Genomic DNA, 220254 nt, shown 5'->3' on the forward strand with positions numbered 1-220254 from the left:
TGTTGATGCTCTGCTGTCACACCTCTGGCTGCCGAACACTGGCTTGCAATGTAAAAAACACACACTGGCACAGCTTCGTACAGGCTTTATTTGGTTCAGTGTGAGTCACTAAAGCTGGAATATTGAGGTGCCTTCTTTACGCCAATATTACAGAATATCTGTGTAAAAACGGGCTATAGAAAGGATGCCAGATTTGAACATCTCGTTGAAGCAAGTTTTCTAAAATAGGGAGCCCAAAAGAAACTGACTGGGTGTCTTATTTCAGAGTTTGTGGGGTTGGGAGGCTCCAGAACCCCAAATTTATGTGCCTAAGCAAGCCTTTAAAAGTCAGGCCATGCCAGGAAACATGTAAATTCAATTTAGCTACTAATTATGCTGAGAAGAGTCGTCGAATATCCAACCAGAATTCTGCCAGAAGCTTGTTGATGGCTACAAAAAGTGTCTGGTCAAGGTGAAACTTGCTCAGATTTCGACCCTATATGTATAATTTTGAAAACCCAAAATAAACAAAATGAACTGTGAGCTACTGCTTGCTTACGTATCCCCCCCCCCCCTCCCGCCCGCTCTCGGTTATATCAGAATGCAAGCGATCGAAGGAATAGGACACTTATTATGAATGTTGACTTCAACAAATAATGAACCCTGAAACAAGTAAGTAAAGAGCAGGATTTCAAACAGCATCCTGCTAAACTGGCATTCTGAAATAGCGTCAAAATCCACCCTGTATATCTCGCAAATACATTCAATCAGTAAACAGGAAGTAGATGTGCGACAGACCTGAAAACGGTATACACGGTATAGAACCCCAAGCTGAAGCTCGGTACCAAACATCAAGCAGCTGTGATTTGTAGTTGCTGAGAAAAGTGTTATGAAAGTTTTGTAAATCCACACTATGTTTCATAAATACATTCAGTCAGTAAACAGGAAGTTGATGTGCGACAGACCTGAAAACGGTATACATGGTATAGAACCCCAAGCTGAAGTTTGGTCCCAAGTGGCTATGATTTGTGGTTGCTGAGCAAAAGGGAGTTTCGGACAGACGGAAATACGGACAGATGTAAATCAGTATACCCCCCCCCTTCTTTGGAGCGGGGGTATAAATAATAAAAATAATAATTAACCTCCTAGGGCTTAGCGGTCACATGCGTGGACAGCACTTTATGGAAATTCGGAACAAGAATCCACATATGTGGACATTTTCTCTAAAAGTACATCTTATCAAAAGATGATGCTTAGTTTTTATTCTAATCAGGTTCTAATAAGCCCAAATAGCAAAGAGAAATAAAAAATGCATGTAAAAAAACAGCTTGGACCTTAGGAGGTTAAAACTTGTGCACCACATTCTTGTATTTTGAACAATTGTTCTGCAACAGAAAAAGAACAGTTCAAAGAAATTGCTGAAAGCCCAATATTGCCATAACATTCATGTCCGCGTATGTAAACTTCTGCCGGGGGGCGTCGTGGCTTGGGTGGATGGGGCGCCGTGCCGTAGATCCGGGGACTCGGGTTCGGTTCCGACCCGGGGTCATTTCCCGGTCCCTCCCTGTCTCTCTCTCTCGCTCGTTTCCTGTCTCTACGCTGTCCTATCCAATACAGGTGAAAAAGGCCCCCCCCCAAAAAAAAAAACCTTCTGCCCACAACAGCATGACTCTGGAATCGAAGTCTGTCTCTTGATATACAAGTAATTTGTATGCGTACTGCAGTTTTAATAATAATTAAAAGGAAAGCGATCTATTTTCAGAGCACCTCCTGTTTTTCAAACTTCACTCTTGGATCTAAAAATACAGCAAGATTCTGGAAGCTGGTCAGGAGTCAGGATGTGTGAAGGTTTGACAGAACCAGAAAAGCAAAGGTGAAATTCAGGAAATGACCAAAATGCAGTCCCAAAAAAATTATTTTCATGTATCACATTACAACCCACGTTATTCTATCTACAGTCACTGGATATGAGCAATTGCACGCTCTGATTGGCTACTGTACCCCCCCCATCCCCTGTTCCACACTCCAGCCCAGTCGGGGGCGGTAATGCACCTTTAAAGTGGATATCACGGGTAAATTCAGGAGCGAGATCAATATAATTCTCCTATTTTATATTAAACTTTGGTCAAATATCTGTCACATTTTGCATTTTGTGCAGTTTTTTTTTACCTTGGCAATACCAGAAAAATTCAGTTGAAATCAAGCCATTTGAGGCGAATTGGTCCGCCTCTGAAAAAACTTGGCATTTGGATTTCCCGGCAAACATTGATTTTCGTAACGTCGCGTGCGGGACGCCTCCCTCTGAATCCTACGTCAGCGCTGGTTTGTTTATGAGAAAACGACCTGGTGGTTTTCTGCAAGTTTCTTCAACATTATCACGTAATTATTAAAATGGTTAACAGATGTATCGTAGGAGGGTGTAGCAACACCAATCTTGATGGGATTAGTACTCATCATTTCCCAAAAGACCGGACAATGAGAGAGAAATGGGAGCGCTTCGTGCGAGGCACCCGGAAGCCGAGGACCAAAGCAGAGCCGAGAAAAAAACCAAGAAAATCGGCGATTCACAAGTTGACTGTTGCCAGGGTAAGAAATAAGAGAGACTATACTCTAAATTAGGTGTTCCTGTGTTTGTGTGGTACATGGATAATGTTATTTATTGACACACACAAAAGTAAACAACACGAAAGCGCTGGGCGATAATACACTTACTTCACATGTATCAAGGGATATGCGTGTCAGGGCTTGAGATCTTGGGACCTGTCAAACACATTAAATGTATTTGGGTCCGTCTCAGAAACTCGTCTCATTTGGGACATTATGGTCAAAAAATAAATTTTCTAATTTTACTTTTTTTTTTTTGCATTTACGTAACACTCAATGTTTCTTTTGTCATGTTTAATAAGAATAAAGATAGTATCTTGCTTTATCTGGCCTCCACTGTGGAACACTTTTGATTACAATTCAAATGCTTTTGTAAAATTGATTTCCATATAAAATAACCCCATCATGAAGAATTAAAGCCCCTCCTTCACAGAGGAGTGAAAATATTGAATAAATTTCCTCTTTTTGATTGCTTGGGTTAAAAATGCCAAGTTATGATGACTGAATTGATTATTCACTTAAATATGAATAATATGATACATTTTGGGTGTTTGATACGGCGAAATAGGACACAATGGAAAAATCAAGAACACACCGGAAAGATGAGAATAACGGCGCTGGTAAAAGAACAGCGACTGTACCGGCTGAAGGTCGCGCGGGTCTCTGCTGCGGCGCGCGAGCAACGGGACATCACTACCGCACCGGACGGAGCGCGAGGCGGGGGCGGGGCAAAATGACTGGCCGTAGATTCTATCAAAAGTTCCATCTAAATTGACCATGGTTGCAAAATATTGGCCAAAAATACGCAAACACGACGAAATATGAAAGTAAGATGAAAAAGAAACATTCTATTGCCTTATACTGCAAGACTAAAACAAAATTAAAGCCGCAAGCGGCCTCGACGGGCCCTCGCGCCAGCGGCCAAGGGGGGCGGGGGCATGCGTCCCCGCGAAATACCTTCCACAGCTTCTTCGGCAAGAGACATTACTCCCGCAGTGGCGACAAAGAGCAGAATTGGACACATGGCAACGATAGGGTCTCGCACTGTACGGTGCTCGGGCCCTAATAATAATAGCGCCCTAATAAGGGTCTTGTAAAGAGTTTGCTTGCCAAGTTTGACAAATCAGAAGCTGCAATATCATTTCTGCCATAACCAGCACCCCCAGGGGCGAAAGTGCACAAAATTAGGCGTACATGTCAGGTGAGCTATGAAGAGTTTGCGTATGAAGTTTGATGACAATTGAGTAAATAGAAGATGAGATATAGATTTTTGAAGAATAAAATTTTTGGTTTTTCCCATGTCAGTAGGTGGCGCTATGCTGTACATGACCGATTATGAGTTGGAAAAATAAGTGTCTACAACAGCAACGCACTAGCACAAGGTAGTGGTGTGAAGGAAAAGCATTATGGAATTATGTACCAAAAACCCGTTTTGGAGCAATTGCGTCAGCCAAAAACAGCGCCCCCCATGGACGAAAATTCCCAAAATGTGGTATACATGACATGGGAGGTAGGAAGAGGGTGGCCGTGAAGTTTGACCAAATTTGAGGAAAGACTGGAATTTTTGCCCAAAAATAGCGCCCCCAGTGGCGAAATATCACAGAAAGTGAGTAACATGTCAGAAGCCCAATGAGTGATCTGCGTGTGAAGTATGAGCAGTTTAGAGCAAGTAGAAGATTTGTTATGAATTTTTAAGCATGTAAAATGTTGCATTGAAAATTGATTGACGTATAACTTCTGAACGGTTTATCCTACGTGAAACCCATTTAGTAACTTTTGTCAGCCATGTCTGTAGATGATGTGTATCAATTTTGGTGACATTCCTATGAACGGTCTAGGAGGAGTTGCGCCGTCTTCGTGGCCATGCATTTCGCACAAAAGTGAAATTACCTCACTTCCTGTTGGGCATGGCTAATGCATTGGCATTACATTTTTGTCCAGCTTAGTGAGATACAAATGCGTACCAAATGGCATGCCACTACTACAAACTACATGGCAACCAGGCACCTTAATGCGGGAGGCCAAAATCACAACGAGTTAGGGGGCGCTATAGAGGCCCTGAGGCCCGCCTGGATCTGGGCTTCTGGTTCTCAGTAGCGGTGGCAGTCTAAGAAAAAGGAGCCAAATTTCGTGCGTTGTCGACCATGGCAAGCGCCCCAATAAGGGTCTTGTAAAGAGTTTGCTTGGCAAGTTTGACAAATCAGAAGCTGCAATATCATTTTTGCCATAACCAGCACCCCCAGGGGTGAAAGTGCACAAAATTTGGCGTAGACGTCAGGTGAGCTATGAAGAGTTTGCGTATGAAGTTTGATGACAATTGAGTAAATAGAAGATGAGATATAGATTTTTGAAGAATAAATTTTTTGGTTTTTCCCATGTCAGTAGGTGGCGCTATGCTGTACATGAGCGATTAAGAGTTGGAAAAATAAGTGTCTACAACAGCAACGTACTATCACAAGGTAGTGGTGTGAAGGAAAAGCATTATGGAATTATTTACCAAAAACCCGTTTTGGAGCAATTGCGTCGGCCAAAAACAGCGCCCCCCATGGACGAAAATTTCCAAAACGTGGTATACATGACATGGGAGGTAGTAAGAGGGTGGCCGTGAAGTTTGACCAAATTTGAGGAAAGATTGGAATTTTTGCCCAAAAATAGCGCCCCCAGTGGCGAAATATCACAGAAATTGGGTAACATGTCAGAAGCCCAATGAGTGATTTGCGTGTGAAGTATGAGCAGTTTTGAGCAATCAGAAGATTTGTTATGAATTTTTAAGCATGTAAAATTTTGCATCGAAAATTGATTGACGTATAACTTCGGAACGGTTTATCCTACGTGAAACGTATTTAGTAACTTTTGTCAGCCATGTCTGTAGATGATGTGTATCAATTTTGGTGACATTCCTACGAACGGTCTAGGAGGAGTAGCGCCGTCTTCGTGGCCATGCATTTCGCACAAAAGTGAAAGTACCTCACTTCCTGTTGGGCGTGGCTAATGCATTGGCATTACATTTTTGTCCGGCTTAGTGAGATACATACGCGTACCAAATGGCATGCCACTACTACAAACTACATGGCACCCAGGCACCTTAATGCGGGAGGCCAAAATCACAACGACTTAGGGGGCGCTATAGAGGCCCTGAGCCCCGGCCAAGTTTGGGCTTCTGGTTCTGAGTAGCGGTGGCAATTCTCGGAACTGGTGCCAAATTTCGTGCGTTTTCGCCCATGGCAAGCGCCCCGAAAATGGCCCAACAGCGGAGAAAAATAAAGAAGAAGAAGAAGACGGAAGAAGAAGAAGAAGAAGAAGACGGAAGAATAATAATAGTGAACTCTTACAAGAACAATAGGGCCTTCGCCCATAGGGCTCGGGCCCTAATAAAACTGTCGAAACTCACCTTTTCAGTGATAACGTCCGAACAGATCACCCGCGTAACAGAAAGACTGCAAATGGAAGCGCGATCAACTTCTAACTGTTGGAGTGGAAAATTCCATTCTACACATGCAAATTGTTAATGTGTGTCCTTCCCCGCACACAAATAACACGCTACGGTAAAAAATAGACCACAACTCATTTTATAGCTCAGAAATTCATACAAGACCAGCTACCATCGTAACATATTCTGTAAGAAACATATTCTATACCTAACTTTCAGCTTTCGTTTTAAAAAACAAAATCGCAGATTTATAACTAAATTTTTATATGGCGTAGTGATTTTAAGTTCCTACTTTTGGTGACGTAGTGACCTTGACCCTAAGGCTTTCCGTTTAGATCAAAACACACGATCGTATTGGTTTTGGGTCTGCGGAAAACGGAGTTACGACGGTGATCAAATATTTTGCATGATGTTTTATTACGGTTATGATTATTCTGTGAGCGCACCAATCCTTAGGTGTATAAAGTTACAACTTAAAATACAATCAGTGATAACTGTAGACTTTTCAGTGGACTACAACCTTTTTAAGGGAATGCGATGTAGTCGACCATTTATCATGTCCCAGATCAAGCCGCCATTTTTCCACAAATTTGCAGAATTTGCCAAATTCTGAATAGAGTATTCACATCAAAGATTTAGTTTTATCTGTATTATTTCTTTCATCATTTTATTTCAAATTAAAACCAACATCACCATTCAAGACCGTATAGTTTATTGACTGTGTGTATATTTAGTGGGGGACCCCCACAGTACCCAGTTTCTGAGACAGACCCATATACAACCCTGCTTAGCTGATTCCATGTGTGTAGCTTATGAAATCTTTCTCCTACAGTAGCCGGTACTCTTCTAAATGAAGAAATATATAAATACATAATAGTAATTAGAAAAAATATGATTTATGTAACAATAGATAGATGAGCATTGATACATGAATCCATGGGTTTAGAAGCTCAGGTGACAATTCCATATTTCAATGCAAAATCGCTCAATGCTAAACTTGGTCTACACAGGCTGTGCACTGAAACCGTGCAAAGCTCGCGCAGCCTGCTGGCGCTTCCGCACGTGACGTCACGAATCTGGATCCAGACTCGCTTGGGATTTTTCCAGACGTGTTTTGTTGTTTTATTTTTTTCTGCTGTAGACAGACGGCCTTGTGCAAAATTATCCTTCTGGAGGAGTGTGTAAAAGGACATTCTTTCATTTAAAAAAAAAATCACTAAATTGGTCCAGGATGTGGACTTTAAGTTGGTTTGCCAATTGCCAAAAAAAAAAAAAACCCTAAAGAAGAAGAAGAAAATGGTGGAGCGTGCTACAGAACCAACCGAAGACGAAATAAAAACTCGACTCGAAAACAAAACACACACACACACACACAAAAAAGCAACAAAATATGGAATGAAAGTATTTGATGGTAAGAACGTATCTTTTTTGGTTTCAAGAATTATTATTATTATTATTATTATTATTATTATTATAGCATTTTTCACAAATTGCTCTGGTCATTTCGCCAGTTTGTTTACATTCTAAGTGGAAATGATTTTGTCAGACGTTTTGTATAAGGTTTTTATTTATCAAATTTGCAAAAAATAAAAATAAAAATGCTGTGTTTCTCAAAATCCAGTGAATGTGGATAAAATAAAACGGTTATTCCACTCAATCTCATCGTACATGGCTTATAGCTGACTCTGTGCTACGCGCCTCGTCGACTATCAGCTCATGTACGACTCGATTTCGGGGAATAACTGTCAAATATAGTTACTGAAGAATGACTAAAGCACTGGAAAGAATTATAAATTAGTGTAGGAAAGTGTTTTGGTGTTATTAAATAATTGTTACCACTATTGTAACTGGGCGGCACGGTGGTGTAGTGGTTAGCGCTGTCGCCTCACAGCAAGAAGGTCCTGGGTTCGAGCCCCGTGACCGGCGAGGGTCTTTCTGTGTGGAGTTTGCATGTTCTCCCCGTGTCCGTGTGGGTTTCCTCCGGGTGCTCCGGTTTCCCCCACAGTCCAAAGACATGCAGGTTAGGTTAACTGGTGACTCTAAATTGACCGTAGGTGTGAATGTGAGTGTGAATGGTTGTCTGTGTCTATGTGTCAGCCCTGCGATGACCTGGCGACTTGTCCAGGGTGTACCCCGCCTTTCGCCCGTAGTCAGCTGGGATAGGCTCCAGCTTGCCTGCGACCCTGTAGGACAGGATATAGCGGCTAGAGATAATGAGATGAGATGAGACTATTGTAACTGAAAGCTGTGCCCATCTGAAAGCTATTCTACTTCATCTTTTCCATTATGATATAACTCAGATATCAGAGCTACAGTATGAATATCATCGATACCTCGTACCGACCTGATCCTGACATCCTCACAGAGGCTTCTGCTGCCAAACTGTGCAAAATGTCACAGGCTTTATGGAGACATGAATTTAGATCATTTGTGACCAGGGTTCATGAACAACACGTGTCTGTCAGTCAACATTACTCTCAGACCATAAAACTGGAAACCGGAAAATATGTTCCAATACTGATTTCAGGCCACTAATGCATCCGTGCACGCGTCATCGTTTTCTTTTCAGATTATGTATTTTTAAAAAGTACTTTAAACAAATACAGCAGCTACAATTATCGACAGTCCATAATTATCGACACCTTTTCCGATTTACCAATAAAAAACTATTTTACAAAAGGTGACTTTCAGTTCCAACAGTTATTATTGGTTAATTAATCAACTGGAAGACCCCGCCCCGTCACCCTTTGATCTTGTCGTCTGATGACGCAGCTCGTTACCTGAGACGGAATTTTTTTTTAGCACGATCAGCAATTTGAGGAAAATCTGAACGTTATCATCGCAGGTAAGCGTGGTGGAAAGATCATGGGCGTGTTTTTACTAATCAAATTCACCGATATTTCATGATCTCTTCGTCGAAGCCTACTTTGTTTCTTACTCTTTCATTCGACAGTCGCCATTTTGTATCTAAACGCGCGTTTGAGAATCACGTGAGGTGTCGATAATAGTGATCACTTTCACCGGTGTCCACCATTATCGACACCCTGTGGAATTAAGTGACGTTTACAACTGTTATGGATCGATCTTTGTGTAACATTGTTGAAGTAGATGAAGAACTTTTAAAAAAAAATTTTTTTTAAAGTGTTGTGATTTATAATAATTTTTTTTCTGGTCCATAACAGAATGGAATGTTTATAGTGTTTGGAATCCGATTGCAATAAATAGAATTAGAGCAGAATTAAATTCCTAACATATAAAAAATTACATGCTTGAAATATTCAGATTTTTTTATTCCATTTAGAATTTTTTTTGTGCAGGTTGTTGTAAATATCTACCGCATATTACAATATCAGTAGACATTTTATATTTGGGTTCGAGGAATGAGATGTGACCTTTGACCTGGATTTTCATGCGGTTACAATGTCAATTGCCTGTTGACGTTTATTGGTAAACAACGAAACTAGAAATGAATACAAACAACAACGAATGATTAACAAAATGAGATCGACGAAAATACTTAAAGTGGAACAAAAAGATTTTCTGATGCAGGTTAAACATCATCAGTTCATTTGTTTACAAACATTAAATTACTTCCTCGTTTATGTAAACACCGACATCCATATCTTCTTCTTCTGGCTGCTCCCGATTAGGCGTCGCCACGGCAGATCTTTCGTCTCCGTTGCTCCCTGTCTTCCGCATCCTTCTCTACCACTTTCATGTCCTCTCTCACCACATCCATGGATCTCCTCTTTGGCCTTTCTTGTTTTTGTGTGCCTGGCAGCTCCGTCCTCAACATTCTCCTTCCCACATGCTCTGCATCTCTTCTCAGGATGTGCCCGTACCATCTCAGTCTCATCTCTCTTAGCTTCATTCCCAAGCTCTCCACATGTGCTGTCCCTCTGATGTGCTCGTTCCTTATCTTGTCCAACCTTAACATCCTCAACTCCGCCACCTCCGACTTTGCCTCCTGTCTCTTCGTTAAGGGTACGGTCTCCAATCCGTACATCACAGCTGGCCTCACTACTCTCTTATACATCTTACCTTTCACTTTTGCTGGGACTTTCCGATCACAAATGACTCCCGAAATCCTTCTCCAACTGCTCCACCCTGCCTGCACTCTCTTTCTCACCTCACTATCGCAGCCCCCATTTTCCTGCACAGCTGACCCCGGGTACTTGAATTCACCAACTTTCTTTACGTCTCCTCCTTGCATCTTCACTACACTCTCATCCCCATTCTCATTGATGCACATGTATTCTGTTTGGCTCCTGCTCATCTTCATTCCTCTTCGTTCCAATGCATCCCTCCATCTCTCCAAACCCAGCTCAACCTCCTTTCTACTTTCACCACATATCACAATATCATCCGCAAACATCATGTTCTATGGTGACTCTTGCCTCACTTCGTCCGTCAAGCTATCCATCACTACGGCAAACAAGAAAGGACTCAAAGCAGATCCTTGATGGAGTCCCACCAACATCGATATATTTATATAAAAGATATTTTGTACTAAATATGTAAAATAAAACAAAATTTAAATGAAAACTAAATGTTTTGTTAACTTAATACCACATACTGATTTTTTTCTTATTTTTATAAATAATCATCTGGATGTCGATAATTCTGGAATGGTGTCGATAACTGGACAAAGGTGTCGATAATTATGGAACGATGTCACGTGATCTAATATGTTAAGTAATCAGGAATCAACTCTTTTTTTTTTTTTCCAGTGGAAGTTTGAGTAATTATTCATGCACAATTTACATATTGAAAGTCTTTTCTATTTTTGCAACGGCCAAAAGATCGTTCAGGTGTCGATAATTGTAGCCGCCGCTCTATTTTCTTCATTATTATTTGTTCATTTAAGGATGCTTGTTTTTACTCAACAGCAGCACTCAAATGTCTAAGAATATTATACAGTGGATATAAAAAGTCTACACACCCCGTTAAAATGATCGGTTTTTCTGATGTAAGAAAATGAGACCACGATAAATAATTTGAAAACTTTTCCCACCTTTAATGTGACCTATAACCTGTACAATTCAATTGAAAAACAAACAAATCTGTTAGGGGCGAAAAACATAAAAAATAAAAAACGTACAATAAGCTGGTTGCATAAGTGTACGCACCCTTAAACTAATACTTTGCTGAAGCACCTTTTGATTTAATTACAGCATTCAGTCTTTTTGGGTCGGAGTCTATCAGCCTGCCGCATCTAGACTTGGCAATATTTGCCGACTCTTCCTCGCAAAAGCGCTCCAAATCTGTCAGATTGCGAGGGCGTCTCTTGTGCACAGCCCTCTTCAGGTCACCCCACAGATTTCCAACTGGATTTAGGTCTGGGCTCTGGCTGGGCCGTTCCAAAACCTTTTTTGGGGTTGTTGTCGTGCTGAAAGATGAAATTCATCTCCAGCTTTCTAGCAGACACCTGAAGGTTTTGGGCCAGAATTGACTGGTATTTAGAACTGTTCATAATTCCCTCCACCTTGACTAAAGCCCCTGTTCCAGCTGAAGAAAAACAACCCCAAAACATGATGCTGCCACCACCGTGCTTCACCGTGGGTATGGGGTTCTTTTGGTGATGCGCAGTGGTGTTTTTGCACCAAACATACCTTTTGGAGTCATGGCCAAAAAGTTCAACCTTGGTTTCATCAGACCATAACACATTTTCCCACATGCTTTTGGGAGAGTTGATGTATTTTTTTTTTTGCAAAATTTATCCGGGCCTGGATGATGTTCTTTGACCCTACCTCATAGCCCAGACATATGGAGAATACGGGAGATTGTGGTCACGTGTAGTACACAACCAGTACTTGCCAGAAATCCCTGCAGCTCCTTCAGTGTTGCTGTCGGCCTCTCGGCAGCCTCCCTGACCAGTTTTCATCTTGTTTTTTAATTGATTTTGGAGGGACATCCAGTTCTGGGTAACGTCACTGTTGTCCCATATTTTCTCCACTTCTTGATGACGGGCTTCACTGTGCTCCATGGTATATCTAATGCTGTGGAAATGTTTTTGCACCCTTCTCCTGACTGATACCTTTCAACAATAAGATCCCTTTGACGCTTTGTAAGCTCTCTGTGAACGCTGGCTTTTGCTGGAGGACGCAACTGAGTAAACGTCTGAACTTTATTTGGCGTTAATCAGAGTCATTTTACTTGATGGCAGGTGTGAACCCAAAAAGACTGAATGCTGTAATTAAATCAAAAGGTGCTTCAACAAAATATTAGCTTAAGGGTGTGCACACTTACGCAACCAGCTTATTGCACGTTTTTTTTAAATGTTTTTCGCCCCAAAACAGATTTGTTTGTTTTTCAATTGAATTGTACAGGTTATAGGTCACATTAAAGGTGGGAAAAGTTTTGAAATTATTTATCATGGTCTCATTTTTTTACATTAAAAAAACATCATTTTAATGGAGTGTGTAGACTTTTTATATCCACTATATCCTTATTTAACCTTGATATTATTGCATAATCATTCTAATAGCATTATAATAAAGAATTAGAAAGGATAAAGCTCAAGCTAGAAAGGGTAACGTTCAAAACCAGCAGGTCGTTTAAATCTCGGCAGAAACAAATCCAGTTATGGATCTTATCATTAAATATATCATTGTAAGGAAATATGAAAAGCAGATTAATTGTCGTTATCTTCATACTTTTTCATGGTATAATCGTTGAATGATATGAAATAATTAATCACGCACACCGTTACTCAGTCTGAAATACAGATCGATTCACAGCTGATACCAAACCCACAGAGAAATCTTTCCTTTCCTGAAACATCAGCACCATTTTTGTATTTGAATCTCTAGCTACACAGCATTTGTATTTATTTTACCTCGAGTCCTTAACAGCGACGACTCTTCGTGAAAATCCACTACATTATAATTTGATAAAATATCATTATCAAATGCCAGAAGTGTAAATGTAATTTCCAAAATGGTGTAACATTGTGGAAAAGTCTAAGGCACATGCAAAGAAGTACTGCGGAGCAAAAATACTTTCAAAGATAATGAAATTAAAAGTTTCTGCATTTAATAAAACACTTTAAAGAGCAGTAAACAGTAATAAATGAAACAGTCGATATTTGTGTTTGGATGTGACGGCCCTTTGCTTTAAAAATAAATCGTAGTCTCAGGTACAGTGAGTGCAGTTTTATGTGGAAACGAGCTGGAGGTTTTACTGAGCGTCTTCCAGAACCAGCCACAGTTCTTCTGGACACTTTGACGGTCACACTCGCTTCTTCATTTTTGCACCAAAACCCAGCAGCCTTCATTATGTTTTCTTTCTGAAATGTGTCTCTTATGTACAGTAATATTACTGACATACAACCTCGTTTCCAGAAAAGGTGGGATATTTTCCAAAATGCAATAAAAGCAAAAATCTGTGACTTGTTCATTCCCGTGAACCTTTATTTAACTGAGAAAAAGTACAAAGAAAATATTTTCAATAGTTTTACTGACCAACTTAATTGTATTTTGTAAATACCGTATAAACAAAGTGAGAATTTCATGCCTGCAACACACTCAAAAAAGTTGGGACAGAGGCATTATTACTGCTGTGGTACATCACCGTTCCTTTAATGACACTTTTTAATCGTATGGGATCTGAGGATACTAACTATTGCAGTTTTGCAATCTGACTTTTTGTCCATCGTTGCTTGATACAAGACTTCAGCTGTTGTTGGTTGTCTGGATCTCCTCTTCCTGATGCGCCATACATTCTCAATAGGAGACAACTGGACTGTCAGCAGGCCAGTCAAGCACACGCACTCTCTGTCTACGAAGCAACGCTGTTGTAGCCCGTGCAGAATGAGGCCTGGCGTTGTCCTGCTCAAATCAGGACGGACTTCCCAGGAAGAGACGTTGCCTTGATGAACATGTCTCTCTAAAATCCCAATATATCAAAGGTACCTTCACACACACACACACACACACACGTAACTCACCCATGCTGTGGGCACTGATGCACCACATTCTCAATAGGAGACAGATCTGGACTGTCAGCAGGCCAGTCAAGCACATGCACTCTCTGTCTACGAAGCAACGCTATTGTAGCCCATGCAGTATGAGGCCTGGCATCATCCTGCTCAAAGAAGCACGGACTTCCCAGGAAGAGACGTTGCCTTGATGAATATCTCATCTCATCTCAGGGTTTCCCATACCTAGACCATTGTGTGGCGCAGCGCCACACAATGGATTCCTATCGCCACACAATCAGACTTGCGATTTTGAAAAAAAAATTCCGTTGCATATCGTTCCATTCATTCATAGTGCTCTTTCTTCTCGTTCACGCGCGCGCACACCCACACACACAGAGAGAGAGAGAGAGAGAGAGAGAGAGAGAGAGAGGCGGAGAGGCGTGTACACAGGCCTGCCGGTGCGCATACTGTATACCCGGACTGCAAGTAGGCCTGTTAGGCTAATTAAAAATAACGCAGCCTTCCCGATTCGCCTTCCGACCCCTTATTTTAAAAGGTAGCCTACGTCGTGCTCGCGATGAGCTTTATCATAGCCTTCTTGGCTTACAGGAAACGGACATCCCCGAGTCAGGCTATAAACCAATTTTGATGCAGACAGTAGCAGCTTGACGCGAGGAACCGGCCTTATTGCATTATCCCGTTTATCCCGCTTCAGCAATGACTTCCCTTACGATAGGGCACTGGAGTTTTTTTTCAGGAAGCCACGCAGAATTAAATGTTCTGATAGGGCATGCAGGCTTTGCACCAATCAGGGTAATGCTTTTTCATTACTGTTAGTTGCCTTGGTGTTACCTTAAATGGTTTCTTACATCTAATTATGATATTTTATTTTATTATTATTTTGTTACATTATACTGTTTATTTCATTTTAGTATTGGTTGAGGTAAGTGTTGAGTTCAATATTTAAAATAAAAACCTCCAGCTTGTTTTTTGCAATTTATTCCTTGAATGTCAACTAAAGAATAATTGAAAGATTGCCACCAAAAAGGCAAAAAACTAAGGTCAGAGATGCACCGATTGACCGGCTGCCGATCGGAATCGGCCGATTTTCACGTGATCGGCCATGACCGGTGACCGGCCGGTCAAAATTAAAATATGCCGATTTTCTGCCGATCAAAACTTGTGTATCACATAGAGATGAAAGTGGAAATACTCGTAATTCGCAACTAAAAAGACTGCAGCTACACTGGCAGCTTGAACATGCTTTCTAGTGCGATTGTGTTGCGCTTGCGCAGAACAGTGTCAGTCCTGCGTGCCTAACGAGCTCCAGCGCATGCGCCGTTAACAAAAAAAAAAAATTCATTATATTTGGATATCCAAATATAGTGAATTTTTTTTGTGCCAGATATTGGATGTGAAAAGAAGACAATGTTTGTGGTTGTGTGAATTTCCCATTACAGGAATTAATACGTTAGCCTATTACCAAACATCTAGTTAGATTTGTACAAAGAGAGAAAAAAAATGTCTTTTTGTTTGTTTTACAACCTTGGTTGCACTTGATTCCATTGGAAATTACTCTACAAACACACATTTGACAAAGATGATAGAATGGCTATGATATAAGTATGACTGGAAATTATTTTTGTATTTTGATACTGAATGAAGAAATGGGTTGTTCTATAAGGCATAAGTTTTCAGATCTAAATAGGCTTATGAAAGTGTGTTCCATAGCAGTAGGCAAATAATATACAGTATGAGGGGGAAGTTGTTTTTGTGCCAGATATTGGATGGGAAAAGAAAAAAATGTTTGTGTGAATTTCCTATTTCAGGAATTAATATGTTAATACCAAACATGAAGAAAGATTTTACAAAGAACAATGTCTTTTTGTTTGTTTTCAACCTCTGAGGTGTTGAAAATTTATTACTGAAAATCTGGCAGAATGTGCTATTAAAGAAAAGATAAAAAGAAAATAGTCTTTGTGTGTGCTGTGAAGTGGTTTGAAAAAATGAAATCGGAATGGGCCAAAATCGGTATCGGCAGGTCACACTCCATGGAAAATTGGAAATCGGAATCGGCCCAAAAAATTGCAATCGGTGTATCTCTAGTAAAAACTAAACTTTAACTTCAATTTTGGTGAGTAATTTTCATAAATTTAAAAGACAGGTTTTCCACCAACATCAAGCCCAGCAAACTAATGGCCTGCCCTGTAATGTAAAGTTGGGTCGAGGAATGAAACCAGGCAGGGTTCTGGGAAAAATTGTTTTAGCTGTCTTCTCTTAAAGAACTTAAAAGAATTTAGATTGAACTGAATAATCTCAAATGCTTCTTGTAGCTTTAAAATAGTCCCAGCAGGTGACTCTGAAGAAAAATACTGTGTGTTTGAACACCGCCCGCTGTAAACACTTTGCATACACCCCAATGACCGACTCTACCGACCGCCATGACACCACCGTGCACGATTCCATCATCGGCACAGTGGAGCACCACAAATTGCTACCTGGTCTGTGGGAAACACTGCATCTCATTATCTCTAGCCGCTTTATCCTGTTCTACAGGGTCGTAGGCAAGCTGGAGCCTATCCCAGCTGACTACGGGCGAAAGGCGGGGTACACCCTGGACAAGTCGCCAGGTCATCACAGGGCCGACACATAGACACAGACAACCATTCACACTCACATTCACACCTACGGTCAATTTAGAGTCACCAGTTAACCTAACCTGCATGTCTTTGGACTGTGGGGGAAACCGGAGCACCCGGAGGAAACCCACACGGACACGGGGAGAACATGCAAACTCCACACAGAAAGGCCCTCGTCAGCCATGGGGCTCGAACCCAGACCTTCTTGCTGTGAAGCGACAGCGCTAACCACTACACCACCGTGCCGCCCCGCCTTGATGAATATCTCATCTCATCTCATCTCATTATCTCTAGCCGCTTTATCCTTCTACAGGGTCGCAGGCAAGCTGGAGCCTATCCCAGCTGACTACGGGCGAAAGGCGGGGTACACCCTGGACAAGTCGCCAGGTCATCACAGGGCTGACACATAGACACAGACAACCATTCACACTCACATTCACACCTACGGTCAATTTAGAGTCACCAGTTAACCTAACCTGCATGTCTTTGGACTGTGGGGGAAACCGGAGCACCCGGAGGAAACCCACGCGGACACGGGGAGAACATGCAAACTCCACACAGAAAGGCCCTCGTCAGCCATGGGGCTCGAACCCAGACCTTCTTGCTGTGAAGCGACAGCGCTAACCACTACACCACCGTGCCGCCCCGCCTTGATGAATATGTCTCTCTAAAATCCCAATATATCAAAGGTACCTTCACACATGTAACTCACCCATGCTGTGGGTACTGATGCACCACATTCTCAATAGGAGACAGATCTGGACTGTCAGCAGGTCAGTCAAGCACACACACTCTGTACCTACGAAGCAACGCTGTTGGAGCCCATGCAGAATAAGGCCTGGCGTTGTCCTGCTCAAATAAGCACAGACTTCCCAGGAAGAGATGTTGCCTTGATGAATATGTCTCTCAAAAATCCCAATATATCAAAAGGTACCTTCACACACATGTAACTCACCCATTCCGTGGGCACTGATGCATCCCATACTATCACAGATTCTGGCTTTTGCACCTTTCTCTGATAACAAACTGGATGGTCATGTTCACTGAGAACTCAACGTCTGGGTTTCCCGAAAACAAGCTGAAATGTGGATTCGTCTGACCACAGCACAGGTTTCCACTGTCTTTCGGTCCATCTGAAAGAAGTTCAGGCCCAGAGAAATCAGCAGCATTTCTGAATAGAATTGATGAATGGCTTCCTCCTTGCGTAATACAGTTTTAGGTAATGCAGCAGCAGACTGTGTTAAATGGCAATGTTTTTCTCAGTACTTCTCAGCCCATGTGGCTATATTTATCACATTAGCATGACGGTTTCTCAGGCAGTGCCGTCTCAAGGCTCAAAGGTCACGCACATTCAACGGTGGTTTCTGACCTTGCTCTTTACGCACTGAGATGTCTCTGAATTTCCTGAATCTTTTCATAATATGATGTACTGTAGATTTCGAAAGACCGAAAATCTTGCATTGAGAAATATTCTTGTTGAATTGACTCTCAATTCTTGCATGAATTTTAGCACAAAGGGCTGAGTCACGACCCATCCTTGTTTGCAAAGACTGAGCCTTTGCTGCTGCTCCTTTTTTTCCCCAATCATGACTTCTAACTTAGTTTATATTTACAAAATACAATTAAGTTGGTCAGTAACACTATTGAAAATCTTTTCTTTGCACTTTTGCCAGTTAAATAAAGGTTCATGCGAATTAACAAATCACAGATTTTTGTTTTTATCGCATTTTGGAAAATATCCCACCTTTTCTGGAAACGGGGTTGTACAAACATTTTTATGTAACATTTAATTTTGTGCTGGAAAACGAATCTAAAATGTTTTTGTACTGACTCGATAATAAAAATCTATAACAAAGTTTGTACCGTTTTTTTTTTTTGCACAGTACTGTATATTCTGTTGCACAACAATAGGTGCAAATCCTATTTGTTTTCTCTATTAAATGACTTGCACTTGCTCCACATGTTTGAAAAAATATAACATTTGCTTTTAAATTCATTACGTCTAAGACAGGATGTACGCTGTAGCTATTCTGAATTTGAACTCTGAAATCTCTCGGCATCGAAAAAGATGTGGATGTCTTGTGTGTTTGAGCACTGAGTGCTGACTCTGTGTGTGTGTCATACATGTCAACCTATACGGAATGTCCGTATTTTATACGGATTTGATTCAATAAACGTAGTATACGGGCGTATAAATAAAGTTATACGGGTTCTTTAAAAAAACTTCAATATTTATTTAGAGCTATAATCAATTCCCACGATGATAAAAGAGCGCATAACATTTACAAACGTACTGTACACCACAGCCAGCCAGTAAAGAGTCTTATGAAATCGCGTGTTATCTTGTGGTAGCGAGACTTCGTTCCACTTTTGATCATGCGCACACCGCATTGCGAGAATCCCGCCAACCGTGAAGTCATAGACATATAAACATAGACGCCGCCTTCTGCGTAGAATCATACGTCATCCTCGCCGCCATATTGGATGTGGCAAAGTGGAGATTCTTCAGCCGTCTCTGGTATAGCGTCTAGACAGTAGCCGAGAATAAAGATGCCTCATTCATGTGCTGCGTTTAACTGTACCAACAGGTTTACCGTCCAAACGAGATCACATGGGATTACCTTTCACAGGTGAGACTGGAAAAATACTTTTCATTGTATTTGGTCATTATAACGTAATTTTACGAGCAGATTTTCCTGACTTTGTGGCTAATATGAAGTCTCGCGCATAATAGCCGCCCGGTGAAACCTGTCTCCAAACAACGAAGTATTTCCTTCGTAACTACGCTGATAACACTTTGTGTTTTTGTCAAACATTGGAGCTTTGTATTTAGGTTTGTTTGAAACCTAAACCTTTGTATGAAGGTTTATTGTTATTAATATTGAATAAAAAGTAACTGGGATATATCATTGTTAAGAATCATTCAAATTTTAGGTAAATTATTTTTAATTTGCATCTTATACGGATTTTATAAGGGAAATACGGATTTTGGAGGTTGGTTATACAGGTTTGATTGACCAAAGGTTGACATGTATGGTGTGTGTGTGTGTCGTGTGTGTACGCTATGGACATGAAAACACTGTGTTTTCCCTATAATTTTAATTCTTTTGTAGATTAAGCCATACAGTATATCGACACATGCTATATATTAGGTCATATACAAGATATCACTCGAGGTGTTACATGTTTAAAAAAATAATAAATAAATAAATTTATTTATTTAAAAAAAAAAAGAGAGAGGCCTGTGTTGAGTTGAGGCAAGCTGAGGTTATGATTACGGTAAGAGAACTCACGACTTACTCACAGCAACAGTTTGACTAGCGTCTCAGCACAGAGTGTGTCTGATTCGTACATCCTATATTAAAGGCACAAGAATCCCTGACCTTGGCTGTACGAGCATATGACGCACAATTCGGTAGTTTATCAGCACACACACTCTCTCTCTCTCTCTCTCACACACACATACACACTCTCACACGTGCTCTCTCACACACACACTCTTTCACACAGCAGTAATCAGTGGACAGATAAATAATCTTTAAGTGAATTAATCAGCCCTTGTTGTGGTCAGCATTAAAATTTTACAAAAATGTTCAACAATTACAGAACCCTGTGTCCAAATGAATTTTTAATATATATATATATATATATATATATATATATATATATATATATATATATATATATATATATATATATACGAGTGATTCCACGCTTATGGGTACTGAAATGGGGACATGAACTTATTTTTAAAAATTCACCTAAAACCATTTCTTTTTTTTACCATCAGGTCACAAAACATGTAATCTTTAATGAATGATATGTTAAAAGATAACTTTAATTTTCTGAGATGTAATAAAAACATATTTATATGCCAAAGTCAGAACGTAACAGAAGTGTTGTGGACATATAGATTCTCAATTTTAACAATGTAGAATTACTTTTTGAAACATAGGAAGGTGATGTTTTAGCAAATATAATTAATAAACATGTGTAGTAGAATAAACATACACATTCTTTCAATAAGATGAACATGGTATAGAGCTAGATTGTAATTAATTTGTAACAGACGCGAGATGGACAATCGTAACAGAAGTAATGTAACAGACATCATTTTGGAACTCATAGGCTTGACTTTGGCATATAAATATGTTTTTATTACATCTCAGAAAATTAAAGTTATCTTTTAACATATCATTCATTAAAGATTACATGTTTTGTGACCTGACGGTAAAAAAAGAAATGGTTTTAGGTGAATATCAGTACCCATAAGCGTGGAATCACTCATATATATATATAAATAAATCCCAAGGTCTGACCTGAAGGATTAATCGAAGCTCCAGTCGCACTTACTCTTTTGCACTCAAGACGTTTCTGCAGTTCATGTTGGACACCAAAAAATAAAGAAAGAAAAGTGAATCTAATAACAAAGTAACCCGATATGGGCTGTCCACGATGTCTATAATCTACTGTTATCATTTGAGGTAGTATTTTAACAAAACTGTCCCCTGGTTACTTATTTGCAGTGCGTATGTGTGCGCGTCACTGCAGCACACACGCTGTGCTTTAAAAATCACGATAGCCGGAATATACAGGCCAGACTTCACACTTGTGTTTCGAGAGAGATTAAAAATATGTGAAAAGTGGACAGAGTTTGGATTCTTTTCTGCCAGGCTACTACGGAGCGAGCATATTGAACACGAGAAGGAGTGTTGATAGTGCGCTTCTTGACTGCTCCTTCCGAACACGAACATATATATATACACACACAAAACAAGGCACCTTCACTGTAATCACAACAACATCGAAAGTAAGTCTAAAATTAAATACCAACTAGGTGTGTGTTTGTGTTTTTGCACGTGTGTGTGTGTGTGTGTGTGTACTGCAGATCAGCACGTACGCCAAAAATGCATTTTGGGCCATGGAGCAGGGCTCAGGGCTGCAGTAATGCAGGGTTTTTGTTTTTTTTTCCTGAACTGGAGCATGCACGTGTGCTCCATAGTACCTTTCCTCCGAAATCTCTTTATTTATTATTAATTCACTCATTTCAACATCTAGACTAGTCTCCTACAACAACATGGTCTGGGTCAATTTCTAAACTACTACTACACTCATTCCTTGCATGCACATCCATTACCCCATAATTATGGACTAAAGATTCATCGGGTGTCTGACGTTCAGGATTTGGAAATCAACTTTTCTGATATTTCCTCACCCTCCAGACCACCTCTCTGACATCCAGAGTCACCTCCTGGACTTTTCTCAGCCTTCGATGTCTCACTAAGTGTAAGCCACGGACAAGGGCAGACAACGGATCACTATGGAGAGAGAGAGTGTGTGTGTGTGTGTGTGTGTGTGTGTGTGTGTGTGTGTGTGTGTGTGAGTGAGAGCGAGAGAGCCATAGCTAAAACACGAGCTGCACGTTCCCTAACATCTCCAAGCACCGTGACTCAACAGCCACCATCAACTACAGACACGTGTCACTTATTCATCTGACACCGCCAATAACCAATAATACAAAGCAAAGAGGAAGAAAAAAAAAAAACCACAAAGAGATCCTAAAAAGGCATGCAAAGTGAAAACCGGGTCAAAAACAAACTGCCTTTTTATTTACATTCTTTTTAAATGAAGGCAGAGCAAAGCGATCATTATGGAGACACTGCTCACATCATCACTGCGGAATGCATATTGCTTTCACACGGCATGTTTACATGCTTACGTCTTAAGGGACAGAAACGAAAGCAGGGAAATGGTAAAAGAAAAAAAAAAAGCATCCTGACAGTCATAGCAGAAAGCCTTGAAATAACGGAGTGATTTTATTTTATTTTTTATTCTAAAATCACATGCGGTCAGGATTAAAAGTATTTCAAGGTATTATATATAAATAAATAATATGAAAGGAAACTCTTTGAGGACATTTGTTCGAGATAGGACTAAAAATATAAAGTAAAGCAGCCTAATATTGGTATTGTGTCAATGCAATTGTTTTCTGTTTGTTTGCTTTCTTATATAAATGTTTTAATTGAAACAGAAAAAAGCAAGCACTACTATAACGTGTCAGACTGCGCAGCAGCAGCAGCAGCAGCACACCGTTATAGTACTACAGCTCCTTCTCCCAATGTCACAGGGAAAGCCAAGTGTCGTTTTCCAATCGAAAGACCTTGTAAAATAAGGACTGGACGGGGTCTGTGGTGTGGCGATCCTGCTGGGTTTGTCAGTGGTCAGTGCACAGCTCCTCAGTGCAGGTAGTAAAGTTGCAAACGATGTTTAAGCAATGCATTGCGAAGGCACCAGTATAGAGGTGTTTCGAGAGGTGTATCGAGAGTATAGAGAGATGTGTGTAGAGGTGTATAGAGAAGTATAGAGGTGTACAGAGAGGTATAGACGTGTATCCAGAGGTGTATAGAGGAATACAGAGGTGTATCGAGAAGTAAACAGAGGTGTATAGAGAGGTATAGAGGTGTATATAGAGGTGTGTAGAGAAGTATACAGAGGTATATAGAGAGGTATAGATAGTGGTCTACTGAGAAGTATATAGAGGTGTATGGAGAGATATAGAGAGGTGTATAGAGAACTATACAGAGAGGAATAGAGGTGTATGGGTATATAGAGAGAGGTATATAGAGGTGTATAGAGTAGTATAGAGAGGTATATAGAGGTGTATAGAGTAGTATAGAGAGTAGTACACAGTAGTATAGAGAGGTGCATAGAGTAGTATAGAGAGGTATATAGAGGTGCATAGAATAGTAATAGAGTAGTATAGAGTAGTATAGAGAGGTGTATCAAGTAGTATACAGAGGTATAGAGAAGTGTATACAGTAGTATATAGAGGTGTATAGTGATGTATAGAGTAGTATAGAGAGATGTATAGAGTGGTATAGAGAGGTGTATAGAGTAGTGTAGAGAGGTGTATAGAGGTGTATACAGAAGTGTAGAAAGGTATATAGAGTAGTATATAGAGGTGTATAGTGATGTATAGAGTAGTATAGAGAGATGTATAGAGTAGTGTAGAGAGGTGTACAGAGGTGTATACAGAGGTATAGAGAGGTGTATACAGTAGTATATAGAGGTGTATAGTGATGTATAGAGTAGTATAGAGAGATGTATAGAGTGGTATAGAGAGGTGTATAGAGGTGTATACAGAAGTGTAGAGAGGTGTATAGAGTAGTATATAGAGGTGTATAGTGATGTATAGAGTAGTATAGAGAGATGTATAGAGTAGTGTAGAGAGGTGTATACAGAAGTGTAGAGAGGTGTATAGAGTAGTATAGAGAGGTGTAAAGAGTTGTATAGAGATATATAGAGGTGTATAGTGGTGTAGAAAGTAGTAATAGAGAGGTATATAGAGGTGTACAGAGTAGTAATAGAGTAGTAATAGAGTAGTATAGAGAGGTATATAGAGGTGTATAGAGTAGTATAGAGAATAGTACACAGTAGTATAGAGAGGTGCATAGAATAGTAATAGAGTAGTATACAGAGGTATAGAGGTGTATACAGTAGTATATAGAGGTGTATAGTGGTGTATAGAGTAGTATAGAGAGATGTATAGAGTGGTATAGAGAGGTGTATAGAGTAGTGTAGAGAGGTGTATAGAGTAGTATAGAGAGATATATAGAGTGGTAAAGAGAGGTGTATAGAGTAGTATAGAGAGATATATAGAGTGGTAAAGAGAGGTGTATAGAGTAGTATAGAGAGGTGTAAAGAGTTGTATAGAGATATATAGAGAGGTGTATAGTGGTGTAGAAAGTAGTAATAGAGAGGTATATAGAGGTGTACAGAGTAGTAATAGAGTAGTATAGAGAGGTATAGAGATATATAGAGGTGTATAGAGTAGTATAGAGAGGTATATAGAGGTGTATAGAGATATACATAGAGGTGTATAGAGTAGTATATAGATATATATAGAGGTGTATAGAGTAGTATATAGTGTATAGCGTAGTATATAGATATATATAGAGATGTATAGAGTAGTATATAGTGTACAGAGTAGTATATAGATATATATAGAGGTGTATAGAGTAGTATATAGAGGTGTATAGAGTAGTATATAGATATATATATAGAGATGTATAGAGTAGTATATAGTGTATAGAGTAGTGTATAGAGTAGTATATAGATATATATAGAGGTGTATAGAGTAGTATATAGAGGTGTATAGAGTAGTATATAGATATATATAGAGGTGTATAGAGTAGTATATAGAGGTGTATAGAGTAGTATATAGATATATATAGTGGTGTATAGAGTAGTATATAGAGGTGTATAGAGAGGTGTATAGAGTAGTATATAGAGGTGTATAGAGTAGTATAAAGATATATATAGAGGTGTATAGAGTAGTATACCTTCAGCACCTTCCAGCTGAACACACGGCTCTAACTAAGCTTTCGAGTCAATGTGTGACTTTAACTACAGTATTATTCAGTGAAGTGATTTGCAGTCAGTCCCCTTTTGGTAAACAGGTTCTGAGCTCCAGCACTGAGTGCGTTAAGGCTGAGCCTGGGGGAGAGCCGGTCATCCTCCTAAAGTAGAAGGAGACGGACTCATCTCATCTCACTCATCTCATCTCACCTCACTCATCTCACCTCATCTCATCTCATCTCACCTCACCTCATCTCACCTCACCTCATCTCATCTCCCTCATCTCACCTCATCTCACTTCATCTCATCTCACTTCACCTCACCTCACCTCAGTTCATCTCACCTCATCTCACTTCACCTCACTTCATCTCATCTCACTCACTTCACCTCACTCATCCTCACCTCACTTCATCTCACCTCATCTCACTTCACCTCACCTCATCTCACTTCACCTCACTTCATCTCATCTCACTCACCTCACTTCATCTCACCTCATCTCACTTCATCTCACCTCACCACAACACAACACAACACAACACAACACAACACAACACACAAACATAGGAACTAACAACGGACTGAACGGGTCTCTTGTTTGCTCCTAAAGCTGGCTTTGAACAATTTGACAAAGTTTAAACTGCATCCCCCTCCCCTCCCCTCCCCTCCCCTCCCCTCCTCTCTTCTTTTCTCTGAACGCTTTCTCCGTTTTCCCCTCACAAAAAACAAACCACATCGATTATAAACCGCGGTTTCACATTCATCACAACTCACCCGAAGACAAAAATCCGCCAGAAACTCTCGCGATACAAACTGCAGCTGAAAGGTCAATTACAAACCAAGTCGCGTCCAACGGTCGTCCTGTTCTGTAACCGACAGTGAACTTTATGGGCGACTTAATCCGTTAAAAACAGCTCTCTTCCTCCTCACAGGAACTCCGAGGCGCTGGGCACTGAGGGGAAAAAAACTCTACGCGTCCCTTTTCCACTACAGTCACAAAATGGTGAATGAACCACTAACAGCTGGACCGCTTGACCAATCAGAGCGCGCCGACGAATACAGTAACCTATAGGCACGCGAGGAAAAACTACGGGGCGGTCCGAGTTGTCAAAGTAGCCGTGACTGACGTAGAGTGAGAGCCAATAGAAAACGATGCCGGCGGCTCGTCCAGAAGTGTACAGTAGCCAGTAAGAGTGCAGGGAACCATAGGAACAGAAAGTAGGCGGGCACAAGGGAGGTGCTGAAGACGCGTTTAGCCAATGACACGCCGAGTGAGATTCCTGTCGCTTGTCCCTCATAGCGGGGTAATGTTTACAGCGCAGTGCGTGTGTGTGATTTCTCTTTGGATTCCCTGCACTCTAATGTGCACCTCTTTAAAGTAACACCCGAGTGTATCGTGTAAACTTACCTGATGTGATCTATATCATTTTAACAGTAATGAGGTAAACAGTTAAATAGTCTGAGTATGAATTTTTAAAATAAAAACACCTCAGTATCCGAAACTCTTCAGGAAGACACGTTATTTTAAAAAATAACTCTGTTTATAAGCGCTAAAACCATCCAGATCACTTTGACTTTCTCCTCCTTTGCTCTCTTTTTCTCTCAGCAACAGACCCTCGCCTTCGTCTCACCGCCAGCCAATCACAGCGCCTGCTTCCATTGGCGCTGACGTCGGGGACGCTTTGCCCCGCCCCTTCTATACAATCTCAGCTGGAGTTTTTGTTGACGTCACCTTGCCGAGCAACGATTGGCGAGAAGGCCGAGTGCTCCAGCCAATCAGCGAACAGAGTGGTGAAGTCATCACGCATGTTGCCACCAGCTGGCCGGTGTGGGCGTGGTCTGGCGTACTCGCTTAACCCCACTGCTGGACTAATAGTAGAACAGCTCAGAGTGAGGAAGCCTGGTCGGTTAAAACCCAAGTTCACAAACTTTATGCACTTTATGAAAAAAGTGCTGTATTTCAGTTGACCTGTTGGAAATTGACTGATACACGTGTGTGTGTGTGTGTGATCTTTTTATATATTTGCTACACATGAGTAGATCAGAAAATGCACACTGTTTCATGTCAGGTATGAGATATAATACCTGTACATATGCACAAACCCTATAAAAGATAAGACATGAAACGCTTACAAGTGATATATAGTTCCAGTTACATAATCTCTTTTTGTACACAAGCTTGGCCTGAGGCGCCACCTGCTGTTTGCTAATCACTCAGCACCCATCTCATCATCTCATCTCATTATCTCTAGCCGCTTTATCCTTCTACAGGGTCGCAGGCAAGCTGGAGCCTATCCCAGCTGACTACGGGCGAAAGGCGGGGTACACCCTGGACAAGTCGACAGGTCATCACAGGGCTGACACATAGACACAGACAACCATTCACACTCACATTCACACCTACGCTCAATTTAGAGTCACCAGTTAACCTAACCTGCATGTCTTTGGACTGTGGGGGAAACCGGAGCACCCGGAGGAAACCCACGCGGACACGGGGAGAACATGCAAACTCCGCACAGAAAGGCCCTCGCCGGCCACGGGGCTCGAACCCAGACCTTCTCGCTGTAAGGCAACAGCACTAACCACTATACCACCGTGCCGCCCTCTTGGGTTTCTTAGTTTGGTTAAACCTAATACAGGAAAAGGAGGTCAAAACACACACACACAGTCTTACTGTCCTTGTGAGGACCTTCCATTGACATAATGGCAGCACGGTGGTGTAGTGGTTAGCGCTGTTGCCTCACAGCAAGAAGGTCCGGGTTCGAGCCCAGCTGCCAGCGAGGGCCTTTCTGTGTGGAGTTTGCATGTTCTCCCCGTGTCCGCGTGGGTTTCCTCCGGGTGCTCCGGTTTCCCCCACAGTCCAAAGACATGCAGTTAGGTTGACGTGGGGCAGCCTTGGGCTGAGGTGCCCTTGAGCTGACCCCTGACTGCTCCCTGGGCGCTGTAGTATGGCTGCCCACTGCTCTGGGTGCGTGTGTGTTCGCTGCTTCAGATGGGTTAAATGCAGTGGATGAATCTCACTGTGCTTGCAGTGTGCATGTTACAAATAAAGGTTTCTTCTTCCTCTTCTTCTTAGATTAGATTAGATAAAACTTTATTGATCCCTTTGGGAGGGTTCCGTCAGGGAAATTAAGATTCCAGCAGCATCATTACAGATAAAAAGAAAAAAAAGAAATAGAGAAAAACTTCTAGATAAATTAAAATAAATTAAGTATTTACATATACAAATATAAAAGAGTAAGATATGGGGAAGAGAGGACGGGGGAAGGAGGGGGAAAGGGGGGAGAAGTGGGGTTAGGATAAGTGTGTGTATGGGGGGGGAAGCAGGAAAGATATTGCACTTTATATCGCACATTATACTGCACATTGTCCGGTATTGCTTATTGTTAGGCTAGGCTACTGCTCCTTCCCGTCCTCTGTCCTCCTGTTCCCCCTCCTCCCCCCCAGAGAGGAGTTGTACAGTCTGATGGCATGAGGGACAAAGGAGTTTTTGAGTCTTGAGTTCTTCTAATTAGTAATGCAGTTAATTAATGCTGTGCCTGCATCTAAATCCAAACCCAACCTTTACCTCAGTAATGAAAAGGAAACTTTTTGGCTCATTCATTCAGTCATTCATTTTTAAACAACAACAACAACAACAACTCCCTTATGGGGACGAGCCAGACGTCCCCACAAGGTCAAAATGGTAAGATTTTATCATTGTGGGGACATTTGGTTCTCAGTAGTATATAAACACACACACACTTGTGCTTTTATCTTTATGGGGACAGCTCATCTCATCTCATTATCTCTAGCCGCTTTATCCTGTTCTACAGGGTCGCAGGCAAGCTGGAGCCCATCCCAGCTTAGTCTGGTTAACACCAGACCATATCACAATGATTGTGCAAAGCAGCATGGGATTTCCCAGGCTAATCCCAGCTGACTACGGGCGAAAGGCGGGGTACACCCTGGACAAGTCGCCAGGTCATCACAGGGATGACACATAGAGACAAACAACTATTCACACTCACATTCACACCTACGGTCAATTTAGAGTCACCAGTTAACCTAACCTGCATGTCTTTGGACTGTGGGGGAAACCGGAGCACCCGGAGGAAACCCACGCGGACACGGGGAGAACATGCAAACTCCACACAGTTAAGGCCCTCGCCGGCCACGGGGCTCGAACCCAGGACCTTCTTGCTGTGAGGCGACAGTGCTAACCACTACACCACTGTGCCGCCCCCAAACCTTAACCATTACAACTAAATGCCTAAGTCTTACCCTAACCCTAATTCTAACCTGAACCCTAAAACTAAGTCTTAACCCTCATACAGCCCTGTGAAGAAGTGAGAGCCAGTCAAAATGTTCTCACTTCCCAAAAATGTCCTAACTCTGTTGGTAAAAAATGTGTTCAGGTCCTCAATATGTAGCAAATAGAACCACACACACACACACACACACACACACACACACACACACACACACAGTCCACGTTGTCTCACTATCCTTGTGAGGAATTTCCATTGACATAATTAGTAATGCAGTTAATTAAATGTTGTGCCTGCATCTAAACCTGAACCCAACCTTTACCTCAGTAATGAAAAGGAAACTTTTTAGTTCATTCACTCATTCATTCATGAATTTTTAAACAACTACTTCCTTGTGGGGACCATCCAGATGTCCACACAAGGTCAAATACATCGAAATACACTGACTGCTAGAAACTCACCCAGAGGAATTCCAGGCCTTATATGGTTAAGGTTAAACACATTACAGAAATGGGAAGTGTAATTTGAGCCAAATGTGGCCCAACTGTTTGCAACTACACTATACGGCCAGAAGTTTGTGGACACTTGACCATTACACCCATATTTGTGCCTCTTTGAACATGTCATTCCAGATTGTCTCCACTTTGCTGTTATAATAACCTCCAGTCCTCTGGGAAGGCTTTCCACTTGATTATGGAACATGGCTGTGGGGATTTATGCTCATTCAGCCATAAGAGCATTAGTGAAATTGGCCACTCGTGTCAAGCAAGGAGGCCTGTGGTGCAGTCAGCGTTCCAGTTAATCCTAAAGTTAAGTTTAGCAGGGTTGAGGTCAAGGCTCTGTGCAGGCCACTTGGGTTCTTCCACTCCAGCCTTGGCAAACTATGTCTTCCTGGACCTTGCTGTGTGCAGAGGGGCATTGTTATGCTGGAACATGTTTGGGCCCCTGAGTTCCAGTGAAGGAAAATTGTAATTCTGCAGCACACAAAGATATTTTAGAAAATTGTGTACTTGCAACTTTGTGGCAAGAGCTTGGGCAAGGCCCACATATGGGTGTGATGTTCAGGTGTCCTAAAATGTTTGGTCAAATGGTGTACATTAGCGGTTTTTTAATGTTTTTTTTTTTGAATCTGGGTCAAAAAAGGCTCAACACACAACTAATGTTCGTAAACTGTGCCTAATCCATTGTTGGGGCAGCACAATGGTGTAGTGGTTAGCACTGTCGCCTCACAGCAAGAAGGTTCTGGGTTTGAGCTCAGTAGCCAACAGGGGCCTTTCTGTGTAGAGCTTGCCTGTTCTCCCTGTGTCTGTGTGGGTTTCCTCCAGGTGCTCCGGTTTCCCCCACAGTCCAAAGACATGCAGTTAGGTTAACTGGGTACTCTAATAATGGCCCTTTTCCACTACCCTTTTTCAGCTCACTTCAGCTCACTTCAGCCCGACACGGCTCGCGTTTCGACTACCAAAGAACAGCACGACTCGGCTCGCTTCAGCCCTGCTTAGCCCCTAAAACTCGCACGGTTTTGGAGTAGGGCTGAAGCGAGCCAAAGCGAGCCGAGTGGGGCTAGGGGCGTGAGCAGATACTCCCCTGTGCACTGATTGGTGAGGAGGAGTGTCCTCACATGCCCACACACGCCCCGCGAGCACGCTGGGATCTGTAAACACCGTAAACCCGGAAGAAGAAGAATTACGAATTACGAGAATTTCTGAAGCCTTATGCGCCTCACCTCAGTATCTGTTGGCGTTGTCGGTGACAACAAGCCACAGCACCAAGACCAGCAACACTAACGACTCCATGTCCTCCATGTTTATTGTTTACTATCCGGGTCGTGAGACTACCGCTTAAAAGATCACTGATGTCACTGTTTGCGCTGCTTAACGACATCACGTGACGTCCACCCACTTTCGCTAACTCCACCCAATGTGTCCACCCACTTCCAGCCAGCACGGTTCAGCGCGGTTGTAGTCGAAATGCAACTCCAACAGCCCCACTCAGCTCGACTCAGCCCAACTCAGCACGGCACGGCTCAGCCCGACTCAGCCGCGTTTGTAGTGGAAAAGTGGCATAAATTGCCCATACGTGTGCGTGAGTGTGCAGAAAGGAACTGGCCACCCTACTGCTGCAATTCTGGCCAAGTCAACCAAGCATGGTTCGCCTCAAGTCTGGATCGGGTTCAGCAGTGATGACAATGACGAATCCATCGTTTCCTAAATGGGATGTTCTTGTGCACTTAAGCATCACTTAAGTCTCATCTCATCTCATTATCTCTAGCCGCTTTATCCTTCTACAGGGCAAGCTGGAGCCTATCCCAGCTGACTACAGGCAAAAGGTGGGGTACACCCTGGACAAGTCGCCAGGTCATCACAGGGCTGACACATACAACCCCGATTCCAAAAAAGTTGGGACAAAGTACAAATTGTAAATAAAAACGGAATGCAATGATGAGGAAGTTTCAAAATTCCATATTTTATTCAGAATAGAACATAGATGACATATCAAATGTTTAAACTGAGAAAATGTATCATTTAAAGAGAAAAATTAGGTGATTTTAAATTTCATGACAACACCACATCTCAAAAAAGTTGGGACAAGGCCATGTTTACCACTGTGAGACATCCCCTTTTCTCTTTACAACAGTCTGTAAACGTCTGGGGACTGAGGAGACAAGTTGCTCAAGTTTAGGGATAGGAATGTTAACCCATTCTTGTCTAATGTAGGATTCTAGTTGCTCAACTGTCTTAGGTCTTTTTTGTCGTATCTTCCGTTTTATGATGCGCCAAATGTTTTCTATGGGTGAAAGATCTGGACTGCAGGCTGGCCAGTTCAGTACCCGGACCCTTCTTCTACGCAGCCATGATGCTGTAATTGATGCAGTATGTGGTTTGGCATTGTCATGTTGGAAAATGCAAGGTCTTCCCTGAAAGAGACGTCGTCTGGATGGGAGCATATGTTGCTCTAGAACCTGGATATACCTTTCAGCATTGATGGTGTCTTTCCAGATGTGTAAGCTGCCCATGCCACACACACTAATGCAACCCCATACCATCAGAGATGCAGGCTTCTGAACTGAGCGCTGATAACAACTTGGGTCGTCCTTCTCCTCTTTAGTCCAAATGACACGGCGTCCCTGATTTCCATAAAGAACTTCAAATTTTGATTCGTCTGACCACAGAACAGTTTTCCACTTTGCCACAGTCCATTTTAAATGAGCCTTGACCCAGAGAAGACGTCTGCGCTTCTGGATCATGTTTAGATACGGCTTCTTCTTTGAACTATCGAGTTTTAGCTGGCAACGGCGGATGGCACGGTGAATTGTGTTCACAGATAATGTTCTCTGGAAATATTCCTGAGCCCATTTTGTGATTTCCAATACAGAAGCATGCCTGTATGTGATGCAGTGCCATCTAAGGGCCTGAAGATCACGGGCACCCAGTATGGTTTTCCGGCCTTGACCCTTACGCACATAGATTCTTCCAGATTCTCTGAATCTTTTGATGATATTATGCACTGTAGATGATGATATGTTCAAACTCTTTGCAATTTTACACTGTCGAACTCCTTTCTGATATTGCTCCACTATTTGTCGGCGCAGAATTAGGGGGATTGGTGATCCTCTTCCCATCTTTACTTCTGAGAGCCACTCCAAGATGCTCTTTTTATACCCACTCATGTTAATGACCTATTGCCAATTGACCTAATGAGTTGCAGTTTGGTCCTCCAGCTGTTCCTTTTTTGTACCTTTAACTTTTCCAGCCTCTTATTGCCCCTGTCCCAACTTTTCTGAGATGTGTTGCTGTCATGAAATTTCAAATGAGCCAATATTTGGCATGAAATTTCAAAATGTCTCACTTTCGACATTTGATGTGTTGTCTATGTTCTATTGTGAATACAATATCAGTTTTTGAGATTTGTAAATTCTTGCATTCCATTTTTATTTACAATTTGTACTTTGTCCCAACTTTTTTGGAATCGGGGTTGTAGACACAAACAACCATTCACACCTACGGTCAATTTAGAGTCACCGGTTAACCTAACCTGCATGTCTTTGGACTGTGGGGGAAACCGGAGCACCCGGAGGAAACCCACGCGGACATGGGGAGAACATGCAAACTCCGCACAGAAAGGCCCTTGCCGGCCACGGGGCTCGAACCCGGACCTTCTTGCTGTGAGGCGACAGCGCTAACCACTACACCACCGTGCCGCCCCGCATCACTTAAGTAAATTCACATATTTATGACTTGTTGGCCAGCTATATCAAATGTGTAACTTCAAACATATAGCACATACACAAATGTGATTACACACTGAATTAATCATAACCAAAGCATTATGGAATGTACAGCCTACATTACATGCTTAAATGTTGATGTTTTAGCTTAGATTTGGCTTCTCATATAGCTGTTTTTCAAGCAAGGCATATTTTATTTGACTTTCATGCAAGCGGTTTAGTAACTTAATTTTCTATTCATGATCCTTATATTGTACTTTTTTTTAGAGTTTGTTTTTTATACCGTATGCTTATCCATCCATCTATCCATCCATTATCTGTAGCTGCTTATCCTGTACAGGGTCACAGGCAAGCTGGAGCCTATCCCAGCTGACTATGGGTGAGAGGCGGGGTACACCCTGGACAAGTCGCCAGGTCATCGCAGGGCTGACACATAGACACAGACAACCATTCACAAACACATCTATGGTAAATTTAGAGCTACCAATTAGCCTAACCTAATTGAATTACATGTCAATCCTGAGCTCGAGGTGCTGACCTCTTCTGTTCCTCAAACCTGCCTGATCCATCCTGGTGCCCTATGTCTGGCTAGACTCTCATCACATCGCTCCTGTGGAGGACGGCCCCATATGGACAGTTGAAAGTCACACCTGGAAGACGCTCTGTACACTTACAGTAATGCTTTTATGGCTGAGGACTACAGTTGACTTGCTAACTTTAGGGCTGCAGTTGTCATGAACAGTTTTGCACTCAAGTTTCCATCAATGAAGAGTTTATAACATCAACAAAACTGACTTCATGTTAAAACTGTTAAAAATATTATAAATCACATTGTCTGTTGTCATCCAAATGAGGATGGGTTCCCTTTTGATGGGTTCCACTCGAGGTTTCTTCCTTGTGTCGTCTGAGGGAGTTTTTCCTTGCCATCGTCGCCACAGGCTTGCTCATTGGGGATAGATTAGGGATAAAATTAGCTCATGTTTAAAGTCATTAAAATTCTGTAAAGCTGCTTTGTGACAATGTCTATTGTTAAAAGCGTTATACAAATAAACTTGACTAACCTGCGTGTATCATCAGGTTAGGTTAACTGGTGACTCTAAATTGAGCGTAGGTGTGAATGTGAGTGTGAATGGTTGTCTGTGTCTATGTGTCAGCCCTGTGATGACCTGGCGACTTGTCCAGGGTGTACCCCGCCTTTCGCCCGTAGTCAGCTGGGATAGGCTCCAGCTTGCCTGCGACCCTGCACAGGATAAGCGGCTATGGATAACGGATGGATGGATGGATGGATATTGACGCAGCAAAATGGACACCATGATAATCTTGTGTCCAACGTTAGCTCACTAACCTGAGAATGCCACTCCATGACATTGTAAAGCTGTTGTTCATGTGCTGAAAAGCAGCACACTATAGGCTTTCATCTCCAGGCAGAAATCAGAAGTAACAAAGTAAAAATACTTCGTTACTGTACTTAAGTCTTTTTTTTTAATCTGCAATTTCATTGAACTTTTTCCCCCTTCACCAAATACTTTGACTTTTTCTTTCTACTCACTACAATTTCATCACCATTTCTCAATAATCATACTCTATACTTGTAGTCACGAGCTGATCTTTTAGCTTCAAGGAGTTGATCTAAGTTTCTAACTAATAATAAACAGGGCTGCCAACTTTTCGAAATTCCTTGGAGTGAGTTTTTTTTTTTTTTTGGGGGGGGGGGGGGGGGGGGGGGGGTCAACAGCAAAATTTTTCCGTACACCATGCAGTAAGTGGGAATTTTGTATTCAGTTTGATATTCACTTGTCCCCCTGCATTCTGGTGTTTTGTTTGTGGGTCATCCAGCTGGAGATGGACAATGGGGGGTGGTTGTTGAGATTTTGGATTTAGTAGATGTTCCTGCATTCTGGTGGATTTTTGGAGTGGCCTGCTGTGCCATACCTACATTCTTACACACCCTGACTTGCCAGGCCTTCAGCTTGTGGCCAACAAAAGCAAGTTTTGGCTTAAAAGCCCCCACACTAGAAAACTACAGATGACTGCCAATGTTCCTGTAGCCCTATAGACCTGTGTTTCAGATTTAAAGGCAAGTTCATGTTTGAAAATATTTCATCAGCTAAGCCTAAACACCTTCTGAATTGAAACTAAATGTTAAGTTTTTTAATAACTGTTGCAAAAATAAGATTGTCCCTCACTGACTATTCATTATGCATTTAAGGGCTTTCCCCACCACTGGGTTCAGCAGAAGATTGGCATGGGGGAAAATATCAACAGCAAAAGAACAAATAAAATGCTTAAACAGTAAGCAAAATGTGCATGTGCTACAAGAAACATTAAAATGATTACATTTGAACAGTATTGAAACACAAAAAGCTGAACCTTGGCCATAGGTGGGACTGTGCACACAAAGTTGGGCTTAAAAATTTTGGTCATACTTAAATAAGCTATATTAATATATTTCTTATTAATTTATTTCTTATTAGTAATAGAGCATTCATCAGGGCCTGTTATCTGACAAATATTCTCTACCTGTCTTGCCCTCTTTGAAACCCTGTCTCCTCAGTATATTGTTCTCTGTCTTTTTTTTTAAATTATTCACAAGTTCAAGTTCTTTGATATTACAGGTGACCATGCTTTATTTACTTTAACTGAGCAATTACATACATCATAAATAATTAAAAATAAATACCCTGTAAATAAACAATAGGTATGGTGGCTAATGGCTCTTCTTGCATTTGTAATATTATCTCTTACTTGCTTTATTTTACATTTCCAGTATGGCTTCAAATAAAGTCATAAAGTATGATAACATACAGTAAACAAACTAAAAATGTGCCTTAATAAACGTGTGCTAAGGAGTGCTCTCCCATGCTGCTTGTTGGGGAAGATAGAGGCTGTGGCACGGCAGTAGGCCTATAATGATTTAGCATGCCTAGTACACAGCTCTCGATATGGCATTAAATATTCTCACAACACTTATAGGCTAAAACAATTAAGAAACTTTATATGTTCATAATTACGCCAGTAACACCACACATTGGCGTGTATATGTACAAACCTGTCTGAGACACCCGTCTCCAACTCGGATACCTTCTTCTCCCTCCTCTTCCTCTAAATTGATGGTAGGCAAAGGCAATTATCCAACTTCCAGCGAGTGCAGCATCATTAGATGCGCCACCTACCATAGGGGAGTGTGTACAGAAGGGAACACCTCTCTGCCTGTTTAGCCGTGCGTAAGGCATAATTGATCGATCGCAAGTGGTTGGTGCGATGCAATGGGTAGCCGAGATCAGATAGATAAACTAGATTTTTTTTCTAGCATGAGAAATCGGAGGTATGGTGTGTGAGCGTGTGAAGACAATCAAATGCGTGTGTCTCACGCTCATTGCGTGAGAGTTGGCAGCCCAGTAAAAGGTTTAGAGATACGTGTGACAGTAAGAATGAGACCCAACACCAATCACTGTAATCCAGCTCGGGTTACATACTCTGTTTTTATTCGGCAGTTTGCAATACAGGCGGCACGGTGGTGTAGTGGTTAGCGCTGTTGCCTTACAGCGAGAAGGTCCGGGTTCAAGCCCCGTGGCCGGCAAGGGCCTTTCTGTGTGGAGTTTGCATGTTGTCCGCGTGGGTTTCCTCTGGGTGCTCCGGTTTCCCCCACAGTCCAAAGACATGCAGGTTAGGTTAACTGGTGACTCTAAATTGACTGTAGATGTGAATGGTTGTCTGTGTCTACACTACTGTTCAAAAGTTTGGGGTCACCCAGACAATTTTGTGTTTTCCATGAAAAGTCACACTTTTATTTCCCACCATAAGTTGTAAAATGAATAGAAAATATAGTCGAGACATTTTTCTGGCCATTTTGAGCATTTAATCGACCCCACAAATGTGATGCTCCAGAAACTCAATCTGCTCAAAGGAAGGTCAGTTTTATAGCTTCTCTAAAGAGCTCAACTGTTTTCAGCTGTGCTAACATGATTGTACAAGGGTTTTCTAATCCTCCATTAGCCTTCTGAGGCAATGAGCAAACACATTGTACCATTAGAACACTGGAGTGAGAGTTGCTGGAAATGGGCCTCTATACACCTATGGAGATATTGCACCAAAAACCACACATTTGCAGCTAGAATAGTCATTTACCACATTAGCAATGTATAGAGTGGATTTCTGATTAGTTTAAAGTGATCTTCATTGAAAAGAACAGTGCTTTTCTTTCAAAAATAAGGACATTTCAAAGTGACTCCAAACCTTTGAACGGTAGTGTATGTGTCAGCCCTGTGATGACCTGGCGACTTGTCCAGGGTGTACCCCGCCTTTCACCCGTAGTCAGCTGGGATAGGCTCCAGCTTGCCTGCGACCCTGTAGAACAGGATAAAGTGGGTAGAGATAATGAGATGAGTTTGCAATGCGACAGCTAGCTACAGTACTAATATCCAAAAAAATAACTTGTTACCATTAGCTAAAGTTTTCCTGCTTTCCTTAGTGAAAGTGGCACTAATTTACCATCATCTCATCTCATCTCATTATCTCTAGCCGCTTTATCCTGTTCTACAGGGTCGCAGGCAAGCTGGAGCCTATCCCAGCTGACTACGGGCGAAAGGCGGGGTACACCCTGGACAAGTCGCCAGGTCATCACAGGGCTGACACATAGACACAGACAACCATTCACACTCACATTCACACCTACGGTCAATTTAGAGTCACCAGTTAACCTAACCTGCATGTCTTTGGACTGTGGGGGAAACCGGAGCACCCAGAGGAAACCCACGCGGACACGGGGAGAACATGCAAACTCCACACAGAAAGGCCCTCGCTGGCCACGGGGCTCAAACCCAGGACCTTCTTGCTGTGAGGCGACAGCGCTAACCACTACACCACCGTGCAGCCCGTGAATTTTTCTAAGTACTTTTATTGTCATATATTAAGTACTTTTCTACTTTTACTCGAGGAACACTGTCTGCTCTAGATTAGGGCCCCTAGTGAGAAGCTTTAAATGATGATTAAATGGTGACATCATTTGGTCTTTGGCCATCGCTTACTTTTTTTTTTAGACTTTTATACGTTCCTATTAAAACATCAAATTGTGATAAGTGACAAACAAACAAACAGCCCAGCCGCTTCCGTTTTAGAATGAATATAGTCAAGAGGATGCTCTTTTAGGCCGTGAGAATAAACAGTCGACTGTGATGCAGACCACGCACAGGGGACGACACCATTCTGAAATGTCTCGTTAGTACCGCCCCCAGCTAGGGGCTTGACCTTTGATCTGACCCTCCCCATGATGACAGCCCTTCTCTTTGAGCATAGTGATGTCATGTCAGTGAACTGTCACAGATCCAAACCCCCCTCCACGCCATTGGCTTTATTGGCAGACGAGGACTGAACTGAAGAAAGTGGTTAAAGAATAGACAGATGACAGCCAGCCAGACAGTGAGGCGATGATGAGACAATGGAAAGAAGAGGCATTGTTTTGCACAAGACACCACACTCAGGAGTACTGTATGATCACCAGAATACTTAATGAAGTCAGGTGTGGGTTCAGTGTGAACAGTGCGCTGATATGGTTCAGAAATGATCCGTTGCTGTCTCAGAGCTACTTCATGTTCTCCCTCAGTCTAACGCTACCTGATTGAATTCATCACCGCATGAGCGAGCTGGATAATTAGAGCAGGCAGACGCAGGCTGAAAGCGTGGCAGTTTGTTTACTGGCTTAACATCTTACGAAAACAACCCATAATCAACGGTATGCAAATGTTTTTACGAGTACATTAAATGTTCTTGATATTGAGAACGTGCATCTTCAGTAACCGTTTTATTCCGGTCAGCGTATTAGCGAGAAACTGGTACATCCCTGTCTCCTCACCTGGTACTGAAATTGCATAAGGAGAGCGACGTGTAAGCATTCGAGAGTTATAATCATAGCAGTGGGCGACGCGGTGGTGGGACAGTGGTTAGCACTACTGTCGCCTCACAGCAAGCAGGTTATGGGTTTGAACTTTGTGGTCGACTGCGTCCTTTCTGCATGGAGCTTGCATGTTCTCCCTGTGCCTGCGAGGGTTTCCTCTGGGTTCTCCGGTTTCCTCCCACAGTCCAAGGATTAGGTCGACTGGCTACTCTAAATTAGCCATAGGTGTGAACGCGAGTATGAATGGCTGTCTGTTTCTCTGTGTTAGCTAGCGCTGTAGACATGACCGAGACCCAGACAAGACCAAGTCTTTGAGGGGTTGAGATCAAGTCAGGACCAAGACCAAAGCAGGGCGAGACAGTGTCAAAACCAGGACCAGGGTGTGAAGAGAGGGTTTGGAAGGGGGGGACAGACGTTGGCAGTAACAAAAATTTAAAATTAGCAATGAGTCACATTATTGGTTGCATTTGAGGCAGGAAATTTTACATCTAATCAAAGTAAATCAGACAGACAACGCACAGGCAATTTAATGAAATCCCACGTCTTCTATGTCTGAGACCGAGACAAGACAGAGTAAAAAAGGAGTCGATTCCGAGATGAAACTAAGACCAATCTCAAGTCCTACAACACTAGTGTTAGCCCTGCAATAGACTGAGGACTTGTCCATGGTGAACCCCACCACTCACCCAGTGTATAAAAAGAGAAAACCTAGGCCTGACGTCATGAACATATTTTAATAAATATGATCCAAGTTGATGTGGCACGGTGGTGTAGTGGTTAGCGCTGTCACCTCACAGCAAGAAGGTCCGGGTTCGAGCCCCGTGGCCGGCGAGGGCCTTTCTGTGTGGAGTTTGCATGTTCTCCCCATGTCCACGTGGGTTTCCTCCGGGTGCTCCGGTTTCCCCCACAGTCCAAAGACATGCAGGTTAGGTTAACTGGTGACTCTAAATTGGCCGTAGGTGTGAATGTGAGTGTGAATGGTTGTCTGTGTCTATGTGTCAGCCCTGTGATGACCTGGCGACTTGTCCAGGGTGTACCCCGCCTTTCGCCCGTAGTCAGCTGGGATAGGCTCCAGCTTGCCTGCGACCCTGTAGAACAGGATAAAGCGGCTACAGATAATGAGATGAGATGATCCAAGTTGATGCGGCACGGTGGTGTAGTGGTTAGCGCTGTCACCTCACAGCAAGAAGGTCCGGGTTCGAGCCCCGTGGCCGGTGAGGGCCTTTCTGTGCGGAGTTTGCATGTTCTCCCCGTGTCCACGTGGGTTTCCTCCGGGTGCTCCGGTTTCCCCCACAGTCCAAAGACATGCAGGTTAGGTTAACTGGTGACTCTAAATTGGCCGTAGGTGTGAATGTGAGTGTGAATGGTTGTCTGTGTCTATGTGTCAGCCCTGTGATGACCTGGCGACTTGTCCAGGGTGTACCCCGCCTTTCGCCCGTAGTCAGCTGGGATAGGCTCCAGCTTGCCTGCGACCCTGTAGAACAGGATAAAGCGGCTACAGATAATGAGATGATCCAAGTTTCCCCGGTTTCCTACACAGTCCAAAGACATGCGGTTAGGTTAACATGGGGCGGCCTTGGGCTGAAGTGCTCTTGAGCATGGCACCCAACCCCCAACTGCTTCCTGGGTGCTGTAGCATGGCTGCCCACTGCTCTCGCTATGTGTGTGTGTTCACTGCTTCAGATGGGTTAAATGCAGAGCGGAAATTCACTGTGCGTAAGTGTACATGTGATAAAGTTGTTGTCCTTAGATGATGATGTTCAGTCACAGTATGGAGATGGTTGAGCCCTAGTGAGCAAACATTTTGCAGCCAGGGATTCAAAGATTACAGATTTTATTTCACAAAAAACATAAATCTAGTACTAGGCACATTACTTACAGAGGTGGACAGTAATTAAGTACATTTACTTGAGTATCTGTACTTAAGTTTTTTTTTTTTAAACTTAATGACTTTAACGTCACTACATTTGAAAGACAAATATCGTACTTTTCACTGCACTACATTTCTATCAAGGGCCTCATTCCTCTGAAGCAGCTTTGAAAGCGGATGTTTTTTCTTTCCTTTACTAAATTGTGATTGTTTTATCGCAGGTGACTACTGATATTCTGTCTCAGTATCACTAGGGTCACGTCACGTCCATAGACTGATAAAATCAAGTTCAGTGATTTCTCAGCAGCGTTATTTCAACATGATCAGTTGATGGCAGAATGGAAGGAGGCGGTTCTTCTGGAGAATGCACGCACCCGGGGCCATACCTAGAACCCATGGTTCAGTTTTCTGAAAGGATTTGATTCATTTTGTTTTAAATATTTGCTTTGTTTGCCTAAAACGAACCACATCACGGCCTACAAAAACTCACCGTCCAACCTGCGAAAACATATTGAGTCATATAAACGTTTTATTCCAAGAGAAAGCTTGTAATGAAGTTGTCTGTGCTTTTAGAGCTAGCGGTAACGTTGCAATAGCGATGCAGTCTGGTTAGTCAAATGACTTTCTATGGATTTGCCCGCCAAGTTGCCGTCGCCTTGTCCACGTGGAGACGGTTAGTTAGCATGTAAAAACGAAGTTACGCTAACATCTCATTATCTGTAGCCGCTTTATCCTGTTCTACAGGGTCGCAGGCAAGCTGGAGCCTATCCCAGCTGACTACGGGCGAAAGGCGGGGTACACCCTGGACAAGTCGCCAGGTCATCACAGGGCTGACACATAGACACAGACAACCATTCACACTCACATTCACACCTACGCTCAATTTAGAGTCACCAGTTAACCTAACCTGCATGTCTTTGGACTGTGGGGGAAACCGGAGCACCCGGAGGAAACCCACGCAGACACGGGGAGAACATGCAAACTCCACACAGAAAGGCCCTCGCCGGCCACGGGGCTCGAACCCGGACCTTCTTGCTGTGAGGCGACGGCGCTAACCACTACACCACCGTGCCGCTCATGTTTTAGCGTAATCTTGCCAAATAAACAAACAATGTAGAAATCTTTCTTTTCTAGTAACGTTAGCTACTCAATATGATTTGGAGTTTGAAAAGAGTTTGCTAACATGTCAGGTGGAGTTTCACTGACTAGCTAGCTTAACGTTAAACCACCATGATGGCACAGCATGCGTTCATTTTGTGAATTCACAAAATAATCCAGTCGGTTGCTTCAGAGGCATGAGGTTTTATAAGCGTTGTGTCAATAATACAATAATGCGTGGACAGAAAATTTATTTTTAAAAGCAAGTACTTCAGTACTTTAAGTAAAAATTTGACTGGATAACTTTCACTTGTATCGGAGTAACATTTGAGTAGTGGGATCTGTACTTTGACTTAAGTAATGAAGCTGGGTACTTTGTCCACCTCTGATTACATTAATGGTGTAAAGTAATATTTCAGCTTTTTACTGAATCCATTAAGTTGTTTTATATACTGCTACAAAACACTTTTTTTAATTGAAATAGACTAGCTATCAATTCCAGTTGACATTATTCATAGGGGGCGGCACGGTGGTGTAGTGGTTAGTGCTGTCGCCTCACAGCAAGAAGGTCCTGGGTTCGAGCCCCGGGGCCGGCGAGGGCCTTTCTGTGCGGAGTTTGCATGTTCTCCCCGTGGGTTTCCTCCGGGTGCTCCGGTTTCCCCCACAGTCCAAAGACATGCAGGTTAGGTTAACTGGTGACTCTAAATTGACCGTAGGTGTGAATGAGAGTGTGAATGGTTGTCTGTGTCTATGTGTCAGCCCTGTGATGACCTGGCGACTTGTCCAGGGTGTACCCCGCCTTTCACCCGTAGTCAGCTGGGATAGGCTCCAGCTCGCCTGCGACCCTGTAGAACAGGATAAAGCGGCTAGAGATCATGAGATGAGATGAGAACAAACAAACCCACAGACCCATGGGCCTAGCGTGAAGCTGAATACATACATGCAATTCCTCTATACGGACAGCAGGGGGCGACGTGAGCTCATAAGCTCAATAATGATCAGACTGGAATTGTTTTATTTATTTTGTGTGTGTGAGAGACCATTTCCTTTTTCTAAACTATTGTTTGATGCATTCTGTTGTGTCTCAACCATTATATTGCCTTTTATGTACATTGTCAAGGGTGAATGTGGTTTGCACCTGACAGCTGTGTGCGCACGGATGTGGCAACTGTGAAAAGGATCTGTAAGCATCAGAGTAAAGAAAGATGGCACAGTTCCAAGAAAACCTTGTGACGAACATGAGAAACAGGGGAAGTGGTGATTAAGTCGGTTATCTCCACAAGTTAACTCATGAAACTCTCACAGCTCGTCGGCGTCGTGCCAGACTGACAAAAATACTTCCTTCCCTCACATCTTTCCGATCAGTTTCACTTGAAAGCAAAACTTCACCCTGACACACATTAAATACCCTTATATTGAAATATTTGCGTTGCGTTTAGGGCGCCTGCTGCTAATTCGTTGGTTAATGGTGTACTTCGTTACTCCTGAGAGAACTTAATGGCTGTGGGCCATGCTGTCGTTACTGGGTGACATTGATAGAACAGTTACACTACCATTCAGAAGTTTGGGGTCACTTTGAAATGTCCTTATTTTTGAAAGAAAAGCACTGTTCTTTTCAATGAAGATCACTTTAAACTAATCAGAAATCCACTCTATACATTGCTAATGTGCTAAATGACTATTCTAGCTGCAAATGTCTGGTTTTTGGTGCAATATCTCCATAGGTGTATAGAGGCCCATTTCCAGCAACTCTCACTCCAGTGGGGCGGCACGGTGGTGTAGTGGTTAGCGCTGTCGCCTCACAGCAAGAAGGTCCTGGGTTCGAGCCCCGGGGCCGGCGAGGGCCTTTCTGTGTGGAGTTTGCATGTTCTCCCCGTGTCCGCGTGGGTTTCCTCCGGGTGCTCCGGTTTCCCCCACAGTCCAAAGACATGCAGGTTAGGTTAACTGGTGACTCTAAATTGACCGTAGGTGTGAATGTGAATGGTTGTCTGTGCCCTGTGATGACCTGGCGACTTGTCCAGGGTGTACCCCGCTTTTCGCCTGTAGTCAGCTGGGATAGGCTCCAGCTTGCCTGCGACCCTGTAGAACAGGATACAGCGGCTACAGATAATGAGATGAGATCACTCCAGTGTTCTAATGGTACAATGTGTTTGCTCATTGCCTCAGAAGGCTAATGGATGATTAGAAAACCCTTGTACAATCATGTTAGCACAGCTGAAAACAGTTGAGCTCTTTAGAGAAGCTATAAAACTGACCTTCCTTTGAGCAGATTGAGTTTCTGGAGCATCACATTTGTGGGGTCGATTAAATGCTCAAAATGGCCAGAAAAATGTCTCGACTATATTTTCTATTCATTTTACAACTTATGGTGGTCAATAAAAGTGTGACTTTTCATGGAAAACACTAAATTGTCTGGGTGACCCCAAACTTTTGAACGGTAGTGTATAATCTCAATATTAAAGGGGTGTACACACAGCAAGTGACTAGCAGCATCCAGATACCATGGAATGTCAGTGAAATTGGGTGACTTGTAGTGATGATGGGTGAAATAAGCATTGGTGAAGCAAAGTTACGAGTTAAACCCGTCTCAGTTTGGAGGTGATGCGATTGAGATGACTACCAACCGGAGCAAAGGATACTGCTGACTGACAGATGATGGATACAAGAAGGACATCTAGGCAACTCTCATCTGGAATAGTGATGGATGGACGAGTGAATCGCTTTATAGTATGTGAAAGTCTTAAGCACATGAAAAGAATGCTGTTGACCAAAAATGGCTTGAAAATAATAAAATGAAAAATGTTTCAACATCAAAAAAAAAAAAAAAAAAACTAAGCAGTAATAAATGAAACAGTCAATATTTGGTGTGAGACGACCCTTTGGTTTAAAAAAAAAAAAAAGTCTCAGGTCCAATGAGTGCAGTTTTATGTGGAAATGAGCTGTAGGTTTTACTGAGTGTCTTCCAGAACCAGCCACAGTTCTTCTGGACACTTTGACTGTCACACTCGCGTCTTCATTTTGCACCAAAACCCAGCAGCCTTCATTATGTTTTCTTTTTTAATCTGAAAAGTGCTCTCTTATGGAACATCCTGCTCAGATACAACCTTTTTTTCCCCCCCTGTAATATTTAATTTTGTGTTGGAAAAATTAACATTTGGACTCTAAAATGTTTTGGTACCAATTCGATAACCTGTATAATTCAATTGAAAAACAAATCTGTTTGGGGGGGGGAAATAAAAAAAAAAAAACGTACAGTAAGCTGGTTGCATAAGTATGCACACCCTTAAACTAATACTTTGTTGAAGCACCTTTTGATTTAATTACAGCATTCAGTCTTTTTGGGTCGGAGTCCATCAGCCTGCCGCATCTAGACTTGGTAATATTTGCCGACTCTTCCTCGCAAAAGCGCTCCAAATCTGTCAGATTGCGAGGGCAGCTCTTGTGCACAGCCCTCTTCAGGTCACCCCACAGATTTTCAACTGGATTTAGGTCTGGGCTCTGGCTGGGCCGTTCCAAACCTTTTTTGGGGTTGTTGTCGTGCTGAAAGATGAAATTCATCTCCAGCTTTCTAGCAGACACCTGAAGGTTTTGGGCCAGAATTGACTGGTATTTAGAACTGTTCATAATTCCCTCCACCTTGACTAAAGCCCCTGTTCCAGCTGAAGAAAAACAACCCCAAAACATGATGCTGCCACCACCGTGCTTCACCGTGGGTATGGGGTTCTTTTGGTGATGCGCAGTGGTGTTTTTGCACCAAACATACCTTTTGGAATTGTGGCCAAAAAGTTCAACCTTGGGTTCATCAGACCATAACACATTTTCCCACATGCTTTTGAGAGAGTTGATGTTTTTTTTTTTTCAAAATTTATCCGGGTCTGGATGTTTTTCTTTGACCCTACCTCATAGTCCAGACATATGGAGAATACGGGAGATTGTGGTCACGTGTAGTACACAACCAGTACTTGCCAGAAATCCCTGCAGCTCCTTCAGTGTTGCTGTCGGCCTCTTGGCAGCCTCCCTGACCAGTTTTCATCTAGTCTTTTCATCAATTTTGGAGGGACGTCCAGTTCTCGGTAACGTCACTGTTGTCCCATATTTTCTCCACTTCTTGATGACGGTCTTCACTGTACTCCATGGTATATCTAATGCTGTGGAAATGTTTTTGCACCCTTCTCCTGACTGATACCTTTCAACAATGAGACCCCTTTGACGCTTTGTAAGCTCTCTGTGAACGCTGGCTTTTGCTGGAGGATGCAACTGAGTAAATGTCTGAACTTTATTTGGGGTTAATCAGAGTCATTTTACTTGATGGCAGGTGTGAACCCAAAAAGACTGAATGCTGTAATTAAATCAGAAGGTGCTTCAACAAAGTATTAGTTTAAGGGTGTGCACACTTACGCAACCAGCTTATTGTACTTTTTTTTTGTTTTGTTATGTTTTTCCCCTGAACAGATTTGTTTTTCAATTGAATTGTACAGGTTATAGGCCACATTAAAGGTGGGAAAAGTTTTGAAATTATTTATTGTGGTCTCATTTTTTTTACATCAGAAAAACTGATCATTTTAACAGGGTGTGTAGACTTTTTATATCCACTGTACATCTATGCTATAAGGGCATAACTCTGGTAAAATGCGACTGAACTGAACGAAATTACAATATGCGTATTACCGACATATAACAAAGAATCCTGTCAAGTTTTGTGAAATTCCTCTAAAAATTGTAAGAGGAGTTGATTTCAGAAGGTGAGCACCCTTCCCGGGACGAACTTTGCCACAACATAATCCCCCTTCGGGCCTTTCAGCCAGCGGGGGATAAAAACTAAGAAAACATCCCTCAACTCAAGGAATTCAACAGGGATTCCTGTCACTAGTAGGGAGTTCAGCAAGCGACACCGAATCAACATGGCTGCTCGCAGCATCAGCAGTAAACAAAGCAACACTTCTTATCTTTAAATGAGTTAATTCTGTCTATATAAAAGTTGGCTTTAAATAAGAAAATACCCAAGAGGATTCGACTGGATAGTTACTGCAGCAATTATTTTTCAGCTGGCAGCGATTCTTTTAACCCTAACTGATGCAGTGAGTAGCTTCTCATTTCTTAAACAAACAAGTCCGAAGACAGCGTATCCCGCGTTCATGGAAAAGATGTTACCATGTTTCAGAAGGTCAAAATTATTGGCCTGCATGAAGCAAAGAAATCGACTCAGGAGATTACTGAAATGACTCGAATCGGGTTAAGAACAGTCCAACACAATATTATAACCTGGAAGGATAGTGGTGAAGCATTAACTTCCTGGAAGAAATGTGGTTGGAAAAAGATCCTGACTGACCATGATCAGAGATCACCGAAACTTGGTGAAGTCGAATCACAATAAATCGACAGTAGAACTCATGGCTATGGTTAATAGTGAAATTAAGAGCATTTCCACACTCAATGTGATGAGAACTCAAAGTATTGGGAGAGCAATTCCAGCGTTATGGACATGACACTTGAACTCAAAACGGCAACAAATGACCCAGTGCTTGTTTTATTGTCTCCCAGTATTTAAACAGGTGTTGCATATTTTAAGGCTGTACCATACTGGAGAAGTGATAGAACAAGAACAATTCCCATAGTACATCTAGGGCATGCCAGAAAATGCCAATAAAAGATGCGTTATGGATGTGACAGAAAAAGTATCACTTTTCTTGGGTGACTGTACATTTTTATCAAACTCTGTGAAATTGTAAACCTAATGTCGAAATGGAGATATCCATTTGATAGAGGGGTCCAAGGTGAATATTAAAAAATCTTTGTTTAAAATATTTTGTATTTCATGCAGAGTTTCGGAAGGAAAAGTCAGCGTTATGGATGTGACGAAATTCCGTTATGGATGTGACGCGTCTGAAATAGACATGGCATATGTTTAGAAAATCAGCAATTTAACCACCATAACCCTTTGAAAAACTCTCTAAATATCAGCTAAAACTATCAAAGTTCTTAAATAATATTTAGGATGGCTATTGTTTTGCTGTTTTGTGGATTTTAGCATACATTTCTGTGGCTTGTGGCAATAATATAGAATTGTACATGATCAAAGTTGATTTTAGCTTGGGTTTTACATTATAAGAAAGAAAGACTGACATATTAAGGTGAAGGGAACAATTCTTGTGACAAATTGGTTCAACTTATTCACATCTGTAAAATACAGGCCTAGGCGATATCTCCCGGAGTGGTTTTGATGTATTACATGTTGCTTTATTTTTGCATGGAATTGCCCGGGACTAAACAGTTGTGTCTCCATAAGAAATCCACTTGTTAGTGAGAATAATCAGGAGAAAAGGCTTCAATTTGCTAGGAAGCATAAAAATTGGACTCTAGAACAATGGAAGAGGGTCATGTGGTTTGATACGTCCAGATTGACCCTATTCCTGAGTGATGGGTGTGTCAGGGTAAGAAGGGAAACACATGAAGTGATGCATCCATCATCCATAGTGGCCGCTGTACAAGCCTCTAGAGGCAGCGTTATGATCTGGGGTTGCTTCAGTTGGTCAGGTCGAGGCTCAGCAATGGATTTTTTTCTTCCCTGATGGCACGGGCATAACATTAGGCCTCAGATTGTAAGACTGGTTCAGTAAGAATGAGGAATCATTTTCACATATGAATTGGCCACCACAGAGTCAAGTTTATTTGTATAGCGCTTTTAACAATAGACATTGTCGCAAAGCAGCTTTACAGAATTTGAACGACTTAAAACATGAGCGAATTTTCTGCCTAATCTATCCCCAATGAGCACGCCTGCGGTGACTGTGGCAAGGAAAAACTCCCTCAGACGACATGACGAAGAAACCTCGAGAGGAACCAGACTCTAAAGGGAACCCATCCTCAAGATGAGTCCCGACCTTAACTCCATTGAAAATCTTTACGATGTGCTGAAGATGACGTCACAGAGTGGTTTGACTCTAACCACAGTCAAGACAAGATCTCGGCACCAAAAAAAAAAAAAAAAAATTAATAATAATAATGCAACTCTGGATGGAAATGAGTGTTGGGACATTGCGTAAGGCTATCGAAACAATGCCACAGCAAATACACGCCAGAATCAAAGCGTGTAAAGGTGGTCCAAAGAAATGGACTTTTTTTGACCAGGCAGTGTATTTAAGATTAATCAGCATACAGACGTTCACTTTTTAATCCATCATATTGATTATAGAGTTTGTTGTTTTGAGGAGGAAAATATACATCACTCATCACACTTCGCTGGCTAGCTTGATGCTAACTGAAGAGATTGTTCCCCCACTTCCACCCATCCATTATCTATAGCTGCTTATCATGTTCAGGGTCGCAGGCAAGCTGGAGCCTAATCCAGCTGACTATGGGCGAGAGGCGGGGTACACACCTACGGTCAATTTAGAGTCGCCAGTTAACCTAACCTGCATGTCTTTGGACTGTGGGGGAAACCGGAGCACCCGGAGGAAACCCACGGGGAGAACATGCAAACTCCGCACAGAAAAGCCCTCGTCATCAGCCACTGGGCTCGAACCCAGGACCTTCTTGCTGTGAGGCGACAGCGCTAAACACACCACCACTTGTTCCCTCACTTTGTAGCTCAAAAAAGTACCGAGGTTGAAAATGACACAACTCTGAGGAAAATCCCAGCGACGCCACTATTATCAGCCAGTCAAACCGCATTGTGGCTAATGTAGGAAACCATAACATATCAGAGAACGGCATTTAATCTAAAAACCTCAACTCAGTATTTCATCTCAAAATGACGTACAACACGCAAGCTGTTCAGGGTGGATTTTTCCTTTAATTACTGCAAATGTATAGTTTTTAACAGAGTTGAAGGCCTCAAATCACTAACAATCACCATTTGAGATTATTATACATACTGGACACTTTTTCCATGGAATAAAAACCATTCCCTTCGTTTGGTTTGATAGCATGCAATATTGTTAGCATATCGCTTATTCTGCGTGTATTACATCACTCTAACCAATGTAGAACAAGCGTTGAATACGGTTTATGATATTGCATGGTCGTCAAGACAACATGACGCCACATGTCGGAGACGTAAAACTTCCGCGCTGGCGAGCGACTGGGACAATCTGTAAACAAACATGTCCGCCAGGTTTGCTTTGTTAAATACGGAAGATTTTGAGAGAATTTTGAAAAGAGAAAAACGTGTTGAACACCTAAAAGGAATGCGCATGTAGAACAATAATAATATTGCCTTCGACTCGTTCAATATCATGCTAGCTGAATGGAATATATCCGATACACCATGAAAAAAAGCCAGCCAATATTATTTAGAGATGAAAGTGGAGCAAAGAAAAAAAAAATCCAGAACTTTTGAAAGTCAAACTAAGATTTGGGGGGGGGGGGGGGGGGGGCGGCGCAACGTCCCCTGAAAAATTTTAATAACACAACATGCAAACCCCTGCATTCTAGTGCATTTTAGCACTTATTTTCACTAAAACAAGTTACAACTTTTTCTTTCATGTACATTAATGATTAACACGTCAAAAATATCTAATTTAATTCCCCTAGTTAATGAGTAATTTTCAGGAGTGCGTTTAGAAAACGCGGTGATTTTCCTGCTACACAGTTCATTACTTTGAAAAAAATCAGACAGTTGAAGGGAAACTCAGCAAAACAGTGCTGTTAAAAAGTAAAGGTCTGTTAGAGTTTCTAAAGCTTTCAGGTTTCAATGTTGGGGACGTTGAGCCTCGTTTATCAATCTTTTAGTCGAGTTGTGCGTTTGCAGAAGCGAAAGTGAACTAAACATTTCCAATTCAGATTTATGCGAGTTGAAGCCAACTGTTTACATTAGTTCGTATTGTCTGTAAATTTAAACACACCAATGAATACCACATTTCTCATATAAATCAGGGGCGGAGCTAGGAGTTTTCAGGGGTGTGTGTGTGTGTGTCACACACTGCCTGGCAGCCTGAGTGCATTATGTAACAAAAAATAGTTACCATTGCTAGTTTTAGGCAGCTTAGAAACCGGCTCTTCCATTATCGCTGTTTCTTCCACGTTTTCTTGATGTTGTGTTCTAGAAACGGCACTAAAACTTCGCTTCGGGGGCGTCGTGGCTCAGGTGGATAAGGCGCCATACCATAAATCCAGGGACCCGGGTTCGATTCCGACCCGAGGTCATTTCTCGATCCCTCCCCGTCTCTCTCTCCCGCTCATTTCCTGTCCTGTCTCTACACTGTCCTATCCAATAAAGGTGAAAAAAGCCCCCCCCAAAAAAAACCTTAGCTTTGAAACCACAAACTGCAACTTTGATGGAAAAAATATATAATAAATTGCTTACCTCTCTTCACGTCGAAAGAAGGAGGAAAGTTTCGCTTGTTTTGACATGGCGAATTATTAACACAAGAGGAAATACTTGTAATTCGCAACTAAAAAGACTGCAGCTACACTGGCAGCTTGAACACGCTTTCTAGTGCGATTGCGTTGCGCAGAACGGTGCCAGTCCTGCGCGCCTTAGCTCGTGCACCTGAAGGCGCGCTTTGGGCGCACGCGCCTAGCGAGCTCCAGTACGCGCACCGTTAACAAAGAACACCTGTCTTTAATCAATGAACTATGTTTGGGCTATTTAAGGAGTGCGCCCATGCAAGGACGATGCGAAGTATTACGCCGCATCTAGGAACGCGAAAAACACAAAAAATACATTTCTCCATTCGGAAAACCGGAGATTTTCAAGCGTTTTGTCAAATATCCGGATTTCCGGGTAAATCCGGAAGACTTTCATCTATAATTATTTAAATATTTGGGGAGAAGAACTCTGAAAGAACCAAATCACAACACTGATCCCTCAGGTGGTATTAACCAGTTTAATTAACCCTGATTACATTTAAAAACATCAGAAATCAACAAACGTAAGGAGAATTAAAATGTTACAATTTGTTATTAAAACTCAACCTGTCATTAAAAGCTGTGATACCACAGAAATAAAGAGAGAAGGAAGATAAAGAGCGAGAGAGCGCGAGAGAGAAAGACCAATACGCAATAAAGCAATAGTTTCTTTTCAAATGATGTAATCCCACAAATGAAAAAGAAACACGCAAGATCAACAGAAGAGTAACATTACAAAATAACGAATTACATAACATGACCGGAGTTAAAAATCATACGTCTCCCCTCTACCTCCATACGCTATCAGCCTGAAATATAATTACAGCTTTTAGTTATTTTACAACTTTAAAAAGGTTCAACTGTTACATGTATAACACATGGTTGGGTTACCGGCAAGAGATTCCTCTCCAATAGATCATGTCTTTGACTAACCCAAACTACATGAGGAGAAATAACAAATAAACAAACAAGAAAAAATGTCAATAATGATAATTATATCACAAACAGCAAATCTGACATCGTATGGAAGGAAAAAAGGAAAAAAACAAAAAAAGTCGAAAGAGAAATTAACCTGCTTAAAACATGTAGTCCTGCGCCGTGTCCCTCGCACAAAGTAATGTCTTCCTCAGCGCAGCCGGTCCAGAGAGACCTAACAAATCATTCAATGGGTCAGGAAAAAGAAGGCGGGGCTCCTGGGCAGGACAAAAAAGGTCAAGGGGCAGTTTTACTGGTGCAATAAAAGAGTAAGGCATCAGTCAGTCAGTCACATAAACAGGACGGGGGACAGAGGACGTCAGAAGTGTAGCCGTCAAGCTTGCCGGTTCTGTCGAAAGTTAAATACTGTACAGTGTGAACGACATGCCCAAAGGATCTGTGTCTCTTCCTGATGGCAGGATGCAGACTCCGCCCTCCCTCACCGCATTCTGATTGGCCATCTCACGCGGTCTCTTGTCCAACGCCGCGTGCAAGTGTCCTCGCAGCTCGGCTAAAGTTCACAGACCTTCAGGAGGTCCACTGTGCTGAAATCTAGACTGCTGGTTACCCAGGAGATGGACAGACGAGGCACACACACACTCATTCACTCAAACACACACTCACTCTCAGATTTAGAACAGAATGGCGGCACTTGCATCAGTTAAGGTTCAGAGCTATGCTTCGATAGAATGCTTGGTGTGATTTTGTCTTTCGCTAGTCATGTTTCATTTTAAAAATTCATACACAAGTATCAAAATTAACCAAAAATAAAAATTAACCCCAACCCAAAAACGCCTACGTATGAAGTCCAGGCCTTTTAAAACAAAACCTCTTTCAAAACCCTGGATAAAAATCACATATTGTTAATGCTATGGTTCCACAACTGCAGCTTACAATAGTCATACAATATACATAACAGGTTGAGAGAGAGAGAGAGAGAGAGAGAGAGAGAGAGAGAGAGAGAGAGAAACAAAATAGTCTGAGTTTTCATGGTTTTGTCTCGACATGCTAGAAGGCAGTGTAAAATTCTGGCCTGTTATGCTATCGGTTAGTGTGCAGGGGAAGGATGAATCAGAATCAGGTGCCTCATACGCCACAAAGACGGCTTAAAAAAAAAAACTACACTTCCCACAATTCCCCAGGAGGTTCTGTAGGATTACATGAGAGGAACTCCAATTCCCACACAGGTGTATTTAAAAAAAAAAAAAAAAACCCAACACTGCCTACACTTACACAACCCAAAGCGTAGCCCTCCGGCCCCTCTCTTGCACCGAATGACACACTGATCACTCACACAGTGAGCGCTGAGAACCAAGAACGAGTGATTATGTTGGACAACAATGCGTTTAAAATAAAAAAAATAAAAAATAAAGAGCAAAACAAAATCTCCACCTTCGCTCCAGTCAGCAGTGATCCCGAAGCTGCATTTAGCCAAAACAGATCTGTGATCGTCAGAGCTCTAAAACACAAATCCTTTCATCCAGACAGGAAAAAAAGAAGAAGAATGGAATACAACAGTATTTTCTGGTCCCAGAATGAGCCAAAAAAAAAAAGAGAGAGAGAGAGAGAGAGAGAGAGAGAGAGAGAGAGAGAGAGAGAGAGAGAGAGCACTGAGGTGAGCTGGTTTACACAGAGAGAAGAGAGATCCTGAGAGCGCTCAAACATTAGAACACACGCACACACACACTCCCAACCACCCGAGCTTGCTTTCCAAAAACTGTCACACGTTAGAGGAGTTACACGAGGTGCCGTGAACACTCCTAGCTTGAACATATATTGATTTTCATGAGGCAGAGGAGTTTAAGAGAAACGCAGCCCAGCGCAGGTTTCACACAAGCAACAGGTGGATTTATCAGTAATGTGTGTGTGAGTGTGTGTGAGACAGAGAGGTGTCTGCATGTATGTATGTGTGCGCACGTGCACGCCACAGAGTCCCTGAGCAACTTGGCCAGGCTGGTTAGAGCTCGGTGAGCATTCGCAACAGTGCCTCTCCGAGGACGGGCAGACAAAAACTCCGCCCACAGCTAATGATCGCTGATCTGCCCGTTCGTCGTGTGATCGCTCGAGTCCGAGACTTGTTCTGCACTTTCTCTCTGCTGTCTGTGGGGGTCTGAGGGATTCGTTTGCAGGCACTTCACTGAATAAAAAGAAAAAAAAAAAAGATTAAAAAATATATCCTCCAGTGCCAATTGTCAAAGTCTCCTGAGGGTCAGTGGTGCGCGCGGGTTACTTTTTCCTTATTACAGTCACCTTCGGACAAAGTTTACACTGGTGAGCTCTGAAACGAAAACGCTTGTTTGTGAAGAGAAGGGTGTCGGTATTGTTTGCGGGCTGCCGTCGTGAGTGCTGGTGCGCGTGTGTGTATTCGTCCGTCAGTATCAAAGATCTCGAAAAAGAGCCATGTCGGTCTGCGAGCGTGTGAACGTCAGCGGTCGTTGTTTCGAGCACTGTAGGCGTCGGTGTTTGTTCTGGACGCGCGCGTCTGGACCTTATCACGTCCCTTGTATCAGCAGTCCTTGTTTTCCAGAGACAGCTGGGCAGCTGCGCGGTGCAGTTCGGCGCTCAGTTTGTGAGGGGTGGAGTTCTCGCTGTCCTCCCTCTCGACTCCGCTGCTCTCGCCGTTCTTTTTGTCCCCCTTGACCTTTTTATCCTCGGCCTCCTCGGTGTGCTGCTCCTGGTCCCAGCGCCGCTTGAAGCGCAGTTTTAGTGGGATGCACTGAGAGGGAGAGGGCAAAGGGGCCTGTCCGTGCCCGCTGGGGGCCGGGGGCATGTCCGGCTCGCTCTTTATCACGGGCAAGCCGCCACGGGACGACGATGAGGAAGGTGGACCAAAGAATGGTGGAGGAGCCGGGGCTTTGAACACATCTTCCTCCGAGTCGTCATACTGATGAGGAGCAGAAGTGCCGTTGGACTGGCGCCCGAAAATGTGCTCGTGGTGGTCGTGATTGTCGCGGCGGTGGGCAGAGAAGAACTCGTCGTCTCGCTCGTCTCCTTCCTCGTCGCTAATGTCAGTAACTTCGACCTCCTCCTCAGATTCGATGTCAGAGATGGGCTCGACCTGCACGACCACCGCCACAACGATGGACAGACAGAGAACGGAGGAGTTAATATAAGCAAGTGAGTAAGGTCGAAAGAGTATAGTAAACAAAATCTAAAAACATCCACTTGGTAAATCTGAGAAGTATGCACCACGATATTATCGAAAAGCCGATGAATAATTAAATATTCAGCATCTACAGCAAGTTACAGAAACACCTGGATTAGATAAACTATTCCTGGAGTCATCAAATTATAAAACCCCTAGTGTGCCGATACAAACACAGTCAACAGCCGTCCTCTCCTGAAGAGCTCATCATGGTATTTAAAGCCTAGGTCACAACTGGACGTGCGATTTTTGGCGTTTCCCAAATCGCTGCGTTTTTTTTTTGTTCGTGGAGAAAGACGCACGTTGGCCGCAAGTTCGTCTTGCAACCTGAAAAAAACGTAAGCGCCCGTAGAGTTTGTTTGACATAAAGAACCTCTGCGGCCGGTCTACGGCTCGAAAATCAGCACGTCACACGTGCGCCCTCCGTGCGTTTCTTGCGTTTTTTTGCACGTAGACCGGCCGTAGGAGCACGTTGTGACCTAGGCTTAAGGAACATTATATGATATATAGAGGATATTACACGAGTGAGCAAAGTGAACGAGTGATGCATTTTTCAACACAAGAAGATAAACTACATATCTATCTTCGCACCACCATGTAATGTTCTTTATATTATATGGACACATCCACAAAAACAAAACAAGTTAATATCGTTGAACCAGCTCACCATTTGGACAACGCGCGTCTAGTCAGCAGGAAAACACCTGGAGTGGAATATCGGGAACTATTATACATACTTTTTCCATAGAATAAAACCGTGTGGGGGGCGTCGTGGCTCAGGTGGTTAAGGCGCCGTGCCATGAATGCGGGCGACCCGGGTTCGGTTCCGGCCCGGGGTCGTTTCCCGATCCCTTCCCGTCTCTCTCTCTCTCCTGCTCGTTTCCTGTCTCTGCACTGTCCTATCCAGTGAAGGTGCAAAAAGCCCCAAAAAATATCTTTAAAAAAAAAAAAAACAAAAAAAAACCGTGTGTTCTAGTCCCTTCTAGCAGGTTTCGTTCATTTGGTTTGATAGGATTTTATCCTACGTGTATTACATCACTCTACCCAATGGAGAATGAGCGTTGAATATGGTTTACGACATCGCATGGATGTCAAGACAACCTGATGCCACACGGCGGAGACGGAAAGCTTGAGTGCTAGCGAGTGACTGTGACGATTTGTAAACAAACATGGCCGCCATGTTTGCTTCATTAAATAAGATTTTGGAAGGATTTTGAAAGAGAAAGACACGTCGAACACCTCAAAGGAATGTGTATGGATAATAATAACAATAACAATACCACTGACTGGCTTTTTTCGTGGTATATCAGGTATTCCATTCCACTCATCTTCAATTCATTCAGTATCAGGCTAGCTGAATGGAATATCTCTGATATACCACTCAACGCCAACCAATATTATTTAAACATGTCACTCAGATCCGTGATGCATTTCATATGAGAAAGGAGTTTTTCAACACGAGAAGGTAAATTTCATATCTTCAAGCCAATGAGGAATGTAGACCAAAGAGTGGTGGAGGAGCCAGGGCTTTCAATACATCTTCCTCCTTCTTTTTATTATATAGACGCATTCACAAACAAAAAGTCCCCAAATTTATCAAAACGATTCATCAAGTTCCTCACGAGTGACAGAGATTTTGTTCTCTATGTCCTGGATGTGCCGCATATGGAGGGGGGGGGGCCCCCCACACCCACTCATATCCATATATATATATATATATATATTAGTGCTGTCAAAAATGTCGCGGGGCGGCACGGTGGTGTAGTGGTTAGCGCTGTCGCCTCACAGCAAGAAGGTCCTGGGTTTGAACCCCGGGTCCGGCGAGGGCCTTTCTGTGCGGAGTTTGCATGTTCTCCCCGTGTCCGCGTGGGTTTCCTCCGGGTGCTCCGGTTTCCCCCACAGTCCAAAGACATGCAGGTTAGGCTAACTGGTGACTCTAAATTGAGCGTAGGTGTGAATGTGAGTGTGAATGGTTGTCTGTGTCTATGTGTCAGCCCTGTGATGACCTGGCGACTTGTCCAGGGTGTACCCCGCCTTTCGCCTGTAGTCAGCTGGGATAGGCTCCAGCTTGCCTGCGACCCTGTAGAAGGATAAAGCGGCTACAGATAATGAGATGAGATGAGACATTGGTACAACCAGTGTTCGAACTCTGCCAATATTTTCGGGGGGGGGGGGTCCCTTTTTTTTCCCTTGGGGAGGTGCTTGCGCTTGTTTCAGAGCGCGGCTCTCCATTGCGCGCTCACTTCGGATATGCAAATGCTTCCTGTTACACATGATTGCTATGTCAATAAACAGCATTTTGCCAATATTTTAGAGACCCCCCAACATTTCCCAAATCATGTTTTCAAGGGATCTCATGTCTGTTTCAGGGGATCTCGGATCCCCCGAGTACCCCCGTAGTTCGAACGGTGAGCAAGCACCGGTGAGCAAGCCCATTCACTTTTTTATGCTGATAAGAGAATTTACAATGGTTTATGTGACAAAAATGTGCGATTAAATTGCGATTAATCGCGAGTTAACTATGACAGTCGCGACATTAATCGCGATTAAATATTTTAATCGCTTGACAGCACTTATATATATATATATATATATATATATATATATATATATATATATATATATATATGGGTCTGTCTCAGAAACTGGTCTCTCATTTGGGACATTATGGTCAAAAAATTTTTTTTCTAATTTTACTTCCCCCCCCCCAATCTCATTATCTCTAGCCGCTTTATCCTGTTCTACAGGATACACATGCAAATTGTTAATGTGTGTCCTTCCCCGCACACAAATAACACACTACGGTAAAAAATACACCACAACTCATTTTATAGCTCAGAAATTCATACAAGACCAGCTACCATCGTAACATATTCTGTAAGAAACATATTCTATACCGAACTTTCAGCTTTCGTTTTAAAAAACAAACTTGCAGATTTATAACTAAATGTTTATATGGCGTAGTGATTTTAAGTTACTACTTTTGGTGAGGTCGTGACCTTGACCCTGAGGCTTTCCGTTTAGATCAAAACACACGATCGTATTGGTTTTGCGGAAAACGGAGTTACAACGGCGATTAAATATTTTGCATGATGTTTTATTACGGTTATGATTATCCTGTGAGCGCACCAATCCTTAGGTGTATAAAGTTATATAAGAATAAAGTTCTATTTCTTTGACATATCTGACAGACATAACTCCCATTTTAAAAATCCCTTTCATTATCCCTGTTGCTATCGTCAGTGAATTTCTGTCAGATGACCTGACGATAGACTCGGCCATTATGGATCTTTGGTAGTTATCGTGTGGAAGCAGGCTTTAGCATTTTTGGGTGTCAACAAATAGAGTTGAAATAGATCAACAGCGAATAAACCATTTCGTTCACGAGAGAAGCCCACAGTTATTTTTAAAAAATGCTATCGTCAGTCTGTCAGTCAAATGCACCTGACGATAGCAAAACTCAAGCCCTCGCCACGCACATGTTGACTGACGCAGAGAGGAAATTCTACTGCGCATGATTTTTGTGACGGCAGACATTTACTTCCGGGCAAGACTTGGAGTTCTGACAGCTAGATTTCATCAAATAAATCAAGGTAAGATTTTCAGTCAGCTATCCTGACGAGAGAAATTTTTGACGATAGAAACATTGAGAATATATTTGTGCATTCATATTTAAAGTTTTCCTCCAGAAAACAATCGTAAGTTGAGATAAATCAGAGCCACTTGCGACCCTTTCAGCCGACGGGCCATTTCAGTGTGTTATTTCCCCGCGAAAGTGACACAGTTGTGTCTATCGTCACTGTTCTGACAATTATTGTTGATATTTCAATTTTGAAAATAAATTTTATCTTCTTTATTTCAATATTTTATTTTATTATTTGGTTCTAGTGATGAGGTATTTAATATTATTACTAAATTTGTCAGATTAATAATGTAACAAACAGTTTTGTTTTACGCGCGTATAGTTTAACCGTATAGTTTATTGACTGTGTGTATATTTAGTGGGGTACCCCCACAGTACCCAGTTTCTGAGACAGACCCATGCATATATATATATATATATATATATATATATATATATATATACACACACACACACACACACACACACACACACACACACACACTAGTGCATCTCAAAAAATTAGAATACCATGAAAAAGTTCCTTTTTTTCATATGTAAAGTGAAATATTTAAAGCCTTTTTTTGTTTTAATTTCGATGATTATGGCTTATAGCTCATGAAAATCAGAAATCCAGTATCTCAAATTATTAGAATATTCCCTAAGATCAATCAAAAAAAGGATTTACAATACGGAAATGTCCAACTTCTGAAAAGTGTATTCATTTATACACTCAATACTTGGTTGGGGCTCCTTCACCATGAATTACTGTATCAATGCGGTGTGGCATGGAGGTGATCAGTCTGTGGCACTGCTGTGGTGTTATTGAAGCCCAGGTTGCTTTGATAGTGGCCTTCAGCGTATCTGTATTTTTGGGTCGGGTGTTTCTCATCTTCCTCTTGACAATACCCCATAGAGAATCTATGGGGTTCAGGTCAGGCAAGTTGGCTGGCCAATCAAACACAGTAATATCATGGTCAGCAAACCATTTGGTAGTAGTTTTGGCACTGTGGGTAGGTGCTAAGTCCTGCTGGAAAAGGAAATCAGCATCTCCAAAAAGCTCGTCAGCAGATGGAAGCATGAAGTGCTCTAAAATCTCCTGGTAGATGGCTGTGTTGACTTTGGACTTGATAAAATACAGTGGACCAACACCAGCAGATGACATGGCACCCCAAATCATCACAGACTGTGGAAACTTCACACTGGGCTTCAAACACTTTGGATTCTGTGCCTCTCCACTCTTCCTCCAGACTCTAGAACCGTGATTTCCAAATTAAATGCAAAATGTACTTTCATCTGAAAAGAGGACTTTGGACCACTGAGCAACAGTCCATTTCTTTCTCTCCTTAGCCCAGATAAGACGCTTCTGACATTGTCTCTGGCTCAGGAGTAGCTTGATATTAGGAATGCGAAAGTTGTATCCCCTTTCTTGAAGATGTCTGTTCGTGATGGGTCTTGATACACTGACACCAGCCTCAGTCCACTCCTTGTGAAGCTCTCCCAAGTTCTTGAACCAACTTTTCTTGACAATCCTCTCAAGACTGCGGCCATCCCCGTTGCTTGTGCACCTTTTCCAGCCACCCTTTTCAGCAATGACCTTTTGTGGCTTACCCTCCTTGTGGAGGGCATCAGTGATCATCTTCTGGACAACAGTCAAGTCAGCAGTCTTCCCCATGATTGTGGTTGTGTCTACTGAACTAGACCGAGAGATACACTGTGTTCATACTGTTTTACTCAAACTCGAAATGAAATATTCTAATATTTTGAGATGTTTTTTTTTTTTTAATGTTTTTGTACTGTATGCCATACTGACTAAAATTAAAATAGAAAAATGCTTGAAACATTTTAGTTTATGTGTAATGAGTCTATAATATATAACATTTTCACTTTCTTAAATAACTGATGGAAAATATTGAACTTTTTCACAATATTCTAATTTTTTGAGATGCACTAGTATATTTTATATATGAGAATAATAGAGCATGTATTGGTTTATCTAAAAACCACAAAGAAGGTGCGTCACCTTTATCTTGGGTAGGCCTGTGCTGTTGAGCGAGCCGCTTGATGAAGAGTTGGAGACGATGCCCGAGCTCAGATCACTGCCGAAAGAGAGTGAAGAGCCGAGGGAGCCCTGGTGTCCCTGTGCCTCACGCTGCTGCTTCCTGCCTGGTGGTGGGGGCTGCAGCTTGAACTTAAAGGGGGCGTGATGGACGTCGTCAGCTGGAGCCAGCGGGTATGAGTGAGTGAGGACGGACGGACGCTCGGTGGTACTCGGCAGAGGCTTCTCGGGTCGCTGTGGGTGAGGCACGACCACGTTGGGGTAGTGGAAGAGGGCACGCGGGCTCAGGTGGTAATTGTAGACGCTCTGCGTATGCGCCTGCAGGTAGCGCTGCATGTCCTCAGCGCTGAAGGAGAATATGGAGCCTGGCATGGGGGACAGCGTGGGCGACGGTGTGTAGGGCAGATGTGTGCCAGCCGTCACCGGCAGGGCAGGCGAGAGCGGTGGTGGAGCCAACAGGCCCGAGCCTGCAGGGGCGAAGGGCGAGAGCGGCTCTGGGTGAGCGCGATGACCCCTGTGACCGCCGTGATTTCTGTACATCTGGTACAGAGCGTCGTGGGTCAGGCGAGGCGGCATGGCGCTCCTGAAGCCTCTTTCAGGCACCCGCTCTTCAGCTGCGCCGACGCCGAGGCCGCCCTCGTCGATCTCAGAGTTGGCAGAGGTGCCATCGCTGCAGTCAGACACGGAGCCGCGAGCCAGGCGCCGTGCCACGCTGCTGAAAGAGCCCGGGCTTCTCAGCTCCTCACTGCTGGGGGACAGAACCTCAGATGGGGTGGAGGGGGGGAAACGGAAATGAGACACTGCCCCTGTGGGCACGGGAGGAGCGCTCTGAGGAACACCTACACCTACACACAGCGAGACAGAGTGGGAATAAACAAACAGAGCGAGTTAAAAAAAAAAATGGACAAAAGATGGCATGAGATGGAAAAACATTCAGTTCTGTGCGAGTTATGTAGGGAGAGTACAGTGAGTGGGCAGTTTGTCTGCATGCGTGTTTGCACGTGTGTGTCATTTTGTTTGTGTAGGAGTTTAAAAGACAGCATGTAGGCAGTGTGCGAGTGTGTGGTGTGCGTGCGTGCGTGCGTGTACCTGCAGACCCCATGTCTATGAAGGGGTAGTTGACGAGGACCAACTTGTTGAAGTTGAACTTGTAGGTAAAGCGCTTGCCTTTAGTTTTGTGCAAGATCCGTTTGTTGTAGTAATACCTGCAGGACAACACAAACACACGCCTCTACGGTCAGTCAGGTCACACAAAACACACGCCCCTTTTGACCGTTTAAGGACAGCTGTGATCATTCCAGTACGAGTTTATATAAACCTACTGTTAACGTTCTCCTTTCTTAACCCCTTTTATACAATTCCATTCTCTCTCCAGCTGCCTATATATGAACTTTTTTCCCCTCCTCCAGCTCTTTACATAACCTCTAGCATTCCTTGTTGCTCAATCTATTTATATATGAGCCTAAATGTATCCCAAATGTGATCACCCTCTCCTCGCAGTGGGCGAGCGTGCAGAACACATCTTTTGATCTTGGGCTTTACAACCTGTAAACCACTCATTTGTGTGAATGGCAGGTTTAAGGGAAGATGCTGACACAGGCCGTTTTCAAAATGTTTACAGGATGCCGCTGAGCCGTGTGTTCAGCTGTGTGTGTGTGTGTGTGTGTGTGTCCATACAATTACAGGAATACGTGAGAATTTTTAACACTGCTGGCCAAAATAGCTGGTATTTAAGGAAAGCAAAAGATCTGGCCGACTAAGGTGAGCGTTATGTACAGTGCTGTGTGAAAGTCTTGGGTACATTCGAAGAAATGCTGTCGAGCAAAGATAACAAAATTAAAAGATTTCTACATTTAAAAAACAAAAACCCCTCTAAAAAAGCATTAAACAGTAATAAATGAAACAAAGTCAATATTTGGTGTGTGACTGCCCTTTGCTTTTTTTTTTTTTAATAAAGTCTCAGGTACAGTGAGTGCAGTTTTATGCGGAAATGAGCTGTAGGTTTCACTGAACATCTTACAGAACCAGCCACAGTTCTTCTGGACACTGTCACACTCGCGTCTTCATTTTGCACCAAAACCCAGCAGCCTTCATTATGTCTGAAAATGGGTCTCTTTCTATAACATTTAATATTATGCTGGAAAACTACTACTTCTTTCGGCTGCTCCCGATTAGGCGTCGCCACAGCGGATCTTTCGTCTCCGTTGCTCCCTGTCTTCCGCATCCTTCTCTACCACTTTCATGTCCTCTCTCACCACATCCATGGATCTCCTCTTTGGCCTTCCTCGTTTTCGTGTGCCTGGCAGCTCCGTCCTCAACATTCTCCTTCCAACATGCTCTGCATCTCTTCTCAGGATGTGCCCGTACCATCTCAGTCTCATCTCTCTTAGCTTCAGTCCCAAGCTCTCCACATGTGCTGTCCCTCTGATGCGCTCGTTCCTTATCCTGTCCAACCTTAACATCCTCAACTCCGACTTTGCCTCCTGTTTCTTCGTTAAGGGTACGGTCTCCAATCCGTACATCACAGCTGGTCTCACTACTGTCCAGCCACTGTGGGTGCACAAGCGTACTCTTGGTGCCGGTCCCAAGCCCGGATAAATTGGAGAGGGTTGCGTCAGGAAGGGCATTCGGCGTAAAACTGTGCCAAATCTAACATGCGGAATTATGCTGGAAAACTAATCTTTGGAAATCCAAAATCATTTGTACTGACTCGATAATTTATAAGTTATAGAGTAAAAAAAAAAAGTTTGCACTAAAAGTAAATAGGGGGTCCAAGACTTTTGCACAGTACTGTACATGGATAGAATTATGTCCAACTAATACAGGAATCAATAGAAGAGTGAGTGAGTGAGTGAGTGAGTGAGGAGGATAGACACCAGTGTGTGGCAGATTATGGCGAGACGGATTCAAACTTGTGGTTTGCGTGCGTGCTGAGAGAGAGAGAGAGAGAGAGAGAGAGAGAGAGAGAGAGAGAGAGAGAGAGAGAGAATATTATGGTTATTAAGAGGAATCGTGAATGTTCAGACAGGCTCTTTCGAGGTTCAGACAAAAACAGATCGGTAGGCCAGAAGATGGAGGGAGAGTGTGAGAGCGAGTGTTAGACCCACACAGAGTGGGTGTTAACACATGTCCATATGTACCTGTTTTTCTTACAAACACAATTTTAATGAGACTGTTTTAAGAAAGAATGGCAATAAAAATAGGAAAAATCTGTGTAAACAAAGGAAACAATGATTTAACAATAATAATAATAATAATAATAATAATCCCCCTCCTGTGTGGTGTGTTCTGTAGGCTGCCCCTTCCCTCATCTCTACGCCTTAACTACAGACAAGTCGGATTAAAGGCAGAGAATTTTCCAGCCAACAAAATGATGTCACTAAAACATATGCAAAACGCGTACGGATCATATACTCTACTTCTACTCTGCCCGACTCGTACATTCTTCCACACAAGGGAGCAGAACGCACATGAAGATGCAGGAGAAGTAGTAGAAGAACAGGACAGATGGCCAAAGCGACTGGGTGTGATATCCCTGTTAAAGGATCACTGCAGTTGGACCGCTAGAGATTCGAACTGATCCAGTCGACTGTCACAGCCCTAATAAACAAGCAAGAAAAATCAATAAAGCAACAATCCTGGGGTTTATAAAGGTAGCTGCATATTAGAACATGCCTGGGACACATCGTACACACACACGACCGGAATTCAAAAGGGAAGGAGTCTCTGTGTGGCTACCTTTGGGCACAAGTACCTACATACAGCACTCAGCATCTCCCTTTTACATGACATGAAGGCTGGACTGAGCTCTGACAGTTTCTACAATCAGATCTGAGTGGCTGTGTTTAAACTACACACGCAATATATTACTCAAAATACATATACACTCGTTAGGAAATAATTGTATGACTGTTCGTTGTATTATATTTCACCACGTCACCGCTGAATTCTCAAACCCGAAGGTGTGCTTTAATACAGGGGCAATAATCTACTGTAAAGTGTATTAATGAAATGCAACATCACTCCCTGTTACAGATGGGAGTCCAGGAATTAAATCAACGCAATAAAAACAAACCGTTTTTAATTGGAGGTGTTGTATTTAAAACTGTATGGATGTGCCAGAAGTCAACATAAAACCATGCATGCAGGGCATTCTCGGTCAAAAGGGATTAAATGATCCAAAAGTGGAGTCTGGTCCATTAAAGGAGAACTGAAGGCAAATTTTTTTTATCATCAAAATTCTATTTCTCATTTTATTAAATATCGGAACACATTTTTGAGAGCTATTTTGTCGCCGCTATAGCAAGTTATGAGTGTTTGAAATATGCTCTGTAATACATCAGTCCGTATATCAAAGCAACGGCCGTAAACCAGATTTGCTGAGACCTGTGCGAGACATCGTAGGATGGAAGTAAAACGTACAGCGGAAATCATACCTTATGTCTGAAATCACTCACTCGTTCACTACTCCCTATATAGGGAATTACTATATAGAGGACTACATAGTGAGCTCATTGGTAAAATTAAAAAAAAAAAAAAAAACCGCTTTCAGACACTACTCTGTCGCGCTGGTACTTACGTCATTACTGTTGCACAATTAAAACGTGCCAGATCAGTCAGCTGGTGGGTTTTCAAAAATAAAAATACAAAGCTATTGTGCAATTGACTATACAAATAGGTTTAACAAGAAATTGGAGCTCTTCACAAATTGCCAAAAGCTAAAGAAAAGAGAAGCAAATGGAGGTAGGGAGAACTGAAGGCTATTATTTATTTTTTTTTAAATCAAAATTCTATTTCTCATTTTATTAAATATCGGAACACATTTTTTAGAGCTATTTTGTCGCCGCTATAGCAAGTTATGAGTGTTTGAAATATGCTCTGTAATACATCAGTCCGTATATCAAAGCAACGGCCGTAAACCAGATTTGCTGAGACCTGTGCGAGACATCGTAGGATGGAAGTAAAACGTACAGCGGAAATCATACCTTATGTCTGAAATCACTCACTCGTTCACTACTCCCTATATAGGGAATTACTATATAGAGGACTACATAGTGAGCTCATTGGTAAAATTAAAAAAAAAAAAAAAAACCGCTTTCAGACACTACTCTGTCGCGCTGGTACTTACGTCATTACTGTTGCACAATTAAAACGTGCCAGATCAGTCAGCTGGTGGGTTTTCAAAAATAAAAATACAAAGCTATTGTGCAATTGACTATACAAATAGGTTTAACAAGAAATTGGAGCTCTTCACAAATTGCCAAAAGCTAAAGAAAAGAGAAGCAAATGGAGGTAGGGAGAACTGAAGGCTATTATTTATTTTTTTTAAATCAAAATTCTATTTCTCATTTTATGAAATATCGGAATGCATTTTTGAGAGCTATTTTGTCACTGCTATAGCAAGTTATGAGTGTTTGAAATATGCTCTGTAATATATATCACTCCGTATGTCAAAGCAACAGCCGTAAACGAGATTCGCTGAGACCTGTGCGAGACATCGTAGGACGGAAGTAAAACGTACAGCGGAAATCAAAGTCACCAACATCTGCCAACGTTGTCAAAAAATGCGTGCACCCTCTTTCAAATGCTGACGTAATCAATCCGGAAGTTTTGTTTGTTTTGTTAGCAATCAGGAAAGTTTGAAAAAAGTAGGCAGTAATCGTCATTTAAACTCGTTGTTGTGCAATACTTCGTTTGGAAAACAGTTTTCAAAATGGCGGCACTGACACCTGGCTGACACTTCATGTTTCGAAGTCTCGTGAAGATTGCGCGGATAAGCGACGCCTGCCGTGGACCATCTCATCTCATCTCTAGCCGCTTTATCCTGTTCTACAGGGTCGCAGGCAAGCTGGAGCCTATCCCAGCTGACTATGGGCGAAAGGCGGGGTACACCCTGGACAAGTCGCCAGGTCATCACAGGGCCTACACCACCGTGCTGCCCTGCCGTGGACCAAACGAACTAAATTCAACATGGCTAAAAACCAAATAGGCCTATAAGTATAATATTTAATTGCGATTAGTTGCCAATACGAGTCACGATATAAGGTTACTAAAACCGAAAACATAACTGAATAACACAAGAAATAAAGCAAGTTTAAAAATGACTTCAAGTTCCTACTTATTCAGGTGACATTGGGCATACCTAACCACCTGTGTTTTCTTTTCCTCTCCCCCCCCCCCAAATCTGTCCCTCTGAGTTACATGAAGTCAACAGGAAATCTTTTGGTGGAGAGGGTGGAGACCTCGACTGGCTATCGTAGCCTGCAGGGAATCGGCCGTCAGACATTCTGTCGCATGTCCCAGACCCGGTGAAATGTAACTGAATTGTCTTGGCCAGTCGTAAGGGTCCCATCTGCATCCCATCATTGCTGAGGAGTGTGCTCCCATCACCCAATCAAGCATCCAGCCAGAGCAGGTCATGATATATTTTAACCATATTAACATGCCATTGTTGTGTATTGCGCCTGATGTCAAGACTCTAGTCTCTGCGAGCCTACCACACAGATTTAATACTGGTGTCATTTTTAGGGCATACCTAACAACCTGTGTTTTCTCTCTCTCCCAACCCCCCCAAATTTGTCCCTCTGAGTTACATGTTGGTCCTGGGATCGAGATGCTGGCCTCTTCTGCTCCTTGGACCTGCTTGATCCATCCTGGTGCCCTGTGTCTGGTCGGAGTTTTATCGCATCGCTCCTGTGGAGGACGGCCCCATGAGGACAGTTGAAAGTCACACCTGGAGGACGCTCTGGACTCTTACAGTAATGCTTTTATGGCTGAGGACTACAGTTGACCTGCTAACTTTAGGACTGCAGTTGTCATGAACAGTTTTGCACTCAAGTTTCCATCAATGAAGAGTTTATAACATCAACGAAACTGTCTTCATGTTAAAACTGTTAATATTATAGTCATGCTGTCTGTTGTTGCCCAAATGAGGATGAGTTCCCTTTTGAGTCTGGTTCCTCTCGAGGTTTCTTCCTCATGTCGTCTGAAGGAGTTTTTCCTTGCCACCGTCGCCACAGGCTTCTCATTGGGGATAGATTAGGGACAAAATTGGCTCATGTTTTAAGTCATTACAATTCTGTAAAGCTGCTTTGCGACAGTGTTTATTGTTAAAAGCGCTATACAAATAAACTTGACTTGACTTGAAGTTCCCCTTTAACACAAGAACTTCTTGCCATGTTTGTGTTCAGCAAACAAGCAAGTTATTAAAACCGCAAAAGAAGAAGTGGATATAGAAACCACTGAATGGGATTAGATCCTTACACGCTAAAAAGAAGGATTTTTTCCTACAAGTTAGAAAATTATCCATCCGTTGAGTTCCCCGACATCTCAAACTCCCTGGTGCTGCAGACATCGTTCTACACGGACACACAGATGAAAACCTGTAAGGGTATGGAAGCGTACAACTTTTTTTTTTTTTTATGTGGCTGGGTTAAAGATACAAGATAGACGGCGGTAGACGGATCAAAGTGCAGGAAGTGTGTTTATGATATGAGCAGGCGTGAGATTTATAAAAACAAAAGCAAAATATTTTAAACAGTGGTTATAAACATGGCTGGAAACAAAGGTCAGTGATAATAATAATACTTCGCAAAGCCTCTGTGAAAACAGTGTCCATATCTGTGCGTGCTGAACGTGCTCAAATCATTATCATCATCAGGTGTTTCCCATAATGACTAGGTCCCGAGAGCGATCACGGCCCCTCGAGCTGCGCCAGACTCAAGCACGCAAAGGTGTGACTGTCAAGTGTTCGCCTGCTGTGTGACCACAACTTTTAGCTCACATGTACATCGCCACCAAAATGCCTCATTTTCATCGATAACCCATCGCAAAGCATCACGAGCTGTAGCGTGACCATAGCTTAATGAGGCGGATGTGTGTGCGGGGGAGGGGTATTGCAGCCCACTAGATGGCGCTTCGCGGCCCAATAGTTGAGAAACACTGCTTTAACAGATACCGTAATGTAAACAATAACTTGCTTCTTTGATGCTACGTAACAATGTCGCTACAAACAATTAAGAAGTTTAACATTTCGCTCACTGACTTATTAAATACTGCAATCGCTGACGACGCCATGCCGGGAACCAAGGGGGCAAAACTGGCTGTTCTTTCTGAATGGGAGGAATGGCATACTCTCGCTGCCCTGAGCGACATTAGCCGATCACAGGCACCTGTGAGCTCATGGATGTGGAAGAGGGCGGATAGCGCTTTCCTTAGTGTGTTGTGGTGGCCTGTGACACAGCATGAGCAGCGGTCTGAAAAGAAAGCATGAATTAGGGGTCACCCTCCCTGCATGGGAGCGGTTTATAATAGGAGAGCGCTGACTGGTGGATGGGAACTGGCAGGCAACGAAGTTGGGTAAAAAAATGGACGGGGGAAAAAGCATGGATGCAAACGGTGCGCCTTTTGGAGGATGCTGCCTTTTTCACGGCTGTCTGGGGGACTTGCGTGAATCGTGCAGATCCGATGAGGTTTTTTTTTGTCTGTCTGGCGTTGGAGTGTCTGATTATAGTTTCATCAAAGTAAATTCTGTATTAAAATTACTAAATAAGCAAATGCCGTTACAGTCCATGAAACATAGGAAGTATAAGTATGAGAAGAAAACAGTAAATCAGAAAGCTGTGCACATAAAGCCAATTACGTAACTTACGCTGGACTGATGGAAATCCTTGCGCGTGCAGTGAAGTGCAGCCAGCAGCAGATAATGGCGCGCAGACAATTGGCTTTACGTGCGCAGCTTTCTGATTTACTGTTTTCTTCTCATACTTATACTTCCTATGTTTCATGGACTGTAACGGCATTTGCTTATTTAGTAATTTTAATACAGAATTTACTTTGATGAAATTATAATCAGGCGGCACGGTGGTGTTGTGGTCAGCACTGTCGCCTCACAGCAAGAAGGTCCTGGGTTCGAGCCCCGTGGCCGGCGAGGGCCTTTCTGTGCGGAGTTTGCATGTTCTCCCCGTGTGCGGGCGCTCCGGTTTCCCCCACAGTCCAAAGACATGCAGGTTAGGTTAACTGGTGACTCTAAATTGACCGTAGGTGTGAATGTGAGTGTGAATGGTTGTCTGTGTCTATGTGTCAGCCCTGTGATGACCTGGCGACTTGTCCAGGGTGTACCCCGCTTTTCGCCCGTAGTCAGCTGGGATAGGCTCCAGCTCGCCTGCGACCCTGTAGAAGGATAAAGCAGCTACAGATAATGAGATGAGAAATTATAATCAGACACTCCAACGCCCCCCCCCCCCCAAAAAAAAAACCTCATCGGATCTGCACGATTCACACAAGTCCCCCAGACAGCCGTGAAAAAGGCGCCATCCACCAAAAGGCGCACCGTTTGCATCCATGAAAAAAAAACAAAACATGCAATCGCAGACAAACTGCTGTGTTCTAAGGAGGAAAGAAAAAAAAAGGGGGGGGGGGAAAGGAATAAAACTTCAAGCCATGCTTTTCGAGAAAAATATTTGGGATGGTAAATGTGTCTTATTCCTGATTTGAATTTACTGCATATTCTTCAGAAGCAGCCCTGTGATGACCTGGCGACTTGTCCAGGGTGTACCCCGCTTTTCGCCCGTAGTCAGCTGGGATAGGCTCCAGCTTGCCTGCGACCCTGTAGAAGGATAAAGCGGCTAGAGATAATGAGATGAGATGAGATTCTTCAGAAGCGATTTTTTCAGTACACTTCATGGATATTTTATAGTGAGTTAGCAATTAAAAAAAAAAAAAAAAAAAATCATGACCTTCAAAATACTTTTCACTCAGATCTAGTACTTTTTTGCTTCTTTTATACCATTATATTAATTTACATGAAAGATGCATGCATGCGCGCGCACACACACTACAAGATTAAAGGCCTAAGAATTACAATCCAAGAAAAGAACTTCAGTGAAACAGTAATACTAATGCAGTTTGTTTACTAAGCACCATCACACTCGCACACTTGAGTCTCGATGCATCCACTAGCTCTATTGTGAACGCGCAGATAAACATCATGCTGTGTGCGCGTGTAAGAGTGTTTCCGCGTGTCAGAGTGTGCCATGTGTGTACTGTGCGTGTCTCTTCACCCACTTGCCTAAGAAAGGACCCATTCTGTCTTTGACAATAAGATGTATACAAGTCTGCCCCCAAGCTCACTCCCCTCTCCTCTTCACCACACACACGAACAGTCGTCACCGTCCTATCCGTTTGACAAAAGGATCTGTTGTAGTCCAAATCCTCTGACTCACTCTCTCCACACCCCCCCAATCAATATCAATCAAATGAAGTAGGTCACTTCAGCTCTTACACCTGTAGGACAGGATGCACTCTAAGATGCCTGCGCTGACGGTAATCATCTACAGCCGCCATGGAATCACACGCATGTGCAAAACGATCGCCGAGTCTGTAAAGGCCGACTGCTCGAGCAATGGACACGGTCCCCATTGTGTCCTGGTGGTGGGAGGATGCAGGGACGGGAGCAGGGAGGAGGTTCCTCCACCCTGCTGTAGAGGCGAGGGGAAGCTGCGTGTGTCCTGACCTGCTGTGGAACAACAACACTGGGACAATGCCGTTGTACGGAGTGGGAATTTCCACACGCGCACGACAGGAAAGAGACGGGCGCCGGTCCGGAGAACATGCTGGATAGTGCCATAATGACACAATCACACCACATCCCAACAGGCAAACACAGTGATGAACTGAAAATACATAAATACATCAGTGGTGGGCGGTGCGCAAAAAAAAAAGTGCCTGTTGATTCCAAAAAACTCCACAAATATTGCCAAGGCTGTTATGCAAACTTGCTGAACTGTACAAAGTGTTCGTGTTCTCACACTCAATACCTGTGGCATTAATCGGCATACCTTTCATTCACACTCTCGGCCTTTAAACAGTAATTTACAGCCATACATAGTACGTTTACGTTTGCTGTGACACAGGGTGTGGTGATCAACAATGCCGTCGCTGATTAATCAGCAGCTTTGGTGACATTTATGATTCAAACAATTGGTTCTGTTCACATTAGGCGCTTTCAGACCAAACAAGGGAAGCCATGGCCTAATGGTTCGAGAAGCAGCTTTGGGACCAGCAGGAGTGACTGAAGTGCCCTTAAACAAAGCACCTAACCCCTAACTGCTCCCCAGGCTGCTCTGGGTATGTTGTATGTCGCTCTGGATAACAGAGCGTCTCCTAAACGACTGTAACGCAACAGTTGTAGGGACTTCTTGAGAGGACCTCCGCCGAGAACTAGACACCTTCAAGGACTTTTTTTCCCCTTTTTGTTTTCACACCGCCAGTAGGAACGCTACGGAAGCCAAGAGAGGCCCTTCATATAATCCTTTTTTTTTAAATTCACCTTGTTATCCGGAGATAACGACATAATTAATTCAGGATCTCGAGAAAACAACACAACTAATTCGAGATCTCGAGAAAACAAAACCGTTATTCCGAGATAACGACATAATTCAGGATCTCGAGAAAACAAAACCGTTATTCCGAGATAACGACATAATTAATTCAGGATCTAGAGAAAACAAAACCGTTATTTCGAGATCTCGAGAAAACAAAACCGTTATTCCGAGATAACGACAATTAATTCAGGATCTCGAGAAAACAAAACCGTTATTTCGAGATCTCGAGAAAACAAAACCATTATTCCGAGATAACGACATAATTAATTCAGGATCTCGAGAAAACAAAACCGTTATCTCGAGATCTCGAGAAAACAAAACCGTTATTCCGAGATAACGACATAATTCAGGATCTCGAGAAAACAAAACCGTTATTTCGAGATCTCGAGAAAACAAAACCGTTATTCCGAGATAACGACATAATTCAGGATCTCGAGAAAACAAAACCGTTATTCCGAGATAAGGACATAATTCAGGATCTCGAGAAAACAAAACCGTTATTCCGAGATAACGACATAATTAATTCAGGATCTCGAGAAAACAAAACCGTTATTCCGAGATAACGACATAATTAATTCAGGATCTCGAGAAAACAAAACCGTTATTTCGAGATCTCGAGAAAACAAAACCGTTATTCCGAGATAACGACAAAATTAATTCAGGATCTCGAGAAAACAAAACCGTTATTTCGAGATAACGACATAATTAATTCAGGATCTCGAGAAAACAAAACCGTTATTCCGAGATAACGACATAATTAATTCAGGATCTCGAGAAAACAAAACCGTTATTCCGAGATAACGACATAATTAATTCAGGATCTCGAGAAAACAAAACCGTTATTCCGAGATAACGACAATTAATTCAGGATCTCGAGAAAACAAAACCGTTATTTCGAGATCTCGAGAAAACAAAACCGTTATTCCGAGATAACGACATAATTAATTCAGGATCTCGAGAAAACAAAACCGTTATTTCGAGATCTCGAGAAAACAAAACCGTTATTCCGAGATAACGACATAATTCAGGATCTCGAGAAAACAAAACCGTTATTCCGAGATAACGACAATTAATTCAGGATCTCGAGAAAATAAAACCGTTATTTCGAGATCTCTAGAAAACAAAACCGTTATTCCGAGATAACAACATAATTAATTCAGGATCTCGAGAAAACAAAACCGTTATTTCGAGATCTCGAGAAAACAAAACCGTTATTCCGAGATAACGACATAATTAATTCAGGATCTCGAGAAAACAACACAACTAATTCGAGATCTCGAGAAAACAAAACTGTTATTTCGAGATCTCGAGAAAACAAAATTATTTCATGATCTCGAGTAAACAGCTGAGAAATGGTTCATTCAGGTGCGCCAAGAGACTTGTGATATGCTGACGTTGGGGCTGTTTCTCATTCTGTATAGACGCAACTTTGGTCATTAGAATGTCTGGAATAATCGATCACCTAATAAGGCAATATTTTGATCAGGGGTTGACACAGGGAGAGATTGCATCAAGTCTTTTAATAAGGGATAATTTCAAAATTAGTCCGCGGCACCTCCGCAGAAGACTGGCCCCCCTCTCTCTCAAGGCATCGTAAAAAGCCATTTCTGCTCTGTTACATGTCCGCCAATTTCTAAGTCTTCGTTGTCTGACCCACAGGGGGTGCAACTCTGCTAGAAATCTCAGCTGTTTTCTCGAGATCATGAAATAATTGTTTTTTCTTCTCGAGATCTCGAATTAGTTGTGTTGTTTTCTCGAGATCCTGAATTAATTATGTCGTTATCTCGGGATAACAAGGTGAATAAAAAAAGGATTATATGAAGGGCCTCTCTCGGCTTCTGTAGAACGCTGAAGTGACAAGCCGACTTACTAAGGAGATGTTAGACGGGAATGCTAGTGAAGATTTTTAGATTTTGCTTCGACTTGTGACATCGCACTATTTACTTTGTCGCATATAAGAACAATAAAGCCTGGATTTCTCTGTCAATCCATTTATCCATGCCCCCCGTTTTTAATACTAACGTTAAAGGGCATATCCTGGACCAATTTAGTGGTGTGGTTTTTTTTTTATATGAAATTATGTCCCTTTACACACTCATCCAGAAGGGTAATTTTGCGCAAGGCCGTCTGTCTACAGCAGAAAAAAATAAAATAAAACGCGCCTGGAAAAATCCCAAGGGAGTCTGGAGCCAGATTCGTGACGTCACCTGCGGAAGCGCAAGCAGGCTGCACGAGCTTTGCACGGTTTCAGTGCACAGCCTGTGTAGACCAAGCGCTCTCTCATCATTTCTCTCTCATTGTCTGGTCTTTTGGGAAATGATGAGGACTAATCCCATCAAGATTGGTGTTGCTACACCCTCCTACGATACATCTGTTAACCATTTTAATAAATACGTGATAACGTTGAAGAAATTTGCAGAAAACCACCAGGTCGTTTTCTCACAAACAAACCAGCGCTGACGTAGGATTCAGAGGGAGGCGTCCCGCACGCGATGTCACGAAAATCAGTGTTTGCCGGGAAATCCAAATGCCAAGTTTTTTCAGAGGCGGACCGATCCGCCTCAAATGGCTTGATTTCAACTGAATTTTTCTGGTATTGCACAAGGTAAAAAAAATTGCACAAAATGCAAAATGTGACAGATATTTGACCAAAGTTGAATATAAAATAGGAGAATTACATTGATCTCACTCCTGAATTTACCCATGATATGCACTTTAAGAGCCAACATGGTTCTACACAGATTTTTGAAATGGTGGTTGCTGGTACTGCATTAGCTTGTGTTCGACCAATTACGTCACTCATGGGTCGTTTTGTGTTGGGAGAGAACCTACCCTGAAGCAGGAGCTTTTTAAAAAAAAAAAAAAAAAGTCCCACAAAACAGCAGTCCAAGAACTATAATCCTCCACAGTTCCTGCAGTGTAGACGCACAAGAAAAAGGGGAAACTTCCACCAGTCCGAAAGCGTCTAGCCGAAATGTCATCTATTTATACTGCATTCCTGGAGTCTGCCAATTATTCACCAACAGCTCCTTTATTTCTGAACTGCACAAATTTCGCCTGCTATTTTTGGTGGACTCGGCTCACAAGTTAACTGCTTCCAGTTAATTTCTTGGAATTATACGAGATCTTGCCTTGAAAACGTCTTGAAAGGGGTTTCTGTTGACATTGGCTTCAGAACAGCTGAATAAAACAAACAGAGATAAAATAATTATTGACTTGCCTGGACAAATTCCACTTCCTGCAAATGAAGCTAGTTTCACATGCTCCCTTTATACAGCTAAAGAGAATGGAGGAATGAATATATACACCTCCGCTCTGTCTGTGTGTGTGTGGGACATATACAGCTCTGGAAAAAATTAAGAGACCACTTCGATTTTTTCTTAAATCAGCGTCTTGATGTACGGCAGCCATTTCATTTCAGTGTCTGTGCTGGAGTTCCAACGCACACTCGCCTCATTTTGCTTCATGAGTTACTGATGAGGAGATCACCAAATCTTATTTAATGAGGGGGGGAGGGAAAAAAAAAGTATAAAAAACCACTGCTGTGGTCGTCACAATCTTCTTGCAATAGGACCAGTCTGGATTAGGGATGTTAACCGATGACCGTTTGACTGATGGTTGACCGAATCAACGTCAACCGGTTAATTTTTTTGGTTGTCGGTTTAAAAAAAATAAATAAATAAATAAAATTTTATTAAAAAAAAAAAATCAATCGTTTTGAAGCTGCCGATTTTGGAGCGGAGAACCTGGAATTCTGTGTTGTAAACGCTTGGGGCATGCCATGCGGTGTAAGGACGACAGCTGACAAATCACAAACACCCATTCAGTCATGTCCCGCCCTCCCGCCCCAGTTGATGCAAAAGTGCACAGCTTTCTGATTTACTGTTTTCTTCTCATACTTTTACTTCCTATGTTTCATGGACTGGAACGGCATTTGCTCATTTAGTAATTTTAACACAGAATTTACTTTGATGAAATTATAAATCAGACACTCCAACGCCCCCCCCTTAAAAAAAAAAAATCGGATCTGCACGATTAAGCCGTGAAAAAGGCGGCATCCGCCAAAAGGCGCGCCGTTTGCATCCCTGATAGATTCTAATAATTCCAAATCTAGAATTTTAAACTCATAGGTTAACCGACTTTAACCGGCTAATGAGGCTCGGTGGTCGGGTCAAGATTTTTTTTTAGTTTTTGCCATCCCTAGTCTGGATGGCAAAAACAGTGCTAGTAGTAGCTTAAATTTAATTGGAATACAAAAATATCTATTCATCACGCCAAAAGAGTTAAATCGAGAAAGTTTTGAGTGAGAAAAAGAAGGGTTCAGTTCGGCTCTGAGGAACATATTTAAATAATACTGGCTGGCTTTGAGTGGTATATCAGATATGTTCCATGCTAGCATAATACTGAATGAGTTGAAGACGAGTTCAATATCATGCTAGCTGAATGGAAGATCGACCATGAAAAAAAGCCAGCCAATATTATTATTATATGACATACACTCTTCATATCAGCATTCTCGAAGGCCAACACTAGCTTACCCACGACTTAGTGCTGTTAGCATGGCAGTCCAGTTAGCTTCCAGCCGGTATAGCATTCAGCAGTAGCATTAGCGAAGGCCAACGCTAGCTTACCCGCAACTCAGTGCAGTTAGTGCGGCAGTCCAGTTACCTTCTAGCTAGTGTATTGTTAGCGCAGGTCAATGCTGGCACAGTCAAGCCAAATATTATTATCATCATCATCCTCCCCCCTGTGTAATTGACTTAAGTTACTTTTAAAATCAATATCAACAGCTACACACAATGGAGCAACCTGGCAGCTAAAATTCTCTCAAAATCTTCCATTTTTAATGAAGCAAACCTCACGGCCATGTTTGCTTACAAATTGTCAGTCACTCGCTACTGTGGAAGTTTTACATCTCCGACGCGTCTCTTTTCCAGTTTTTTTATGTCTGTTGGTATGTTTTTCTCGTGAATATGCATGAAGAATATATAATGAAGTTTTGGTAGCCTTTCAGCTGTTCAGCGCATCTTTAGTTTCAGTTTATTTATTTAGTGCTTAAACCTAGCACTGGATCAGCCTCGTCTTCTCTCTTTCCCGGTGGAAAAAGAAATGACTGTATGCATACGTAAAAGAAAAGTTTCGTCATTGGATCTTCGCATGAGCTCCGATGTGAGACGTCGTGTTGTCTCGACAATGTGCAATATTGTAACAATATTGCATGCTCATTCTCCATTGGCGAGAGTGGCGTAATACATGTAGGATAAGTGATATGATAATATTGCATGCCATCAATAAACCCACTAGAAGGGAATAAAATACATAGGGTTTTTTCCATGGAAGAAGTGGCCTGTATGTATAATAATTCCTGATATTTCACTCTGATGATGTCACTCCCAGTGTTTCCTGCTGACTAGACACATGTTGTCAAAATGGCAAACCGGTTCAAAACTAAAATTCCTTTGACTAACTTGCGTGCTTTTTTTTTGGACAGTCCATATAATAAAGAACGTTACCTGGTGGCATGAAAATATGAAGTTTATCTTCTTGTGTTAAAAATATACCACTCATTCGTGAATATGTTTTACAAACATGTTTATATACCTGCATGGATGTGTAAAAAAAAAAAACCCACACATACAGAAGTGGACACAGTACCCGACTTCATTACTTAAGGCAGATTCTACCGTAACTGGATCCATTAACCACTTGCCCACAAAATAAGAAATTTTTCTTGTCTTTTTTTCAGTGAGGTAATATTTTCAAGATTGAAAATATGGTATTTGGTCTTCTAAAACAGCACGTCATTTAAAAATACACCGAGTATATCAATAAAAGATTTTTAAAGAATAAAGTTCTATTTCTTTGACATATCTGACAGACATAACTCCCATTTTAAAAATCCCTTTCATTATCCCTGTTGCTATCGTCAGTGAATTTCTGTCAGATGACCTGACGATAGACTCGGCCATTATGGATCTTTGGTAGTTATCGTGTGGAAGCAGGCTTTAGCATTTTTGGGTGTCAACAGATAAACAGCGAATAAACCATTTCGTTCACGAGAGAAGCCCACAGTTATTTTTAAAAAATGCTATCGTCAGTCTGTCAGTCAAATGCACCTGACGATAGCAAAACTCAAGCCCTCGCCACGCACATGTTGACTGACGCAAAGAGGAAATTCTACTGCGCATGATTTTTGTGACGGCAGACATTTACTTCCGGGCAAGACTTGGAGTTCTGACAGCTAGATTTCATCAAATAAATCAAGGTAAGATTTTCAGTCAGCTATCCTGACGATAGAAATTTTTGACGATAGAAACATTGAGAATATATTTGTGCATTCATATTTAAATTTTTCTGGAGGAAAACTATCGTAAGTTGAGATAAATCAGAGCCGCTTGCGACCCTTTCAGCCGACAGGCCATTTCAATGTGTTATTTCCCCGCGAAAGTGACAAAATCGTGTCTGTCGTCACTGTTCTGACAATTATTGTTGATATTTCAATTTTGAAAATAAATTTTATCTTTTTTATTTCAATATTTCATTTTATTTGGTTCTAGTGATGAGGTATTTAATATTATTACTAAATTTGTCAGATTAATAATGTAAGAAACAGTTTTGTTGCTATTGTCATCTAGAGCGTCTGTCAGAATATGATGGTAGACGTTAGTTTGTCTGTCAGATTTTGATGATAGAAACCGATGTGTTTCTATTGTCATTTAGCATGTCTGTCATGTCAGGCTTTTATTAATTAGTTACCAGGACCTAAAATTTACTGTGAATGTCCAAGACCCCAAATGCTACTAGAAAAACTTAATAGAATGATCAAAATAATCAATTCAGCAATTTAAGGAGATGGGACTTAACTGGCCTCTGTTATGGCAGAATCTGCCTTAAGTCAAAGTACAGATCCCGCTGGTCAAATGTTACTCCGATACAAGTGAAAGATGTAGAGTCAAATTTTTACTGAAATACTCGCTTTTAAAAATACTTAAGTATTAAAAGTACGTTTTCTCTCAACACATCGTTGTATCATTGCCACAATGCTTACAAAACCTAACGCTGTTACCAAAGACAGAAATGTGAATTCACAAAATGAACGCATGCTGTGCCATCATGGTGGTTTAACGTTAAGCGAGCTAGTCAGTGAAACTCCACCTGACATGCTAGCAAACACTTTTCAAACTCGAAATCATATTGGGTCACTAACGTTACTAGAAAAGAAAGATTTCTACATTCTGTTTATTTGGTAAGATTATGCAGAAACACATTTCTGAAAGGACTTCAGATAAGTTAGCATTATTCATGTTAGCGTAACTCTGTTTTTACATGCTAACTAACAGTGTCCAAGTTAACTAGCTATGTGTTAACGTTAGCCGTGGACAAGGCTACGGCAACTTGGCGGGCAAATCCATAGAAAGTTATTTGACTAACCAGACTGCATAGCTATTGCAACGTTACTGCTAGCTCTAAAAGCACAGACAACTTCATTACAAGCTTTCTCTTGGAATAAAACCTTTATATGACTCAATATGCTTCTGCAGGTTGGACGGCGAGTTTTTGTAGGCCGTGATGTGGTTCGTTTTCGGCAAACAAAACAAACAATTAAAATGAAACGTGTCTTTAATCCTCTCAGAAAACTGAAACATGGGTTCTAGGTATGGCCCCGGGTGCGTGCATTCTCCAGAAGAACTGCCTCCTTCCATTCTGCCGTCAACTGATCGAGTTCAAATAACGCTGCTGAGAAATCACTGAACTTGATTTTATACAGTCTATGGACGTGACGTGACCCTAGTGATTACTGACAGCCTGTCTCAAGGTCACCTGCGAAAAACCATCACGTTTCAGAAAAGAAAAGGGAAAAAAAAATCATCTGCTTTCAAAGCTGCTTCATGGTAAGGCCACCCATTTTTTACCTTTAGGTTCACGGATTTTTTCGACATATTTTTGATGTTGGTCAAAATAAAAAAGTGTCCTTGGACAATTTTTTTTTGCATGGCAAAATTTCAATATCAGATTAAGATGATAAAATAATTTAAATTCAAGAGACACAATTTACTTACACACACATACATACATACACACACACACACACATATATATATATATATATATATATATATATATATATACACACACACACACACACACACACACACACACACACTAGGGGTGGGCAAAAATATCGATACGGTGATATATCGCGATACTTTGTCTTCCGATTCAATATCGATACTCAAAATTTGAATATCGATATTTTTTCAAATAATAAATCATGTTTCAGACGGGTTGTAAATCCAATACGACTTCCGCACCTCCGCTCCACAAGGTGTCGCTGTGCCGCTACCTCACTGCAAGGCACTCTTTGTCTTCTCTTTTTTTTCCCGGTGGTTACAGTGAGGAAAAAAAACAAGCAAGCATGGCTGTTAACGTAAACCTAGAGACGCCGCCGAACTTTAAGGCAGATGTTTGGAGGCACTTTGGATTCCAAAGGAAAGGAGAAACAAAACAAACAAAAAAAAAAACAGTGAGCTGGACAAAGAGTACGCACTTTACAAAACCTGTTTCGCTCCAGTTAGATATTCAGGTAACACAACAAACTTGCGAACTTACTTAGCACGACACCGCCCCGACATATTAGCTCAGCCGGAGCCACCGAAACCCGACCCAAAGCAAACTACACTGGACAGCGCCAAAGTCCTCCCGTCTACTTCAGTGATGTGTGACTTACTGTAACTGTGAACTTAATTTTGTCATTTAAGGCCAAAGGCAAGAAGCTGCACTTTATCTTGCATTTTCAATTTTAGTGTGTGTGAGACACTGCATTTTATTTTGAGTATTTACTCAAAGTTCAGAAGAAACATGATTCACTGAGGTTTCAGTTCAGTTTCAGTGTGTGGACACTGACCCACACTGCACTTTGTTTCATAATTGTGCTCAGGGAGACTAAGATGCCCACTGCACTTTTCACTGTGTTCCAGACGGTGTGTTGTTCCTGCAAATATGTTGTAACTTGCGCTTGTATAGTTACAATAAAATGGCATGGATAATTTGAATTACGATGTTTTGACTCAGTTTGTCCCATGAATTATCACGATTATCTGATGTACATACAACTCGGATTTTAAGATGCATAATGCAGTTTACATTTTTCAGTAAACTATGTAGAATATCGCAATATATCGCAAAATTTTGATATCACAATATCATATCGTGACTCAAGTATCGTGATGCGTATCGTATCGTGAGGTCCTTGGCAATACCCACCCCTAATATACATGTGTGTGTGAGTGTGTGTTCTTGTGTACAAGTTTATAACACGGACTAGCATTCCAGTACTTACTTCTCTGAAGGTATGTGGTCATATGACCGTTGAGCTCTCATGAGCACATCGAAGGCTGATCCGTTCGTGCTACTTGATTCGATAGGACTCTCTGCGCCGCCATCCTCTTCTAATTCCACAGTCAGATACTTGCAGCCAAAATCGCGAACTAACGTTATGGCAGGCGTATTCGGCATCGCGCTCGTTACATCACCACCTTCTTTCTGAGAACCAAAGATCGTTTTGATCTTTTCATGGTTTACTTTCAACGCTTGAGAGACGAAATCGCCCACGTTTTGGTTAGTGAGACAGTGAAAAGACCTTTCTTTACCACACTTTATGCTTACGTACAGTTGAGGCGATAGCTCGGAATCCATGCTGTCAGCATCAGCCATGGTCAGCACGAGGTTGACGCTGTCGTAAAGCGGTCGTAAAGACCATAAAAACGTTCAAGTGAATACTCAGTCGTAAATAGTTTCGTTTTCGGACTCGGCTGAAGTGGATATATACAACACACGTTGTCGTTTGTATCTGCGATTCTAATACTTTTTACTTAAAGAAATATGACCGAGTACCAGTGCTGTTACAAGAAAAATGTGACTTTTTTTTTTTTTTTTTTAACATTTCTTTTTGTACATTTCGGCAGTTAAAATAAAAATACGCACAGACTTTATTTTTCTAGCGGTAGTATTTAACTGCCGTTGGCGGATCCGTGATCCGAAAAATCTAAAATGAGTCGCCTAACGAGGACCTTGACAGAAACGTAGTGGAGTGAAAAGTACGATGTTTGTCTTTCAAATGTAATGAAGTTAAAGTCATAACTTTCCAAAAAAAATAATACTCGAATAAAGTCCAGATACTCAAAAAGTGTACTTAAGTACAGTACTCAAGTAAATGTACTTTGTTACTGTCCACCTCTGCACACGCATATATAAACATGTATGTAAAAGTAGTGAAAAGTTTGAAGTTGTACACAACATGTCCGAAGCGATAGGACATTTCCGATCATAAGGATTACAGTAAGTGAAACCAGCTGATATTCGAAATGCCTGGTGAGATAATAGCTGTTGCCAAAACATGACCTTTATTCCACTGGCCTCCTGAGTTAAAAGGCTGTTGTTCCTGAAGCTTCCTCACATCACTGCTCATAATTATTGAAACAAACAGAAAGCACATTGTTCTGTCCGTTATTGTTAAACTGGGAAGAGGAAATCCTTCATTCTGATTTGGGGGGGGGACCCACGAGGTGTCCTCTTGGTCTCTCTGATCTTGCAGGAAACTCAGTAAACACCACCTGTGGCAATGACGGATACAAACCGAACCCTTAAGGCCTCTGCATGCTCTTGAGACAAGGCTTTCGCAGACAGCTTTTCGCAGACAGTTGTAGTTTATCGTTGAGCGGGGAGTAATAGGCGTGTGCGATGTTATTCACCGCCACAACGCAAGGGGGCGCGAAGTCGCTAGGAGTAGTTGGTGGGTGTGGTTGGTGGGGTGTTTATCCTCCGGTTACTTATAATGACTAGAACTTTTTTTTTTTATAATGACTAGAATTGGAGTCGTATAGATGTACGTACTTCCTCGATCAACCGCTCTTCGTGCTGCTCCATCTTCGCTCGTGTTTTTAAAAATGCCGGTTGTGAAAACAAACCAAACCGGGAAAGTAGGGAAGCGGAAGTGCGTGTGCAGCGGATGTAGAGTGGACCAATCGGAGCCCTCTTGTCTGCGACGCTGTCTGCGAGGCTTCTGCGGTGGTCACAATTTTTGGGAGGTGCGCGCAGAGCGTCTGCGAAGGTGGGGGGGCTACGCAGACACTGTCTGCGACGCTATCTGCGAGGACTGGGTTGTCAGCATAAATTGGCCTTTAGGACATGTTCATAAAGGCGAAATGCATGTTACAGGCTTTCAGTCCACTAAAGGAAAGTCACCTGTAAATCAACCCAATGCTCACCTTTATCCTGATGGGAGTGGTCTCTTCAAAGACAACTCCGCCCCATCCACACGGCATGACGGATTAGTGAATGGTTTAATGAAAATTTGGGGGGGGGGGGGGGGTCAAAAACAAACATGCTATGGCCTTTGCAGTAATCCCGTAGAGATTTCTGAAGCATCAGGAAAACAAAAATAACAACCATCCAAATTGTGACACCTCACCGAATCCAGGGACGCATGTCGGCCGAAACGAATCCGAGATAATCGCAAAAGGAGCATTTTTTTTTTCGAAATTTGTGATTTTCGTTTTTTTCCATCATGTGCAAGTTGAGATCTTGAAGAATGCAATCAGTATTTCAGATAATAGATTGTTTTGTTGGAAAAGCATACATTTTTTGTTGCAAATTGTCTCGTTTTTGTCAGGACTGTAGCCTGCTGGGGGGTGTGGGTAAATTACCATATGGGCCATTCACATGATGATTTAAGTCTTTTGTTGTTTTTTTTTCCGCGAATCAGCTGTATGATACAAGCTGAGCTCGTGGCTACTTAAGCTGCATACAGGCATGTAATTTCACTATGGAATGAGCGAGCTAAACAGAGCGCAGAGGAGCTGAAACACCGCGAAGCAAACAGACGCACGGTATTTTACATCGGAGATAACCATTTCTAGCAAAAAAAAACGCAACCAAAAGGAAGTGTTCTTGGACTACATATTCCATCGGAGGCATTGATGTGTGCAAGGCGATGTTTCCCTTTCTGATGGGGTGAGTTTATTAACCTAAGGTTGTGTGGTTATTTTTGCATGTAACGGAGAGTGTTGTGGTTTGGTTACATGAAACTAGCGTTGTGTTAGTTGTGTCATCATCGTGCTATCTTTCTTTTTAACGGTGTGAGTAATTTTTCAACCACAAAACGTTAAAGTATACTTTAGGACTTATTTTTGTACTTCATAATTGTTTTGGGCATACTTTGCATGGAAGGAAAATTGACATGGTGATCTTTGTTTACATGAAAGTAGCATCGTGCTAGCTAGTAGGGGGTAGGGCTTTCATTAATGTCATGCAAATGAGCACCGTTATGTGCCCGCCCTGCACCCAGAGTAACTGAGAAGGAAAACTTTGAGGGCGATTTTCTCCCTTTCCTGTTTTAAGAGGTATACACTTTCAAAAGGCCACACATTCTTCAAATATTGTCAGATCTCCACATGGAAGGCATCATTGGAAAGCTTAGAAACTGTACTTTCTGAATCTGCCAATAACTCAAAATGCCCCGGGCCGACATGTGTCCCTGGATTCCGTTATGTGACACATATTTGTAGAAGAAGAGAGAGAGTTCATCGTGTCAGTACATCCACCCAGTACAGCAGTGGCTCGTAGTGGCTCAACACCTTATAAAAAGACACTCGGTTTTCATCATCACTTGTCTGCATTTAATCACACACCCGTTCACATCAGCACTTTTTTTTTTTTATTTAATGTGGGCAGTGTGTTCATCCGTCCCTTTATCAATAGGGGTGTTCACACGGCAACTTTTACTCCGGTGTAGCACCGGGGCTGCCCCAGTAGAGCGTTCACACGGTACAAAGTTATACCGGTGTAGCCCCTGACAGCTGCTTAAACCGGTGCAAATCTAACCCTGCTCGGGAGGTGGTTTCAGAAATTTACTCCGGAGTAAATGCTAGTTTGCGGGGCAGCACCGATATAAAATGGGCCGTCTGAACGCTACAGGGGTAGACTCGCTACGCGTGAGGAGAGTTGATTACATACGGGCATTGCATAATTTGCATCCTGGTATTTTGCGCTTCCAAAATGGCGAATAACAACAACAACAGAACTGCGTGTCTTCCAGTGTTGCCAGATTGGGCGGTTTTAAGTGCATTTTGGCGGATTTGAGCATATTTTGGGCTGGAAAACGTCAGCAGTATCTGGCAACACTGGTGTCTTCATCCACGTTGTTTTCCTGGCGCTTGGTGACACCATGACAACCGGGAAAAGGAAGTACATTTTCACGCATGCGCACATTTCCGCATTATTACTATCGTATAGCACGGTCGCAAAAACTGCCGTGTGAACGCAAGTGGGGCTGCACCGGTGCTAACACGCTTCTCTCTAGTAAGCAGGTTTGTGACGTGTGAATGCTCTACAAAATTTACACCGGTGTAAGATATATCGCAACAAAATACATCGGCGCAGCATCGATGCAAATATGTGCCGTGTGAACACCCCTAAAGCCCGATACTTGAACCGGTGCATCACCTCTTCATACATCAGGGTGACTGTTGTATATCTGGTCTATGGAGATCCTTAGAGCAACCTCCTTCCTTGGGCAGTAAATTAACTGCATGGTTACAAAGAGCACATTTATGAGAGAGTTTTTCCCGATATAAACCTAAAAACACACGGTCTGAGCTTCGTCTCAGGAACATACGACACACACTTATCCCTAATGGCTGAAATCATTTCAGGGTTTGTCCATTAAAGAAGAACTGAAGGCAAATTTATCATCATCAAAATTCTAGTTCGCTCATTTTATTAAATATCAGAATGCATTTTTGATCGCTATTTTGTCGCTGCTATAGCAAGTTATGAGTGTATGAAATATGCTCTGTAATATATCAGTCCGTATGTTAAAGCAACGGCTGTAAACGAGATTCGTTGAGACCTGTGCGAGACATCGTAGGATGGAAGTAAAACGTACAGCGGAAATCATACCTTGTGTCCGAAATCGCTCACTTGTTCACTATTCCCTATATAGGGAATTACTATATAGAGGACTATAGATACCCCTTTTCCACCAAATCAGTTCCAGGGCTGGTTCGGGGCTGGTGCTGGTGCACAACTCGTTCAACTTGCGAGTCAGCTGAGAACCAGTTTGCTTTTCCATAGCTCGCGGTGCTAAGGGAAGCCACGTCATTACGTCGCTGTATACGTCAGTTACATCGCTGCGTTTGCATAAACCTTGGTGCGAACATCGAAGCAACAACACCACTGAGAAGAAGCAGCAGCAACAACAACAACAACAATAATGGATGACTTCGCGTTTGTACAGCTGCTGCTTCTCATCGCTTAAAAATGGCGATCTTTCGCAGTCTTGCGATTGTTGTTGGTCTTAACAGCTCCGCCCCCCCGCTGACGTAAGCGGTTCTTTCCTCTGGCCCAGCAGAGAGTTGGTGCTAGCCTGGAACTGGTTTTTCTGGCCCCAGAGCCAGTTCTTTGTCAGTGGAAACAGAAAACCCGGTTCCAAACTAAGCACTGGCCCCGAACCAGCCCTGGAACTGCTTTGGTGGAAAAGGGGCAATAGTCAGCTCATTGGTAAAATGGAAAAAAAAAAAAAAAACGCTTTCGGACACTACTCCGTCGCGCTGGTATTTGCGTCATTACTGTCGCACAATTAAAACGTGCCAGATCAGTCGGCTGGTGGGTTTTCAAAATAATAAATACACGCGTGCGTTTATTGTGATAAATCCATATTATACTGAACGTATAATTTCCCACATTAATCAACACAAAGTCCTGCAGCTTTCAGTTTTTTTTTTAAATAAAGACTTCATACTTTCTTCTTTGCTGCTGCCTTTTATTAAATCAAATTTGAGACTTGATTTGATTTCCTTCAGCGCGACTGCAATGCATGATGGGATACATTGCTTTGCTTAGTGACTGTCGTTGTACGCTACTTTTTGTGATGCGCTGTGGGACACTGAGTGGAAATAATCCTCACTACGGTTTCGGACAGCACTGCAAATGGTGCCCTCGCTATATAGTGAGTAAGGAGCGATTTCGGACACAGGGAAAGTCACCAACATCTGTCGAAAGATGCGCACGCCCTCTTTCGAATGCTGATGTAATCAAGCCGGAAGTTGTGTTCGTTTTGATAGCAATCAGGAAAGTTTGAAAAAAGTAGGCAGGAATCGTTATTTAAACTCGTTTTTGCGCAATACTTCGTTTGGAAAACAGTTTTCAAAATGGCGGCACTGACGCGTCACGTTTCGAAGTCTCGCACAGGTCTCGTGAAGATCGTGCGGATAAGCGACGCCTGCCGTAGACCAAACGAACTAAATTCAACATTAGGGGTCGACCGATAATTGGCCTGGCCGATATATCGGGCCGATATTCTGCATTTTTAAGGTTATCGGTATCGGCCATAATTTCCACCGATATGCCGATAACATGCCTTTTTGCAGCCATTTCGTTCCTAACGCGACTGTCACTGCACGTCCTTTCCTGCACTCGCCTCTCTGAGTTCAAGAACACGGTCCCGCCCACCACAACATCTGATTTGTTTGGCACAAGGGATACAGCCAATCAACACGCATAGCTAACCACTGTGAACTGTTTCAAGGCGGCCGTACGGGCACTCGGGCAGAAGCAGATCCCACTTCAAGGTAAGGACACGCTGCTTTTGCCGCAATAAGTTACAAACACACAAGTTGCAAAAGCACAACATCATTATATGTTTACATTCTTCATCTACTACTCGTTAAAATTGTCCATTTGCATCTGTGTAGCCAGGCAAACTTAGCTTACGGAAGGAAGCACTTGAATTAGCCTACAACCAACTAGTCTCGCTGAAACTACATGTAATGTTGTCCATAAGCATAACGTAGGCTGCAGTCATTTTTAAATCCCCGTCTGGAAACGTTGTGAATGTGTCAGTAGTTCTACTCGAACAGTAGAATGACCGCCATACAGAGAGGTGGTCAAGGGAAGACGAAATAAAATGTAGTGTTTGTGTTCTGTAGGCTAGCGCGAGCCTACTGGCTATTTGTTATGGTGATGAGTAAACTTCATGACGTGACTCGTGCTCAAAAAGCGCATTGCACTTGTATATGTTAGGCAACTTTATAAAGCGCTATTTGAACATTTAAACAAGCCAGGTGTGATATGGTGCTAGTAGGCATGTAATACTGTAGGGAGTTTGTCAGGACGCTTGTTGTGGGCTCAGTAATTGTGTCGTGGATGCACACTTGCTTGGATAAACGGTAATGAACGAAATACATCAATTAGACTCTTGACTTAAATGTTCTTATGCTACTTCACATTGCGCTGTAATGTACTCCACTAGTATTTATAATTCTTGCACAAGTGATTCTCCTCGCTAGCGCTTCTGATTCAGAAAGCGATATACTCTTAAAGGAGCAGAGCCATAGATGGTTACTTGTTAATACATAATAGGGAGTGATAGCCTACTTTATGTTTGATTTTACTTTTTTAAAAAATGCTGCAGGCAGCTCCCTACACTTGATTTGTTCTTTAAAAACTACTTGAAGTTGGTAAGTCTTACTTAGTTCTTAGTGTAAAAGAATCCAGAGTGTATTTTCATTTATTTTCCACTGAAAATGGTGAGCTGTAATATAGTAGGGAGTGATTTATTTTTTATTGGTGAATATTTATTTTATTTCTCATTTTATTCTAACTAATGTTTGACTTTATTGTACAAATGCTGCTGGCATCTCCCTGCCCAAAATTTCATGTTCATTTACAATTAAACATACATTTCATGGATATGAAGGTCTGTGTCAGTGTGTGCTATGTTTAATTTCATGTGAATTATAATGTTTACATTTATCGGTTGCACATATCGGTTATCGGCATCCCAATTCCATAATAATCGGTATCGGTATCGGCCCTGAAAAAAAACATATCGGTCGATCCCTATTCAACGTGGCTAGAAACCGAATAGGCCGATAAGTATAATATTTAATTGCAATTAGTTGCCAATACGAGTCACGATATAAGGTTACTAAAACCGAAAACGTCATTGAATAACACGGTAATTAAGAAATAAAGCAAGTTTAGAAATGACTTCAGTTCTCCTTTAAATTGCTCGTTTCCGAGCCTCAACGCTTCCTGATGGACAATGTGCAGACTCGATCCTGCCACCCTGCAACAGCGTTCCTCTCCTGCTGGTGTCTGCAGTCTCACCTAGACGAAGGTGTGGACAGTGACTGACAGGTGCGGCGTCCACCTACACGCAAACGCTGTGGCCAATGTTTACGTTTCACATTACATTTATTCATCTAGCAAACACTTTTATCTAGCGTGCTGACAGTGTTATGCTGTCGATGATGTTTACGGCAAACAGTGATGGGTCGACTGGTACAAAACGTCCTGGTGCCATGACGACAGTAGTCTTTTGCTGCATGGATCGTTTTACAATGCGAGACTTAAACCTATGCTCACTCCATATACATTCCATGATGTGATGTGATAAAGACAGGAGTGCTGTTAGGGTAGAACGTCCTTACATAAAGGCTAATTATGTCAGGGTTGCGGGAAAAGGACGAGAGCTCGCGTAGAAGCATCCTGTATCACCTCCCTGTCTGTCTGTCTGTTAATAAACCTCCCAGCTGCCCTGAGAGTGGAGAGAACGCAGCACACAGGCTGATCAGACCCAGGATAATGTGCTTCAAATGATCACGAAGCATCAGAAGCACATGCTTTGCTTATTTTGGAATAAAAGTGTACCAGTGTCGCCGTCGAGTCACTAAAGCCTCGGTCACAACCGGCCGTACGTGCTCCTACGGCCGGTCTACGTGCAAAAAACGCAAGAAACGCACGGAGGGCGCGCGTGTGACGTGCTGATTTTCGAGCCGTAGACCGGCCGCAGAGGTTCTTTGTCATGTCAAGCAAACTCCACGGGCGCTTACGTTTTTTTCAGGTTGCAAGACAAACTTACGGCCAACGTGTGTCTTTCTCCACAAACAAAAAAAACTGCAGCGATTTGGGAAACGCCAAAAATCGCACGTCCGGTTGTGACCTAGGCTTAAACCTCAAGTCTGAGTCCAGTGTTCAAGTCAGAGTCATTTAAAAAAAAAATTTCCGAGTTGAGTCCAAGAACAAGACTCCACCCGCAATGTTTGACGGTGGTTGTTTTAGCGCCATTAACATGAGTTTGTTTCTGAACATGACGTATGAACAGGTGAATGTGCTTCTCTTTGTCAGGAAGTGCGAAGTATTCCGTCAGAGATGGTTGGGAGACGGATGTAAGTGCAGAAGGTGTGTTTATTAATACGAGTGAAGAGAGTAAACAATCCAGAACGGCAGGCAAAATCGTAAAGCAGGCAACAGATCCCGCGAGGCACAAACAGGCTATCGTAGACTCGGCAGAATCAAAAGACGAGAAACAGGAAATCAGAGATCAGGAACCCAAACAAGGAAATAAGGCTTGGTAATGTGTCAGCAACGCAACTCAATACTTTGCAAAGCAAGTGTGTTTTCACAGTTTTTATATAGGCGCGCTGATTGCAACTTAAGGCCATTATTAAAAAATGTTCTGTTTCCGGTCCACCGGCCGGGTGAGTGCCGTTTGTGCGGGTGAAATTTTTTTTTTTAAACGCCGGTTTTTCGGGTTCGTAAATCTAAAATCGAACTTGACATTTGCGCATTCCCAGGGCTTTCCACTAAGGCTCATACTAGCCAGCCATGACAAATAAGTAGCCAGCCGGGGGGGGGGGGTAAACACAAAATAAACTCCTGTGCACGCAGTTCCCAGGATTAAATGTATTTTCCACAGACCATTTATTTATTGACTTTACTCAAATACAAAGTAAAATGGCAGTAAATCTTCTTTCTTTTCTTGCGTATTGCATCATGAGGCGTTCCTGGCTTGTAAATCTCTTATTTTCGGTGCATGACACATTCACGCAACTGAGCATGCGTCGAGTGCGCGCGCACACCGCACGTCGGGGCGCGGATGAGTTACTCTCCCTTGATCAACGGTTCAGTTTGACATTATTGTCAGTCCGTTAGATAAACATTTAATTTTATTAAAATCGAAAATTAATATTTAGAGCCTGTGGGCTACAAAAATAGTCATTAAAGTAGCCGGCTGGACTTAATTGTGTGGCTGGCGCTTGTGGAAAGCCCTGTCGAATCAGCTCTGCGCATGCGCTGTGCGGCACAAAAAAACGGCAGCCACCATGAAGGAAGCAGATCCGGAGTTTTCAAACATTTGCTTAAGTGTGAAATCGCAAAATGGTATTCTGGCGAACAACTAAATAGTAAAGATTCAGAAAAACAAATCATTCAGTGATCATTTTAATAGTGTAATTTCATCCGAACTAGGCCTAACGCTCGATTTAGAACTACAAAAAGTCCGTGTGTCGGACATTTTAAGTACCTTTGTAAAAGTTTTGCAAATGTTGCAGTCAGCATTTAAAATGCTAACAAAGTTTTTGTACAAGTTTCAGTTGATTAAACGGTCATATTTTATTAAATGTGTCTGCTTTTGTAATAAAAAAAAGTACTGAAAGAAAAAGCAAACACAGCATTGCGACTTCTTATCCATCCATATATAATTAAAAAAAAAAAATCCCTCCCTCCCGACTGAAATTTTTTTTGCCCACACGGTGGACAGGAAACGGATTTTTTTTTAAGGATGGCCTAATCCTGTGCAGGTGCGAGTCGTTTCCGGATCATGCCCGAGAGTCTTGCTGCGTTCATGTGCTATGGGAAGATGATATTTTCCAGTTGGGAAGTGGTATTTACCAGTGTGTTGTGTTCACATGCTTTGTTGTTGTTGACAAATTAAAGATGGTGGACCAGATTCAGAATCAGGCCTGTTATTTGGCTAAAACAATTATAGATTGCCTTGTTCATCAGCTGCAGCAGGAATATGAGTTATCAAAAGGTAAATAATGCTGAATATTTCCTGATCATGACAAGTAGAGATTTTCTTAACACATTGAATGCCACGCAGTTTTTGGAAATTTGGTTGTAGCCACAATGAGAGCAGCCAGTATCTTAGATCATTGTTGGCGTTCTTTGGACAGCCACAGAATATTTTGTGTCAGGCTATAATATACATATTATAATAATATAATATACATAACATGACTCGTTTAAAAGGTGAGAGTCAGCTTTCCGTAGGTGAAAACCACTTCTTTCTTGGTTCATAAGCTAGTCTTGTACCGCTCGCCGCCATGTTGAAAAGGTTAAAGTTCATCTCATCTCGGCAACTCGTGTATCAAAATTTTCTACGAGTTGCCCAGTGGAAAATACCACAAGTGGGGGCGTTCATGTGTGCTTTCCATGTCGGCGTTTGGTATTTACCATAATTCCCATAGCACATGAACGCACCATCTATCTGATGCATGCGCACGAAATTAGTACAAAAATTAATGTAGCTATAAATATCTTATGCCAAATTATGGCGGCACGTTACACAAAAACGGTCCTCGTCTCCGATTTACAAGTCCGAATGCGGTTAATGCACGAGTCGGACACGAGTACTACAAGCCTGAAGTGTACACAAAACAAGGAAGTGATGCTTCAAATTAGCATAAGCAACACTTTCTAGTAGATCATTTCCTCGGGTTAATGCTTTACGAAGCCTGCCTCCTCATCCAGGTCGCACTTCAGGAGGTTAAGTGCTGATTTAACGTCAAAAACAGTCAAGCTGGAAGGGGCCAGCATTCTCAACCATTCACAAAATAGCAGATCGAGACCAGTATGTTAAACAGGAGTGAATGTTCTACAGCTCCACCGGTTTTGTCTGTTGCACCGGCTCATGTAAATGGACAGAACCTCGGGCACGTCAAGCTCATAATCTGCCCTGCGTAATCGTTTTAAACCGGGGTACTTAGTTTTAAAAGCGCAGAATAAGAACAGAGCTCGGCTTATAACTCTCAATCTCAACCCACAGCGCTCAGCTGGACAGGTTCCATAAGGTTAAATCTTGTTGTGCAAGTCAGACCTAGTTTGTTTTAAGGAGCAGAACGTGGACAGAGGATGCTTTCTGTAATAAGTTTACCTGAGAGCGCGACTGAGTTTGTCGTAGTTCATCTGAGGCTTGCACTTGCGCGCCCCCCACAGTCTGGCCACCTCGTCAGGGTCTTTGATGACGAACTCGCCGTAGTCCCCCTGCCAGGCGATGACATCGTGGTACTCCTCCTTTCTGAGCAGCTCTAGGATAAAGTGCCACAGCTGGATCTGTCTGGAGCCTGGACTGGACTCGGGCTTGTACGCCCATTCTGGAAAGGCGAACCCTAAAAAGCACGGAGAAGACAGACAAATCAGGACATATAATAAACGAAAATTGCCTTTCAACCTTCAACATCAGTCAGATTCTCCATCGACGTGACTCGAGGTCATGGTCAGGTGAGGTGAGGTTTGTCAAAGGGAAGTTTAGTTTCATCAGTCTGAGGTCACATAAGGTTGAGCACAAGCCTCACTTCTATGATCTCACTCTCAGTATAATGTGTCGATTTGGCTGGGGCTGCAACTAACGATTTATTTTTTACTGTTTCAATGATGACAAATATTAAAATATGGACTGTAGGCTAGTTGGATGTAGAGAACAGACATACAAATGACTCACCCAATTCACAATACTGGGTTCGCAATTCAATTTTCCAACAAAATAAATAAATAGGACAATAATTTAAAAAAAAGGCCACTTCTTAAAGGAGAACTGAAGTCATTTTTAAACTTACTTTATTTCTTAATTACCGTGTTATTCAATGACGTTTTCGGTTTTAGTAACCTTATATCATGACTCGTATTGGCAACTAATTGCAATTAAATATTATACTTATCAGCCTGTTCGGTTTTTAGCCGTGTTGAATTTAGTTCGTTTGGTCCACGGCAGGCGTCGCTTATCCGCGTGATCTTCACGAGACTTGTGCGAGACTTCGAAACGTCAAGTGTCAGCACTGCCATTTTGAAAACCTGTTTTCCAAACGAAGTATTGCACAAAAACGAGTTTAAATGACGATTACTGCCTACTTTTTTCAAACTTTCCTGATTGCTATCAAAACAAACAAAACTTCCAGCTTGATTACATCAGCATTCGAAAGAGGGCGCGCGCGTATTTTGACAACGTTGGCAGATGTCAGTGACTTTGATTTCCGCTGTACGTTTTACTTCCGTCCTACGATGTCTTGCACAGGTCTCAACGAATCTCGTTTACGGCCGTTGCTTTGACATATGGACTGATATATTACAGAGCATATTTCAAACACTCAGAACTTGCTATAGCAGTGACAAAATAGCTCTCAAAAATGCATTCCGATATTTAATAAAATGATAAATAGAATTTTGATTTTAAAAAATTAATAATAATAATATCCCAGCTGACTACGGGCGAAAGGCGGGGTACACCCTGGACAAGTCGCCAGGTCATCACAGGGCTGACACATAGACACAGACAACCATTCACACCTACGGTCAATTTAGAGTCACCAGTTAACCTAACCTGCATGTCTTTGGACTGTGGGGGAAACCGGAGCACCCGGAGGAAACCCACGCGGACACGGGGAAAACATGCAAACTCCACACAGAAAGGCCCTCGCCGGCCACGGGGCTCGAACCCGGACCTTCTTGCTGTGAGGCGACAGCGCTAACCACTACACCACCGTGCTGCCCCATAATAATAATAGCAGCAGCAGCCTTCAGTTCTCCCTACCTCCATTTGCTTCTCTTTTCTTTAGCTTTTGGCAATTTGTAAAGAGCTCCAATTTCTTGTTAAACCTATTTGTATAGTCAATTGCACAATAGCCCTTTCCCATTTTACATCCTTTATTACCGTTTTCACAACATTAGAGCTGGGTTACTTCCGCCTACGGTGATTTCTTGTGCATTCCTGCCATTTTATGGTATTGTGCCCTCTGCTATCTAATTAAGCAATTACAGCTAAAAAAAAACTAAGATTACGCAGCCTGATAGTTCCTTTTTTTTATTTCACTGATTTGAATAGTCATACATTTGTATTGAGATTTATTGTCCCATCATTACATGCCAACAGAAAATGGAGAAAAAAATTTCTCTCTAAATAATAAACACTGAAATGTAGCATAAACAAGCACAGATGGAGTTCAATATTTAAAATCAGGGAAATGAATCTTTCCCGAATCAGGTGGTGTTTTAATTTTCTAACAGCTGCATTGACAATAACTCTGGCTGTAATTCATATAATAGGTTTATATTAAAAAAAGGTGCTCATTCTAATACATTGTTTCTATAGTAACAGCTCATTCGCAGGGATTTATATAGTGGATGCTCCACGGCATACAAGACGAATAATAAACCAAATTTAAACCCAAAAAAACCCAAAACAAACAAACAAACAAACAAACAAACAAACAACAATACACTAAGGCTTTTGGTAAGGTTATGTTTATTTAACATTTATAGAAGGAGTCTCAGGTGTCAGTGCTTTGTAACACTTTGTAACAGTACATTTTCCACCACAGAAGAGTTTGGGCTTTCTGGTTTAATGGTAACATGACAACCTGGAGATTATTATTTTTTTTTTTTAAACTGAGAGAGAGAGAGAGAGAGAGAGAGAGAGAGAGAAAAAAACAGAGGCTGATGAGGCAATGACTGTTTATAGCGATTCTAAGATACATGACAACAGAAACCAACTCATCTTGGAGACGTTCTGTAGAGGCCAATTTATGCTGACAACCCAGTCCTCGCAGATAGCGTCGCAGACAGTGTCTGCGTAGCCCCCCCACCTTCGCAGACGCTCTGCGCGCACCTCCCAAAAATTGTGACCACCGCAGAAGCCTCGCAGACAGCGTCGCAGACAAGAGGGCTCTGATTGGTCCACTCTACATCCGCTGTACACGCACTTCCGCTTCCCTACTTTCCCGGTTTGGTTTGTTTTCACGACCGCCATTTTTCAAAACACGAGCGAAGATGGAGCAGCACGAAGAGCGGTTGATCGAGGAAGTGAGGAAGTACGTACATCTATACGACTCCAGTTCTAGTCATTATAAGTAACCGGAGGATAAACACTCCACTAACCACACCCACCAACTACTCCTAGCGATTTCGCGACTTCGCGCCCCCTTGCGTTGTGCCGGTGAATAACATCGCGCACGCCTATTACTCCCCGCTCAACGATAAATTACAACTGTCTGCGAAAAGCTATCTGCGAAAGCCTTGTCGCAAGAGCATGCAGAGGCCTTAACATCGAACATATCTATAAATGGTTAATGAACACAACGTAAATGAAAACTTGTAACCGTTGGCATATCACTGCTATATTAGAGGAATCGAGTGCTTCAGCATGGTCTGCCGTCTTTTCTTCTTTACACGAAACATCTTGAAAAGAAGTCATTTGATTACAATTAAATAAACTATTTGCCATTTAATAACCTCCAGATACAAGGGAAAGATGAACCCAGTGAATTAAAGAGCAGCTGTGATGAAGTGCTAGCTGAAAACTAAACAGATCCTCGGCACCCAAGGTATTTATTCCAGGCCGCGCACACACACACACGCGCACACACCTGCATGCACGCACAGACAAAAAACACAGATGCACGAACCCACCGGAGATCCTCCTTGCTTTATTCTCTTTATGAAGTGATGCTCCAGCAGATCCAGAGTACGCATTTCGCAATCCAGCAGTGAGATTTTTTTTCCATGAGGACTTTGAATAGACTTAAATGAGGAACTAGACGAATGTCAGTAAGAATTTTCAGCTTGACTGATGTAGAAAAGCTGATGAGAGTTGACTTGAAAAAAAAAGCGCTCAGGTTTCAGTCTGCACGGTGACCTGATGCGCCATCTTCAGAAAGTTTGCATAACAGTTATTGCACACAGACGATAATTTGCATACTGGCGACAACCTTTCAAAAAAAAAATTAATTTGCTTAAAAGTTTGAGAAACACTAAGTGCTGGCACAGCAATCCGCTCTCTTTAAATAACTTCTCACAAACTGAGACGATACAAAACCTCCCTATTAGGGCTGCGTACCGGTACTGTACCGTGAAAATCGATTCGGTACAGGTCCAAAATACCGGATCATGAAGTACCGGTATAAATTTACACCAAGTATCTGCTTATTTTGTGACTGAAGATGCGTAAATCCTACCACAGATGAAAATTTAGCACTGGAAAAGACGTAAAATGCCGCGCTGAAACTTGAAATCAGAGCCATCTTTGATTTGAGATCCTCTCGCCACAGTCTCACGAGACATTGCAAGAGCCTGGCTGATCCAGCGTTCTGATTGGTCAAAAAGACTCAAAAGCAGGTCAGCCATTTTTCCTTTGCTGGCATTGGCGGTCTTTGTTGCTTTGTGTAATTTTGCCGCGCAAGTTAAAGGCCGCGGACTGCGCGGAGTCTATAGGACTCTAGTGTAGTCACTTCTCGCTGTGAGACAACTTATGACATTTTGTCCCAAGTTAACCAAGTGTGAGACTGAGAAGTGAGGTAGGAAACCTAGTTATGTTCGGTTTTCTTTGAATAAAGATACTGACAAGGTGTCAACAGTTTATTAATGTTTCTGTCATTAGTGAAGAAGTTCAGAAGAACATGTTAATTTGTCAAATTGTTCAGGTACAGGTAGAGGTCCGGACCTGTACCTAAACCTCTGTACCGGTACCTGTAGTTACGTTTAGGTACGCAGCCCTACTCCCTATGCTTCTATCTTCCATAATAGTAAGGTACAAAACACTTCAGGACGTGCCGTTACAGGAAAAAAAAAAAATCAACGACTGGGGGTTGTAGCGAGTCATTACCGCAATACTGAAATCAGTACTTTCTATTACAGCAGAACACCACAAAGTATTTCATTCCTTTCACACCAAAGCAATTTATTCATTAAAAATGGGGCGGCACGGTGGTGTAGTGGTTAGCACGGTCGCTTCACAGCAAGGTGGTTCCGGGTTCGAACCCAGCGGCCGGCGAGGGCCTTTCTGTGTGGAGTTTGCATGTTCTCCCCGTGTCTGCGTGGGTTTCCTCTGGGTGCTCCGGTTTCCCCCACAGTCCAAAGACCTGCAGTTAGGTTGACGTGGGGCGGCCTTGGGCTGAGGTGCCCTTGAGCAAGGTACCGAACCCCTGACTGCTCCCCGGGCGCTGTAGTGTGGCTGCCCACTGCTCTGGGTGTGTGTGTGTGTGCACTACTTCAGATGGGTTAAATGCAGAGGATGAATTTCACTGTGCACAGGTTTTATCGTCTGCAGTTGTTTGTTACGGAACGTTGGCAGAAACAAGTTCATTCCTGTTATTGTTGCAAACAATCCGCAGCATCTCTTTTATTCTCTTAAAGACCCAAAAAAAAAAAAGCAGCTCGTCAAGTTACCAGGTCTTTTGTCCTGAAGACTCCTTCCAAAAAACACTAAAATGTCTGGCATGTCGTTACTATGGAAACAATAACATTAGACTGAGTGCGTTAATATAAAGCTGGAACTACTGTCAGAGCTGCTGTTATAGAAAATTAATCAGCACCTCCTGACCAATCAATCAATCAGATGGAAGAAATCATGTGGCACACGTCACATCAGGGCATATATGGGGCATTAACAGATCCATTAAAGGAGAACTGAAGGCAATTTTTTTAATCATCAGAATTCTATTTCTCATTTTATTAAATATCAGAACGCATTTTTGAGAGCTATTTTGTCGCTGCTATAGCAAGTTATGAGTGTATGAAATATGCTCTGTAATATATCAGTCCATATGTAAATGCAACAGCCGTAAACGAGATTCGTTGAGACCTGTGCGAGACATCGTAAAACGTACAGCGGAAATCATACCTCGTGTCCGAAATCGCTCACTCGTTCACTACTCCCTATATAGGGAATTACTATATAGAGGACTACATAGTGAGTTCATTGGTAAAATGAAAAAAAAAAACGCTTTCGGACACTACTCCGTCGCGCTGGTATTTACGTCATTACTGTCGCACAATTAAAACGTGCCAGATCAGTCGGCTGGTGGGTTTTCAAAGTGATAAATCCATATTATACGGAGCGTATAATTTCCCACATTAATCAATACAAAGTACCTGCATCTTTCAGTTTTTTTTTAAAAATCAAGGCTGAGTACTTTCTTCTTTGCTGCTGCCATTTATTAAAGAAAATTTGAGACTTTTAATTTGATTTCTTTCAATGCGACCACAATGCATGATGGGATATATTGCTTTGGTTAGTGACCGTCGTTGTATACTACTTTTCGTGATGCATTGTGGGATACTTTGAGTGCACTATATAGGGTGGAAATAATCCTCACTAAGGTTTCGGACAGCACTACAAAACGGTGCCCTCACTATATAATGCCCTATATAGTGAGTAGGGAGCGATTTCAGACACGGGGGTAGTCAAAATACGCGCGCGCCCTCTTTCGAATGCTGATGTAATCAAGCCGGAAGTTTTGTTTGTTTTGATAGCGATCAGGAAAGTTTGAAAAAAGTAGGCAGTAATCGTCATTTAAACTTGTTTTTGTGCAATACTTCGTTTGGAAAACAGTTTTCAAAATGGCGGCGCTGACACTTGACGTTTCGAAGTCTCACACAAGTCTCGTGAAGATCGTGCGGATAAGCGACGCCTGCCGTGGACCAAACGAACTAAATTTAACACGGCTAGAAACCGAACAGGCTGATAAGTATAATATTTAATTGCAATTAGCTGCCAATACGAGTCACGATATAAGGTTACTGAAACCGAAAACTTCATTGAATAACACGTTAATTAAGAAATAAAGCAAGTTTAAAAATGACTTCAGTTCTCCTTTAACCCTGTACTAGACAGTAGAGCACTTGAAAAAGCCCTGTGATTGCCCCTTTAAGAGGTCAAATGTGCCATGCTCCAAAGATTGACAGACAGAGATCTGGTTTCATGTCTCTCTCTCACTCATATACACACACACACACATGAAAACGATCTCCACTAAGAAGTCTGAGCCAAAGTCAAGGTCTGTCAAACTCCCCGATGAACAATGAACAGACTCCTAAGTCACACACCCTTCTGGCAATGATGGATACACTTACAAATGTGCAATTCTCACACACACACACACACACACTTTGTTGAACTAATAGTGCTAAAAAACCTTGTGGAGGCGTGATGTCTGATCCCGTGCTTCTCTATGAATACACTTGTATTTGTGCTACAGCATCCGAGACAGAGCTCAGCCTCAAGGACAAAACCTCCCCAAGCTAGGTGTGCGCGCGCATATTATTGATCATATTACTAGTTACACACAGCAAGCCCTGCAGCGTCGGTGTGTCGATACGGGAACACGCACACGGAGTTTCACGAACACATGGCATCACCATGAAACAAAACACTCCAGCCTTCGCATGCATGAACTTGTTTCTCTAACTTCTGTTAAATGTTTGCTCTAAATAAACACACAAAGCCGAGCTGTGCCTTTGCTGCCGATGCCAAACACAAACCCATTGTGTTCCCAAAGCTTTCTTCCCTTCCCTACCTGTTGTACGTTAAACACATCTGCAAAGCGGTTGTTAATATCAGCTGAAACTAAATCCTAGCAAGGCTGCACTGCTGTAGATCCCTGGAGATGAGATCCCACGTCAATATCTTCTGATTGAATCACGCTGTCTGACAACACACCCAACCTCGGCGTAGGTCTGAACAACCAACTCTCGCTCCCTCTTCGTAAAGTTAACCTGGATCGGTCTTTTACAAAAAAAGGGGCAGCCATGGCTTGGAGGTTAGAGAAGCAGCCTGGGGACCAAAGGGCCGCCAGTTTGATTCCCAGGGAAAGTGATGTTTGAGTGAATGAACAGCACTTTCCCCTCCCCTCTGCATCATGGCTGAAGTACCCTTGAGCAAGGCACCTTAACCCCCAACAGCTCCCTGGGCGCTGTAGCATAGCTGCCCACTGCTCTGGGTGTGTGCATGCGCTCGCTGCTTCAGATGGGTTAAATGCAGAGGAAGAATTTCACTATGCTTGAATGCACATGCAACAAAAAGGACTGCTGTTCTTCTAAAAAGGAGCCGGCCTTGGCTCTCCACAGAACCCTCGTTTGTTCAGTCTCTTGTCATCTTAGGATTGGGCTACTGTGTACCACCCAACCCTGAAAGTGATCCAAGACTTCAAGTTCTCAAACATCACCCTATTGCTATGTTCCCTCCACTACCTTCATGCAGCTGCCTGCATTGGACTTAAAACCTGCCGGAAAAACAACTACACATGGCCAAAGATTTGACCATCACACCCATATGTGGTTCTTCCCCAAAGGTGTTGCCACAAAAGTGAAAACACAATTGCCTAGAATTGTATGCTGTGATGTAGTGGTTAGCGCTGTCGCCTCACAGCAAGAAGGTTCTGGGTTTGAGCCCAGCAGCCGACGGGGGCCTTTCTGTGTGGAGTTTGCATGTTCTCCACGTGTCTGCGTGGGTTTCCTCCGGGTGCTCCGGTTTCCCCCACAGTCCAAAGACATGCAGGTTAGGTTAAACGGTGGCTCTAAATTAACCGTAGGTGTGAATGGTTGTCCGTCTCGATGGGTTAGCCCTGTGATGACCCGGTGACTTGTCCAGGGTGTACCCCGCCTCTTGCCCACAGTCAGCTGGGATAGGCTCCAGCTTGCCTGAGACCCTGTACAGGATAAGCGGCTACGGATAACAGATGGATGGATGCTGTATAAAATTTTCCTTCACTGAAACTAAGAGGCCTAAACCTGTTCCAACATCATGATGCCCCTGTGAGACATGGTTTGCCAAATTTGGAGTGGAAGAACCCAAGTGACCTCAACCCCAGTGAACACCTTTGGGATTAGCTGGAACGCTGACTGGACACCAGGCCTCCTTGTGGCTGAATGAGCAACTTCCTACAGCCACGCTGAAAATCCAGCGAAAGGCCTTCCGTCCCAGAAGAGAGTGGAGCTGCAGAAGGGGAACCAACTCTGGGACGCCATGTTCAACAAGCAAATATTAAATGTGATGGCCAGGTGTCCACATGGTACCCGAAGTTATTCCCTTCCACAGCTCAACTGGACAGACTATGTCTCAAGGTACGATAAAGACGACCATCAAGACTCTGCTCGCTCTTCCTTCATAGGTCTACTACATTGTTGGAGCAATTGCTCTTCTCTAAGGCTACATCCACATTAACACATTTTAGCCTTAAAATGCATCACTTTTGCGTCCACACTACTCCAGAGCTTTCGAACTCCTAAAACTGAGACTTCTGGAAGTGATGCTGGTTTGAAAACTCAGGGTTTACATTTTAGTTTAAACGGCCAGAAAACAGACATAAGAAGAAGCAGCTAAGCCAAGAAGCCTTTATTTGTCACAAGTCCACTTAACCTCTGCATTTAACCCATTTTAAGCAGTGAAAACACACACATACCCAGAGCAGTGGGCCACTAAGCTACAGCACCCAGGGAGCAGTTGGGGGATAGGTACCTCGCTCAAGGGCACTTCAGCCTAACCTCAGGCTAACCTTAGGCCACAGTTGCCCCGTGTTAACCTAAAAGCATGTCTCTGTACTATGGGGGAAACCCACGCAGACACGGGGAGAGCATACAAACTCCAGGCTTTCGTCTAAACCGGGGAACAGGGGCGCTGCGCCCTCTTACTCTCGGCGTGCGCCCTCTTACCGAAATGCCGATTGAACCCCAAGTCACACTTAGGCCATGCACTTAAGCTACTGCACAACATGCAATCTTTCTCAAAACGATCTTTTCTCCGTGAAAACATCCCAGCAACACCACGTGACAATGTGTCTGATCATCAAATACGTTATAATTACTCCAAAAATATTCCAATCATAGTAGATACACCGCCAGACGGTGCAAAAACAATTCGAATTGATGTTTTCCAGACTGAGGTGCCATGTTGTTTAGTTGTTTACTTGTCGCGGCTGCTCTCACGAGATTTGACATGGGTTACATACAAGGTCAGCTGACTTGTAGAGCGAGATTTCTCGAGACTGAATGACCTTTCACCCACCGGCGCGGGAGCTTTTGACAGAAGTAGTTCGCGAGTTGTTTTTGTTGACACTTGGGCATTTAAAGATGTCATCCCGCGGCATGAAATGGAAGAAAGCCAAAGACTGTCCGGGGCAGAAGAAGATTACTTCTTTCTTTTTCAATGTTGACAAACAATTTGTTACAATTTCCCTCTCAGATAGCCTCAGAATGTCCCATTGTAGCCTCAATTTTTCAAAGGCTTCGCACGGTGGGTGGGGGGACGGACGGACGGACAACCCGCTTTGCTCCCTTGCCATGGTGAGCTTCCTCATACTAAATTTTTCTAGAAAAAACCCTGAACTCCACACAGAAAGGCCCCCCGTCAGCCGCTGGGCTTGAACCCAGAACCTTCTTGCTGTCAGGTGATCGGTAGCTGCCGTGCTAACCACTACACCACTGTGCCGCTTTGGAAACAATGGCGCAAACACACACATTCACTTTCTGATTGGGTCTTAGTCACAGTCCTATCATGTGACACTAACAGAAGAAAACAAACGAAACAGCATCATCCTTGACGACCAGTAGGGAATAGAACATGGAGAACAATTAAGTGTTGCTGACCTTGTTGTCTTTAACCGTTGAACAGCTGCTAGTAAATTCGGCATTTTATAATACTAAAACTGCCTACATGTGCAGGAGCGATCCGTGACAATTCCCGTGTCCAGCAGCGGCAGCGTCATCATCCCTACATGGAGGGCCGGTTTTGGTGAGGCCAGGAAGAACCTCATCTCATCATCTCTAGCCGCTTTATCCTGTTCTACAGGGTCGCAGGCAAGCTGGAGCCTATCCCAGCTGACTACGGGCGAAAGGCGGGGTACACCCTGGACAAGTCGCCAGGTCATCACAGGGCTGACACATAGACACAGACAACCATTCACACTCACATTCACACCTACGGTCAATTTAGAGTCACCAGTTAACCTAACCTGCATGTCTTTGGACTGTGGGGGAAACCGGAGCACCCGGAGGAAACCCACGCGGACACGGGGAGAACATGCAAACTCCGCACAGAAAGGCCCTCGCCGGCCGCTGGCCTCGAACCTGGACCTTCTTGCTGTGAGGCGACAGCACTAACCACTACACCACCGTGCCGCCCCGCTAGGAAGAACCAGCTCAGAGTATTTTCTGCACCAAAGCAAACAACTGCAGACAAGCTGTTTCCTGTTTATACCAACACACCCATTTGTACGCAAATGGTCAGATGTCAAGTCTTTTCAGGAGGAGATTGTTTTAGTTTTAAAACAAAAATGATGTGGATGTAGCCCAACATTTTTTTTAACGAGCATATTAAGTCACTCTGGATAATGGCATCTGCTAAATGCTGTAAGTGTAATAACAGTTTTCCATCGTTCCAAGTGTATTTATTTTAAAGCTAGACGGCCATTCAATTTCATAAAATAAATAAATAAATAAAATCGGGGAAATTTAGTTCCCTCTGCAATGTGGTCATTGTGATGTATGTTTATTTGTGTAATATTTCTAAAATATCAGGCCATTCTGTGGCTGGGAAGTTATTTCATTTGAGGGGATCCCTGAGCAAATAAATGCGTATGAAATCGCTCGCTTCGCACAGTTGCGCAGTCCGTGTGCGTATGCTCACCTTGGACCGTGCACTGACCGGTCCATCATTCTGTCGCTAAACGAACAGCTGATCACACCGAGGTGCTCGCCGACCGCCGATATTTATTAGTTTGGTCCTGCGTTTCCTTTCCTTCGTATAAAACATAACATCTTTTCTTCTCGCTTTCCGTTACTGTAGTTGGTCTTTCACGGTTCATTCGCACACTCACGTCCTCCATTTTTCTCTCCTGGTTCAAATTTGTATCCCACAATGCCTTGCGTGAACAGGGAAAGCCCACCATGTGATGCATGATGACGTAATATCTTGAATTGCATCAGGGTGAAGCAGGAAAAAAAAAAAAAAAAAGTATTTAGGGCCACGTGGCCCTAAAGTCATTAAGTGTTCTATTTTAAAAAACCCTAATAAAACTGGACGTCCGATTTGAATTCAGTAGCTTTCGGTCCACTGAACAAAAATAATTAGATGTCAGGGAAAATTCTTTTATGGCCTACACTTGAAAAATCTGAAAGGCAGTACCGCTTTAATTACCATCATTTTTTATGGCTTCCTTAATTGAATAAGCATAAGGCACTATGATACCGGTCAACTTAAAGTTAGCTAACAGACAAACATTGAAGTGTTTACTAAATCGTAAGCCTCTAGTCAGGATTTAACTGGAACCATAAGTGACATAAAACCTTAAAAGACCGTGTGTGTGTGGGGGCGGTATTGTCCCACTGGGGGAAAGGAAGTGTCCCCCAATATAACGGTAGGGGAAACACTGAAATTCTACAGTGACTGGTTGAACACAAACCAATGCAGCACCCACCGGCATCTGCCATTATTTAAAATTTGTGTAAAATGTTAGCCGTATAAAACAGCTCATGTTAATGTAAACAAGAGTGCTCCGAGAGCACAATATCCACCACTGGCAACTCTGCCATAACTTTGGCAAAATGTGACTGAATTGAATAAAATTGCAATACGCATATTACTGACATATAACAAAGAAGCCTGTTACCGTAAGTTTCATGAAATTCCTCTAAACACTGTGAGAGGAGTTGATTTCAGAAGGCGAGTACCCTTCCTGGGACGGATATCACCGTAACATATGGCCCTTTTCCACTACCCTTTTTCAGCTCACTTCAGCCCGACACGGCTCGCGTTTCGATTACCTCAGAGCAGCACGACTCAGCTCGCTTCAGCCCTGCTCAGCACCCAAAACTCGCACGGTTTTGGAGTAGGGCTGAAGCGAGCCAAACCGAGCCAAGTGGGGCTAGGGGCGTGAGCAGACACTTCCCTGTGCACTGATTGGTGAGGATGAATGTCTTCACATGCCCAGACACGCCCCGCGAGCACGCTGGGATCTGTAAACACCGTAAACCCGGAAGAAGAAGAATTACGAGAATTTCTGAAGCCTTATGCGCCTCGCCTCATCTATACGCTCTTGCCAGTATCTGTTGGCGTTGTCGGTGACAACAAGCCACAGCACCAAGACCAGCAACACTAACGACTCCATGTCCTCCATGTTTATTGTTTACTATCCGGGTCGTGAGACTACCGCTTAAAAGGTCACTGATGTCACCGTTTGCGCCGCCTAACGACATCACGTGACGTCCACCCACTTTCGCTAACTCCACCCAATGTGTCCACCCACTTCCAGCCAGCACGGTTCAGCGCGGCTGTAGTTGAAATGCAACTCCAACAGCCCCACTCAGCACGGCACGGCTCAGCCCAACTCAGCCGCGTTGGTAGTGGAAAAGCGGCATTAGAGTCCATTTCTATACCCCATGGTACAATCCACACCAACATACCTCCTCGGGTTCATTATCGGACTTCCAAGTAACCGTGTGTACCTCTATAGGGTTGAAAAGCTACAAATAATGTTCCCAATCAGTATATACGGGTACAAATAAGTACCTCAGACAGTACTGCCCCAGTGACTAGCTGTTGTACCCCTAAAGGTACAATGATGTACTTCGTTTTCTGAAAGTGTAGAACTGTTTGGTCTGAAGGCACCTACAGTACAGTCACAGCAAATCCAGGGTCATTCCTGTTAAAACAGGATGCCAGACCAATGCTGGACATCATGCACTTGCAAATTCAGACCAACGGGCAGTTTAGCCAAATCTGCCTAATCGTATGTTGTTGGACTGTAGAAGCAAACCTATGCAGACGGGTAAAGAACATACAAAACACTGCACAGACCGTTCCCCAAGCTCAGGAACAAACTGGGGACTGTGGAGGCATCAAACGCCTGCTACCTCCTGCTGCAGTACCGCACTTCATTTTCAGCCAAATTTGCTTCCTATCTGAAATTTAAAGCAACCACTCAGTTACCATGATGACAGAAAAGTCTTCTTTTGATTGAGAGATTTATTCAGTATTGGCTCAAAGACGGTGAATGAAAAGCCTGTTTTATGTGAAAGTGCTTGAAACTATTTGGCCCCCATTTTGACTCGCGTACTGTGCCTTGCAAAAAAGCATTCGTCCCCTTTGTTGTTGGTCCTGTTTTGTTGCATTACAAGCTGGAATTAAAATGGATTTTTGGAAGGTTAGCACCATTTGATTTACACAACATGCCTACCACTTTGAAAGGTGCACTTTTATTTTTATTGTGATAAACAATACGATGGAAAAAAACAGAAGTCTGGAGTGCGCACAAGTATTCATTCACTCACACGCGCGCGCGCACACACACTCAACCCTTTGTAGAGCCACCTTTTGCTGTAATTACAGCTGCAAGTCTCTTGGGGTATGTCTCTATTAGCTTAGCACATCTAGCCACTAGGATTTTTGCCCATTCCTCAAGGCAAAACTGCTCCAACTCCTTCAAGTTAGATGGGTTGTGTTGGTGTACAGCAATCTTCAAATTGGACTGAGGTCTGGGCTTTGACTAGGCCATTCCAAGACATTTAAATGTTTCCCTTTAAACCATTCCAGTGTAGCTTTAGCAGTATGTTTAGGGTCATTGTCCTGCTGGAACGTGAACTGTTTGGCTGACTCAAACAGGTTTTCCTCCAGAATTGCCCTGTATTTAGTGCCATCCATCTTTCCTTCAGTCCTGACCAGCTTTCCTGTCCCTGCAGATGAAAAATATCCCCACAGCATGATGCTGCCACCACCATGCTTCACTGTAGGAACGGTGTTCCCAGGGTGATGGGTTTGCACCACACATGGCATTTCCCATGATGGCCAAAAAGATCAATTTGTGTCTCATTTGACCAGAGAATCTTCTTCCATGTGTTTGGGGAGTCGCCACATGCTGTTGGGCAAACTCCAAACGTCATTTTGTTTTTTTCTGGCCACTTTTCCATAAAGCCCCGCTCTGTGGAGTATGGACCCTTTTCACGTGACGTCACGACAAACGCGGCCGCCATTTTGGACATGTACTACCAGTAGTTTACCACAGCCAACATCGAGGAACGGCAGCAAAGAAAGTGATTTTCAGCAAGACTTCCATCATGCCACTATATTGTTGTGCACCTGGATGTAGTAACCATCAACAAACAAGGCAAGGGTTATCATTTTATCGGATCCCGGTAGATGCTGACCGACGGAGAAGATGGATAGCGGCATACCAACGCTTGTGTAGTGACCACTTTGTTGGAGGTAAGACGAATAAAATTAGCCAGAAAAGGCATTACATTGCTGTTAACATTCCATTCTAGTTTACTGTAATTATGATCTGGCAGCTATTTACACCGGATCCGGTGTAAATAGCTGCCGGAGCCAACGTCCGAGGTTCCGGAGCGCGCTAGCTCGCGGCCGGCCGGAGCGCGCTCCGGCAAGCTCGGACGTTGGCTCCGGCAGCTATTTACACTGGATCTGGTGTAAATAGCTGCCAGATCATAATTACAGTAAACTAGTAAATACAGTTTTCTGCCTCTCGCTCCTTTTTCTTTTATGCTTGTCGCCTTCCTCGCATTCAAACCGATTCGAGCCAAAGTCCACTACATGTCCAAAATGGCGGTCGCGTTTATGAAGGTCACGTGACTGAAAAGGGTCTATACGGCTTAAAGTGGTCCTATGGACAGATACTCCCATCTCCGCTGTGGATCTTTTCAGCTCCCTCAGTTTTATCTTTGGTGTCTTTGTTGCATCTCTGATTAATGCCCTCCTTGCCCGGTCTGTAAGTTTTGGTGGGCGGGGCCTTCTTGTGTCAGGTTTGTAGTGGTGCCACATTCTTTCCATTTTGCTATAATGGATTTAATGGTGCTCCCTGGGATATTTTTTTATAACCCAACCCTGATCTATACTTCTCCACAACTTTGTCTCGGACCTGTTTAGAGTGCTCCTTGGTTTTCATGTTTCTTGCTTAGTCAAGGTCCTTCCAGAACAGGCTGATTGATACAGACATCAAGTGACACTTTGATTGCTCACAGCTGGATCTTAGACCCCGTCCACACGTAGCCGGGTATCTGCTAAATCGAAGATATTTTTCTACGTTTTGGCCTGTCATCCACATGAAAACACATCAAAAACGAATATTTAAAAAAACTCCGGGCAAAGTGAAGATTTTTGAAAACTCCGTGTATGCCTTTTCGTGTAGACAGAGATAACCGGAGTTTTGCGTTTTAGAACGTCACAGTCTGCGCCAAAAAAAATGACAACAAATCTGCCCTGACGTCAAACGTGCGACCTTTGTTTACTGCAGAAGCCAGATTAAGCATGGACTTAAGCTAGCCGCACACCACGGCGATCCACGTGGTACCGAACCGACCCATTTCAGAGCCGACTCCCGACAGGGCACGCACATATCCCCCGACTGTTGACGAGTGCAGTTGCGATTGAAGCGACACGTGACAGCTTAATAGCTTTGTGAATGGCTATTGGATATAGTTACTGTTAAATCCAACACTTGAAGATGCTACAGGCTGAATTACAAATGACACAACATGGAATATGTAGCGCACTATCTAGGCTGCATGAGCTATTATTCCCAACCTTAAATAGTGCACTTATATAGGGGAGTTAAAGCGATTTGGAATTCAGCCACACAACTTGAGCAGAGTGGCTTTCCAGCCCACTGTGTCTATGGATAAAGCTTCAGTCTATGGAATTACAGTATATACCTGCATTAGGTGCTACCAACACGTATTTCTCGTGCTAGAAATTGTGTTTAATGATGTCACGTGTTATATGCGAAAGATAGGATTGGCTATTGCTAGCGACTCTCGCCGATCAGTCTGGCTCCCGATTAGTTTTTCGAATCGGCTGTGAGATGAGTCGGTACCATCGAAAACTAGTCTTTACGCCTGACTCTCGACTTCAGTTGGCTCGGTACGCTGAAAATCGGCGTAGTGTGCGGCTAGCTAAAGAGTAATGGATCGGAGTAGTGCCTTGAAAGCGTTAATTATTGTGCAGGTGCTATTTACATGTTTAATTTTAGAAGCCCAACTACTGCTCCAAGAGCACAGGCGATGTGATTAGGGGGTAGGATTTGGGGAAATAACCATCTACAGGTTTGGAATGCTTATGAATATGATTGAAAACGCAGATGTTCGGTTATGTGTGGAAGGGATTTTTTTCAAAGACGAGGTGGTGTGGATAAAACATTTTTATAAACGGAGGGGGGGGAAATGTTCGGTTTTAAAAATACCCGGCTACGTGTGTACATGGCATAAATCAACTATGTGACTTATGAAGTGAATTGGTTGGACCAGCTCTTATTTAGGGGTTTCATACGAAAAGGGGTGAATACTTATGCACACTCCAGATTTCTGGTTCCCCCCCACACCATCTTATCGTTTGTCACAATAAAACACCAATTTTCACCTTTAAACTGGTAGGCATGTTGTGTAAATCAAATGGTGCTACCCCCCCTCAAAAAAAAATCCATTTTAATTCCAGCTTGTAATGCGACAAAACAGGACAAACACAAAGGGGGATGAATATTTTTGCAAGACACTGTAGCCCTAGATGGTAAGAAATATATTTGCCAGCTGTTCATGTTGTTTGCATTATGCTGAAATGACCAAATCCATTGGTTCGTATTCAGTAACTGCTCAGTCATGCTCAGAAACAGTGTGTAGGCAGCTCATGACAACAATCACGACGACGGTAGAGCGGTTATAAAAAGAAGCAGAGCTTATCAGGGTGTTTAACACTGCTGTGCATGTAAACGCTAAACATTTTACAGCTTGACTTGGAAACCTGACGAACAGGGACGGTTTGGCTCTGATGTGCCATCTAGTGGACGCTGCTTTAATCCCCCAAATATGCCTGAGACACACTGCATTTGCACGTCTGCGCAAAGTTACGCATTAAACATAAACCAGGCTTTCGTTCTTATCAGATACTTTAAAGAGATGATCAGAATGAAATAGACTCGCTAAAGACAGAAGAACAAAAGTTGGTTTTGAGTGGCCAGAGATCGCACAATGAGCTGGAGCATATTATGTGTGAAAGAATATGCAGCGGTGTGTATTGTGCCATGTGTGGGAAACAGTGTGTGTGTGTAAAAAAAAAAAAAGGGTGTTTTAATGCTCTACCAGAGAGTTGAGTTGTGAGTGCAAGAGCGTATGACCTCATCCCCCCTCCCTACTTAACCTCTATGACCTCCAGCCCTTCTCTGTGTCTCCCCCAAGGGGGAGACACTGGATCCTTACCACAGAGGAGAAGAGGACAGATCCGTGCACACACACGCACACTTCATCAATAATTCAGGGAGCCGCCTTCACTCGGGAGCATCTGAGGGAAGGGGGGTAATCTCTGCCCTGGGACATTAGCGGGTGTGTTTGTGTTTGACGAGGGGAAAGAGGAAAAAAAAAAAAGCTCGTAGTAGTTGTCTAATAATTTTTAAAAAAAGATTAAAAGAAAAAAGTGAACACGTAGTGAGTGATGGACCGAGATGATTTAGAAGAGGAAAAGAGAAGCAGCCAAGAGGGGCCTGAAGAGGAGGAATATTTTGTGTGTGTGTGTGTGTGTGTGTGGGGGGGGGGGGGGGGGGGGGGGGGGGGGGGGGAGACAATGGAGGAGGGGTGAAAGAGGAATGAGATCATAGCTCGTCTCCTAGTCTGTTGTCATCCAGGTCAAATTGCTCCTCTCTCACTCTTCTCTGATGCCGTGTCCAAGTATGTAAATCCAAGAACCCTGGCTGTCCAAGGCACAACTTTTTTTAATAAATACAGAGAACATTTGAAGAATCTCAAGCACTCGCGTATACGGCAGCATTGTTATGAGGAAGCATATTCATGCAGTGTGCGCGCGCGTGCGTGCGTGCGTGCGTGCGTGCGTGCGCGTGGATTAGCAAAAATCAAACTGATGACATGAAAGAGTTTCTGTGAGGCAACACAGAGCAGCGATTCATCTGGGAGGAGAAACTGAAGAGGACAGCTTTATTCGCTTCTTCGTCATTAATGCTGATAGCAATTTTGTGTAGCTCTTAAATTCCAGAGGTGCACACGTGTGTGTGTGTGTGGGGGGGGGGGGGTTCCAGTAGCCAGCCTCTCCACAGCTCTGTGTGAAGATCAACGTTATCGCAGTGTGAACTCCGGACGATGAGAATGACAGAAAGTGAAAGTGTGTTCTAGTTGTGGCGACGCTTTTTTTTTTCTCACCAATTTAAACTTTCATATACAGCAATTTAAAAAGTTTCAATTCCGAGTTCTATTTTTATTCATCTAATGCACAACTTAAAAAAAAAAAAAAAAAAACACACACACACACAAACACACAGCCTCGTGTTGTTTGATGTAGGAAAGAGAGTCGGGATAAATAAACGGCATTTTATTTAAGGCCATTTATTTTCACGCATTTTAAAAACATGCATCAATTTTCTAAAAGTGAAAAGTTACTCATGCATGCAAGGAGTGACGAACACGCCTACACGAGCCAGGATTTTTCAGTGGCTGGATCTCAAATGTGGTTCTATAGTGACAAAGTCTACAACTACACGTTACACACACACCCCATATACAGCAAACGGGAAGTTACTTGGGTTTGGCCAATTGCGCGTTTGAGCTGAAGGTCAACCTTTACGTAGGTTAAATATAATCGAATAGAACCTAGCTACGTTTCCATGATGATACAATTCAAGAAAAACCAATCCAGAGCACTAAAGCTGGTGATAAAACTATAACCTCATCATCTTTTCTGCAATACGAACTCATAATTAAATAATGTTGGCTGGCGTTGAGTGGGAGATCAGATATATTCCACTCGTCTTCGACTCATTCAATGTCATGCTAGCTGAACGGAATCTCTCTCATATACCATGAACAGGGCTTTCCACAAGCGCCGGCTGCCAGCTGTACAGCCGACTACACAATAATGTCAAACTGAACCGCACTCATTTAAGTTGTGATTCGCGCTGTTTGTACCGATAATAACCACAAATTCCCCGCCGACTTCGTTGATCAAGGGAGAGTAACTCATCCGCGGCCCCAACATGCGGTGTGTGCGCGCGCACTCGGCGGAGGCAGTAGTGTGTCGGAGGGGACAGAAGCAGAGATGACGCTTATTTTGTCTCCGGTAAACCAGTCTTCTTTTGTTCAATTACGTGCTGGCGTCAAAAGACACTGTTGGTTGTAAATGAAGCCAAACTGAGTGGTTGGAGTGTATTTTCATACACAAATGGAGAAATGTTGGCTGAGTGTGTAATTGTGTAGCCCCACTGCAGACCGTTGTCGTTGTTAATTCATAGCATGCTCAGCTGCGTGAATGTGTCATGCACCGAAAATAAGAGATTTACAAGCCAGGAACGCCTCATGATGCAATACGCAAGAAAAGAAAGAAGATTTACTGCCATTTTACTTTGTATTTGAGTAAAGTGATGTAATAAATAAATGGTCTGTGGAAAATACATTTAATCCTGGGAACTGCGTGCACAGGAGTTTATTTTGTGTTTACCCCCCCCCCCGGCTGGCTACTTATTTGTCATGGCTGGCTAGTATGAGCCTTAGTGGAAAGCCCTGGGAATGCGCAAATGTCAAGTTCGATTTTAGATTTACGAACCCGAAAAAAATGTCGAAAAACCGGTGTTAAAAAAAATTTTCAACCGCACAAATGGCACTCACCCGGCCGGTGGACCGGAAACAGAACATTTTTTAATAATGGCCTCATGCTAGCTGAATGGAATCTCTCTCATATACCATGAAACAAGAGTGCTCAGAGAGCACAATATCCCCAACTAGCAGCTCTGCCATAACTCTGGTAAAAACGCAACGGAACTGAATGAAATTGCAATACGCATATTACTGACATAACAAAGAATCCTGTAGAGTTTGGTGAAATTCCTCCAAAAATTGTGAGAAGAGTTGATTTCAGAAGGCGAGTACCCTTCTTGGGACGGACGGACGGACATTGCCAAGACATAATCCCCCTTCAGGCCTTTCGGTCAGCGGGGGATAAAAAGCAGCCAATTATTATTAGCATCATCATCATCATCATCATCATATCCGGCTGACCGATGATGAGCTTATGCCATTATGTGCTGTCTGTCGTCCACATTTCACGAAAATCGCTTCTTCTCTCTGAATTCCTCACTGATTTTTATTCTTTTTGGCAGGAACGTAGGGGTACCTAGGGTGCATATAACTTCTACCCAGATTTGCTTAATTACAATTATTAATCAAGTTATGGACTAATTAAGCCTTAAATGAGCAGTTCAAACAAAATCGCTTCTTCTCGGTCACTTCCTCACTGTTTTGGATTCTTTCTAGTAAATGTTTAAGCTGGACTGATTGAGAGTAGAACTGCGCAAGGTTGCCCACTTTAGATCGTTCCTTCTGGACTAGACGGGGCCGGAGTGAGCCACGCCATCGTTGACGGCCTCATAATACACACGCGTTCCTTGCGGGTGTTCGATGCGTCCTTCTCTTTCAACATTCTCTCGAAACCTTCCGTATTTAACCTCCTAAGGCCCAAGCTGTTTTTTTACATGCATTTTTTATTTCTCTTTGCTATTTGGGCTTATTAGAACCTGATTAGAATAAAAACTAAGCATCATCTTTTGATAAGATGTACTTTTAGAGAAAAAGTATGTCCACATATGTGGATTCTTGTTCCGAATTTCTAAAAAGTGCTGTCCACGCATGTGACCGCTAAGCCCTAGGAGGTTAATGAAGCAAACCTGGCGACCATGTTCGTTTACAAACGGTCACAGTCGCTTGCTAGCGTGGAAGTTTTACGTCTCCGACGTGCGACGTCATGCTGTCTTAACAGCCATGCGATATCGTAAACCATATTCAGCGCTCGTTCTCCATCGGGCAGACTGACGTAATACACGTAGGATAAGCGATATGCGAACAATATTGCATGCTATCAAACCAAATGAATGAAACTCGCTAGAAGGGAATAGAACACGTTCTTTTATTCCATGGAAAAAAAGTGTCCCGCATGTACGAGTATAATAACTTCCATTATAGGATAATTAACAAATCAAACTTTCATAAAAGCGAGGTTCGAGTGCTACTTCTAACAGAACAACCCTCGTGTGTCGTGTCCTGATTCTCCATTTACATTTATTCAAACGCTCAACAGTTTTATCCAAAACAACTTGTGTGAATGCTTGTAAACAAAACGCAGCTGAATAGATGTTAAAACCCACTTGTATCACTTATTTACTTCCTTTCCCTGCTTTTTTTCCTTTTTTTAAATAGTGCTGCGTTCAAAGCAAATTGAAAAGGCTACACACACACACTATACTCCATACCGTGAAAAAAAAAAAAAAAACAACATCACGTATGGTGATGCGTCGTACCTGCCGTACGGCTCGGCCTTCCACAGCACATTGACGGGGAGGGTCACGTGATGACGGCGAGAGGAAAGAAAAGGTAGGAGGGGGATGTGAGGAAGGGAAAAATCAGAACCTCTCACTGACCACAGTCAAACCGCAAGCACATTAAAGATTCATCGGGGAGAGACAGAGAGTAAAAAGAGTAAACCGAGTAGAGGGGTTGAGAAGAGCAAAGAACAAAAAAAAAAAGGAGGGATGAAGAGATTCAGTGCATGGGGATGTTCTCTCTTTCTTCTGTAGTTTAAAGGGGAACAGAGGGCAATATATAGAGTAAATATAACAATAAAACACACATTAATGAACCTTATTCAAGACTTACAAAAGTTTTTTGTTCTAAGGTTGGAAAGTTATAGTGTTTTGAAAGTAGCTCGCGCAAACTATTTCCGCAGTTTGAACAGCCCGCCATGATATTAATTTTATCCAATCAGAATGCACGTTCATTTTCTCTGCGTAACACTCATGACGTATGTATGTGCCCAGTTGTGTTGGCTCATTGAGGTTGGGAATAGCACGTGTGAAATACTTGTTTCTGCCTCTTGCGACGATTTCGCAAGTCCACGGGTGGCGCCTATCTCATTGCAGCAAATAAATTCTGCTGGACTCGTGAGCAACTCCACGTTACATTTTCCACACGAGCGCCACGCCGTGTCACCTGCACGCAGACGCTCTGCCCCACGCTCGCCATGCCCATGGTCAGCATCAGTCTCATCCTCGCCGTCATCCGAGCTTTCTTCTCTTATTTCATCATCGGAGTCGAGAGTACCTCTCCTAGGTTCAAACTGGTACCCTTCTAAGCAGGGCTTTGAACTGGTTCAAGGAACGAAAACCGGGAACTTTTTCTATTTCACATGGAACAGAAACGAAACCAGAAACTTTATTATTTTTTATGCTCCGGAACAGAAACGCTTATTAAAAATAATGGTAACCGGTTAATACCGGTTTTTATTTCGTTCCTCAAAGTTTCCGTAGCCTACAAATAAAAAAAGTCATTCTTCTCCTGCGCAAGTTTCTATGACCCGCTGGGGTTCACTTCCTGTGTGACGTTCGCTGACTGAATGGAGAGAGCGGGAAGGTGGACTACTATCACTTCTCCATGTGATAATAAGTGAGTAAGTGCATTACTGAGTGTCTGAGCAAAGGAGAGCCTGAACGTTGCAACCTCCCTATTGGCTGTTTGTAAAAATGTATCAGTTGTTGCCCCTCCCACGGGAATCATCGCGGGCTCGAGAGACGAGACCTGACGAGTTAGTTCGTTGGTAGCAGAACAAAATGTCTGGACACAAATCGGGTTTTCAGAAAAGGAAAGAAAATAAACAGAGGGTCGAAAATACAAAAAAGGAGGCAGAAAATGCAAAACGAGTTTTAAGGTAGGACAAATGGTTACTTTTCTGAGGCAGCCCGCCGTGGCTGCAGGCTTTCAGTTGTGTCATTGAATGGTTAGTTTTCTGAGGCAGCCTGCCGTGGCTGCCTGCAGGCTTATTTATTATAGCCCATTTAGTTAAAATAGTTGATATAAAATGTTTATAGTTATAGTTATGTGATGGTTGTCCTGATTTAGACTGGTGTTTTTTTTGGGGGGGGGGGGGGGGGGGGGGGGGGATTGCGCGATGTTGCACCCGGGTCCAGATTAGGGCAGAACCGGCCCTGGCTACATTTCAGCTGTAGTTTGTTTTATGAATGTATGTACTTGCATAGATGTGTACTTGGTCTTCCAATATGGCGCCTAACAAAATCTCGCGGCGCTGGTGACGTCATGCGGTAGCCCTCTATAGGGCCTGACTAGCCTTTGGTAACACACTAAACGAATTTGTGTAGATGGGAAGACATACTGAGAATCCAAATCGCCAACATTTGAAATAATAATTGTTTTGAATTATTTCTTGTCTTATTTAATGAAGGTTGTAATAGAATTAGCCTACATTTGGCTTAAGCCGGATGAGACAGAGACATCATTTTATAGCCATTTGTTAAACAGCTGACAGGGAACTTAATTAACCGTTCCGGGAACGAAATTTTTTTGTTCTAACCGGTTCGGGAACGTCTATTTAATGGTGGAACCCAAAACCGGAAACGTTAAAATTCCGTTTCTGTTCGGAACGAACCAATAGGAAAAAAATTCTAGTTCAAAGCCCTGCTTCTAAGCCATAGCCTGCTTGCAGTGTGTCTTGCGGGATCTCTTCGTATGATTCGACAGAGCTGTCGCTTTCACTCGATGCACCCGACGCCATGATTACACGCTTATCTCCTCTATTTCGGAGAGTTCCGCTAGTGCAGTGGGTAGCGCTGACGTCACGGTCTTTTAAAAATGGCGACTCTTGTGCGGTTTAGCGTATAAAGTATTATATTTACAATTACCAAGATATTTCATTGTTTTCTAGTATATAAATTTGATAGAATACTTAAGAATACGTTACTTTGTCACATCAGCAACTGTATATATTATATTTGGTACCCCTTTAAAAAAAATTAAAAAAAAAAAATGGACCCTTAACCTCAGAGAATACATGAGAGCAGAAAGAAAGAACAAGAAAGAAAGAAAGAAAGAAAGAAAGAAAGAAAGAAAGAAAGAAAGAAAGAAAGAAAGAAAGAAAGAAAGAAAGAAAGAAAGAAAGAAAGAAAGAAAGAAAGAAAGAAAGAAAGAAAGAAAGAAAGAAAGAAAGAAAGAAAGAAAGAAAGAAAGAAAGAAAGAAAGAAAGAAAGAAAGAAAGAAAGAAAGAAAGAAAGAAAGAAAGAAAGAAAGAAAGAAAGAAAGAAAGAAAGAAAGAAAGAAAGAAAGAAAGAAAGAAAGAAAGAAAGAAAGAAAGAAAGAAAGAAAGAAAGAAAGAAAGAAAGAAAGAAAGAAAGAAAGAAAGAAAGAAAGAAAGAAAGAAAGAAAGAAAGAAAGAAAGAAAGAAAGAAAGAAAGAAAAGAGCGCGCCAGAGGGAGAGATGGCCTTGGAGATCCAAAAATAAACTCGCACACAGGGGTTATTGTTTGACAGCACACACACACAGAGAGAGAGAGAGAGAGAGAGAGAGAGAGAGAGAGAGAGAGACGTGGAGGTGGACAGGTGGAGGTGGACGACCGAGGTAAAGGACTTACTTTCACACCTCCATAACTTTATCGCCCTCATGCACTCCTCCAATAATTCTGTTTCTTTCACACTGCACAAACTCTTCAGGGCAAGGACAAGCAGCTAGAAATACATTTCTGGATGTACTGACAGAGTGTACAGCCATGCTCCACACACACACACACACACACACACACACACACACACACACGCGCGCTTCTCTTGAGTGTTGCACGTCGTGGATGTGAAAAATATTATTCCACGGAGTAGAGGCAATCCCAGGGCTCGAGGTGTATTTACCTTCAGCTCTTACGCTCCTCCTTTATCCTCATTAGCCTGCCATACATCCATCTATCCACATCTTCAACACTCTCTCCCTCAAGACACCATCCTCCGTCTATAGCAGAAGCATCTTTCACACTCATTTGCTCTCACTTCGTCTCTCTCTCTCAGTCTCTGGATACAGGTAATAAACTGGCAGTCAGGTGAGAAGTTTAAGAAGTGCTCATCTCTCTCTCACACTCTCTCCCCCCATCAAAAAGTCTTTGGTGGCACGGCACGCGTCATCAGACAGCACGTGTGATTGGACACTTATAAAAACCTGAACAGAGAGGAACGTTCCATGTGTCTGAAATCGCTCACTTGTTCACTACTCCCTATATAGAGGGCTATATAGTGAGCTCATTGATTAAAAAAAAAAAAAAAAAAAACGCTTTCGGACGCTACTCCGTCGCGCTGGTATTTACGTCATTACTGTCGCACAATTAAAACGTGCCAGATCAGTCGGCTGGTGGGTTTTCAAATTAATAAATGCATGCGTGCGTTTATTGTGATAAATCCATATTATAGCTACTGAGCGCATAATTTCCCACATTAATCAATACAAAGTCCTGCATCTTTGTTTTTTTTTAAATCCGAGGCTGAATTCTTTCTTCTTTGCCGCTGCCTTTTATTAAATCAAATTCGAGACTTAATTCGATTTCTTTCAACGCGACCGCAATGCATGATGGGATACATTGCTTTGGTTAGTGACCATCGTTATACACTACATTTCATGATGCATTGTGGGATACTTTGAGTGCACTTACTATATAGAGGTTTTTCACCTGACGTCACAGGGTCACGTGACGCCCCGGTGTCCGCCATTTTGAAGGTCAAGCTAGCTAATGTCAACAACATAGTAGCTAGTATGTTACTGTAGCAATGTTTACGTTCAGTCATTTGGATGACTGTTGAAACCTTTCAGTCTCAAGTTTTTCCTTTACTGGATTTACTAGTTTACTGAGCTAGCGCGCTCAGGCAGGCTGGGAGCTAGCGCGCTCGGGCAGGCCGGGGAACTAGCGCTCGGGCAGGCCGGGAACTAGTGTGCTCAGGCAGGCCGGGAACTAGCGCACGCTGGAGCGTGCTAACTCAGTAAACTAGTAAATCCAGTCAAGGAAAAACTTGAGACTGAAAGGTTTTAACAGTCATCCAAATGACTGAACGTAAACATTGCTACAGTAACATACTAGCTATGTTGTTGACATTAGCTAGTGCTAACAGCTAGCTGCTAGTGCACTGCTACAACACAGACGCCGACCCTAATAATACAGTTCTTGGTCATTGCCTGGTAACAGCAAATTTATAACGGGCCATGTCTCAACAGACTAAGAAGTTATTTCAATGACATTTAATAACATTTTGTTTATCCTGAGGACCGAAAGTAAACGAAAATGTGAACAAACCTTAGCTGTAATAAGATGGCGACCACTGGCTCCAGGGACGACCCGCTGATGTAGGCATGTTACCCAGCCTGACAAAATATTTCTAGGCATCCAAACTCATACGCTTTCAGATCAATACCTGTGTATGGCGATGGGGTTTTTAACGACATAGGTATACAGATCATGTGGGATACAGGTCAAAATGGCGCCATCTACTTGTCGACATGGCAACGGTCACGTGGGTCGAAAACCTCTATAGGGTGGAAATAATCCTTACTACAAAATGGCGTCCCCACTATATAGCGAGTAGGGAGCGATTTCGGACACAGGGGCATTCTGGTGTGAACCGGATTAATTCTGCAACGACTGAATTGTTATCTGACGACCTCATCATCATGCAGGTGATTCATCTCGAGTACATAATCCCATCAGCCAGGTCTCTCCACCCAGCCTGCCTTCCACTGTCTGACTGCAGGACTTGCTGTAAAGTGTGTGTATGCATGCATGTGTGTGTGTGGCTTGAGGTGTTTCCTGGAATGTGTCACACCGTAGTGGTGCAGGAAGTCAGCAAGCCTCTTGCACCGCCACCTCGACTCTGCTTCCTGTGCATGTGTGTGAGAGACAGAGACAGAGAGAGAGAGATGGTCTAAGGGAGTGCATGTGACTCGCAGCATCTGCACCGAAATGTTTGTCGTGTTTCCGTTGGTTCCCAACTCTCAGAGCTCGCTCAAACTTTACGCAGCACGAACACGGAACACACAAGGTGCACTCGGCAACGTTACAAAAGACAATCCAGAAAAACAACTAACAGACCATGAGTGTGCGCGCGTGTGTGTGTACATGTGCCAGCGCTGACTCAGTGCGTGAGCGTGTTTGTAATTCAGCCTTCACAACGCAAACATTTCTCTCTCTCTCTCTCTCTCTCTCTCTATTCCCTCGCTTTCTCTCTTCTCTCCCTCCCTCTTGGACACCGTCTCATAGCAACCAGACACTTCAGGCCTAAAAATAAACTCCAAGAAATGAACAGAACAAAAAAATAAAACATAAACGACAATTAATCCTTTCAGCCAGAGAGTCAGGCCTCAAATAGAGCAGGTAAAAGCGAGAGAGAGAGCGAGAGAGATGAAGAAACTGCCAGCAACAGGTATGTGCTCACTGCTATACTGATGTTTGAAAAACTATAGATTTCTCTACACACACACACTTAGCGTGATTAATCATGATTTCTTTTTCTGACAGGGTGTGATCAGTAGTCAGCACCTCTATGACCTCATCAAATATCACGCAACGGATGCTAAAATGATGCATAGCTACATTTTCGAGTGACAAACCACTGCACATTAGAGCTGCTCATATTTCCAGACTGCCATTTAATCTCAGTCGAATTCTAGACGACATATTATTTGTGGCACGTTGCCCACCTAAAAAACGCACGTGTGTGTGTGTGTGTGTGTGTGTGGCAGGTAAGCCAGCCTGCCCCACCGTACTCCCCTGCTCCAAAATCCCCATGACATCACCCCGAGTGACTAAGAGCCTCTGTTCCCCACAGCAGGTACACCCGACCCCCTACACACACACCCTGTCGCAAACACACACACACACACACACACCTTAGACAGCAAGAGGTGCTACGCTCCTGATGGGACTACCTGGGATAAGCGTACACTTTAACCTGTACGCTTGCTCAGCCGTGCAAACATCCAAACAGGCCAATCACGTGGTAGCAGCGGAACGCATAACGCAATGATGCAGTGCTTCAGCTCACACCAAACTGAGAGAGAGAGAGAGAGAGAGAGAGAGAGGAGAAAAGAAAGGAACCCCCCCAACACCTTTCCCAATCTCAGTAACTTTAACTGTCTTCTTTGAGGATTTCAGAAACTGTCGATCTCCTGAGATTTTTTTTTTTTTTTCACCTCCTCATACAAGTTCTACAGGAACTTAAAACAGTAACTCATACAACCACTCTTGCCCCTTTTCCACCAAAGCAGTTCCAGGGCTAGCTCGGGGCCAGTGCTTAGTTTGGAACCGGGTTTTCTGTTTCCACTGACAAAGAACTGGCTCTGGGGCCAGAAAAACCGGTTCCAGGCTAGCACCAACTCTCTGCTGGGCCAGAGGAAAGAACCGCTTACGTCAGCAGGGGGGCGGAGTTGTTAAGACCAACAACAATAACAAGACCGCGAAAGATCGCCATTTTTAAGCGACGAGAAGCAGCAGCTGTACAAACGCGAAGTCATCCATTATTATCATTATTGTTGTTGTTGCCGCTTCTTCCGTGTTGTTTTTGCTTCGATATTCGCACCAAGGTTTATGCAAACGTAGCGACGTAACTGATGTATACAGCGACATAACTGACGTGGCTTGCCTTAGCACCGTGAGCTATGGAAAAGCAAACTGGTTCTCAGCTGGCTCGCAAGTTGAACGAGTTGTGAACCAGCACCAGCCCCGAACCAGCCCTGGAACTGATTTGGTGGAAAAGGGGTATCTGTGGATCTGCGGTAAGCAGAAAAGCATCCGAGTGGAATCTCTTCGGGTGACGAGAGTCAACAAATGCACGAGACATGAACGGGCTACGATGGTAAGTCACGTTAGGTTCCACTGCTGCAGCAGGTACATCGAGAGCTACAAGCTCGCCAAAACCAGATTTACTTATTTATTAATTTTTTAAAAAACAAATCTTCACACGACAGGATCAAGTTTTATTTATTTAACCAGGAAACGTCCCATCGAGTTACAATAACTCTTCTCCCAGGGAATCCTGGCCAAGACTGGCGGCAAAAAGTTTCAAAATACATCAAAAACAAGACAAAGTGACGTACTACACCACAAACCCCATACTATACATACTAAAACACAATCAAGACATTACACTTAATATGACAAATAACAAGCTAATACAGACACACAACTTAAAAACAATTACACTGTTCAGTCAGAGTTGACATTAAAAGGTTTTTAAAAGTACTGAAAGATAGAAGTGATTCTAGATTTTAAAAAGGGTTTGCGTTCATTCCAGACATTTGGTGCATATGATGAGAAAGCGGTTTTACCAAGTTCTGTTCTTGCTGATGGAATAATAAGTAGTATTTTTTCTGATGACCTTGTCCTATAAACACTATTATGGTAAGTAAGCAAGTTTATAATATATAAGCGTGTTATTTACCAGCTGGGAGGTCCGTATCATGAAATACCGTGATGGAGGTCTTGAAAGTATTCCGTATTCAAGGCCGAGGTGACGGTATTTCACCATACGGACCGACCTTAAGCTGGTAAATAATATATATATTTTTTTTTTCTTTACCAGATTCTAACAGAAAACGAGAGCGCCCGAAAAGGAAAACCGAGCCGAGCCGCCATTTTGAATCCTCATTCACGGCTGTAATGCAAATGGCTTCCTCCTCGGTATACAAGTGCACTTCCATGGCAGGAAAAAAACCTACATTTTGCCACCTATGTAGTCCCCTATTTATACAAATAGGAGTCATTCAGGATTCAGCCATGTTTTTGCTCGGCGTTAGCAAGTTACAGGTTTTTAGCTTTCTCCTGAAATGTTTTCTTTTATTTCTTCTTCCTCAGGGTAGTAAAACTCACTTTCACTGTGAACACTGTCGTTATCGCTATCCATGCTGTAAAATTAATGCTATTCTCCTGAGAAATGCTGGCAAAAATTTATAAGATTTTTGATAAAAATCTTATTAAAAAAAAAAAAAAAGATACATCTTGACAAAAATTGCTACTATGTTTTCTGTTGTTGTGAACGAGCGAGTCGCCAGAGGTCCGTACCGTCGGATACAGACCCGCTCGCCAGCCAATCAGAGCGCAGGATTTGATGGAAACCAGACCGCGAAAAAAAAAAAAAAGGGTAATTTACCCATTAATGCTTCAACAATGAAAATCAATAAACGGAATTTCCTTCTGAGAGAGCGGGAGGACCATTGTACAGTTTCATACAGAATGCAGTGGTGAGCCCTAGCTACTGCACCTGTAATGAAACGCAAGGCTGAATGGTATAGTACATCTAGTTTTTTTTAATAAAGATGAAGTAGAGTGCATATAAATTAGGTCACCGTAATCTAACACTGATAAGAATGTGCTCTACACCAGCCTTTTCCTTGCGGAAAAAGGAAAGCACTTCTTTAATCTAAAGAAAAAACCTAACTTGGGTCCGAGTTTTTTTTTTTTTTAAAAGACTCTTAATATGGGCTGCACATTGGTGTAGTGGTTAGCGCTGTCGCCTCACAGCAAGAAGGTCTGGGTTCGAGCCCCGTGGCCGGCGAGGGCCTTTCTGTGCGGAGTTTGCATGTTCTCCCTGTTAAGGTATTAGGCAGAGACCCGTCCACCCGTAAATTTGACGGGCAATTGCCGATTTCAACGGGCAAGTATACACACAGACGGATACTGAAACGGACGATAATGCCGAAAATTTTCGCACATGAATACTCCCACATGTCATCCGATAAATCCAGTTATGTTCCGCCCACACACGGACTGGCCATCGGGAGTAGCGGGAGTTTTCCCGGTGGGCCGGTGGTTCAGCGTGGGCCGGCGGAGAAAAAAAAAAAAAAAAAAAAACAGTTGCGCGCTGGCCTTTAATATGATAAGCAATGTTAACAGTTTCTTTAACAAACTGTTAACATTGCTTATTACAGTTGCGCGCTGGCCTTTAATATGATAAGCAATGTTAACAGTTTGTTAAAGAAACTGTTAACATTGCTTATCATATTAAAGGCCAGCGCGCAACTGTTTTTTTTTTTTTTTTTTTTTCTCCGCTGGCCCACACTGAACCACCGGCCCACTGGGAAAACTCCCGCTACTCCCGATGGCCAGTCCGTGTGTGGTTCCGCCATCATTTACAAATCGTAAGAGAAACAGTTTAATACGAAAAATACTGAAAACTTGAAATGAAAAATCAGAATATTTCATCGTTTCCGCCATTTTGGCCCGCACTGAATCTTGTAACATGCGGACTGAATAAATCGCGAATTCTGATTGGTCGAAAATTGCCAAACACCCTGCGTTGTAGTTTCCTCTTTCTTGGCGGGAGAACCGCATTTTTTTTTTGCTGACTCACTCTTCTGGATCAAGATGAATCCCAACAAACGCCCCAAATTGAATGTGACAAAAACTGATTCGTTTTTCCACAAAAAGACAGAAAAGGTATGTGTGATACATTGATTAACAAGGGGGTTTCATTGGGGTATGGTAAAATAGAATACTGTTGGGTTTTTTTTTTATTAAATACTGTAACTAGATCAAAAGATTATATACAATTCATTGTTGTTTATTTTCTTTTCACTTTTGTTACCAAATCAAACACCATACATACATCTGATACATTCAGGAGTGAAACTGAAAAAAATACAAAGTAAAAATATGCAATATTTCTGATCAAAAATTACACGCCATTTCACCCTGAAAATGTCCTAGAATGCAGGAAATGAAGTCTAAATTTCAAAAATTTTCTGGGGGGGCATGCCCCCAGACCCCCCTAGAGGGACTTCGCGCCTGCGGCGCTCGTCTTCGCACCTGCGGCGCTTATCAGGATTATATAAAATATTATTTTTGACTGGTAAATTTCTTTTTCTGCCTAATACCCTACTCCCCGTGTCTGCGTGGGTTTCCTCCGGGTGCTCCGGTTTCCCTCACAGTCCAAACACATGCAGGTTAGGTTAACTGGTGACTCTAAATTGACCGTAGGTGTGAATGTGAGTGGGAATGGTTGTTTGTGTCTATGTGTCAGCCCTGTGATGACCTGGCGACTTGTCCAGGGTGTACCCCGCCTTTCGCCTGTAGTCAGCTGGGATAGGCTCCAGCTTGCTTGCAACCCTGTAGAAGGATAAAGCGGCTAGAGATAATGAGATGAGATGAGAAAATAAAATAGGACCCAAAACTGATCCTTGGGGGACACCCATTTTTACTTCTAGCAAGGATGAGGTACAGTTATCTAATACCACAGGCTGAGTTCTACCACTCACGTAATTAGAAAACCAATTTAACGCAGTGCTACTAAAACCTATGCTTTGCAATCTTTGCAGAAGATGATGATGGTCAACGGTGTCGAATGCTTTAGATAAGTCAATGAACAGAGCAAAACAAGACTTGCTATCCAAAGCATTAACAATATAATTTATAGCAGGAGGTTACAACCGTAATTGTACTGTGTCCTTGTCGGAAACCAGACCGAATGGGACTTAAAATACAATTATCAGCTAAAAAATGTTTCAGTTGCTCATTTATAAAGAGACTCAAACAGTTTAGCCAAGACAGATAGTCTGGAGATTGGCCGGTAATTATCTAAGACCGACGGGTCTCCACTTTTTAATAGTGGGAGGACAAATGCAGATTTCCACGACCTGGGGATAGAACCACTGTATTGAGGTATTTCACCCACGTGACCAAGTCATGTGATGCTGCCATTTTGGACGGTACGGCTCGAATCAGTTTGAATGCGAGGAAGGCGACAAACGAAAAACATAAAAGAAAAAGGAGCGAGATGCAGAAAACACCTTCACTATCCAGCGACGTAGGGCATTTACAGGGCGAGCAGAGGGAGAGGTATTTGCAAAAATTGAGGTTAGCAGGCTTAGAGAACGACGTTTACTTGCTTCCACCAGGATTGTTCACTGACGTACGGAAGTACACGAAGTCCTCGTCTTTACCTGACTTCGGCCCACATGATCTGTATACCTGTGTTGTTAAAAACCCATCGCCATACACAGGTATTGATCTGAAAGCGTATAAGAGTTTGGATGCCTACAAATATTTTGTGTCAGGCTGGGTAACATGCCTACATCAGCGGGTCGCCCCTGGAGCCGGTGGTCACCATCTTATTACAGCTAAGGTTTGTTCACATTTTCATTTACTTTCGGTCCTCAGGATAAACAAAATGTTATTAAATGTCATTGAAATAACTTCTTAGTCTGTTGAGACATGGCCCGTTATAAATTTGCTGTTACCAGGCAATGACCAAGAACTGTATTATTAGGGTCAGTGTAGTTGTAACAGTGTACCAGTAGCTAGCTGTTAGCACTAGCTAATGTCAACAACAGTAGCTGGTATGTTACTGTAGCAATGTTTACGTTCAGTCATTTGGATGACTGTTAAAACCTTTCAGTCTCAAGTTTTTCCTTTACTAGTTTACTGAGCTAGCGCGCTCGGGCAAGCTGGGAGCTAGCGCGCGCCAGCTCCCCGGCGGCCGGCGCGCGCTAGCTCCCCGGCGGCCGGCGCGCGCTAGCTCAGTAAACTAGTAAATCCAGTAAAGTAAAAACTTGAGACTGAAAGGTTTTAACAGTCATCCAAATGACTGAACGTAAACATTGCTACAGTAACATACCAGCTACTGTTGTTGACATTAGCTAGCTTGACGTTCAAAATGGCGGACACCGGGGCGTCACGTGACCCTATGACGTCAGGTGAAATACCTCAATAGACTAAGATTGAAAATGGAAGAGATAGGACCAGCAATCAAGTTTGCAGCAATTTTAAGAAAATATGGCTCAATCTGGTCTGGGCCAGCAGACTTTTTACAATCCAGGCCTAACAGTGCCTTTCATTCTTCAGAGGCAGATATAGAAGTAAAATTATTCAAACTTACATCAAGTCAAGTTTATTTGTATAGCGCTTTTAACAATAAACGTTGTTGCAAAGCAGCTTTACAGAATTTGAACGACTTAAAACATGAGCTAATTTTATCCCTAATCTATCCCCAATGAGCACGCCTGTGGCGACGGTGGCAAGGAAAAACTCCCTCAGACGACATGAGGAAGAAACCTCGAGAGGAACCAGACTCAAAAGGGAACCCATCCTCATTTGGGCAACAACAGACAGCATGACTATAACATTAACAGTCCTGACAAAGCCAGCTTCGTTGATGCTATAAAACCCCCCACCGACGGAAACCCGAGCGCAAAACCGTTCACGACAACCGCAGTCCCAAAGTCAGCTGCAGTCCCCAGCCACAAAAGCACCACTGCAAGAGTCCAGAGCGTCCTCCAGGCGCGGCCCCCAACTGTCCACATGGGGCCGTCCTCTACAGGAGTGATGCGATGAGACTCCAACAAGACACAGGGCACCACCAGGATGGATCAGGCAGGTCCGAGGAGTCTGTGATGGAGGTTGCACTTTCCATGGGGTTGGCTGGGAATATTGACTGAGGAGCTATTCCTGCATTAACAAAAGTGCTTATTGAAAATAGCTACTATATTTTGTTTACCCCTTACTTCACCTTGGCTTGTTATTATAACTTCAGGGATAGTGGTGGATGGCACGTCACCTGAAGATCTAATTGCTTTCCAAAACTGTTTGGGGTCATTAAGGTTTTCATTTATTAAATTCAGATAATGCTCACTTTTTGTGCTTTTTATTAGTCTTGTGCATTTGTTTCTTAATACCCTATAATTTAACCAACATTTATCATTATTTATTTTTTGCTTTAGTCCATGCTTCATTCCGTTCTCTAATAGCAGTTGCAATAGAGTCATTAAAGCAAGGATTATCTCTGCCCCTCACTCTATATCTTCTAACAAGGGCATGTTCGTCAACTATGGCTAAAAAGGTCTTTTTAAAATAATTCCAAGCCAGCTCATCATCATCCATCAGGGCTCTACATTAACTTTTGAAACCACTTGTCCTGTCGGGCAAGTTGAAAGGAAATTTATGGCCCTTTTCCACGACCCTTTTTCAGCTCACTTCAGCCCGACACGGCTCGCGTTTCGACTACCTCAGAGCAGCACGACTCAGCTCGCTTCAGCCCTACTCAGCACCCGAAACTCGCACGGTTTTGGAGTGGGGCTGAAGCGAGCCAAACCGAGCCGAGTGAGGCTGGGGGCGTGAGCAGACACTCCCCTGTGCACTGATTGGTGAGGAGGAGTGCCCTCACATGCCCACACACGCCCCGCGAGCACGCTGGGATCTGTAAACACCGTAAACCCGGAAGAAGAATTACAAATTACGAGAATTTCTGAAGCCTTATGTGCCTCGCTTCATCTATACGCTCTTGCCAGTATCTGTTGGTGTTATCGGTGACAACAAGCCACAGCACCAAGACCAGCAACACTAACGACTCCATGTCCTCCATGTTTATTGTTTACTATCCGGGTCATGAGACTACCGCTTAAAAGCTCACTGATGTCACTGTTTGCGCCGCCTAACGACATCACATGATGTCCACCCACTTTCGCTAACTCCACCCAATGTGTCCACCCACTTCCAGCCAGCACGGTTCAGCGCGGTTGTAGTCAAAATGCAACTCCAACAGCCCCACTCAGCTCGACTCAGCCCAACTCAGCACGGCACGGCTCAGCCCGACTCAGCCGCGTTGGTAGTGGAAAAGCGGCATTACTTGTCCGAATGTAAAGTTGACTTGTCCGAAGAAATATTTGAGAAAAAAAACCCCACAAACTATTTGTAACCCGACAATCTTTATTGAATTTGTTTCTGAATTCACAACATATGCATAATATCTATGAATCAAAAGTAATCAATACTTGATATACTGAGGCAAAAGTTCAAAAATATAGTAAAACAGACTGATTGATACCATAATTCACCAATTATTCTGCTGAAGTTCAGAAGCAATATATTCCAATAGAGTAGAAATTATGAACATAAAATTTTAAGAACAAAATAACTAACTATGAGATCCAGAAACACTAACCATTATATATACACACACACAGATCTTCTCTGCAAATGAAGTAGGGCCATCCTACATCGGGTGAGCAAAAAAATTCAGTCGGGAGGGAGGGATTTAAAAAAAAAAAAAAATATATATATATATATATATATATATATATATATATATATAGATGGATAAGAAATCGCAATGCTGTGTTTGCTTTTTCTTTCAGTACTTTTTTATAACAAAAGCAGACACATTTAATAAAATGACAGTTTAATCAACTGAAACTTGTACAAAAACTAAGTTAGCATTTTAAATGCTGACTGCAACATTTGCAAAACTTTTACAAAGGTACTTAAAATGTCCGACACACGGACTTTTTGTAGTTCTAAATCGAGCGTTAGGCCGAGTTCGGATGAAATTACACTATTAAAATGATCACTGAATGATTTGTTTTTCTGAATCTTTACTATTTAGTTGTTCGCTAGAATACCATTTTGCGATTTCACACTTAAGCAAATGTTTGAAAACTCCGGATCTGCTTCCTTCATGGTGGCTGCCGTTTTTTTGTGCCGCACGGCGCATGCGCAGAGCTGATTCAGTTCAGAGTGCGCGCGCACTCGGCGGAGGCAGTAGTGTGTCGGAGGGGACAGAAGCAGAGATGACGCTTATTTTGTCTCCGGTAAACCAGTCTTCTCTCGTTCAATTACGTGCTGGCGTCAAAAGACACCGTTGGTTGTAAATGAAGCCAAACTGAGTGGTTGGAGTGTATTTTCATACACAAATGGAGAAATGTTGGCTGAGTGTGTAATTGTGTCGCCCCACTGCAGACCGTTGTCGTTGTTAATTCATAGCATGCTCAGCTGCGTGAATGTGTCATGCACCGAAAATAAGAGATTTACAAGCCAGGAACGCCTCATGAGGCAATACGCAAGAAAAGGAAGAAGATTTACTGCCATTTTACTTTGTATTTGAGTAAAGTGAATAAATAAATGGTCTGTGGAAAATACATTTAATCCTGGGAACTGCGTGCACAGGAGTTTATTTTGTGTTTACTCCCCCCGGCTGGCTACTTATTTGTCATGGCTGGCTAGTACGAGCCTTAAGGCCAATTTATGCTGACAACGCAGTCCTCGCAGATGGCGTCTGCGTAGCCCCCCCACCTTCACAGACGCTCTGCGCGCACCTCCCAAAAATTGTGACCACCGCAGAAGCCTCGCAGACAGCGTCGCAGACAAGAGGGCTCTGATTGGTCCACTCTACATCCGCTGTACACGCACTTCCGCTTCCCTACTTTCCCGGTTTGGTTTGTTTTCACGACCGCCATTTTTAAAAACACGAGCGAAGATGGAGCAGCACGAACAGCGGTTGATCGAGGAAGTGAGGAAGTACGTACATCTATACGACTCCAGTTCTAGTCATTATAAGTAACCGGAGGATAAACACTCCACCAACCACACCCACCAACTACTCCTAGCGATTTCGCGACTTCGCACCCCCTTGCGTTGTGGCGGTGCATAACATCGCGCACGCCTATTACTCCCCGCTCAACGATAAATTACAACTGTCTGCGAAAAGCTATCTGCGAAAGCCTTGTCGCAAGAGCATGCAGAGGCCCTTAGTGGAAAGCCCTGGGAATGCGGAAATGTCAAGTTCGATTTTAGATTTACGAACCCGAAAAAAATGTCGAAAAACCGGCGTTAAAAAAAAAATAAAATTTCAACCGCACAAACGGCACTCACCCAGCCGGTGAACCGGAAACAGAACATTTTTTAATAATGGCCTAGGCTGTATTAAACAACCTGACCATAGTTTCTGTCTCCTTCTCGTTTAACTGTTGGAGTTGAATATCCACGGGCCCGGCTGCTTGAGCTTCTGGATGATGCCTCTGGTTTACAGCGTCACACCGCTTGTGGCTTACTCTTGCCACGAGACACTAGAATGTCTCGCCTATATGAAGCGGTACCTTTAAACATGCTGCTCAAATACACGAAGCGGTATTGGCCGGTTTCGCAAGTGGAATATTGTGCGTGCGCACATCGCTCTTTCCGAATTCAAACATCCGGCGATTCATCAAAACATGTCGAGTGAGATGCTTCGGAAATCATGTGAATAAACTGATAAATTTGATATGTAACCCGAATATCGGCGCATTTTGGCACTTGTCTGATCGGACAAGTAACTGAGACGATGAACTTGTCCGACAAAGTATCACTTGTCCCGGACAAGCGTTAATGTCGAGCCCTGTCCATGTCACAAACTAAGTTTAAATCACTCGGATAGATTTCATGAAGGAAAGCTTGTTCACTAAACCGTGGCTTGGTTTTACTCAATTTACAATTTCTAACACAGGCAAATCATACAGTGATCACTGACATCATTACAAAAAACTCCAGCAGCCGAGTACTTACGTGGCGCATTAGTCAGAATGACGGCAATTAATGTAGACTTGTCCATTCGTTTTGGACGGAGGCGTGCAAGTTGAACCCGGTAAGGACTTGTCCTTTTGTAGCCCACTGACTTTGAATTTCAAGGAGCTCCGAGATGCTTTTCAGCTCACCGCAGCTGCACAGGGCGCTTATTCGAGTCACCTTTCGGCTCAAACCGGTCTGCTCTTTCGTCGGTGAGGCGTTTCTGCACACCTGAAATCGGTAGGATTTTATGCGGCGCGCCGAGGCCACGGGATCGGACAACTGTTGGAGTCCGAGGGCGCAGGTGTTCCTAATAAAGTGGCCAGCGCGTCTGCATGTGCGTATACCTTTCCAGAATAGGATTTTGCCACAGAGGAACGACAGACCTTCGTCTGTGCTCTGAGCAAACGTTTTATTGACCGTTGGCAAAATATCACAGGAACTTCACCAAATATTATACAAAGAGGAAAAAAAAAATCACTGGCAGGAAAAAAACAAAAATTTTTTTTAAAATATCACTTTTGTACAGTTAACCACAGAAAAAATAAAATCTTGTTTCCTTCCTATTTTTATGACCTCCCATTTGCTTACTAGGTCCTCGCACATTTTGCTGCACACACACACACACACACACACACACGTAAAGCATGCTTTTGTCACCTCGGTCTCTGTTTGTGTACAGTGGCCCGACTTGCGTCTGTGTGACGTGTGACTGTCCAAAAATACCCGCTCCTCCGTTATCTCCATCTCCCCATTCTTCACCACTCCTTCCTTCACCTCCATCAATTCCCCTCTCACTCGCTCTCCTCTTCCTGCCATTATTTTACCACCCTAATTTTAGAGAAGGGGAAAAACGCTGCTTGCATCTGGTAACCACGCCAATGAGTACATGGGAGACAGGGGAGTGGGGGGAGGAAGAAAGAAAGGAGAAAAAAAAAAAGAGAGAGAGAGAGAGAGAGAGAGAGAGAGAGAGAGAGGGGAAAGTCAAGAGTGAGAAAGTCACTGTGGTCAGCGTCGCCCAGGGCAGGACATTACCCTCTGTGTGTGTGTACACTGATAAACGTGAGCTGATCTGTGTGAACCCATGCAGTGGCGCAGCCTGTCACCTCTCCCTCCCTCGTTCTTTCTCGCCCTCATTTACACACATCTGGCTACCATATTCACCAGGCTCTGTCCTACTGGACTGTTCACTCGACTGAGGGATTTCAGGGCGAGCGAGCGAATTAGTGAGCTGGTAAAACGCGCCTGTTAAAGCTGCTTAGGTCCTGCTGATCTTTCTTACATAACCCTCACCTCACTCACACCATGAGGGGGGAGGGATTACAACAGTGACATCAGTGGTGTGTGCGCGCGCGCGCGCACGCACACGAGAGAGCATCAGCTCAGCGGAACTCCAGACCGTCCTGATAATCTCCCTGTATCAGTGAGGCTTGTGTGATGTAGCTGTTTACCACAACGTGTACTCTGACACTATATTACCAGAACCATCAACACACACTTTGTATATAGAAGCTCTGGAATTTAGTCAGTCAGTCAGTAATCACTCAAAAATACACAAACAGCGTGTGCTCATGATTTGTGCGTGGGTTTTGAACTCTCCAGTAGAAACAGAAAGCGCCTGGAAACCCCACCACTCTTACATGACTGCTTTTACTTTCTGTCGAGTGAAATGGAGAACATTTGGAGTTTCTCTGATACAAAATAAAATCTATCGACTTGGGTTCAACGTCGTCACTACTGCTGGGTTTCAGTCACGTGACTTTTCATAGCTGGGGGTCTAAAGTAGAGGTCTGCGCGGGTCGGATTTTTCAGTCCCGCTCCCGCCCGCATTGTGCAGTCCCGCTCCCGCCCACAAAGAATTATGATTTTCAGTCCCGCTCCCGCCTGCCATATTTTGTCCCGCTCCTGCCCGCAAATCCCACATGATGCAGACGTTCGCGTTATTTCTCAGGAAAGTTCTTGTCTTGACACAGCATGATGGTGCCCCGCCCCCTACTTTGAGTGAATTTGAGCATAAATATTTACAGCTCACGTTCGTTATTATTTACCTTGTTTCTGAATTCAGCATGTAGTGTCTCTAATAATAATAATAATAATAATAATTAGTGCTGTCAAGCGATTAAAATATTTAATCGCGAATCACACATTTTTATCACATGAGAAACCATTGTAATTCTCTGATCAGCATAAAAAAGTGAATGGGCTTGCTTTGTACCAATGGTGTTTTGTTTGTTTGTTTTTTTAAATTGCAAAGCAGAGCTAGTAAGAGAAGTGAAGTGATTTACTGCTTGCGTTAGTCTACAACTCTAATCAGAGAGACAGGTTACACAGTGCCGGTAGGCTTGACTCAATGCTATCCCAGAAATCCTTACTGTAAGATGCAAATTTGGCCGCCTCTGATTGGACAGCCAAATTTGCATATTACAGGAAGGATTTCTGGGATAGCATTGAGTCAAGCGTACCGTCACTGTGTAACCTGTCTCTCTGATTAGAGTTGTAGACTAACGCAAGCAGTAAATCACTTCACTCATGATTCTCTTGCTAGCTGGGTGTGAACTGCGAGTCATTAGAGTGATCAAAGGATTTCCCATTAGGGTGATCAGTGGCAAATTTAAGATGCCATTCCTCACTCAATCTGGCAGTCTGACTCTCTCTGCAAATTTAGGCATCTTAAAATGTTTATTAATGCCAAATAAAATATCCAGCACAAATTATATATGATAGACATAAATTAATAATTTATAAATTTTATTTCAAACACGTTTTTAGTTAGCGGGACTGCAGCTTATTACCGCTCCCGCGCGCGCGCGCATATGTGCACTTCCGGTCCCGCCCGCAATGAGCTTTCAAAATTTGTCCTGCGCCGCACTGCTTTGCGGTGGGTCCTGCGGGAGTGCAGGGCTCTAGTCTAAAGACTGCCGTAGTGCAAACGACTAGTGATAACGTATCAGAGTACGCTTGTAATCTAGAAGCCGCTGCTCGCTTTAGATCTGTTCAGAAGATTGCCATGTGCAATGGAATCGACCCCTACAGTCTGGGAAAGAAGGATTGTCTCATACGATCTCGAAAACTACCCTTCAGTCGAGTTCCCAGACATCTCGAACTATCTGGTGTTGCAGATGTCCTTCTACACCGCAAAACAGATGAAAGCGTGGAAGAGTATGGAGGCTTACAACTTTTTTTCTAAGTGGCTGGGTAAAGGACCTCGCCATCAAGTCGCTGCTGAATGAATCCTGTATTGTTTTTGCCTATGTATGTTTGTTTTTAAGCTTTTCGTTCGCGTCTTTACAACGAAGCGCTGCGAGTTGAAGTGTAAGCAAACAGTTTGCTTGATTCTCACTTGTGTTGGCTCTGATCTCTCAGGTAAATCATTCACAAAGATCATCAGAAACCCCTTTAAAGACCTGGATCTTAGCTAAACAAGACGGAGAAGAAGTGATCACGGCGCATTGTAACTGTACGGCTGGGGAAGAATTTTGTCGCGACCTTCATGCATATGGACTTTGTGAGGAGCAAACAAAGAAACCGCTGGGGACTTTAACGCTTCGTGACTTTAAAAAAAAAAAACCCGTTAAATAACGACACACAGCAAGAAAAGTACTTGGGAAACACTAAAGACGCAGCTGAGAGGGAGATACAAACCTTTCACCAAGTGATCACTGCAAACTCGAGCACGCTTTGACTCGGCTCGCTTCGATTTCAGTAAGAGGTTCAAAAGCCACCTTTCTCAACGTCTTTGTGAAATCCTGTGTTCGCTCACCCTTTTTTATTAGCTCACGGCGAACCCCGAAGAAACTGATCAGTTTCATGGTTTGATCGATTCGAACAACCTAAAACGACGCAAGCGTAAGGCATTTTTCATGCGAGCAATGCGCCTTCTCCGTACAAACGCTTTGTCACCTGAGCTTTGGTAGAGTAGACCACCAGCTAAAGTTCCGAATAACTAACGAGGCGTCACGTGAAACCCAGCAACAGTTATTAGGAACGGCACAAAAAGTATTTTTTTTAAAAATGCCTTATTTGGGTTTTGAGAACAAGAAACTTAAAAGATGAAATATGTCGACAACAAAGTCTTACATTTAAGACAGGGAACGTGCGGACCAGTGGTGACACCGGCAGAAATGGCAGATTTTCCATTGTTGGTTGACACCGCTAGCGTTACGCTAGTGACGCAGGAGCAGAGCGCTGGTTCAAGCTGAATCAGAGTCAACTTTGAGCGCAACACAATGCTCGTCAATGTCAGTTTAGTACATGTGAGAAACATTTCAGGCATTTTGACCAATCAAAGCAATAAGATTCTTACAGGGAGTTGGACTTTTCTTTCTGTCTTGAGTTACATGTTGATCCTGAGACACCAGTAAGATCCTGACCTCTTCTGCTCTTCAGACCTGCCTGATCCATCCTTGCCCCTTTTCCACCAAAGCAGTTCCAGGGCTGGTTCGGGGCCAGTGCTTAGTTTGGAACCGGGTTTTCTGTTTCCACTGACAAAGAACTGGCTCTGGGGCCAGAAAAACCGGTTCCAGGCTAGCACCAACTCTCTGCTGGGCCAGAGGAAAGAACCGCTTACGTCAGCGGGGGGGGCGGAGTAGTTAAGACCAACAACAATAACAAGACCGCGAAAGATCGCCATTTTTAAGCAACGAGAAGCAGCAGCTGTACAAACGCGAAGTAATTTATTATTGTTGTTGTTGCTGCTGCTGCTTCTTCCGCGTTGTTTTTGCTTCGATATTCGCGCCAAGGTTTATGCAAACATAGCGACGTAACTGACGTATACAGCGACGTAACTGACGTGGCTTCCCTTAGCACCGCGAGCTATGGAAAAGCAAACTGGTTCTCAGCTGGCTCGCAAGTTGAACGAGTTGTGAACCAGCACCAACACCGGCCCCGAACCAGCCCTGGAACTGATTTGGTGGAAAAGGGGTACCTGATGCCCTACTTCTGGCTGGAGTCTCATCACGTCGCTCCTGTAGAGGACGGCCCCATGTGGACAGTCCAAAGTCGTGCTTGGAAGAAGCTCTGGACTCTTACAGTTTTGCTATGACGGCTAAGGATGACAATTGACTTGCTAACTTTAGGACTGCAGTCATCATGAACAGTTTTGCACAAGTTTCCATCAATGAACAGTTTATAACGTCAAAAAAAAAAAAAACAGACTGTGCTAAAACTAGAATGAGTTTCCTGGTTACACAGTTGTACTTTGTGACTACTGTATATGGACCCTTTTCAGTCACGTGACCTTCGTAAACGCAACCGCCATTTTGGACATGTAGTGGACTTCGGCTCAAATCGGTTTGAATGCGAGGAAGGCGACAAACAAAAGAAAAAGGAGCGAGATGCAGAAAACTGTATTTACTAGTTTACTGTAATTATGATCTGGCAGCTATTTACACTGGATCTAGTGTAAATAGCTGCCGGAGCCAACGTCCGGCCGGGCCGCGAGCGGGCGCGCGCCGGCTCCGCGGCCGCCGGCCGGGCCGCGAGCGGGCGCGCGCCGGCTCCGCGGCCGCCGGCCGGGCCGCGAGCGAGCGCGCTCCGGAACCTCGGACGTTGGCTCCGGCGGCTATTTACACTGGATCCGGTGTAAATAGCTGCCAGATCATAATTACAGTAAACTAGAATGGAATGTTAACAGCAATGTAATGCCTTTTCTGGCTAATTTTATTCGTCTTACCTCCAACAAAGTGGTCACTACACTACACTACAAGTGGTTGGTATGCCGCTATCCATCTTCTCCGTCGGTCAGCATCTACCGGGATCCGATAAAATGATAACCCTTGCCTTGTTTGTTGATGGTTACTACATCCAGGTGCACAACAACATAGTGGCATGATGGAAGGCTTGCTGAAAATAAACACTTTCTTTGCTGCCATTCCTCAATGCTGGCTGTGGTAAACTACTGGTAGTACATGTCCAAAATGGCGGCCGCGTTTGTCGTGACGTCACGTGAAAAGGGTCCATAGGACACTGTTATAGAAGCGAGTTATTTATAAAATCACACTATCTATCTGTTTTCACCCAGATGAGGATGGGTTCCCTTTTGAGTCTGGTTCCTCCCTTGTGTCGTCTGAGGGTTTTTTTCCTTGCCATCGCCAGCACAGGCTTCCTCACTGGGGATAAATTAGGGATAAAATTAGCTCATGTTTAAAAAAAAAAATCTAATTCTCTGTAAAGCCGCTTTGCGACAATGTCTATTGTTAAAACGCGCTCCACAAAAACTTGACTTCTGAAATGACCAAAGTTTTCCACGTCAACAGCGTCTTGAGAACCCAAACTGAAAGAGCTTCTCCCCCCACCCAACCTTTCCTCACCCTCCAGTCACAAAGCTACAAAGAGCAAAAAACGAATACCGATATGTATTCTGGTCTGGGGGTTATGTTATGCTCTGCTGTTTCGTTTTTTATTTTTGTCCCCCCACCTACCTAACAGTTTACAAATAAGGTTAATGGTGATAAAGTGATTAAACACGCTGGTCAGTCTTGTGGTGGTCAGCACTCGGACATGTTCAGCAGAACAACAGAGTAAACATCAGCCATGTGGACATTAAATAACTGATTTGTAAAAAGGTTATAAACAGCAATTTAAAAAAAAAAAGAAAAACCCCACCCCCACATTCAGTGTGCATTAGAGCAAAATTACAAGCTTCCAAAAACTGCCACTGCCAGGAAGCACTTCCTGACCGTCCCGGCTTAGATTAAGGCCAGTAATTTTCACCATCTTTCACACCTTGCTATATTTGGCGAAGAAAAAACACAAATTCTGTTCCAAATCTGGCAACCGCAACAGAAACACTGTGTCACAGAAACACTAGGACTGTTTTAACACTTTTTTTTTTTTTTTTAAAACAAGTATTGACCAACAGGACAAAAACACAAACACTTAAGGGGAACTGAAGTCATTTCTAAACTTGCTTTATTTCTTAATTAACGTGTTATTCAATGCCGTTTTCGGTTTCAGTAACCTTATATCGTGACTCGTATTGGCAACTAACTGCAATTAAATATTATACTTATCGGCCTATTCGGTGTTTATCCATGTTGAATTTAGTTCGTTTGGTCCACGGCAGGCGTCGCTTATCCACGCGATCTTCACCAGACTTGTGTGAGACTTCGAAACATCAAGTGTCAGCGCCGCCATTTTGAAAACTGTTTTCCAAACGAAGTATTGCACGAAAACGAGTTTAAATGACGATTCCTGCCGACTTTTTTCAAACTTTCCCGATTGCTATCAAAACAAACAAAACTTCCGGCTTGACTACATCAGCATTCGAAAGAGGGCGCGCGCGTCTTTTGACAACGTTAGCAGACGTTGGTCACTTGGATTTCCGCTGTACGTTTTACTGCCATCCTACGATGTCTCGCACAGGTCTCAGCGAATCTCGTTTACGGCCGTTGCTTTGACATATGGACTGATATATTACAGAGCATATTCAAACACTCAGAACTTGCTATAGCGGCGACAAAACAGCTCTCAAAAATGCGTTCCGATATTTAATAAAATGAGAAATAGAATTTTGTTTTTAAAAAAATAAATAAAATTTGCCTTCAGTTCTCCTTAAAAGCTTCAATAAGATCAACACGGTGACAGTTTTCACTCACTGACCAAACAGCAGTCAAATCAGGACCCAATAAACCTGAATGAAAAGCCAGTTTATAAAAAAAAAAAAAAACCAGAACACTGAAGACTAAAGTTGATTTTGATGAGTGGAGACTCTGATCATGTTTAGCTCTCACGCATTAATTCATGACAGCAAGTCAGTCACCTTCACATCTCTCTCTCTCTCTCTCTCTCTCTCTGAGGGAGAGCTCATCCTCCACAACTGGCGCAAATAAATTCTGCTGCATTACGCAAGACGCTGATGATGTAACTACGCTCACAAACTCGCCACATACACACAAACACACACAGAGCACAGCAGCCACACCATAGCAACCAGCATGCCGGCTACAAAATCAAAACAGACTTTAAAACCAGTGCAGTTACCATCCAAATCTCTCTCTCTCACACACACACACACGTTTCTGCTCCTGACGTGTATCTAAACCCAATGGGAGCCCACTAGGATTGAAAAAAATCTATGCCTGCACATTAGGAACACATTAACAGCCCAAAGAAATCCAGAGTTTTCTGGGCCTTCCGCCCCTTTTTAAAGTTTTGAGAGAGCATGCGCTCATTTAAGCACTTTTCTTTTTCATTACGGCATTCAGATACCTAGATTCTCCTTCAAAGCAGAGCAATCTGATAACCTATTAACTGGAAAACCAATAACCTATGGTATGAACACACACACACACATGGCAAGATTGATCTGAGTGAACTTTCAACACTTGTATGCTGCTGGTGAACATAATTACGTAACAGGGTAAAGAGGGAACAGCTCTTAACACACACACACACACACACACACACACACACACACACACAGTAGAGAGCAGAGATAATAAAAGCTAAACCACCAACATGCAAGCACATGTCATGCATTCAAAAACACAGACACCGAGAGCCGAGACAGTACGGTATAGAATTGCAAAATAGGCCGGGGATTCCTCACCACGAGCGACCTTTACACCGTGACCACAGGAGCTACTCGCGTCTGTTTCGCTAGAATGTGTGTACTCAATTCGAACAGAAAATACACCTGTAGGTTTATAAATAAATAAATTCTCATCTCATTATCTCTAGCCGCTTTATCCTGTTCTACAGGGTCGCAGGCAAGCTGGAGCCTATCCCAGCTGACTACGGGCGAAAGGTGGGGTACACCCTGGACAAGTCGCCAGGTCATCACAGGGCTGACACATATGGCCCTTTTCCACTACCCTTTTTCAGCTCACTTCAGCTCGCTTCAGCCCGACACGGCTCGCGTTTCGACTACCTTAGAGCAGCACGACTCAGCTCGCTTCAGCCCTGCTCAGCACCCGAAACTCGCACGGTTTTGGAGTGGGGCTGAAGCGAGCCAAACCGAGCCGAGTGGGGCTAAGGGCATGAGCAGACACTCCCCTGTGCACTGATTGGTGAGGAGGAGTGTCCTCACATGCCCACACACGCCCCGCGAGCACGCTGGGATCTGTAAACACCGTAAACCCGGACGAAGAAGAATTACGAATTAAAGCCGCAAGCGGCCTCGACGGGCCCTCGCGCCAGCGGCCAAGGGGGGCGGGGGCATGCGTCCCCGCGAAATACCTTCCACAGCTTCTTTGGCAAGAGACATTACTCCCACAATGGTGACAAAGCACAGAATTGGACACAGAGTACACGGTGCGCTGAGATGTTGTCATGGACAGAACATTTTATGCCATGGCTTCCCAACCAAATTAATGTATTTACCTCATCAGTCACCAAGCTATAGCTACATAGGATTGTCTTCTGTTAGACATCTATTAGTCTGTATGTAACGCTACAACACTTGCTCCCGACTGCCTACCCATTCCCCACAAGTCATGTGTGTTTAAGGCAACCAAAACAACATACTCCTGGTGCCTCATGATTGTAAACACCTCTCCTGCAACTGCTGCAGTGCAATGAGCGCCCCCAGTGGTCCACAAGTCATGTGTGTTTAAGGCAACCAAAACAACATACCCCTGGTGCCTCATGATTGTAAACACCTCTCCTGCAACTGCTACAGCGCAATGAGCGCCCCCAGTGGTGAAAGTTCACCAAATTTGGTATACATGTCAAGGGACCTATGAAGAGTTGTTTTGTAAAGTTTGATCAAGTTTGACCAATCAGAAGCCGAGATATAAATTGTTGCCTGAAAACAGCGCCCCCAGTGGCAAAAGTTCACAAAATTTGGCACATATGTCAGGTGACCTGTTAAGAGTGTGCGAATCAAGTTTGATCAAGATTGAGAAAATAGAAGATGAGATATTGATTTTTGAAGAATAAATTTTTTGGTTTCTCCCATGTCAGTAGGTGGCGCTATGCTACAACACTTGCTCCCGACTGCCTACCCATTCCCCACAAGTCATGTGTGTTTAAGGCAACCAAAACAACATACTCCTGGTGCCTCATGATTGTAAACACCTCTCCTGCAACTGCTACAGCGCAATGAGCGCCCCCAGTGGTGAAAGTTCACCAAATTTGGTATACATGTCAAGGGACCTATGAAGAGTTGTTTTGTAAAGTTTGATCAAGTTTGACCAATCAGAAGCCGAGATATAAATTGTTGCCTGAAAACAGCGCCCCCAGTGGCAAAAGTTCACAAAATTTGGCACATATGTCAGGTGACCTGTTAAGAGTGTGCGTATCAAGTTTGATCAAGATTGAGAAAATAGAAGATGAGATATTGATTTTTGAAGAATAAATTTTTGGGTTTCTCCCATGTCAGTAGGTGGCGCTATGCTGCACATGAGCGATTATGAGTTGGAAAAATAAGTGTCTACAACAGCAACGTACTATCACAAGGTACTGGTGTGAAGGAGAAGCATTATGGAATTATTTACCAAAAACCTGTTTTGGAGCAATTGCGTTGGCCAAAAACAGCGCCCCCCATGGACGAAAATTCCCAAAATGAGGTGTACATGACATGGGAGGTAGTAAGAGGGTGGCCGTGAAGTTTGACCAAATTTGAGGAAAGATTGGATTTTTTGCCCAAAAATAGCGCCCCCAGTGGCGAAATATCACAGAAATTGGGTAACATGTCAGATGCCCAATGAGTGATTTGCGTGTGAAGTATGAGCAGTTTTGAGCAATTTGAAGATATGTTATGAATTTTTAAGCATGTAAAATTTTGCATTGAAAATTGATTGACGTACAACTTCTGAACGGTTTATTCTACGTGAAACGTATTTAGGACCTTTTGTCAGCCATGTCTGTAGATGATGTGTATCAATTTTGGTGACATTCCTATGAATGGTCTAGGAGGAGTTGCGCCGTTTTCGTGGCCATGCATTTCGCACAAAAGTGAAACTACCTTACTTCCTCTAGGGCGTGGCTAATGCATTGGCATTACATTTTTGTCCGGCTTAGTGAGATACAAATGCGTACCAAATGGCATGCCACTACTACAAACTACATGGCAACCAGGCACCTTAATGCGGGAGGCCAAAATCACAATGAGTTAGGGGGCGCTATAGAGGCCCTGAGGCCCGCCTGGATCTGGGCTTCTGGTTCTCAGTAGCGGTGGGAGTCTAAGAAAAAGGAGCCAAATTTCGTGCGATGTCGACCATGGCAAGCGCCCCAAAAAGGGTCTTGTAAAGAGTTTGCTTGCCAAGTTTGACAAATCAGAAGCTGCAATATCATTTCTGCCATAACCCGCACCCCCAGGGGCGAAAGTGCACAAAATTTGGCGTACATGTCAGGTGAGCTATGAAGAGTTTGCGTATGAAGTTTGATGACAATTGAGTAAACAGAAGATGAGATATAGATTTTTGAAGAATAAATTTTTTGGTTTTTTCCATGTCAGTAGGTGGCGCTATGCTGTACATGAGTGATTATGAAATGGAAAAATAAGTGTCCACAACAGCAACGCACTATCACAAGGTAGTGGTGTAAAGGAAAAGCATTATGGAATAATTTACCAAAAACCCGTTTTGGAGAAATTGCGTCGGCCAAAAACAGCGCCCCCCATGGACGAAAATTCCCAAAATGTGGTATACATGACATGGGAGGTAGTAAGAGGGTGGCCGTGAAGTTTGACCAAAGTTGAGGAAAGATTGGATTTTTTGCCCAAAAATAGCGCCCCCAGTGGCAAAATATCACAGAAATTGGGTAACATGTCAGAAGCCCAATGACTGATTAGGGTGTGAAGTATGAGCAGTGTTGAGCAATTAGAAGATTTGTTATGAATTTTTTAGCATGTAAAATTTTGAAGTGAAAATTGATTGACGTATAACTTCTGAACGGTTTATCCTACGTGAAAGGTATTTAGTAACTTTTGTCAGCCATGTCTGTAGATGATGTGTATAAATTTTGGTGACATTCCTATGAACGGTCTAGGAGGAGTTGCGCCGTCTTCGTGGCCATGCATTTCGCACAAAAGTGAAATTACCTCACTTCCTGTTGGGCGTGGCTAATGCATTGGCATTACATTTTTGTCCGGCGTAGTGAGATACATATGCATACCAAATGGCATGCCACTACTACAAACTATATGGCAACCAGGCACCTTAAAGCGGGAGGCCAAAATCACAACGACTTAGGGGGCGCTATAGAGGCCCTGAGCCCCGGCCAAGTGTGGGCTTTTGGTTCTGAGTAGCGGTGGCAATTCTCGGAAGTGGCGCCAAATTTCGCGCGTTTTCGCCCATGGCAAGCGCCCCGAAAATGGCCCAACAGCGGAGAAAAATAAAGAAGAAGAATAATAATAGTGAACTCTTACAAGAACAATAGGGCCTTCGCCCTATAGGGCTCGGGCCCTAATTACGAGAATTTCTGAAGCCTTATGCGCCTCGCCTCATCTATACGCTCTTGCCAGTATCTGTTGGCGTTGTCGGTGACAACAAGCCACAGCACCAAGACCAGCAACACTAACGACTCCATGTCCTCCATGTTTATTGTTTACTATCCGGGTCGTGAGACTACCGCTTAAAAGGTCACTGATGTCACTGTTTGCGCCGCCTAACGACATCACGTGACGTCCACCCACTTTCGCTAACTCCACCCAATGTGTCCACCCACTTCCAGCCAGCACGGTTCAGCGCGGTTGTAGTCGAAATGCAACTCCAACAGCCCCGCTCAGCCCGACTCAGCCCAACTCAGCACGGCACGGCTCAGCCTGACTCAGCCGCGTTGGTAGTGGAAAAGCGGCAATAGACACAGACAACCATTCACACTCACATTCACACCTACGGTCAATTTAGAGTCACCAGTTAACCTAACCTGCATGTCTTTGGACTGTGGGGGAAACCGGAGCACCCGGAGGAAACCCACGCGGACACGGGGAGAACATGCAAACTCCGCACAGAAAGGCCCTCGCCGGCCACGGGGCTCGAACCCGGACCTTCTTGCTGTGAGGCGACAGCGCTAACCACTACACCACCGTGCCACCCCTAATTAATTAATTTAATTTAATTTTTAAAAAAAAAAGCAAATCAGACAAATCACATGTTCTGGATAGTCGACTACAGCTGTCTATTAATGCGCTTGCTTGAATATTACAGCTTCTGTAGCACCAGCTCATTCACAGGGACCTCAACAATTAAACAAAAAAAACCCATAGTTATTCCCAGAAAAATGTATAAAATCACGGATACAGGGAAGTATTTTTATTTATTATGATGTCATTTTATTTATAGGGGACCATGTACAGTTTTTAACATAGCCTAAATGTTTCCATCTGATGCACTGCCTTTGGCTAATTTACATCTGCAGTCCCCCTCGCAGGGCACAATTACAAATAAACACAGGACAATATTCAAACATACAAACGTCATAGACAATACAAAATACAACAAGACACACATAACTCCACTATACACACAGTCAACACCATTGTGAGGAGATTAAAAAAAATACAGAAAATATATGATGTGTATGAAAGTGTTTTGTCAGTCATCAGTGAGTGCAGTGTTGGGTGCTTTTCAATAGATGTTTTATGGCGTATTCACACCTACGTTGTTTGGTCCGGACCAAACAAACCAAATTTCCCCTGGTCCGGACCTTTTGGGTTGGTCTGAATACAAACCACCGAACTCTGGTCCGGACCAAACAAGCGGACCGAGACCGAGCTGCAAGGTCGGACTCGGTCCGGACCAAAGGAACCCTGGTGCGGATCTTTTGGAGGTGTGAAAGCAGACCGGACCTAATCCGACAGTTTTGCTTTTTTGTACCTCGGGAGCTTCCGTCGTTTGTCGAGCATTATGGGAAACAGAGTCTTGACACTCCACCGCAAAGTGCAAACACTGTTTCGGTTGTCAAGGGTCGTTCAGTCACCAGTGGTAGGCGAGTACAAAAAGTGAGTAGGGGGCAAATGTGGGCCGAGGAAGAAACACGTACCCTTGTGGATATATGGGCAGATGTCCACATATCTGAGCTTTTGGAGAGAACACACAAAAACGCCGACGTGTTTGCTGTATTCAGTGAGAAAATGAAGGAGAAGGGGTTCACGCGCTCCCCAGAACAATGTCGGCTAAAAGTGAAGAAACTCCGTCAGACCTACATTAAAATCAGGGACATTCTTTCAAAAAGTGGCGGTACTAGCGATGCAAAAAAGAAATTCATCTATTGCGTGAAGAGCCAGAACTGTCACAACATGATGTGCGCTCATCAGCGCTATCCTCCGTAGCCGCCTTGCCCTTTGTCGTCGTCGTTGATAAATTACTTGTACAACAGCATAGTAATCGCACAATTGTGAAAACAGTAAAAACTGGAAAAAACATATAGCTTTGATGACATTAAAAAGAATAACAGCACGGAAAGCCTCCATGACTACTTTTGAACTGAACGCTTTGTGCGCGTGTCGTCTCTGACCAATAGCTGAACGACCTCAGGGCGCGTGGCTTTGTTGACAGATTTTGTTCCGCTTACTAAAATGTACAGTGTGAAAGCGAACCGCACCAAAATGGGGAAAAAAAAAAAAAAAACATTTGGTTCGGACCAAAGCAAGTGAACTATCGAACTATCCTGGTCTGAATACGCCCTTAATTGCAATTTAAAACTGCTAATCGAGCCAGAGCTCTTTGTGTTGTCGGGTATGTCTCCCCCTAAGTAATGACATGTTTGTTATACAGTGTTGTAAGGAGTCTCCAGTGTCAACACCGTCAGAGGAAACAATGTACAAGCCTCTCAGTGACGTCGTGTCGCTACTGATGGTTTATAGTTGCTTTGATGCAGATGATAACAGGAAGTAACTAGTTTTATGGACATGCATAACATTTAATATAACAAGCATGATACGTTGTCCATTAACAAACAAAACTGTAACCGCTGGCAAACAGTCGGGGTATAACAGGAATAAATAAAACAAACATTCAGGCTGTGCTGTTATTGGGGGGGGGACAAAAACAAGAGTGCTCTGAGAGCACAATATCCCCCGCTGGCAACTCTGCAATAACTCTGGTAAAATGTGACTGAATTGAATGAGATTGCAATATGCGTATTACCGACATATAACAAAGAATCCTGCCAAGTTTCGTGAAATTCCTCTGAAAATTGTGAGAGGAGTTTATTTCAGAAGGTGGGCACCCTTCCTGGGACAGACAGACATCGCCACGACATAATCCCCCTTCAGGCCTTTCAGCCAGCGAGGGATAAAAATTGAGGGAAGTTGATTTCAGAAAGCAAGCACACCTTGATGAAATTGCCAAAGTACAAGTTTGTTAATAATCAGGGCAGAACTCTGGGAAAATCTGCCCAAATTAAACGAAATTTCAATCTGCGTATAACTGTCATATACAGGGCGTTCCACAAGCGCCGGCTGCCGGCCGTACAGCCGACTACACAATTAAGTCCAGCCGGCTACTTTAATGACTATTATTTTTGTAGCCCACAGGCTCTAAATATTAAATTTTCGATTTTAATAAAATGAAATGTTTATCTAACGGACTGACAATAATGTCAAACTGAACCGCACTCATTTAAAGTTGCGATTCGCGCTGTTTGTACCGATAATAACCACAAATTCCCCGCTGACTTCGTTGATCAAGGGAGAGTAACTCATCCGCGGCCCCGACATGCGGTGTGTGCGCGCGCACTCGGCGGAGGCAGTAGTGTGTCGGGGCCGTCGGAGGGGACAGAAGCAGAGATGACGCTTATTTTGTCTCCGGTAAACCAGTCTTCTCTCGTTCAATTACGTGCTGGCGTCAAAAGACACCGTTGGTTGTAAATGAAGCCAAACTGAGTGGTTGGAGTGTATTTTCATACACAAATGGAGAAATGTTCGCTGAGTGTGTAATTGTGTAGCCGCCACTGCAAACCGTTGTCGTTGTTAATTCATAGCATGCTCAGCTGCGTGAATGTGTCATGCACCGAAAATAAGAGATTTACAAGCCAGGAACGCCTCATGATGCAATACGCAAGAAAAGAAAGAAGATTTACTGCCATTTTACTTTGTATTTGAGTAAAGTGATGTAATAAATGGTTTGTGGAAAATACATTTAATCCTGGGAACTGCGTGCACAGGAGTTTGTGTTTACTCCCCCCCCGGCTGGCTACTTATTTGTCATGGCTGGCTAGTATGAGCCTTAGTGGAAAGCCCTGCATATAACAAAGCCTTTTGCCAAGTTTGGTGAAATTCCTCCACTAATTGTGAGAGGAGTGGATTTCAGAAGAATGTACCCCCTCATGAAATTGTCAAAGTTATTTAATCAAGGGTCAAAACTCTGGGAAAAATTTCACAAACAAAATTAAATCGCAATCTGCGCATTACCGTCATATATCGAGGCCTTTTGCCAAGCTTCGAGAAATTCGTCCAAAAATTGTGAGAGGAGTTGATGTCAGAAGGCGAGCACACCTTCATGAAATTGTCAAAGCACAACAAGGCTGCTAAATCAAGGACGACAACTCTGGTAAAATGCGACCGAACTGAACAAAATTACAATATGCGTACTAATATGACATGGCAAAAAGGCCTTGTGAGAGAAGTTGATGTCAGAAAGTGAGCACCCTTCCCGGGACAGATAGCCTGGCACAAGATAAACTGAGTGGTTGGAGTGCATTTTCATACACACATGGAGAAATGTTCGCTGAGTGTTTAATTGTGTAGCCCCACTGCAGACCGTTGTCTGTTTAAATGTGTTTATTAGAGTTTAAATGTGAATATTTAGTCTGGCCTCGCTCGTAGACATTTCCGAAGGGTGGGGGTGGAACAACCCGCTGTCTTTCAAACTGTCTCTGTGCGTATAGGCCAACGCTCTGACCAATCAGCGCAACAGTGACTGTGACGTAGTCAGAGCGACAGAAAGCAGTGGGGGAGGCCTTGAAATAAATAATTTTTCAAAATGTGTATTAATTAATAAACAGGTTCTAGATATTAAGAAGTTTGGAGATAATGACCACAAGTTTGGAGTCTGTACCACATACTTAATACACTCTTATTTTTTCCAAGTGTTTTTCAAGCGTTTGCTTAAACTGTTTTTGAGAGTTTTTATTTAGTGGTGTTTGGTGAAATAATTTCCCTTAAAAGTGCTGATGACACGAACATGACTCTATGCAATTTCTTAAACTATACAACATGGCAAACATGTTAGATTTCTGTTATAATTACGTGAAAAGAAGCTGTTGTTACGCGAATATCCAACTTTTAATTGCACAGCGCAAGAAAACTGGGTCCGTGGCTCACAGCCATGCTGTGACGTCAGCGGGAGAACACGCTGCGGTTCACTGGCTGTTCTACTCTGGTTCTACTCAATGGAAATGGCGCATGAAAACGCCGGTGAACTCTCTAGTGCTAGCTCTTCCTCTTCTGGGAGTCTAGAATTGTGCTGATCTCTTCCGAATAGAATCTATGATAGCCTACCCTCTTTACCCTTTGCCTCTCGTTGCTAGGCAGCAGTTACATGAAAGCCGCAAGCTTTCACAAGCAAATACATGACTGATATCACGCCGACTTTATGATTACATTTATGATTATCATGTAGAATCTATAGCTCTACGTACCTTTATCTTATGTCGTTTCACGACACACGTTCTGACAGGAGGACTGTCTTTGGATCCGGCATAGCTACTAGTAGACCCCCTCCGGAATACTGGCAGTGTTGCCAGATTGGGAGGAATCCTGCCCAGTTGTGCGGTTTCAAGTGCATTTTGGTGGGTTTTGAACATATTTTGGGCTGGAAAACTTCAGCAGTATCTGGCAACAGATACTGCTGAAGTTTTCCAGCCCAAAATATGTTCAAAACCCACCAAAATGCACTTGAAACCACTCAACTGGGCAGGAAACCTCCCAATCTGGCAACACTGTGTAGGCACTGCGGATGGTAGTAACACACGTTTGTGCTGAACTGAACACCCAAGAGATTCCTTTAAGCTGGGAAGGGTGTCAAAACAATCCAAATCGAAGTGTTCAGAGCACAGGACGGATGTTGGTGAGGGCTCCCACTTGTCACGAGTGCGCCTGACTTGCTTCACCCACTTCGCATGCAGCTCGGGATCTCTGGGAAACGTGAATAAACTTACCCCATCCTTGTAGGTTTTGGAGCAAAAGCCGGCAACACAACGCGAAGGCATAATAACTAATATTATATATATATATATATATATATATATATATATATATATATATATATAAATAATAATGACAAACTGAACACCTGTCGCATCAACAACAAACTGGTAAGTGAGGAGGAAGGTTCTTTCGCTGATGTCATATAGCTCCTCCTCCTCTTTCGTCTCCTGGGTGCTGCAGCCCCGTCAAATTTGCCCAAATAGCCGCGTTTTTTATCATAACTTGTAAAATAGGCGCCTTCGTGAATTAATATATGGATCATCGGGAATTACTTATGTTATAAAACATCGCCAAAGAAGTCAAAAACGTGTCGTCAGCACTTTAAATTTAAAATAACGGGAAAATAAGAAACAATCAAAAAGTAATGTTTCAAAGCTGTTTATTAATTCTTCGTACTGCACAAACTAGCCCCATCTTTTTGGCTACGAGCGGAGCCAGCTGGTAGATCAGACTTTTGCCATAGCCGGTCGGCAAAACAGCGAAAACGTCCTTCTTGAAAAGGAATGAGCGGAGAGCCTCTTCCTGCTCATGTTTCAACGAAAACTCCAAGACTAATTCTTCTAAAACTGATTCCAAAGCGGAGTCAAACGCGTGCTGTTCACTAGCCGTAGCCATCTTTCCTGTTGCGCTTTCTCCAGCGTCGCGCAGCTTTGTCGTCACTCCTGCAAAAGCCCGCCCAAAGAATCCAAACAAAAACCTTGCGTTGTGATTGGCGGGCATGATTTGATGCCCGGGGTGTTTTGTTGATATGGTGCGAGGCTAGACCCACTCGCAGGCAAAAAATATTTTTGGCCGCTAGGCGGGTGGGTCTAGTTTACTAGGCTACGGGACAGATGGACAGACATCGGCATGACATAATCCCCCTTTGGGCCAGCGGGGATTTTAAAAAATAAAAATAAAATAAAATAAATAAATAAATAAGGGCAGCTGAGGTGTGGACACTGACAATAAAATCACACCACCCTGGTGTTGATTCATTTCCTATAAGAGCAGTCCATCCTGTTTTAGTCCTTGCTTAGATGAGATCACCATTTGGAATTCTCGCTTACTTGACACTTAAAAGAACAATTTAATATTAACCTCTTCTCCCTCTCGTCTCGCACGCTTTTCTGGGTGCTACGCAATCCGCTCGCTGCACAGATAAGCCGCCTGTATCCGCTCGTTTTAACAGGTATGCTCCACCTGGTCGCCACGCTTTCAGGAATTAAAACAACTCGAGCATAATATAAACACAACTCCATTTCTCTTTTCAGAGAAAAGTATATCTTGATAACAGTATACTGAGGACATGTATGCATGAGTGCATCACAATAAACAATATCGAAACACTGCTTTTCAAAAGAGATTAGGTGCTTTCAAAAAAAAAAAAAAGTTCTAAGAACCATTGGAGGAAGTTGCCCCCTTTTGAGAGTCGGCACTGCAGGAACTGAGGACTATTATAGTTCTTGGAACGCCGCTTTGAGAGACTTTTTTTTTAGCTCCTGCTTCAGGGTAGGGCCTCTCCCAGCACAAGAGGAACCACCAGTGCCCTAAACTTACGGTGACTGGTTAAACACATGAGCCAATGCAGCACCGGCAACCACCATTTCTTAAAATTTGTGTAAAATGTTTGTCGTAAACAACAGTTCTTAATGTTAGTATTAAACCCCCACCACCACACACACAAACATATGGACAACGGTGAGCTCCAGGCTTTATTGAACGTAAACCAGCGTATTGGCTAATTTTTTTTTTTTCTGAGCCGAGTGCCTCTCAGGAAGCACTCGTCAAACCTGTTGAACATTCGCCACATGTATCAGGCCCGTACTTCACTTAATGGGGTCATTTTGACAATTGTTCATAAAAGTTCCATACAATTTAACTCCTTTATGTATTAACTAAAGGAGTATTCGAACAAACAAATAGCTCCATGAGATTCCTGGTGGGGTTTTTTTGGACATTTTTGTACATGAACCACCCCTGTGCTATATACAAACGCTTCTGAACCCCCACTTTGATAAATAAATACCCTGTCCACACTAGGGATTTTGTACCGATACAAAACTACTTTCGTACCGCAACACCTGTCCACACTAGCAACTATACCGGTACTGTAGCGGTATAACTGTATCGGTACGAAACCCACAAATGTATGGGTTTCGTACCGGTACAGTATCGGTACTGTAGCGCTTCGCTGTAGTGTGGACAGATGAAGCGGCTCTGTATCGATACAAATATAATGCGCAAGCGCAATGAACCATTCCTACGTCTTCGGGCAATACGCACGTGCTTTCCAGCTGTAAATAAAACGTCAAAATGGCTCAAAACGACCGTGGAGCTACATGGAGCAAAGAAAGGGGGGAAAAAGGAGGGAGGAAGAGGGGAAAAGGGAGAGAAAGGGAGGGGAAGAGGGAGAAAGTGAGGGGGAGAAAGGCAGATTCGTTCTCTTTGTTTCTTTCTCAACTGCCTCGCGTGTTTTATATGATATGATTCGACTGAATAAATGACCACCAGAAATACAGACTGTACATTGACAACAAAAAGCACACACACGTTGTTTCATCCGCCATATTCTCAGAAGGAAGTTATTCGGTAACCACGGAAACATTTCACGCACGCGCATTTCAACTACCGTGAAAGAAAACCACAAACATTTCTCGATAGTGTGGACAGATGCACTAAACTGTACCGGTATACTTTGTATCGATACAGTTATACCACTATCGTACCGGTATAAGTGTGAACACAGCAATATACACATCAGTAGCGGCTGGCTTTTGTAAAAGTGAGGGAGGAAGGAATGCTTGGTTGAAGGTCACGGGCCCCAATGCGACCGCACCTGCTGGACCGGCTATAGTTACACGCACGGGTTGAGTTGATAATAGTTGAAAAACCTATCATTTTAACGGGGTGTGTACACTTTTTATAGCTGCTGTACACATTACTTTCAGGTGTTCAACACATCTTTCTCTTTCAAAATTCTCTCAAAATCTTCCGTATTTAATGAAGCAAACCTGGCGGCCATGTTTGTAGCTCAGCCCATGGAAGGGTTTTGCAAGCAAAACATTCACCACGTCCTCTGTTTCCATTACTTTATTCGTAGAATATCTATAACATAGTCAATCCACTTCCACCTCGCCGTTCTCACTCTGACTGCCGAAGTGCCCGAGTCACCGGATCTAGAAGTTAAGTTTGATAAGATAACCCCTCCCCCCAGGCAGCTAAGGCCTCTACTTATTGGTTCATTGCGCAACGAGGGCTGCAGCCTATTGGTTGATATTTTGTAGCACTTGTCAGATCTCTTAGCTAGTCCCACCCTCTTAGAGGAGGATTTTCCTCCTCTCTCTCATTGAAGTCTATGTTAACCACGAGCCGCCAGTGCCGGAGACTGTTTGAATCGGAGTGAATGGGAGCCGAAGGGAGGAAGATCCTCCGTGCAGTAATTTCTAATAGCGAGCGATAGGGGGTGCTAATGTAATTTCACCCAGAGAAACGAATATAATGTACATGTCGTATTTGGCAGTAAAATAGTAATATTCAAGGACAGCAATTCATTAAATTGGTCAAGACAATTTCAACTTTTTATTCTTAGAATTTTTAAGGAGGATCTTCCTCCCTCTCCTCACTGGAGAAGCCACCTGTGATACACATAATTGGAGATACGCTACAGGCTTTCGTCTAAACGAGGGAACAGGGGCTAGGGTTGGGCGGTATCCAAATTTTGATACCTTTAAACCGTCTCTGTGTTTTCCCGGGGTATACGGTATTACCGAGAAAAAAATATTTTGTTTCGGCCTACTGTGTAACGTGCGCCTATGCCTCAAATGTACTATTTAAAAGCAGCATAGCGAATTGTGTGCATTGTGGTATGGATTAAGCAGCAAAGCGAATTTTGTGCATTGATGAATGGATTAAGAGATATTTCAAAGCATCACGCAACTCTTCCTTCATCTTGAAAATAGCATTCAACTGTCGTTTACACATGTGTGCGTTGAAACGCCATTTGCAGCACTATTTCACCTGCTCCATCAAAAAAAAGTACACGATGAGCAGGATCATACCCTTTCAAGCATGGGAAATAAAAAAAAGAAAAAGAATCAACCAACACCCAAGTCCATTTAGACTGCGCGATAAACCATATTCTTCAGCGCAAATGAGGCGAACCTAATTCAAATGCGCGGTAGCTGCACAAGGCAAAATCATATGGGCCCACGTCATGCCATGGCGGGGAAATTAATAATCAAATGGCCTTACCTTGCTTAAAACGTTGTCTTGATCACATAACTCCTTACAATTATTCCACTTAAATCCATACGGTTTAACACACCCAACAAAGATAGCAAGCGCATTGCTAATTCCCACCAGAAACCTAACAGTTTACGCTACGATGTTTTCTTCCGTTTCTTCAGATGATGACATTTCAAACGTTTATTACCCACATCCCAAATGTCATACGTTATATTATTTTACCTTGTTGTTACTCATGTAACCTACTCAAAACACAACTCATTGGAGAGATCTCGTGGAAGTGGAGAACCCCAGGCTATGGTGTGCCTTAGGGGACATATTAGATTTTTTTCGATTTTGCACGGTCATTTACATTATTGCTGGCTCTTCCTTTTCGTTTGAAACCAAAATGCTGCCACACTGCCGATGTTGTATTTTTTTTTGCCACTAACTCGTTATCTTGACTTGCCATCTTTCAACCGCGGTCTCAATCTCTTTTTTTTTTTTTAGATAGGACAGTATAGAGAGACATGAAATGAGCGGGGGAGAGAGAGACGGGATCGGGAAATAACCTCGGGTCGGAATCGAACCCGGGTCGGAATCGAACCCGGGTCCCCGGATTTATGGTACGGTGCCTTAGCCATCTGAGCCATGACACCCCCGGGCTCAGTCTCTTGCGAAGCTTTCTGTCAGACTCCAAAATGTCACGCAGGGTTGCCATGGTAATGACATAAACAACCCTGCACGCGATGAAAACTTCTTTAGGAAATTGATAGAATTAGTGAAAATACGATCACACAGTTATTCGGGATGATCTTCAATTTATTATTTTATATTACGACCTCATGTACTCCATATTTATTTAGATATTATATATATTTTTAAAATGACGGTAATGAGACCGATACCGTTGGTACTTTTGGACACCTCGGGATACCTTCTTACCGTAATACCGCCCAACCCTAACAGGGGCGCTGCGCCCTCTTACTCTCGGTGTGCGCCCCCTTACCGACTCCGTGAAAACATCCCAGCAACACCACGTGAGATTTGACATGGGTTACATACAAGGTCAGCTGACTTGTAGAGCGAGATTTCTCGAGACTGAATGACCTTTCACCCACCAGCGCGGGAGCTTTTGACAGAAGTAGTTCACGAGTTGTTTTTGTTGACACTTGGGCATTTAAAGATGTCATCCCGCGGCACGAAACAGAAGAAAGCCAAAGACTGTCCGGGGCAGAAGAAGATTACTTCTTTCTTTTTCAATGTTGACAGACAATTTGTTACAATTTCCCTCTCAGATAGCCTCAGAATGTCCCGTTGGAGCATTTTTCAAAGGCTTTGCACGGCGGGGGGGGGGGACAACCGGCACCATCTCCCCCCCCACTTCGCTCCCTCGCCATGGTGAGCGCCCTCATACTAAATTTTTCTAGAAAAAACCCTGCGCTATATTGCCAAAAGTATTTGCTCGCCTGCCTTGACTCACATATGAGCTTAAGTGACATCCCATTCCTAATCCATAGGGTTCAATATGACGTCGGTCCACCCTTTGCAGCTAGAACAGCTTCAACTCTTCTGGGAAGGCTGTCCACAAGGTTTAGGAGTGTGTTTATGGGAATTTTTGACCATTCTTCCAGAAGCGCATTTGTGAGGTCACACACTGATGTTGGACGAGAAGGCCTGGCTCTCAGTCTCCACTCTAATTCATCCCAAAAGTGTTCTATCGGGTTGAGGTCAGGACTCTGTGCAGGCCAGTCAAGTTCATCCACACCAGACTCTGTCATCCATGTCTTTATGGACCTTGCTTTGTGCACTGGTGCACAGTCATGTTGGAAGAGGAAGGGGCCAGCTCCAAACTGTAAAAACAGTCTGCATGCCTAGCTGCTTGATTTTATACACCTGCGGCCATGGAAGTGATTGGAACACCTGATTCCGATAATTTGGATGGGTGAGCAAATACTTTTGGCAATATAGTGTACATGTTACAGTTCGCATGCATACAGTGGAGATATATAAATAATTTCAAAACTTTTCCCACCTTTAATGTGGCCTATAACCTGTACAATTCAACTGAAAATCAAATCTGTTAGGGAGAAAAAAACAAAAACAAAAACCATACAATAAGCTGGTTGCGTAAGTGTACACACCCTTAAACTAATACTTTGTTGAAGCACCTTTTGATTTAATTACAGCATTCAGTCTTTTTGGGTTCACACCTGCCATCAATTAAAATGACTCAGATTAACGCCAAATAAAGTTCAGACATTTACTCAGTTGCATCCTCCAGCAAAAGCCAGCGTTCACAGAGAGCTTACAAAGCGTCAAAGGGATCTCATTGTTGAAAGGTATCAGTCAGGAGAAGGGTGCAAAAACATTTCCACGGCATTAGATATACCATGGAGCACAGTGAAGACCGTCATCAAGAAGTGGAGAAAATATGGGACAACAGTGACGTTACCCAGAACTGAACGTCCCTCCTAAATTGATGAAAAGACGAGATGAAAACTGGTCAGGGAGGCTGCCGAGAGGCCGACAGCAACACTGAAGGAGCTGCAGGGATTTCTGGCAAGTACTGGTTGTGTACTACACGTGACCACAATCTCCCGTATTCTCCATATGTCTGGACTATGAGGTAGGGTCAAAGAACATCATCCAGGCCCGGATAAATTTTGAAAGAAAAAATAAAGTCAACTCTCCCAAAAGCATGTGGGAAAATGTGTTATGGTCTGATGAAACCAAGGTTGAACTTTTTGGCCACAATTCCAAAAGGTATGTTTGGTGCAAAAACACCACTGCGCATCACCAAAAGAACCCCATACCCACGGTGAAGCACGGTGGTGGCAGCATCATGTTTTGGGGTTGTTTTTCTTCAGCTGGAATAGGGGCTTTAGTCAAGGTGGAGGGAATTATGAACAGCTCTAAATACCAGTCAATTCTGGCCCAAAACCTTCAGGTGTCTGCTAGAAAGATGGAGATGAATTTCATCTTTCAGCACGACAACAACCCCAAAAAAGGTTTTGGAACGGCCCAGCCAGAGCCCAGACCTAAATCCAGTTGAAAATCTGTGGGGTGACCTGAAGAGGGCTGTGCACAAGAGCTGCCCTCGCAATCTGACAGATTTGGAGCGCTTTTGCAAGGAAGAGTCGGCAAATATTACCAAGTCTAGATGTGGCAGGCTGATAGACTCCGACCCAAAAAGACTGAATGCTGTAATTAAATCAAAAGGTGCTTCAACAAAGTATTAGTTTAAGGGTGTGCATACTTATGCAACCAGCTTATTGTACGTTTTTGAAATTTTTTATTTTAAATATTCTTTCCCCCCTAACAGATTTGTTTGTTTTTCAATTGAATTGTACAGGTTATAGGTCACATTAAAGGTGGGAAAAATTTTGAAATTATTTATCATGGTCTCATTTTTTTACATCAAAAAAACGATCATTTTAACGGGGTGTGTAGACTTTTTATATCCACTGTATAAAAAGTATTTATCCTGTTGGGACACCTGAGAAGGGGCCCAATAATGGACTTTACAGGCCAGCGATACGCACAAAGCGGCGCTGGCCCCCCCCCAGAAAGTTTCTGGCACCGCCAGCGAGTCCATTTAAAAAGCTCTCTGATGGATAGATTCTGTACATTTCAATGTCGGTTGAGAGCACTGTGTTCATTCTTAATCATTTTTTTTTAATTACTCAAATTAACTTATAAAACCTGCTCAGGTATCGTCTCCAATACTTGTTTTACACATCTTGACACTTTTTCCATCCAATAAGGATATACTTCCGTTCATAATTTTATTGCGCTCATCATTTTCTGTGTTAACTTACCCTTTTGTTTTGACAGGACTGACACACTGACCTTGATGCTGAAAATCTTCAAGACAAGGGGGATGGATGGATGGATGGATGCATCCATGGATGGATGAACGGGGGTCTACCATGCTAAAATCGCGATTTATATACCTAATAACTAGGGCTGTAACAATATGCGTATCGAAATTGAAATCGCGATACGCAGAGCCACGATCCGTATCGCGATACAAGAAGGCAGAATAGCGGTACGCCCTTTCAAACTTCTCCTCAGCCCAAAAACAGAGGCGCTTCCAAACTTCAATTTATGAATACTTTACTTTTTATTTAAATTACATTTTAAACTTACTTAAATTACTTTTATTTTTTTATATCCATTAGTAAGTCGTTTTTTCGCCGACCTGCGACAATCTTCTGCGAGTCACGCAACGTCCACACTCGCCACTGGCAGAGCATTCATTTCTTTTAAGCGGTCGCCATTCTGGTTGCGACGCGGGGAGCGAATCTGTAAACAAGCAGCTCATTGGCTGGCTAGGTGTGCCACAAGCCAATCACAATCACTTGACCAGAAAGGCATGCAGTGTTGCCAGATTGGGCGGGTTTAGGTGCTTTTTGGCTGGTTTTGAACATATTTTGGGGTGGAAAACGTTAGCAATATCTGGCAACACTGAAGGCATGTCTGCTTGGGCGGAAGCCTTCTGCGGCAGTTACATTTTGACACGCGAGCAATGTTTCACCATAAAAATTCCGTAATTTCCATCTGTTTTCCGCGATCACAGAAAATCATTGGCCCTATGAGAGTGAGACAGTGAGAGAGCCACCCCCCAAAAAAAATCTTAACGGATTTACACGATTTGGAAAAATGACTTTTTCAGAACCGAAAAAACCAGAGCTTCCGGCTCAACAGTATTATTTTGAGAAATAAAACAATCTTTGGATATACATTTGTTCATTTTTGCATACATATTACTCATTCTCTGCAGTGGTCTGAATTATTTGTTATTAAATAGTTAATGTAAGTAAGTAAATGTTAATAAGTCAAATTTACTACTTTAAAAAAAAAATCGTGGGTGTATCAAATCGTGGGTCAAAAATCGCGATACAAATCGAATCGTGAGTTGGGTGTATCGTTACAGCCCTACTAATAACCTACATGTACCTCCCACATCATAGTTGGGGCTCAAAAAAAAAAAAAAAAAAAAAAAGCACGAGTCGTGCAAGTATAGATTTTCTATATAGTTTGGTCTAATAAAAACGATCTCTCCCCACAAGCGGCCCCAGCCGAACGCGCCTGAAGTTGACGCTTGCTGATTCCAGTCATTTCCGGTTTCGTTTTCATTTTGCAATGACGACCCCCAACGCGCGTGAGGAAGGAGTTTGTGTCGAATACTTCTTGGATTTTACATAAATACTGGGTAGAAACCCATCGTTTTGACCACACAAGAGTCTGGGGCGATCTTTACTCGCCATTAGATTTTACAACTGACGTTTGGCGAGTGATTAAACTACACGCTGTATACGTGACGGAGGAAATACAGCGCGATTTTGACGCATCTAAGCGCCACGTAAAAATTGTAATGAAACTAAACGCTCTCGTGCACACAAGAAAACCCTGAGCCTACAAAATAATAAGCCACACTATAAACACGTTTAACTATCAACTATTTTCCACAACAAATTCCTTCTTTACACTGTAAAATAAATTTACTGGTCAACACTTCCTGGTCTCCCCTATTCCACAGCACAGTGCAATGATCGGTTTCTATAGAAACGTGCGACTGAAAGACGACACGCGAAAGTGGTCAAGTTTAAATCGTAATGTTCCTGATTGACGTTTTCACAGTAAAACGAGAACATTCGTGGACAAAACGCACATACATATGGGAAAAAAAACCCTAGCGGTGATGTCGCTATAGCAGGCTTGAGTCCAGGACTCTGACCCGCGCCCTAATTTGAAGGACTTGAGCACTGATGCCTCGGACTTGGACATTAACTGCATTTGGACTCATAAATTGGAAACTCGTATTTTTTTCTTTATTTTTTGTGACGTGCCATAATAGTTTGGCATAAGATATTTATATCTACATTAATTTTATACTAATTTCGTGCAAGAGAGAGAATGCACATTCACCTGTTCATACGTCATGTTCAGGAACAAACTAACGTTAATGGCGCTAAAATGCCTGGAGAGAAGCCGCTAGGATTGTCCGCTTTGCTTATACAGACTTCTCGTGCAGTGGGGAAAAATGCACTGCTGTGTGTTCTGTATGTAGAAGAACTATCAAGGAGATGACGGGGACAACCTCGAACTTCAATCATCATTTGGAAGGAAGTGACACGCTGTGTTCATTGCTCTGTTGATAGTGGGCGGTGCTTGCTTGCTGGGCGATGAACTAGCTAGCGTTAACCCTCTCATGTAATTTGCCTGTTGATAGTGGGCGGGGCTTGCTTGCTGGGCGATGAACTAGCTAGTGTTAACCCTCTCTCATGTAATTTGCCTGTTGACAGTGGGCGGCGCTTGCTTGCTGGGCGATGAACTAGCTAGCGTTAACCCTCTCTCATGTTATTTGCCCTGTTGATAGTGGGCGGCGCTTGCATGCTGGGCGATGAACTAGCTAGCGTTAACCCTCTCTCATGTAATTTGCCCTGTTGATAGTGGGCGGTGCTTGCTTGCTGGGCAATGAACTAGCTAGCGTTAACCCTCTCTCATGTAATTTGCCCTGTTGATAGTGGGCGGGGCTTGCTTGCTGGGCGATGAACTAGCTAGCGTTAACCCTCTCTCGTAATTTGCCCTGTTGATAGTGGGCGGGGCTTGCTTGCTGGGTGATGAACTAGCTAGCGTTAACCCTCTCTCATGTAATTTGCCCTGTTGATAGTGGGTGGGGCTTGCATGCTGGGCGATGAACTAGCTAGCGTTAACCCTCTCTCATGTAATTTGCCCTGTTGATAGTGGGCGGGGCTTGCTTGCTGGGCGATGAACTAGCTAGCGTTAACCCTCTCTCATGTAATTTGCCCTGTTGATAGTGGGCGGGGCTTGCTTGCTGGGCGATGAACTAGCTAGCGTTAACCCTCTCTCATGTAATTTGCCTGTTGATAGTGGGCGGCGCTTGCTTGCTGGGCGATGAACTAGCTAGTGTTAACCCTCTCTCATGTAATTTGCCTGTTGATAGTGGGCGGCGCTTGCTTGCTGGGCGATGAACTAGCTAGTGTTAACCCTCTCTCATGTAATTTGCCCTGTTGATAGTGGGCGGCGCTTGCTTGCTGGGCGATGAACTAGCTAGTGTTAACCCTCTCTCATGTAATTTGCCCTGTTGATAGTGGGCGGCGCTTGCTTGCTGGGCGATGAACTAGCTAGTGTTAACCCTCTCTCATGTAATTTGCCCTGTTGATAGTGGGCGGCGCTTGCTTGCTGGGCAATGAACTAGCTAGTGTTAACCCTCTCATGTAATTTGCCCTGTTGATAGTGGGTGGGACTTGCTGAGTGATGAACAAGCTTTTTATCTGTAGCCTGTTAACTAAAATGGGGCAGTCAAGCAGTAACGTTAGTCCAACACGGTAGCAGAGACGCTTTCACATAAAGGCAGCAACAGCCACCGTCAAATGGTGCGGATGGAGTCTCGTTCTCGGACTCGAAATTTTCTTTAATGACTGGACTACAACACTGTGCTACAGCAACCGTCAGCCGGTTTACGCTCTTGAAGGTACGTAGTTTGCAGGGAGCTCCTCAGGGGGCAGTTCCTCTCAGAACCGTTTGGTCCGAAAGCATCTCACAGGCATCATAATCGTGAGTAAAACAGCAACAGGTAGCTGATGAGTCGCTCAGTTCAGTAGCCGCTTTATCCTGGTCAGGATCGTCGTATGTCCTGGGAACGCTGCGCACAAGCCAGGATAACACCCTGAACACACAAACACCTCGCCACCTAGGGGCAGTTTAACACAGCCAGTCCATCTACCAGCTTGTTTTTGGGAGACCGAAGGAAACCCACACAGACACGTGGAAACCATGTCAAACTCCACCCAGACAGTAACCTGAGCTCAGGATCGAACCGTGGCAAAGCGTCTTTTACTGTTAATTCCTTTCAAATGTTACAGAATCTAATTTTTTTTTTTTTAAACATACAACTTTCGCACTTGCTGTACATCGCTCTGGATAAGAGCATCTGCTAAATGCCAGGTCATGCACTATAAGGTCATCTCTGGTATTGTATAGATTTCTAAACTTGCATTGTGACTGTTTGTGAGAAACATCCTGAAGAGGTCATGGGGAAGTTTTAACAGTTTTGCAATGTCTCACACACACACACGGACTGCTTAGTGCATCAAACTTGAAACTTGTGCTGAAAAAGCTGCAGTCCATCTAATTTATATTTAAAAACGCCAAATCGGCGTCATCACCATCTCTGCCGAACCCGATCCGGGCTTGAGGCCAACCATGTTTGGTTTACTTGGTCAGAACTGCAGCAGTAGGGTGGCCGGTTCCTTTCTGCACACACACATATATATTCGGGCAATTTAGAGTAGCCAGTTAACCTAAACTGCATGTCTTCAGACTGTGTGGGGGGGGAACTGGAGCACCCGTAGGAAACCCACAAGGAGAGCATGCAAACTCCACACAGAAAGGCCCCTGTCGGCCACTGGGCTCGAACCCAGAACCTTCTTGCTGTGAGGCGACAGTGCTAACCACTACAAGAAATAGAACATTTACATTCAAAATGGAGCTAGTTGTGTTAAAATACAGGGTTTTTTCTAGAAAAATTTAGTATGAGGGCGCTCACCATGGCGAGGGAGCGGGGGGGGGGATGGTGCCAGTTGTCCATCCCCCCCTGTGCGAAGCCTTTGAAAAACTGAGGCTACAATGGGACATTCTGAGGCTATCTGAGAGGGAAATTGTAACAAATTGTCTGTCAACATTGAAAAAGAAGGAAGTAATCTTCTTCTGCCCCGGACAGTCTTTGGCTTTCTTCCGTTTCGTGCCGCAGGATGACATCTTTAAATGCCCAAGCGTCAACAAAAACAACTCGCGAACCACTTCCGTCAAAAACTCCCGCGCCGGTGGGTGAAAGGTCCTTCAGTCTCGAGAAATCTCGCTCTACAAGTCAGCTGACCTTGTATGTAACCCATGTCAAATCTCGCGAGAGCAGCCGCGACAAGTAAACATGGCGCCTCAGTCTGGAAAACGCCAATTCGGATCGTTTTTGCACCGTCTGGCGGTGTATCTACTATGATTGGAATATTTTTGGAGTAATTATAACGTATTTGATGATCAGACACGTTGTCGCGTGGTGTTGCTGGGATGTTTTCACGGAGAAAAGATCGTTTTGAGAAAGACTGCATGTTGTGCAGTAGCATATAAGTGCATGGCCTAAGTGTGACTTGGAGTTCAATTGGCATTTCGGTAAGAGGACGCAGCGCCCCTGTTCCCCGGTTTAGACGAAAGCCTGAAATATACATAAATAAATAAACAAATAAAAACCTCAAGATGGTGATGGGAACTCCCTCGTTTAACAAAAGCATTAAAGTGAAGACAAGCTGCCTGGCAGACTTCGTGTAGTTAACACGGCTCAAAGTAAAGCGTCAGTCAGGCTAGCGTAGGCCTCCGCTCAGTCTCTACTCGGTCATAAGCCTTAATCCCCTTAAACAGCAATCATTCTGTTATGTAGGCAAGTCCTGAGCCGCCTCATGCGGCCCGTGCGCGTGTGCGCGCTGCGTAAACGGCCTAACCATGTCTGCGGCTATAAATGGCCTGGTTAAAACAATTATGAGCTGAGAGCGCTGGCCAGAGTGCGCGCACGCGCGTGTTAAAAAAATAAATAAATATCAAGAAGCATGATGCGTTGTTTGCTCCGGATTTTCACTGCCACATCCGTGACCCGAGGTCAGACGTTGCGTTCAGTCTGATGAAAATGCCCTTGAAGTGTTCCGAGCTGCCAGCAGCGAGTCAACATTAACATTTAATGCCTTTGCTTTTCTCTAAATACAGCTGTTCCTTTTTCCCATCCGTTATCCATTATTCACCACCGTGTACATTTGCGCTTCACTCAAAGTGCCGTGTGTCTCCGTCAGACGTTTGCTTTTCTTTTAGAAACCCAAGAGGTCAAAGACTCCTAAGCATCAACACACACACACACACACACACACACACACAAAACCTGGGAGAGTGAGACGACGAGCGCTGATTATTCAGTGTGTTTCCAAACACGTCGTGTTGTTCAATCGTTTTGAACACGTTCTTAAAAAAACCGGAGTGCGAGAGAGTGGAATGGAAAAGGAGACGTCACTTGGGTATTTCGGCATGGATTGGTGGCGGATCATGAGATGATGCGTGTGCAGAAATGGAGGCAGGAGCGAGCGCACGTGCGTGCGCGCGCGTGTGTGTGTAGGCTCGGGGTTAAAGAGACGAGGGCAGAATCGATGTTTAAAAGGCTTTGCTCCACAGGGACTCCCATCAACACACACACACACACACTCTTGGTGTTTGGCTGTTGTGCTTACAGAACCCGACTGAATTAAAAGAACAATCCTGTAAGAGGTGCAGTAGGACGGGACGTGTCCAGGGTGGGGTCAGTGACGTTGCCTGAAGGTTGTATGGAAGCGGCTCGTTATCATCGCTAACATCTTATAAATAACTTTTTTAAAAACATTAATATTTGCTAGAATAACTCCTGGCCGATCCGGACATCTGCACCTTCTTCTACAATGTAAAGTCGAGACCTGAGTGACAGGAAGGGAAAGACAAACACACACCACAATAAAACATTTTCCCAAAATATCTCGATAACAAATTACGTGATTCTACTTGGGGGACGTTTTTATTATGACTCAAAAACGCACAAGTTTAATCTGTGCACCATCTTATTTCACTGCGAACGTAAGCACCCTTTATCTTTTAGCACGTCTGATCCGTAACGTAGAAACCGGCTGAAAAGTTGTTAAAAAGTCCACACTCGGACATGTTGCTACACGTTTAGTCTGTACATCAAACCGAAGTGGAATTGTGCTCTGCACAGTCGAGCACCAGAGTGTGAGATTTACCAACTGAGCAGCTTCTTGCTTTCTAAAATGTCTTCATTAAACTGAAAACTCAAAGTGAATTTAAAAAAAAAAAAAAAGTGTGGCTCCAGACTCCCGAACGCAGCTGCAATGCCACGCCACACACTTTCTGTGAAAGTTCAAAAAGAAAAGCACAGAACTGTCAGGAACTAACTCTAAAACTTCTATTGTGCAGAATAGGTGGCTTTTTACTCATTCGCCTTAAACTGTCCTTGGGTGGCGATTGAAAGTCAACAAAAAGTGTTTGAAACTTGTCAGACAATCTCTCTGGGGAAGCGTGCGCCGAGAAGCCTTGAGATGGTTAAAGAATGCTGCCGAAAACAGAAGACAGAGAGATAGAGAGAGAGTATGAAAACCAGAATTAACTTTATATTGTAGCTGATTAAGTGCGAGCACAACTGTGCGTTTATTACTTTAGCATTCCCTCTGGTAGAAAAAGCACACTGCTTACTGTAACTCGTTATGATGGAGAAGAACCACGATATTAACTCGTCACATCAACCCATAACACGACACCTGACCATCTCCTAACGTCACGATTACAAACCAAACACCGACTGGGACCCACAAACTCAGAGTTCAAAAGAGAATTCTGATGAGAGGTGGGGTGAGACAGACAGACACAGAGAGACATGGAGAGCAAGTGAGATAGCAAGAGAGACAGACAGACTGGGAGAGAGAATTGAGAGGGACTGATAAAAAGGCAGAGATAAACAGAGATTGACAGACATGCAGAGGGGGGAGAGAGAAAGAGGGGGACAAGGATTGAGAGGGACTGATAAAGACAGAGATTGACAGACATGGAGAGGGGAGAGACAGACAGACATGGAGAGCAAACAAGATAGTAAGAGTGACAGACAGACTGGGGGAGAGAGAGAGAGAGAGAGAGAGAGAGAGATATGGACAAGGATTGAGAGGGACTGATAAAGAGAGACAGACAGATTGACAAACATGGAGGGAGAGGGAGAGCGCGCGCAGGACAAGAATTGAGAGGGACTGATAAAATGACAGAAAGAGACAAACATTGACAGACATGGAGAGGAGAGACAGAAAGGGATTGATAAAAAGATAGAGATGGACAGAGATTGACAGACATGGAGAGAGGAGAGACAGACAGACTGGGAGAGAGAGAGAGACACACACACACAAGGATTGAGAGGGACTGATAAAAAGAGACAGACAGATTGACAGACATGGAGAGGGGAGAGACAGACAGACAGACAGACAGACAGACAGACAGACAGACAGAGGCTGAGAGAGACATGGACAAGGATTGTGAGGGACTGATAAAAACAGACAGATTGACAGACATGGAGAGACAGACAGACAGACAGACAGACAGACAGACAGACTGGGAGAGGCTGAGAGAGACATGGACAAGGATTGAGAGGGACTGATAAAAACAGACAGATTGACAGACATGGAGAGGGGACAGACAGACAGGGAGAGGCTGAGAGAGACATGGACAAGGATTGAGAGGGACTGATAAAAGGAGACAGACAGATTGACAGACATGGAGAGGGGAGAGACAGACAGACAGAGAGGGACTGATAAAAGACAAACAGATTGACAAACAGAGAGAGGGGACAAGGATTGAGAGGGACTGATAAAAAGACAGACATGCAGAGCAAACAAGACAGTAAGAGTGACAGACAGACTGGGGGAGAGAGAGCACAAGTTTTAAAAAAGAAAAGATTGAATGAGAAAAAGGGAGTCAGACAGACTGAAAGAGAGAGAGACAGACAGACACATACGGAGAACAAGCAAAATAGTACGAGACAGAAAGAAACATGGAAAGCAAGCGAGAGAGTGAGACAGGGAGACCAAGAGAGAAAGACAGGTTGAGAGAGAGACAGCTCAAGTTTTAAACATGAAAGCAAGATTGAAAGAGAGACAGATGGAGAGAGCGAGTGTGTCAGACAGAGTGAAAAGAGAACGAGCTCAAGTTTTAAACGTGTTCTCACATTCCTGACTTGAGGAGGGAAAGAGTAAAAAGTAGGATGGGGGAGGGGGAGAAACAGAGAGCGGGAGAAGGAGGGAGGGGGTTAAGATGGCGCCAGACAACATTTGAATTCCCGGCAGTCGACCACACACACACACACACACACACACACTTTCCTTTGGTGGTATCTGTTACAGTGAGAGAACAGAAGAGTGTATGGTGACTTCCCCTTCAGAGATATTATTAGAATAATGTGCTCATATCCTTACACACACCCTCCACCATCCCAAATGTGCCCCTCTCACACACACACACACAAACAGGCTGCAAATATGCCAAGAGCGTCGGCACATGAAAGCTTTGTGCAGAGCGGGTGACAGAGGAACAGCAGCAGTGTGTGTTCTACTCAACACTAGCAGGAGCAGAATGTCTCTTTAACACACTCGGTACATCTGATCGCTCCGTCTGTGTGTGCGTGCATGTATGTGTGTGTGTGTGTGTGTGTGTAGCAAGAGGCCTTTCCTGGCCTTACCCGGTCTGCTTGTGTGGAATGGAGTGCCCTGAGAAACATGCACACTTTAAAACACTGCAGGTGTTGCACTCATGAGTCACCCTCATGACAATACACACACACACACACACACACACACACACACACATTCCTCCACCACACACTGAATTTCCTCATGCTCCCTGAGCCCAGACAAGAAACCCCACACATGGAAAACACCAGCACACTGAACAAGCAAAACCTCCAACAAGGTTATGTCTGTGTGTATCCCCCGAGACGCCAGCTTTTCCATGAGAGAGCTGTAATGTGCACGGTGCTCCATGTGTGTGGAAAAAGTGTGCGAGTTGTGTGCGCGCTTATGTGCACAAAGCTTTTCCTGGAACAAGTAATGCAGCACAGGCTGGAGTGATTTAAGCGCCGAACAGGAATGTGGGAGGGCCACGCTTCGTACCAAAACAGATCACTGTGTGTGTGCGTGCACACACACACACACACACACACGTGTATTTTTTCCATGTTTGATGAACCAGAAAATGACCAACTCATTACTGGGATGTCAATAACACAATGGCCCGTATTCAACACTAATAACTTGCTGCAATTGAACGTGTCGTATTGTGTAAATGAGCAGAAGCGAGGAGTGAAACACTTCGGCGTGTGCTGTTCTAGGAAAATAATCCACAACCAAGTGGCATGATCTCATCACCACCCCGAAGTGGATCATTTCCTGAGAGCAGCACACCTCGTTGCGTTTTATTCCTCTTACACCACAGCCACTTTTCAACAATTTAACAATTCATCATTTACTAATAAACACCCCCCCCCAAAAAAAAAATCTGTCCCTCTGAGTTACATGTCGGTCCTGGGATCGAGATGCTGACCTCTTCTGCTCCTCGGACCTGCCTGATCCATCCTGGTGCCCTGTGTCTGGTTGGAGTCTCATCACGTCGCTCCTGTGCAGGACGGCCCCATGTGGACAGTTGAAAGTGACACCTGGAAGATGCTCTGGACTCTTACAGTAATGCTTTTATGGCTGGGGACTACAGTTGACTTGCTAACTTTAGGACTGCAGTTGTCATGAACAGTTTTGCACTCAAATTTCCATCAATGAAGATTTATAACATCAACGAAACTGACTTCATGTTAAAACTGTTAATGTTATAGTCATGCTGTCTGTTGTTGCCCAAATGAGGATGGGTTCCCTTTTGAGTCTGGTTCCTCTCGAGGTTTCTTCCTCATGTCGTCTGAGGGAGTTTTTCCTTGCCACCGTCGCCACAGGCTTGCTCATTGGGGATAGATTAGGGATCAAATTAGCTCATGTTTTAAGTCGTTCAAATTCTGTAAAGCTGCTTTGCGACAGTTTATTGTTAAAAGTGCTATACAAAACAAACCTGATTTAATAAAATGACACATCGTACTTTTTTTTCCCCCCAACCCGTAATATTAACCTTTAACGTTGCGGAACATCCGCGAGACAAGTCTGTCCCTTGCCAGACTATATTTGATTTGTCTCTTGCAGTTAAGACAAAACATGCAGCTTTGTGATGAAACCAGAAAGCGGAAACTCCTCCTACTTGAAGACTTTCAGGTGGTGGAAAACTGGCCCCAAAGACGCCGCCATTCATCAGAGTTAATTGTCGATGTGGTGACGTTAAATTAAGTTTTTTCTTTGTCACGAAGTCTTAATCTGTTGATTATTAGCCTTAGATTAGGTGGTAGCATGGTGGTGTAATGGTTAGCATTGTCGCCTCACAGCAAGAAGGTTTTGGGTTCGAGCCCAGCGGCTGACAGGGGCCTTTCTGTGTGGAGTTTGCATGTTCTCCCCGTGTCTGAGTGGGGTCCCCCACGGGCCAAAGACATGCGGTTAGGTTAACATGGGCAAAGCACCTAACCCCCAACTGCTGTAGCATAGCCACCCACTGCTCTGGGTAAGTGCTTGTGCTCAGTGCTCAGATGGGTTAAATGCAGAGGACGAATTTCACTGTGCTTGTGACAAATAAAGGCTGCTTCTTCTTCCCCGTGAAGGAGTGCTACTACAGAAATAACATTCAAACGAGCAGCGCATTGAGATAAACCTATCTGGGATTTGAAATTTCACCCAAAGCTATTGTCAGAGCTGCTATTATAGAAATCAATGAATCTTTACCGAAAAGATCTTTTCTTCTGATCAAGCAGAATCGAGAAATCAGCAGTGCCGTGACGCAAGTATTATTAGTTTATAGTTACATAAACACAACACACTGATATCAATAGAGCATGTAAAAAGGTCACGACAAGCTACAGACTGCAAACATTCCTCAAATCAGACACGAGTTCACACACACACCTTACTATCCTTGTGAGGACCTTCCACTGACGTCATTAGGCCACACCAATTTAATTACAGGTAGTCGTCGACTTACGACTGCGTTTGGTTACGACTGACCGGTCGTAAACCGATCTGGTCGTAAGTCGGCCTATGTTAAATGAACGTAAGTATATTGTGATGTGTAATGATATTTTATCAACATTTTATTATTTCATTACCTTGGCTCATTATTTGGTTTAAGTCAAACACTGCATACTACACTGCGTACAGTACAATTCGTTTAATATGTGCAAAACAAAAAATTAGAAATACAGGTGTGAAAAATAGAAAACATTTTAGTTTATAACATACCAAAATACAAATGTAAAACATAGCAAAATACAAAATTTAGTGACCGCTGGCATCACTGGTGCTTGGCTGTGGCTCGTCTACGTCATCATCAGCTGTTGCAGCGCTCGGGCTGGCGGGAGCATTTGCTCGTTTCATAAACCAGGAGCTGGGGCGGAAACTGTTGTACGCGGCGAGAGGCTGGATGGGGCCAGGAGCTGGGGTGGAAACTGTTGTACGCTCAGCTAGGAAACACTTGCCAGTCATAACCAGACGGTCGTAAAGTCGATCGGTCATAAGTCGCATAGGTCGTAAGTCGACGACTACCTGTAGTTGGTTCTCGGATTTTTTCAGGAAAAATATGAAGTGAGCAAGCGAAAAAAAAAAAGCTCCTGGAAATAGAGGGCTTTCATAATAGAGAAACAAAACAAAGACAATACATTATTGTTACACATTTCATATGGCTCTTTTAATAGCTTCTCTTATTTCCACCCATATGCATTAAGGATAATTGAAAATAAAAGTCTGAAACAACAGTCTTGTGACTAACAGCATTAGAACGACAAGATCGCGCTGTTGTTTCACCAGATATGCGGACGGTAGCCGTGACTAAAACGCCGTGATCAATTTAACCGAGATGAATATTCATCAACGTGCCCTCTTGAATTTCGACACACCTGTCAAAGATTTTACGCTTCTGTTCGCTGAATATCCTAACAATCACAAACACAGGCTTTGCAGGATTCCCCTCCACAGGCATGTTTCTTCCACAAGTCTTTATCTAAAGTGAAAGGGCCGATTTGATTGGTTTTCGACGTCACGTGACCTCAACCTGCAGTCTTCAGAATTTAATTTTTTTTTTTTTATTTTGCATTTTCTTCAAGCGGCGATTCCGAGAACCAACTAATCGAATTGGTGTGGCCTTATCAACGCAATTAATTCATGCTATGTCTGTACCGCACTCTAACCTCAACTTCACTAATGAGAAGAAATTTTTGGCTTTTTTTTTTAATTAAAAAAAAAAAAAAGACTTTCCTTATGGGGACTATCCAAATGTTCCCACAAGGGTCAAGATTATGAATTTTTACCATCTTTGTGAGGATATTTGGTCTTCACTAGTATATAAAAACATGCGCAGGTGCACAAAAAAAATTAAATAAAATAATAAATCTTCCTCTGATAATTATTTTATGTTTCCAAAGAGTGAGAAAGTCAAAGTGCACTAAAGCGGTTGTGGTGTGGTGTGGCGCGAGTGAAGCAGATTGCCTGCGTGACATCTGTACCCAGGAAAAGCAGGACGTTTCCTGCTCAGCCGTTTGTCCCAACGAGGTTACATTCTGTCATTCCTAAGGGTGGGGAACTCTGGTCAATAAATAAATCAATTGATAAGGGTGGAAAACTCTGGTCACCTAAACTGGTCACAAAAAAAAAAAAAATAGATGAGGGTGGGAAACTGGTCACCAAAAAATAAAATATAATAATAATAATAATTTTTTTAAAAAATCCCATCTCATTATCTGTAGCCACTTTATCCTGTTCTACAGGGTCACAGGCAAGCTGGAGCCTATCCCAGCTGACTACAGGCGAAAGGCGGGGTACACCCTGGACAAGTTGCCAGGTCATCACAGGGCTGATACATAGACATATGCCCCTTTTCCACCAAAGCAGTTCCAGGGCTGGTTCGGGGCCAGTGCTTAGTTTGGAACCAGGTTTTCTGTTTCCACTGACAAAGAACTGGCTCTGGGGCCAGAAAAACCGGTTCCAGGCTAGCACCAACTCTCTGCTGGGCCAGAGGAAAGAACCGCTTACGTCAGCATGGGGGCAGAGTTGTTAAGACCAACAACAATAACAAGACCGCGAAAGATCGCCATTTTTAAGCGACGAGAAGCCGCAGCTGTACAAACGCGAAGTCATCCATTATTATTATTGTTGTTGTTGCTGCTGCTTCTTCCGCGTTGTTTTTGCTTTGATATTCGTGCCAAGGTTTAAGCAAACGTAGCGACGTAACTGACGTATACAGCGACGTAATGACGTGTCTTCTCTTAGCACCGCGAGCTATGGAAAAGCAAACTGGTTCTCAGCTGGCTCGCAAGTTGAACGAGTTGTGAACCAGCACCAGCCCCGAACCAGCCCTGGAACTGATTTGGTGGAAAAGGGGTAACAGACAACCATTCACACTCACACCTACGGTCAATTTAGAGTCACCAGTTAACCTAACCTGCATGTCTTTGGACCAAAGACAATAATAAATAAATAAATAAATAAATAAATAAATAAATGATGAGGGTGGGGCGGCACGGTGGTGTAGTGGTTAGCGCTGTCGCCTCACAGCAAGAAGGTCCTGGGTTCGAGCCCCGGGGCCGGCGAGGGCCTTTCTGTGCGGAGTTTGCATGTTCTCCCCGTGTCCGCGTGGGTTTCCTCCGGGTGCTCCGGTTTCCCCCACAGTCCAAAGACATGCAGGTTAGGTTAACTGGTGACTCTAAATTGACCGTAGGTGTGAATGTGAGTGTGAATGGTTGTCTGTGTCTATGTGTCAGCCCTGTGATGACCTGGCGACTTGTCCAGGGTGTACCCTGCCTTTCACCCGTAGTCAGCTGGGATAGGCTCCAGCTTGCCTGCGACCCTGTAGAAGGATAAAGCGGCTAGAGATAATGAGATGAGATGAATAAATGATGAGGGTGGGAAACTGGTAAAAATAAAAAAAAATTTTAATAAAATGATGAGGGTGGGAAACTCGTCACCAAAAAAATGTGTGCTTTTTTTTTTTTTTGGGGGGGGGGGGGGACAGCTTAAATTGGTCCTCTTGAAGGACTTGACTTCAATAACAAAAGCTTTTTTTTCCTTAAACTATCCTAGGAGTTGCTAATTAAATTAAAGAATGAATTAAAGAAAAATTATTTTTAAAAAAAGTCCTGAATTTTTCAGCACACCTGAAAACTAAATTTCTGCAATTTCAGTTTCCACCAGGAACCTTCATCAGTAGTAAAACACCGTGTTCATACCCGTACAGTCCTTTTAAAGTCTCTTACAGTTCCGCCTGCTATTCTGTTCAGTGTAATCGTACTGAGATCCCGGACTTTAACTTACAGCCACTTTAACATACTCTATCGTGTAATAACACGCGAACAAACTTTACTGTCAGCCTAGCCACCAAAAGCATTTATCTGAAGCTATGGAAGCTGACAGTTTTTCCACTGGTCATTTCTTCCATCCATTTGATCAGGTTTTGATTTTACATAGCAAATTTCCAATTTTAATTACTTCTCAGCGAAGCAGGACGAGTGCGACATGTCTGTTGCTTAGCGTTACCTCAGGTTCATTCGCGCTAATGTTAGCGTTAGCCTAGCTGGGTAGCTCGTGCCTGCTAGCTAGCATGACGTTTTCTGAGATCTTCAGGACTGTGGCTCAATTCATCGTCAATGCTGCAGGTTAAAATAAACATTTTATATTTATACTTTTTTGTTACGATTGGGTATTAAAATAAAAATAAAAAAATGTATATTTGTTAATAAAGGAGTTAAAACAGGTTGTGGGGTGACTTGCAGTATTATAAGCCTACTGCTAACAATATGTAGTACAAAAATAGTTTTGTACTTAATACAAAACTAACATTAAGAATATTGTAAATATTAATCATTATAACTCGCGTCAACTCTTTTGTGATGACATTGTGTAAACATATTGTAAATTTTTAACAGCGTGAGTTTCAATCAGACAGCTTGATCAATACCGAATATTAAAGTTTTGGACCCTCGTACTTTCTTGATGTGTCGACTTTTACTGGTGGTTTATTCAGGTTTCCGCAATTCACGTGGTTTTTTCCCCACCATTTTACAAATGCGAGTAAAATTTGGACTCAGCAGGAGACATGCGAGATCAGATTCTGCCCCGTGCAGCCTTCCACCCTAATGTATGTATTTGCTAAACAAAAGCCTGTATTGATTAAAGCGCTTTCTGCACTGGGGACAGTTCTCTGCTCCACTTATCTTGCTCTCTCCACTTCATGGATGAAAGGTCAAAAGTCTCACTCAGCGTTTCATACGGCAGACGCGCTCACACGAGCTGTGCGACATCCTTCATGCTGGGTTAATCATCTGAGGAAGATTACACATCAGACACTCATCGGAAATGAATAAGGATGAGTAACCACTGACTCCTGCGTAAAAACTCCCAGTGCTAGTGACACGGTTACAACGTTACATGGCTTTCGGTGGTAAAAATTAACATTAAAAGTGTGCCATTGCCGTGATTTTTAAAATCACGGCAAGCAAAAATGCTGACTAGACAAAAACTAAGCGCCAAATACTTTCTTTCCATTTTTCAGGTTTGTCTTGGACAGACCCTCTACAGGCATCCTATAATTAAATAATATTGGCTGGCTTTTTTCTGTGGTACATCAGATATATTCCATTCAGCTCGCGTGATATCGAACGAGTTGAAGACGAGTAGCAGAATGGAACATATCTGATATACCACGAAAAAAGCCAGTATTATTATTCATACACATTCGATGGAACAATTATAGATTTTACAGAAAGTGAACTTACCAATACTGAATGCTGATTCTGATCGAATGTTCTGTCAATCCAATGTACAAAGTCAAAGTTCTAGCAATAAAAATGGCACAAGTCCAAAAAGCCTGAACAACCACCCAACTTGTATACAAGCTATATCCAGGTCGACAGTTCAAGTTCAGTTACTTTTGGTCGTAGTTAATTGTTCCATTGCAGTTGTTCAAAACAAAAGGGTTTTACTGAGTGAAGTCCACGAGTGACGTCCTCTCATAAAAGTCTCCGTCACTTTTCCTCACCTCCAAGTAGAACTTTGACAATATTGCCACTATTGCTCTCTTTTCCAGTTTTTCAATGTCCATTGATATGTTTTTCTCTTGTAAATATGTGTGAAGAATATATAATAAAGTTTTGTTGGCTTTCGGGTGTTCAGCACGTCTGTCTCTTTAAATCTTCCACTTTTAACAAAGCAAACCTCGCCGCCATGTTTGTTTACAAACTGTCACAGTCACTTGCTAGAGCAGAAGTTTTACATCTTTAGGGGTGTTCACACGGCAACTTTTACTCCGGTGTAGCAGCGGGGCTGCCCCGGTAGAGCGTTCACACGGTACAAAGTTATACCGGTGTAGCCCCTGAAAGCTGCTTAAACCGGTGCAAATCTAACCCTGCTCGGGAGGTGGTTTAAGAAATTTACTCCGGAGTAAATGCTAGTTTGCGGGGCAGCACTGATATAAAATGGGACGTCTGAACGCTACAGGGGTAGACTCGCTACGCGTGAGGAGAGTTGATTACATACGGGCATTGCATAATTTGCATCCTGGTATTTTGCGCTTCTAAAATGGCGAATATCAACAACAACAGAACTGCGTGTCTTCCAGTGTTGCCAGATTGGGCGGTTTTAAGTGCATTTTGGCGGATTTGAACATATTTTGGGCTGGAAAACGTCAGCAGTATCTGGCAACACTGGTGTCCTCATCCACGTTGTTTTCCCGGCACTTGGTGATGCCATGACAACCGGGAAAAGGAAGTACATTTTCACGCATGCACATATTTCATTTCCGCATTATTACTATCGTATAACACGGTCGCAAAAACTGCCGTGTGAACGCAAGTGGGGCTGCACCGGTGCTAACACGCTTCTCTCTAGTAAGCAGGTTTGTGACGTGTGAACGCTCCACAAAATTTACACCGGTGTAAGATATATCGCAACAAAATACATCGGTGCAGCATCGATGCAAATATGTGCCGTGTGAACACCCCTTTTGACGCGTCTCTTTTCCAGTTTTTCAATGTTTGTTAGTATGTTTTTCTCTTGTAAATATGCGTGAAGAATATATAACGAAGTTTTGGTAGCCTTTCGGGTGTTCACTGCGTCTTCAGTGTATTTATTTAGTGCTTAAACCTAGCACTGGATTAGCCTCATCTCTCTCTCTCTCTCTCTCTCTCCCAGCCGACAAAGAAATGATTGTGTGCATGCGCAGCAGAAAAGTCAGCTTCGTATGAGCTCCGATGTGTGATGTGTTGTCTTGACAACGTGCAATATTGTAACAATATTGCACGCTCATTCTCCATTGGGGAGAGTGGCGTAATACATGGAGGATAAGCGATATAATGATATTGCATGCCATCAATAAACCCACTAGAAGGGAATAGAATACATGTTTTTATTCCATGGAAAATGTGGCCCGTATGTATAATAATTCCCGATATTTCAGTGGAAAACTTTTTACATACATACAGTCCTGTGCAAAAGTTTTGGGCCGATGTAAAGAAATGCTGTAGACCAAAAAATAGCTTAAAAATAATGAAATGTTTCTACATTAAAAAAAAAAAGCCATATTTGGTGTGAGACGACCCTTTACTTTAAAATACATCATATTCTCAGGTACAATGAGTGCAGTTTTATGCGGAAATGAGCTGCGGGTTTTACTGAGCATCTTCCAGAACCAGCCACAGTTCTTCTGGACACTGTCACACTCATTTCATTTTGCACCAAAACCCAGCAGCCTTTATTGTGTTTTCTTTTTTAATCTGAAAAGTGCTCTCTTACGGAACATGCTGCTCAGATACAAGCTTTTTTTCTGTAACACTTAATTGTGTGCTGGAAAACGAACGTTTGGACTCAAAGGTTTTTGTACTGACTTGACAAAGTTTTTAAGGGGGGGCTAAGACTTTTGTACAGTACTGTATGCTGAACCTGGAGACCACTCGAATGCTACAAATGTGTGAGGTTTATTGATCTCGTGCTTTATTAGCTAGTTCATAGCTGCGATAAGGTAGATTTATGTGACTAGAAAATTTGCAAATTAGAGCATTAGCAAAAGTAGCTCATCACTTACATCAAAGCTTCCCACTAATCAGTGATCATTCCGAATCATTAACAAAAAAAATTTACACTGGATTAGTTGAGAGTTGAAAGTTAATTATTAGGTCCATCATATATATAGAAATAACGCACCTTCAATTCCGACAGTAACTTTGGCAAAGCAAAAAAAAAAAAAAAGTCACCTGATACACGCGTTACTGTGTCATACGGTAGGTAAACAGTCTGAACTGAAATGTGCTGAACAAACAGTAAAACTCAGACAGAAAATCTTCAGAATGTCAGAAAAAAGGAAAACAAACTCCTTTGGAAGGTTATGTGAAGATAAGTTGGCTTCCCACCAGCCAGACGTTTCCCATGTGCCTTCTGCTTGGATTCAGACTGCACTCGGGCCAAGGGGCCATACGCTAATTAGTTAACGGGAGTGACATCACAACCAGAACGAATTCAAAATCAGGTTCATATAGAGAGAGAGACACCACGGTATGGTGTGAAACTTTACCAATTCTTTCACAGAACATAAAAAAAGATTATTTTTTTTTTTTTTTAAAACCAGGGATGCAAACAGCGCGCCTTTTGGCGGATGCCGCCTTTTTCACCCATTTGCCTGGACGTATAAGGATGAGAAAAAAACAGTTTAAATCGGAAAGCTGCGCACATTTGCGCAGCTTCGCGCAAATGTGCGCAGCTTTCCGATTTAAACTGTTTTTTTTCTCATCCTTATACGTCCTATGTTTCATGGACTGTAACGGATTTGCTTATTTAGTAATTTTAATACAGAATTTACTTTGAAATTATAAAATCAGACACTCCAACGCCCCCCCCCCAAAAAAATCGGATCTGCGCGATTCAGCCGTGAAAAAGGCGGCATCCGCCAAAAGGCGCGCTGTTTGCATCCCTGTAAAAGGAAAGCTTTCAAATCCTTAAGCTCATGCCATTCCAATAAATATGGCATTTCCGTTCAAGAAAGCGTTACAAGATTCTTCAAACAAACTTGTGTGAAAGTATGACAAAAACTTTCACTGAAGAGAACAGCCGCACACACTACCACTTTGAATCAGCTTATATCGTCATACCCTGAGAGGAGAGGGGGAAAAAAAAAAAACACCTTTAGGTTGTATAACTATTCTACAGCATCTACAGGTGTGTGAAACAGCTGGTACAGGAAGTGAAGTCACACTGTAGCGAGAGGTATAGAGAGGAACAGATGGGGGAGGGAGACTGGCATCAGGGCATGACTGGTGTGTTAGAATGTAGTGTGAGGGGTCAGTGAGACGGGGTCATAACCGTACACACACACACACACACACAAAGCCCCCACTGTCTACATAAAAATCGTCTCTGTGCTTCCTGACAATCCATAAATGACACCAACATATGGATGAGCTCCCGGCCCACACTCCTGTAATGGATGCCCATATACACACGCACACAAACGTTACAGCACATACACACACACCCTATTGTTCTCACTAGGGAAAAGTCAGCAAAACACTGCTCAGCCACAGGGAACATCCTACCCGTGCGAGTTTTAATAGCGGCTTTCGCATTACCATATTCACCAAACCCCTACGAGTGCAGTGTAACATACCACGTTAAGGTTTAAACACTAGAGACGAGATGGCTGCGAGTTCAAAACTAACCACTGCCAGAGAACCACCATTAGGCCCTTGGGCAACAGTTCCATTCAACTGTTCACCTATTTGCCTGGACTACTTCAACGTTCAGTCAGGGGCCCAAAAAAAAAAAAAAAGGGTGTGTGTGTGTGTACACGCACATTGACACAATGGTCCTTCTCGCGTACAAAAGAACAACATGACGGGACATCTTTCTGAAAAGACCTGGATGGGGGGGAAAAAAAAAAAAAGGCAGTGCGCAAATAAAGATCACACACACACACAGTTTGTTGAAAGCGTACATCAGCATGTAAACAGAGTGAGAGGTGAGTGCTGATGGTGAACAGGTTCCATTCAAAGCAACAGCTGCACACTAAAGTCTTAGCTTTATGTTACTCCAGATGTTGGGGGGGGAATAAAGACTGATCATTGAAAACAAATTACATCACATACATTCACTGCAGAACAGCTAAGTGAGTGAACGAAGCCTAGTGATCCATACACACGGAGCAAAAAAATTAAATTAAATATTAAAAAAAAAAAACACCCCCACGCCAAATACAGCTTAACTATAATTCTCGGCATACATCCGTGTGTGTGTCTGTCTAAACATCTAGAGTCAACATCCATGGCAGCAATTACTATGATAGGTTTTACAAATGACGAACACAACTGGTGATTATTTTAAGTCTCGAAGACTGAATTTGGGTTTAAAATCCATTTTCGACTACTTTAACTAATCAGTAAGTTCACATTAAGGAAAAACACCATCAGCGAAGAAAACAGCACAATTATCCCTAACAAGCAGTGCTGGCTAAAGTCGGCATTTAAAACCTCATCCTCAAGTTATGAAGTCATGAGGCTGGCTTGCCCGAGTGTAATTACTGTATAAAAACAGCATGGATATTAAAGAGCCCATCAGAGTGGAAGGAAAATGTTAACTCCGTGTGTGTGTGTGTGTTAACTGCAATTCATGTGGTAAAGGCTTTTGATGAAGCAGATAGCATTTTTGTTACACACACACCAGGATGCACAACCCTCAAAATAACAAATCGTCTCAGCCACCTGTTGCCATGGAAAACTCATGCTTTCAGAGAAAACCCTTTCACCACAAAAAAAAGGGAAAAAAAAAAAAAAGACGATGTTCAACCTATATTGCTGAAGGTGTGTGAACCTACAGGTACCAGCGTGCACTAAAGCAATACTCGAAATCTGATAATGAGAACAGCCACATCCTCTTCTCAGTACTGTATCACATACACACACTCACAAAGCATCTAAACTTCCTGTGGAACTATTGGGGTCACAATGCGGCCCGCGGAGTCAGAGATCGACAAAACCACAGCGTGCTCGTAGTAGATGGTGGTAACTGACTACGCCACTTAGACATAAACACAACGTCACGACAAGTACAGATAAATAAACCAGCCTTAAATAGCGGCACTTTGATTTACAACAAAGTGACCTGGTATCACCCAAGGGTTTTTTTTTCCCCTTTTTGGACTTCTAAGGCTGTGTGACTAACACGCTCGGCCCTGTAAACCAGTTTTGTGTTTCCAGACAAAAAGTGTCGTGTAGACTTGAAGCCAGTTCACAATGGACTTATTCACCTTTAAATGTCACTCACTGCAAGTTATTGTGTCCAATCCAAATGCTCAGGTAAAACAATTTAAAAAAAAAAAACACATGGAAACATATTAATCGGTTTTCAGATTAATGAGGTAAAGTAAATTAGCTCACGTGTATTGATCACGAGATCAGATACTGTGCGTGCGTCTGTATAAATGAGCTGGAGTGAAGTCCATAATATAAAGCCAACATGGATGACAATCACTGTCAACTATTAAGACGTTTAAAAGAGCAGTGAAAAGTTCCTTCATGGAAAAATAATTAGGCTTTGTTTAACACGGATTTATTTTATCGACATTGTTATTTTTGCCATCTTGTTTGCTTGTTTTTTTTATTAGAATGACTTACGAAAGCACTTTTTTAGTTAAACACTATTTACTTAAGTGTAGTTTTTAAATGGTTATATGCATCTTATTATACATTTTCCAGAGCCTTAATGAAGAATAATAATTAAAAAAAAAAAATTTGTATGACTTGGGTTTTCTGAATAAGGAGTCTTCCTATCATGGAGAAAGAAGGGGGAAACAAGCCAGGCTACTGGGGTGTGTGTGTGTGTGTGTGTGTGTGTGTCTCTTTCTTGGGACCAAACATACCCAAAAAGACAGGACTATCTGACAGGTTGGACCTTGTGGGGACTTTTTGGCTGGTATTCATTGCATTAATTAGCTTCATTAGCCCAACAATTGCGTCAGAGAAAAGTCCTCACAAAGACTAAAAAGTGTGTCTGTGTGCAGAATGGGATTTGTTTTTGGGGGTGCCGGTGTGCAGAATGGGATTTGTTTTGGGGGTGCCGGTGGGCAGAATGGGATTTGTTTTCGGGGTGCCGGTGGGCAGAATGGGATTTGTTTTTGGGGGTGCCGGTGGGCAGAATGGGATTTGTTTTTGGGGGTGCCGGTGTGCAGAACGGGATTTGTTTTGGGGGTGCCGGTGTGCAGAACGGGATTTGTTTTGGGGGTGCCGGTGTGCAGAACGGGATTTGTTTTGGGGGTGCCGGTGTGCAGAACGGGATTTGTTTTGGGGGTGCCGGTGTGCAGAACGGGATTTGTTTTGGGGGTGCCGGTGTGCAGAACGGGATTTGTTTTGGGGGTGCCGGTGTGCAGAACGGGATTTGTTTTGGGGGTGCCGGTGTGCAGAACGGGATTTGTTTTGGGGGTGCCGGTGTGCAGAACGGGATTTGTTTTGGGGGTGCCGGTGTGCAGAACGGGATTTGTTTTGGGGGTGCCGGTGTGCAGAACGGGATTTGTTTTGGGGGTGCCGGTGTGCAGAACGGGATTTGTTTTGGGGGTGCCGGTGTGCAGAACGGGATTTGTTTTGGGGGTGCCGGTGTGCAGAACGGGATTTGTTTTGGGGGTGCCGGTGTGCAGAACGGGATTTGTTTTGGGGGTGCCGGTGTGCAGAACGGGATTTGTTTTGGGGGTGCCGGTGTGCAAAACGGGATTTGTTTTGGGGGTGCCGGTGTGCAGAACGGGATTTGTTTTGGGGGTGCCGGTGTGCAGAACGGGATTTGTTTTTGGGGGTGCCGGTGTGCAGAACGGGATTTGTTTTGGGGGTGCCGGTGTGCAGAACAGGATTTGTTTTGGGGGTGCCGGTGTGCAGAACGGGATTTGTTTTGGGGGTGCCGGTGTGCAGAACGGGATTTGTTTTGGGGGTGCCGGTGTGCAGAACGGGATTTGTTTTGGGGGTGCCGGTGTGCAGAACGGGATTTGTTTTGGGGGTGCCGGTGTGCAGAACGGGATTTGTTTTGGGGGTGCCGGTGTGCAGAACGGGATTTGTTTTGGGGGTGCCGGTGTGCAGAACGGGATTTGTTTTTGGGGGTGCCGGTGTGCAGAACGGGATTTGTTTTGGGGGTGCCGGTGTGCAGAACGGGATTTGTTTTGGGGGTGCCGGTGTGCAGAACGGGATTTGTTTTGGGGGTGCCGGTGTGCAGAACGGGATTTGTTTTTGGGGGTGCCGGTGTGCAGAACGGGATTTGTTTTTGGGGGTGCCGGTGTGCAGAACGGGATTTGTTTTGGGGGTGCCGGTGTGCAGAACAGGATTTGTTTTGGGGGTGCCGGTGTGCAGAACGGGATTTGTTTTTGGGGGTGCCGGTGTGCAGAACGGGATTTGTTTTGGGGGTGCCGGTGTGCAGAACGGGATTTGTTTTGGGGGTGCCGGTGTGCAGAACGGGATTTGTTTTAAAGCCTACAGTCAGCTAAACTTCTGTGGTGACTTTGGTACCTTCACGGCTTCAAACCGAGCACCTCATTCGAGTTGGTTACAAAGGCTGAATCACAAACGGCTCCCTGAAGTGCACTAAGTAGCCTGCAGAGTTCATTCCCTCATCTGTTCTGCAGCGCATTTACGTAGGAAGGTATTTGGAATGCAGCCTCGGATTCCTAAACATCCCACAAAAGGCGTCCTGATGGAGAGCAGCTACACACAGCCAGCTCAGTGCGAAAGAAAGGGAGGAGGAAAAAAAAAAAAAAACAACTCACAATTCTGAAAAGTAAAGACTCTGGCTGTTACATTTGAGCAGAAAGAAACTAAATAAATAAAAGTTAAGCGCAAACGCGTCGCGCAGTGCTGGCGGGGGGGGGAGGAGGGAGGAGGAGGGAGGGGAGGGGGGATGCTGGTTTAGTGCCGGGAACGGGGGAAAGTGAGCGCGAGGCTGCCCGAGTTCGTTAAAACGGTTAGATTCCGTTTGAATGTGTTTTTAATTAAATTCAACGATCGCGCTCGTTTCAGTCGCATTAAAAAAAAAAAAGTACTCTCAGCTTTAGCGCTTGAGGACCCGAGTGCGTGCAGTTACTCACACTCAGCACCTACCGGGGGAGCGGGGCCGCTACCGACCCGCACCAAGTTATGGCGGTTCAACAGGTAGCTGCGGCTCGGCTGCACAGCACTGCACAGCACAGCACAGCACAGCACAGCGCGCTGAAACACCGCAGCTTAGAACCTGTAACCACCTGGTGCTGTGTGTGTCAGAGTTGAGGGATTTTTTTAAACACATCTTTGATTAATAAGTCAATAAAGTCGAGTCGACTTTATACAGCGCTGCCATTTTATGGTTCAGTGAGTTGACAACACACACACACACACACACTGTAGCTGGTCGTGGTGTTGAGCAGTCCAGGACCCGAGCAGGGAAAGTCAGGAGACTCGAACACTTTTAAAAAAGTGACTCGGACTTGTAGCCGCTGGTTTGTTATTGTTGCATTTAACTAGAGCGGAGTGATCAGAGGAGCTGTGTGTGAAATCTCTGTGCACGGGTTGATTTGGAAGAAGGGGATAAAGAAATAAAGCAAAGCACTTACCCGTTTCCCCGGGAGTTTTCATGCTGTGTGAGAGAGAGAGTGCGAGTGTGAGCCGAGTCCCGTTCGGTAGAGGGCGAGAGTCGGCCTGACGAGCCGAAAAAACAACGAGAAAGAAACTAAACTTTCACTAAATTGTGCAGGCTCGGGCTCCGTCTCAGCCGGAAGTCGCCACATACAAGACTTGTGCTGAAGTGTCTCCGCGGAACCAGTGAGCGCGGAATGAGTTTCCCGGATCAATAACACCGTCCCGCCGAGAGCTGAGAGCACACCGCGCGCGCTCCGGCTAACTTAGTGTTCCGCTCGCTCGCGCGACTCGGCGTCTCTTCGAACATTTTCTTTCTGTCACAGGTCGCCACCGACTCGCAGCAGTTTACTCAGCTTCCCACTCCCTCTTTCACACTGACTTTTTTCTTCTTCTTCTTCCTCCTCCTCCTACAACACACACACTATCTATCTCTCTCTCTATCTATCCGTCCTCCCCCATTCCTCCTCCTCCTCCTCCTCTTTCTCTCTCCGGCTCTGGTGTCGTGTTTCTCTGCCCGCCCACACGGTAGAGGGAGGAAGGGGGCGGGGTCACGCTCAAGTCCTCGCCCCTCCTTTGAGCGTGAGCAGGACGGACGCAGCGTCGCCGACGTACAGCGTCGTCGCCATGGAGACCGCCAGCCACTCTTCGTCCGTGATGACGTTATCACATCCGCGTCCTCCTCCTCCTCCTCCTCCTCCTTCTGAGAAGCCGAGTGCGTTCATTACACACACACTACCGTTCAAAAGTTTGGGGTCACTTTGAAATGTCCTTATTTTTGAAAGAAAAGCACTGTCCTTTAAACTAATCAGAAATCCACTCTATACATTGCTAATGTGCTAAATGACTATTCTAGCTGCAAATGTCTGGTTTTTGGTGCAATAGGTGTATAGAGGCCCATTTCCAGCAACTATTGCCGCTTTTCCACTACCAACGCGGCTGAGTTGGGCTGAGCCGTGCTGTTGTGGCCCTTTTCCACTACCCTTTTTCAGCTCGCTTCAGCCCGACACGGCTCGCGTTTCGACTACCAAAAAACAGCACGACTCGGCTCGCTTCAGCCCTGCTTAGCCCCTAAAACTCGCACCGTTTTGGAGTGGGGCTGAAGCGAGCCAAACCGTGCCGAGTGAGGCTGGGGGCGTGAGCAGACACTCCCCTGTGCACTGATTGGTGAGGAGGAGTGTCCTCACACGCCCACACACGCCCCGCGAGCACGCTGGGATCTGTAAACACCGTAAACCCGGAAGAAGGAGAATTACGAGAATTATGAAGCCTTATGCGCCTCGCCTCATCTATACGCTCTTGCCAGTATCTGTTGGCGTTGTCGGTGACAACAAGCCACAGCACCAAGACCAGCAACACTAACGACTCCATGTCCTCCATGTTTATTGTTTACTATTCGGGTCATGAGACTACCGCTTAAAAGCTCACTGATGTCACTGTTTGCGCTGCTTAACGACATCACGTGACGTCCACCCACTTTCACTAACTCCACCCAATGTGTCTACCCACTTCCAGCCAGCACGGTTCAGCGCGGTTGTAGTCGAAATGCAACTCCAACAGCCCCACTCAGCTCGACTCAGCCGCGTTTGTAGTGGAAAAGCAGCATTGGAGTTGCATTTCGACTACAACCGCGCTGAACCGTGCTGGCTGGAAGTGGGTGGACACATTGGGTGGAGTTAGTGAAAGTGGGTGGACGTCAGGTGATGTCGTTAGGCGGCGCAAACAGTGACCTTTTAAGCGGTAGTCTCACGACCCGGAGAGTAAACAATAAACATGGAGGACATGGAGTCGTTAGTGTTGCTGGTCTTGGTGCTGTGGCTTGTTGTCGCCGACAACGCCAACAGATACTGGCAAGAGCGTATAGATGAGGCGAGGCGCATAAGGCTTCATAATTCTCGTAATTCTCCTTCTTCCGGGTTTACGGTGTTTACAGATCTCAGCGTGCTCGCGGGGCGTGTGTAGGCGTGTGAGGACACTCCTCCTCACCAATCAGTGCACAGGGGAGTGTCTCCTCACGCCCCTAGCCTCACTCAGCTCGGTTTGGCTCGCTTCAGCCCCACTCCAAAACCGTGCGAGTTTTGGGGGCTGAGCAGGGCTGAAGCGAGCTGAGTCGTGCTGTTCTTAGATAGTCGAAACGCGAGCCGTGTCGGGCTGAAGCGAGCTGAAGTGAGCTGAAAAAGGGTAGTGGAAAAGGGCCATATCACTCCAGTGTTCTAAGGGCCTCTGCATGCTCTTGCGACAAGGCTTTCGTAGACAGTCGTAATTTATCGTTGAGCAGGGAGTAATAGGCATGCGCGATGTTATTCACCGCCACAACGCAAAGGGGCGCGAAGTCGCGAAATCGCTAGGAGTAGTTGGTGGGTGTGGTTAGTGGAGTGTTTATCCTCCGGTTACTTATAATGACTAGAACTGGAGTCGTATAGATGTACGTACTTCCTCGATCAACCACTCTTCGTGCTGCTCCATCTTCGCTCGTGTTTTTAAAAATGGCGGTCGTGAAAACAAAACAAACCGGGAAAGTAGGGAAGCGGAAGTGCGTGTACAGCAGATGTAGAGTGGACCAATCAGAGCCCTCTTGTCTGCGACGCTGTCTGCGAGGCTTCTGCGGTGGTCACAATTTTTGGGAGGTGTGCGCAGAGCGTCTGCGAAGGGGGGGGCTACGCAGACGCCATCTGCGACACCATCTGCGAGGACTGGGTTGTCAGCATAAATTGGCCTTAATGGTACAATGTTGCTGTGTTCACACTTATACCGGTACGAAAGTGGTATAACTGTATCGATACAAAGTATACCGGTACAGTTTCGTGCATCTGTCCACACTGGCGATAAATGTTTGCGGTTTTCTTTCACGGTAGTTGAAATGCACGTGCGCGAAATGTTTCCGTGGTTACCGAGTAACTTCCTTCCGAGAATATGGCGGATGAAACAACGTGTGTGTGCTTTCTGTTGTCAATGTACAGTCTGTATTTCTGGTGGTTATTTATTCAGTCGAATCGTATAAAACGCACGAGGCAGTTGAGAAAGAAACAAAGAAAATCAATCTCCCTTTCTCCCCCCTCACTTTCTCCCTCTTCCCTTCTCTTCCCCTCCCTTTTTCTCCCTTTTCCCCTCTTCCTCCTTTCTTCCTCCCTCTTTCTCCCTCCCTTCCTCCCCCCTTTCTTTGCTCCATGTAGCTCCACGGTTGTTTCGTTTGCGCATGCGCATTATATTTGTATCGATACAGAACCACTTCATCTGTCCACACTACAGCGAAGCGCTACAGTACCGATACTGTACCGGTACGAAACCCATACATTTGTGGGTTTCGTACCGATACAGTTATACCGCTACAGTACCGGTATAGTTGCTAGTGTGGACAGGTGTTGAGGTACGAAAGTAGTATCGCATCAGTACAAAATCCCTAGTGTGGACAGGGTGCTCATTGCCTCAGAAGGCTAATGGATGATTAGAAAACCCTTGTACAATCATGTTAGCACAGCTGAAAACAGTTGAGCTCTTTAGAGAAGCTATAAAACTGACCTTCCTTTGAGCAGATTGAGTTTCTGGAGCATCACATTTGTGGGGTCGATTCAAGTCAAAGTCCTTCCCACGCCTTACAGTACCTGGTATTCCTAGGCAGTCTCCCACTCAAGTACTAACCAGGCCCAACCTGTATGTGGCGCATCGGGCGGCGCCGATCTCCGTTTCCATAGCCCTCGGCCTCTCGCCTATTACATAGCTAGGGTTACACTGGGGGGCTAGTCCTCTGGTAACCACGAGAGTTTAACTCCCCATGCACATCTGTATTGCAGCGTGCCTTGCCAGATGGCGGTAGGTACCATTTTTATGATGGTCTTTGGTATGACCCGACCGTGAATAGAACTCCCGATCTCCCGATCGAGAGGCGGACACGCTACCACTAGGCCACTAGTCGGTTGTGGGGTCGATTAAATGCTCAAAATGGCCAGAAAAATGTCTCGACTATATTTTCTATTCATTTTACAACTTATGGTGGTAAATAAAAGTGTGACTTTTCATGGAAAACACAAAATTGTCTGGGTGACCCCAAACTTTTGAACGGTAGTGTATTCAGTACTTTTTGGAACGACTGAATGGTTCAAGGTGAAGGCAGGACTCCATCACGGATCTGCTTTGAGTCCTTTCTTGTTTGCATGGCTTGACGGACGAAGTGGAACACGATGTTGGCAGATGATGTTGTGATATGTGCTGAAAGTTGGGTTTGGAGAGGAATGAAGGTGAGCAGGAGCAGAATACGATGAGAATGCGGATGAGTGTGTAGTGAAGATGCAAGGAGGAGACGTAAAGAAAGTTGGTGAATTCAAGTACCCGAGGAAAATGGGGGCTGCGATAGTGAAAGGGAGTGCACAGAGCATTTTTTAAGGATTTTCCACTAGGAGACCAACTGGTCTAGGCAATACAATCACAGGCACCAGAGTCCATGCGGCTGCACCGCTGTGGCATATTCTGTGATGCAAAGTGGTTCACCAATCACCATACAGACAAACACACTCCAGTGACTACACAGCTATCAAGAGCAATTACCAAGCACAAATGTTATGTCAAAGACACTCACACAGTAATGACATCGGATTCTGACATCAGCCATGTCAGTAACCAAATTTTAGTTTTGTTTTTCTTAACCAACATCATCTTGTGTGTATATCTTATAACATACAGCTTCGTTTTCCTTGTTAAATGTATACTTACATGGTACTTCATCTCATCTCATCTCATTATCTCTAGCCGCTTTATCCTTCTACAGGGTCGCAGGCAAGCTGGAGCCTATCCCAGCTGACTACGGGCGAAAGGCGGGGTACACCCTGGACAAGTCGCCAGGTCATCACAGGGCTGACACATAGACACAGACAACCATTCACATTCACACCTACGGTCAATTTAGAGTCACCAGTTAACCTAACCTGCATGTCTTTGGACTGTGGGGGAAACCGGAGCACCCGGAGGAAACCCACGCGGACACGGGGAGAACATGCAAACTCCGCACAGAAAGGCCCTTGCCGGACCCGGGGCTCGAACCCAGGACCTTCTTGCTGTGAGGCGACAGCGCTAACCACTATACCACCGTGCCGCCTCGTGCTATCCAAAAAAATACCAGATGACTGACCCCTTACTAGTTCTTTTAGGAACCAATTCATCCGCTTCCATTTTTAATTTGTCGCTGAAATTGACAGCGCTTACACGGTAGCCTATGCAAAATCAGCGATTGCACGAACTGAGTCAGCACTGTAAACCGAAACTAGGAAATCTTCCCGCAAGTTCCTTTCAGCACCGAGATGTCGCCCAGGATTGGTGTCGCCCAGTGCATGACGTTATTGGTTTTTTTACCCTTAGGCAGCCTCTCATGTTACTGCCTGAGGGACAGGGAGAAAACCACCGGAAAAGGTTTTAAACAAACGCAACAAACACAAAACAAACGCAAGTCGGCAGATGACCATAAAATACTCAATAGTTACGATATAATAATTACATGTATCTCACACAGAATTTTTGGAGATATATCGAGTATATTCAATATATCGCACAGCCCTAGTCTGAATCTTTGCTTCATATATATTTTTTATTTTCAACTAGCCAGCCAGGCTGGCTACTGACAGGAATTACCCACCAAATAACAACTTGAGTCGCCTCGGGCGACCGGACCACCGCGAATTTCGAGCCCTGCTACAGTTCAGTAGTCTATATAGAAAGCACAACTTTATTCATCACACACTTGTGAAATTCCTTATCTGAAGCAGTGAGCACACACACATACCCAGAGCAGTGGGCAGCCATGCTAACAGCGCCCGGGGAGCAGTTGGGGGTTAGGTGCCTCGCTCAAGGGCACCTCAGCCCAAGGCTGTCCCATATTAACCTAACCTGCATGTCTTTGGACTGTGGGGGAAACCGGAGCACCCGGAGAAAACCCACGCAGACACGGGGAGAACATGCAAACTCCACACAGAAAGGCCCCTGCCGGTCGCTGGGCTCGAACCCAGAACCTTCTTGCTGTGAGACGACCGTGCTAATCACTTACACCACCGTGCCGCCCATCTACTTAAGTAGTCAGTAGAAGAAGAAGCCTTTATTTGCCACATGCACAGTGAAATTCATCCTCTGAATTTAACCCATGTGAAGCAGTGAGCACACACACACACACACACACACACACTCAGAGCAGTGGGCAGCTATATTACAGCGCCCAGGGAGCAGTTGGGGGTTAGGTACCTCGCTCAAGGGCACTTCAGCCCTCAGCTGCCCCATTTTAACCTAACTGCATGTTTTTAAACTTCATTATTTTGTACATTTTAAGTGTTCTGTATACTTAAGTGTTTCCTACACTTCAGTCTTCTCAACATTTGAGTATTCTGTATATTTCAGTATTTCCTATACTTCCGTATCCTCTATCCTTCAGTGTTCTGTACACTTCAGTATTCTGTATACTTAAGTAGTCAGTACATTTCAGTATTCTGTACACTTAAGTGTTCTGTGTGTTTCCTACCCTTCATTGTTCTCTAAACTTCAGTATTCTGTATATTTCAGTATTTCCTACCCTTCAGTATTCTCTACATTTCATTATTCTGTATACTTCAGTATTTCCTGTACATCAGTGTTCTATCCACTTCAGTATTCTGTATATTTCAGTGTTCTCTACACTTCAGTATTCTGTATACTTAAGTAGTCAGTACATTTCAGTGTTCCATACACTTAAGTGTTCTGTGTGTTTCCTACCCTTCATTGTTCTCTAAACTTCAGTATTCTGTATATTTCAGTATTTCCTACCCTTAGGTATTCTCTACATTTCATTATTCTGTATACTTCAGTATTTCCTGTACATCAGTGTTCTCTACACTTCAGTATTCTGTATATTTCAGTGTTCTCTACACTTCAGTATTCTGTATACTTAAGTAGTCAGTATATTTCAGTGTTCTGTACACTTGTGTTCTGTAAGTGTGTTTCCTACCCTTCATTGTTCTCTGCACTTCAGTATTCTGTATATTTCAGTATTTCCTACCCTTCAATATTCTCTACATTTCATTATTCTGTATACTTCAGTATTTCCTGTACATCAGTGTTCTCTCCACTTAAGTATTCTGTATATTTCAGTGTTCTCTACACTTCAGTATTCTGTATACTTAAGTAGTCAGTATATTTCAGTGTTCTGTATACTTAAGTAGTCAGTATATTTCAGTGTTCTGTACACTTAAGTGTTCTGTAAGTGTGTTTCCTATCCTTCATTGTTCTCTGCACTTCAGTATTCTGTATATTTCAGTATTTCCTACCCTTCAATATTCTCTACATTTCATTATTCTGTATACTTCAGTATTTCCTGTACATCAGTGTTCTCTCCACTTAAGTATTCTGTATATTTCAGTGTTCTCTACACTTCAGTATTCTGTATACTTCAGTGTTCTGTACACTTCAGTATTCTGTATACTTAAGTGTTTCCTACACTTCAGTCTTCTCAACAATTAAGTATTCTCTACACTTCAGTATCCCCTGTACACGCCAGTATCCTGTATATTTCAGTGTTTCCTATACTTCAGTATTCTCTACACTTCAGTTTACCCTTCTGTACTCTGTGCACTTCAGTATTCTGTATACTTCAGTATTTCCTACCCTTCAGTGTTCTCTACGCTTCAGTTTCCCCAGTACACTTCAGTCTTCTCTGTACTTCAGTACTCTGTACACTTCAGTATTCTTTATACATCAGTATTCTGTATACTCCAGTGTTCTCTACACTTCATTATTTCATGCAGTTCAGTTTCCTGTACATGTTAGTATTCTTAGGTTAATTCTATTTAATTGACCAATTTATGATAATTGTGAAAACCGATGAAACATGTCTGAAACTGCATATTTTCACACTCGATACAGCTCAAGTACTGTTTTGACACACTGTTTACTAGCATTGAATAGAGTTAAAACCAAAATCCTGGAGATGATGTTCGACTACAAAAAACAGATTTGGCCTAATCTGGTTTCTACATCTTTCTGACATAATCCCAAAGTGCATTAAAGAATAAGCAGACTGAACCCGCAGCAATTCAACCATTAATCATTTAACACTGTCCTGAATGATTCACTTGCCATAAGTGTTTCGGTTCAACTTGTTTGCAAGTATTCTTAGCCATTCTGGAGATAAATAGCTAACAAAGTAACTAAGTTGTTCTCACACCCATCACTTCCTTTAGGCTAGACCAAGCTTAACCGACAAATTATGCCAGCAAATATAAGAAGACTAGGAGAGTCATAATGTGAGTGATTTATATAAAGAAACATGAATGTGCTGCAAACTCCTGGCAGAACAACAAAGCAACAAGAGCCACCCAGAAGCTGATTTTAGGCACTGAAATAAAAGCATTTTTGGCCTTGGGCAAGATATGAAAATAAACATACCCTCTTAATAATACAGTATAATAATGTTAGGGCCCAGTGTGTAGAAACAACTGTGTGAATCCTGCGTGATCATTTAAATGTGAGCTGTTTGCTCAAGCATACACATCCTGTTTAAGTGCCAATAACTACAACCATGACAAGTGCGCTTGCTTGCGCTCGCTCTCTCTCTCTCTCTCTCTCTCTCTCTCGTCACACTTGGGAAGTGTAGCTCATCCCCTCTTGCAGATGAACATGTAGCTGGCTTCCTCATCTCAAATACAGTTGCCCATGATGCCAAATCTACACCCGTGTTTCCAAAAACGTGGGGACGCTGTGTAAAATACAAATACAAACAGAATGCGACGATTTGCAAGTCAAGGAAACCCTATATTTCACTGAAAATAGTACAAGGACAACATGTCAAATGTTGAAATCGAGGAAGTTTATTGGTGCTTGAAAAATATAGATGCTCGTTTTGAAAAAGGTTGGGACAGGGACTGTTACCCCTTTTCCACCAAATCAGTTCCAGGGCTGGTTCGGGGCCAGTGCTGGTGCTGGTTCACAACTCGTTCAACTTGTGAGCCAGCTGAGAACCAGTTTGCTTTTCCATAGCTCGTGGTGCTAAGGGAAGGCACGTCATTACGTCGCTGTACACATCAGTTACGTTGTTGTATACGTCATTACGTCGCTGTATACGTCAGTTACGTCGCTACGTTTGCATAAACCTTGGCGCGAATAGTGAAGCAAAAACAACACGGAAGAAGCAGCAGCAACAAAAATAATAATGGATGACTTCGCGTTTGTACAGCTGCTGCTTCTCGTCGCTTAAAAATGGCGATCTTTCGCGGTCTTGTTATTGTTGTTGGTCTTAACAACTCTGCCCCCCCGCTGACGTAAGCGGTTCTTTCCTCTGGCCCAGCAGAGAGTTGGTGCTAGCCTGGAACCGGTTTTTCTGGCCCCAGAGCCAGTTCTTTGTCAGTGGAAACAGAAATCCCGGTTCCAAACTAGGCACTGGCCCCGAACCAGCCCTGGAACTGCTTTGGTGGAAAAGGGGCATGTGTTGCATCACGTCTACTTTTAACAACACTGTTAATATTTGGGAACTGAGAAGACCAATTGCTGTAGTTTTGAAAGAGAAATCTTGTCCCATTCTTGCCTGAGAAAAAATTTCAGTTGCTCAACAGTTCGAGAAGGACCTGAAGCGAGCAGTTCATGTGAGGAAACCCACCAACATCCCAGAGTTGAAGCTGTTCTGTACGGAGGAATGGGCTAAAATTCCTCCAAGCCGGTGTGCAGGACTGATCAACAGTTACCGGAAACGTTTAGTTGCAGTTATTGCTGCACAAGGGGGTCACACCAGATACTGAAAGCAAAGGTTCACATACTTTTGCCACTCACAGAGATGTAATATTGGATCATTTTCCTCAAGAAATAAATGACCAAGTATAATATTTTTGTCTCATTTGTTTAACTGGGTTCTCTTTATCTACTTTTAGGACTTGTGTGAAAATCTGATGATGTTTTCGGTCATATTTTTGCAGAAATATGGAAAATTCTAAAGGGTTCACAAACTTTCAAGCACCACTGTACATGCAGAATTCAGTTTGGCATTGTCTTGCTGAAATAAACATGGCCTTCCCTGAAAAAGACGTCATCTGGATGGCAGCATGTTGCTCTGAAACCTGTATTTATCATTCAACATTAATGGTGCCCTCCCAGATGTGCAAGCTATCCATGCCATTTGCACTAATGTCCCCAGATGTGGAAGCCACGGTGTCCATGATTTCCAAAAAGAATTTTAAAGTTCAGTTCTTCAGACCACAGGATTCCACTTCACCTCAGTCCATTGTAAAAGAGCTCGGGCCCAGAGAAGGTGATGGTGTTTCTGGATATTGTTTATTTCTGGTTTTAACTTGCATTTGTGGATGCAGTAATGAACTGTTTTCACAGACGATGGTTTTCTGAAGTGTTCCTGAGCCCATACACTGATTTCCACTACAGACACGTGCCTGCTTTTAATGCAGTGTCTCCTGAGAGCCTGAAGATCACAGGCATCCAGTGTCAGTTTTCAGCCTTGTCTCTTGCATACAGAGATTTCTCCAGATTCTCTGAATCTTTTAATGATATTATGTACCATAGATGATGTGATCCCCAAATTCTTTGCAATTTTACATTGAGGAACGTTATTCTTAAATTGTTGCACTGTTTGCCCCTCGCAGTCTTTCACAGAGTGGTGAACCCCACCCCATCTTTATTTTTAACAGACTCCACCTCTCTGGGATGCTCTTTTTATACCCAATCATGTTGTTGACCTGTTGCCAATTAATCTGATTAGGGGTTTTTTAACATTACACAACTTTTTCAGTTTTTTGTTCGCCCTGCCCCAACTTTTTTGAAACATGTTGGTGGTACTAAATTCAAAATGAGCATATACACTCATCAGACACTTTAATAGGAACTTGTTCTTAATTCTAAGCTCCCTGTTCTTGGCTGGAGCAGCGGAACCCAGTGTGTTCTTCTGCTGTTACATGCTGAGATGCTTTTCTGCTCACCACGGTTGTAAAGAGTTACTATGAGTTACTATATCCTTCCTGGCAGCTCGAACCAATCTGGTCATTTTCCTCTGACCTCTCTGATCAACAAGGCATTTGTTTCCACCCACAGAACTGTCGCTCACTCACTCAATGTTTTTTGTTTTTCGCGCCATTCTGTGTAAACTCTACAGACTGTTGTGTGTGAAAACCAGTTTCTGAAATACTCGAACCAGTCCATATGGCTCAAACCAACACCCACAGTGGCCACAGTGAAAGTCCCACTTTGAGCTCACAATTTTTCCCATTCTGATGTTTGAAGTGAACATTAACTGAAGCTCTTGATTTGTATCTGGATGATTTTATGCATCGTGCTTCTGTCAAGGGATCAGCTGATTAGAGAACTGCATCAAACAGCAGGTGGATGGGTGTACCTTATAAAGTGCCCGGTGAGTGTCTCATCTCATCTCATTATCTCTAGCCGCTTTATCCTGTTCTACAGGGTCGCAGGCAAGCTGGAGCCTATCCCAGCTGACTACGGGCGAAAGGCGGGGTACACCCTGGACAAGTTGCCAGGTCATCACAGGGCCGACACATAGACACAGACGACCATTCACACCTACGGTCAATTTAGAGTCACCAGTTAACCTAACCTGCATGTCTTTGGACTGTGGGGGAAACCGGAGCACCCGGAGGAAACCCACACGGACACGGGGAGAACATGCAAACTCCGCACAGAAAGGCCCTCGCCGGCCCCGGGGCTCGAACCCAGACCTTCTTGCTGTGAGGTGACAGCACTAACCACTACACCACCGTGCCACCCCCGGTGAGTGTATTTTAAAAAAAATTAAAATAAAAAATTCTCAGGTTTAACATTTGTGCTATTTTCAATGAAGCACAGGGTTTCCAAATTTGCAAATCATTGCATTTTTTTTAATTTACATTTTACGCAGTGTCCAAACATATTTTGAAACGGGTTGTATCATCTCAGAAATAATTAAGATTGTTCAGTCCAATATCTCATTGCCAATTAGCCTCAACTTTAAAAATTAGTTAATACAGTTGTTAAAAATGTGAAGATAGTATTGTTTCACACATACAAACTTGCAACCTTTTAGCCTTGGATACATTTCTTGAGTTTATAGCTTACTGTATTTTTTAAAAATCCATTACGCCTTCCATGTTCAGGTTTGGGCGGCACGGTGGTGTAGTGGTTAGTGCTGTTGCCTCACAGCAAGAAGGTCCGGGTTCGAGCCCCGTGGCCGGCGAGGGCCTTTCTGTGCGGAGTTTGCATGTTCTCCCCGTGTCCGCGTGGGTTTCCTCCGGGTGCTCCGGTTTCCCCCACAGTCCAAAGACATGCAGGTTAGGTTAACTGGTGACTCTAAATTGACCGTAGGTGTGAATGTGAGTGTGAATGGTTGTCTGTGTCTATGTGTCAGCCCTGTGATGATCTGGCGACTTGTCCAGGGTGTACCCCGCCTTTCGCCCATAGTCAGCTGGGATAGGCTCCAGCTCGCCTTCGACCCTGTAGAACAGGATAAAGCGGCTAGAGATAATGAGATGAGATGAGATGTTCAGGTTTACTTTTTTTTCTCACTTGGAAAATTTGAATAAGTTATTTACATCCTAAAATGTAACAGGAACACTACGATTGCAAATTCCAAGATGGCGGTGCATTCAGGTGTAGTGGCCCTTCACTGCCCAATATGATATGCTATGTATGATATCTTCCATTAATTATTCAGACAGCTGATGGTACAGCGGACATAACTACAATGTTTTATTGCGTTAGTACCTGTACTTGTATAATGACATTAAATTCCACTCCGTTAATGACTGAATAGTTTAGAAATCTGAATACCTATTGAACTGCATTCCAAATAAAGTTTTAAGACCAGGTGATAATTTAATGTTGTAAAGTCCTAAAATCTCTGAACCCCTATATACTCAGCAGGTCTTTTTTTTTTTTTTAAAGTAATTTCTGTATAATTTAATTACTTCCTTTTCTATTTTTCAAAATGCATTTTTGTACTTCTTGCTATTTTAAATTGTTACGGGAATTAAATGAATAAAAAGTGCTATATAGAGAGGATATTGCACGGTTGCATGAAGATATGAGGTTTATCTTCAAGTGGTGAACATATTCACGAGTAAGTGAAGGGAAAGAATGAAAATATTTTCAATACGAGAAGATAAACTTCATATCTTTGCACCACTGTATAATGTTCTTTATATTATATGGACAAATCTACAAAACAAACAAAAACACAAGTTAATTAGAAGAATTTAAATTTTGAACCGGTTCACCATTTTGACAACACGCATCAAGTCAGTTGGAAAACACTGAGAGTGACATCATCCATCCATCCATCCATTATCTGTAGCCACTTTATCCTGTTCTACAGGGTTGCAGGCAAGCTGGAGCCTATCCCAGCTGACTACGGGCGAAAGGCGGGGTACACCCTGGACAAGTCGCCAGGTCATCACAGGGCTGACACATAGACACAGACAACCATTCACACTCACATTCACACCTACGGTCAATTTAGAGTCACCAGTTAACCTAACCTGCATGTCTTTGGACTGTGGGGGAAACCGGCAGAAACTCACGCAGACAACATGCGAACTCCGCACAGAAAGGCCCTTGCTGGCCGCTGGGCTCGAACCCGGACCTTCTTGCTGTGAGGCGACAGAGCTAACCACTACACCACCGTGCCGCAGAGAGTGACATCATTGGAGTGAAATATCAGTAATTATTATACATACAGGACACTTTTTCCATGGAATAAAAACATGTATTCTACTCCTTTCTAGTGGGTTTATTGATAGCATGCAATATTGTTATCATATCACTTATCCAACATGTATTACGCCACTCTCCCCAATGGAGAATGAGCATGCAATATTGTTACAATATTGCACGTTGTCAAGACAACACAATGTCACACGTGAAGATCCAATGACAAAACTTTTCTGCTGCGCATGCGCACAATCATTTCTTTGTCAGCCGGGAAAGGGAGAAGACGAGGCTAATTCAGTGCTAGATTTAAGCACTAAATAAATAAATTGAAACTGAAGACGCACTGAACACCCGAAAGGCTACCAAAACTTTTAGATATTCTTCACACATATTTACAAGAGAAAAACATACCAACGGACATCGAAAAACTGGAAAAGAGACACGTTGGAGATGTGAAACTTGTGTGCTAGTGAGTGCCTGTGAACAAACATGGCCATGAGGTTTACTTCATTAAAAGTGGAAGATTTTGAGAGAATTTTGGCTGCCAGGTCGCTCTGTTGTGTGTAGCTGTCGATGTTGATTTTAAAAGTAACTAAGTAAATTACACAGGGATAATAATAATAATAATAATAATAATAATAATAATATTCATCATTGGCCTTCGCTAACACTACACCAGCTAGAAGGTAACTGGACTGCCGCGCTAACAGCACCGAGTCATGGGTAAGCTCGCGTTAGCTTTCGCTAATGCTACTGCTACGGTGGATGGAAGCTAACTGGACTGGCACACTAACAGCACTGAGTCGCAGGTAAGCTTGTGTTGGCCTTCGAGAATGCTGATATGAAGAGTGTGTACGTATAATAATAATAATAATAATAATTTTGGCTGGCTTTTTTCCATAGTATATCAGATATATTCCATTCAGCTAGCATGATATTGAACGAGTCTTCGACTCGTTCAATATCATGCTAGCTGAATGGAATATATCTGATATTCCACTCAATGCCAGCCAATATTATTTAAAAATGTCCCTCAGATTGGCAGCACGGTGGTGTAGTGGTTAGCGCTGTCGCCTCACAGCAAGAAGGTCCGGGTTCGAGCCCCGTGGCCGGCGAGGGCCTTTCTGTGCGGAGTTTGCATGTTGTCCACGTGGGTTTCCTCCAGGTGCTCCGGTTTCCCCCACAGTCCAAAGACATGCAGGTTAGGTTAACTGGTGACTCTAAATTGACCGTAGGTGTGAATGTGAGTGTGAATGGTTGTCTGTGTCTATGTGTCAGCCCTGTAATGACCTGGCGACTTGTCCAGGGTGTACCCCGCCTTTCGCCCGTAGTCAGCTGGGATAGGCTCCAGCTTGCCTGCAACCCTGTAGAACAGGATAAAGCGGCTAGAGATCATAAGATGAGATGAGTACATCCAGAGTGTGTATTTATCTCTTTGCAGACAGAACATAACGACTCATTTATGAGGGGAAGCTGCTGTTTGCACCTTTATTGTCTTTTACTTGTTGTTATTTATGACAATGAGTGCTGAAAAGTGCAGACGATTCTGGTCAGAGAGGAAACAGATGAGAAGCAACAGTGTGTGTGTGTGTGTGTAGGAAAATGGCTTTGCCCTCAACTCCAGAAGGGGGGGAAGGAGCAGCCACCGTGATCGGCGCTTTCCCACTTTCATATAGGTTGTAAACATTATCTGCTCCAGCTCAGACGAGTTCTTTCCTTTCCAATTTTCCGCATTTTCTCCCTCCTCTATTCTTCCTTTGATTAGCACTTGTGCTGACTCTCTAGATCTCTCTTTATCTGTCTCTGTCTTTGTATTGAAAGGCCTTCAGCAGAGGAAGTGTGGACAGTGAGTTGAGAGGAATGGGAGTGGGAGACAGAAAAGACTGCGATGTGCACTGAGTAGAGTGAAGAGAAGAATGGATGAGGTGCATGCAAACAAGTAGTAATTGAAAGGCTTAGGAATAATGACTCAATTTTCCCATTCAGGCATCATGGCCGTTTTTCTCTCATGGTTAATGTACATAGCACATCATGCTCACTGATAACCGTTGTATTATTCTCTGTTAGTTCCTCCATTTCTCCATGTCTCTCATCGCTCCCCTCCTCGTTGTCTATTGTTCGTTTTCAGTCACGTACATCACTGCTTACTTTCTCTCTACACAGTATACCGTATACCTTCACACACTTTGCTGTGGACATCAGGCTCCTGTGCTTTCTCAACATGTACTGTATATGAACTGGTGTTGACATGAATGCGAGAATCAGTTGATAACCTCATGACGGGGAATCATCACTCTTGGTGTTGAGTTAAATGTATTTTGAACTAGAGCTATTATAAGGAAACCTGGGGGGTTAAGAGTCTTGTTGAAGGGCTCAGTAGAGGCAGTTTGGCAGGGCTGGGATTTGAGCTTACAGCCTAATACAGATGTGTAATACAGTCATTGAGCTGCCACTGCCCCCTGCGTTTACCAGTGCAATTGTGCAACATTTGGGTTTCGGAAGTGAGAGATGACAATTAAATGGTTCATGAGCATGGCTTTGGTCAGAGAAGAACAGAGTTGAGAAACTGACCTATAAGTAATGCTCACGTAAGTTTTAGTGTCCCACCCTAAAGATGACAAACGCTCGCTCCGTTCGCCTACACACAGGTTGACAGATTTACGTGTGATTACGAGTAATGAGGAACCACTTAAGACTTAAAAGACCTCCGAACAATAGGAATGGTTTAATGACTTGGTGCCACAAGTGTTTGTATATCATGTGCAGTATATTTCCTGTAATTCATATCCAGTTTTTGAACAATACACAAATTTTGACATTTAAAGGTGTGGCAATAGTCTGGGGGAAGCCTGTGACATTTTGATAGGCGAAACACATACACACAAAGAGCTTTAATTAAACATACTGTACACTACCGTTCAAAAGTTTGGGGTCACTTTGAAATGTCCTTATTTTTGAAAGAAAAGCACTGTTCTTTTCAATGAAGATCACTTTAAACTAATCAGAAATCCACTCTATACATTGCTAATGTGCTAAATGACTATTCTAGCTGCAAATGTCTGGTTTTTGGTGCAATATCTCCATAGGTGTATAGAGGCCCATTTCCAGCAACTCTCACTCCAGTGTTCTAATGGTACAATGTGTTTGCTCATTGCCTCAGAAGGCTAATGGATGATTAGAAAACCCTTGTACAATCATGTTAGCACAGCTGAAAACAGTTGAGCTCTTTAGAGAAGCTATAAAACTGACCTTCCTTTGAGCAGATTGAGTTTCTGGAGCATCCCATTTGTGGGGTCGATTAAATGCTCAAAATGGCCAGAAAAATGTCTCGACTATATTTTCTATTCATTTTACAACTTATGGTGGGAAATAAAAGTGTGACTTTTCATGGAAAACACAAAATTGTCTGGGTGACCCCAAACTTTTGAACGGTAGTGTACATGAAAACATATAATTTTAATACAAAGTGTATGAGAAGTTCAGCCAGTTCACTTCCTCTTCAAATTAAAGGCTGTAGAACGGGGTGTCACGTTCGCCCTGCTTCATAGTTTACCATTCACAGTCATCTTCAGTTATGCTGCTCAGGGTCGTGGTGGATCAGTTACCAATCCCATAAACGCTGTACTGTATGTGAGGTGGGAATACACCCCGTGTATCGTAGAGCTCCACGCACACCAGTGGCAGCTGGTGGTCTTTGAAATAGGGGAAGCTCAGTTTTAGGTTTACGTAATAAAATCTTTCAATTATTTGTCAATTTGTTGTTATTCTATCCACGTTCACTGAAGATGAGCAATGCCGTGCTCCGATTGGCTACTCCACTACTAGGCTGTCAGCTCATAGACCGTGAGTAGAGAAAAACAAAATGGCGGCGCGTGTTGCTGAACCAACCGAGGATGAAATAAAAACTCGACTCAAAAACAAAGCCCCAAAAAATAAAAAAATAAAAAAGTCAACAAAATATGGAATGAAAGTGATGGTAAGAACGTATCTTTTTTATTTTCCAAGAATTATTATTATCATAACACTTTTCGCAAATTGCTCCTGTCATTTCGCCAGTTTGTTTACATTCTAAGCGGAAATGATTTTGTCTGACGTTTTGTATAAAGTTTTTATTTACTGAATTTGCAAAAAATAAAAATAAAAATGCTCTGTTTCTCAACATCCAGTGAATGTGGACAGAATAAAACAGTTATTCCACTCAATCTCGTCGTACATGGCGTATAGCCGACTCTGTGCTACGTGCCTCGTTGGCTATCAGTTCATGTACGACTCAATTTCGTGGAATTACTTACTGTATTTATATGGGAATTCTGCCATGTTCTACTCCGACTCTGCCGAGTAAACTTAAGCGTGCACATGAACTGAAGTGTTCCTTGCTTTTCTCATGCCCTTTTGTATGCCCTGTCAAAGTTGGCCAAATCTCCGAAACCCAGTTTTGACCAAATAATCCATCCCTGGGACAGTCTCATTAAGATAAGAAACAAGGCCAACAGTACATTCTCTTGGTCAGAGAGCTCCCATTTAACCAGTTCACTTTGTCATACCAAGACAGCTGAAATGAGTGATTGTGTCTCCCTGAGTTTTGAGTTAAATCAATATTGGGCATTGATCTGCCCTGTTGTTTAATTTTGAGCCTCTCCTCGTAAGGAAGAGCATCAAATGCCTTCTCCAAAATCAAGTTGACAACTTTAGCAGCGTTTGCCATTTCACACAGCTAACAGCTAGCTGGCTAGATTTCCCCTCTATTACCTGGCTTAAAATAAACAGCCTTGGGGGCGTCTTGGCTCGGGTGGCTGGGGCGCCGTGCCATAAATCCGGGGACCTTGGTTCGGTTCCGGCCCGAGGTCATTTCCCGATCCCTCCCCATCTCTCTCTCCCAATCATTTCCTGTCCTGTCTCTACACTGTCCTATCCAATAAAGGTGAAAAAGCCCAAAAAAATATATTAAAAAATAAAAATAAACAGCCTTTACTAAACCACAACGAAATCAAGTAAACTCACAAACTATATTTACAGTATGTACAAATGGAAATAGGAACTGTACGATGTCTTGCAAAAGTATTCATCCCCCTTTGTGTTTGTCCTGTTTTGTCGCATTACAAGCTGGAATTAAAATGGATTTTTGGATGGTTAGCACCATTTGATTTACACAACATGCCTACCACTTTAAAGGTGAAAATTGTTGTTTTATTGTGACACAAACAATAATTAAGATGGGAAAAAAAAAACAGAAATCTGGAGTGTGCATAGGTATTCACCCCCTTTCGTATGAAACCCCTAAATAAGAGCTGGTCCAACCCATTCACTTCATAAGTGACATAATTAGTTGATTAAGATCCACCTGTGTGCAGTCAGAGTGTCACATGATCTGTCACATGATGTCTGTATAAATCAAGAATGTGGCACCACTACAAACCTGACAAGAGAAGGCCGCCCACCAAAACTAACAGACCGGGCAAGGAGGGCATTAATCAGAGATGCAAAAAAACACCAAAGATAACACTGAAGGAGCTGCAAAGATCCACAGCGGAGATGGGAGTATCTGTCAGTAGGAACACTTTAAGCCATACACTGCACAGAGTGGGGCTTGATGGAAGAGTGGCCAGAAAAAAGCCATTGCTTAAGAAAACATGCTTGGAGTTTACCCAACAGCATGTGGCAGATTCCCCCAAACACATGGAAGAAGATTCTCTGGTCAAATGAGACAAAAATTGAACTTTTTGGCCATCATGGGAAATGCCATGTGTGGCACAAACCCAACACCCTGAGAACACCATTCCTACAGTGAAGCATGGTGGTGGCAGCGTCATGCTGTGGGGATATTTTTCATCTGCAGGGACAGGAAAGCTGGTCAGGACTGAAGGAAAGATGGATGGCACTAAATACAGGGCAATTCTGGAGGAAAACCTGTTTGAGTCAGCCAGAGGTTTGAGACTGGGATGAAGGTTCACGTTCCAGCAGGACAATGACCCTAAATATACTGCTAAAGCTACACTGGAGTCGTTTAAAGGGAAACATTTAAATGTATTGGAATGGCTTAGTCAAAGCCCAGACCTCAATCCAATTAAGAATCTGTGGCATAACTTGAAGATTGCTGTCCACCAACACAACCCATCTAACTTGAAGGAGTTGGAGCAGTTTTGCCTTGAGGAATGGGCAAAAATCCCAGTGGCTAGATGTGCTAAGCTAATAGAGACATATCCCAAGAGACTTACAGCTGTAATTGTAGCAAAAGGTGGCTCTACAAAGTATTGACTTTGGGGCGGGGTGAATACCTTTGCACACTCCAGATTTCTTTTTTTTCATCTTAATTATTGTTTGTGTCACAATAAAACAACAATTTTCACCTTTAAAGTTGTAGGCATGTTGTGTAAATCAAATGGTGCTAACCCCCCCAAAAATCCATTTTAATTCCAGCTTGTAATGCGACAAAACAGGGCAAACACAAAGGGAGATGAATACTTTTGCAAGACATTGTATATTGGTAGGAAAAGAATGTGAATGAGCAGCAACTAGTCTCACAACTTCACTTGCCAACACACCACATGGACTGAGCTTGAATCCCTCCTATCGATGTGACGTATAATTTTAAAACGCTGTCAGTCACATGACATTCAAAAGAGATTTGAGAGTTCCTCCAGTCGTCATACAGAAGCCCAGTGTCCAGTCCTGCCTTACTGTCAGTGAAACTGGGTGTCTTGAAATTACGTTTTAAAGCATATTGTCCAATAAATGTCTAGATTTGCTGTACTAAGATCAAAGCATATCACATAGTGGCGTTAAACTACAGAGACGCTGAGCATCACTGGGTTTTCAATGGGTTGTGCTTCCACAGGCTTCTATGGGGAAAAAAAAAATCACGTTATCAGATTATGACGACCAGTGAGAAATAACTGTTGAATGAACTAGCTGTAAAGCGGAGCACTTTCAAGTACAAAATATCGATTTGGAATAAGAGAGTTAAGTAGTCTAAATTTCAGTGGCAAACCATTACTATTAGAACTGGGACTTGAGCTCAGCCAAAACTTAGCCAGACACACCAAAAAAGCAACAGGGCAAGGGATTAGTGGCAGGCTGCGAGGTCGCTCCGTTGTGCGTAGTTATCGAAGTTGATTTTAAAAGTAACTAAGTAAATTACAGAGGGAAATGAATACTGAAGTCTGAGTGAAAAATACTGCAAGTAGCATGGAAGAAGAGTCTGGAGACAGAAATCTTAGTTTCTTGGTCGTTAGCTTGTGCTACTTGCTCTCGATAGATAGCACTGGCTTGACTGCTTTATTAGCATTCGCTAACACTACTGATGAATGCTACACCGGCTGGAAGGTGACTTCACTGCTGCGCTGACTTGTGGTTAAGCTCGCGTTGGTCTTCAAGAAGGCCTAGGGTGATAAATTTTTGGTTCCTCCCACTATAAATCAAAATCTGATTGGTTAATTCATCTGTCACTTCCTACATAAACATACACTGCAGTGGCCTTCTGTCCCGGCAATGACGTCCTAACCAATGAGTGAGCAGCTCTAAACTCTTCTCAACCGAGAGACAACAAACAAACAAATCTCATTGGATAACTCAATTTTAATGTTTTCAGGACACTTTCATTTCTGAAGCACATTTGATCAAAAATGAGGCCAAATACAACCCTGATTCCAAAAAAGTTGGGACAAAGTACAAATTGTAAATAAAAACAGAATGCAATAATTTACAAATCTCAAAAACTGATATTGTATTCACAATAGAACATAGACAACATATCAGCTGTCGAAAGTGAGACATTTTGAAATTTCATGCCAAATATTGGCTCATTTGAAATTTCATGACAGCAACACATCTCAAAAAAGTTGGGACAGGGGCAATAAGAGGCTGGAAAAGTTAAAGGTACAAAAAAGGAACAGCTGGAGGACCAAATTGCAACTCATTAGGTCAATTGGCAATAGGTCATTAACATGACTGGGTATAAAAAGAGCATCTTGGGGTGGCAGCGGCTCTCAGAAGTAAAGATGGGAAGAGGATCACCAATCCCCCTAATTCTGCGCCGACAAATAGTGGAGCAATATCAGAAAGGAGTTCGACAGTGTAAAATTGCAAAGAGTTTGAACATAACATCATCTACAGTGCATAATATCATCAAACGATTCAGAGAATCTGGAAGAATCTCTGTGCGTAAGGGTCAAGGCCGGAAAACCATACCGGGTGCCCGTGATCTTTGGGCCCTTAGACGCCACTGCATCACATACACTACCGTTCAAAAGTTTGGGGTCACTTTGAAATGTCCTTATTTTTGAAAGAAAAGCACTGTTCTTTTCAATGAAGATCACTTTAAACTAATCAGAAATCCACTCTATACATTGCTAATGTGCTAAATGACTATTCTAGCTGCAAATGTCTGGTTTTTGGTGCAATATCTCCATAGGTGTATAGAGGCCCATTTCCAGCAACTCTCACTCCAGTGTTCTAATGGTACAATGTGTTTGCTCATTGCCTCAGAAGGCTAATGGATGATTAGAAAACCCTTGTACAATCATGTTAGCACAGCTGAAAACAGCTTAGCTCTTTAGAGAAGCTATAAAACTGACCTTCCTTTGAGCAGATTGAGTTTCTGGAGCATCACATTTGTGGGGTCGATTAAATGCTCAAAATGGCCAGAAAAATGTCTCGACTATATTTTCGATTCATTTTACAACTTATGGTGGGAAATGAAAGTGTGACTTTTCATGGAAAACACACAATTGTCTGGGTGACCCCAAACTTTTGAACGGTAGTGTACAGGCATGCTTCTGTATTGGAAATCACAAAATGGGCTCAGGAATATTTCCAGAGAACATTATCTGTGAACACAATTCACCGTGCCATCCGCTGTTGCCAGCTAAAACTCTATAGTTCAAAGAAGAAGCCGTATCTAAACGTGATCCAGAAGCGCAGACGTCTTCTCTGGGCCAAGGCTCATTTAAAATGGACTGTAGCAAAGTGGAAAACTGTTCTGTGGTCAGACGAATCAAAATTTGAAGTTCTTTATAGAAATCAGGGACGCCGTGTCATTCGGACTAAAGAGGAGAAGGACGACCCAAGTTGTTATCAGTGCTCAGTTCAGAAGCCTGCATCTCTGATGGTATGGGGCTGCATTAGTGCGTGTGGCATGGGCAGCTTACACATCTGGAAAGACACCATCAACACACACACACACACACAATAATAGTGACCTTCTACCGTTGTGCATTTTGTCTGCAACAAAATGCACAATGATTTTTGATATATTGTTATATGTTGAAATATTATAACATATAATATGCCAGGATATTACTGAATGTTGAATTTGATATCTGTAGGATATTGCAGAATGTTGAACTCGATATCTTGTAATATGACTCTGATTCTGATACTCTTTAGCCGTTATGGGCTTGTCTGATGAACATTTGATGAATATATGACATGTGACTGTTTTGTTGGGTGGCGGAATGTCCTGGGTTGCAGAACCACACGTGCGAGGGCTTGTCAAGGCCGCTAGCGGCTTTAATTACAATTTGTACTTTGTCCCAACTTTTCTGGAATCGGGGTTGTAGAATCAGAAGAGAATGATTACAATGAAATTATGAAAGAATGAAAGAAATTAAATATAAGATTTATTTCAAGTCTTTCCGGTTGAGAGTACGTCGTGCGCATTCTGGCTGCTGCTTCTCACCGGAGCTTTTTTATTTTATTTCCTTTTTTATTTTAATTTTTTTCTTTTTTCTGTGTTTGATGTTTGTTTGAGTGTTTTGTCTGCCGGTTGTGGTGTAGCTCCGGACCCAGTTTTGGGCAATGGTTCCCTCCAGGCCTTGGTTCGCTGTGCGTGATGCCTGTGCTCCCAGCTATGGACTGCAGTGAGCTTGTTGCTCATTTTAACTTCGTGGTTGTCCAGCGCTCTGTGCTTAAATGCTTGGCGTGATGTTCCGAGCGATGTTGCTCGGTGGCGTCGCAGCAGCTGTGCAGGCTGTTTGGGACATACCAGCGCTCTGCATGGCGGTGCTTCTGTGCTCACTTTGTGGATCCATGGCGTGGTGTTTGAGCGATGTTGCTGGCGGCATCACGGCGGCTGTGCTGGAGATGTGGGACTTGTTTTTGTGCGCCTTTTGGTGGGACTGTGGCTGCTACACCACTGGAATGACATCCTGACCTCTATTTGGTGGACTTTTCTTTTTTCTCCCTATTATTGTAAAGCGACCTTGGGTTTTGAGAAAGGCGCTATATAAATTGAACATCTAATCTCATCTCATTATCTGTAGCCACTTTATCCTGTCCTACAGGGTCGCAGGCAAGCTGGAGCCTATCCCAGCTGACTACGGGCGAAAGGCGGGGTACACCCTGGACAAGTCGCCAGGTCATCACAGGGCTGACACATAGACACAGACAACCATTCACACTCACATTCACACCTACGGTCAATTTAGAGTCACCAGTTAACCTAACCTGCATGTCTTTGGACTGTGGGGGAAACCGGAGCACCCCGAGGAAACCCACGCGGACATGGGGAGAACATGCAAACTCTGCACAGAAAGGCCCTCGCTGGCTACGGGGCTCGAACCCGGACCTTCTTGCTGTGAGGCGACATCGCTAACCACTACACCACCATGCCGCCCTTAAATTGAACATATTATTATTATTATTATTATTATTATTAAGATTTGAAATGCTGATATGTTTGGGCCTTCTCTGAAGACCTAGAAGGCCCTGACTGTTCCTTTGTGGAATAATAATACATATTTAACAGACAAATTTTTTCATGACGTTTTACAGGAAGCTGAGCTTCCTTTGTAGTCTTAGAGCAGTCGTCTCTGATGCACACACATTCACACCTAGTGGCAATCCAGCTTCTGGGAGGAAATCAGAGAAGCTGGCATGGACATAGGAAACTGGAATGGACACAAGGAGGACAGGGACAGAAACTCCACACAGGGTCATGGCCCAGAAGGAATCTGACTATTAGGAGGTTAATTCTGGTAGCTCCTCTTCTCAGGTTAAAAGGTTGAAGTGTGACAAACGTTTACGTTAAAACATTAAAAGCTGGTTTGTACTTCTGCATTGAAGCAAGTTTGCATATCTGTGCTGTGAGAAAGAGAAGTGAAATATTTCCTAGTTTACTTCCACTGCCAGGATATTTAAACACTTTTGTTGAATTGTGCTGCAAATAGTCTTAAAGTTTCATTATGTGAAGTGGAGCCACATCAAGTTTCAACAGAGCCAATGGAATCTGGGCAATGATGAGGGAAATGGGCATCCAAGCCGTGTGTGTGTGTCAGTGGCCTCTTTGTCATCAAAGAACCTGTTTATTTTCAAGCTTGGTCCAACTGTCAGGGGCCGCATAATACCCCACCGTGTCGGAGTCTTACTCCTTTCACCCTCCCGTCTCTCTCTTTCTCTCTTTTTCTGTCTCTTTCTGGCTCACCCCCTTGTGCCCACATAGCCCTTCCCATAAGGGTCATGCCTCATAGTTTCATCTTCAACTAATGTTCTTTGTGTCGTGTTTTCACCTGCTGCCCAGTGTAACACAGAACTGACAATCCCTTCTCTCTCTCTCTTTCCCTACCTCTCTCTCTCTCAGCTGGTTTTCACACATGAGTAATAGGATTACCACATACAGCTCTGAAAAGGACAGAGGCTAGAGAGGAGGAAAAAACAGAAGAGGAGGAGGAGGAGGAGGTATAGAGCACAAGGGAGGAAGTGAACGGAGGCGTCAGTCATGGGGTAATGAAGGGAGCAATTAGAGAGCAACAGAGAGTTTGCGGAGCATGCAGAAGGTCAGAATAGAACAGATCAGGGACAATGTGAGTGTCATTAAAACCCCTGTCTGACAGAGTCTATAATATTGCAAGAGCGAGAGAGCATGAGGTACTGTCTGGCTGCGTGACAGTCGTTATATTAAGCACAGCATGTGTTGACAGTGTGTCCAGTATCTTGCTAAGGAACAAACTCTTCCTATTGGCACAGATCTCTATTTCCCATTATAGTCTCTCTCTCTCTCTCTCTCTCTCTCTCTCTCTTACTGACCGGGCCGTCCACCCCTTCATTCCAGGGCGTTTGCTGCAGACAGATTTGGACTTGGCTCTACCATGGCTGCCCCAACCAAGGAGCCAATCAGAGGCCAGATCAAAGCTGTAGCCCCTCCCTCAACCCTCCCCCATAGTTGCTGTTTTAATACTTCTTTCTGGCACTGAGGAGATGGCCTCCGCTTGCCCCTAGTTACCCCCTTAATGGAAGATCACATATCCTACGACGCAAGCACTCGAACGCACACTGCAGGGTGTTGCGCTACTTCATGGACGTTTACTGAGTCACATCTCGCTCACAGGACTCATTATGAAACATTTATTGAAATTATGCTTGGAAATTGTGATGTGTCTGTCTAATACTCCCTCTCTCACTGTCTCTTTCTCTCTCTCGCTCTTCATTACGTTTACGATGACATTTATAGACATTTAGGGACAGGATTTTCAAGTGTTCCTGATTGCATTCTTGTTGATTTTATGGTATTCAAAAGGTATGGCCATGAGAAACAGTGAGCTATTTACACATAAATGTACCAGAAAGTGTGTGTCTGCGTGTTTATGAGTGTATAGTGTTGGTGTGTGCAGGATGTGATGTGTAGAGGGTGTGCGTGTGCCGTGGGCACTGTAGTACTCTAATGACTCATCTATTGATATGCCCTCTTCAGACGCCCCCGTTGTTTTTGAGTGTTCGTTGTAGACGGAGCAGAATGAGTCTATGCTTCCATATGCTCATGAACGAAGCTGTTCTAATTCACTGCCTAACAGGCCTAATATGCAAAGCTAAGGTGTACAGCGTCTGGGTCGCGCATATGTTTTCAGCACATACACACTCATAAGTACACCTTTGCCTTCTGGGCTGAAGGATTGACCACCTGTCAGAAAAAAGGAGGCGACATTGACAGTGGCAGATTGTGAGTGGGAGCAAAAATGACTGACGAATCCTCTGACCAATCTGTACTCAGCTCTCAGCACGATACTGAATGATTATCTTGAGCAAACGTACAGAAACTCTGTATCCCACGCAGGGAGTTGTTATTTGCAGAGTGTTTTTTAATAGGACTTTTGCATGTGAGAGTGGTAGAAGACAAATGAACTTGTTCAGTGTGGCTATACTTATAAGTAAATGTAATCTGTAAAAGCAGCGATGAAGCCTTTAAAGTCAACGTTGGGCCTCTAGAGTAATTCTGATCTCGGATTGCTTGACCAGGTGGAGATATTGGGTGCCACATTGTAGTATTTTCCTTGACGTTTAGTTTTCCACTCTAATGTATTCTGGAAATATTATGATCCAACCACAGTTTTACTATGATATTTTATGGTAACTATAGTAACTACGGTCTGTGGTTAAGCTTGAGTAACAATGACAGCGATAAAGGAAGAAAGGTTAAATCTCAAACCATCTTTCAAAACCCAGAGCCACGTTGGGCCTCCAGAGTAATTCTGATCTCGGATTGCTTGACTAGGTGGAGATATTGGGTGCCACATTGTAGTATTTTCCTTGACGTTTAGTTTTCCACTCTAATGTATTCTGGAAATATTATAATCCAACCACAGTTTTACTATGATATTTTATGGTAACTATAGTAACTACGGTCTGCGGTTAAGCTTGAGTAACAATGAAAGGTTAAATCTCAAACCATCTTTCAAAACCCAGAGCCATGTTACATACAGTACAGTGCACTGTACTGCCAAAAGTTTGTGGACACCTGACCAATCACATTTGTATTTACTTGCTTCAAATCCCATTTCAGATTTGGTCCTTCTTTGCTGTTATAATAATCTCTACTCTTTTGGAAAGGCTTTCCACTAGATTTTGGAGCGTCGCTGTGGGTATATATGCCCATTCAGCCATAAGAGCATTAGTGAGGTCAGGTACTGGTGACAAGCAAGGAGGCCTGGGGCTCAGTCAACGTTCCAGTTCATCCCAAAGTTGTTCAGTAGGGTTGAGTTCAGGGTCACATGCTGTCCAGGTCCCACTCCAAACTTGGCAATCCATATTTTCATGGCGCTTGCTTTGTGCACAGATGCATTGTCATACTGGAACAGGGTTGGGAACCTTAGTTTCAGTGATTGATATTCTAACGCTATAGACATACTGTGGTAACAGTTTGAGGAAGAACTCAATACCGCATTATACCACAGGTATAATGGTCATGTGTCCACATACTTTTGGCTTGTTGTGTCTGTATATTCCTCTACAAAATGTTTCCCCGTGTATACACCTTCATATTTTTGAAATTCGTCATAATTCTTGACCTCTTCAGGATACAATCAGTGTTCAGAATTGTGTAGCAGTGGACACAGAAACTCAGATTGTCCTAGATACATAAACAGACATAATTATTGGCCAGAAAGGTTACTGTGTGTGTCCGCGTCGTAAAAATGTGTATGAGAAGGAGCCTGGTGAATCAGGAACACCGACTGCTCAAGTCCAGATGTCCCATGAGTCAGATGGGCAAAAGTGAAGGTGGAAAATCATGGAGGCAGAGAGAAACAGAAAAGGAAAGGAGGAGAAAAATGATGACTAATTTGGCCTCTAATACCTTGGAGCTTTTTTAATATGTAAAATAATCTGTTGCACTAAAAGTGCAGGGCTTAGCAGATACTCCCATCTAGTGGTCAGGCATAATAACTGCACATTCATCTTTGTGTGAGAAGGGCCTGGGTAAGCTTCACTGGTACCAGTATACAGTATGTGGGACAAAATAGTTGGGATGGTACTTGGTGTCCAAGCTTGTACATTGAAAAATATTAAAGCTTTCCAGTAAATGTAGAGTGGCTACACCCAAAACAGTGCACTATTAGCATGTTAAAATAGTACAACACATATCTTGATATATGATTCAGTACTTATAAGGCTATAACTTTCACATCTTTTTTCACATCTACATCTTTATCTCAGAAAACTTTGTTAGAGGAGGTTATGTTTTCGACCACGTTTGTTTGTTTGTCTGTTCCCAACATAACTCAAAAAGTAGTGAACGGATTTTGATGCCATTTTGAGGAAAGGTGAACCATAGACCAAGGAACAATTTGTTAGATTTTGCTGCAAATCTGGACATGTATGCGTATCCAGGATTTTTTTTTTTGTCAGTTCCCAACGTAACTCAAAAAAAGTAGTGAACGTATTTTGATGAAATTTACTCTACAGCTTTAGTATTATCAAAGGCTCAAGTGATTTTGTTTTGATGTGGCTTGGCTAAGATTTTTATTTATTTATTATTATTTTTTATTTAAATAAAGTTAATTCTAGTTAACTGAGGTGAATATTTGAGTGGCATTCCTATATTAGTGGTTATTTCACACACATCACATCACATTATCTCTAGCCGCTTTATCCTTCTACAGGGTCGCAGGCAAGCTGGAGCCTATCCCAGCTGACTACGGGCGAAAGGCGGGGTACACCCTGGACAAGTCGCCAGGTCATCACAGGGCTGACACATAGACACAGACAACCATTCACACTCACATTCACACCTACGGTCAATTTAGAGTCACCAGTTAACCTAACCTGCATGTCTTTGGACTGTGGGGGAAACCGGAGCACCCGGAGGAAACCCACGCGGACACGGGGAGAACATGCAAACTCCGCACAGAAAGGCCCTCGCTGGCCACGGGGCTCGAACCCGGACCTTCTTGCTGTGAGGCGACAGCGCTAACCACTTACACCACCGTGCCGCCGTGGTTATTTCAAATTAGAAAAAAAAAAAAAAAGTTTAATCTTGCCAATAAGCCAGCCACTTAGCTGGCAACCTGGCTAGCATCAGTTGTAAAGAGTTAGCTAGTCAAGTTAGCTCTTCAAAAAGAAAAAAGACAATAAGCATGTTGTTACCCATTAGTTTAATAATAATGATAATAATAAACCAGATATTTTTTAGCAGATTATTTTGTCCTGAGTGATACACTACTTGCTAACTTGATCAGTTAGCTAACACGATGCATTCAATTGTTGCTAATGATAGATTAGTATAGTAACTAAATTGCCTTTAGTGTGTATTTTTATTCATACAGCACTGGTCTAGACTTTATACTTAAAAATAGACCCCATAAAACAATAAATAATAGAAAAAAAAAACCGAGACACGAAGAATTTAAACCATTAGCCATGTAGCTAGTAAAAGCAGGTGTGTGAAAGCTCATTGGTGACCTGTGGTGTTTGCATTATTGTGTGTTTAATGAAACTAGATGATTATCTCTTGGTTTCAATAAGCTTTATTTGTTTATTTATTTGTTTCTTTCTTCATTTTATCTGAGCCTGAGCTATGCATCTGAATCACTTAGATGCCCGGCTGTCTCATTAATATGATCTCCTCATGAGGCATATGGTATACGCTACCGTTCAAAAGTTTGGGGTCACCCAGACAATTTTGTGTTTTCCACGAAAGGTCACACTTTTATTTCCCACCATAAGTTGTAAAATGAATCGAAAATATAGTCGAGGCATTTTTCTGGCCATTTTGAGCATTTAATCGACCCCACAAATGTGATGCTCCAGAAACTCAATCTGCTCAAAGGAAGGTCAGTTTTATAGCTTCTCTAAAGAGCTCAACTGTTTTCAGCTGTGCTAACATGATTGTACAAGGGTTTTCTAATCCTCCATTAGCCTTCTGAGGCAATGAGCAAACACATTGTACCATTAGAACACTGGAGTGAGAGTTGCTGGAAATGGGCCTCTATACACCTATGGAGATATTGCACCAAAAACCAGACATTTGCAGCTAGAATAGTCATTTACCACATTAGCAATGTATAGAGTGGATTTCTGATTAGTTTAAAGTGATCTTCATTGAAAAGAACAGTGCTTTTCTTTCAAAAATAAGGACATTTCAAAGTGACCCCAAACTTTTGAACGGTAGTGTAGATAAAATCAGAATGTCCATCAGAAGTATATAGGCTACTTAATATCAGTGCTAGATACACTGAAATGGCATGCAGTTGGTCCTTTAAACACTGATCATGTTACTAACAGTTTGTGCCAAGCCTTATTTACAGGGCTAAACATAGCAGGACATGACACTACTGGGAGGGAATTTGCTTAATACACCATTAATAAGGCTCGCTTGACAAGGCGTGACAGGATAAGCAAGCACAAGCACAACTTTATTCATACCACACGTGTGAAATTCCTCTCTGCATTTAACCCATCTGAAGCAGTGAACACATACATGCATACACACGTGAGCAATGAGCACACACACATACCCAGAGCAGTGGGCAGCCATGCTAACAGCGCCTGGGGAGCAGTTGGGAGTTAGGTGCTTTGCTCAAGGGCACCTCAGCCCAAGTTAAGTTAAAGTTAAAGTCCTTCCCGCACCATGTGGTGCATTGGGCGGCGCCGATCTCCGTTTCCGCAGCCCTCGACCTCTCACATAGCTAGGGTTACAGTGGGGGGCTAGTCCTCTGGTAACCATGAGAGTTTAACTCCCCACTCGTATCTGTATTGCAGCGTGCCTTGCCAGATGGTAGTAGGTACCATTTTTATGATGGTCTTTGGTATGACCCGACCGTGAATAGAACTCACGATCTCCCGATCGAGAGGCGGACACGCTACCATTAGGCTGCCACCTCAGCCCAAGGCCGTCCCATATTAACCTAACTGCATGTCTTTGATATGTGGGAGAAACCAGAGAACCCGGAGGAAACCCACGCAGACACGGGAAGAACATCCAAACTCCACTTAGAAAGGCCCTCGCCGGCCACTGGGCTCGAACCCAGAACCTTCTTGCTGTGAGGCGACCGTGCTAACCACTTACACCACCATGCCGCCCTAAGGATGTACAGCATTTTGAAAAAGACACAATGTCCATCCATAGTATTCTACCATTTTTATTTGGATGAGCGAGACACTTTCAGTTACAAAAATGACTTAAAATGAACAACACTGTACAATGAACAAGCAAGTTATTTTCATCTTTTTTTTTCCTCTTTTTTTTGGTTTCAGAGATAAATACACTAAAAGGCTAACCTGTCACCATAGGGAAGAGAGGAATGAAAGGGGACAGGGAAGAAAAGGACTATTCACATCAAAGGAAAAGATAGTAGGGCTCACACACACACACACACACACACACAGTGTATCAAAATAAAATAGGTACTGTATTATGTAACGTAAGCACGCGCAAATACATACACATAAATGCATGTACTTTTACACACACACACCCTCACAGACGCACACGCAGAAGGGACAGATCAGCATCATAAAAGTAATCACAGACAAATCATGAACATAAACTATTTTATCATCATCATCATAATCATCATCACCATAACCTTCACGAGAAGCAAAAATTTTCCCCAATAACAAATAATTAAAAAATATAAATTTTTATCAAAATCATCAGTTAAGATGATTTGCTTTGGATTGCTGAGGCCATCGTTCCAGAAACTGGAGTTGCTAGGTGAACACACAGAGAAAGAGGTGGGTAGGTGGGTGGGGGGAACAAAACAGAAACGCTGCAGAAGATGCATTAGTGGAGATCTTTGGTTTCACTAGAAGAGTATAAGATATTTGCTCTTTTATTGTTATTCCTTTGGACTGAAGCTGTATTTTAAATCAAACACAAAGAATAACGAAAAGAGAGAAGGATAGATGCCTTGCTTTCTTTTGCTCTGCTTTGCTGTGTCCTGTTTGACCATTGCTAAGGAAATAACAGTGATCAGGCCTCTGTGATGGTTAAGCAAATGACCCAGGGAAGAGTCGCTGTTAGGGTTAGCACACCAGCTTTAGTTACAGAAACATCAGAAAACGTGACAAAAGCAGTGAGGCTTGCACTGAGATTGCAGTTGCACTGTTTCTGCTTTTAAATTGTTATTAATACGTGAAAGATTTGTTTCAGGAAGCGTGCATGACGTGTCAGGTCTCCCAGTGGAGTGTTTGCTTTGGTATCGTTCTCTGGTGTTTCACTTCACTGAGAGACAGTGAGACGGCTGAGGCACACTCCATCAGTTCGCAATGAAAATGATTTTTACGTTCTGGATGACAGCAAGGAAGAGAAAAAGAAAACAAGTGAAAAAGAGTGGCAGAGAGAAACGCTGGTCCTGATTACACCTGCAATTACCATCAGCCTAATGCTGTCTGTGGTTCATGGGAATCAGACGATCAAGCTCCTGAGGTGGATAAGCTTCTCGCTGCATTGCATATACTGATCTCTCTGTAGTGACGACGTTCTGCGTTAGAATTCAGTGCTCACTTGGTGTAAACAGGAACCAAATTCATTTACTCTCTGACTCTTTTGACATTAAAAAGTCACCTAGCAACAACAGTCTCAGCCTCTACCCAGTCCCCAGCCCTCAGCACCTCTCACAGCTGACAGACAGGACTGCTTGCCAATGGGCTTTCGGCGTCTGTTCTAGTGAATCAGCCAGTCACTGTGCACTCGAGTGCACCCCGACCTGATAAAATGGTGTCAGGCAACAATTGTGAGCTGGAGAGGTGCATTAGGCTTGCTGACTGTAGAAGTGGCTTTGAGGGCTGAAGGGAGTTGAGCTGAGGTCAAAAAGGGCAGGGAGAACGAACCCCCAAGGTCTTCACAATGGTCCTGTTTCAGTTCTTACTGTTGTTCACTCATTTCGGCAGAACATTGATTCAAAGGCTGAGAAGAGGGGGCTGCAATTGACTCATCTCTGATTTGCTCTTGTTATGTACTTACGACTGCTCGAGTGTCACTCTGAGTCATAATTGCCAGCTGGGAAATCAAGCAAGACGTTTCTATGTTGTGATGTATAATGATTAGCTCTTATGTCCTTGTCCTTTCGCTAATTTTACAGCTGTGCTGTTGTACAAGAGCTACAGAGAGATAAGACGCAATATATGGCGTACAGTCGGAATCCACCATCCAAGTTGTGTGCCGTGTTTTAGACCGATATAAAATAACAATTCAGTTCCAGTTATGTGTCGTTCAAGACCATATCGTTTCAAAAAACAGACAACAAAACAGATTTAGTAGTTTGAGAAATCAATAAATGAAACTTCAATCTTGAATATCCCGTTGACGCAGCAATGGTGGAAGCCATGGCCTAATGGTTAGAGAACTAGCTTTGGGACCAAAATGTTGTCGGTTTGATTCCCTGGACCAGCAGGAATGGCTGAAGTGTCCTTGAGCAAGGCACCCAACCCCCAACTGCTCCCCAGGTTGCTCTGGGTATGTTGTACGTCGCTCTGGATAAGAGCGTCCCCTAAATGCCTGTAATGTAATTGTTGCGTAGATTTTGACTAAAAGGTGAGTTATCGCGTAAACGCACCGAACACAGTGCTAATGGTTGATGTCCTGATTTTTCTGATTAAAGAACAGCAGTTAGCGGAAGTAGCCTCAGACTTTTTGGACCAGATTTAATCCTGAAAGGATGGAATTAGCACATAGACTTTGGTAAATAGAGCTTATCTGAGAAGCTCATGGATGCAGCACGAGACCATTGTGACCTTCGAACTTCAACCTGCCCCATGACCTCTGTCAGCTCACCCAAAAGCAGCCCGCTTGTACACGCTACATCGCAACAGATGCATCGTTCTGCTTAAAGCATTCGTTAGTTTGGTTTATCGTCAAAGAGAGTGAGGTATTTGAGGAACTATCTCTCTTCTCAACCTGATCAGACACAGACAACGAGAAAGAAAGCGGAAAGAAGGAAGTCGAGCAGAGAGCTAGAGAGAGAAAGATGGAGACAGCATCGATATGATTCTGCTTAGCTACATTTCTTTCCTAGTCTGCCACAACCCTGACCGTTTCTGCACAGAATCCCTCTTTGCACCTTTTTCCTCTTTTATCCAATTCCCTCCATCTTTCCTCTCTTCCAGTCTTTTTTTTTGGTTTTGTAGCTGTTTAAAGCTTTCGGCTCAAGGCTCCGAGCAGCACTGCGTTCAACGCTGTCAATCATTCTCATAGCAATGCAGCCAACAAACGATTATGTGGTGAGACTCTCAGTAAGCACAAAGATTCACAGAAATATAAAACTCTGATCTAACGTTTTCGATGACTACTCGTGCTGAGTTCCTTTAGTTGATGGCTACGTTAGAAGATCTAGATTTAAAAAAAAAAAAAAGCTTCACATTCTTATACAGTAGATATAATGCTTATACACAGGGATTATTCAATGCTATAAGACTATAAGATCCCGCATCATGACACTACTATCTAAACCGAGCTTGTAAAAAGGTCACTGTAACATTGTGCTAAAACGTTTGACGTTCATCCAGAACATCATGTCAGCGTCTAGCGCAGTGCCGCTCTTCACCCTGATAGGTTATCCCTACACAGACTCCGCCCATAAAGGAGGAGTGGAGGGTTAAGAGGACGAGCTACCGTCCCTGTGTTGGTCATTAGTCGATAAGGACCAATGGTTGCATTCTTTTATGGATTTGGTTTTTGAAAAGGTTGCCTTGGCGAAGTAGAATTACATTTTTGACACAATCTGATGCCTCGAACATAGCAATAAAAATGCATTTGGGATACATAAATAAATAAATAAATAAATAAATAAATTTAGAAAATTCATTGATAAGTATAATCAGAACAATCACAAAAGAGGTGTGAGGTGGAAAACAAAAGTCCAAAAGATAAACAGAAATACGTATTTTGGTCTAAAATCAAGTCCGTGACTTTTTTCTTTTCTTTCTTTCTTGTTTTTTTTTATTTTTTACCTTTTTCTATACATCAGCAATAAGTAAGCATTGTAACATAGATCATTTACTACAAAATCTATAGAAGCACTATGTGAGCCATTCCATCTAAACGGTCATGTGGAGAACAGGGATAATCAGCCCGCTTTCAGAAGCTCGGATCACCTCCACGCCTGCGGTCTTACAGCACTGCGTGGTGCTGATCTTTTGGTGTACACGTCTATCTGATATTTGAGATTTGATTTAAGAGTTAAAGCTTTGGCTTGTTACGTTCTTGCGTGTGTTCACCTTCATCCTAGTTGATCGATTTAGATGAATGTTCACAGTATTTCTCCAACCACCTGATGGAGTCTCTAGCACGACTAGGAACAAGGAGGGGACATAAAAAAAGAACAATTCTATGATCATTGATCACCCCCCTCCCCCCTCCCCCCCAAAAAAAACCATAGCACTCAAAACCAAAGGAAGAGAAGCTACACACGTAGAAGAGAAAACTTCCCACAAACCAGACAGACGGAAAGAAATAAAAGAGCCAAAGGAAGA

General features: G+C 43.2%; 2 protein-coding genes across 5 annotated transcripts in view; both read right to left on the reverse strand.

Moving 5' to 3' along the window:
• cicb (capicua transcriptional repressor b) overlaps window positions 1-25879 on the reverse strand; it is a 174963-nt gene extending 149084 nt beyond the window's left edge. For all 4 annotated transcript variants that reach the window (XM_060921540.1, XM_060921537.1, XM_060921539.1 and 1 more), the window contains exon 1: window positions 25703-25879. The gene's annotated coding sequence lies outside the window, so the exon portion shown is untranslated. The remainder of the gene's footprint in view (window positions 1-25702) is intronic.
• A 26235-nt stretch (window positions 25880-52114) lies between these two features.
• erfl3 (Ets2 repressor factor like 3) lies at window positions 52115-184885 on the reverse strand. The gene is made up of 5 exons (XM_060921541.1): window positions 184410-184885; window positions 93796-94030; window positions 62503-62618; window positions 61378-62258; window positions 52115-55645 (listed from the first exon to the last, which is right to left on the reverse strand). The coding sequence occupies exons 1-5, from the start codon at window positions 184429-184431 to the stop codon at window positions 55094-55096; spliced, it is 1806 nt and encodes a 601-aa protein (XP_060777524.1). The 5' UTR covers window positions 184432-184885; the 3' UTR covers window positions 52115-55093.
• Window positions 184886-220254: the final 35369 nt, after the last annotated feature.

Source organism: Neoarius graeffei, chromosome 5 (assembly GCF_027579695.1).
Source record: "Neoarius graeffei isolate fNeoGra1 chromosome 5, fNeoGra1.pri, whole genome shotgun sequence".
Classification (NCBI taxonomy): Eukaryota; Metazoa; Chordata; class Actinopteri; order Siluriformes; family Ariidae; genus Neoarius; species Neoarius graeffei.

Excerpts from the sequence above, each read along its gene's own strand:
- erfl3 (XM_060921541.1), bottom strand. The coding sequence starts at position 184,431 with ATGAAAACTCCCGGGGAAACGG. Across the intron at positions 62,259-62,502 it reads CATAGACATGGGGTCTGCAG|GTGTAGGTGTTCCTCAGAGC; the intron begins GTACACGCACGC and ends CGCTGTGTGTAG. Across the intron at positions 55,646-61,377 it reads CAGGCCTACCCAAGATAAAG|GTCGAGCCCATCTCTGACAT; the intron begins GTGACGCACCTT and ends GTGGTCGTGCAG.